Genomic DNA, 261663 nt, shown 5'->3' with positions numbered 1-261663 from the left:
AGTTTCGATTCACAGGGAACCATCTTCAGGCCGTACAAGGCGTCGTTATTCACCTCCGTATACGAAGGTCGTCATTTAATAAATAAGTACATAGAACACCAACACTTGAAAACGCACATTGATACAAACTTGTTTTAAACAGGTTTTAGGAATGAATAAGGTCGATAAATGCTCGATAACGTAACTTATAAAAAGTATAAAATTGTAGTAGCCTTTTTAAAGATAATAACAACACTAAAAATAAGATAATAGAACAATGGCATAAAAACATCACTTATTTATTCTGTTTGATTTTCTATTCTATCTCGGGGTTATTCCACAAGTTGCCATGATTTATTTACTAATCATTAATCACTCAACCACAAGCTACTATAAGTCGGCCACTTAGAAAGCGACCTCTTCTAGCATTGGTAAAGCTAAGTTGTCACGACTACTAATCACCCAATCGCAAGCATTATGTCGTCTGCCGCTGTGACCTGTGACAGACAGATGTGTACTATATGGGATATGATATAAGTATAAGATGCTTATTGCAGTTATACTCAACTCAAGCTTTGCGTTTGCAATGGGGGGGGGGGGGAGATATTTTGATATAATTTGCTTCTTTAAATTTACGGTATACTATAGTATTACACATCTACCATAGCCGTAATGTTCCACCACTTCACCTAAACAACAGAATAAAATAAATTATTAAAAGTTCACAAAATAAAAATAATTATTCTAGAAATTAAAAACATAAACATAACTGTAAACAATCCTACTTTGACAGTTCTCATTGCATATCACAGTGTTAGCCTATGTTGCTGCTTACTTAAAATTAGCTGTTTTCATAATTTCCAAAAAAATATAGAGCTGCACCCTGTTGGTAAATCTTATAACTTTTAATGCTTTTGCATATCATAGAACCAACTTTTTAAATTGAAACAGCTGACTAAATTCTTTAATTCCCTTTAAATATGAATCCTTGAACTACAAAGCCATTGGGGCGGAGCTCGAAAGGATTTTTGAAATAAGAATATACCTATATGTTAATCGGCAATGTGAGCTATCATCATGCCAAATTTCAGCCCGATCGTCTAGTAGTTTATGCGTGATTGAACTTCAAACAAACACACAAACTTTCACATTTATAATACTAGCTGGCCCGACTGACGTCGTCCTGTCCTAATGTGGTTTTATGTCAAATGCTCGTTCATTTTCAAGATGAGCTCGTTCGCATGGCTCAATCACGTCCTGGGTTCGCTACGCTAACTCGCATCCGGGTTGAAGTTTAATAATGTCTGAAAGTTTCATTACAATCTGTCAAACGGTTTCGGAGTCCATAAAAGACAAACAAACAAACATACATTGGATTTTATATATATAGATTAGTAAGAAGTATAAAATATATATATGTCCGTTAGCATGATAACTCGAGCAAAAATTATCCGATTTTGATGAAATTTGGTGTAAACGTGTACCAAACATTTACATTTATATTCAAACAAGTTTGCGAACCAGCATGATCAGACTATGGTAACGGGAGGTTTTATATGGTAAAAATAGGTTTTTCCCATTTTTGATCCAAATACCCCCGCCGCAGCAAACCTGCCGACTAAGCGAATTTCCATTTGTCTGAATTGATTTTCAGTTAAATATATTTTAATAACATTAGGTTTAACGAGTACCTAGGTTTGCTGCTACAAGGAAACTAATAAAGTGTGTTTTTGAGTAAAATATTGATAGCTTAGTACAAAATAAATAAATTTGCCAAGTTTGATCAAAATATGAACATACTTTGATCAAATTTGGAAAATGTTTTTATTTCTTACCAACTATTAACATTTAACAAAAAAAAAGAGTTTTACCCTCCCTGATGCAGCAAACCTAAGTACTTGTTAAACTTATTCTATTTAAATAGGAAATAAATGTTATATTTTTTAGTAGACATTTTAGTGTAAATCCAATCAGGCAAATGGGAACTCGCTTAGTCTGCAGGTTTGCTGCGACGGGGGTATTTAAAACTTAAACAGGCTATTATTTATAAAATCTAATATATAAAATTCTCGTGTCACAGTGTTTGTCTGCAAACTCCTCCGAAACGACTTCACCGATCGTTATGAAATTTGGTGTGTAAATTCTGTAGGTATGCGAATCGGACGTAAACTATTTCCCGTTTCGAAATTCTTAAAAGGGCTCCTCCCCAGTGGCTCTGGAGTTTCCCATGTTAACCTTATGAGAAATGGAATTAATGAATCTTAACAGCTGTTTCAATTAAACAAGTTGGTTCTGTTCTATGATGTTCAATAGCATTAAAGTTACAAGGATTACCAACAGGGTGCAGCACTATTATTTCTTTTACATTTTTATGACAACAGCTAATTTGCAACCAAAAGGTGAGTGAGCGTAGCGAACGAACTTCAACCTGGAGGCGAGTTAGCGTAGCGAACGAGCTAACCTGAAGGCAAGTGAGCGCAGCGAACGAGCTCCAACTTAAAGGTGAGTGAGCGTAGCGAACGAGCTCCAACCCAAAGGTGAGTGAGCGTAGCGAACGAACTTCAACCTGGAGGCGAGTTAGCGTAGCGAACGAGCTAACCTGAAGGCAAGTGAGCGCAGCGAACGAGCTCCAACCTAAAGGTGAGTGAGCGTAGCGAACGAGCTCCAACCCAAAGTTGAGTGAGCGTAGCGAACGAACTTCAACCAGGACGTGATTGAGCGATGCGAACGAGATCATCTTGAAAATTAAACGTAACGGTACTTTCTTTCCATTGGTCTGTCTTAGGGGAAACCTATAACTGAGGCGATACAAAGTTCGCCGGGTCAGCTAGTATTTCTATAATATTCTTCAAAAAGGCGTTTAAAGTGTTTTTAAAAATATTTTTACCATTACAATTCTATAAATATTCTTAAGTTAGCCTATATTTTTTAGGTAAACAAAATATTTTAAAAACTTTTACATAAAAAACTAAATTATTGTGTCTTAATATATTAAAAATATTTTGTAAATAAATTCAACCTTAAACTATTATGTTAACATATTATTAAAAAATTTAAAAAAAATGTAAAAGTTTTTTTAAAATAATATTAATATATATAAAATATTTTTAGGATGTATATTTATTTCAAAAATATTTATAAAATATCCTTGTGCTGTCTGGGAAGTCATTCCATCCAGCATGTCTACCAAGCCAAGTGTCTACATCAGTTTTATAGCTGGTCTGATGGCAGTGGATGAAGCCATGGACACTGCATACCTGCTAGGGTTGATGTTTGATGCAGGGCCAATGCCGTGCAAGGAGCAGCTTATGAACAGCAGTAAGGAATGGAAAACTCCAGAGCCACTGGGGCGGAGCCCTTTTGACGGATCTGCACCAAACTTCACATCTTTGATCTTTGACTAATGGGTATTATCTAATGAATTAGTCTTTTTTTATATAATCTAAAATTATCACAGTAAAAGAAAATTCACAAATTGCTATTATTAAACGATGTTTGATGATATGTGTATAAAAAATCATATCTATCCAGTATAAAAAAATTGCAATATGTTCACTCAACTTAAAACAGATGTGCAAAAGTCAGGAAAATAACATTTTTATTGTCTGTACAAAACCAAATGTAATATCAAACAACTCTAGGACTCTAAAACATTGTGTTTCACTCCTTGTAAATAAGAAGGTCGACAGCCCTGCCAAGACATGCCTGTGGTCCTCAGCTTGTATCCTGAGCTCTTCAACTGTACAAAGTCCTCGTTGCAAAGTTCGTGGTGGAATCTTGAAGGTAGATATGTGACAGCGTGACTTTGGTCGGGCATGACAATCTCACAAACTATAGTGATGCCAAACCTAGTCTCTACCCTTTTGGCATCGACGATTGTGTAGCCGTCCTTGTTTTTAAGGTCTTTAGTAGATATACAGGCAGTGATGGCACTTGCTGTAGAGCTAGAAGCTTCTCGTTCAAAGTTGACATGATTCTGAAACAAAACACCATGTTTTTGATAAAATCTAATTAATCTTAAACATATTATGAATACTGCGAAATTAATATTCTTCTTTTTACTTTACAGACTCCCCCTCAGTCGTCCATTTTATGGATAATAAAAACCCAAACTGGGACCACATAAATGAGGAAGCGAACTATAACCCTTCATTAGTCCCAGTCTTGGGGAGACTCGAGGAGGAGGAGCCCTTGCCCCCTATGTTGGAGACACCAGAGGAGGAGCCCTGCCCTATGATGGAGAGACCTCCACGTGTCCGCCCTCGTCGCTCGAAGAGGGTCTCCAGGAGGCCGCAAGACCAGCCTCCGATGTACTCGGGAGACCAGACGCGGGCGAGGAGGTGTGTGAAGAGAAACAAACGGAGGTCCCTCCAAAATAACACAAAAAAAATTGTTGGACAAATGGTTATTTCCAAGAAAAATATTTATAATATAAAATTTAAAGTCAAATAAAAAATTTAAATGATCTGTGTATATGTTCCTAGAAACCCAAATTTTAAGAATATTTTAGTATTAGTTTTGTATAAGTGAGAGCCAAATAAAACTCATAAGTATATATCATAGTACCAAACACAGAATCCAGAACGTGTTAACTTTAAATAAAACCAAGCTGGATACGAAATAGGTTTTATGCTATAAACGTGCATGTTTGGCTAACAATAACACAAGTTGAGATGTGAAAGATATGGAAACTGTGTTAGCAACTAGATTCACTATAAAATATATGTAGGCAGAAAAACCCTGCTCCATATAAAGACTGGAACCTTGTAACGACATATGTTAATACTAAAATTATTAACTCAAAGTATTAAGAAAATGTTAGTACAGATGAAAGATGTGTAGACAAACAAATATTGCATATAAACTCTGTATTGAAGTTTATTGAAAGAGAAAAAATCCTAGCTCGACTGATTTTGAGCATTTATTATAATCAGTTAAAATCCAACTCCCAGATAGTCAAGTTATATCTGAACTATGAGTAGTGTTGAGTCAGTAGACTGTCCTTAGTAAAAATAAAATCCCAAAAAGTATTTCTACAAAATACTATTTACCTATTGAAAAAGCAGTAGCGACATGAAATAATTTTATGCTCAAAATAAGAAAATACATGTAGATTGGACAACCCTGTTTCTGATTTTAACCCTTAGACCACTCTGTAAAACATATGGTGTGCTAAAGCCTAAATTAAAAATTTTATTTTTAAAACATGATAGTATAGATGATAAAAGAAATAAATGTAAATATTATATATAAAATATACTGTAACTGTAGTTTACTAAAGAAAAAAACCCTAGCCTGTTTCAATTTAAATATTTACTACAAACAGATAAACTCTGAATTAGTTGCACTGTTAGTTGATGTGATTAAAGTAGAAAACAAAAGCGTAAACAAATATTGTTATAAAAACAACACTTACAGTGTTGAAGAGAAGGTCGAAGATGGCTGTCTCTTGAAGTGTTGAAGTTGTTGAAGTAGTAGTGTGGTTCGCGAGCAAGCAACATCCCATATATAGGAGTACTGTAGCCTTCCCTCCACCCAATTACACCACAGCCTTTCACCAGTTCCCTTCACTGTCCTATGCAAGTACCTCCACTTTACAGCCTTGTGTAAGTGAGAGGCCAACGAGTAAGCAGGCTGTTTGGAGATGTCAGGCATAGTTCGCCAGTCCACTTGCAGTCTGCTCACATGGAACAGTAATGTACTTGTGTCGTCTGCAAAGAGGCATTCTTCCTATCTACTCAGGCTCGAGACAAACATCAGACAGTCTGCCTTACTCTTGCCAATTTCTACGCTCCACCCATACACGTTGACTCTCTGATCGCATACTTATAAAAGAACTTCGTAGTGCTGCAGTGACGCCCTCTACGGGAGCCGAAATCGCCAGTGGTGAGACGTACATTCTGCGAGTCCTGTTGCATCTAGCAAGCCTACAAAAAGAAAACCGCCTTCACATACTAGCCAAATAGCTGAAATGCTAAACTGACTAGAAAAGCATTCTTCATCTCAACTACCTACACTACCAACGCCGCCCTCAGTAGAGAGAGACAGTCCTCCAGCATCCACCTCACATCCACGCCTTACATAGGAATTGAAAAAAGCCCTCAACACAGCACGTGACTATACTATCAAATGTGATGGTTTGGTTTGTTTCCCGACCTGGAGCTGTTTGTGAAGGCAGCGCTTAAAACTGTGAAGTCAATCCTCACCAGAGAGCTGGACATCTCAAGATCACTCAAATACAACCTGGTTTTGGAAGTTCGTTACGAACATCCCGAAGATGGAACAATTTCAACGAGAAACTTCAGCTGCTCCACAGTGATGGTGCCAAGCTGCTCCAAGAGGAAGACGAAGCTATATAGCGATGAAAAATCAGGTTGGATCCTACTAAGTAAATTTACATATAAGGAACCTGGTGCTTCGAGCTACGTGCCTTTGCCTAAATCAATTGCCAAACGTTATATATAATGACTGACGAAAGAGCGTAAAAAACATGGAAGAGGCTACAGAATGTGATCTTTGTTGTCGATGTTTGACGATGCATTGCCTGACGCACAGTAAAATGTGCCGATCACGATCACTTGCCTAACTCAAAGTTTAGACACTCACTGTGTAACAAATGTAACTTGAGTTGTAGAATAGTAGAATCCCCAATTTCATTCCAATTATTTGGATTCATAACCTCCAACTACGACCAAATCAAGTGTTCATAATTAGCAATGAGTATGTACCGAACCGAAGGGCTGTGAAGTTCGTAAAATTGATAGCTATATCGGTGAAAATCGGAAGATATGTGGCTACGATTTCTCAACAGTTTCCGCATGATGTCAGCCAGCCTTGATGGACTAGTTAAAAATAAATTTATTCAAAGTGCTAGGCTTTTACTTGAAGAGCATACAAACTCTTGTGCATTAAGGTTATCCATACAACTATGTTAACTCGGAATCCAGGTTTGAAGAAACCAGTCTACCTCTCAGAGAGGCTTTTGCAAACAAACTAAATGATTCTGAAGTGAGTGACAAAGACTATATGCCCAAGAGGTTTGGACGAAATTAAAATTCACAAACTTTGGTTGCTACCATGATTTCTATTTAAACTTGATATTTGTCTCCTCACTGATGTCATGAATTCTTTTAGATCTATATGCTACAGACATTATGGCTTGGATGTGGCACATTTCTGGACCGCTCGATCGTTAACATGGCAAGCTATGCCATAGACCGTTTTATCTATGGCTATGATCAAACACACTGGTATTGTCTTGGAGTTAATGTGCGACTACGACATGGTACTGTTAGTAGAGGCGTAGAGGCATGTCAATTGGAGATGAGGACTCGTGCAAAGTTACAGACGTTGGGCACAGGCAAACGACGAGCTGTTGGAACATCCTGATGACTACGATCCAGACAAAATGAAATCATGGTTACTTTTATTATGATGCAAATAATTTGTATGGGCTTTATCCCAGTAGGTACCTACCAGTTTCCTCATACAAGTGGGAAGAAAATCCACACAATGTCGTCTGGTCAAACCTTCCATCACATCAGACTTCCCTTTAGGATATATCATATTATGTAATATTGAGGTTCCAGATAGCGGGCATGATAGATTAAATGACTTCCCTCAACGAATGAAACCACCGGATAGTAAGGAAAAACTTATGACCACACTCTTCAAGAAGGAATGTGTGTTGGTGGGTTCAAAAGTGAGTGAGCAAAAGAATGTTTATAGAGCAAGAGCTGCATCAAACACCTCAATCTTCTTCTTTTCCACCAATTTGATAGTATATTTTATGCTTTCACTGAAGATACTCAGCTGCGATACACAGCTTACTTGCATGACACCTTCATGGTCATAGGTACAGAACACAGAAGTCAAAGGCAAAAATTGACCCTGGCCCCATTATAATTATTTTAACATAACTTGATAACTTATTTTTAGATTAAAGGAACAGTGGCAGATCTAGATCAGTCACAAGGGGAGGGGCGAACCAGTAGGTCTGAAGGGCGTTCGGGGGTACCCCCCCCCCCCCCCGAAAAATTTGTGTAAACTAAGTCTGCAAAATGACAGTTTTATACAATTTCTTTGTCCAAAGTTAGTGAGACAAATTATTTCACGAAATTATGCTCTACTGTATGCAGTAAAAGAATATATTTTTGCGTATGCCCGAGGGGGGGGGCGGTCGCCCCCTTCGCCCCCTCTGGATCCGCCACTGTTAAAGAAGCATTTCAGCTAGTTCAACTCTTTGTTCATAATTTGGATTGGTATACCTGAATTTTATCATCATTATTAAAACTGTGACCTTTGCATTCACATTCAGCTGCGTATCCCATAAAAGCCTGTGTTGCTGACTAAATACGATAAAGCAATTAAATGAATTGTCTTTTGGTCTCTTGAGGATGAAATAGTTATGAAGAATTGATTTTATAATTGACTTCTATATTTACCGAAGTCTTTTATCAGCAAAAAAAAAAAACAATACATGATTAAACAAAAACTCTTACAAATACACCATCATCCTAGACTTGCTGTAGCTAATGTCAATTTTTAGTTAATTAGTGTAGACCTATGTAATTCTTGAACGTGTTTTAAATAAAAAAAAATAAGTCTTTTAGTACAAGAATAGGTCCAGATTTAATTTTATTCATTGCTTTTTACAATTATATTACTGCGTGTAGCATTATAGATCTGTAAATTGTTGGCAAAATATAGCAATTCTTTAAAAACATCAGGGCAAACACCAGACACCCATTTCAGGAGACCTTAAAAATCTTATGGAAGTGACCATCAGCCAAATCAGGTCTGCAAAATGTCAACACGGAAGCAGGTCAGGCAGCCATTGCTTTTGGGCTCATCCAAACTGCGGGCTGGAGAGACCGGGTACGCGTCTAATTGGCACCGCATCAGATTGGCACCGCGACAGATTGGCACCGCTCCTAGAGGTGCCAATCAGTCGTAACAGTACACGACAGATTGGAACCTGGAGAAAGGGGTGGTGCCAATCTGTCGTGGTGCCAAGCTGACGGCTGCCGCAGAGGTGCCAATCAGTCGTAACAGTACACGACAGATTGGAACCTCGAGAAATGAGTGGTGCCAATCTGTCGTGGTGACAAGCTGACGGCGGCCGCAGCAGAGGTGCCAATCAGTCGTCAGTATACGACAGATTGGCACCGCTGCCCTCAATAGGCCCATCTTTTCGTTTTACTCACTAGTCTGATGTTTGAAAACAGAAACGTTTCAATACTTGATGCGTGTCAATTAATGCATACACATTGATAATAACATTTACTTTAACAGCACAAACCGCTTCGTAAAGGGTCCATCTAATCAAAGTTACAGTTCCTCAAGGCTTTTAATATTATGCCATTAAACTCAAGTTTATAATTTGGAAAACGTCTGATACCTACTAAAGTATTTGGCACAATTGAATGAAACCTTGCAGTCATTTTTCGAAAGGGGGGTGTGCGTTAACCTGGTTAAAAAAGGGGTTTTCATTCAGAAGTTACAGCTTGTCAAAGATATGAACATTTATCATTCAGTTAACTAATATTATATCAATGAAATGATATTTTTTATGCATTATAGAGTGATAAATTATGATATATTATTTGAGATGCTGTAATTTATTACTTAATTTACCTTTTTGTAAACAAGATGCGGTTGCACGCAAGTAGGCTTGCCCTATAAAATAATTACCGGTACTTCCTTCTTGAACCAAAACTCTAAAATCAGGTAATGTATAAATCGAGGTATGGTTACACTGAATATGCAAATCTTCTGAAATGGGGTTATTTAGGCGTGAAATTTACGTGGATTAAAATACAGGGTGTTTTTAAAAGAATGCCGGGATTTTAAATGGTAGCTGCTTGGATACTATTCAAGGTAAACAACGTTTTATACGTCAAATTAAAGCTAAAATAGCTAAGTTTTGTTTACCGTGCAGCAAGGGAGGAAACTTTGACCTTGGTATGCGTAAAACAGTTTCGGCGTGATAGGCCGCTATTGTGACTCATATGTCTGACGCCAGTCGCCAGTACGACGTTTACGGCGCAACAGAAGGCACAGATTGCAATCTGTGGTTCGCAGAGTTTATATCCATTGCTAAATTAAACTTAATTTAAATCTACTTGATGATAAAGAAACTTGGAGCTGGTTTAATGAGTTTCGTGGCACCGAAGTGTTTTGAAAAGACGGGTGGCCGGCTAAAAACAAACGATGACATAGTCGATGAAATCCGACATTTCTGCATCATAAGCCCAAAGAAATCGATTGCCCGACGATGTCTTCAGTTTAACGAACCTAAATTGGTTACTTTATGATGTTATCTATAAAAGATAGAGTCTTTGTGCCGAAAAGATTCAGTTAAGACATCAGATAAACATGCCGATCGCCCTAAGCGTACAGACTTTGCCAGTTTTACGCTCATATAAGATTAATGAAAGTCTTAATGTTATTAAATCATTCCGAATTGTATGAAAGAATGAGAAAAAACTTTATTCTTTTCCCTTCGATTTGACGTTTAAATCGTTTAATTATCTTGAATAGTCCCCGAGTAACGACTGTTTGAAATCCCGGCATTCTTTTTAAAACACCCTGTATATAAAGCTATGAAAATTGAAAGTGGTCGCTATGATGGATTTTCTGCCTCATATTAGGACTTTGAGAGAAAATACTTTTAAACACTTTCTTATGCATCTAGATATAGGCTGCATACCATAATGTCGTGTTAGTTAAGCAGTTTGTAACTCGAGACCGGCTGGATCTTTTTAATGATTTATGATTTGTTGGATTCGTCTTTAAGCCGATTAACACATGTATCTTCAGTTCAGTATTTAAATTTAGGGCTAAGCCCTACATATGTATGTTATGCGTATGAAGAAAAATATGATGGATTTTGACCATATGCATACATTAATTTAAATATTTTCGAAACAGCTGATTAAACATTTAACAGGTAATGTAATTGAAAGTCATTTTCAGCTGTTTTATGTTGTCTGTGATTGTTTTTAAAAGGCTTATAAAGGTGGCCGGTTGATTTGGTTTTTTTTAACTTTTATGGGGTACAAAGTTCGCCGGGTCATCTAGTTTGTAATGTACAGTTCGCTCAATGTTTCTGTAAACATAACAATAAAATACGTTTTATATGACTTGTTTTTCGTGTTAACATTAACAATTCGCATGTGTTCTCCTAGTAGGCCTACGCTTTATTTAAGGAATCTTGATCAACAGTAATAACAAAAACTAGTCGAAATCAAAATACTACTGAGCAAGGCTTGGTCTTAACAGTAGGCCTACTTTACAAATATTAGGATTGAGAAACAGTCTAACAGATGGTGTGGTGTAGTTAACTGAACTGTCATTATTAAAAAACGACCCCTAAATACCTCGAGGGTCACAGCACTGACGCTTGTTTTTATTTATTGCCTTGTCCTATTTCAAAAAAGGATCATTTTATAAAAGGTGCTTGAAAAATTATTCGAAACCCTTCCAGCGTGGAGTTTTCCGGCTTCCTCAAATTCTCTGTACGTCCGCTCGTTTGGCAATGTCAACGTTGATGTTGAAGACCAAATTGACAGTTGGAAATGCCACATAACTTGCAGACTCAAATATAGAAATCCCCGTAATTTGAATAGCGTGAGGATGCCAGCAGTCCCTGGTGGTCGCCCGTAACAAAGACACTGTTGTTTGTAAACAAGGGATTAGGATTGCCCGTCTACCTGTTATGGTGGGAGGACGCCCCGACTTTAAGGCCAGGTTATTGAACCACGAGGGAAATAGGCCAGATTTAGATTAAATGTGCCGCACACATTATGTCAGTAGTGAATTGATATAGTAGGAAAAATATAATGTGTCACACTAGCCACACAATAGTATATTACGTTACTAGTCCTGAAAATAAGTTTTTACCGGACGAGTGTGGTCGTTCCTGTGCGAGACGAAGTCGAGTACGGGATTACCATACGAGTTCAGTAAACACATTTTGGACGAGTGACGTAGGATAGTTTACGCCATACTACTAAATCTGTAAAAATTCTTTATATTACCACCAACTAAAGGACTAAAAATCACTAGTCATAACCTGTAAGAGAGGTTATGTTTTTGTTTATAACTACTCATTGCCAGTGCCACCCAAATACAGTATAATCAGCTGATTGGTGTCCGTTAAAACTCATTACAATACAGTTAGTAGTACCAAAGATTACATATGCTACTCAAACGTAGTACGCAATGAAACCCCATTTGATTATGGCGGCAAACAGCTGTTCTGTGGACTAAATCCTTGCGTAGGAAGTTCGTCAAAATAGTGTAGTGTGGCGTAAAAACTATTTCAGTCAGCTATGTTTAAGACTGTCTAAATGACATTTATCCAAAGGTAGGATAATCTATATTATTAATAAGCTAAATGAAAACTTGTAAACAATAAAGCATTGTATAGTTTTTTGTATAGTATTTTTCATGATTTGATTTTTTTATTTTGAATTGTTGTTTTAATGTTCGGCATTATTGCAAAAACTACATAATTATGTATAATTGTAAATATGTGTAAACGTTATTTATTGTTTAAAATAAAATCTGGTGTTAGTATTGACAAAGTTATTTGTTCTTATTTTTAACCTATAGTAATAATTTCACAATAAATAATAACTATTCGGATTTGTTAACATCAATCAGTAGTTGTTACTTGCAAAAGTAAACAGATTTGTTTGTAATTTTATATTAAAATTCACAGAATCTCATTGTAGAAAACGTAATAACATGTATGTTTGTTAGTTATTAAAATATGTTTAATTTACACATTACCTGTAGTATTTACTTGTCAAGGCAGACGTAAACCGATTTGCTAGAAATTTAATGTAAAATGTCAAAAAAAATCATGACTAAGAACGTAATGATATTTGTTTTTGTAAATCATCAAAAGTTGTACAAGCTACATATTTATACTGAACATATTTATTATGGGTCGCCGGAATGGTCGCCCCCGGAAACATCACCCCCCAGGCTAAACGTGACGTCACGAAACCAGACAACCAGCTGGTATAAAATCTATGTCCGCGACCGGAATCGTTCCCCCCCAAGGGCTTGACAAGTAATTTATCAAAATCTAGTTGATATGAACTAATTATGTTATTAATTTTAATTCAAACAAGTAGAAACGGAAAGGTCTTCCCCGGCAAGGCATCCCCTATGTACACCCCGGAATCGTCCCCCCCTGAAACGCTACCCCTAGTAGGGCTGGGCTGCTCGGCAGCCTACCTGCTGCCCGTCCTCCTCAGTCCATTGTTCTGAGGGTCGGCCGCTCGTTCATTATTATTGTCGCTTGGACAACAGCTTTTCCACAGAAAAATATTGCAGACGCTGTGGTGGAATATCAATCAGTAGATTTAGATGTGTATGAACTTCCAAGACAACTAAATAATGCGAGCAAAGATTGACTTTCAAAAATGATTCTTTTATACTTAAACGCTTAAACGATAGTAACATTCGTATATACTCCAATTAATGTATCACAAAGTGCCAATTATAATTAAAAATACCCCCGACACAGCAAACCTGCAGACTAAGCGAATTTCCACTTGCCTGATTGCATTTACGCTAAAATGTCTCTGTAAAAATATCACATTTATTCCCTATTTAAATAACATTAGTTCAATATATATCAATATCAATTGATATGGGGACGCCACCTAGGTGCGTATTTTAACCCGAATATGAGTGTAGAATGGTGTGAGATGATCTGTGTAGCTTTGTTACTGACTAAGATCAGCTGTTTCATTAGCCAGGACCATTTATTTAAAGCCCAATGATCAGGAACAGCTGGGTCCAGTTTTGAACCATCAAAGTTTAACGAGTACTTAGGTTTGCTGCAACAGGGAGGGTAAAAAGGTGTTTTTTTGTAAAATGATAATAGTTTAGTATGAAATGAATGCATTTTCCAAATTTGATTAAAATATGTATATAAACAAGCAAACTACAACAGTTTACTTATTCTAAGTATAACATAGAAATTTTAAATTTACAGATTTTTGGAATTTTCTCCGTAACCATTAGGCGCAAAATTAACGCTTCAATATACTAAATTATTTGTTTTTTAAGCTCTACAAAATGGTTTATAAAGAAATTGCTAAATTTTAAGTTTTTAGTGTCAAAAATGGGAAAACCCAATTTTTACCCCATAATACCCCCCATAAACCCCCGTTCCCTTGGTTCGATCAAGCTGGTTCGCGAACTCGTTCGAATAAACGTAGGTTTACACGCTTGTACCAAATTTCATCAAATTTATGAATTTGAACGGATGGTGTTTTTGGCATCTAGGGACCTCAAAACGAAAAAGTAAATCGGTCCCGGGTCCAGGTCTTACCATGAGTACTACGGTAATAGCTTATTCCCTATAGGGGAAATTCGCTAACACAAATTTAGGATATTGTAACAAAGTTTGGAAGACAGGTACTTAAATTGAGAAATAAATACACACAATGAGTACTAAATCGTCTATTAGGCCTATATGGAAAGAAAATACAAAAATATAACTGAATAACAATTTAATATTCTACAAAGTGTCAAGGAATTTATACAGTACTGGTACAAACTTCATTTACAATATAATTTAAAACAATAAAATATATCAAAATCAAAATCAAGAGCACAAAAAGAAGAAAAAAGCATAAAGATATATTTGTGTGTTTCGTTTCTTATTCTTATTTTTATTTCTTTTTATAAATACACATTTTGCTACTGTAGTACCTTTACCTATTTGGTAGTGTTTGGACACCTTCTTATATGGGAAAAGGTTGAAAAATATGTTGTTAATATTTCAAATTATCAAATCAAATATTTAGTAATTTTAACTACGTTAAAAATAATGTAAGTAAAAAATTAAATATATTTTCTTAAATTGTTTTTGGCAACAAATAAATCATTAAAAAACTGGTAAGCATTAAAGACCAAGAGCACAACAAATAAAGAAAGCAAAAGGAAAATCATTTGTGTCCTAAATGAAAAATGGCTTTAATACAAAAAATAACGTTTTACTAAGTTGTAGAATATGCCTACGGTTATCTGTAAATATCAACCTATGCTCTTATTTAAGATTTCCTTCTGACTCCTTGCGGGATGTCCCCATTATATGACAGAAAACTGACAGTCTTCAAAACGTTGTTTTTAGGTGTGGTGTTTATGTACCAAATCTTATTGATTTATCTATGATTTATCTATTGCCGTTTTGAAAATATTAAGCCCATGCGGGACTTTATAAATACACCCTGTATATGTGACCGTGAGCGCGGTAACTCGGGCAACAACGCTGCGAGTTTGATGAGATATGTTACAAACGTGTAAGCCTAAGTTTATTAGAACGAGTTCGTGAACCAGCATAATCGGACTATGGGAACGGGTGTGTCTGAATTGCGAACACCTCCAAAATGCTGGAGACTGAACATAAGTCGCCAAGATTGCGCACAAATATTCGGAATCGGGGAAAATGGATGAGTCACTGTTTCTTGTAATTTATGGAAGATTTAATACAATTGTTTTAATTGTAATGTTTTAAGACTTGACTTGGCATGTACAAAAACGCAAAGAGTGGAAAAGTAAACGGATAAGCAAGAATTCATACGGGTGGGTTTCATCGATTTCCACTAGAGTGTGCAATTAATTGTGATATATTATATTTTTAAACGTGACAGAGTTTTTTTTTCATTTCAGGATTCTGAATCAACCACTTTCGCGATTTCGTGATTTTTGTGTTGAAATAAATATAATTTTCTAAGGAAGGGAATGTCAATGCAATGATTTAATTTTTTTAAGTTTATTTTTTTAAATCTAGCAGCCGACGCTAATAATTTAAAGTCGTTTCAGTGCTGTTTTAACTAACAGCTGGTTTCAAACTGTCATTGACGTTTTTATGTTACAAGTACTTTACTTATAAATATTGATCGTCGGTGTTTGCCCGCATACTGTTTCAATTTTAAATGTTGTTTTTTCCTACCGTAACGGATCTTCGTATTCAGGAAATCTGTAGATTTGAACTATACATCTCTAATACTTCTACCCTTGGGTAAAATCAAGATTTGTCTGAAATCAAATCTGTGTAAGTAGGCCTATAAGTTTATGCCATGAAAGTTATGTCATGTTTGTAGAATGTGTGTAGTCTATATCGATATACCAAAATTTCGAGGGTTATAAAAATGTAAACCGGTGTAGCAGGTTTCTAGAAAACACTGGGGAAAATCCCCTACCATATTTTGAGCTGATTTTATTGTTAGTGCAACTTCAGAGTATACTTTTTACAAATTACATTAACATTTTCAAAATCTGTTTAAAACTCAATGAGGCGTTCTGTTCACAAATTAACCCCTTCCAAATTAATTAAGCACATAGGCTAGATAACACTGATAATTATGAATTATGTTAATGTACGAATTATGGTAAAAAGATGAAACTGACTTTAGTAAATAACTAACTCAACTTTTCCTTGACTATGTTAAACAAACGTATTTGGCTCAGGTATTCTTGGGAGGAATTCCTGAAGTGGGGAAGTCTAAGCTATTTTACAAAAAATACTTCCCGCTATATATACAGTTGTACTCTACGAATTAATAGTCTGCAAATTACAGACGAATTCCATAAATCAATACTCTGAGAATAGTGGATACTATACTTAGGATTATGTTCTCTTGCAAACTTTTAAGTTATACGTATTAATATTCTGCGAACTACAGGTAGATTTAAATGTGTAACTTTCAAAACAATGGGCGACTGTTCATGGAATAACTGTACTACTTCAATTTCAATTTAGTTATTTAATATCAGCAGTGTGAAATCATGAAATAAAGTGAATGTGACACTGTTGCTTGCTTCTCTGTCAACGCAAACGTAAACAGTGTGAGCTTTTTCCTGTTTATTGCCGAAGAAACTGACCAATATTTACTTTCTAAATTCTTTTTACGGGAAAGAGTCCTTCACCAATATCAAATCAGGAATATTCTAAATGCATTTATTTTACCATAAAATCCAGAATTATTTAAATGTATACAAATTATATACAGCATTTATTGCTCAATGTTTACAATTTAAGAATTAGGAAATGTGAAAATATGTTTGTCAAGTGTGTACTGACTGTATTATGATGTTGAGTTGTTGAAGCATGCTCATATTAATACGAGTTGATTCCTTACTTAATTGTCACTATTACTACAAACATTTTATTTCATTTCCACGTTTTTCAAATACATTTTATACGTTGACGGAAAAAACTATATGTAATTTATACATCATTTGATGTATAAAATTAAGGGGAAATGTCTAGAGAAAGCACAATATCAAAGTGTTAATTTGTATTTATCTTAATATCCACAACATTTGCGTAATAATACCAAATCCTTCCCATTCTTGCGAGTTCAGTCGAGCGGTGGTTATATGGGACAGTCTCTACCCTTGTGAACAATAGCTGGCTCGAGTCACGAGCCCAAGCCCTACAGCAGGTATACCGGGGGAGATCATGGCAGGGGGGGACCTTTCCGGGGTGTGCATTTTGAAAACAATCGGGGTTAACGTATCCGGTTAACATCAATTCTAATTAGAAAATCTGGTAATTGTATATGATAAGTGAATATAATTATCTAATTAATACGCAAACTCAAAAATAACTCGTCATAACTGAAATTGAGTGTCCGCGGCCGGAAACATCACCCCCCGGTCTCTGACGTCAATATGACGTAGGGGGGTGATGTTTCCGGGGGCGACCTTTCCGCGTCCCCTTTATTATGAGTCAGTGTCTCTTGTTTCCGTGGATGTACGTACGCCCCAACAATAGGAGTCGGACCCGGAAAACAAGACGATTAGTGATAGTTGACAGACTCTCTGCCTCACTCTGACCGTTCCAAAACTTAAAATATTTTTAGAATCAACTAAAAATTTGATTAATCTTTCGGGAAGTCTTAACAATTTGATACGTTTGCCCTTTGCAGTATTATTAATATGGTTTACACAAGAATCTATAGAATGACTGTTGAAGTGATTGACTTTAAATTAAAGAACTACATTTTAACGTTTTATTTTATTTTTGTATATTATGATTTAGTTAAAATTAAAATAAAACGTTTAATTTATAATGTACGTTAATTAGATGGAAAGTAAATAAAAGAAACGTCTTATAACATTAAAAACATATATTTACGCTTATACTGTTACAAGACGGTAAATACACAAAATAATATACCCCCGCCGCAGCAAACCTGCAGACTTAGCGAATTTCCATTTGCCTGATTGGATTAAAACTAAAATGTCTCCTTAGAAATATCACATTTATTCCCTATTTAAACAGAATTAGTTTAATGTGTACTTAGGTTTGCTGCAACAGGGAGGGTAAAAAAGTTTTTTTTATGTAAAATGTTAAAAGGTACTGTGGTTTAGTAAGAAATTAATGTATTTTCCAAATTTGATCAAAATATGTTCATAAGCAAGCAAACTACAACAGTTGACTTATTTTCCTGAAGAATAACATGTGAATTTTAAAATTACAATTTTTTTGAATTTTTACCGTAACAATTAGGCGCATAATAACGCTTATTTTTAACGCTTAGTGGTGACAAGCTGTCGGCGGCCACAAAGGTGCCAATATAACGCTTCAATATACTACATTATTTGTTTTTTTTAAGCTCTACGAAATGGTTTAAAAATAAATTGTGAAATTTTGTGTTTTTAGGGTCAAAAATGGGAAAAACCTATTTTTACCCCATAAAACCCCCCATAAACCCCCGTTCTAATAGTCCGATCATGCTGGTTCGCGAACTCATTCAAGTTTATCCCGCCATACACCTTAAAACCAAATTTTATCAAAATCGGACAAAAATTACTCAAGTTATCGTGCGGATGGACACACACACACACACACACACACACACACACACACACACACATATATATATATATATATATATCTAATTAATAAATAATATGTAAAATAACATGAGTACCCTTTTTTATATTCTTTTTATTTAATAAAACGCAACATGTTTCGTCTCTAAGGACATTTTAAAGTGTGTATATAGATATATAAAAACTTGAACGAACGGTGTTTTTGGCCTCTGGGGACATCAAAATGAAAAAGTAAATCGGTCCCGGGCCTAGGTCTTACTATGAGACCTATGGTAATAGCTACTTCCCTATAGGGAAATTCGCTAAAAAGATGGTAAATGGTTAACACTTACTGTACCGTCTTTTTTGTACATTTACCGTCTCTACTTGAATACTGCAAGTAGTTAAATCTCATTCACGAGGAACACGTGTAGTATTCCAGCTCCACTCAATATTGCACACAGAAAACTGCGTTGTTGTATTTTTAAACCTCATTGAGAAAGGGGTGGTGCCAATCTGTCGTGGTGACAAGCTGACGGCGGCCGCAGAGGTGCCAATCAGTCGTAACAGTACACGACAGATTGGAACCTCGAGAAAGGGGTGGTGCCAATCTGTCGCGGTGCCAAGCTGACGGCGGCCGCAGAGGTGCCAATCAGTCGTAGCAGTACACGACAGATTGGAACCTCTAGAAAGGGGTGGTGCCAATCTGTCGTGGTGCCAAGCTGACGTGGGGTGATATTTCATGGCCTCATGTCAACGAGGTTCCAATGTGACGCCGGGTGCTAAAACACCATGGTGCCAATCTGTCGTGGCGCCAATCTGACTGCGACTCGAGAGACCATCTTCCACAGAAGCGTGGAGTTAAAAATGGCCGTGGTGTTGGAGGTAAAGGTGAAAGCCAAAATCAATTTGTTCGGTTTAGCCCCAAATTCACAAAGTCTAAGGATGTGGTCGAACTTGTATAATACTCCTGAATACTAACTTACTAAGTGTCTCCTTATTTCTTATGTAGTATCTTATTTTTGGATAAAAAGTTTCTTCAAGACGACTGTGAACCAGCGTGGAAATTTATACACGGCCACATTTAACTCCAGCCGCGGCATTTGAAGTGGCAACGTCGCAAGTAGTGTTGTGTGGTCAAAAACTGCCAAAAATATGTAATGTTAAGACTTCTTTATTTTTACCTCAAGCTGTAGATAAAACATGTGATTAGAATTTTTCCATTTGTTTTCATTTTCTGTTAATATTATTTCGTTGTTATTTAGTCACCAGCATGGCAACTTATAAGGCCCATGTTAATTTTTTTTAAATTTAAACTAATTTTTAATGTTATTTTTTAGCTTTTTAATTTTAATTTATATATATAAATATATATAGTATATACACTCATCCTTCACTAATATTTGGGTTAAAATAAAAAATACGCACCTATTATTGGCGTCCCCATCTTAAAAAATTGATATAACTGCCTGTATAATAATATTGAAATTCCTATGAATAAAATAAGTCTTGCTTCTGTCCTGTGTGTAAGGCTTGCAACAATGTGTTTTTTTTCATATGAGTCATATGATTTTTATTTTCTTTCTAAGGAATTTGGGAAATGTGTCGTTTGGTTTGGTTGTGGTTTTTTCGTTGATGTTGATAGATATTTGTTGGTTATTTATTTACCAATTAGTTGTTAAAACACATAGAGACCTATTAATTCTCCTCGCCAGTGTTCTTATTCAATATCCAGCTTAAGTTGAAAAAAGAGTGAACATCAAATAGTATTTACTTACATCTATGTACTATGACAATAAATGAGTGTCTTATTTTCGCAGTAGTTGGCTAGGTCATCAGTATTTTGAATGTAATTTAACATTGGATTTAGGTAAGATACTTTATATTTTCCTTAAATTTAACTAGCCTGTGATTAAGTTTACAGATAAGTATGATAGTTTTTATTAACTTAACTTATTTAGCCAATTACTTATCATTGGACAGGCCTAGGCCTAGGCTGTCATAGGAGTAACTTAGGTCTAATACAATTTCAAGTGGTTTGGTTTGAATGTTTTTTTAGCTTAGTATATAATCTATGAAGTTCATCCTATTATTTGATTAATATTCATCTTTAAATCTAAAGAAGGTAGGCCTAGAGAAGATTGTAAGTTATATAAGGCTAGGCCTAACTTAGCTAGTGCCTGTCATAGGCTTGAAGTCAGTGTTGCCGTTTTGCGCGTAGTTCCGCTCTTTGCGCGGATTTTGGGGGCTTGCCCGGATCAGGGCTGTGAGCGGGTTTTTCACGGATTTCACCCAATTGTAAAGTTTTTAAAAACATTTTGGAATTTCAACGGTAAATCGGGACACTTTGTACTTTGTGACTCAATATGAGTAGGAGTTAATGATCATAATATAGTGCATTCATGAATGATCGATGATATTTTTCCGGTTTGTTTAAGTTATTGTTCTTTTCACTCCCTTTACTTCTACGCCTACAGTTTGTCACTTCAAGAGATTGAATTGTTTTCTAGGGATGGTACCTGTTCTAGTGATTTTCATTCAGACGTTAGTTGGTGGCAACATTGCTAACCTAACCAAACATAAACAAAACAAAATAACCAACATAACGTTTGACATAATGATGTTTAAGATAAATTTATCTTAAACGTCATAACCCTCAAATAACTTAGCAAAGTGTTTGTTTATGTTGTTTGTTTATGTTTGTCTACTGAAATTAATTACTGTGTAGGGTCTATACAAATATTAGTTACACTTAACTTAGGGCCTACGACAACGACAAGTCAGTCAGGACTCAGAACAAGTAGCCTACAGTAGGTACCTTCCAGGTTTCTTGTAATAAACTTGTGTTCAGGACAATAAGTTAGTTTCCCTATGTAATTTTTAAAATTAAGTATTAAAAGCATTAGGCTACCTATATTTTTTCACTGAATATTTTTTTGTAGGCTATCTTTTCAATTAGGCCCTACCTATGCTAATAATACTGTGTGAAGCACACATCAAGTGTAAACATCCTGTAACAGGGTTGGTACGGTCAGGGAAAACCTGGAAAAGTCAGGGAATTTTGGAAAAAATCTGGAATTTCTCTTGAAAGACTTGAAAGACTGCATCTATGTCTCAATACTTGGTCAAAAACCTACAAGTTAGACGAAAACATCGTGAACCTACCATCGATATAAAAAACATCGAACATCGCAGACATTCTATCATCACCCTCTGATTACTGGCTTTAATTGAACGCACCGAGCTAGTTAGTACCGTGATGTGCGGAAGGATAGGCCTACATTCATCGTTTCAATTTCAATACGATACTGAATACAATTCCTCATTGAATTCATACCAATACCGATTCAACCTTTTATAAACCTAAAAAAACTGCAACTTGTAGGAGTTTATAAAAAAAATATTTAACTTATCCTGTTAGTTGAAACATTTAATAGGCCTAGTTTAGTTTTGTACTACTTTTTGTCTCCGGTACAAGCATGGTAGTTATTTTTCCAATATCACATGTTTCTTCCGATATAAACCGATGATATCGCAAGCAAAATATCGATATATATCAGTATCAGAAGCACTGTATCGTCTATCTGCCAGTGTCAAGTCAAGGCCAAGTAGAACATAAAGTGTGAGGTTAAGTTAGTTGGTACTCTTACTTTTCCAGATTCCAGATGTTTAATTCTTTTCTTATTGGTTTTATGAGTAAACTATTTAGGCCAACATTTTTTCTAATAATTCTTGACTCTGACTATTCGATATCGTCTTACGGTATACCTGGAAAAAGTATAATATCAGTCTGGAAAACCTGGAAAAGTCAGGAATTTCATTTTCTATAATCAGTACCAACCCTGTGTAACACTTGATATGTTACAGGATGTTTACACTTTAAAATATAATTTTGACTGTTAACTTACATTTCGTTAGGTAACAAATATATATGGAAAACTTGTTTTATAGCACTACCGGTGCCTATACTATTAGACTCAGGTTAATTTACAGAGTGCATGGATTGTGCGTGGATTAGTGAGGGAAAAGCGGGATTCTTATGCTTGTGAGGAGGGATTCCTACCGGAGCTGTGTGGCCAGTGGCGGACTTACCATAAGGCACGGGCCTGGGGGCGCCCGCCGATGAGGGGCGCCTGGCCATGACAGGGGGTGGACGGTGCGTAAGCGGGCGACGGGCGTGCGGTGGTTACCGTAGCGGTGAAGATTATTATAGGCTAGTAATTATTATAAATGTCAGTCATTATAATATCCGCAAAAGCCATGTTTTTACTTGTACTTATTAATAAAATGCATAAAGTATAACAGTATAACAAATAACTGCATAGAATTGTGGAATATAATCAAGTAAAATCCTGTTTTGAGTACGGTTCTAAAAATAAAGTAAAGGACCTCTTTATTCCTGTTACATTGTATACACAACTCATTTAAAGATGTGACAATATACAGTTATATTATGAGTAAAACTATTATTAGCTGGTGTGAATGTAAAATTTAAAATGTTTCAGGCCTAAGTTATTTTGTGGATAGTGTACATTATATATTATACCCTCTCTATTCCAGCACTGCACCACTCTGGCACTCCAGAGGTAATACGGTATCTTTTGACTGGTCCGCAATCGCGGCAAAATCATGTACATCTCCCACGGCCGTTTGGACATCATAATCTACTGCCGCGGCCACGGAATAAACGTCATAGTCGCCTTGCGCGTTCGCGGCAAAATCATGAACATCTCCCTTGGTCATGTAGACATCATTGTTGTCTTCTGCTATCGAGGCAAAAACTCGTAGGCTATTCGTATTCATATTCATGTTTTCTTAATACCTATAAATACAACTTAAATATAATGTATGGTCCCTACTCATATTGCACCTATGTATTTCTTGGAAAAATGCATTATTAAGCATGCCAACAACGGGAAATTTAATATCTCTTTTACGTTGAAACCTTTCCTTTTTCGCAAAATACAAAGGGGGGCTGGCCGAACGGGCCTAGGGTCGGTGCCATAGGTAAGTCCGCCACTGTGTGTGGTAACACTGCTTGAAGTTGTACAGGTAAATTAGCCCTACTAAGTTAGGTGTTGGCTCCTACTTTATTGAGCGAAGCTCACTTTCCCTCACTTTGTAACTTCTTTGCAAGAGCATCAGAATGTAATGGCTTGACCAATTGATATGAAATTTGACCAACAGCTAAAGAATACTGAGCACAATGTTTTGGTAAAAAATATTTGCAAATTTCCTTCTTGATTTTATTTAAGGGTCACGCAATTTCGCTTGTTATTTTAATGTAAGTTGAAAGAAAATTATATTGGATTTATGATATATGGGTTTATCTCGTTTCATTTAAATAAGATAAACATATGTTAATTGTTTGTAACTGTTTTGTTTACATTTCAATGTTTACTTTCATCCTAGGTTAAATTTGGAATCTAACAGTTTATCAATGGAAGTAACAGTTTTGCTATTTTTGTTTTGAGCATGCTTTAAAGGCCACGTCGTAATATTGGTTGACACACTAATAATGCATATATTGTAAGAGAGTGGCGTCGTGAACAAGAAGAACCAGATGAAGCAGTTGCGGAAGAAGCTGATAATGATATGCAGTTAGCTAATCAATTCCAACATGAATTAGATGCACTAAAATTTTACACTTTACACTAACTGTCATCGCCAACAACTAACAGCTTCAAACCAATCACCGATTTGTTCGCGTTGTCGTTCAAATGCAACTAAATTCATGGCGTTAATAAATATGGATGTGTCAAGTGTCCCGAACGAATTAACTGACCTGACGATTGTAGAACAAATGTTGATTGCACGAGTACATCCTGCTATGCCCATTTACAAAGTACAAGCAAATGGTCAGGATGGCTAGTTTCACTACAAAGGTACAGTATGGACTATCAGATAAATTTGTCATTCTTTAGAACTTAAATAATATCGGGCAAACAAACGGTGAATCTGTTGAAAGGGAACATATTGTAGGGTGTTAGCTGCTTTAGCCATTGACAATCTTTAAATAATGCTTCGCTCATTTATGCGTCTAAAGTGTAATGGCAGACCACCCTAGTTTTTTTATTTGTCCCTGATTGGTTATTATTTATTATTGGTAACTTATCCTTTTCTGTTTAAATAACTCCCAATAGAGTCTACCTAGGCGTTTCCTTCAAAAGTGTCAAAGGAAAAAGTTTTCAATATGGGCAAAATAAGTTAAGTAAGTTAAGTTAGGCCTTTAAGTAAGTTTGTAAAAATATTTTTTTTTTATTTCTTAAGAGACTCAAATTTTAATAAACATCACAATGTAGAGTCATTCAAATATTTTAACACACCATTAACACAACTTGTTTATTATTTTTATATTAATGATTCCACGTTTGTTTCAGGATATAAACCTATTCTTGACTCTACAGATTACAGTCCTTTGCCAAATTGGATTGCTTGTGGGAAGTATATGTTGTAGTAATTAGGTTTTATCGCCGCAGACTTAGAAAAAGCAGACAATTTTTTCGAAGCTTGAACAAAATGCCAACTCAGCTTGCAAACTCTGACATACCAGAAATCCGAGTGAAGACCGCTTACAATGGGTAAGAATTAGAGTCTTTTTTTTGTTAGGCCTAAGTACCTCAGATTTTATTGACATTTTAAGTTCAATTTATTTTTTGCATTTTAACGCATTCGCTACCGAGCGTCGCATATATGCGAGGCTGTGATCATTACCACAGACTAAGGTATACAATTTAATCTTACACATAGACTGGCTGTCACTTGGTTAACAGTACACGCTGACTACGGGCGAAAACCTGTTAAATAGTGATCAACTTTGTAATACTCTGCAATATTGTTTGTAAATAATTTATTCTTGTTTTTTTTATATGTTTGATATCCTTTTGTAATGTCACATATTTACGACACCTGGTTTATAGTGAAGACAATAGTGAAAACTATTTCTCTTAAAATAGCCCAAACGCTACATAAATGCGACAGTTCATTTTTGTTTATGTTTTTGGGTGAAACTAAGTTAAAAAAAAGATTTTTCAAGAACCGTTTATAATTTAACAAATATAAAAGCTATATGGGGTAATGCAGCATACACATACAGCATACATAGGCCTACATACAGTGATGCAGGAAAGTAAAGAACAGTTTTTCCAACTATCATATGACGTCATCAATCATCATATCCACTCACCAAGCGACACAGTTGTGCAACATCTCCAGGTAGACCACTGCAGAAAATTCAGTGCCTTCAAAATAGACCCCTACGACAAAGATATACACGTTTTGATAACATTGGAACACTTATGCAAATATGCGATGTCAGTCTATTTTCATGTGACTAGCCGGCGCATGCGACGGCAGTCTATGGGTAGAAACCAGCCATTGCATGTGTGTGTCACTGGTCCATATGAATGAACAATTTTGTACTATAGCGGTAGCGAACGTGTTAAGATTTTGTTGTATGTATCTGTTACAATGTTACAATGTATCTGTAAAACATGTTGTAGAGCTTAAAAACAAATTAATTTAGTACATAAAAATGATTTTTACAGTTATTGGTTACGGAGAAAATTAAAAAAAATGCAAATAAAAAATCGACATGTTATTCTAATAGCAAAGATTTTTAATTATTGTTTTTCCTAATTTATAGATACCTACATTTTTATGAAATTTGGTAAATTTATTTGTTTCTTATCATACTATTATTATTTTATTAAAAGATATACTATATTACCCTCCCTGTAGCAGCAAAGCTAGGTACCAGTTAAACCTAATGTTATTTAAATAGGTTTGTGAAAATCAAATCAAGCAAATGGAAATTCGCTTAGTCTGCAGGTTTGCTGAGGTGGGGGTATTTTTATTCATACTTTGATTTATTTACTATTAATAGCAAATAAACTGGCATACTCCCTAAATCAATACGGTGTTTGCTGCAAACAACTATATTGTGGAAATATTGAAAAAAACTCATTTTTATAAATCTTTGGAAAATTTATTTATTTTGAAGGTCTGTATTTTGACCGTTATTTACGCTACATACTTGCTGTTGGGCTTAAACTGTCACAAATTTATCCTCGATTAATTATATAAAGTAATACTTTCAGTAAAATCAACTGTTCGCGAAATAGAGTGAAAACCCACAGGAATGGTCAGATTTTTGCTACTTCGTTACAAGTGGCGCGCCCTGCGGCGCGCGGTGGTATCTCGAGGTGGGTAACTTGGATTTTATGTTATGGGCCCAACACTAACAACATATCCAAAAATCAGAACTACCCGACCTTTTGCACAGCAACCCCCTATTTTTTTGTTGTATTTACTGGACTATAACATTAACATTGTCTTTGAATGTATGGTTAAACTTGTATGACAGGTTGAGCTAATAATGAAACATAATTAATTCAATGGAGATACCTTTAACTTGTTATCATACACTTATATTTACAAAACAAAACAAATAACATTGGAGAACCTATGTATAGGCCTACTAGTAATATCAAAACATTAAAACTCAAAGAAAAATAAATTTATCAATATTGGTTGTAGCCTAATCAGTGACTCAACAGTGGTTGGTGAAGTAAAAAACAAACAACTCTATAGTCTGCCTGCGAGATGATGGACCTTCTTGTTATTGTATAATGTACATTTAAATTGGATAATATATTCTTTGTTTTTTAAAATTTTTAGTGATATTGGTTAATCTGTAGCATGGTTAATCCACACAGAAGTATAATGTAACTTAGTTTGTTTTGGAAATTATAAGTGGTTACTTACTAATAAGAAGAGGGTTAAATCATTTTCTAAAGTAACAGACACTTTAGGAACAGAAATGCGATAAGCTATTTTTGAGCATATTGTCCGGAAAGCAGTCGTTTTTAGTTCTCTAAATCGTCAGCAAAATCATCGTTTCTGGGTAACTTCCAAAAGGGAACAGAAAAAACATATGGTAAACTTTTCGGTACGCTAACCTAAAAATTATGTCAGCGCATTATGAAAACGCTACTAATCACACGATTTTCAAAGTTATTTTTGTAAACAACAGAAATGTAAACAATGATGACGACTTTGTATAACATCAAATTATGAGGTATCTTTTTGTAACAATTAGAAGCTTATTTCCACAGTACGATGAAAATAGTTGTTCATCACACGGAGCAAAGTGTCTTTTTGTACTAAATCGTATTTCCAAACTCGGCTGCGCGTTTGTAAAACACGATTGCGTACCAAAATGAGCCACTCTCACTTCTAGTGGTGAAAACCACTATTGTTGGTCTATGAATAAACCTTTACAGTAACTCAATACAGCATAGTCCTACAAACTTTGCATTATGTGTTGGAAGTGGGACTTGTTAGGCTTAACCTTACTTGACCCTGACTAAACAATCCTTGACCCTTCGACCCCCTCGCCCTCGCAATGTCTCCTGTCTTAGATTGCACTGGCTTTGGTTGTCGTCGCCGACATTCTCTTATCCGGTAAACGATCAAGTTAAATTAACAAGGCTTAAAAATCTTCCCAATTTTAGTGTGTGCCCTCAATTTGCTTAGACTGATAACAGCCAGGCCTACGCACAGGCACCTGCCCATGTAGGCCTATCCCATAAGTAAGGCAAATTTTATTTTATTTTAGAAATATTGTACTGTTAAGTTGTATAGCTACTCTCTGTTTTAGTTTATAATTCTTGGGATAAATAAACGTTTTCATTTCATTTTATTTAAATGCCTGTTTCCGGAAAAAAGGCAATAATTAAAACTTAGGCCTATACGTATATAGTACAATACATTTAGAAAAAATAATCTAGACAGTTTCATTGATCAATTTGTCAATTTCTAGGGAGGTGATGATCACTTACATAGATCCCCACACATCGCTTGATCAGCTTTGTCAAGAGATGAGGGACATTTGTAGGTTCGGCACGGACCAAGTGTTCACCATGAAATGGGTGGATGAAGAAGGTAAGCTTGTTGATATAGTTGTGTGGCTGATTGGTTAGAGTGATCACCTAGTAATAATCAAGGTTCAATAATTGTAATTGATCACCTAGGAATAATCAGAAAGTTCAATCATAAGTAATCAGCCAGTAATAGTAGTAATAATCAGAAAGTTCAATCGTAAGCGATCACCTGGTAATAATCAAGGTTCAATAATTGTAAGTGATCACCTAGTAATAATCAGAAAGTTCAATCATAAGTGATCACCCAGTAATAGTAGTAATAATCAGAAAGTTCAATCGTAAGTGATCACCTGGTAATAATCAAAAAGTTCAATCGTAAGTGATCACCTAGTAATAATAAGTAAGTTCAATTGTAAGAGATCACCTAGTAATAATCAGAAAGTTCAATCTTAAGTGATCACGTAGTAATAATCACGGTTCATTGTAAGTGATCACCAAGAAAATCAGAAAGTTCAATCGTAAGTGATCACCTAGTAATAATAAGAAAGTTCAATCATAAGTGATCACCTAGTAATCAGAAAGTTCAATCGTAAATGATTACCTAGTAATAATCAGAAAGTTCAATCTTAAGTGATCACGTAGTAATAATCATGGTTCAATCGTAATAAGTGATCACCACTTAGTAATAATCAGAAAGTTCAATTATAAGTAACCACCTAGTAATAATCAGAAATTTCAGTTGCAAGTGATCACCTAGTAATAATCAAAAAGTTCAATTGTAATTGATAACCTGGTAATAATCAAAAAGTTCAATCGTAAGTGATCACCTAGTAGGTTATCAGAAAGTTCAATCGTAAGTGATCACCTAGTAATAATCAGAAAGTTCAATCGTTGAAAAGTTCAATGCGAACAGTATCGTTCCCATAGCATTGATGTAGGACTTGAGAGTCAGACCCCTCCGCGTATCGCATCATAGTTAATAGTTTTGAATAATTTATAGCATAGACTAACCAACACAAGTAGACTTCTCATCCCGTTGTAAATTTTGAAGCACGTTTTTCGTGTCTAGTTCATGTACGTGACACAAAGGCGCTAGTGTCGATGAAACTTTGTTTCCATTATTTTAGGGTTAATTTCTTGATTTGTGCTTTACTGTTTGGTTATATAACTAGGTGACAAGTTATTGTTTATGATTAGATCGTATTATTTGGTTAAACGAGGTTTTAAATGGCTGTAATAACGGGAAACAAATTGTAAACAAAACACGACCTCTACATAAACCGTACATGAACTAACAATAAAATTGTCTTCAGCTGTTCCATAAAGATGAGAAATCTACTAAGGGAGTATGTTTTATCTATGGTTATAGCAAGCCTAATTGCATTTAGAGTTCATTTAATTATGAAGTCAACAATTATGAAACCCATTTTACGGTTCTTAATTAACAGTTTATTGTGCAATCATCAGTTGTGTTTGTGTTGGTTTATTTTGAACATTCCATAACACTGGCACTTTCACATGCCACAATAATTGGTCAAAAAGACTAGGTTCCTGTCGACTGGAGAATTAAGAGGAGTGTGTACTTTACTGGTACCCATCTTTGCCAAAACGTCAGGTAAAGACCGATTTTAATCTGATTGTAACCCAAAATATATTTTCAGGTGACCCCTGCACCATCTCTACACAGATGGAACTGGATGAAGCTATTCGCCTCTATGAAGTCAACAAAGATTCTGAGCTCACCATTCATGGTACGTAACTTTCATAGTTTATTTTTAGTTTTTGTGTTTAAATATTAAATGGAAACATTTAGTTAATATATTTTTAACAATCTTGACTTAAAAATATGTGTGACATTTAATAAATTATTTTATATTTTAAGGTATAGACCCTGACCAGGGTGTGCGGCGACCGGGAAAACCGTAATAACCGGGAACTATACAGGAATATTATGACACCGGGAACTATGTGGGAATTATACAAAAATTCTGTAATTATGCTAGTAATGTGCAAAAATTCTTCTGGGATATTTATAAAAAAAAAAAAAAAACATTTATTGAGAGTTAAACAGAACACGTGTAAAATTGACACTTCCTCAACCAATAACATTAATTAGTGTGAAAAGGAAAATCAGCGCATTAAAAAGACGATCGGCTACGAACGCCATTTCCTCCAGGCCGTCCAGCCCAGGACCAGGATTCGGGCTAGTCCATCAGAGCTTGATTTTGAAACGACAACGCAACGTGTGAATACAACAGCTCTAAACTCTATGTCTAATGGTCTAGTCTTATGTCTGGGGTAGTGGAATTCTACCCCTAGAAATTTATCCCCATGAAAAAACGCCTACGTCATATTAACGTTACGAGGGGCTTTCATACACAATCGAGTACCAGCCTGAGACTGGAAATTTAAATTTACCCTAAATATATTATTAAATAATCAACATTTAATTGTTTGCTTATTAAGTGAATTGCCATAGACATATAAAGGAATTTTACACCCGGAAATCTGCCCCCAGTCCAGTAGCCAAATCAGAAATATCCGACCCCGTAATTCTAACCCCAGAAATCTACCCCCCCCGTGTTCGGCTACGCTACGTATCGGCTAAGATTCATTGTTGTGGTTTATTTTATTAATTGGTTTATGTAAATTAACCTCTCTTCAGTTATTCACATTCACATTTAACCAATCAATCAAAATCACCACCAAAAAACTACTAGAGGGTCTTATTGTGTAAACTCACAACTAAGTCTCGATGAAGTGAGGCTACAAACTCTGATATTGACTGACCATTCCTTTGATAAATGTTTAAAAAGTAATGTTGGGAAACGACTACATTTTTCTCAGGAACAAGCATTTGAGTTAGGACTTGGGTGTGCAAAATCCCGAAATCAAAATTCCGATTCGATTAGATTTCATGCATCGAATTGCGATTCGATTCATGAAGGAATCAGTATCCATATACAAAAAACGCCTGCAGAAAGTGAATGCAATACTCTGCAATACAGGAGTGCGTTGTTGTTGCGTTTCCTTTGCAAAGGCGTTCTTATTTAATTAATTCTTTGCTTGTTTTTATTCCTTAAATTGTTTTATATATTTTTTTTTATATTGCATATGATGAGATGTTTTGTTAAGTGTAAGCAGTGTGAGACATGTTTTACTACTGTAAACATAGCCAAACAAGTCACTCCAAAATCATTCTAGAAATAACACAAGTCTAGTAAGATTGATGTTTTAGACTGATAAATTTGGCATTTTTGTTGGTCTGCCATGTACCATACCTTGTAGTTTGTAGGTCTGATTCTATCCTCTAATTATCAATCCAAACCAATTATTTAAAGTTTCAGTATAAATCTTGCAAATTTTTTTTTATTTGTTTACACCAAAACATATTTATATTTGTAAAATCAATATTATAAAATATGTAACATGCTTAACAATATGATTCTGTAAGTAAAAAATATGAAATAGGCAAGTAAAGCAGCTCACTGACATTTTCAGGAATACAGGTTCTTCTTATATATGATTGAAAATAAATATTTTTTCACCTAAAATTCATATTATGTCATATGTATGAATAGGCCTAATACCATATCAACAAAAATTTGCACTACACAAATGTGGTAAGTTTTAATTAGCCTATTGTTATTTCACTCCATTTATGAAAAAATCTTTGTATTGCTTTGAATCGAGTTGCATCGATTCAAATCGAAAATATTTTGAATCAAATCGTTGCTTCGAAAATAGGACTTTGATAAGGTCATCATAAGGAAAATCTTTTATTGTTTTCTCTGGGCCTAGAAAAGCTGATAGGGAATTGTAATGTAGCCTACTGACCCAATAGGTACACATAAAGTTGAGCAATTTCATAGTACAGTATAGTAATTTTCAAAGTGTTCTATTTAATTAGACAACTTTTTTTATCTACGTTCTAAATTTTCAAATGGAGCAATATCTGTAAGATTTACTAACACCTCCGACTTCTCTTGCTTTGTGAAGTCCTACTAATATTATAAATGAGAAAGTTTGGATGTATGGATGTATGTATGTTTGTGACAAGTAAACGCGAAAAATACTGTTCGGATTGGGCTGAAATTTGGCATGATGATAGCTCACATTCCCGATTAACATATAGGCATATTCTTATTTCAAATATCCTTTCGGGCTCCGCCCCAGTGGCTCTGCAGTTTCCCATGTCAACCTTATGAGTATTCATATTTAAAGGAAATTAAAGAAACTTAGCCAGCTGTTTTAACTAAGAGTTAGTTCTATGATATGCAAAAGCATTAAAAAGTTATAAGATTTACCAACAGGGTGCAGCACTATTATTTTTTTTTTCATTATTTATAAACATAGCTAATTTGAACTAAGCAGCAACAAAAAACTGTGATACGCAATGAGAACTGTCAAAGTAGGATTGTTTACAGTTTTTTACAGTTCTTTTTTTGTTTAATGAATAATTTGTGATATTTTGCAAATTTTTAATAATCTATCTTTCTCTATTGTGTAGGTGAAGTGGTAGAACATAATGGCTATGGTAGATGTGTAATACTTTTGTAATTCTATAGCATACCGTAAATTTTAGGAAGCTAATTTTCTCAAACCGTGTCTTCTCACATTGCAAACGCAAAGATCGAGTATAACTGCAATACGTATTTTATACTTATATGCCAACCCCGTACAAAGGACGGGTACTCTGCTAGTGTGAGAATAATTGTTAAAACTTTTTGAAAAACTTGTGAGAATTCCTTGAATTGTGCAGCATCCTTATGGTGGTTTTGGCTTATGTGATAAATGTAGTGTTGGTTGGAAGATTAAAAAAGATTGAATAATAATTGAAGATTATTTGAACATGTAAAATGTCATCATTTCGGTTTTTTTTACTTGTCAAAAAGTGTTGTGACCGCACTATTGAATTGCACGCACTTTGAAAAACAATATCTATTAATTTTAACTCCATATATGTTTATCTTACTAATATTATAAATGTGAAAGTTTGTGCGTGTGTTTGTTTGTTTATTTGTTTGTTTGTATGTTAGTTTGTTTGTTTGAAGTTTAATCACGCAATAACTAATGGTCGGATTGGGCTAAAATTATGGTGATAGCTCACATTCCCGATAAACCTATCGACATATTCTTATCTCAAAAATCCTTTCGGGCTCCACCCCATTGGCTCTGGAGTTTCCCATGTTATTAACCTTATGAGTAAGCCCTATTCATATTTGGAAGGAATTAAAGAATTTTGTCAGCTGTTTCAAGTACACAAGTTGGTTCTATGATATTTAATAGCATCAAAAAGTTATAAGGTTTACCAACAGGGTACAGCACTATTAATTTTTTGCATTTATGACAACAGCTAATTTGAACCAACTAGCAACATAAAGCTGTGATATACAATGAGACATTTACTTTCTTTTATTGTTTAGGTGCAGTGGTCGATCATTATGGCTATGGTTGATGTGCTGTATTAATAGCATACCGTAAATTAAAACAAGAGAACAAAATTTTCTTAAACCGTGTACTCTCTCATTGCAAACGCAAAGCCAAGTATAACTGCAATACCAGTAAGCATTTTATAATCATACGCCAACCCCGTACGAAGTACGGGTACTCTGCTAGTATGTAATATTTACAAAGGTAACGATAAGAACTGTCAACTAAGTATTTGCTAACAGCTGACTATTTAGAATAGAGTAATAACAAGATTATAAGAGATTCTTTGGTCAGTGCCCCAGATTCTGAACATTACAGTGCTACGACGAATACTAGAAAAATACCAGTATGGATATTAAACCTAAACAAATGATGTTTTTGGCCCGAAAGTAAACAAAACCCCTATACTAATAGCATTAATTAACATATGGTATTGTTTACTTTCAGGCCAAAAACTTAATTTGTTTATGTTTATGATCCATACTGGGTCTTTTCTAGTATTCGTGAGTGCTACTGGGATAGTTATGGTACTGTATAAATTGGTTTTTGGCTTCTACTGACAGCCATTTGGACCCAAACAATTTCCTAGAGACCAATATTGAATATCTACCTTCTATACCGGTTGACATCTTCATTGCTAATTGACATTTGGGTATGCTGACATACAGATGTTCAAACATAAAGAGAAGAACTATCAACTTTCCCTATAGGCTAATTAATTCAAATTTCCGCACCATAAGCTTAAATTTATATAGATTGTATTTATGATTAATCTTGACTATACCGGTACGTAAATATTTAAGATAAGTTATATAGTTAAAAATTACATATTTACTGAAAACGCAAATACTGTACGGTAAGAAGAAAAACTAAATTTATAGTAGGCCTATCATTGTAAAAATATGTAGTACCGGTACCAAAGATCAATATTTTTTAAACAACTTTACAATGTGAAAATTTTAGGGACAGTTTGAAACCAGCTGTTAGTTCAACTAAATTATACAAACAAACTTAAAATTATACTGTCAACTGCTAGACTTTTTAACATGAATAAAACATTATTTCTAAACAAAACTGAAACCCCAAATTAAAATTATGGCTTTGACATTACCTTCCTTTCAAAATTATATATTTACCTATTTCAACACAAAAATCATGAAAATCCTTCATGTGGTTGATTCAGAATATTGGAATAAAAAAACCTCCCATGTTTTATTTAACATTATAAGATAACTACAGTAAATCAAATATTCTAGTTTTTTAAGACTCTTTATGATCAAAATTTAAAAGAGACGTTTTATATTAATTAGCGTAACATTTAAAAATGTTGTAGGTAGCACAGTTAGTACCAATGACATTTGTAGCTGAAACAAAACAGCTGTTTTCATACATAAGGAGCTTTTTGCTTGCAAGATATAACAGTTTTTACAACTAAGGCTGCTGGTGTAAAGATTGACTATGCAAGCCGTGCACCAGCTGTTCAGTAAGATGTCATAGAACACAACTGGACCTTTGTAACATGTGGGAGGCTGGTTGCTAGTCACTAGTCTCTGGTCGTTTAATTAATTTAGCAGACGACAGTGGTGCGTCATGTATGTGTGTGTGCTCATCGGATGCTGTTTGTACAAAGGTATATTAACTTGTCTTTTATGTTGTTGCTTACTTTTGTAATTTTTTTTTAATTGCAGAGACAAAGGTTTTATTTTGGTTTAAGGATACGATCTTGATTAAAGTTTATTTAGAATTATAGGAAGTACTATAAGTTATTTTAATTATGTATAACCGTCTATTACTCATAATTAATTATTTTATACAATATCTGATTAGTGATATAAGGTTTTAGCAACCTTAGAAAATTGTCATGCCGATTTTTGTGGAGCGAAATCTTTTTGTGAGACAACTCTCATTTCAAAAAGAGACAATTCTAATTTCAAAAAGACCTATATTTTATGCAGGTGGAACTCCTCATGGTATGCCATTATCACATAGGAAATTGTCTTTTGTGATTGGCTGGATTCAAACCATGCTTCCAAAACTGAAGTTTTACATTCAAAGTACTAAACCAGCGGTGTCCCATCTGTAAATTAAATACCCCCGCCGCAGCTAACCAGTACAATAAGCGAGATTCCATTTACCAGTATTGGATTTTAAATTAAATATACAGGGTGTTTTTTTTTAAACTTGCATCTTTATTTATGTAAAAACCGCAATAGATAGAAATATGCAGTTTGCGGGAATCATCTATTGACGTAGGTGGCACAATTTTTTTTAATTCAACGTTACATTCACATTCCCCCCTTTCCCCCCTGCCCCCAACTTATTTTTTTTAAATAGCAAGGTACCCCTTGTGACATATCAAATAAAAAAGCAGGAAAAAAGAAAATGTTTGATGAAAAAAATTGAAAATCGGCTCATGAATTTGTGAGATAATCCCCCCCCTTTTCCCTTACCCGTAACTTTTTTTTTAATAGCCCTTGTGACATATCAAATGAAAAAAAAATTTCACCAAACATTTTCTTTTTTCACGCTCTTTCATTTGATATGTCACAAGGGGTACCTTGCTTTAAAAAAAATTAAGTTCCGGGGAGGGGGGGGGGAAATATCTTGCGAATTTATGAACCGATTTTCAATTTTTTTTCATCAAACATTTTCTTTTTTTATGCTCTTTTATTTGATGTCATGAGGGGTACCTTGCTATTTAAAAAAAATAAGTTGGGGGCAGGGGGGAAAGGTGGGGATTGTGAATGTAACGTTGAATTCAAAAAAATTGGGCCCCCTACGTCAATAGATGATTCCCACAAACTGCATATTTCTATCTATTGCGGTTTTTACATAAATAAAGATGCAAGTTAAAAAAAAAAAAAAACAAAAAAAAAAACACCCTGTATATAAATAACATTAGATTTAACAAGTATCTAGGTTTTCTGCTATAGAGAGGGTAATAAAGTGAGTTTTTTAGTAAAATATAAATAGCTTAGTATAAAATTAAAAAAATGCCAAGTTTGATCAAAATATATCCATAAACAAGCAAACTACAACAGTTTACTTATCCTCCATAAGAATAACATGACAATTTTAAATTTACAATTTATTCAATTTTCTCTGCAGCCAAAATCACACAAAAACAGTCCAATATACTAAAATATTTGTTTCTTTTAGCTATTTGAAATGGGCATAAAGAGAAATTGGGATTTTTGTGTTTTGAGGGTCAGAAACGAGAAAAACCAATTTTTACACCATAAAACCCCGTTCCCATGGTCCGATCATGCTAGTTAGCGAACTCATTCAAGTTTATCCCACCTTACACCATAAAACCAAATTTCATCAAAATCGGACAAAAATTACTTGAGTTTGTTCACGGACACAATATATAAAAATTTGAACGAATTGTGTTTTTGGCCTCTGAGGACTTTGAAATGAAAAAGTGAATTGGTCCTGGGCCTAGGTCTTACAGTGACACCCACGGTAATAGCTACTTCCCTATAGGGAAATTGCTAAAAGTTGGATCTTTAAACTATAATGCTCACAGTGGTATTTTACTTATAAAATACAATCTGAGGTTGAGATAGAGCTGCTAGATCAAGTCTGCTTCATTGGATGTAGTACTGTAATAGTCCTCTTGAGTAATTTAGGCTTCCTCATTATGGCATCTCTCACAGTCACATGAGGTTTATGCTGATAAATGAGATTTCATGCTGCAACTTCAACTTTTACAAATAAAAAATCGTGGCTGTAAAATAATAAAACTGTGTCAATAATTACTTGGAAACATGGTTCTTTAATGAGGTGAATCTCCTAAATTTTCATTCTACTACCTTATGTATTACATAATTTTAACTTATTTCACTAATTGTGTTCCAGAATTAATTAAAAAAATTCTTTTTGAAGCCAAAAATTCTACAAATCATACAATTATTCGGTTTTGGACAATTCTGTAGAGTTCCGTTTGAAGAGGTTACTTGACCATCTATGTATATGTATATTTCACCAACCATATTTTTAAAATAACAAATTATTTAACTAAAATTTATTCAACAAGGTATCGGTATAACTCCTATTTGTCTATCTTCAGCCTTACACCTTTTGAAGATCTACACTGTAAAATATATTGTAAAAATGGAAAAAAATCCTGAATAACTTAAAATTAGTTCAATTGTTTATAAATGACATCTTATGTTTCATAGTAAATAATGTATTTGTATAAGTTTTAGCGATGTGTTTAGGATACTAACATAATATGACGGGTTTACTCTCATATGGTTTTTTTCTTTTTTTTTATAAAACTTGACAGTTTTTGCTTGTTTATTCAGTTTTTTGGCTTGATGTGTAAGTTAACCCCTTTTAGACGATTTCCTATTTCTCATTAGTCTATACTAGTGTCCCTGTTGCACGAATTCAAGCAATTACTAAGTATTACAGGCGTTATTTTCAAACGAATAACAGTCATAATTTCTGATGACTTTGAGATTCGACTCAAAGATTATGGAAATACTCAAGACTGTACTGTACATAACAGATCAATATAATAAAAATTTCTTGTAAATATCTTATCATTTGTCAAAAGTTGACCTTGTTTTTTAGTGTTAATAGCCTACTCATAGCCGCATCGCATTAGGTTATCCATAATAACGATTATAAATTAAAAAAAAAACAATATTTCTATTTCATCTCCTTGGTGGTGTTATATAACTTTCCTATGTTTCCATAGTTTGCAAATCGGCTCTTTCAATGGTTACTAAGAAATGGAGCACAGTGTTAAATCAGTTTTCTTTTTAGTATATCAAATTATCCAAGCTCTCTCGCTTTTTTCCATTGTAATATTTAAGCTAACCCAAATTCAAATAGTAAATATTTCATTTCAAGCAAGTCAGCAAATGTTTGTAGCAAACTGTTAAATTAGCAAACTCGTTGCCCATTTACAATTAACATATGTTCTTCTTCTCACTTTTAATTTCTGACAATAGCTGGAGTTTCATAACAATTGTTGTTTCCCATGTTGATCTTATGGAGAAATACGAAACTTAAAAGGGCCCCAGGGTCTCACCTCTAATTATTTCCCTAAAATGAAAGTTTCCTGCACAACTTCACGTTATGCTCTTTCCAATGACACCAAAAACATGTCAGTCGGTTCAGTAGTTTGAGAGGAGTAACTGTCACAAAAACCCTGCTGGTTATGTATTAAATAAGTTCAGATTTTCCATGAAGAGTTGGGATTTTGTAGAAATTACGATTTTTGTGTTCATAAGATGAGGGGAAATCATAAAAGAAATATGATGAACTAAATCAATTAAAAATCTTGGAAGGTTTTAATGCAAAATAATTCATTGATAACATTTGTCAAGATGCTCGACTTCACAAGCTTGTAATATTGGATCAACAAATCAGTAATCTACATTTCTAACAATCAAACTCTGCAATGTTTACCCTCAGTCAGTCAAGCTGTAATTGCAGAACCCTGACTTGCACGCACACCCACCCATTCTGCCCATTCTGCTATTAGCGTTTCTCAGAGGTAATACATTCAAGCATGCTTTGTGGTATATCCACCCTTAACTATATCCACTTGTGGTATATCCACTTGTTAACTAAATTTTTTACCATCCAACTCAAACCTTTGATTGATAAAATTATTAATTTCTAGCTTGACAAATAACTTGGGAAAAACATCAACTTGCACGTCAGCAAATTACAGGTTGAAGGCGAGCCCTATAGCAACTCGACTAGGGAGTCAAATTTATCGATTGGGTTTTGGATAGGGATTTTGAAAGTTAAAAAACTGTTCTTCTATTTACCATTTCAATTTTACTATAAAACACCCCCTCCGCAGCAAACCTGCAGATTAAGTGAATTTCCATTTACCTAATTGGATTTTAACTAACATACCTCCTTAAAATGTCATATTTATTCCTTAACATTAGGTAAACGAGTACTTAGGTTTGCTGCTACGAGGAAGGTAATAAAGGGGTTTTATAGTTAAATGTTAATAGTATAGCATGAAATTAATACATTTTCCATATTTGATCATGTTCAACAAGTAAACTACAACAGTTTGCTTTTTTCCATAAGAATAACATGGGAATTTTAAATTTACAGGATTTATGAATTTTTTCCTACCCCATTAAGCACATGACAACACCTCCATGTACTAAATTATTTGTTTTATTTTAAGCTCTACATGGTGTTTTAGAACGAAATTGCAAAATTTTGAAAATGTTTTTATTGTCAAAAATGGGAAAAACTAATTTTTACCCCATAAAACCCCCCATAAACCTTCGTTCCCATGGTTTGGTAACGCTGGTTAGAAAACTCGTTTGAATAATTGTAGGTCTAAACCCAATACCAAAATTTCATCAAAATCAGATTATTTTTGCTCGAGTTATCGTGCTAATGAAAATATATATAAATATATGATTTTAATTTAGGTGTTCAGAAAAATAATACTCTAATATAGTAAAAATAATATACTGATTTAATATATATATATATATATATATATGAATCTGAATGGATGGTTTTTTTGGCCTCTTATGACCTCCAAACAAAAAAAGTAAATCGGTCCCGGGTCCTGATCTTACTGTGAGCCCAACGATAATAGCTTATTCCCTGTATGAAAAATTTGCTAATAAGGTGCCCGCCTATCTGTTTGTCTTTCTGCTTTTCCATCACCAAAAAAATTACTGGCCAGCTAAAATTTTAAATTAAAATAATTTATGTACAAAAAAAATTCTATAGGGCTATTCCTGTTTCTTTATCAACCTAAGGTCCTCCCTCAGAGCTGCATCAAAGTTCCAAGGCAGTGCTTTGGGAAGTAAACATTGTAAAAAAATAATAAAAATACTTCAATGTTTACAGTTTATTTGCGCGTATCTACACCAGTGGCATTTTTGTAAATTTCAAACACTTTTACGGGAAAGCGGTCCAAACCTATTTTAAGTTTGGATCATACAGTTGCTTTTATTACATCTTTAACTTGCATTAAAATCAAACTGTACCTTTGATTGAACAAATATAGAATATTTTGTTAGAAAATTGATATCTCCATTTTAATATCAACCAAAAGGGCTCTGCTCTCTGGGCTCTCAAATAACTGAGGCAGATATATTGATTTTACTGCATAGCAATAGAATACAAATTCCAAAGTTTAAAACGTCTTTATTTACCTTAAATATTTTTTTCCAATTTTACACTATCAGGCAGATAATTTTAAATATTCAAATTAAAAATCTTGTAAAAATACTGCCGTTATTTATTCTGCGGAGATTCCGTCAATTAAATAACTAATTAAACTGGAGTGATCCCTAGTTGTATGTGACATAACTATGATAAATTAGCTTTTTGTTTTAAAAAGTTATAAATCTTGAATCCAGGAAAGATGTTGATAAAACAAGTAACAGTCTCATATATATTAAGATGGATGTGACATGTATGAAGCTCTTCACTCATTATATTATCCTAAAAAATCTTACTCCAAAAGAACAGAAACATATTTTTTGGTTTTCCTACTAAATTTAAAATCTTTTTTATATTCTTTTCTATTGTGATATTTAAATTGAGAACCGAAAAGTCTTAGCCTACATAACTAAATATATTCTCTCTCTATTGGAGTATGCACACATTTGATATTACTGTAGGCCTACATAGTAAATGAAAAACATGTTTCTGCCTGATTTTCGATTTAGTTTGTTACTGTTTATTTTATTTTACACTATATCACATGGTTTTTTATTTTTTGTTATCACAGTTAATAATAAATTGCATAGGTACTAAACACATTTCACTTAACGGCTTCATCAATTTTTAACACACATAATTATTTAATGGTTTCTTTAATTATTAACACAGCATTATTAATTTATAGTTTAATGTTTTACCACTTAAATGGGATTTTTTAAATAATAGCAAGAGGTATTTTTACAATGATAATGTTTTGTTAACATGGACAGTAACTCAGTTACTCCTAACAATGTTTGCCAGAGGGAAGCGGTCGCGGCAGACAAATTTTCGCCGCGAACGGACATATTTTGCCAACTTTCCCATGTTTTGCCAACTTTTCCGCAGTGTGGCGTGTTTGTACATTCAAAACTCGTGTTGGAATTATTTTAAGTTGGATGATACAGTGGGACTGAATTTTAGTGAGCTATTTTGCAGATTTGGTCAAGTTAGAATATTTACTTATATTGTTTTTAAATAGTAATTTTGAAGTTATTATTTAACAGTTTGTTACTTTTATAAGATCTCTACTCAGCTATTGTATGAGTTTGGACAGCTTAGATGAAGTTGATATTTTTTAAATAAAAAGCTACAGTATTTCGATCTGTATTTTTGTGTGCTACCTACTATGTTTGATACCTTGTTATTCTACATTACCTGACTAAATGCATGCTATAAAATTGGTCAACAAATGAAAACTTACTCTGGAATAATTCTGTGTTAGCGGACAGTTACAGTGATTTCTTATATTGCCAAATTAATGAGCACTAAAGCAAAAGGTAAACCAGCAAACAATGATTAGATATAAATAAAAACGGTTTTGTTTCATTGTTTTGAACAAAAAACTAAAGACAGTTTGGTCATTATGAAAACCTTTATATTTGTTGTCAAGGAAAGAAAAAGTGTGTAGTTATTAATCAACAAAATTTAATTGTACATTTTTTTATTTCGTTCTCGGACAAATTTAATGTCTCCATCATTAGGATTTGGAAGGGATGTAGGGGATATTGGATGTAACTGCCATCGGCCAACGTTTTAACAATTTATTTTTAATATCATAAAAATACTCAATAGGGTACTGGATTGACTTGACACTTTGAAATTTAAGCTACACTGTTATTTGATTTAAGTAAAACTTACTGTATCTTCGTGAGTGTTTATGAAGTGAAAAAAGATCAAATTTAAATAAAATAGTTTAAAAGACTCCTATGGGAAGTTTAAATTTTAATATAAAACATTTTCTCTTTAGTTAAAACTGTCATATTTTTAAGCGTTAGAGCTAATTCAGTGGATGTAAATACCCTCATTTGCGCTAAAAGCTCTTAAAAGGAAAAGCAATTTAGTTTGTTTAGCAGACTAAAAATAAAATAACAAAGTTAACTCAGATCAATTAAGCAGTTTTTGAAAATTCCCATTCGTAATTGTATGATTTATGTTATATAAGCTATCCAATCATTGCATAATATAGAGTTCCTCTTTATCTGCCGTTTAAATTAATTTCATTACACTTTTTTACATAAACCTATAGAGCTTAAATTAGATTTTCATTTGATACAAAAATGACCCGATATCAATCCATAGGATCACAATAAATTGAAGCACAATTTAATTAAAAGCGGATAAGCGTGGGCAAGGGATATGGACAATTAACTTTCCCTCACTTAATAACCTGCATTTCTGTTAAGCTAGAAATTATATGACTGCAATTCTTAACGTATAGTTAGATATAATAATTTAAATTTTTAACCATACTAATTTAATTATCCTTTATAATTGTGCATTATTTTTAAAGTTGGTTAAATGCTTGTGTATAATCATTATTATTTAAAATTCAAATGTGGGCATAAAAGTCATAGTACTGTATAACTATTTTTAGTATTTTTTTCTAATAATATATTACTAGTGTACATGTTGCTCGAATTAGAGAAATACGGAAGTATTACATGTGTTATTTTCAAAAGAATAACAGTTATGTTTCCGATGACTTTAAAAGAGCCGACTCAAAGAGTTTGGAAGTACTCACGATGTACAATAACATTTCGATATCATGAACATTTCTTGTAAATATCTTATAATTATAATTTTTCTAAAGCTGATTTTTTTAATGTTTTCTACAAATGTTTCCCACTCATAGCCGCATTAGGTTGCCCATAATAACGATTATAAATTCCAAAAAAACACTGTTCCTATTTCTTCTACTTAATTGTGTTCTATGACTTTCCTATGTTTCCATAGTTTGCAAATCAGCTCTTTCAATGATTACTCAAGAAATGCAGAACATTGTTAATTCAGTTTTCTTTTAGGTACATCAAATTGTCCAGGCTTTCTCGCTTTTTCCATTGTAATATTTAAGCCAACCCAAATTTAAATAGTAAATATTTCATTTCAACCAAGTCAGTTAATGTTTGCAACTAAAATATGAACATCAATTAAATTATCTAGCTGCTAATAATGTAAACAAATATGTTCTTCATAAGGATAACATGAAAACTTTAAAAGCCACTGGGGCAGATCCCAAGAGACTTAAAAAATGTAATGTCAGTTTGCAAATCTACACACCAACTAATTTTGATATATAATAATGTGGGATTAAATCTAAAAAAAGCCTTATTGTTCACAAAGTTTCATCAGTATGTTTTGTCTTTGGAGATAGATTGGATAGATAAGGTATTATAAAACCATTAGGCGTAAAAAACCTCTCTATGCTAATAACCCAAGTTTGTGTAATACTTTAACTTACATTACCATTGTACAAAGATAGCCATAATAAATCAACTATAATAGGTCATCTTCATAGTTTAGCTTATCTACTCAAAATTTTCCAAACTTTGGTTTGAAGTTATTTTATCTGATTGTCAAATTAGGGCTACTTAAAAATTTTAAATCCTAATTTCATTTTTTAACTCTTGTAAAAATTACCTTACTATTGACGAAAGGAGCTAAATAAAAAAAAATAGTGGCTGTAGTATAATATCCAGAAATTATATTTTCCCTGTTTTATTAGTATTGTTCATATAATGAAGCCAACATTCAGTAGTTTTATTTCATCTTACGATGTTACCCCTACACGAGTTTTGAATTTACAAACACGCCATACTGCGGAAAAGTTGGCAAACATGGAAAAGTTGGCAAAACATGTCCGTTCGTGGGGAAATTTGTCTGCCGCGACCGCTTCCCTCTGGCAAACATTGTTAGGTGTGGTGTAACTAAGTTATCGTCCATGTTAACAAAACATTATCATTGTAACAATACCTCTTTAAACGTTAATAATTCGTTAAAAGTGGTTAAGATTGCATTTTAAATATAGTGATTCAAATAAATCAGTAAAAAAGTGATTTTTACACGAACATTAGCCTACAAACAAAAATAATCACAAATTTTTGTAGAAAAAACCATTAATAAACTGAATCTGCAATCTGACACTTATTTTCTCCCATTAGCTTGTGAACAACCTCTATCATGGGTGGCGGGGGTAACCAAATTTTGATGATATTTTATTTGATTTTAGGAAAATTTCATAAGTGGCAAACACTTTTAGCAATGGGGGGTCGAACTATTTTCTTTTTTCGAATTATGAGGACCATAATACATTAATTTTAATCAAAGCCTGCTTTTTTCCTCAAATCCGATTTTTTGTTTTTATGGGGTTTTATAGTAAAATAGCATAAGTTGCAATAACTTTTGAGCCTTAATTTTTTACGGAAATGGTATCTGTACCATTTTGTCAAGAACTTTAAGGACTATAACATAGGTACTAAAATGTTGTCAAACTCGTTCGTGCCATTTTTGAGAAAATACGATTTTCCCGTTTTTTATGGGGTTTTATGAGAAAATAACGATTACAAATTAAAATTTCTAAAAAAAAATAAAAATTTGCCTGGAGATACAATGGATTAGTGCCTACATACATAATTCCTTCAAAATCGGACTACAGGTGTGGTCTGATCACACACACACAGGCATCACTTCGAAAACCACTTTTTTGGGTTCAGGGGGACCCAAAACGGACTGAAACTCGCAAATTTTTAATACCATACACAGAATAGGGGGGGGGGGGGTAAAATATATGTGCTTGCTAAAGCTGGTGAATCGGCAGTTCTGTTGGTAGCGCCACGGAATTCGCTTAATAATTCGGAATAAGGTTAAATTCGGAATTCGGAATAAGGTTAAAAGAGACCGCTAACCTCTAAAAAAAGTATAATAACAATTTGATTCAATATTTTCCAACAAGACTTAGGTATGGACGTATTCCCGTCAAGAAGCTCTGGTTTTCTGTTTTCCTGACAGCGGAAGTGACATGATCTACGACGCCAATCGTTGAGCCGCTGTCGGTTTACTTCCGGTCGTTTGACGTTGTTTACAATCACTTGGCTAGTTGTCTATGTCCCCGTCCCAACCCCAACCCCCATACATGACCTACTTTGGACCTATGTATTGCAACAAGCCTAGATGTATGTTTATTCTCATAAGATACTTGAGTTTTTATTCTATTGTCGAGCCTTTCATTCCATCAGTGTTGATTAATTTTCATTTTTAACTATCCTCGTGAACTGGTCTTCATTTTTACTGTTTTAAACCTAAAATAGTAGTAAATTTGGCGGTAGTAAATTTGATCCCCTTCAATAATGTGTGGGTAGTTGGCCATAATTTTTATTGAATGTTTCAGTTTGAGTAATTATTAGAGAGCTTATATAGTAGGTAAACAATGTAATTTAGCTCATACTGTTGCTTCATTTACTGATAATGCAGGCAATGCTGGTTTGAGAGTAGATATCCGTCCGCACTGTTTTTTTTTTTTTTTTTTTGTTAGGGAGGTGTAAAATGCATTAGGCACACCCTCAGTCCTTGAGGGTAGTGTGGGACTCACCAGTTCTGGTATACCCACTAAAAGCACCTCCCCCCTCCACTCACTTATGTGGGAGGGCGATCACAGCGAGATGACACGTCTCTGCTGCCGGAATGAATCTTGGAGTATCTGAAACAAGACTTAGCCGTGTTTGTTGAATAACTGACATAGGTCTACTGTATTTCTGACTGACTTGCTGTGCGTTAAATTTCTAACAGGTTTTAAAAACTAGCTTGACCTGGTATGCAATGGGCCGGAGCTGGGCTCGACGTACCCGGTGTGTGTCGGGGCGTGGTGACTCTGTTACGGTGGATCATCCAGGACGGCTGCAGGCCGGGGTCTCCAGTCCTCGGCTATGTCATAACGCCTGCAAAGGTCGGAAATATGGTCGTGTTCCGATTGCGCCGCTTTTTGGAACAAGCGGCTTGCCTTCCGGACCGTGAACTCCTCCAGACTTGGGATTCCTAAAGAGTTTCTGATGGTAGCGTTGCTGACAAACCATGGTTGGCGGGTGATGCGTCTGAGCGCTTTCGATTGGATGACCTCCAGCCGCTTCCTGTGTGTCCTGCTGGCCAGGGCCCACCAAGCTTCTGAGGCGTACATCATGCAGGAGCGGACTATGAGCAGGAACATGCAAATCTTAGTGCTAAGTGGCAGAGGAGTCCTCGGGGCGATCATCGGCCACAGCATCGCTTGGATGGCAGTTGCCTCGCTGACTTTCTTCCTCACGTGGTCCCCGAATCGTATCTTAGAGTCTAGTGTAACACCTAAATACTTCACCGTGTTCTGCCAGGGTATTTGCACCCCATCTAGCTCGATTTCTGGTATGGCTGCCCCAGGCATCCTACGTTTCCTGAAACAAATGGCATTGCTTTTGTCGGCATTAACCTTTACCCTCCATTTCTGCAGCCATGGTGATAGGGCGTCCATCTGTCTCTGCATGGTCCTTGCGGCCTGGGTTGGTCGACAGCTCCGACATTGCAAGAGAGCGTCGTCTGCGTAAAGTGACAGGGTCACACGTGGGATTGTCGGCATGTCATTTGTGTAGATTAGGTAAAGGACTGGGCCTAGAACGCTGCCTTGGGGGACTCCTGTAATATCACTAGCTTCCTCATGAGTCCATGTAATCTAACCCCTAAACGGTAGGCTACTTTCACCCCTCAGATGACAGCGGTCAGTATGCTATGGTGACGTGACGTGTTTTCTACTGCTTATAGATCACAAAGTTTCTAAAACAGCTCAATGACAGTGTGAATTTGAAGCAAAAGAGTGTAGATTGAAGAGGTTCTAGAGCCCCACGAAACAATCACTTATCACATCACGCCGCAAGAGCATTCGAAAGTGAACATAGTTAATGATTAACTTAAAATGAACATGTATCTTTCATGTTGAAATACTTTTGTTCATAACTTGATTTTATAACTTTGATTTAATTTGATAACAATAAATAATTTTAATCAAACGACCGATTGACCTGAATGACAGTTTTGCAATGAAACAAATTGATGAAAAAAAAGTCAACACAATTAGAATTAACGCCGAAATACTTTAATTTGTGTGCGTATAATTTCTTATGCTGAACTTAGGATATTTAAATTCGTCTTAATACATCATCTACATGCATTGGGGTTGACACAAATACTTTTGTTGTTAGAAGAAAGGCGTATTTAATTGTATTATTTGATGGTTTTATTTATGTTGTTGTGGAGTACTCACCACGCGGCACACGGCGCGGTGGCCTTAACCTTTCTCCGGGTGGTGTATGGTGTATGGATTGGCGAGGGTGAGGGTGGTGACGTCTCGCGCATGCGTCGCCTTCGCCTACCTCGGCCGGGGCGGGTCAGTCGTGTGTGTGCGTGTGTGTGTGCATGGCGTGGGGCTACTGGAGCGCTACCACGGTGCCGGACAGGGGCAGGTCCCCGGCGAGACGACAGGTCCCTGGACCGCCTGTGTCCAACAGCGCGGGGTCCAGCGGGTCCGCGGACGATGACGACTACATCCCCGCCGCAGTCCCGCCCGCGCCCGCCTCCAGACGGCCTAGTCTCACCGAGGTAGACTTCCCTGGCCCCGGGGGTGCGTTGGCCTTAGTGCTGCGGCCTCCGGGGCTCAACTCTCTACCGCGGGGCCTCGGACCCGCCACGTCCACGACCACTATTCTGCGACACGAGTGCTTCCTACACCAGAGCGCGGCGTTGGTACATCACCATCAGTGCAGGGTACACGACCTGTCGGGCTCTGAGGATGACGAACCTGACCCTGGATATGCTTCAGGTAGAGCATCTTAACTCTCATGCCTAGGCTAGACAGATATCTCTACCCTTTGGCATACCCAACGTCCAATGGGTCCTTTTAGATAAAATATAGAAATCGAGGTGAATTCGTCACTGAAATGTCATAAAATTGAAACTTTGACACAAACTACACCTTGAATAGTAGGCGTTGTGTACGTTCAATCCATAATGTACCACGCAACGTGTGTTCAACGAACCAATTCCACCAGAAAAGAGATAGAAATCTACGTGATTCCTGAAAAAAATTTTACCAAACAACTTAAAATTGAAACCAATAACTACATTCCCCCCCAGATAACCATAGTAATTTTTACATTTTTACCACGTTCGTAAAGTAGTACACGATAAAGAAGACTACTGTCGTGTAAAAATTGCAAATTTTTATTAAAATACCACTGGATTTCCTTCACCTTTTCCATATGGTGTGAAGACATAACCTCTAATTCTGCAATTACCTTAATGCGAGGTGTTACATTTGTGTATATTCTTTCCGTGTTCTTAGTTTTGTAGGGACTACTTGTATAGTGTTTTGTTTTTGCTCTGTCTAATTCCAAAGCATTTATTTGCACTCTGTTGTCTTGCGCTCGCACAAAGAGGACTTGAATCTGGCTACACCCTTGTGATTTCCTCTCACAATATTTTGTTTGTTGCTGTTCAAGGTTGTTAAGTTTAGATCATCAACCATTACTAACTACTAACTACCTGTATTACTAACTAACTGTATCTCAGATGATACCTGAATTCGTCTTTCTATAAAAAAAGTGTTAGGCAATTTTAAAAATAGATTTATATTCCTGACTGGTGTCACTAAAATTCGAACTTGGGTGCAGATAACTTACCCTATTTAAGTTGTAAATTAGTTTTGATACTGCACAGTTTGTAAAACGTTAAAAATACATTTTCTTAAATATTTTGGTTTTGGGAGGAAGAGGTGAAAGATTGGTGTTTTGGGTCCATTGATTCCAAATAAAAACACAATTAGTTCAATACAGATAATCATTTTGAATTTAATTTGGTAAAGGAACTGAGTAATATTAATGAGTGTATTGCAATTTATTAAAGTAATTTTTTTGGATTGGCGATTACAACAGTTTAGATGATTAAAAATAACTTATATAAATTACTAATGCGCTAGTTTTTCTAATTCTAAATTAAATGTGGTAATGGATTAATCTTTTCTTTTTGACGAATACATAGCGTTTACTTGATTAAGTCATTGTAATGTATGCATATATTTATAACCTTTCTTTCTAAAAGTCGTTGTGTATTTTGATCCAAGATTAGGTCAATTATATTCTAATTGTTTTTTTTTTACATCTTTTGTTTATCGTTTTGAGATTTGTAAGTCTTATTTTATCAAATGGTAAAATTACACTCGCTAATTAGTAAATTAGATGCTTAAATTTGTTCATTAGTGAACGGAATTTCCGGAGAGTGTAAATAAAGAGGTGGAGAATCTAGATTGGTGAAACTTCATAAACAATGTATAATATTTAATGGCGCACCTAGTTTAGTGGTTACAACGTGGACCCTCCGGACTGGGGACTTGAGTTCAAATCCTGCCATTAACCAATGGATTTTTGCTACGTAATTCGTCTGCCAGTTCAAATCTCACCCTAATATGTGTCAAACCATTAGATCTTACGGTGCCTTGGAAAACTACCATAACTAAAAGCCATATATACGAATGCTTGATTTAACGTAAAAGACTCGTCTTCCTAAAACAGTCTACAAGATTAATCTTCCTTCTTTGTGTTTCCATTACATGGGATTTTCGTTGTGTGGTGGTGGTATTCACAGCCTAATGAGTCTGGCCCATGCTACACAAGATGTATCGGTAGGTGGACACCTGGCCAGTAATTATTCACTTACTGATGATGCAGATTGTATTGATCCACGGAAGAAGGCCTGCTCCAAACCCACGCTCGCAACACAACTTAAACTTCTCTAGCTGGGTGGCTATCATGTCTCAGTTTGATTGAGAGTTGCTGAAATAAGTAGTTAAGGATATTTTCAATATTTACCTCTCAGAGCTAAATAATTTAACCTACACCCGTTTTTGAAGTAGCCGTTTCAGTTCAGTTCTTAGAATTTGAAAGTATCACACAACAGCATTGTTTACTTACTTAACAGCATAGTTTTACTTAACAACATGAGTAACGGACCAATGAGGTTAAAGGATTGAGAGGGAAGAAGTAAAATTGTAATGATTTGAAATCGACCAATCAGCTGTTCATTCTAATTTAATTGTTGAGTGGTGCAATTAGTGTTTGGTACCTACAATGTTTCGTTGCATCACTGTACTGTCAGTACTCGCGTAAATAGTGTTAATGACACTCGTAGAATTTTTTAAGGCATTCGCCAAGGCTCGTACCTTAAATTTTCAACTCGTATCGTTAACACAATCTTTACGGTATCGTTGCGTAAACTACTACTATAACTCCCCCTCATTTGTATCGACGTGGTTGACGTATTCTGATGGTTGTTACGTCGCTTTACCTAATAGTGTGTAAAATAATTTTGTTAAAAAGATCTTTACTTTTACAATGTTTCATGTGTTTTAAGAGCGGCAATGGCTGTTTGTGCTCTTACACACAAGATACTTCCCACCACAACAATTAACTGATTAACGCACAGATTAATTTTTTAGTTGTAAATAAAATGTTATTTAGGTTATGTTTGCTTTTTTTAGGTTGAGATATTTACTTACCGGATGTTAGGTTTTAGAACGCGAATAGTCAAATCAGCTGTCTGTGAGTGAGAATGGGTAGAGTTGAAATGAGCTATTTTGCGTACTGTTTACAGTTGTGGAAATTTGATGATTTCCACGTAATTGTAGGAAAAGTTATATTTTATTTCTAGCACACTATGTGGGGGTCAATACGTAATGTATGATCCATATAAATCGAATTATACATAGAAGTCAATGGTAAATGGCAGTTTTCAATGTATTCGGAAATATTTGGTTATATTATCTGGTTATATTATATTTGGATGATAAAAGGTGCTCATATTCATAACATGGATTCTTAGAAGGTCTGGTTAACAAAGCTTTGATTCAATTCCTCAGAAAGATTTCTTAAAGCGCGTATCTACGACCCTTTTGTCAAATTTCATGACAATCCAATTTGTACTCTCTGAGTAATCCTTTTTACAAGTGGATTGTTTTATTTATGTGTAATAGTGTTTATTCTTGTTTTCTTATTTAATCAAGAAGTAGTGTGTGCTACTACAGTTTTTTAGTTTAGGTAAGGAAATAAAACCTAGGCTAGTTTTACCGATTACATATTTTTGATAATCATGCGATTAGTTATGACATATTAAAACCTATCGGCTTGTTAAAATTATTTTTTCTGATAACTCCACTGCCTCTGTGTGATGTTAAGTGAAACACATATAAGTTTTATCATGGAAAACATAAACTTTGTAACTTTCTTACTGGTTCTATGGAAATGATCAACGAATTAAACCTCGGGGGCAGAGTCCTAAGATGATCAATGATAATTAGAGGGTTTACATAAGATAACATTCAAATTAAAAAAATAATATTAAAAAATATTTTTCAAAATGCACCAATTCATTAGGGTTGTCACATAAAATTGGCCAGAAAAAGGAAAATTTCAGTTTTCGAAGCGTAAACGGAGGTCAGAGTTAACTGAAGACATTCCTTTTAATAAATATGCTAATTACAGTATATTAATTCAATGGTCATAGATACATTATCTAACTAACTTATTAATAATAACCAGGTTTATAACGAAATAGTTAACGTTTCTGGCCTGTAAATTTTGGCGGTCTGGGGGACCGTTTTGTAGTAATTACGTTGAACGCATATAATTTCATATTTTACCAAGTTAAAATCGTCCATGAACTTTAGTGATAAAAACTAAGATACGTAATCGATTTTAAAATTTTGAACAGTACTTCTGTGTTGTCAGTCTAATAACCTACAAAAACTCTCATACAACATGGTCTGTATGGTGTCCAAAGTTAATGTTATTATTTTTTGAAATGATGCACTTTTTGCAAAGTTTTTTTTAATATTATAATAAAACATACAAAAACACATCGTTGCGGTGAAAGGCTTGTCAAAAGAGTTTCAAAGCTATACACAGTAAACTACATCATGTTAGTGTACATTAAAGAAGGTAAATTAAACAAATCAGAATCCGGTCTGATAGACCCCTCCGTAAATGTGTAATTTTGTCCACCAAGGGTAAAAGAACAGTGAATTAGAACAAGAGCAATAGTTAACGGTTTCGGGCGGAATGTTCATGTGGAAATGCTTTGAAAGCAACCCTCTGTAATTAAATTGTTCTGAGTTCAACCCTTGATTCGACTCTCCAGTATCCTTAAAGCGGGATTTTCTCTAGTTACTGGCATTGCGATATCGATGTAATTGAAATCGGTGTACACAATTAAAGTAGGATAACAATGATGCTCACTGGACATGGAAACCATGTTGAAGTAGGCCTACAATACTTTTTGTAAAACTTGTTTGATTAAACCCGTTTTCCCAAAGTAGGGGAAAATGCTCGTTTGACTTAAAAATAACATGAGGAAAAAATTTATAAACCCCCGCCGCAGCAAACCTGCAGACTAAGCGAATTTCCATTTTCCTGGTTGGATTTCTACAAAAATATTCCCTTAAAATTGTCAGATTTATTTCCTATTTAAATAACATTATTGTTAATGAGTACTTAGGTTTGCTGCTACAGGGAAGGTATTCAGGTGTGATTTTGTATTAAAATGTTAGATTAGTACGAAATAAAAAATTGTCAAATTTGATCAGTTTATTTAATCTCAATAAAAATAACATGGGAATATCAAATTTTACAATATTTTGAATTATCACCGGAACCGTTAGGCTTACAACTACGCTTCAATGATGAATTTTGGAATTATAGTTAAATAAAATACCCCCGCCGCAGCAAACCTGCCGACTAAGCGAATTTCCATTTGTCTGAATTGATTTTCAGTTAAATATATTTTAATAACATTAGGTTTAACGAGTACCTAGGTTTGCTGCTACAAGGAAACTAATAAAGTGTGTTTTTGAGTAAAATATTGATAGCTTAGTACAAAATAAATAAATTGGCCAAGTTGGATCAAAATATATTCATAAACAAGCAAACTACAACATTTGACAATATTCTCCATAAGAATAACATGGGAATTTTAAATTTATAATTTTTTAAATTTTCTCCGTTACTAATAATCGAACAAAAATACTTTTATACACTAAATTATTTGTTTTTTTAAGCTCTTTAAAAAGGTCTAAAGAGAAATCGGGAGATTTTGTCTTTTGAGGGTCAAAAGTGAGGAAAACCAATTTTTACCCCATAAAACCCCCCGTAAAGCCCCGTTCCCATGGTCCGATCTTGCTGGTTCGCGAACTCATTCAAGTTTATCCCGCTTTACACCTTTAAACCAAATTTCATCAAAATCGGACAAAAATTACTCAAGTTATCGCGTTCACGGACGTATATATATATATATATAAGTCTATATATATATATATATATATATATAAATTTGAACGAATGGTGTTTTTGGCCTCTGGGGACATCAAAATGAAAAAGTAAATCGGTCCTGGGTCTAGGTCTTACCATAGATAAAAGGAGTATAGACATATCTATACTCCTTTTATCTATGGTCTTACCGTGCCACCTACGGTAATAGCTACTTCCCTATAGGGAAATTCGCTAAAATGCAACAAGTAAAATATATATGACCCAATAAAATGCAATATGTAAAATGAAAAATAAACAATATTAAAAACATAAGATAAAAGTATAGTTTGTTTTCTTATTTTTATATTAAGTTTTTTTACTAATCTTTGGGCGATGTTTGAATATGTTTTCTAGTATAATTTATTTTCACAATTCTTTCCACGTTGAAGCTGAAATCTGTATGGTTTTAACTGTAATTATGTTTATTTTCAAAGGTATAGGACACATACTTGTAATACACTTAAACCAAGTAAACAAAATGTATAAGGGTAATTTAGTTTTATTTATTTAGTTTAATTAAATAGTACCTGGAGACCGAGCTTTGCTCGGGGAAAATCATTTCCCCACTCTGCGATGCCAGCATTTACTACTTCCTTCACCATTTCCTACGTCATTGTTTCCCTCCCTTCTCATAGCATTTAAGTATTAGAGATGCATTAATCTAACTGACACAAACGGTTCCTACAATCTGCGATGCTAAACTTTACTACTTCCTACGTCGTGGACATGTTGTCATCTCTTTCCATTGCATTTTAGTATTTTAAATACATTAATCTAATTGCCAACAGCATTTCCCACACTCCGCACTGCTAGCATTTACTAATTCCTATGTCTTGGACATCTTTCCATCCCATCTCATAGCATTTCAGTATTTCACTTTCAGATACAGAAATCGAACTGTTACAATTGGTTTCCAGTTCCCAGACTCCACAGTGCTTGCCTTTACTACTTCCTTCACCTCTTCCTACGTCGCGGACCTGTTTCCCTCCCTTCCCATTGCATTTTAAGATTGCAGATACCTTAATCTAATCCTTATAAACAGTTCCCACACTCCGGACTGCTCACCTTGACTACTTCCTTTACCACTGCCCCACTGCCTACGTTTCGGACCTGTTTTCCTACCTTCCCATAGCATTTTAAGATTGTAGATACCTTAATCTAATCGTCGTTAACAGTTCCCACACTCCGGACTACTCGCCTTTACTACTTCCTTCGCCACTTCCTACGCCGCGGACCTATTTCCCTCCCTTCCCATAGCATTTTAAGATTGTGGATACCTTAATCTAATCGTCATAAACAGTTCCCACACTCCGGACCGCTCACCTTTACTGCTTCCATCACGACTTCCTACGTCACGGACCTGTTTCCCTCCCTTCCCATAGCATTTTAGGATAAGAGATACCTTAATCTAATCGTCATAAACAGTTCCCACACTCCGGACTACTCACCTTTACTACTTCCTTCACCGCTTCCTTCGTCACGGACCATGTTTCCCTCCCAGCCCATAGCATTTTAGGATAACAGATACCTTAATCTAATCGTCATTAACAGTTCCCACACTCCGGACTAGTCACCTTTACTACTTCCTTCACCGCTTCCTTTGTCGCGGACCATGTTTCCCTCCCTTCCCATAGCATTTTAGGATAACAGATACCTTAATCTAATCGTCATTAATAGTTCCCACACTCCGGACTACTCGCCTTTACTACTTCCTTCACCACTTTCTACGCCGCGGACCTGCGCCGCTTCCTTCGTCGCGGACCATGTTTCCCTCCCTTCCCATAGCATTTTAGGATAACAGATACCTTAATCTAATCGTCAATAATAGTTCCCACACTCCGGACTACTCGCCTTTACTATTTCCTTCACCACTTCCTACGCCGCGGACCTGTTTACCTCCCTTCCCATAGCATTTTAGGATTGTAGATACCTTAATCTAATCGTCATAAACATTTCCCACACTCCGGACTACTTACCTTTACTACTTCCTTCACCATTTCCTACGTCGCGGACCTGTTTCCCTCCCTTCCCATAGCATTTTAGGATTGTAGATATCTTAATCTAATCGTCATAAACAGTTACCACACTCCGGACTATATTTACCACAAAACTAATAACAACAATTAAACGAAATAATCTACTTGGAATAATTCAGTAAGACCACCAGAAATTATGCGAATCGGTGTATTGTTAATCAACGCCCAATGGTATTCATCGGACTCCTTTTCTTTTGTACTGTCTTTTGTAAATAGGCCATATGTGCATGCGCAAGCTGAGGTGCCCGTGGGTACAGAACGTCACGTTATGTCTTAAAATGTAAACAAAATGACAATAATGGCGGAATGTTTTCTCATAAGGCCCATGTTAAATTTTCAAAAGTTTGCACTCATATTATGGCGAAAATAGATTTTTCCTGGCTATACCACTGGTAAAGAACTTATTTTTGGCACAGAACTTAGTTATTCCGTAAATATAAACGATTATGTTAGGGCCGATTCCCAGACCGAGTGGACAAGTATTCAAACTTTACTCGTATTATATATAGGATTAGCAATTATTAATGTATCAAAACCCATGTATTTTGACGGTTTTTAATTTTCAAAATTCCATATATTTATAAAAAAAAACTTCATTTCCAATTCATTGTCTAAAAATGAAGCGTTCAATCACAGTCCCTAATACAATTAATTTAATGATTATTCCCGTTGTTGTTTAAAAAATAAATTTTAAATTTTACGAAACAATTATCACATTTCCATAAACAAATGAAATTAAGATTACAGTATCTAGAAGAAAGTTAAAAGAAATTGAACTTGTAAGTCTTATAGCGATTTGAAACATTAGATTTTATAAAACAAAAGAACTTGCACTTTGTTTGAAAGACGAAAATAATTGACTGTCTTAGCAGGAACGGTCGTCGGGACAAAACTATATCAGTTCACCCTTTGTCAGAAGCAACTTGCTGGTAATGAGAGTCTGCTTGGTTTGATCTTTGCGTCTTTTGTCAGATAAAGTTTTATTTAGTAAGCTTTATCTATGTACATTCATAATGGCGCTTTCACTTGTGTTAAATTTATCTGTTAAATTGTGAGGCCTGATGTTTTGAACTATGCAAAATTTTATGCAAATGAAAGTACGATAGTATGCACAATAAGTAAATTGTCTGTTTTATGCCAATAAGTTATTACAAATAAGTTTTAAGGTTGGATTCTAGTAACTGATAATTCAACACGTACACATGGAAGTATACATGATTACAATACTTATTTTCTCCATATGTGCAATATATAAAGCATGGGTTGCGATTCGAAGAAAAACGCGTCGAATCCATCGATGTGTAATAACTCTGCATTATTATACATCGGGAGTTATTATACATCGATGGTCGAATCTTAATCACAACAAATTATCACTAACCCTAAACCGTATAGACAACAGTGCTAACGTTCATATCAGCTTAATGACAATGAAATAGGGGAAGCAGGTCTGCCAACGTATGAGCGTCTTTGTATGAAATGAGTGGCTCTATACTTGCAATTTGGATTACGTAAAAAACATTCTGTAGCAGAACACACCCTGTATTCACAAATTTTTGAAGTCTGACCGGGTCTGACCTGTTGGGTAATTCTTAAATAGAATACATACATATAATGAATTTTATGTTGACGAATCATATGTTTTTGTTTAAATGTAGAGTTCATTAATGAAGTATGAAGGTAATAAAGAAACTATGATACTTAAAATGTTGTTATTTTGCCTAATGGATGTTTTTTTTACAGGTAAGAAATCTTCTGCCATTATTTAAATTGGTATGTTAAAAACTTCTTATTATGTACTGTATTTGTTTATTGGAGCTATATCCCGTATAAATGTTAATATTACTACTTAGTTATAAGTAAAAAAGATTATTCAAGTATATTTTATGTTTAAACCCTTTAATTAAAATATTATTTGTTGGTCCTTCGTGCGGGATATTTAAAAAGAATATTCCTTTCACTATTCATAAATTGTCTATCAATCTTTGACCCTCTTACAGAATACGAACTACTTTCTCAACAACGTAACACGATAACATATTGTTATTGATATTCTCTTTACTGTGGCACCGCCAAAAATTGAGTAAAATACCAAACAACGTTTTTACAAATAACTGAAACCCAACATATATTTACGTATACATTTTTAAAATAACATGTAAAATATTAACTTTAAAAACATTCGATTCAGAACCAAGAAAACTGTAAGAATAATTGCGTAAATAAAATTGTGAATAGATTCTCGGTGAATTTGAACAGATTGATAAGTAAACCAGAAATGCATTTGACCTGTTTATCGACCAATAAATGCAGTTTTGCAATAAAGCGCAGAACTAAAGCACTCAGCAAGGCTTTCAGAGTTCCCAAAAGACCTGGATTGTATCCCTTGGGCAGTTTATTGTTTACCTCCAAGAACGAATGAAACTTCCTGAAGCATCTTCATTACTTTTTCAGACAGCCCTGTTTTATCCTACAACGATTTTATAGATTCACGTCGAGTTTTTATTAGGTTTTGTAGGTGTTATTTGATTTTGTATGATTGTCTACTCATATATTAAACAAACAGGTTCGTCTTGTGAAATAATCTATTAATTGTTTGTTAAACTATCTGAAATTGTATACGAATGGATTAAAATATCCAAATTATTTTATTAACGAATTCCCTCTGAAACAAAATTTTCCCGTTTTTGTGTCAAACCTGCTTCGAAGACGTGTTATGACTAAATATAAGCGTTATGTTAATCTGAACCATAAACAAATTATTTGGTGTTTTATTAAAAACAATTAATGCATGCAAAATCATACATGCTTCACTGTCCTCGTAGTTGATGGTTAATATTTTAAGTAAAACATGCATGTTTTTAGCGAATTTCCCTATAGGAAAGTAGCTATGGCACGGTAAGATCTAGGCCCGGGACCGGTTTACTTTTTCATTTTGATGTCCCCTGAGGCCAAAAACACCATTCGTTCAAATATTCGAAATTTATATATACGTCGAAAATATATATGTATACATCCGTGGACGTTGTAACTTGAGTAATTTTTGTCCGATTTCGATGAAATTTGGTTTCAAGGTGTAAGGCAGGGTAAACTTCAATGAGTTCGCGTACCAGCATGGTCGGACCATAGGAACGGGATTTTACGGAAGGTTTTATGGGAAAAATGTTTTTTCTAATTTTTGACCCTCAAAACACAAAATTTCCCAATTTTTTTCTAGACCTTTTTAAAGAGCTTAAAAAACCAAATAATTTCTATATCAAAATGTTTTTGTACGGTTATTGGTAACAGAGAAAATCCAAAATATTGTATATTAAAAACTCCTATGTTATTCTTATGGAGAATATTTAAACATTTTGTAGTTTTCTTGTTTATGGATATATTTCGGTCAAACTTGGCAAATTTATTTATATTATACTAAACTATTTTACTATAAAATAAACTTTATTAGTTTCCTTGTAGCAGCAAACCTAGGTACTCGTTAAACCTAATGTTATTTAAATAGATTTAATTGAAAATTAATTCAGACAAATGGAAATTCGCTAAGTCGGCAGGTTTGCTGCGGCGGGGGTATTTTAATACAGATTCATGTTAAAAGGAACCATTAACGTTGGCACTGGAACAATAAAGTTAAGAACATTAGCGTTTGTACAAAGGGTCGGCAGCGGGAACACTATAAACCTGAGTTTTTACTTGCGTCTTTTTACAACACAGTCTTCTTTAATACTAAACTTCTAAGATGTCTGCGGGTTCAAAACTCATTGCAGACAACAAAGTAAAAATGTATACAGGGTGTGCCAGCTGTCTTATTCGAAAGTTATAGGTAAGAGATATAAAAAATGTAAATTGTAACTGCCTTGGATATTTTTATTAAAAACAATTTGGTCAAGGTATAAAAAATAATCTTAGCCACAATTTTTCTAATATTGCTGCCAACTTTGATTTTTCTTATGGAAGACACTATATTTCATGATCTTCTAGAAAGTAAATGCAATTTAAAAACGTTTTTATTTTTGGATTTTTTTCTCTAAAGCTACTCGTTAAGGAGTTGCACCGTGTTAAAACTAAGGAAAAATGACTTGCGGTGTACATTCTGCGTCATGTAGCTCTTAAACAAGTAAGTTTGGAGAGTAAATGCTAAGAGTAAATAACTCTTAAAATTGCATCTACCTTCTAACAAAAACATAAAATACATAACAAATATCGATTCTATTGTTATAAAAATGGCCACCAGTTTCCAAAGTGGTAGCATATTGGAAAATAGGAAAACTGTGTATTTTATGAAAACTTTCGAATAAAACAGCCGGCACACTTATATCAATCACCCTGTATAGGGCTTTTAAGCTTAAACTGTCGTTTCCAGATACTATTGCAAAAAGTAAAGTAGTATATTTTTTGCAAAGATTTTAAGATAAAATCTATCTTTTTTACTGACAAATTTTAAGATAAATTTCGATATCGGGACGTGAACTTTCCTAATCACTGCCTCGGTTTTACTGGTCGTCATCCTCGGTTGCCACAGACTGAGTCCCCAATGAAAAAAGTATAAAATTCATCCTCAAAAATCTGGGGTTTCCACCAGATGCATTTGTCTAAAATTTGTAATTTTAAAGCCCGATAAATTTCAGAAGCAATTTTTATTGCTACTAAACATCATTTTTATAGAGATGTCATTTATTAAATTTTTCTTAAAAAGTAAACCTACAATCGAGTAATACATTAAATTGAGACAGCAACAATGGGGAAATCAGTGGGTTCCAAAGCAAATTATTTATGTCATTGTGTAAACATTTTGATATTATGACATGAATACATGCAAAAACATGGTTCATATAATGAAATTGTGATATGACCTGAATTACATGTTCTGCGCATTAATTCGTGTTGGAATCGTGTTAAAATGCTACTAGTTAATTTTAAATGAATGGAAGTTTATGGTGTCTCAGCAGGCAACTTATTCGTGGTAACACGGGTTGATATGTGAAGCAATTGTTCAGTGTTATTAATTTTCTTACAAGCTCGTTAAAGCTTAATAAATTAAATGTATAGACCCGCATTTATTATGTGAATAAATACATTTTAATTTTAATTATTTTGTAAACCTGATTGCCCTCGACAGCGTCATACTTAGTTTTATAGAAATAAACAATTGAAACATTTGCAGAACTATTAACTTTTTTCCCTAAAGTTGCCTGACAAAGAGGGCTTCCTTGCACTGATTATAGTACAGAAAGTTGCTAATTGATGTTTACTTAATTTTGCCGCACTCTTTTAATTGTCGCACTCTAGTATTCCAACCATCCGTGGCCGCTTTGAAATAGGTTGGCAACACTGATACTACGACTACGTTCAGCTGATGCAGTGTTTCTCATTTCGTTCAAAGCTTGGATTTAACCTAACCTAAAAACGTGTTTAGTGTTTGAAAGACTAATTATTTATATGTTTTATAGTAACTGTTGGAACTGTAACTGTGTAACACAAGCACAAATTGCCTTTGCTGCACTCGAGAAACTTTCCACACTCGTGCGTAAACATTTCTCTCATGTCAGCTCATGTGCAGCAAAGTGCCACTTTGCACACTAGTTACACAAATTACTATTTAACGTTGTTAGAGTTTTTATGGAATCACTGAGAATAGAAACACACAGTATAGACTGTTATTACTCGATCAATTAGTAAATTCAAGTTATAAAATACCAACGGAACCTGCGATGACACAAAAAGCCCCCAGTGGCTCAGGTACATTTTATGGCTCATTAAAGCTTCAATTACTCACAGTAATAAAGTATACATTTTAGTCATTGTTTATTATTTTGTATGGGTCATTCTCAGTGTATATAATTGCACAATTCGGAGAGAGATATATTTTTTACATTAACTGATAATTTTAAAATTTTAAACACAGTTTCCATATTGATAGTTCCAACGCCTATGTTTGTTTCACAATTTATCTATTTTTTAAGTAGTGGATTTATCTACTGGCAGACGTGTATGTTAGTTTTCATCAAGGTTTTTAGTTATAGATTTTATAGTTTTCGATTTTTTTTATTATGATTTTCTTAAGTTGAACATTATAACCTGTCCCATGAGCAATTATAATGCACAATTGGGCACATTAAGTATTTTATTTTTCAAACGACAGTTCAAGTTTTGAATTTTGAACATAGGAAACCTCGTTTTGTCCTTTTTTAATGGCTTCGTTCCAACCTTTCAAATATGGTTTAGTAAACTTACCATCATTACAAATACTTGATTTATTTTTAACTGAGAAAAGGCCTTTAGAATACAGTTGGATGAAACATCTCAACAGCGTTGATTAAATTATATATTTTTAGCTGTTGAAAAATTATTTCCATCATTATATCTTGCATGGTATGATCTACTACACTACCACTAAACACGATTTAATTAGCTATTTAAAATTAACTCCTGCATTGAGTCCAAAAAAGAGGTATTTTTATTTTCGACCTACGTTTGAGTGACGTTACAATGCAAATAGGCTTTGCGAGAGTCTGTCCTATATCGAGTCCGGGTTTGTAGCAGTAGCTGTGTGTAAGATAGCAACTACCTCAAACTTTCGACAATCCAGGTATTGTTTGGCTTGCAGAGCTGCTAAACGGCTTGCCACCCCAACTATTTGCCTTCGTCACCCTCAACCGCCCTCAACCCTCACTCTGCAATACTTGGGAAAATTCGTGGCTGAAATGGATATTCAGAGAAACATTTTGTTAGAATTTTATTTAGAAGTGTGTTAATTTTTGCGTATAGATTAGAATTTTGGAGTTGTGTGTAATGGTTATCTAATGACTTATGCTTTGTGAGTGGAAAAACGGCTAAAATTAAAATGAGGAAGATTGGAATTAGGTTTAACATATGTATAAGACGCGGAAAAAAGGTATTACTTCAATCGAATTCTTTCAACTAAATCTAATTTTAAAATTTTAATACAAATATTTTATTAGTATTTTGTGCTAAAATATGTTGCTTAACTCTAAGACTGAAAATTAAACATGTTTCTGTAAGATCCAACTCACATTTAATATTACTATATTAAATATTTAAAAATTATACATAATTAAAAAGATTAATATGTACAAAAGATTTAAACAGGGAGTGTAACACCCTCTAACTAAATCATTTCGCAGGAAACTTTTGTATGTATCTTTTTCATCAATAAATTAATTGATCTAGCCTACTAATAATTTTGCTTTGAACGTAGTTAACTTATAAATTTGAAATAAACACTTCACCAATATTTCTGAAATTTTGACAAATTTCAGAAATATTGGTGAAGTTTTTATTTCAAATTTATACTAATTCCAATATTACCAGTTCTTCTTGAAGATAAGTTAACTTCTTTCTTATTCATCAATAATTGAGGTTTGAAATTTAAAGTCGAATTCGGGGTTACTGTATTTTGTATTTTTATATACAACAGATTATTATAAGAAAATTAAAGATTAGTTTTGGCAATTTAATTATAAAAACCCAACGTTTTTTTTTTAAATAACGTGGTGTATTAAAAAAATGAGTCAACCTAAACCAATTAAGTTAAACAGAGTTTTTTTACCGTTTTATATAGGTAAATTGAATCCATAAATGATTATTATAATTTTATTGCTCTCAGGGTCTGTTTCATAAATGATTTGGTTTCGTCTGTTCTGGGTTATTTTTACGTACGTAAGGTGAATATTAATTTGTAAATTTCTCCTAAAGGAGCGTTGTAATAAAAAAAATGTCTGCAAACAATATAGGCCTAGTCTATCTAAGACAGGAAACAACCTTGAAAACAATTTTCATATTTTTGTATTATCAATTAAAAACAATTCACTTAGGATTTTACTGAATTTTCAAAAGAATCTGTTCCATACATTCTTAGGTTTTTACAAGTACAGTTTCATTTTGACATGATCGAAATACATTTAAGGTATTTCAGAACAATTTAGATACAAAACATGTGTAAAATGTGAGGTAATGTAATACAGTAAAGACAGTCAGGTTGGGACAATAGCTCGGAAACAATATTAATGACTCTTTGCACATTTCCACCAACAATTACGTAACAGCTTTATGCACTTAGTATGGGACGAATAAAGATAACTACAGTCTTCCTACATGGTGTGTGTGATAATGTCGCAACTAACCATGCGTAGTAATTAGTGGTTTTGTTAGAAGTGAAAAAGTAGTTGGATTTTAACTTCATTTAATTTTATATGAAACACATTACTATTAACGTATTTGTTCGTAAACATATTTTTTGTTTTAACATTTTTAATTGATATGATTGGTTAAACTATCGAATTATTGTATAGCTCTTTGTGGAGACAAGTCTCCATAACGGAGAAGCTACTTTTGTTTTATAAAACTGTCCTTTTTTGTTTTCTAGACAGTTTTGCGCAAAGTGATTTTCAAACCACCGGAAATAACGGCAGGAGAGGAATCGATACAGAGTTAAAGATCATAGGTTCAATGCGAAATATTTTTTCTTTTAGTAGTTAAACCAGTTTGGGAGTGAGCTAGTCTAGTGGTAGAGCTCGTGACTTCGGTCCACGAGGTCCCTGGTTCAATTCCCGCAAATCACCAATATATGTCAGTGATAATGCCGCAACCTCTTGGTCTAACCTGAAGTAATTTGAAACCCAATCTAGTGCCAGGGACCTTTCAAACTGTAAAAATTAGTTAATTGCAGGAATCGAACCTGAGTCCCTCGGGCAGGATCTTGTGCTTAGAGTAGATAGCACCTTCTCTGTATGGGTTTCATAGACTCAATAGTGAAACACATAATTTGATAGTCAAGTTTTAATGTACAACCAGCGCCATCGAATTACTATTTTTTCCAACTGCTTGACCTAGTTGTGTTTTTAATCGATCCGAAACTTTAAGTTTGGGTACTCGCCAAGTTCTAAAGCTAGATTGTATTGACATAACAATATTTTAAGCTTATTAAATCGTGTATGAATGGAAACACGCAATTCAGTCCACCATTCAACTGAAGACAGTCCAATCATCATCAGACCCAATAGACGAATTTCCTATTGGGTTTGGTGTATCATTGGAGTTTCCAATCGAGATCCATTACCACTTACTATGTTTATTACCTTTTATATGTTTATCGTAAAAAAATTTAAAATAATTTAATAAAGGTAACTATGTCTGATTTTTCTAATATAAATAATGTCTTGTGAGCTAACACTATAAGTGTAAATATATGTTTTAAGTTTTATTAGACGTATTTTTTAATTACTTTTCGTAAATTTAACAACACAATGCTGGTCAAGAATTCATTTAAAATCTAATGTCAATGTATGTTATTCAGATGTCAGTCTCCGTAATTAATTATTGTGACAATTTAATTCTGTTTACTAAACTATATTCTTTACAATACCCAATACATAGTGCAATCATACCTAACTGATGCCTTGACTTTGTATTTTTGAAATGCTCCAGTAGTAATTTACTATTTATAAAATATCCTTATTTAAATTAATTCGTCTAGTACAATATTGTAGCTGGTCACCATCTGTCTCTACACTCCAATATTTTGTTGGAAATTGCATCTTATTGCAACGGCAGTGACTTTGGTGATCAAAGTTATAAAAATGATTATAATTTCAGATAACATGATATCGATATCAGATCGTGCCGCATTCGCCGTAAACATGTTCGACCTACCTCATTTACATAATTACTTTGCCCACAACCCAAACATAAAAAGTAATTAGAATTTCCGAACCCCTGGAACTCATTACAATAGCTTATTACCATGCTTTCCGGCAAGTTTCACATTTAATCATATTTTAAAATTCCACATCATAATGTGTACTGTATTTTTAGAGGCTAATGGTTAATACATTTTGTGTATTATATGGACACAATAATTTCTATGATTAAAAAACTTTGTTCACCAATTTTCATAATTTTTTTTAAACATGTCACTCAAACTCAAGCTTTCTATCGACTGCACTCTCAGTTTAATTTCTCTATCAATATTTAGTTCCCATACCAAACTAATTTTTGAATCCCAGTTATTTAAGAATATTATTGGAATTAGATACTATTTTCCCAAAATGTGTATATGATTAAATCAGTCAGAACATTATTTGAACAAGAATCATTTGCTAATGAAATTTATCATTTGTACTCGTAGCTAAATTTTATTGGTTAAGGATAATAATCGATTTAAAATAGTCTATACTTATTATTTGTAACACCCTAAGCAATCTTCTGTACTTTAACAGAAAAAGAACCTTTTCACCTGACAAGTGGGCTTCCTTGCACTGGATGAATACAGTACAGAAAGTTGCTAATTGCTGCATTTACTTACTTTTACCGCACTCTTTTTTTCCGCACTCCAGTATTCCAACCAAATAACACAAAACATTGTGCTTTTATTAGGCCCGTAATACGCTTTAAAATAGGTTGGCAACACTACTACGACTACGATCAGCTGGTCCAGCGTATCCCATTTCGTCCAACGCTTGGATTTAACCTAACCTAAAAACGTGCTGTATAGTGTTTGAAAGACTTTTTATATGCTTTATAGTAACTGTAGGAAAAATATAATGTGTAACGCGTGTGCAAGGGAAACCGTACACTCGCCTACGGCTCGTGCGTAAACATTTCTCCCGTGTGCAGCAAAGTGCAACTTCGCACACTAGTTACACAATAGTGATTTTTCTACAGTCACCCGATAAAGTTGGCTTCCTTGTACTGTTTATAGTACAGAAAGCTGCTAATTGCTGCATATTTATACTTTGTCGTACGGTTTATACTTTGTCGTACGGTTTATACTTTTTCGTACGGTTTATACTTTGTCGCACATCAGGATTCCAATGAAACAACACAAAACAGCGTGGTTCTGTTATGCACGTAATCCGTGTACGCTTGGAAATAGGTTGGCAACACTTTAAGATAATAATACCATGAGCTGCTGATTGACTATTATAATTACGATTTAACCTGTCATTTCGTGTTTATAGTTTATGTTCTCTTTTAGGTATTTCTGAACTTTCTAGTCTTTTCTTTTAAACGTTCTTAAAATATTCCTACGATCTTAATAAACAAGAAAATACCTTTAAAGCATTTTTTTAGGCGCGGAAACTACTGCAAATCACAAAAATACACGGAACTATTTTCTCAAGTCGCGGAACATATTGCTTGATTTGAGGAAGAAATAGCGGAGTGATACGGACCGGGGACTACTTTCTCTAGGGCACCTATTTGTGTTGCCAGCTGGACGTAAAAACGTGTTGTATAGTGTTTGAAAGACTAATTATTTATATGCTTTATAGTGACTGTAGGAAAAATATAATGTGTAACACGAGTGCAAAAGGCCTTTGCTGCACTCGAGATCATTCCGTTGTAAACGTTGCTCTCCTGTGCAGCAAAGTGCCACTTTGCACACCAGTTACACAAACGACTTTTTCCTAATCAAAGTAATACTGATGTGTGTACTTCTCACATTGTTTAGCCTCAGTTTTTATCCTACTGCTGCTCAGATGGCTGTATATTGTCATCTCGCAGCCCCTCCCACCACTAAGTGCATAAAGCTGTTACGTAATTGTGGTTGGTGGAAATGTGCAAAGAGTCATTAATATTGTTTCCAAGCTATTGTTCTGAGCTGACAGTGGTTTTGCTTCTGCCACTGCCGTCTTGACAATGCTGTTACATTACATTTGCAACTGTGTCGCCTCTGGTATTAGATTACATAAATAATTATCTATTTAGTCGAATTTTAAAATCTTGTTTAGTATTATGGATGGTAATTTAACAATTTGCATGGGTAAATTTTATTACCTTTTTAACATTAAGTAGTTATTGTAAGATTAAAAGCTATTATAAATTACGTAGGTACTATATTTTACTAAAAAAGTAGTAAGAACATCTTTCTCGTTGTTGTTGCCAGATTTATAATAAACTGACCATATTGTAAGTCGGATATTGGTAAAGAAGAATCTACTTGTTAATTTAAATACATTGAATACTGTTAATGATAGATATTGATTAGATTTTACAAATTAAAAGAAATTAAAAACAATTGATGGTTTATTATTATGGTTGAGAACAAAACTGACAAAATGTAAACAAGTAATGTAAATAGATGATTAACAATTAATACAACATATGCTTTATGTATAAAAGGCAGGCAGTAGAGAATATACAGAGAGAACTTCTAACAAATACACTGACGGAGTATGAATAAAAGAACTCGCCCTCTGTGTGTATAATAAGTTTAATTACAAATGTACACTAGTAATATTATTTGAAAAAAAATTGTTTTTATTTTTTTTAGATTAAGTCCAAAAAATATCCCATGCATTGCTATATGATTAATTTAAATTTATTCGTTTTTACTACATTTTTTATTATACTCGTGAAATTGTATAAATCAGTTGTATTTCATATTTGTACCTTTTAAATTGCCACTTATCTATTTTTTGCGGTTCAGTTTTCACTAAGCCAATTCGTCAAAGAAATAATTCGAATTAAAAAAATCTTTCAGAAAGGAACTAACCAGAACAAGGCCGGATGGCTCATTTATATCCATTTAATTGGACTGCTTACACAATCAGATTGTTGTAAGAATGCAAATTAATGCTGGATTTACATTTAAATACAAAAACACTTCCATTCTGTACTTCGCTAGTAAAATGATAGTAATTAGGTTTTATATTTGTTAATTCTTTGTGTATTTTTTTCTATTTTGAACCAATTTGATTGTTTAACTTGATAATTTCTCTAATTTTGTCACTTTTTTAGCTTAGTGTCGTCGATTGTAGAAAAAACAAACCTAAATTAAAATATTCCATTTGTTGTTGACTCTCAGGAGTCTTTATCAGGCCTCAGCTGTGAATTTTTGTTAATTTAAACATGTCAGTTTTCGTAGAACAAAAGCACACTAAAATTCAAAAACACGGACGTAAACACAAAGATTAGGTCAATTAACTATAACGTAGAATATGCAGTGACGTACGGCGTGGCGGACTGGTCTAGATAGGTTCTTTTATGTGTGAGTATTTTCTTTAATTTTACAATTGGGAAAGACTTATTTCGTTTCTTAAACATATTGTTGGTATCTCCAAACGTTTTAATCGTTTTCTACTGAAGTCTATGGAACGTAGTTCTTAAAGTTTTCATATTCTCAGTTTTCAAACCATTAAATATATTTTTTAAACGGAAACCCATTTTTTTAAATGGCATTTTCACCATACCGATACACCATTTTAGCATCAAAGTAAGCCTGGACATGCCCATTCTAGGTGGGTTGGTAAGGGTTAAACGTCATGGCAATTGTCTATTCCTTCGAGGGTTTAATTGAAGTGTTTTCAATTTAGGTTACGTTTGTAATTTAACAGTAAGGTGATATTCTTTACGTTATAGCTAATTTTAATGTATTTGCTGACCCGTGAGCATGTTTCTGCATTGGAGACTCTGCAACTTATTTCTTCACTTGTTCAAGTCCTCCAAGTACCGTTTTACCTCCAGGGTAAGCCAGGACATGCCACGGGTTGGTTGTATTTGCATGATTACCTCGCCTGCTCACAGATCATAACATTTCCACGGATCTTAAATTTGCTAACTTCGACATGTTTAGAGCCTCGTTACTGAATTTCCGTAATGTGAAATACCATTCTTTGCTTGGTTTGTAATTGTTTGTATTAGAATTTTTTATATACACCATAAATTAGTTCATCGCTATTTTTGATTTTTCATTATTAGATGACAAGTTGATGAAGATATGAAAATTTTGTTATCTGGTGGTTATCGTTTAAACAAGCATTTATCTACATTTAGCGATGGTTGCATTGCAATTACTGATTATAATAGTTTATCATTAGGGCTTAAAATTACATTATGGTCGTAAATCACCTTTAGCCTATTTATTGCTTCTAGTGTATTTTAGTCAGGCCTAACTAACGTACACGATGATAGCCTTAACAGAAACACGTTTTTATTGTGATGCAAAAAATGGTAATATTCAATAATTGGCACTTTTAATATATTTTCTTCAGAAAAATATGTTCCAAATTTTAATGTCAGAAACAATCCATGTCCTAGACCTAGAAATTAAAAGGACTTATTCAAACCTTGCACCATACGTTTATACAATTGAAACAAATACTAATTATTTTTGTTAAACCGTCATTTGCCACTGCAGTGTGCTACGAAAACTCATTTATTTCCTGTGAATTTAATTCATTGGATCGATGAGTAATGCAGTCTGGCTAAAAAATTGTTATTTCATTTACCTAAAGCATAGTTAACTCATATAGTATAACTGGTATAACCATATATTGGTCTATTATATTGGCTGCGTAATTATTTTTGAAGAGCGGGGGCCTAACAGCTGTTTTCAAACAAAGGCCCAACAGCTGAATCTGCGGATTCCTGAAAGTTGTGTTTTTTACCCTAGAAACATCTCTCCGCTTCTAGAAAAGATTACCGTAGGTGATTTTTTGGATTATTTTGTTCAGTTGCATGATCTGTAGGTTTTGAAGGAAACCCTAATAGAACATATTATTTTTTATACTAATTTTTTTGTTGATTTTCTACAAAAAAAAAACAACCTAGTTAAAACATAAAAAAATTGTATAGGACAATTAATTGTTGTATTCAAACCAAACCCTGCTACAGATCTTAAAGCATAAAAAAAGCTTAGAAACAAAAATTTATAAATGACCTTTTATGGGTTTTAATTTGTACCTTATCTAAATTCTTGAAAAACGTGAAAAAATCACTTCCCTCTCTTCCCCACAGGGGGTGAAGAGTTCCCCATTTTTTTCTATGGTTACAGGTAATATCCAGAAATAGTTTCAATAGATTTGACTTATAATTGAAGATTTTTTTTTTTTCATGAACTCCGTCCTTAAGAAAAAAATATAATTTGAAAGTGTTCTCCGTAATATTATGCTAACTCTCTTGCATTTTATTTATACACCAAGTCTCATCTACCTACGGTCTTGAAAGTTTTAATCTACATAATCTCGAGGGTTGTAAACTCAGCTTGTAGTTTACTCTCTTCAACCCTTAGTTTAAGCATGTTTAAGGTTCATTGCCGCAGCGTTATACTCTTGCTGCGGACTCACCGACTCATTAGGTAAACCTTCCCTTGCTTGTAACTGAGAAGTAAGTATCTATGACGTATGGAGATCCCTGACGTAGTTATGTGAAATATTTGGTATATTCATAATTTACAATATGCGTGTTTTTCCGGAGGAACGAGCTGGTGTAGCGGTTAGAGCGCGGGACATCAGTCCCTGAGGTCCCAGGTTCAAATCCCGCCAAATCACCAATGGATTTTATCTAAGTGAATTTGCCGCAACCCCTAGGTCTAGCCTGAAGTAATGCGAAAAAACAATCCCGGGCTCGTGCCTAGCGTCCTAGGACAAAAAAATTGTCCGGGCGACCAACCAATATCAGCCGAGTCGGTTTAGTTTTGGCGATAATTCTGAAAAAAAAAAACACCAACAGAAATGTACGCCATTTTATATTATGACACACAACAAATACAGGAATAGAACATGTAAAATTTGTAAATGGACTCTTTTGATATTGAAAGGGTATTATTTAGATATTTGCACAATTTTTCCAACCAATTCAATTAATGTTGACTGGAAACTTGAGAATAAACGAATTCTGTCATATTCTGTTTGTTGTATTTGTATGAACACGATGGGCTATTAAATTTTCCATAGACGACTTTACTACTTTAAGTCTTGCTCCTTACATTGTTACCGTAGGCGGCAGAGAAACTTCTTTTTCAAAATTCTGTTGTACAATTTGGATGTAAATACTGTAATGATCAAACTATTTGTTACTTTTAATTATAGAATTTTATGATAAAAAGTTAACACTCTTACAAGTTTTGTTGCTCATCAGACCCAACTTTCTGTCACCTAATTTGAGCCATGACAAAAAGGGCCTTAAAAATCGTCCATTTTATTAGATGCGTACCCGTGCTTAGCAACTAGTCGAAAACTAGTAAGAAACTAAGAAAAGAACTAGTAAGAAAAGAACAATATGTTTAAACCCCGCTGTAAAAATAGGTACTCACCCTCCATTGATTATAGAAGTAAGGCTCAATTGAAGCTCTTTAGCCTACTATAATCAGCCGCTTAGCCGTGCAAAATAATTACAAACTTTCTTAAAACGTAGGTTTAAACAGTTGGTGTGACTATAGCTGATATGTATATTCAAAATCAACACTTCAAAACTTTTAAACGTCCAATAGTATATTACGTTACTAGTCCTGAAAATAAGTGTTTACCGGACGAGTGTGGTCGTTCCCGTGCGAGACGAAGTCGAGTACGGGATTACCATACGAGTCCGGCACACACATTTTGGACGAGTTACGTACGATAGTTTACGCCATACTACTAAATCCCTACAAATCTTTATATATTTCCACCAACTAAAGGACTAAAAATCACTAGTCATAGTTTGTTTACTCACTGTCACCTAAATACAGTATAATCAGCTGATTAGTGTCCGGTAAAACTCATTGCAGTACAGTAGTACGCAATTAAACCCCATTTGAATAAGCTGGCGGCAAACAGCTGTTTTCTGGACTAAATCCTTGCGTGGGGAGTTCGTCAAAATAATGTAGTGTGGCGTAAAATTATTTTACCTAACCCGCCATGTTAAACTTCCCTATCCCAAGCGTGATGTATACAACTTCCTTACTTCTCGAGTGATGTAAAGTATCAAAAACTCACTCGGTGATGTAATGAAACCCATTTAAATAACATTAAGTGATTAACTTAAAAAATACTAGTAGAACCCCGTCGAAATCGACGGTTAATCTTGAGGTTTTATGTAAATTCAGCTAACTGCGATAGATAGAGTGAAGTCATTAAAATCTTAGTTAAATGAAGGGAGGATAAACATAATAATGTTACAAGTCAGGAGCCCCGCGCAACAATAGCCAGGCGCCGTCACAAAAGGATTGTTTGTTTACACGGGTTTCTCAGAACGCACCACTGATAGACAAAAGACCTATGTCAACGGACTACCTCAATAGGGGCCCTAGAACCTTCTACTTCTACGCCGGTTTGTAAACAACGGATGCTCGAACTCTCCACTCTAGAATGTTCCACGAAAAACTTATATAAGGGACCGTCCTCCAGCACACGGAGTTGAGTTGAGTTGAGCCTTCCGAGAATCGTCGCAGCAAGCGCGTGTCGGTGTTAGTGACCAGTGCTAGTGCTAGTGGCAGTGACAGTGTAGTGACAGTGAGAGTAACAGTGTAGTGACTCTAGTGACAGTGTAGTGACAGTGTTGTAACAGAAGTGATAAATCCTGTAGAGGCTAGCTGTAAGTAGAAACATTGTAAATTATAATAGGCTTTAGCTAGGTTTAGATAGGGTTAGTTAGGTGTTAGGTAATTCTAATATCTGTAAATATAGAATAATTAGTGTAAATAAATAGTTATTATAAAATCGCCAAGTTTTATTGTAAAGAACCCGTTAAGCCCGCAACAATTGGTGTCAGAAGTGGGATTATTTTGGCGATTTTAATTGTAAAATATTGAGTTTTGTTTTAGTTGTATTAGAGATTAGTAAGAATCAGGGATTTTGTTTCATATTAGTAGTTTGTGTCGTAAATTTGTTTACGGAAAAATTAGTTTATTGCTATTGTTGAGCTTGTATCATCTGAAAAATAACAATTTATTGTAAAAATAATTGTAATTGTTTTTCATAAAAATGGCTTTCAAAGGTGTGAAACTTGATGAGTTAAAAGTAGCTGATCTTAGAAGAGAATTAGAAGAACGTGATCTAGATACCAATGGAACTAAATCAGCCCTTCAGGCACGCCTTAAACAAGCTTTGACTGATGCAGGTGATCCAGATAATGTTTTATTTGAAACATCTGATATGAATAAAATGCTTAAAAACCTAGAGTCAAAAATGTCGGAAACTAGTAAAACGTTAGAAAACCTAGAAGCAAATATTGAGTCTAAAATGTTAGAAAACAGCAAATCATTAGAGTTAAAAATGTCAGAAAATAACAAAAACTTAGAAGCTAGCATTGAGTCAAAGATGTCAGAAAATAACAAAAACTTAGAAGCTAGCATTGAGTCAAAGATGTCAGAAAATAACAAAAACTTAGAAACTAGCATTGAGACAAAAATGTCAAATGTAGAATCAAAAATGCTGAACAAATTAGGTGAATATTCTAGCAAAGTTGATAGTTTAGAAAGTAGGATAAATGAAATCGATGAGAAAGTTAACTGTATAGAAAACAATCTAGAAGATAGGTTAGTTGATAAGCTTAGACAGGAGATGGCTGCATCGGGGAGCTTCACACCTGCGTCATCGGCTAGCACTGACGAACTTCGGCAGGATAACACCCCAGAAACGATCTCCAAGCCAGCGCCCACCATTGCTGCCGCTGTACCTCAGAACATCGTTCCTCATTTCGATGGTAAAACTCCCTGGGAGGACTACATGCTTCTCTTCGAGACAGCGGCTATGGTCCATGGGTGGACCGAGGAAACAAAGGCTTCGACGCTGTGTCTTGCACTACGGGGCGATGCGTTAGCTGTTCTGCATGCTATGCCAATGGCGGAGCGGAAGAATTTCGCTGAACTAGTAAGAAGATTGGACATGCGCTTCGGGCATCGACACATGGACCAGCTTTACCGATCTCAACTGCGGAACCGGATCCAGAAACCCAGCGAGTCACTTCAGGAGTTCGAAGCCGACATTGCTCGCCTGGTGAGAAACGCCTATCCATCGGTCACGGATGATGTCTACGAGAGCTTAGCGGTGGATAATTTCCTAGACGGACTACGTGAACCCGAGACTCAACAGGCAGTGAAGCTCGCCAGACCAAAGACACGGAGTGACGCACTGACACAGGCGCTGGAGTTCGAGGCTGTACGGCAGTCGGTGAGAGGTCAGGCTCGAGTCCGTGTGGCAGACGCAGAACCTACAACTCCACTGAACATCGAGGACCTGGTAGAGAGAGTTCTGGAGGCACTCAAAAATCGTCACCGGCAGGCACGCTGTTGGAACTGCGGAGAGATGGGGCGTCCCCGGACTAAGCCTCATGCAATCCCTCCAGGATCGAAGCAGGAGTATGACTTCGAGTCAAATAATCGCACTGGGCCGAGCCATAAGAAGGCGGATGCACTCTTCAGAAGACAATGTGGAGACAGTGGCAATCATTGTGCGCGCAAGGAAGACTACAGTGCATCGGTTCGTCGTGTGATCGTCATTAACGACGAAAAGGACGAGAAGAAGCTTTCAGAGGACCGGAAGGGGGACCCAGACCTAAGGCACATTATGCAGTGGAAGATGGACAATAAAGGAAGATCATCGTGGCAGGATGTGGCCCCCTTGTCAAAGAACGGGAAGATGATGGACGAGAAAGTCCGTCACAACATATCTGGAGCAAGTGACAGGATGAGGGAGAGGTACGACGTGAAGGCCGAGAAAGGAGGATTCACACCTGGAGACCTCGTGTGGCTACACAATCCCCGAAGGCGTCGTAGATATTCGCCAAATCTCCAGAACTCGTGGGAAGGACCTTATGAAGTTATTTCCCGTCTAAATGACGTCATCTACCGGATTAAGAGGCAACCAGACGGCAAACTCATTTTAATCCATTTCAACAGGCTTGCACCCTACAACGGAGATCACGGCAAACAAGAGGAACAACAAGTTCGGAACCTCTCAACCGAGCCAAGAGACGTCGTGCCTGAGAGACATGGAAATGAGGGACTGAGGTTGTTATACAAGGACCTCTTCACCTTGCCAGTGGAATATGCCTTGGCACACTGCGTAGCAGAAGACCTGAGAGCGTCGCGAGGTATAGCCACAGTCTTCAGGAAAAAGTTTGGAGGTACCGAAGATCTTGAGCGTCAGAGCCCCGCCATTGGCACAACCCTTCACCTGAAGCGCAATGGACAGCATTTGTTCTACCTCGTTACGAAGGAAACATCTAACAAGAAGCCGTCCTACGAATCCTTGAAGAAAAGCCTGCAAGACCTGCGAGACAAGCTCCTTCGGATTGGAATCAAAAAGCTGGCTATTCCAAGGCTGGGATGTGGTTATGACGGACTGGAATGGAGGATTGTAAGAAATATGGTGCAGGAACTTTTTGAGGACACTGGCATCGACATTGTGGTCTGCGTATACAACCCATGGGGAACCGGAGACATTATAGGTCCAGAAGATCCCAAACTTCGAGAGAAATCTGTTCTGGGTCAGAACAGTCTTAAGGAGGGGGCAGTGTTACAAGTCAGGAGCCCCGCGCAACAATAGCCAGGCGCCGTCACAAAAGGATTGTTTGTTTACACGGGTTTCTCAGAACGCACCACTGATAGACAAAAGACCTATGTCAACGGACTACCTCAATAGGGGCCCTAGAACCTTCTACTTCTACGCCGGTTTGTAAACAACGGATGCTCGAACTCTCCACTCTAGAATGTTCCACGAAAAACTTATATAAGGGACCGTCCTCCAGCACACGGAGTTGAGTTGAGTTGAGCCTTCCGAGAATCGTCGCAGCAAGCGCGTGTCGGTGTTAGTGACCAGTGCTAGTGCTAGTGGCAGTGACAGTGTAGTGACAGTGAGAGTAACAGTGTAGTGACTCTAGTGACAGTGTAGTGACAGTGTTGTAACAGAAGTGATAAATCCTGTAGAGGCTAGCTGTAAGTAGAAACATTGTAAATTATAATAGGCTTTAGCTAGGTTTAGATAGGGTTAGTTAGGTGTTAGGTAATTCTAATATCTGTAAATATAGAATAATTAGTGTAAATAAATAGTTATTATAAAATCGCCAAGTTTTATTTTTAAGAACCCGTTAAGCCCGCAACAATAATAAGTATGACGATTGTGTTCCCTAAAAAACGGGATTGATGAATTCGTTTAACACAATATTTCCTACCTTTTTATAGGCTTTAGGTGTCCCAAAAGGGTTTTTAGGAGTCTTATAATTATTTGTTCATGAGTTTGTTTCATGTCAAAGCCACTTTCACTATATGGGAGAATGAGTTCATATAATTAGTCTATCATGTTACGGAAAGAGTCAATATTTATTACTAACAACTAATTCAATCTGCTTTAGGAAAATCATTCAGATTGTATCCGGATTTATAAGTAAATCTTCATCGTTGGTCATAAATATACAAAAATTTATCAGCATATTAAATCAGTTTTTTTGTATTTGATAAAAATATCTGATTCTCTAGAAAGCAGTAAGATTCTTACTTCGATCTAAGCAATTTTAATTCCTTCTCTTGCCACATCGACCCATGTATTTAATCATCCTGTTCTTACTTGATGATTCAGTTCATAGTTTCGCCTTGGCCAGATCGATAACATAAAGCTGTGCATGTATTTCGTGGTTGGAATGAACCATAATTGTAGGAAATTTGATCACAAATCTTGAACATTTGCGGAACCAAATCCATAACCTAGTCCAGCCTTGGTAACAAATTATGCAAATGCGATTAGATGTGATGACACTGTTGTGTTTCCGAATGCTTTGTATGTAGTGAGGTTTAGATGCGTTGTTACATGTGTACAGCAAAGTAAAAACCCTGTACACATTTTTTAAAATACCTGAATTGACATTAGTTCACCTACTTCACCAAAACCATAGATGAAACATACTCCGTAGTTAGTCTATTCCAAAACTTGAACACAGCTCTCATCCTCAAGGTACTCATCTATGACACAATTTTTAACCCGAACTTGTCAAAAACTTGTATACCAATAAATTAATTTCTGGTGTTCTTTCTTGAATTAAAAAATAAATGGTAATTGAAAGTAGGCAAAAAAAGTGCCAACCTTACAATATATATAAGCTAACCCGATAAGGAATAATTATGTTCCTTTAAAATTGATATGTCACACTTATTTCATAATTTAAAATTTTCTAAGATCAATAAAGCATATATTTTTGATCGCAACATTTAAAACGTATCATAAATTCATCATTTTGTTGAAACTATAAAAACTTGCCATGCAGTGGAGAATCAATTTAAAATCATAAATAATAATGTAAACATTTAATTTTGACAGTTTCAGTAGACCTTTGAATACAATTTTAATACTAACAGCTGGTTCATTAAAAGTAGTGTAAAATTATCCATATGGTCGTAATGTAAACAAAATTGCTGAGTGAACTTTAAAGGCCTCTGGGGCAGAGTCCCAAGGAAATTTACCTCGTTTCTCTTTTGAGGGCTCACCTACAGACCAATACCTTTCTTTAGACACCCCTACCAAGTTTCTACACCCAGCCGTTCTCTCAAATTAGCTGTGACAAAGACCCCATTTTCCTCCATAAGAATAACATGGGATGGGACTTTAAAGGCCACTGGGGCAGAGCCCCTAGGGAATTTCCCACGTTTCTCTTTTGATGGCTCATCTACAGACCAAGACCTTTCTTTAGACACCCCTACCGAGTTTCTACGCCCAGCCGTTCTCTCAAAATAGCTATGACAAAGAAAAACAGTTTCAAATTAATATATAGATACCTCTATGGAGCCAACGACGTTCAACGCTAAAAATCAGCTCTGATCTTGAATTTTATTGTTATGTTTTGAAGAATTTTCCTAACCTAGCTTTTGTTTGTAAATGAACGTTACTGTTAGAAGATGAGTGAAATGGATAATGATTAATATTGTTCGTAACCTCCTGTATATTGTCGGGCCAGGTAAAATCTTGTACGTTACACGTTACGCAAGAGCGTGTTTATACATCACTAAGGTAAATTATGCAACTCGCTTCCGCTCGTTGCACAACCTTCATCTGCGTGATGTAAAAACGCTCTTACTACACTTGTAAAGTAAATAGCTATTACCACTATTAGGGCTGTCAACATGTTTGAACATGAAAGTTGCATTTATTTCAATGTTATTCCCGTCATCAGCACCCAACGTGTTAAGGGCATCAACTAACTAATAGTAGGCCTAGGTCAGGTTAATGTCAAACTTGTACATTTAACCTCAATCGGTTCTTGTAGTTGTAGTTGTAGTAGTTGTGTTGGTTTTTTAGGAAGCCTCCGTTGAGATTGAATACCGTACCATATAAAAATAATGATATTAAGAATTCCAATAATTTTCTCCATTGACAAAGATAAATTTAGTTACTACTTAGGTCTACAGTTAAAATATCGAATTGTTCGGTTAAACAGTCGTTTCTAATGCAACCCATAATGCCAAGGCCTAAGTGCATTATGCAATTATGTGGCTATCTCGATTAATGGTATAAATATTTATATGTGGCTATGAATGTAATGGAATAGGTGGATAATGTATCTGCATGTAATGTTATTAGGTTATTTATGACAATCGTGTTTGTTTTATTGTTTCGCTGGTTTAAAACAACCAGAGTATTGTTTGTTGTATGCTTAGGAGTGCAACACTTTTGTCATGGAGTTCAGGGTTCAATTCCTGTCAATTGCTACTGGCTATCAGCTTTGTGATAATGCTAGGCATGTGGATCGGAACCCACCAATCGTTATTGATATATCAGCTGAAGTATTTGGGGGTGATACACCTCTTCCATACTCGTTTCTCCATATAAGGCATCTCAAATTTGTTCGGTTTCATGTTTCCTCTTTATGATAACGTCTTTCCATTTTTTCGTGGTCTTCCAGCTTCAACTTTTCTTTTTTCGCCTACATCTCACTCGAGTTTCTCTTTTTCAACTTTTCCTCCATCCATCCTTCCCTCTTGACCTAACCAAATTGTAGGTCCATCGATCATTTAAAAACGAGAGATTTTTTAGGTGACGATCGTCTTGTCCTTGTTATCTCGAACTATTTTAATCAAGAAGATGGTTATTAATTTATTTGGTTATCGACACTGTAGAACTAATGGCAATGTACAATGTACAATGTTCGGCAATGTACAATGGCAATAAACTACTGTATTTGAATTTTAATTTGAGAAATATATTTCAAAATTTTTTCACTTTGTATAAATAAACGGTATCAGCAATCTGACACATACTTTCCCCTATTAGCTTGTCAACAACCTTTATCATGGGGAAGCGGTGGGAGTATAGGGACAACGTCAAAAGCCGCAATAACTTTTGAACAGTAATTGTTACGGAAATGGTATTTGTACATTTTTGTTCAGAATTTAAAGAACCATAACATACCAATTTTAATCAAAGCCTTTTTTCTCAAATCAATTTTTTTTTTTAATTTAACATTAGTTTCAATAACTTTTAAACCTTATTTTTTTACGGAAATAAGATTTATACTATTTTGTTCAGAATTTAAAGGACTAAAACATACTTAGGTTTTATCAAAATCATTGGGGCAATTTCATTGAACTGTATGGGTTTTAATGTAAAAATAAAAAATAATAATAAAAAATAAACCTCCTAGAGATATTATGGATTTTTACCTACATACAAAATTTCATCAAAATCGGATAACGGGTTTGGTCTGAAGCTCTGTCCACATCCACGCATACAGACGGATACACACACAGGAGGAAGGACAGACATCACTTCGAAAACCACTTTTTGGGTTCAGTGGGGGCCAAAACTGATATCGACTCGTTCTCGAAAACTTTGACGAAAACAATACTTTCTCCATATACTATAGTATAACAGGAGAAAGTAAACATCTTTGTTTTAAATCTTACCCACTTCATAACCCACTGTGAGGTAAATAAGCTTGATAAAGAATTAATTCTCTATTCACTCTATATAGTACAGAAAGGAACCCTGAACGTTTACAGCATACTTAAACGTTTTGTTCAGCTCAGCATTTTGCATTGTTGCGGGTTTATAAAGAGCGAGAGCAAAGGAGGTGTTGTTATATTGATTTTGCCAGCCATTGAATAAAATCGTCGCCTAATAGCTTCTTGATAATGAGCTTACTTGGGCGATCGCCAACCTGGGTTTAGCCGCATAAAGTAAACATTTGATAGAACTGAATCTAGGACATTTCAAATTTTGTGGATGTGATGGGCTTCAAGTATTTAATTTTGTATGAAAAAAAAACATTAAACTATGTTCCATTGTTTATGGATATCATTATTTGTGGACTGTTCATTCATGACGCAGTCACAAGACGCCTAGACGCCAGTTAGTCTGGCTCTGTTAATAGTTTATTTGTGTAACTAGTGTGCGAAATGGCACTTTGCTGCACACGAGAGAAATGTTTACCGGAACGAAAGTTTCTCGAGTGCAGCAAAGGCAATTTGCGCTCGTGTTACACATATGTTTGTCCTACAGACTTACTAAAAAGCTAAGGAATAATTAGTCTTACAAACACTATAGGGTACAACATGTTTTTAGGTTAAATCCTAGCGTTGAAAGAAATGAGAAACACTGCATCAGCTGATCGTAGTCGAGGTATCTTTAAGTACGTACCTAATAAAAGCAAACTGTTTTGTGTTGTTTAATGGGAATACTGTAGTGCAGCCAAAAATTAGTGCGGTAAAAGTAAAATGAGTGTGGTAAGAGTAAGGAAATGCAACAATTAGCCATTTGGCGTACTATAACCAGTGCAAGTAAGCCCATTTTGTCAGGTAACTGTAGGAAAAGTTCTTTTTGACACTGCCAAAAAACAACTACACAAACAATGTAGGCCTAATTAAAATCATTTCATTCTGTTACTATAAAAAACAAACAAAAAAAAAAACAAAAAAAACCTGATCCACTTCAAAAAGAACAAGAAACATCATTAAACAATAATGGCGTACACACATATATGACAACGTATAGAAACCAAATGATAAAATAAAAAGCAAAAACAAAACGCCGATTATATGCCTAATCAAAAAAGCCACCAGTTAACTTCTCTAACATTACAGGAGCGGTGTGTATGTAGTTAACTTCTCTAATAATATTTCATCAACTTACGTGTTAGGTTGTTTTTTGTTGTCTTTTCTTGGTTCAACAATATGTTAGTTTTGATACGGGGGAAGTATTTTACCTTGTTTTTGTGAATAACGTTTCGTTTGTGTCTTTGGTTTTGGTTACTCGGATTCGATGTTGACGGTCCTCATATTTTCTTATACAGTACCTATTTTTTCCATACCTTTTGTGTTTGTAATTGAATTTAATATTTTTCGACAATTACGTATAAAGTTTATCTACATTTCAAACCCAAACAAACATGGGTTTTGTACAAAAAAGTATACTTATAAGTATAATTAAGGCCACTACAAGCCTTTTAAACTTAACAATAAACTTGGCTTAACCTAGGAATGTAATATTTCTTAAAAGCTGGAGAAGAAATGTAATCGTATGAGGGCCGACGTAATGTTATTAATTCCCTCAGCTGGCTTAAAACAGGGGTAATCCAATAAGGCCTTTTGTCTCTGGCGTCTGAGAGAGTGGAATTCAATTAGTGATATTGAACATTTTAATGTACGAGTATCTTGCAACTAATGGGTGTAAATGTATTATATCCTCTACATACTCGGGGTAACTGGTATGACAGTTCTATCATGGTGACTTGTCTATTGTTAGAGTTACCTTTAAAACGGAATTCAATTAGTGATATTGAACATTTTAATGTACGAGTATCTTGCAACTAATGGGTGTAAATGTATTATATCCTCTACATACTCGGGGTTACTGGTATGACAGTTCTATCATGGTGACTTATCTATTGGTAGAGTTACCTTTAAAACGGAATTCAATTAGTGAGATTGAACATTTTATTGTACGAACATCTTGCAACTAATGGGTGTAAATGCATTATATCCACCACATACTCGGGGTAACTGGTATGACAGTTCTATCATGGTGACTTGTCTATTGTTAGAGTTACCTTTAAATGGAATCCAATTAGTGAGATTGTACATTTTAATGTACGAGTATCTTGCAACTAATGGGTGTAAATGCATAATATCCTCTACATACTCGGGGTTACTGGTATGGCAGTTCTATCATGGCGACTTGTCTATTGTTAGAGTTACCTTTAAATGGAATCCAATTAGTAAGATTGTACATTTTAATGTACGAGTATCTTGCAACTAATGGGTGTAAATGCATAATATCCTCTACATACTCGGGGTAACTGGTATGACAGTTCTATCATGGTGACTTGTCTATTGTTAGAGTTACCTTTAAATGGAATCCAATTAGTGAGATTGTACATTTTAATGTACGAGTATCTTGCAACTAATGGGTGTAAATGCATTATATCCTCTACATACTCGGGGTTACTGGTATGGCAGTTCTATCATGGTGACTTGTCTATTGTTAGAGTTACCTTTAAATGGAATACACATCTGTAAAATTACGACTCTTGGTTGGAAATAGTGCTTTAGTAAGGAATTTACGGGCGTGTGTGAGCTAATAGAGGTGCCTCTTAAATGAAGTTCATAGCTTATGACTTCATTGTTATAGGCTTTTACTTAATTGAAAATAGAGCTCTTGAAATTTTCTATGGCTTTTTAGTCTTTTGTAATGTTAGTAGGTACCTAAATATAATTTACTTGTGACCACGTTTACGTTTAAAACCTGTACTATATAGTAAATAGACCTTTATTAAGGATTTGAAGAGTTTTTAGAGGTACTTTTAAAATGAATTGTTTTGAGGTGACGTTATAATTGGTAACTTGTTAAAATATTGTCGAAATCCTTTGGACAAACTTTGCTACCCGTCATTCTAGGTGGGAGGTATGTACCGGGATGTATGGGTCATCGATGCAAGTATTGTTCCTCCAACTATGTAAAATATGTACAGGTATTACATACATCGATGGTACAAGCCAGTCTAAACAACAGGGATTGTTTAGGAGGCCAGTTTTAAAAATGAAATGTCTAGCTTTTCACACCAAGACTCGACCACTAAGCTACCTTAAACTAAATAACCATTGTTAACAATGTGTACATTTTTATATCGCAAGGTTTAATGGTTGCAACGTATTTAATCGCATAACGAACTATGTTGTCCTGTTATTGGTAAGCATGTGAGTTTTTATGTAATCACACCATGCAATATTTAGAAATGTATTCACATTTATTATTAATTGTGATAATAAACAATTAATCAATTGAATTGAGTTTTTCAAGTCTTATTTAATCCGCATAATGTAAGTGTTTGAACTCTTTAATATAATCACATCTTCATGGGGAGCGAGCTATGGGTAGCGAGCTGGCGTAGAGAGCCCGGGACTTTAGTCCCTGAGGTCCCTGGTTCGATCCCCGCCAAGTCACCAATGGATTTTATCTAAGTGATGATGCCGCAACCCCTAGGTCTAGCCTTAAGTAATGTGAAAAACAATCCCAGGCTCGTGCCTAGCGTCCTAGGAAAAAAATATATATAATCACATCTTGAACAGTTTATATACCTAATGAAAGATAATAAAGTGTGCGCTCTTGTATGCCGCTCACATGAGTCCCATGTTTTATCTTATGGCGAAATAAATGTTCCATTTAGCTTTCAATGATGTATGGTATTATCAAACCTACAGATTGATGGTAATGTGTGTTAATGGTTTGTATAAGAGGGAGAATAAAATGTCCCTTATGTTACTGAAAATGGATTAAATGTCCCTATGTTAGTAATTTTTGTAAAGGAAGTGTAATGAAAATGAACTTTGAAGAACATATTTTCATTCGCTTAGGCGAATTCTTTTATCAAATAAATAAGATGTAAAATTTATTTGGTAGAATAATGATGTCAGGAATGTAAGATGCATATTTTGATTTTGAACTAAGTTGTTCACCTCTCTCCCCAAAAAGAACACACGCAATGCAAAAAAAGGGTCCTAAACTGCTAAAATTGTAATATTGAATGTAAATATTAATCATGAGCATTCGATTTGAAATAGGCCTAGTGAAAAAACCCAATCAGCCTAAATTCTAATAAATTTCATACAATAAATTTATAAAATTATTAGCTGCAGTACAGTATGGACGTGACTCCATGTACAGGGTCCACTTATTGAACAAAATTCTTTGATAGGGTACGTTCAGCAACATTTTCGCGATTAAACTTGACATTTAGGACGCTGCCGAGAAAAGCATAACCAGTTTAGTTGTGATTGGGCGGGTCGGTTCCCGGGGTTACAGTAACATCAATGATTGGTAAGTGGACCCTGTACATGGAGTCACGTCCATACTGTACTGCAGCCTTGGACGCTGTAATTTGGCACACCCTGTGGATACAAATATTCTTTACCCTCAATTATGTTTATTATGTTCATGTTTTTCCATGATGATTTTTAATTGGTTTGTCAATGGTTTTTTGCGTTAAATAAGTTTGATTGGTTTCCTATAGCTTAAACATTCTATAACGTAATATTATACCACATAAACCTATGTTTCATGTGTAAAATATCAATAACCTGATTATTCATAATAGCCTACTGCTTTCCTAGTAGCTCTTAAAGTGACTTAACTCAAAAAAATGTATTAATTTGATTGTTACTATGAACGGAAAAGTATTGATGTTTGTGAGTTATTTTGATAGTCCGTGTGAAAAAACTAATTGATCGGTTGAGTTGTAATTTTGAAAGAATAGCCGGTATACTGCCGATGGTTATAAATTATTTAAATTTTTTACTATCAGGGGCGGAGCGTCCCTAGTTTTTTTGTGTAAAAACTATGTAACATAATGTTAGTTTCATTTTATAGTTAAAACTGTTCATTACCAAAACCTACTTATTACTAGATTTTACATTTCGATTGATATTTCATTGTATGTTTTTGTATTTCGGGTTTTTATTGACATACATATTATACAAAGAGGAAAGAAGGAGGTGTATCCATACATATTGTGACACACATGCAATGCTGTATCTCGATGTTTATTGAATCACCGAGTATACCCACCCCCTCTCCTCCTATTTCTGTTGACTACGTTTTATATAATGTCATTTTTATATCTATCCATAGTATTATAAACTTGAGGTGGTGTCTGTCTGCCTGACTGAGAAGCTGTCACGACTAAATTATAAACCGGTACGGCCAAAATTAAGCACAAACTATTGGTAGGAAAGAGTTTTCCTCTCAGTTAACTTGTCCGAATATCTTTCACAGATAATAAATTGTACGTTCTGTATACTATTTGAAAATTTAAATTTAAATAATTTAATGTTGAATTAATATTTTGTAATAATTGATTATGCTGAATCTATTTAAGTTTGCTCATAAATAGGCTACCGTGGGAAAGACCCTAAATCCATAGGTAAAATGTATCTACCACCTAATTAAACCCCGTGATTTTGTGACTTTAGTATGTGACAAAGCCTTAAATTCAATTTATAACATTTCTGAGTTTCACAGTTGGTATCACTTAATTACCGATCTACCCTGTACCCGTATATCGCACCACTGGCGTGTTTCAGCGTTACCACCACAACGGCATGCGGGCGCGGTTGGCAGCATTGCTCATGTTGCTGTTAATTGGCAAATGTTGGACACACTGAAGTGCAATCAAAACAGTCATGCAATCCAACTTTATATGTTATGGCGGACATGTTCGTGCGTTGTAATTTTGTGTTTTTGGATGTAGGCATATTCTTTTAACATTGCCGCAGTGCGTTAATTTTGTTTGTGTAGGAAAAGTATGTTATATCGGTATTACAATTTTTACGAATTTACGAACTTTTATAATATTATTATTGATTTTATTGTGTGAGAGAGGATTTATCTTAGGCTTTTGAGCCTCACAAAAGGTTCGTCTTAAACTTTTTGTGTGATTTTGACGTTTTCACATCTCGAAATTCATTTTAAATCAGTCATTTTATATCAGTAATTTTATTCAAGACCTTTTAAAGTGACACTTGGGTTCGTGTTTTGAGCTGAATTAATTATAACAGAGCAACTGTAGAAGTGAGATCGATGTAGCTTTGTTACTGAGTATCACATGCTGTTTCTTAGATCAAATTATTACAGCACATCCAAAAGCAAAAATGACCGGTATTGATGACATCTATACTTATTTAATACGCAAGCAGATTTTTTGTGACAATTACTCCTCCGAAACTACTGAACCGATTGACATGTTTTTGGTGTCATTGGAAAGAGCGTAACGTGAAGTTGTGCAGGAAACTTTTTTTATAGGGAAATAATTAGAGAGTGAGGTCCTGGGGCCCTTTAAAGTTTCGTATTTCTCTATAAGATTAACATGGGAAACAAACATTGTTATGAAACTCCAGCTGTTGTCAGAAATGCTGTTCTGCTATTTAATTTAATATGTTTACAAGGAGAATTGTTTCTTAGTGACATGTGGTCAATAAGTTATACTTTTGCATATATTTTAAATTATATACACTATATAAAATGATGGTACTGTAATACATTAAGAGATATTCATTTAAATAATAAGTACGATTGAGCCTTTGCCTATATGTTTCCTGGTAAGTGTGTTGTAACTGTTCCTTATAGTATATTATAGTATCTTAAAGTAAAACCAAATTATTCTTTTCTGCATTCTCACCCCGTAGCGAAGCACGGGCAGAGCAACTAGTTTGGTTTAAACGAGTAAACCCATGGTGTAAGGAAAATACATAGGTGTGCTATTCCCGTCATATGCTGTCGTCACTCAGATTGCAAACACCATTTTACCATTTAGAAAAATTATAATAAAAATAACATCAATACAAATATACACTTATATGGCAATACAATCAGGTAAATTTTTGTTTGCAATCTGGGTGACGTCAGCAAATGACGGGAATAGCATACCTATGTATTTTCCTTCTACCAAGGAGTAAACCTACATTTATTCCAACGAACTCGTGAACCAGCATGATCGGACCATGGGAACGGGGTTTTACGGGGTAAAAAATGGGGTGTCGTTTTCCCCTTTTTTGGCCATAAAATCATAAAATGTTGCAATTTCTGTCCAAACCATTTTCTAGAGCTTAAAAAAATAAATAATTTAGTATATTGAAGCACTGTTGTATGTCTAACGGTTACAGACAAAATTAAAACAAGTGTAAATTTAAAATTGCCATTCTTATGGAGAAAATGAAAACTGTATGTATGTTAATCAAATTTGGCATATTGATTTATTTCATCCTATACTATTATCGTTTGGTAAAAAAAACACTTTTTACCTTCCCCGTAGCAGCAAACCTAAGCACTCATTAAATCTAATGTTATTTAAATTTGGAGTAAATATGCATTATTTATATGTATATATATATATATATATTTATAATATATATAATTTATATTTATAAAGTAAAAATGTAATAAGACAAGTTGAAATTCGCTTAGTCTGCAGGTTTGCCGTGGCGGGGGTATTTATCTCAATTATATTTTGCGCAAGTAAATATAGAAATACCACTTAACTTCCAAATTAAACTATTCTTTCTACCCGTGCATGTTGTATGGTGATGATAGTCATATAATCTAACATACCACCTCGCAGATGACGCCTTTGTCTCCGGCTCTTGTCCAAAGTTTCAGCAGACTGGGCAAGTAGGAACTTACTGAAGTAAGCTCATTATCGTCAGACTATTAGGTCCCGACTATTCGATGGCGGAGGCCTCTCTAGTACAATAACTTGTAATAATCAACGATGAATTCATCCTAGGCCTTGCTTAAATAGCACATGGTTTCAAAAAAGGTTTTTGGGGACTTTTAATAACTGCCTTGTATGCCATGTTCGATGAAAATACAATCAAGAAGCCCTTGAGATATTAAATATTTTTACAAAATGCAAAATGGTGAATTATAACTAAAATTAGCTGACATTAAAAATAATATTCGACATTTTTCACTTATTCTACTGTATTGTATACCCTAACTCAGCAGAGCCTTCTACGCATTTTTGTGACACCCTGTATGGATAAACTCCCTTTTTTGTCTTTGCTGGATCACTATTTTATCATATTTTAATTTTTAATATGTTTTTCAGGTAAGGCGTTTCATCCTAGCTGTGTGTTCGTGTAGCATTTGCCAGGTAACATCATAACACTGTATTTGTTAAGGTCTTGACCAGTTGCCTTAATACATTTATTTGTGTTCAAATTAAGCGCATCCTACTTGTAGTTTATGATTTTGCACAGAAATGTTTAATGGTTTATAACATTTTATTTTAGCTATATATGGCTATATTCTATATAATATATTTTATAACGTCGGACCCCTAAAATGCCCTTTGTATTAAATTCCCTTGTAGTATTTTCATTGCACTAACATTTAAGATAACATTTATTTAGAACGAGAACAAGAAAGATTAAGAAGATGGCGTCCCTAAGCCATTAAATATTGTTCTGATCCTTTGTTCTGCAACTGACAGCGGCTCTGTTAACCTCTCATAGAAAGCTTGACTCAACATTGAGTTTTCTCCCCCGTTAATCATTTATATTTTCTTTGTATTCATAGAAAGAGGCCATCGTCCTTGTACTCGAAAAAGATCCGACCAAATTGTAAAATTGTAAGTCGTAAATTCACTAAGTACCAAAGGGAATGTATACAATGGGCTACATGAACTATTCAATTTATTAAATGAAATGATAATTTTACTGTGTCTTAACAAATCAGTTTCTTATAAATCCTCGGATGTGTCAATGGTTAGCTGTGTTATCCTTTACAAAAGTGTTTACGAAGGATAGATGATGGACGGTGTAGGTACTATCATGTAGACAGTCGGTCGTAAATCACGACTGTCGTGAGATAAGTTTGACGGAAATAGCTTAACTTTTATATATTCCAAGTGTAGGTGTGTCAATGGTTAGCTGTGTTATCCTATACAAAGTGTTAACGAAGGATAGATGATGGACGGTGTTGGTACTATCATGTAGACAGTCGGTCGTAAATCACGACTGTCGTGAGATAAGTTTGACGGAAATAGCTTAACTTTTATATATTCCAAGTGTAGGTGTGTCAATGGTTAGCTGTGTTATCCTATACAAAGTGTTAACGAAGGATAGATGATGGACGGTGTTGGTACTATCATGTAGACAGTCGGTCGTAAATCACGACTGTCGTGAGATAAGGTTGACGGAAATAGCTTAACTTTTATATATTCCAAGTGTAGGTGTGTAATGATTGGCTGTGTTATCCTATACAAAGTGTTAACGAAGGATAGATGATGGACGGTGTTGGTACTATCATGTAGACAGTCGGTCGTAAATCACGACTGTCGTGAGATAAGGTTGACGGAAATAGGTTAACTTTTATATATTCCAAGTGTAGGTGTGTCAATGATTGGCTGTGTTATCCTCTACAAAAGTGTTAACGAAGGATAGATGATGGACGGTGTAGGTACTATCATGTAGACAGTCGGTCGTAAATCACGACTGTCGTGAGATAAGTTTGACGGAAATAGCTTAACTTTTATATATTCCAAGTGTAGGTGTGTCAATGATTGGCTGTGTTATCCTCTACAAAAGTGTTAACGAAGGATAGATGATGGACGGTGTAGGTACTATCATATAGACAGTCGGTCGTAAATCACGACTGTCGTGAGATAAGTTTGACGGAAATAGCTCAACTTTTATATATTCCAAGTGTAGGTGTGTAATGATTGGCTGTGTTATCCTCTACAAAAGTGTTAACGAAGGATAGATGATGGACGGTGTAGGTACTATCATGTAGACAGTCGGTCGTAAATCACGACTGTCGTGAGATAAGTTTGACGGAAATAGCTTAACTTTTATATATTCCAAGTGTAGGTGTGTAATGATTGGCTGTGTTATCCTCTACAAAAGTGTTAACGAAGGATAGATGATGGACGGTGTAGGTACTATCATGTAGACAGTCGGTCGTAAATCACGACTGTCGTGAGATATGTTTGACGGAAATAGCTCGACTTTTATATATTCCAAGTGTAGATGTGTCACTGATTAGCTGGGTTATCCTCTACAAAAGTGTTAACGAAGGATAGATTATTTACAATGTTTTCATACTTTATAAAAAAACCCCTTCCTCTGTCTTTTTATCAGTCGTGATTTTCATATAAAATGTATTTTGCGCTAAACTGCTTTGATTTTTGAAATATGTCATAACAACTAAATGAAGTTTATAAAACTTTAACCTCCCTTTAAAAATGTAATTTTGTTATCTAGGCATGCTTACAACCTTTATGGTTATCACTTTCTACTTTACGGCAATTTTTATTTAGTAATGTTAAGACGGTTTACAAATACGAAGGTTTGTTTGCTAGAGGATAGGTTAGCTGAGAAAATTACATGAAAAATTCTCACGACAATTTTTGGTTTGATAACTACTTTTTCAAAGTTAGAAAAAATTTCTGATTGGAAAAAGTTAGAAAATAGCAACAATTAAACCACCAAGTTCATTAAACAGCTGACAAAAATACAGCTGAGCATTGAATTGAGGATCAGCAGTGAGCGTATGACGTCAGCAATTACATTACCACCAGTCCACATTATGACGCTATTGTGTGATGACACAATAACATAAAGGATGTGCAGTGCTCATTGTGTCATTGGACACTGACACTGGTAATGCAAGTATATGCTGTGACACAATGTGACTGACCATTGGCGAGTATGTACCATTGTTAAACATTAAGGTCGCTTCTCCGCTTTGTTATGTTTCTACTTTTACTTTCTTCCCCCTATACATAGTATACAGAGAAAGTATTGTTTTTGTAGAATTTTTTGGTCGTGCATTAATTGTGCCAACGTGTTCCTTAATTGCGCCAAGCCCTCAAAGGGTCCCAAACATATTCCTTAAGACAGGTATAAGTCAGGTGTGCCCCATTTTGCAACTAAAATTCACAATATCTCAGCTATTTGTTATTTGACCTTTTTGAACTTGGGGTAAAATGCTAAACAAAAGTGTTCTTCACATCTTTTCCATAAAATCAGCCATTTGTGATAAATTTTAAGTTCAATCAAAATGCGTTTTTTTCTCTAAAATGGGTGTGTTCTACCTTAACATACATACCAAGTTTCATAAAGATAGGTTAAAAAGATTGAAAGATAAAAATGTTTATGTAAAAAATACTAAATGCTGGATATCTGGATAACGAAGCTATTTTGGAAAAACTGTTCTCTTTCATTTTCTCTTTATTTTGATCCAAGGAATCACTACGTAAATTATGTCCCAACCTTTTTTAACACCTTGTATAAATAAACACATTTATACTTTTTCATCAAGTAAAAATTTGGGATGTGTATCATCGTAAAGCAGTAACCACCCGATTTATTTTTAACAAATTCTGCCACTGATCAGCTAGAGTAGCTTCAATACGGTATTATTACCTTTATGAAGTACCTTATCGTGTATTGAATCAATGGGGGAGGGGGTTTATAGCAGTGTTCGAAACAAGATAAAATCTGTATTTGCATTACTATTTTACCTCCCAAAAAGTGTTGGTAGTATTTTAGTTTAGTGTATATAAACTGAAATATATTTTCCCTAAATAATTCAGGTATTATGATTATATTTGTTTGTAGGGGTAAAATTGTATGCTAATAGGTCATCGTATATTGTGTACATGTAAGTAAGAGGCCTCTTTTAATCACGAAATAGCAAAGCTTTTCAATACATTCCAGTTGTGGAAGTAATGGAGAATAGAAGGCATGTGAGATGGTCTCCCCCTCCTCCTGTCTTCCCGTAGTTCCAACTGCGAGCTTCCCTGACTCAATTTCAATCCCGGCGGGAAATCTGATTCCAGGACCAGAAATAAGGCGACAAGAACCGTTATGATACCTTCCGTAACTCAGACTGCTTTGCATTCACGAAGCGTGTAATAATACATATAATACGATGAAATCAACGCATAATTATGTTTGTCTAAGTGGAAAGTATAAGAAGAAGTAGGCTTGTTCACCAATCACAGTTTTCTCGTTTTTTTTTAACTTTTTAGCGAATTTCCCATATAGGGAATTAGCTATTACCGTAGTACTCTTGGTAAGACCTGGACCCGGAACCGATTTACTTTTTCGTTTTGAGGTTTTTAGAGGCCCAAAACAACATCTGTTCTAATTCATTTATACATTAGGTACTGTACGTTTTCTTGATAATTAGATATTAAAACATCTTCTTAAAGTTAATAAGGCCTCCCCCATTTTAGCGAATTTCCCATATAGGGAATAAGCTATTACTGCAGGTCTCATGGTAAGACCTAGACCCGGGACCGATTTATTTTTTGTTTTTTAGAATTTGTTTATTTATTTTATCCTAAGCTATCAAGATTTCAATGAAAATACTCCTTATTGCATTTTCTGTAGCAGCAAACCAAAGTTATTAATTAATTATGGTATTTGAATAGGAAATAAATCTGATAATTTTAAGGGACTCTTTTTGTAGAAATCCAGCCAAGTAAATGGAAATTCTCTTAGTATGCAGGTTTGCAGTGGCGAGGGTATTTTTTAATACATTAAATAAGAAATATAATTCTAAATACTTACAGCTCTAAATAAAACAAAAAAGTTGGTAATAACAATTACGTACACTACAGATGTGTCAGAGATTAAATAATCTTTTCAGTAACTATCTCATTTTAACATAACTAATCACCCCCAAAATTAACGGGAATAATACAACTTTTTAGTAAATATCCCAGACTTAAAATTATTTTTTAATTTTCCCCTGACTTAAGGGTTTTTTTCAAAACTTTCCCCGACTTTACAGGTCCGTGGGAACCCTGAATTAGTATAACTCAGTTGCACAAAAACACTTACCAAGCTTGTTACTTGAACGATTACCTAATTATCCTTGAATAATACCTAAATAAGTTGATATTCATTTTATTTTAGAAACAACAGACAATTAGTGCGTAGGGACGAAAGCTCTTTTGTATTGTTCAACCGCAAATATGTTATTAGCGAATTTCCCATACAGGGAATAAGCTATTACCGTAGGTCTCATGGTAAGACCTAGACCCGGGACCGATTTACTTTTTCGTTTTGAGGTCCCCAGAGGCCAAAAACACCATCCGTTCAAATTCATATATATATATATATATATATATATATATATATTATATTATATATATATATTATATATATATAATATATATATATTATATATATATATTTATATATGTGTCCGTTAGCGCGATAACTCGAGCAAAATTGATCCGATTTTGATGAAATTTGGTACAAACGTGTAAACCTACATTTATTCGAACGAGTTCGCGAACCAGCATAATCGGACCATGGGATCAGGGGTTTATGGGGGGTTTTATGGGGTAAAAATGGGGTTTTATCATTTTTGACCCTAAAAACTTTAAATTTCTAAATTTCTCTCTAGACCATTTTGAAGAGCTTAAAAAAACAAATAATTTAGTATATTGAAGTTTTTTTGAACGTTCATTGACTACGGAGAAAATTAAAAAATTGTAAATTTAAAATTCCCATGTTATTCTAATGGAGAATAAATAAACTGTTCTAATTTGCTTGTTTATGGATATATCTTAATCAAATTTGGCAATTTGGCTTATTTCATACTAAGCTATCAATATTTCAATTGAAAAAACACACCTCAACATCTTCCCCGTAGCAGCAAACCTAACTACTCACTAAATTAATGTTATTTAAATAGGAAATAAATCTGAAAATTTATAGGGAATATTTTAGTAGAAATCAAGCCGGGTAAATGGGAATTCGCTTAGTATGCAGGTTTGCTGTGACGGGGGTATTTTTTAATCTATAATGTTACACAGTTAAGGATTACAATAATATAAATACGTTATCGAATTAATAACGAATGTGACTTGAGTTTGAAAAATAAATACGATTGCATAATAAATTAAAAGTCAACTACTAAATGCACAATTAATTGCAGAAAGATATAGGCCTACACATATGTTGTGTAAAAAAAATAATACAAAAATGTGAGATATCTATACTTAAAAACTAGGACAAAACATAGACAATGTACATAAACAAAAACACAACATGGCACGGACAAGAGGTCTTTGAATATTTGATATTACCAAATGCATTTGTGTTTAGCTGAGGAAACTGCAGAGTGTAGACGATTCTGGGTGAATATCAGCTGAATAATGAAAAGCTTTCCTTAGCACCGTTGTTGTCTTCTACTCAATAGTTTTAACATTTCGTTGGACTGTATTGTGCGTAGAACATGATAGAAATATGTACAAAAATTAGTTTCAGATTACACAAATACAGGGTTAATAAAAAGTCTGGAGACCCCCTGTCAATTTTTTAAAGTGTCACACTACAAAGCTCAACTCTGCTCACCTTTATTTTACTGCCACTTCGTGTACATCTCCAAAATGGTCAGTTGGCTCAATAAAAAACTACAAACTACGCGCATCGGGTCAGTTGGCGCAATTAATGCCCGCCCATGATAATTCCTCGACAATGCAATGAAAAGTTCAGACCGTATACTGTTTTGTGTGTTGCTTTTGTAAACACAATCCATAGCGAAACGTGTGGGTCCACCATGTAGCGTTATCTCTTAAACTGAAGTCTGCCTATGCAGGGTTTGAACGCATTAAACATAAATTGATGCAAAGGAGATTAAACCGTGGTGTGCAGAGGGGTGAATTTCCATTAGTGAATTAGTGAGTTGTGTCGTATCTCTCACTTATTTAACTCCCGTCGGTCACACCCCTCGTTGCAGCGAGTACACTGGACTTGCACTGGTTAACTTTCACTAGGAAAACTTCTGGTGTCCCAGAAAAACAAGATTTAAATGGAGATTCAACAGTTTTGAGAACAATTAACGGAGTTATTAGAATGCTCAGTAGACCGGCATTACCCCCTAGTAACTTTTAAAAACATTCTAAGTACTTTTTTGAAGAAATTTGCTTTCTTATTCCCCTTATTGTTTTTGTTACTTACAATGATAATTTTTTAATCGTTTCTGGGAGATTGTATTTTGCACCTGTACTTGTAGGTCGTGTTGGTGTAGTGGTATTGGTTTAGTGCCTTTGAAGATGGTGGGTTTTTAAAATATGTAATCCGATCCTTTCTTGCAGACATTGCACTGTCCCCTGTACTGTTTTTGCAGGTAATTAGTTTAATTAGTTACTAACCATTTAGTTGCGATTAGTTTATCATTTGTTGGCAGAGGATTGCAATTAGGCCTAGCATATACATGTAGGTCGACCTAATTAAATTAATAGTAGTAATCCAATTAGAATAACACATATAATTTAGAATTGGTTTTCAGACTTGTGGTTTTAGCGAATTTCCCATATAGGGAATAAACTATGTAGGTCTCATTGTAAAACATAGACCCGAGACCGAATTACTTTTTCGTTTCGATGTCCCCAGAGGCCAAAAACACCCTCCGTTCAAATTCATATATATGTGTGTGTTGTTAGCGTGATAACAATAGCAAAAATGATCGTATATTATTAAATTTGGTACAAACGTGTAAACCAACGTTTATTCAAACTAGTTCGCGAACCAGCATGATAGGACTATGAGAACGGGGGTTTATGGGGTAAAAATTCAGTTATCCCTTTTTATTCTAAAAACGCAACATTTCACAATTTCTTTCCGCACCATTGTGTAGAGCTTAAAAAAAATAAATAAATTTTTTTATTGAAGCGTTGTTGTATGCCTAAAGATTACGGAGTTAATTCAAGATATTGTCGAATTTAAAATTCCCATTTTAGTCTTATAGAGTATAAATAAAAACACAACTAAAAAACCCCGTAAAAATAAAAACCCCGTAGCAATAAACCTAAGTACGCAATTAAAATTAATATTATTTAAATAGGAAATAAATCTGACAATTTTAAGGGAATATTTTTGTAGAAATCTAGCCAGGTAAATGGAAATTCGCTTATTCCGCAGGTTTGCTGGGGCGGGGGTATTTACATTTGTTTGCGTGAAGTGAGAAAGCTACCCAGATTGATTTTGTCGACGTAAGTTCGCTGAACTATAAAACCACAGTGTGCCTATCTCGTCTTTACTTTGATTTTATGGATCATAAACCTTCTTGTTCTAAATAACTTCTACCTTGATGTGATTGCAACGGTAAGCAGGATTTATATAGGCGACCTTTTGTCAATTTTGTGTGTTTTGGGTTTGGTTATATAGTATTGATGTTAAAATGCTTATACAGAAATATATTATACTAGCAGCCTGCGTCACTTCGTGACTTAAAATCCGTGATATATTTGATATATATAGTTGATAAGGATGAAAACGATTATTTCTCTTAATTTCCCTATTATTTTCATTGCGAGCGCGATCTCTTCGAGGTATCTTAGAAAGATACTATGAACACACAAAATCTCTTCTTTACATTTCAAACAAATAAGGATAAGTGATTGACCTAAATACTGACCTATTAATTCGTGGGACTTTGATGTTAATGAAATAACAAGACATCAACCGCACTCCCCATTGGTCGGATGAAAGGCTAAAATTGAGTTAAAGGGTTACTTATAACATTGGATACTGCAGTATTGTATCAATAGTCAAAGCTAATAGCTAAGCTAATCCTAAAGGACGACTTATCTTTGTGTGGTAGAGTAGAATGAGCGTCTTTATACAGCAGTAAAAGGTTAGATATTTAGTCTCATTTTTGTGTAGTCTCGAGTCACTCAACATAAATAAGGAGTTAATTTATCTTAGTATCGTCTTGTGACTCTTATATACCCCTCTATAAGGGGAATAGTTGCTTTCTATAGATCCTAGTCAAGAACATCAAACTTAACTCATCATGACTGGGATGTGAAAAAGGCGAAATAGTCGCCGAAACGGTCGTCATCCGCCCTTAGAGAAATGTATATGAGTCACCAGATGATACTTAGGTAAATTAACGGGTAGTCTTCCGTGTCTGTTGACACAAACAACCGAATGAAAATATCGATCGATATATCGAATGATACAATCGAACAATCTATATTTTCATTCGGTTGTTTGTGCCAACAGATACGGTAGTCTACCCAAATTAACCTCTTCTTTATAGATATTTATATTGGTTATACGACTGAATAGAATGTTACACGGAGGTTTCAGTATAACCGGATATGACTGTAATCCTTTTTACCTTTTGCGGAGGTTAGAAACCAAGTTTTGAAAAGCGAAACGTCGGTTTCTATGAAATTAATAGGTTTTAACATAACAAACAAGCTAATTTAATCTCAGCGTCTTAAATTTTAGCTCACGTTTTTATCGGGCGCAAACTTTAACGTTGGCTTCGAAACTTGGCGCCGAACTCGGAAAAGTTATGAAACTAAAGCAACTGACCGGAATAAACTTAACCAATATCTTGCTTTGATGAGTTTCTTTACACTTTACCGCGCACAGCGCACATGAAAACAGTTTCCGATGGTTTACTGTACGGTACGTGACGATGAGAGACGTTCCCTGCAAGTTAACTGCACGAAATAGACAATTGTTTAAACATGATCCGTTATTTATGGACCACCCTTTATTCGAGTAAAAGTCTAGCCACGCAGGTAGTCTTGCGCAATGTCTGCTGGTTTAATATTAGGTACAAATAAATGCCACCGTGTTGTTAGGATAAGAATGGATCCGTCTTCATTTATCTGTGCTGCAGTGATCAACGGTGGAACAACCATCTGTTGAAATTTCACTTTGAATTACTGAGTAAGCTGATGCTGCAATCAAAAGTAGGTGTATTTTAGAGTGCGATGATAGGTCAAAATGGTATTGGGAAAGCCTAATATTTATTATTTTAGTGGAGATAACTTCATGATCAGCATCGTACTTGTTATTAAATTACCTGAAAGCACAAAAAATACGTCAAATAACACTTACAATAACTACCTGTAACTACCTACGGGCTTCACCCCGTTTGACTTCATATGTAGACTACTAATAAAACTATTGATTGGTTAAGTTAAGCTGAAATAAACAAAACAGAATACAGTAATACAAACAAATAACCACACCTGATTTTAAGTACAGCTGAGGTATTTTTATCATTAGGTATATAGAAAGTTCCATTTCCAAAGCAATTACGACCTTAAAGGGTGTTTTATGAAATAATGGATAGTTTTGCGCAAGGTTTCTCAACATGACGAAAATTTGAAAACTATTGTTTATGGGGTGTGACTTTTAGTTTTCTCAAGTTCATGGGTACTTTGGGATTTATATATGGATATATTTACACATAATACTGTTTACTCACAAGACTGTAAATACACAGTACCAGGGGACCAAGCATTGCTCGTAGTGTTTAATTTGTATGAGATATAAAAAAATAAACATAAAACTACAGTATAAGTGTGAATATATTTTTGTCAGTGTTATTTGACGTGTTTTGTGCTTTCAGGTATAAGAAAAATTAAATCTATGTTAAAAAAGAAGGACAGTCAAGACGGCTAAAAAAGGGAGATGTTTGTATATTACTTAAAAGTCTTTGTTTAAAATAATTTGTTTAACATATGTTGTCAATAATAGTTAAGCAATGATATTGATTGTAAACAGTAATAGAATAAAGAGAAACAACTTGAATGTTAAAAAATACTTTTTACTTTTTATCAAATTAAACAATAAGGCCCAAAGTACCCATGAACTTTGGAGAAAACTATAATTCGCACCCCCATAAACCATATACTTAAAATGTTCGTCACGGCGAGAAACCTTGCGCAAAATTATCCATTACGAGAGGTCGTCCAGTGGTCGAAACTCGACCAAAAATATGTAATGTACTCACTTATCTATTTTCACCCCACACTGTAAATAAAACATGTGATTGGAGTTTCCTCCATTTGTTTTGATTTTCTGTTTATATTTCGTTGTTATTTCGTAACCAGCATAGCAACGCATAAGATCCATGTTAATTTTTTCAAATTTTTAAACTCATTTTTTGTGCTTATCTTTGAGCCTATTTAAATTTATAAAGGGATTCTGCACACCTACAGGAAAATAGCTTTCCAACGGTATGCGTAGATTTTCCCTACGATGCACACGAGCTGAGAAAAAAGGTTTTAAAGAAACATGCTTGCCTATTAATATATAGATAGATTCCATAAATTGCTCTTTAAGGTCGTAATTCCTTTCTAAAGGGAACTTTTTATATACATTGTGTTAAAAATACCTCAGCTGTATACTTATTTGTATGTTGTTCTTTAAATGTATTACCCTATTAAAATCCGGTGTGATTATTTATTTGTATTACTGTATTCTGTTTTGTTTATTTCAGCAACCAATCAACAGTTTAATTAAACACTTTATCCTATACTCTAATACGAGCAAAGTTTGCTTGTATGTATGTATGTATGCTTGCTTGCTTGCTTGCAGAAAGATCTCGAAAACCGCTCCGACGATTTTCCTCATATGTTGTAAATAGTTTATTTTTGGCCTAAAAACGAGTTTACTGCAGTTAGAACTGCCATCAAAAATCTAATTAGGCCTACGTAGAAAAATTAAACTGAAAGTCACATTTTTTTAACATTAGTCTTATGGGTTGCTAAGTAACCATGTTCGTTGAATTAAATAACAAGGAAAAAGTAAACAAAAGACTTGTAAGTTGTAACACATGTGTTCATAAAGGCATCTACCCACAGTATAATAGAAATTACAAAATACAGTACAAAAACAAAAACATCACTTGTTACTATTGAGCAATGATTATACTGAAGCTTACTGGATACATTGTAGTAAAGGCTAACTTAGCAGTGCGGAGTGTGGGATCTGTTATGACGATTAGATTAAGGTAGATTTCCCATCCTTATGGAACAGCTGAAGCCATTTTTTTTGTTAGTTCTGTCCGGTTTTCTGTAGATGTCGTGCTTAGTTTACAATTTGCTTCTTGTTATTTCAGTAATTTAAAACCTTGTTTAACCAAATAATACTATTAAATCATAAACGATAACTCGTTCACTATATTACCGTACTATATTACTATATATTACTATCGTTGGCTATATAACCAAACAGTGAGACACAAATAACTAACCCTAAAATAATAGAAACAAATTGTAAACATAACACGACATCTACTGAAAACCAGACAGAACTAACAATAAAAGTGGCTTCAGCTGTTCCATAAGGATGGTAAGGTATCTGCAATCCTAAAATGCTATGGGAAGGTAAGGAAACAGGTCCGCGACGTAGGAAGTGGTGAAGGAAGTAGTCAAGGCGAGCGGTCCGGAGAATGGGAACTGTTTATGACGATTAGATTAAGGTATATACAATCCTAAAATGCTATGGGAAGGGAGGGAAACAGAGGTCCGCGACGTAGGAAGTGGTGAAGGAAGTAGTAAAGGTGAGCGGTACGTAATGTGGGAACTGTTTATGACGATTAGATTAAGGTATCTACAATCCTAAAATGCAATGGGAAGGGAGGAAAACAGGTCTGAGACGAAGGAAGTGGTGAAGGAAGTAATCAAGGCGAGCAGTCTGGAGTGTGGGAACCGTTTATGAGGATTAGATTAAGGTATATGCAATCTTAAAATGCAATGGTAAGGGAGGGAAACAGGTCCGTGACGTAGGAAGAGGTGAATGAAGTAGTAAATGCGAGCAGTGTCGAGTCTGGGAACTGGAAACCAATTGTAACAGTTAGATTTATGTATCTGAAATTGAAATATTGAAATGCTATGAGAAGGGATGGAAACATGTCCAAGACATAGGTAATGGTGAAAGAAGTAGTAAATGCTTTTTAGCAGTGCGGAGTGAGGGAAATGTTTGTGGCAGTAAGATTAATGTATCTTTAATACTTAAATGCTATGAGAAGGGAAGGAAACAGGTCCATGACGTAGGAAATGGTGAAGGAAGTAGTAAAGGCTGGCATCGCAGAGTGGGGGAATGATTTTCCCCGAGCAAAGCTCGGTCCTCAAGTACTCACTTATACAGTTAAGTCAAACGGGGAGAAGCACGTGGGTAACAGCTAGTTTTAGTAGAAATGGTTTAACGGTTTGATTAAAATTAAATTTCATTCAACATTTAATGTTTACGATGGTTTAAACACGAGTTTGCATGAATATAATACGAAAATTTAAGTAACCTTGAAAACTACTAAAACCCGTAATGATCCGCCAGATATTTCAATAAAATAAATTAAAATGACATTTATGGGTAAACCCTAAAACCCTAATAAGTCAAACAATACTTTTTTGCTACAGCTGAAGTTTGTGGTTTAACCCCATTAGCACAGACTCCAGAGGAAACCTTTACTCTCTATCTAGTCTGACTATAAGAGATCACATATAATTTTAAACTTTTAAAATTTTTTAAGCCCATATAAATTCATATTGATATGTGGTACAGAAATCCATAGGTCGATATTTTTCTCTAGATTTTTTAATCCTCAACGATGCGTACATTTTTTGCGCTAATTTTGTGCTTCATAACATGAACAAAAATGTTGGAACGTGGTTTTTAACGTGTATAATATTTCTTATTACAGTATACCTAAGTTATAAGCAACCACCTACCAAATGTATATACGGAGACATTGGACTTGTGAACGGCTACAAGTTGCTACTAGACTAATATCCCTGGTGAATCGTTCGTCACATAGGTTCCCTGGAGTTTCCCTCTATGTTGGTGAATACATAACAAACCGTTAGTGTATTTAGTTATCATTAAATTGACAGCGACCCAACGCTGCGGGGAAAAGATTAGAATCAACCAAAGTATATTTAATTGTATGTTGACGTACAGGTAGAACATCCATATATAAATCCCAAAGTACCCATGAACTTTTGAGAAAACTACAAGTCACACCCCCATAAAGAAAATACTTAAAATTTTGGTCATGACGGGAAACAATGCTCAAAACTAACCATTATTTCATATTGTAATATTATTATGTCCTATCATATGGTGTTAGTACACTTCACACTCATTTATTCGTTCACACAGTGTTCATTATTCTTGTTATGTATCCAATACGCACAAGAATGCATCGACCACTCGCCAAAATGAGCAAGCGATTTCTTTAATCAAATCTAAATCGGTGAGCGAATTAGCGGGAGGCGGTGATATCGATTGAAGGTACAACACCAACCTTCTCTCCTCCCGCTCCGCCCTCCGAATCCATCAGATCGGGAACAAGTTATTTACAACAAGATGGTTTATAGCCTATAAAAAGAGAGGAGATAGGTACAGCTTGGTTTATAGCGCTGCCTATAGCGAACACGTGCGACAACTAGTCTGTATTGATTGGTCTTGGAAAATTGAAAACTAAAATAAATATTTGATAATAGATCTATACATTTTTAATTTTTGAAATATTTATTGGTAAGCTACTAGTTTTCCTTAAATGGTTTATTCTCATCGTCCCCTCTAGAAAACCATACCTGGATAAATTACAAACTATTTTGTCTTTACATTGGTAGGATCATATTTTTTTTAGTGAATTTAGCTGCACAACCTATAAAAAGCCGGGAAAAGTTTTGATCTGTATGTCCATCTGTTTGGCCGTGTGTGTCTGTTTATGTTGGTAATGCAAAAGATCAGTTGCTGCTCACTCCAGGAAAATTAGAACACATATCAAGATATTGCTTGAACACATTTTCTCACAAGTTTTACTGCTACGAATAGTAGTTCTACTAGTAGGCTACTCATCCTTTTGGAAAATCTGAAGCTTCATGTTTGTTCATGTTTATGACGTTTTAGCGCTGGTGTTGACTAAACGTAGGGTGGATTTTGTGATTTGTGCTTTACTCCTCGGTTAAGATAAGCAATTGGCGTACAAATAGATTTTTTTAATAGTTTCAATGAAATGAAAACTATTAGTATACTACAATTCAGCCTCTATTAATGTAAGCCGGGCGAAATTAGGATTAGATTTCATATGATTTTAGAAGAATGATACATAGAACTATAACTTGATTACATGACAATGTAGTCGTGAAATACCAAACAGCTGAGTATAGAAAGAGTCTCTATTTAAAAACTAAAGTGTTGACGTTTTAAATTGCCTTCAACTAAGAATTAAAATAATTCTCAGATTTAAGAGGAAAAAAATATATACCCCTAATTAAAAACAGGTCTACAGAATAAATTATACACCAATACTACAGAAAATCCAGGTTTGGTAATTACTTTGTTGAGAAAAGGGTTAAAAGAGTTTATAATCGATCATCAATTGTAATCGCGACCAAAAGAGCTTAGGTGGTGAAACTCTTTACAGAACCATCGAGCCTTCTCTGTTGTTGAACATCGTTCATTGGTTTGGGTCACGAAACTCTTCAAGATAACAACGAGCTGACTTGCCAATACACGACTTGTTACAAGGGAAGATTGTAGTTTGAGGTTTAAGTCAGTTCTTATAATAGCGATCCAAGGAGCTTAGGTGGTGAAACTCTTTACAGAACTATCGAGCCTTCTCTGTTGTTGAGCATCGTTCATTGGTTTGGGTCACGAAACTCTTCAAGATAACTACGAACTGACTGTCCCAATACACTACCTGTTACAAGGGAAGATTGTAGTTTGAGGTTGAAGCTAGTTATCGTAATAGCGATCCAAGGAGCTTAGGTTGATAAATTAACAAGCTGACGTAAATAGATATTTTATTCTAACATAATGAAAGTGATGATTTGTTTATACAGTACTCTGGTTCTCAAATTGAATAGCAAAATATTAATTTTATATTTTCCTCAACGGAATCGTACCGTGCACAGTCGTAGCATTATCATTTTAATCAATTGATCATGCTATCCAAAATAAAACAAATGATTACACAACATTATCCGTTAAAAACACTCAAAGCTTAAAGCGCTATTGTGACTTACAACGAGATCAAGGGATAAAAGCACTAGTTTAGGGGTTGCAATCGTATTTATGTATATTTCCCCGAACGCGAATCGGATCATGTCACATTTATTCTGCTTTCAATAGAATATGCTCGGAACTCGATACAGGGAAAACTGCAATAATTTTGTCTCTTATGTGGATTTGCAATCGGTTTTGTTGTCAGTTTCAATGATTTGTTGACACCGCTTTGTAAGTGGGTTTAAATTGAATTAAAATATTATCGCGATTTAAAACTATTCTGTAAGGGTTTGATGTTGATTGTAGTTATTTAAGCACTGTATTCAGAATTGTATACAATATCATTGACTATCGATTTTGAATTAGCGCATAAAATCTATCCTTGCGCTATGGGTTCGATTCTTGAGAATCACGATAAACTTTTAGCTCCGTCCATAGGTTTTTCGGAGCCAGTTTTAAGCTGTAGCACAGAAAACGTACTACTATAGTAGTATGTTTTCTGTGGCTGTAGTCACCTGACTAACTTTGAAGTGAGGTAAACTTTCTATATATTGGAATGTGTACCGATAAATGCATCACCCACTACATACACTGCATCTCTGTAACAGTTAGGCGTATAGACTGTTGATTAGACATTTATTATGTTGTTTATGAATATTTAAAGATTATCTGCTTATACATTTATTCAAAATACATCCGCACTTAGTCACATGGCCTATCTAAGCTGAAGGTTATGCCTCATAAATCGAAACTTAAACCCCTTGATGGAGATTAACATTTTCTGTAGTATCTTACATAGAGCATGAAGCATAGCAGTGATAACGTTTTCTTGTCTACTCGTTCTGTAAATTCCGTCCTATTGGTGTTAAAAGTTCAATTTTCAACTTTGTTAATCAAGAAAGCGCCATTTTGGTGCTGATAATCGCACAACTCCGATTGTGTAATGCTGAGCGTGGGTTTAATACAATTTCCAAGTTCAATTAAAGCAACGACAACATCGTGGCGTTGTGCGGTTAGCACGGCGCCACCTGCTGTGCTTCTGTATCCTAGGAGGCGTAACTGAATTGTTACGCTAAAAAGTAATATTCAAAATAGAGATTTAATCAAAATAGTATCGTCGTTGTCGATTATATTGCGGAAAGTAAATAAAAGAAACGTCTTATAACACTTAAAACATATATTTACGCTTATACTGTTACTCGCAAGATGGTAAATATACAAAAAAGATGGTAAGTGGTGATCGATTTCGATTGGACACTCCAATCATCATCAGACCCAATAGGCGAATGACAAGAATCTTAATGGTGTCCCTACTTATACCCTATTAGCTACCGGAAGCACCGGCCAGTACATTTTTATAAGTACAACTGGAATCAAAATGTATTTGTTCATTAATCAACTTATTTCTATTTTTACCTTTTTCCTTATAAATATACAATTCTTCCCAAGCATTCATTACGTATCATTTCTTACAATTCTTTAAAATATCTAGACTATCCTCCATTTTTCCTAGTGAGTGGCCATTTCAACATGTGTTGTGATTATATTGTTGAAGTTATAAAAGTACTCAAGTCAATATAATGCACTAAGGATGTGACTTAAATAAGAATATTTTTGACTCTGGGGCTTGGAGGGATATGGCGAAAATACTTGCCTACCGTGCCGTAATCCATCTTTGAAGCAAGCTACAATTTAATCATAGATCGATTTGTCAGGTCCATTTGATTTATCGATTTGTATGTTTGATCATCGATGTGTGTCAGTTAAAAATATATGAGACAATTCGAGCTATCGAAGTGTATTTGTGTTCGCGGTGCGTTGAGTCAACTTTAAGAATTCGTCGTAGTTGATTTCCGATAAAAATTCATCCTAGCCATATACAAAAAGTGAGGATGTCATACTAAATTAAAACATCATAGATGGCTTTGTCATTTTAACATTTCAACATTGACATATGAATGTACAGCTAAAATCACGTTATTTACAATACAATTTAATATATAAAATATATTTGTTTAAATATTAAAACTGAATAATCTTGGAAAGATAATAATTATAACGCTCTGCAAAAGAAATAACAAGCGTTTCTGGACCAGTGGTTCAGGGTGGATTTAATGGTCGACCTCTGATCTTTAGCTGTCTCCTGCATTCTTCGCTTCTAGTACTTTCCTTAAGAAATCGTTTTGAACCGATTTACCTGACGATTTTTATATGCTTTTTATACAGTCGTAAATTAATTAGTTATTGTAGAATAATCAAAAATGCATGGTTCGTGAGCTCAGTAGGATCAATTCCTTAACAAAGGTTAGTCACTGTAATTTAATCACACTCCACTCTACACCCTCACTAATCTTAAATTCAAATTAAATTACGTGATTATGTTGAAACAGTTATTAAGAAATTGACTGCTTTACTACATCTTTGCTGATAACAAATTGAATGATGCGACGAGTTTAGGAATTGCAATGTATAATTTTATAAGTAATCTAAAGAGCAAAAAGATCATCTTTCATTACACGTACGCAGCAAACCTGCGACTAAGAGAATTTTTAATTAGTCTGATTGGATATATTTCCATAAACAAAAAGTGCCTTGCAACAACATTGGAGCAAAGTGTCTTACAAAAAAACATTCATAACTCCTTAACTGTTTGAGCTACTGCGTTGAAATTCAATAAACATGTTTATCGTATTGACCATTATTTTTGTGCAAAATTTGAATAAATACCTTTAAACGTTAAAACATTGCGGATTTTTTTTTAAAACATACTTTAGACGTAATAATATAATAAACACTCTACTTTTAATATCCAAAGACACATACAGGATGTAAACTTTTACACTGTAGTCTATGTTATAATTTCCGAAGGTTGCCAGTGTGTGCAAAAAGTAATCAACTCTATTCAGGTGGAAAGTTGGTATTTGTAACGACAAGGGCGGTCAGTTTGGCGCCAATATAGGACAATTTTGGCGGGTTTCCCTTGATACAACGGAGATTGCCTGTGTGTGGAGTCCGTTAAAGATACATTACTTTCTAGATTCTTTGGGCTTCGTCTTGCACCACTGATTATACGCACCATTGCGTGACCTGCGAGAATCGTGTGGCAACTCACTGCTTCATTTTAAAGGGTCTGGTCAATTTTTTAAAGTTTATTTTTAAGAAGAGGTATGAACCTTTCTCAACTTCTAACCCAACATAATCTGTGAATTATAGTTTATTCTTTGTATTGCCAAACGGCTCATTTATTATAAAAATAAACAATTCAAACACTTTTAACAAAACGTGTTCAATATATTTCGGTATAAGAGTTATTCAGGAACAAAACAAAACAAATAATGTGTTTACCAACTGTATCAGATGGTTTAGCAAAAATTTAAAATACATTATAATTTATAGACAAGTAAACAAAAATTAAATAAAAAGAAAGAAAGAAAAGATTTGGTATATACTATCTCAAATTTAGACTAGATGGTGTTTTAAATATAAGCATTAATTGATGAGCTTGCTCAAGCTGTCTTCTTTTAAGGGTGATGCGTTTTTTGCCAATTTTCTTATTCCTTTTAATAAATAACATTGTTGACAATTTTGAGAATACTCTCTCGCATGAATAGCCACAGGTTTTTGTATATCAGGATGGTTTACATCATATGTGTGGCCATTCATACGAGCATTTTTGGTTTTGCCAATGGAGTCTTTAGGACAGTTTTTGCAGGAATTTTGGTAAATGACATTGGTAGAATCACAAGTGATGTTACTATTATTTTTTTTTTTTAGTTTGGCTGCTAGTAAAGGTTTTGACGGGATGATTGATTTACAATATTGAAACATCGCGGTTTGTGGTATTAGTCCCCTGTCAAATGTACATATACAGGCTCCCGTGTGCTCCTTAATGAGGCAGGTGTGGGAGTAGTCTTAATCTCTTCGTGTGACCTTGGAGAAATACAATTTCGATGGTGGCACTCTTGAAAATGGTGCGTTTGAACGCTGTGGGTAAAAAACAAAATGGCCGCCATCACAAACTTGTTTTCTTACTTATATCAGTAACCGTTAGAGTTATGAAAAAATTGTTGATACCAAAATGTAGCTATTTTAAATCTGCACAAAAAAGGTTATTACAGTTTTTATGTAGGATCAACCATTCTTTCATAAAACATAATTTTATATTTTTCATCAATAAAATTAATCAGGGTGGATGTAATGTCCCAGGACAGTTAAATATTTCAAAAAGTAATAAAGGGTGTTTCAGTAAAGCGTGATGGGCTATGCAGATTCAGATTCTATGTGCAAAAATAAGTCGAAAATGTAGTATAACATTGTTTCGATTTCGGCTTAGTTAAGCCGAATTCCGCCATTTTGTATTTTTTGAAAATAATTCATAACTCAAAAGCCCTTAGAGATATTTTTATGAAACTTGGTATAAACTTTAAGTCTACAACTATAAACATGCTCCGAAAAAATCTTTGATCAGGCTCATCGAATTTCAAAATGGCGGCCATTAAAATTCTTTATAGTCAAATTCCATGAAAACCAGAATTAAAAAAAAAACTTTGAAACACAATATGTAAAGTCCTTTTTATTACAAATCGAACGACACTTTATTTGTGAAAATCGGATAATAAATAAAAAAGTTATGTAACTTTTATTATGTTTTTGTCACTAGTTTCTATGGAATTTAACTTTGTCATTTCAAAATGACTGCCATTTTGATAATTACTATTAATAATAAAAGTTACATAACTTTTTCATTTATTATCCGATTTTCGCAAATAAAGTGTCATTCGATTTGTAATAAAAAGGACTTTAAATAATGTGTTGCAAAATTTTGTTTTATTAGCTGGTTTTCATGGAATTTGACTTTAAACATTTTAAATGGCGGCCATTTTGTTTTTACCGACAGCGTTCAAACGCATCATTTTCAAGATTGCCACCATCGAAATTGTATTTCTCAAAGATCAAACGAAGAGATTAAGACTACTCAAACACCTGCCTCATTAAGGAGCACACGGGTGTACATTTGACAGGGGACTATATACCATAAATATAATATTAGCGTATAATATATACGCTTATGACGAACGAAATATATTGAACTTTTTTAGTTTAAAATGAATGAATAGTTAATTTTTTTATAAATAATCCTTAAATTAAGAATTGTAGCATTACAAATTGTTACTCCATGTAGTGTAACTAAAGTTGACTCGTCCTGTTGTCTATACGTAGCTTGTTCAGTTGTATATCTTAGTGTATTTGTCGGTGCGACATTAGGTCGGGTTAATGTGCCGGGACGACCCCTCCTCTCTGGACTTGAAACTTTACTGGTTGACCCCCTGCATACAGATCACTCCATTATCATGTATTTCGTACCTAGGGATACGGCTTAGTTCTCTGTGTTCTACAGTATGTACAAGCAATTATACTATAAGGCAAGGAGTTTCTAGGTATTGCAGAATCTTCAGTGCGGTGCAAGATATGAAGGCTCACTTGTAAATTTCGTTCAAATTTTTTATATCTGAGGACAATTTTAAGGTGTTATCAGATTTATGTAGAGCAACAAAATTACAAAGGTGTTTTTTTCTGATTATAGCAAAACCACTGTTTATCAATTTGTATTAAAACCGTTTAATCGCAGAGTAAAGGAAAAGTGAAAACAATCTACGGAAAGATATTAAAAAAGTCAACTACACTTAAACTTTAAGTTCAGTTGACTACATACCTTATCTTAACACCATTGATTATTCGTACATAATTGTAATTAGATGCACATCGAAGCAAATTATGCTTTAGACTTCACAATGGGTTTACTTGAGAAAGTGTGTCACATAAAAAAATTGTTTTAAGCCGATTTTACTAAGATAATTAATATACTTACGATTGTTAGCTTATATAAATCACATAGGTACATGATATTAGTAGGACATGATATTAATGTGAAACGACAAAATGGCGAGTATCTGGTTATCGAAGCGATTTTGGAACAATTGTTATTCTTGATTTTCTCTTTATTTTGACCCATAGAACCATTTCCCGGAGTTTGGTTGTTTACTTACGGGACACCCTGTATAGAACGCTATAAAATCTCGAAAAATATACATATCAATGTTTTATTTTTGTGATTGGCTAATTCATTCTTAGCGTGTTCTATAAATGAAAAACTTGATAAGATAGTAGTCTTAACTCATCACCAGAATAGTATATCAATTTACTTTATCTGTAAAATGATAATCAAGTTGACACTTTCTGTTGTTTTTTCAGGTAAGACCAACATTGGAATTTGGGTTTCTTCTTTTTAGTGAGTAAAAACTACTTTTCACTTGGTTATGGCAAAGGGTTATTAGATTGCATGAAACTTTCCGATAGCATTGTTAACAAATTGTCTTATAACAAATAACAAATTGTTATAACTTATTATTAACTTATAATTAACTTATTAACTTATTATTATTAACTTATAACAAATTGTCTTATTTATACTTGCTAATAAAATTAGTATAGGACCATTCTAGTGCAAATCCCCTTTGGTAGGATTGCCTAGTATTGCCCTTTCCGTTAACAAGACACACCCGACATCCGATTATCATGTTTAAGGTTGCCAGTTGTAATATACCATTAACAAACATCAACTTTCAAATCGCCAACTGGTGGTAGATGAGTAGTTTCTTAAATTTATATTCTTAATCAGGTAATTTCAAATATATCAGCGATTTCATCTGATTAGCTACAATAATCGACAAATGTGTGTAAATATATAAATTTTATAACTTTTTATCAAAATTGCGTCAAAATATTGTGAACAATCCCATACCACGAATGTGCTCTGAGTCGCCGCGGTCCCCATTGTGTGTCCACAATGGTGGTTTTGTTCCATTGGGATCCTCATGTTCATTTTCTAATGTTTCTCCTCATTTCTGCCTCATTAAAACTGTCTTTTGTACACGTGTTTTAAAATATAATTCGTTAATGGTTGAACATGGTTAAAGACAATTTGGTGATCATAGATAATTTAAAATGTTGTCATTGTTTTTGACATACGTTATGTAAAGACATGATCTTTACATGTGTGTTACTTTATTATGTGTTATGTAAAGACGTTATGTAAAGAGGCACTTGTTTAAAAAAGTTTAAAACAAATTTATTTAATTTTTTTATATTTACGTGTCTGGACGATTAAAAGCTAAATCGCCTTACGCGTCGTGTACATTATGTAATGCGTTGTTGAATTACACAGTTTAAATAACTTGCATTTTTTTTTATGAGCTCTAACAAACTTACTGTTAAATAGGCTTGCATGTGTTAAGATACTATAAATCGACAAAAGCTACCCTCCTTAAATATGATATTTACTTATTACCTGAGATTGAAAGTTTTCTTATATACGTGTTACCAATATTATATCAATAATGGTTGAAAAAATAATAGTATGTTTTCTATAATCCGTGACATAAAATGTAAAACATATAGAAGTTCGTTGAATCTTTTAATTTGAATAAATACTTTGTAATGCATGTGTTAAAAATCGAACAGTTGAAAGTAACATTGCTATGAAATAAGTAGTAGAGTATAAAACTGGGAGTAAAATTGTCTTTTGTACTTATTTCCTAAAGAATATTTCAATAAAGCAGTAAGAAAACGTAATGTATTGTGTTGTATATTGATCAGTTTATACTAACGTAGGTGTAAATATACTGTACGTTATAATAGTATAGATAAGTAAGATGTCTAACAAAAGAGCATGTAGAAGAAGACCGGGTTGTTTGTGAGAGATAAAAACTTAATTCTCTAGAGTTTGGAGAAGTCTTCAGAGCGGCGTTGTTGCTTTTGTGAAATCGACTAAATGTCAAGGATTTTGTTTTTGTTTAAAACAAGAAAAAATATTTTTCTAAAGTATACATTTTAAACTCAAGGAGAAGCCAAAGATCAAACACATGGTAACAACTAGTACGTTTTTGGAATACTGTAGGCCTATATAATTAAGAATTTACAATTCATCAATAAATCTGACTATATTTCGGACTAAAAAGATTTTTTAAGAGTCCTTGGAGGCTAGCGGCTATCTTGGATAATTTCAAACAGCTGCTGGAGAGTTAATTCTTATTCAAAAAATAGTTTTTCATGTACCAAAGTGATTATAATGCAAATATTTAGTATACTGTGAGATTAGAAATGTTGTTTGTTGTTTTGAATGTACAGGGTGGCGCAGAGAAATGGGGAATTTCGAAATAATCATAATAAACCAAGAAAATCGCACAAAAAAGTCTTTAATGGTGAAAATGTATTGGTGAAGTGTGGAAAATACATAAGAAATGTTGGAAATAGGAATATTGTTGAAAATCACCTTTTAAAATTAACATCAGTTAAGTGCTGTCTTTTGGGCCTATTTGTTCAATCGATTTTGAAGACTAGCATTGTGCGACGCGATGTGTCCTCTGGGATGTTGGCAACGTATTCATCGATCTGAGTCTTGAGCTCAATAACATTTCTTGGCCTAGTCCAAGATGCATGGAGTCCATACATCTTGGGCCTAGTCAGGTACACAACGCTCTAGATGTCCACATAGAAAGAAGTCGCACACCAGAGAGTTGAGAGGTGTGGAGGCCAAACGACGTTAGCGTTCCTTGAAATGATGCGCTCCCCAAACGAACCATGCAGCCATTGACAGATTGGTAGTGTGTGAAGGTGTTGTCGAAACCAGGTTTGCAGGATTTCAATTTCTAGAAAAGCATGAAGCCGTGGAGCAAAAAATGTCTCCAGCATATGAATGTAACGTTGAGATGTAACAGTTACTGTGGAACCATCTTCATCCTCAAAAAAGTAAGGTCCAACATCAACACCAAGACAAGACACTGCACACCATACAGTAACTTTGGGACTGTGTAACGAACGTTGATGAAGTTCAGTGGGTTTTTGTTAAGCCCAGTAACGCATGTTCTGCTTATTGACATGTCCATTTAAATGAAATTAACAGACTTCCAAACATTTGCAGCTGTTGCACTGTAACAATTTTTGTAGTATGCTCTCACAGTGACTGCAGGGTCCGCACCACTCCACTGCTCCATCTAACTAAATGTCCATTAGTACTTGGCGTTATGACTTTCGTTTCTCACTCCTACAAGACATACAGGTGTACTAACAACAATAACGACTTGAAAATTTCCCGTTTCTCTGCGCCACCCTGTATTTCCAATTGGGTCCATGGAAGCCAACGGCCATCTTGGATTTGCCTGTATGAGAGCAGTGTTAATTTTGCTATTTTCAAACAGCTAGTTTAGTTGTAAATTATCAACTATCCTAATATACCAGAAATGTAATTCTATAAATTGTTAAATATCGGATTTTAATCTTTATCTTACTACTGTACATTTACTTTATCAATTCTTGCTTCTGATCGGCGGTGTTGAACCTTCATACACCAGACAATTTACCCTCTTTATCTAGGGCATTGCGTGTAAGTAGCTGACGTTGACGAGTCAATTGACGGTTGTTAATTTCCTCCTAGAGAGCAGCACTTTCTTGCTTTTCGTTTCCGGCAGCTCTCCCAAAGCGACTTGGATAAAGCGGAGAGCACTCCGTGTTCAGCTCGGTACAGAACACAATAGTAATAGGATTATGACCCAGCTCTTCAATAGTCTGCCATCACTAGTATGGTGATTGTGGCGAACCGCCGAATAGGACTTATAGCTTGCTAATTGTACACTACCATTGACAAAAAGAATTAAATATAGACCGACATCAGTGTTGCGGTTAGCTTATGTTCTGGCGTCCACCGCTAGGAGTGTAGTGTAGTTGCGGCGCACACCGCTGAAGCGTGCTGATAGCATACGGCGAGGAGCCGACGACGGCAGCGAATCGAACACCCACTAGCTGCACATCGTGGAACCTTCCTTGGACAGTTTGTAATACTGTGAATTAACCGATAAGAACTAGCGTAAACTTCATGACTATTTAATAAGTGTTCTTAGTTTTAAATGGTCTGTACCTCACAAAAGTGTTAAGAGATAAGCCGGACCGCGGTTTAGAGCCTATAAAGGGTGACCGGAAGTGAAGCGCTATCTGACTAACCGGAAGTGTGGCTTTCCAGGAAATTAAGACCAGGTAATTGAGTCCGGGCTCCTCTACCCTGCTGATGCAAATGCAAGCTTTTGTATTAAAAATCTCCAGCTTTTGTTCGTTAAAAAAGGGTATTCATTTTCATTTGTTTAATTTAACTTACTTTATTGTGCGGTTGTTCTAATAATACAGGGTGATTCAAAATGAATGACCCAGTTTTAACGCTTTATAACTTTTATACTATTAAACTTACCGTTATAAAATACACATCAAACGAAAAAGCAACTCAAAGAGTTTATGCCTTCCAAAGAAACATCATTTCACAAAATCGATGCAGCAGAACTGTAGATTTAATTGTACAAAGTTAAAAAGTAATCTCCAACTTGTTTACTACTAGAAATTTGAAGGTTACTGTACTTGACGTTTTTGCAAATAACTTTTAAATGGTGAGGAAACCGACCAAAGTGGAAGGTAATTTTCCGAAAGAGAATAAAATTTCCTACAATCTACTATTATGCATTTTTTGAAAATACTCAAGAAAAGTACCAAAAATTGCCTAAAAAAAAAAAATGAAAATACCCGTCTTCAATGTAGACAATTAACATAGCAAACATTAAATTTCACACTTTTTATTTTAAGCCAAATTTAGGCTACATTTCTTGAGTATTTTCAAAAAATGCATTATAGTAGGATGTAGGAAATTTTATTCTCTTTCGGAATATTACCTGCCAATTTGGTCGGTTTCCTCACCATTTAAAAGTTATTTGCAAAAACGTCAAGTAACCTCCAAATTTCTAGTGGTAAAAAAGTTAGAGATTACTTTTTAACTTTGTACAATTAAATCTACAGTTCTGCTGGATCGATTTTTTTAAATGATGTGTCTTCGGCCTCTCGCCCACTATACGATTTCGGTCGTACGACACAGTGTCGTACGATATTCTTATCGTATGTGTGGTCCTCGCCCACTATACGACACTTTATCGGATAAATGACCAGTTGCTCGGTAGCCATGGCGGAGTGAATGTGTTGCGCAATATCTTAACAATGTGTTTTGTCAAACAATGGATCCGTTACGTGTTGTTGCTATGTGGCTGCTATGGCGTAGAATTAAGCGTCGTAGGATTAAGCGGAAGTATTGGATTCACCCTATTAATTAAAGTAGGGAACACACAGGATAATTTCAAACTCTTTTTGATGACCTTCGGCGTGATGATAACAAGTTTTTCAACTACTTCAGAATGTCTGCTGCGTACTTTTGATGAATTACACCAGAAAATAAAAGCTACAATTGCTTACCAAAATACTAAACTGAGGAACTGCATCACTTCTAAAGAAAGTCTAGCTATTACGTAGAGGTTATAATTACATTATATATTTGATACATTTTGTTGGAAGTGGTCAGTGTGGGGCTACATCATTAAAAAAGTAATTATTTGTTATGTTTAGATTATTTTTTTAAGTTAATGTAGGTTAATGTTAAGTTAATGTTCCTATTTAAAGACATTTTAAAATTATAGAGTCCGTGCCATTTAACAAGTTTTTAAGTTAACTGACGTTTGTTATATTACTTTCATAGGTTTTGGTCAAAGGTGTTTATGTTCGAACATGTTTTGTGTTGTTTTTAAATATTAATACTATTTGTTTAAACATATAATCTGCAAAAAGTAATACTTACGTATTTTAGACAAACTATTTAACACAACATATTTAATAACAATTGTTATACAAAAATTACGGAATAATAAAAGTCGCATTGTTTTATATATATTTTTTTTATATTTACTTTTAAGTAATGCAGTGCATTAAAAAAGTATGAAGAAAAATATGAACGAACTGTCAGGAATACAGACAAGATCAAAATCACGTAAAATGTTGGCTGAAAAAGACAAAAACTAAGCGATATACAGTATCAAACATTATAATAAACAAGTATGAATTAATTGTAAACATATATGCATGGTCAAAATTATGCAAAAAACTATTTCAAAAGACGAAAACCCCATTTTAAATGACAAAACCTAAATTAGCGAAAGTCATGCGAAGTGAACAGCGAGAAGGCTCAGCGTGAAATAGGACTAGGAGGATTTGGGGAGAACGCACGACATACGATAAAAATCGTATAGTGGGCGAGCGCCCATTTGATCATACACGCCACTGCGAGTTAGACGGTCGTACGACAGTCGTGTATCACAGTGGCAGTGGACGACTGCTTCACGACAGTTTATCGTAGTCGTGAGATTATCGTACAGTGGGCGAGCTCTCATAAGATCCAATGGTTCACTGTTGAAATGTTGTCGTTCCGACACAGTGTCGTACGACCGAAATCGTATAGTGGGCGAGGGGAATGCATAAACTCTTTGAGTTGCTTTTTCGTTTGATGTGTATTTTATAGCGGTAAGTTAGTGTGAAAGTTATAAAGCGTTAAAACTGGGTCATTCATTTTGAATCACCCTGTATTAGTAGCACTTGAGGATCTACTTGCAAAATTAAATTTTTTATGTTTATACACTTTTCCAACTATTATTAATTTAACAACAAAAAAAACAACAATGTGTTCATACAGTAATCATACAAATAAGTTAATTCAAATTCATGCCCTTTTACTGGTTTTCCTCCTTGAAATCTCGCTCGTTTCTGAGCGTTTATCTGTAACCAACCGAATATAATTATAGTATACTAGGGGCTTGTAGGGGCAATAGCCCCTATATGTATATTCTAGAAACTATTTTGTACAAATTACATGTATTAGTCTCATGGGTTACCCTGCCTTGAATTAAAGTTTAACATTTTTGTATGATAGTAATAATATGTATAATAGTTATTACATACCTGCATAATGCAAGTTGATGTCTGCTCTGTTTAAAATAAAAATTCCAAAGGAATAATACAATGCATAATACATTCTAATCACAATACAACTAAGGAACTTTTTAACAATAATCTTCATAACTATTAATTAAATATATATAAACTTCTTTAAATATAGACAAATTCACTTAGATAAAACACATATGAGATAATGTCATCCTCCAAACTGTAAAATGCTAATTCTATAACAAAATCTCTCTGAAAAAATGTATTGTATAGTATCCATTTTGGTCGATTCCTAGGTCTTTATTTGGTTCTAGTTCTAGTACTATTTTAACATCATCTGGTCCCTTTACCCTTCTAAAAGCAACATAAAGTTGACTGTGGGTTAACACATTTTTTCTTTTTCTTTTTTTTCAAATAAATCCCACTTTTGTTAAGGTTTGGCCTTGCGCATTTTTTTATAGTAATAGTGAAAGCTAATCGCAATGGGAATTGATTCCTTGTAAACTTAAACGGCGTATTAGGATCTATAGATATTAGTTTTATTTTTGGCATGCAAAATATGTTCCCTTCGCCTACTGCAGTAATTACTTCTAGCTTTACACTTTTTTCAGACATACCTAACACAACCCTCCATTAACTAATCCAGATCCTTAAAAATGGGAAAAAGTTTATTTCAGCTTTATAAATAGTACACATATTACAGTACATTATGTAATCTTTGATATTACTATTGGATACAGAAGTATCAATAGTCAAAGATATTACATATTACCATATGCTTTAAATAAAGTTAAACCACATGTTTTAAAGTAAACAAAGCAGACATGACCTAGATTCCCATGCTATTTAAATGTGAATTATTTTATTCCGTAACAACCTTTTGGTGCACAATTGAGAAAAATTAATAATTTTCCCCAACATTTCATACAGAGACCTTTAAAATGAGACCTCTCCCAGCATTCTACGGCCTCCCGTTCGCTCACAATTTCATTGTAAAATTTTGGGCTTACGGAATTAGATATATAGATAAAAATCTGTGTTTATAAACAGCGAGTAAAGAAAATCCCCTAAAAAATAGAGAAACTTTAAGTCGAACTCAACAAAACTGAACTTACATGAAATACACACGAGATGAGTATTCGCACCTTAAAATTCGATGAGAAGTTTTATCAACATTCAATAATATGGACTTGAAGTACTTTTCCATTTTTTATTGACTGCCTTTTATCGTGGATGGATCTGTGTGGCGAGGTACCGTTTAAACGGCTGGGCATTTATTGCGCCAACTGACCTGAGTCAGGAATTCGAGTATTCCTGAATTGCGTCAACTACTCCAAGGAGCCACCCAATACGTTTATTAATTGCACCAAGTGGCGGTCCTCTTTGACTGTATAATTGAGTAGGTTAGGTTGGGTTTGGTTTTATGTTAAGAAGTTAGGTTAAGTTAGGTTAGGTTGACACGTAAACAAGGGCATTCCTTCTGCCGGCAACTCAGCTCTACCTGGCTTGGAGTTGGCACAACTAAGGAACATTTTTTGGGACCCTTTAGGGGTTGGCACAGTTAAGGAACTCTTGTGCGCAATTAATGCTCGCCCGTAGACGAAGCTTGCTCACCTAACGCTATCTATAAACCTCACATGTCGCTATCTAACCGGCTTGACATTCTACCACTGATCTATTCATCAATTGCACCAACACCAACAGAGAAAAGTTAAGTAACTCAGTTCCTGTGTTTATACAAATATAACCTATTTTACACCAGAAATGTTTGCACGTGTTCGGTGGTACAGTAAATATTATAAATGGCGCTAGTTTGACAGTTTGTTATCACTAGGTTTATCAGCGGCGGCGTCGTCTTGCCCCACTTTGTTTCAGTGTAATAAAACACATCTTTAATCTGATTAGGAAGAGTTATTGCCGTCTAGGGATCGGAACGTTTCCAGAAATTAAGTTTGATTCAGCACACCACGACATGTGAATGTATAGACTCGCGATGCAGTCGTACTTTGTCGGTTTGTTGACGAATTGTCATATAAAATTGGGGTGTTAATTTGTTTATGGCTTTTAAGAGTGGTAGCTAACCTACCTGTCAATACTAAAAGAATAATTCCTAAATAAGTATTAATTCTCGGAAAAACTTTATTTATTTAATTAGTTTGCATTTTGCAAGATATTTTCCTTAATTATTTTCTATTATTAATTCTAATGAATGATATATCAGTTTAAAAAATGCCTGAGACTTTATAGTTATTTAGCATCATAATGTATGTATTTAATTGTGATAGATAACATTGAAATGCTGTAGCATGATTAGTTCCTTAGATTATTAATTAGTTTAATTAATCTTAATCTACCATTGACATATTTTATGCTGTCTCATCGGCAATGAAAGGGCTATCTCTTGTAACAAATTATGTCTAGAACAAACCTCATCAAACAATCTACGAATTTGTAAACTTCGTGTGTACATCACAGCAGGACTGGAATCATGTATAATAGAGCTAACTGTGTTAGTTTTCGTTTTTCATGATATCCATGTTTGTCTGTCATAATTTATTCTCACACCTCAAGAATTGGATCTTTAGCCTGACGATGGCGGAGTTTGAATAACTGCATAAACGCTAAACATACTGTAGGCCTATTTAGCTGGTTATTTATAAGTTTTCATTTCAAGAATTGTTGTCATAAGAAACGAGTTGCACAGTGAAAGATTATCCACCTAACTAATACAGGGTGAGTCAGTGAAACGGGCCTTTTTTCGGGAAGTATTAAAAAAAGGTCAAACATCATAACATCGATGTATTCATTAAAAAACATAGTAAATGAGTGGAAGTTTGTGTTGAACCAACAAAACAAGCATCAAGTCTTGAAAATAATATCAGAGTCAACTCCTTAAACTTTGACCAGGCAATATCCCCATTTCATGTCAAGGGAAGAAACGGCACACCAAACCGTAGCTTTATTAGAGTGAAATGGCCATTCGTGAAGTGCTTGTGGACCGACCAATATAAAAAATTTGCTTATTGACATATCCCGTTAAGTGGAAATGAGCCTCATCGCTCATCCATAGGCTGTGAATTAGCTCTGGGTCATCTTGCATTTGCTTAAGCATATGCTTACAAAAAGTAATGCAAGATAAAAAATCACCCATGTTCTAGGCTTGCACAACCTGAATTTTGTACCGATGCATGTTAAGATATTAATGCAAAATTCGCCTCACTGTTGGCGCGGAAAGTCCAATTGCTTTTCTAAGCTGTCGTTCAGATCCACAGGGACTTCTGGCAATCGTTTAACTGATTCAAATGTTTCGGGTGTCCGAAAAGTTCTGGTACTCCCACCTCTTCTTTTTGTGGTTTGTCCCGTTTCTTCCAAGTTTCAGCCCTGAATTGCATGTCTCGATGGAACTTGAGGGGGCAGACCAAAATGAATGCGCAAGGCCCGATGTGGTGTACGCACAGAACTTTCACTGTTTTGATAAAATGCCTTGACGGCAAAACCCCGCTGTGGTCCGGTCCAACGCTAAAGCTGTATGGCAACTAAACTTCCAGAGGTTGGGAACGCAGGGTAACTTACTCGGCCCCTTTCCTTCTTCCCGTCTACTCACTAACGTTATAAGAAAATAGCCCGTTTCACTGACTCACCCTGTATATAGCGTCGTTTGTTTTCACGTAGCTGGGTAAGCTACTATCTTTAAAGTTCTCCAAAAGATACAAAAATATATAAATAGATAATGTCAAGACTGAAAAAACTCGCCATTTGAAAACTTTCAACGAGACGTTAGAATTAGATTCTTGAAGTGTGAAAATTGTTGACAAAATTAAAATAATTGCACAAACATACAGTCATATAACCGGTCTGGAACCTTCCCCACTTTATTTTCCAAAATCAAAATAAATCTTGAAACTTAAAGATATTTAATTATTAATAACAACGCCAACGTACGCTGAGCAGTGTCGGCGTGTAAAGGAGGCTGTCTTTGTTTGCCCTTCGCCTGCTGCTGCTGCTTCTCTCGCTGAATCAACATCTTCTGTTGGTGGAAATGTCGCTTTTGTATAACAACATTGCGTCGTGTTCATCCATTTATCTCGTCTCACTCCGCGTAACAAACGAGCACTGTACTTTTGTAACCTTAAATTGTAGTACTTAACACATATTGTGATTGAATAATCTTGGCTAATTAAAATTGTCATATGTGACACTAGTGAGCAGTTTAAAAATATAAGAACGTATACCTGCGACCGTTCTTTAAAGTAGCTATTTCAGTTCAGTTCTTAGAATTGAAAAGTTTCACTTAACAGCTGTTTACTTTCATAACAGCATGGTTTCATTTCATAACAGCATAGTTTTTCTCATAACAACACGGGTAACCGGCCAATAAGGTTCAAGGGTTGAGAGAAAAGAAGTAAAACTACAATGCTTCGTTCGTCAACTAATCAGCTGATCAGGTGACATTTTCAGTTGTTTTTGTTAATTTGACTTGTTCCTGTTGATACTCGAGTATTCTTAACGCAATCGTTGGGTAAACTACTATTTATCAATTAAAAGGACACAATTTTAACACAGGTTGCACATGTATTTTGTTTACAGTTTTTTTTTTGTGACAACTAAAAACATATTATGTGCTTAGCAAAAATTTACAACATTAAAGTACTGTAAGCATTTTGTGACTGATCTACATTATTGAGACGATAGTATAAAAAAATGTCACGAATAACATCAAAACTCGACAAATGAAGAAAACACTCTCCCTTTTGATACTGTTAATCATCGTCCACAAAATAATAATTTTTCTTTATTGATTATCAAAATATGAATTATTAATACACTTCATATTTTTAAACGGTTGAATTCATACTACATTGGTTGAAGAGTCCTGGTATTAAAACAATACTACAGTACTTGTATTAAGTCAATATTTATTTCCAGTCGTTAAAAATAGTCTTTATTTATCATATCAAGTAGAGTAGAGGTTAAAACTTGAATAAAAGTAAACGAACCCAGCACACTTCCCCGAAAACTTTATCTTAGGATTGTTTTGAGTTGTTTAGAACAATACAGTAAATAAAGCATGGCCTACTGGTCACTAAACTTGCTTTTACTCATCATTTAAGTTTATTTAAATATCATAATAGAGTGTGCTACCTGACAATTTTGAACTAAGAGTTAAAATGTATTTAAAGATATATTAAGGATCGATAAAAATTGTAATTTACAGTCTATCCAGATAAAATAAAACTCAGTCTATAAGAACACTATTTCTCTTATCTGTTCGGTCTAGTTTGTTTGGGATTACTATCATAAACTCCAAATTTGAATGGTTAAAGTAAAATATCCCAAAACACCGAGTTGTTATGATAAGTATAATTTACATCCGAGACAGATACAAATGAGGAGCAGGATAAGGGTGGAACAGCGCTGTTAAATAATCCATCCTGTAAACACCGCGGGCATACGTCACTTGTGTATGGTGGCACTCGCACTCAGCAGCTCCGTACACTCAATACACTGCACTCAGTACACCATACTTAGTAGCACACTGTACTCAGCAACGGGCATACGTCACTTGTGTATGTGGCACTCGCACTCAGCAGCTCCGTACACTCAATACACTGCACTCAGTACACCATACTTAGTAGCACACTGTACTCAGCAACGGGCATACGTCACTTGTGTATGGTGGCACTCGCACTCAGCAGCTCCGTACACTCAATACACTGCACTCAGTACACCATACTTAGTAGCACACTGTACTCAGCAACGGGCATACGTCATCACTTGTGTATGGTGGCACTCGCACTCAGCAGCTCCGTACACTCAATACACTGCACTCAGTACACCATACTTAGTAGCACACTGTACTCAGCAACGGGCATACGTCATCTCTTGTGTATGTGGCACTCGCACTCAGCAGCTCCGTACACTCAATACACTGCACTCAGTACACCATACTTAGTAGCACACTGTACTCAGCAACGGGCATACGTCACTTGTGTATGTGGCACTCGCACTCAGCAGCTCCGTACACTCAATACACTGCACTCAGTACACCATACTTAGTAGCACACTGTACTCAGCAACGGGCATACGTCACTTGTGTATGGTGGCACTCGCACTCAGCAGCTCCGTACACTCAATACACTGCACTCAGTACACCATACTTAGTAGCACACTGTACTCAGCAACGGGCATACGTCATCACTTGTGTATGGTGGCACTCGCACTCAGCAGCTCCGTACACTCAATACACTGCACTCAGTACACCATACTTAGTAGCACACTGTACTCAGCAACGGGCATACGTCATCTCTTGTGTATGTGGCACTCGCACTCAGCAGCTCCGTACACTCAATACACTGCACTCAGTACACCATACTTAGTAGCACACTGTACTCAGCAACGGGCATACGTCATCTCTTGTGTATGTGGCACTCGCACTCAGCAGCTCCGTACACTCAATACACTGCACTCAGTACACCATACTTAGCAGCACACTGTATTCAGCAACGGGCATACGTCATCACTTGTGTATGGTGGCACTCGCACTCAGCAGCTCCGTACACTCAATACACTGCACTCAGTACACCATACTTAGCAGCACACTGTACTCAGCAACGGGCATACGTCATCTCTTGTGTATGTGGCACTCGCACTCAGCAGCTCCGTACACTCAATACACTGCACTCAGTACACCATACTTAGCAGCACACTGTACTCAGCAGTACAAAGAACCCTCACTTATCGGAGGAGCAATGACTTGCCGCCGTTTTGTTTCTGCAAATTTCAGTAAGCAACAAAATATCTTCGAAACCTACACATTAAATGTGTAAAATTTCATCACTTTCAGTCCATTAACGGCACTGACACCTTTAAGTGTGTTTTAAAGCTATAAAATCATACGTCTCAACCACTTTGTTATAACTCAAGTAGGCTGCAACGAAGAGAGGACATTAAAGAACGCCAGACATGTAAAGTTGATACATTTACAAGATTGCATCTTACACAGAAGGCTGCTCACGTACAGCCTCAGTTGAATATGAATCCTCAACTGTCCCTCGCTGTATGATAGGCCTACTCCGGCTTATTGGATCCACGACTGCCTGACAAGTATTAGTAATCATGTTGGGACTTGACTCAACTTACAATCTTTTAGAACCGTTAGAGAGTAATATTATTACTCAGCAGCTATTTTGAAAATAATTAAAACATATGTCACTCCTGATTGTAGAACAAAGTTCTATAGTCGATGGTAGATAGATCCATTAGAAAATGTACTTTACTGTCTAAAAATGTATAACAACATGGAATGATAGCATATGAATATATTCTAACATATTAATGTAAACATTATAGATTCTTTATTTGTTTCTATTAAGACAAGTTAACTTTTCATAGCTCTACCTCGGTACTTTGAATATTCGGTTGGAACCTTAACAGATTACGCGTTAAACATTGAGAATCAGATTGAGACACTCCCAGGCATTTAAAATTTATTTCCTGAAGCTACAGCGTTCAAATGAATCGTAGGTAAAAGTATAAAGGGAATGTCTACAGAAATACAGACATACGAACATTAGGACCTAATTTTTTTCCATACAGTCTTTTAAAACTATGAACGGATATACTTATGTCTACATGTGTAATATATTAGCAGTGGGTCCAGTAATACATTGGAGCCTTGCTTAATCCAAACTGAACATTACTGTAATTAGTAATGTTGATCTTATCACCTACAATACCTCCTGTAATACTCTGCACATGTACGCTTACATGAGTAGTGGAGTGGGGTCAGCAACTGGAGGTGTAAGCCTTGCATAATCCAATCTGAACATTACTGTAATTAGTAATGTTGATCTTGCCACCTACAATACCTCCTGTAATACTCTGCACAGATATGTACGCTTGCATGAGTAGTGGAGTGGGGTCAGCAACACACTGGAGGTGTAAGCCTTGCATAATCCAATCTGAACATTGCTGTAATTAGTAATGTTGATCTTGCCACCTGCAATACCTCCTGTAATACTCTGCACAGATATGTACGCTTACATGAGTAGTGGAGTGGGGTCAGCAACACACTGGAGGTGTAAGCCTTGCATAATCCAATCTGAACATTGCTGTAATTAGTAATGTTGATCTTGCCACCCACAATACCTCCTGTAATACTCTGCACAGATATGTACGCTTACATGAGTAGTGGAGTGGGGTCAGCAACACACTGGAGGTGTAAGCCTTGCATAATCCAATCTGAACATTGCTGTAATTAGTAATGTTGATCTTGCCACCTGCAATACCTCCTGTAATACTCTGCACAGATATGTACGCTTACATGAGTAGTGGAGTGGGGTCAGCAACACACTGGAGGTGTAAGCCTTGCATAATCCAATCTGAACATTGCTGTAATTAGTAATGTTGATCTTGCCACCTACAATACCTCCTGTAATACTCTGCACAGATATGTACGCTTACATGAGTAGTGGAGTGGGGTCAGCAACACACTGGAGGTGTAAGCCTTGCATAATCCAATCTGAACATTGCTGTAATTAGTAATGTTGATCTTGCCACCTGCAATACCTCCTGTAATACTCTGCACTGATATGTACGCTTACATGAGTAGTGGAGTGGGGTTAGCAACACACTGGAGGTGCAAGCCTTGCATAATCCAATCTGAACATTACTGTAATTAGTAATGTTGATCTTGCCACCTACAATACGTCCTGTAATACTCTGCACAGATATGTACGCTTACATGAGTAGTGGAGTGGGGTTAGCAACACACTGGAGGTGTAAGCCTTGCATAATCCAATCTGAACATTACTGTAATTAGTAATGTTGATCTTGCCACCTACAATACGTCCTGTAATACTCTGCACAGATATGTACGCTTACATGAGTAGTGGAGTGGGGTCAGCAACACACTGGAGGTGTAAGCCTTGCATAATCCAATCTGAACATTGCTGTAATTAGTAATGTTGATCTTGCCACCTACAATACCTCCTGTAATATACTTTGCACAGATATGTACGCTTACATGAGTAGTGGAGTGGGGTCAGCAACACACTGGAGGTGCAAGCCTTGCATAATCCAATCTGAACATTACTGTAATTAGTAATGTTGATCTTGCCGCCTACAATACCTCCTGTAATACTCTGCACAGATATGTACTTTTACATTTGTAGTGGAGTGTCAGGAGAAACTTGATATAAGTATTTTATGTTTTTATTAAGATGAATGCTTGTTGTGAGGTAATTTCTGAACCGAGAGTTCATGATAATGTCATGATTCCGAACTACCGGGTTATACTTACCTTGTAATTAAATGTAAAATGGGTGGCACTTGAGATTTGAATTCGTTGGCCGTGGATGTTCAGGCAAGAGTTAATTTCGGAAATAAATACAGTACTTATAAATTGTTTGTTTTGGGCATTTTGTTTAATTTCTACACTTTGGTTAACGATGGTTCTTAATCCATTGTGTCATAATTGTGTACAGTAAATTTTCTTGTAATTCGTAACGTTAACATTTATCGTTTTGTAAAACTATTTGGTGTCTTGACTTTCTTATTTCAATAACTTATTCCTCATAATGGTCACTCCCGCCAACAGTTGACTTTAAAAATTACACAAAATTTATAATTAATACATAAACTCTTCGCGTTTATGTATGTACAATAGATTTAAAATAATAAAAATGGTTTAAATACCTTTAATTGAGTAGTATATTACACTACTGCAGTTTCAGCCCTCAGGGGGCTTTCTTCAGGTATCGAAGGAGGTCAAAATTTTTCATTCATACGAATTCGTCACATTAAAACTACGAGAACACAAATACGACTACGGACACGAACACGAACACGAACATAAAAAACGAATACACACGTAAGAGTCACAAACATTTCCCATGGGTTAATTGATGCGCGACGCGTGCGAGGAGCTAGCCTAGACTAGCGTTATCATTGTTGCAGTCCTTTGTCCACCCCCTCCCTTATCTTTTGTTGCTGATAGTGGAACCGACCGTTCTGCCAACTTCAATGCTGATTCATATATAATGTTCGATTTGAACCCTCTTTGTTCATTTAGTACATTCTGGGGTTCTTTTTTGACGGCCTTATATATTTCAAACTCTTCCATAGTATCCATGAATCGGCCTTTATTGCATTTATGGAGAATTTCGAGATTGTCGTGAATGGCGGAGTAACTGTGGTTATTATCAATTAAATGGTTGGCGTAGGAAGATGTTGATTTAGTATTATGTTTGCCTGGTAAATGTTCTTTGAATCTGATGTTAAAAGACCTGGCAGTTTGACCAATATAAAAGCTGGGGCAGCTGCTACAATTTAATTTATAAACTGCTGTTTTTTGCATGATATTTGTGTTATTGGAGGGCTTCTTACGGTCCTTTAATATGTTAGCTAGTCTGTCTGATGTTTTGAAGGAAACAGTGATTATTATTCTTTGAGAGCTCACGCTGTACTGTGTTATTCAATACATTACCATACTCGATGGCAACATACTGCTGTTCTGGCTTATGGGTTCTGTTTTCCCTATGTAACTGTTTATAAATCAGCCGATCGACCATCTCGATCTTATAACCGTTTGACATGGCGATAAATTTGATGGTATTGAGTTCTTCCATATAATCTTCATGGCTGAGAGGTACTGTTAGGAGCCTGTGTACAAAGCTGTTATATGCGGCTAATTTGTGATTCATAGGGTGGTGTGAGGAGCTATGGATTGTTTGGCTGGTCGTGGTGGGCTTTCTATATATTTTAAACTGAAGGTTGGTGTCGGATCTTGTAATTGTGAGGTCTAGGAAGTTGATGGCATTGTTCTGCTCTTCTTCTAATGTAAATTTTAATTGCGTGTGAAAGCTGTTAAAATGGTTGCATAATAACTTTAACTGTCTTTTATTGCCATTGAATATTAAAAATGTGTCATCTACGTAACGATAGTAAGTTATAATCTTCTGGGTGTGTGCATTATTACTAGACCACAATTTTTTGTTCTCTATGTGGTTAAGAAAGATTTCGGCCATTATGCTTGATAATGGGGATCCCATGGCCAGACCTGTCTGTTGAGTAAAAAATTTGTCTTCAAATTTAAAATAATTTTGTTTTAAGACTGTTTTGGTCAGAGAAATTAGTTCATTGATGGATTCTTTGTTCAAATTTGAATTTTTGTCTAGATTGTCTTTTAGTATTTTAATAGTCTCGTCCACTGGGACGTTTGTGTACAAATTCACAATGTCAAACGATGCCAGCATATAAGTATTTTTCAGTTGTTGTTGTGTGAGTTTGTTTACTAGATCTATTGTATTTCTTATACTATGGTTGTTTTCAAGGACAACTTCCTGCCGGATAATTTTATCAAGTCTCTTAGCAATCTTGTAAGCGGGTGACGGGATGAAGTTTACCAAAGGTCTGATGGGGGTGTTGGGTTTGTGTATCTTTGGCATATAAAGGCCGATTCATGGATACTATGGAAGAGTTTGAAATATATAAGGCCGTCAAAAAAGAACCCCAGAATGTACTAAATGAACAAAGAGGGTTCAAATCGAACATTATATATGAATCAGCATTGAAGTTGGCAGAACGGTCGGTTCCACTATCAGCAACAAAAGATAAGGGAGGGGGTGGACAAAGGACTACAACAATGATAACGCTAGTCTAGGCTAGCTCCTCGCACGCGTCGCGCATCAATTAACCCATGGGAAATGTTTGTGACTCTTACGTGTGTATTCGTTTTTTATGTTCGTGTTCGTGTTCGTGTCCGTAGTCGTATTTGTGTTCTCGTAGTTTTAATGTGACGAATTCGTATGAATGAAAAATTTTGACCTCCTTCGACACCTGAAGAAAGCCCCCTGAGGGCTGAAACTGCAGTAGTGTAATATACTACTCAAAGGATCACCTGACAGTTAAAGGTATTTAAACCATTTTTATTAACTAAAGTGATTCGGAGGCTAACACCATGAGATTTAAAATACTCATTCATGTAGTTATCATTCTATAGATCAAATGAGAAGGGCCGTTTCAAGCCATTTTTGTCCGGGTATGCTTTAATTTCTATTATGTCAATTAGTTTACCGTTCATTATTATCAAATCGTCCTCTTAGTAGGTGTTTTAATTCTGTTACACATTAGTTTAGTGGAAAACAATATATTCAGAACAAGAGAGGAATATTTAGTTCCCCAACATAGCACATTCTATTGTAACAGGTTAATCGTGTATCCTAAACTACAAGAAAGTGTACATCGCTGCAGTTTGTAGTAATACCCTTGTCGTACAATTCCCTAGAGGTTCTAATTGAGGTTCTATATTGAGGTTCTAAAGGTTCGTGTGGTGAGGCCCATGTTACAGTGCCTATCCAAGGGATATCTCTCTGGCTTAACCTCAACCATTCAGGTTAGGCACTTAACGTTAGTTGGCTCACAAAATGTCCCTTGAGTTCAGCTAATTGTTTCAGAAACTAACATCTATTAACAATATTTCCAAAAAAATGGTAAGGACAATGATCAACAATATTATGCATTATGTACTTACGTTTTTGAAGAAAAACACAACAAAGAAAAAAACATTACGTTAATTGGTTTTTAAAAGAATTTGTTTAAACTTTAGTGATCTGTTTATTGATATTAGAACCTTGATAACTAGACTTTCAAGGGGATTATAAAATAAGATTTGTTATCAAGGTTGAGTTATTATCGAGGTTTGTAAATAACATGTAATTAGGGTTAAAATAAATCTAAGGGGATTTGAAAATGCAACTTGTTATAAAGGGTGACTTGTTATCGAAGGTCTTCTTATCAAGGTAACACTTAACCTTTAGGTGTATAATGTCCAATAAATTAAATCTTGAACATTATTAGGGGTTTGCTCTAGAAAGACAAAACGATTCCGAATAAATATTATGAATATTCTTTCTTTTGGTCATAGTTTTTGTACTTTTTAACGAAAGTTTTAGTTGTGTTTAAAGCTTACAAAGTCTGTCACACTATAAAGTGAGCAATGGAAAAAAAAACCCATAAAAAACAACAAATACCCCCGCCGCAGCAAACCTGCAGACTAAGCGAATTTCCATTAATCTGATTGGATTTACACTAAAATGCCTCCATAAAAATAGCACATTTATTTCCTATTTAAATAGAATTAGTTTAACGAGTACTTAGGTTTGCTGCAACAGGGAGGGTAAAAAAGATTTTTTTAATAAAATGATAATAGTTTAGTAAGAAATAAAAGTATTTTCCAAAATCGATCAAAATATGTTCATAAACAAGCAAACTACAACAGTTGACTTATTCTCCATAAGAATAACATGAGAACTTTAAAATTAAAATTTTTTTGAATTTTCTCCGTAACAATTAGGCGCATAATAACGCTTCAATATACTAAATTATTAGTTTTTTTAAGCTCTACAAAATGGTTTGAAAAGAAATTGTGAAATTTTGTGTTTTTAGGGTCAAAAATGGGAAAAACCTATTTTTACCCCATAAAACCCCCCATTAACCCCCGTTCCCATAGTCCGATCATGCTGGTTCGCGAACTCATTCAAGTTTATCCCGCCTTACACCTTCAAACCAAATTTTATCAAAATCGGACAAAAATTACTCAAGTTATCGTGCGGATGGACACACATATATATATATATATATATATATATATATATATATATATATATATAGATATATAAAAATTTGAACGAATGGTGTTTTTGGCCTCTGGGGACATCAAAATGAAAAAGTAAATCGGTCCCGGGCTTAGGTCTTACCATGAGACCTACGGTAATAGCTACTTCCCTATAGGGAAATTCGTTAAAACAGATTAAATAGACAGATGGTTACCCTGGACTACCATTGCAGCCAACGGTCTTCATTTTGGAGTGTTTTCATTTTGAAACAACCAAACCGTACCTTGTAATGACGTTTACATCATTCACCCAAGCTTGCGTCAGTGGTTTCCACCAACACACGCAGTTCACTTATTTTCTCTTATACAAGCTGTGCGAGAGATTAAATTTAGAAAAGCCAGTTTAGAAATCGATGTATGAAATTCATTCGGTGCATGCTGGTGGCCAATTAACTGGGGTAGCGTGTCGCCTTGTGTTGTGGTAACATACTTGAGTGCGCCTTTCTTTGTGTACAGATATGTAAATGAGACATTTCTCGCCGACTCTATACTCTCTGGTACTCGGCATTCTTCCATACACGGCAAGTTAAAAACGTGCTGAATGATTTAGACTTTACGCAATTCTATTTCGTATTGAACCAAAGCTTTTAGTACAATGTTCATTCTTGTTTTAGGAGTAGAGTAAAAAATATTTATTTTTTATTCAGTCAAATTAGTTGTAAATTTTACAGCTATTACATTCTTATGTCGAGATACCATCGTTAGGGTCGATGTTGAAATAACATTTTGTTCATACTATATTTTAAATTTCAATTATAAAAAAAATATATATATTCATGTTAGTTTTTTTTAAACTTCGTGATTCTTTTGCATTTATTCGTATTTTGTAACAAGTATCACTTGATACCTTGAGTATAAAGGTAGTGGACCTTAAGGTTATGGCTTCTAAAAAAGAAGAAAAACATTCGACCGTTATTAAAAACAAAACTTTTACTAAAGTATAATTTTTTTTCAATTACCGCAAAAAGTTAAATTAAACACTACCGTGTAGATATTATCGGAGGAATTTTACATTATTGAGTAACCTTTCCGTCTGAAATAGCAAGCATTTTCATTTCTCTTTCTATACATAGTTATATGGAGAATGTATGGTTTTCGTAAACAGTTTCCAGGTCGAGTTCTGGATGGATGCATCCGTTTTGGGGCCCCCTGAATCTAAAATAGTGGTTTTCCAAAAACGTGATGTTTGTGTTTAAAAAAACGTATATGTGTGTGGGTAGGGATTTGTACAGAGCTACAGGCCACATCTTTGATGAAATTTGGTTTTTGGGTACTAATTTATGGTATATCTAGATTTTTTTTGTTCATTTTAGAGTTTGTATTTTATTTTCAATGATGATCTTCTTTAACGCCCATACAACTACAGAAAAGTAGGATTAAAAAACGGCTTGACCGATTTGTGTTCAAATTTTGTATAGTCCTTTATTCCAAACAAAAGTTGACAACCCTATCACTGTAAACATTACGGTACTATTGAAACTTATGGGACTTTTCCCATAAAATATCATAGTTACTCCCACCGCTTGATAGGGTGAAGCTAATGGAAGAAAGTATATGTCAGATTGCTGATACCATTTATTTTGTTTTCAAATTATTGGACAGATAGTAAACTAGGGGGGTAGTATACTTGTTGGGTAGTTTTCACTGGGTCAAAACATTTTAGCAATAGTTGAAATTTTTCTTAGGGGGAGGGGGTTTTGGACCTGTTACTCAGAGATACAAGGCGAGTGCTCTTATTATCCGCCATGATTACAATATGAAACCCCCTCATTCAAAGTATTCGTTAACAGCTGTCACAGTTTGTACAGTCTGGGTTGATATACATGTTACATGATACAGTGTGCGTGTATACTGCAGGCTTCTTGAGTTGTAGACTGTCGTGGATCTTGACTGGGTAATTATCGCTGCCAACCCGGAGTCGATGGCTTTAAATGCTTCTTCAACTGACGTCAGGAATATCGACCACTTGTGTTGGTGGCTATTTCACTGTGCACTTTGCAAATGGGGAAACAATATTTGATGTATCTGAAGCGCTTGCATAAGTTGAACAATTGAAATAAAACTATTAAGATACATGTTTTTTAAATTTGTAACGTCAAGTGTTTTTTTTATTAAGTACTTAGGTTTTGTGTATCTTTGTCTCTCGCTATAACGTTTGGCTGGGCGGGCATAAGTTGCGCCCAACGATATACATTGTTGGTTGCGCCAACTGACCTTTGCTTTCGTATCTCGCAGTTGCTCCGAAATTATGAAATGTCGCAAGATGAATGTTTTATATGCGTGTTATTACCCACGACATAAAGCATGGTCTGTATATGTTCACGTGACATTTCTGTACGTGAAATATACGACTTTCGCAACATGCGTGTGTCGCAGTGTCGCACGCTTCTTGCCTCAGTCGTAGTTAAAAGACTTTAGATCGCAATGGTAAATTATATTGAGTTTAGTTTGTTTGAATCATCTTATCAAGTACAAAATATAATTTTCGTTTATATTAATTCCTATTTTGTTGCATATTTAAATTTAGTTGGCCATTTTAATACGTGACTTGATCATTTTTGATAATTTTGGTTTGTATACAGCAATTTTTGACTACACGTTGCACAGAAGGCCCCAGATTCGGTTCCTTGGTTTAAAAAACGTAGAAACTTCACAACACACCTGCTGGAACAAGATTGGCAATTGCTAGAGTGTGAATCGGAAACTGGATGGGCTCTAAGAGTCAAAGACAGACTTACAGGCAGAAATTGCCGTAAAACCGGATTGTTAGAGCCATTGAACGTAAAAAACATATTCTACTGAATCGTAATAAACTGTTATCATACAGGGTGCAAAGCCTATCGCGGTGACTTCCTTGGTATATTATTATAATCGCTAACCAAACATTTGAGATGGTGCCAACAGAATTTTAAAAACATGAAAATATTTCGTCAGTAATAGCTCAGCAAAGTTACACTTTAAAATTTGGTTTCACTTTTATTGTTTAAAAATTTCCAATGCTATCGTAGATCAAATTAACCCCGTACTTTCAATGAAAATGCCACGACGAGGAAAATGGGACTCAAGCTACCAAAGCTTCAACACTACATAAATAGTAAATTGTCTTATTTACTGGTTTCAATGATTTGCCCATTCGTACTGAACTAACTTAGCTCTACAAGTCATATTGAAGACGTATGGTAAAAATAGTAGCAAAATAAAAGTAAATAACCACTATAAATACATGGCAGCTTCTTGTAAAGTAAACCAGAGAAGTTAGTTTGGATTTATTTACGACGAACGTAAAACAGTTGTTACACATTTAAGTTGTTGGAAACTTGGCCGGGCTGCGTATCTGAAGTTTTATCTCTTCTTGGAATGAAAGAGTGGCATGTTAACTCCTTAGTTGAACATTTGAACACAACATATGTACCGTACGTACTGTTTGTCTTTGGTGTAATGTATGCAAGTTTACGGATGGTTACAGTATCGTGTTGTAACACTTCGGCCCCAAGTAACACTTCGGCCCAAGTAACACTTCTCGGTCCAAGTAACACTTCTCGGCCCAAGTAACACTTCTCGGTCCAAGTAACACTTCTCGGCCCAAGTAACACTTCTCGGCCCAAGTAACACTTCGGCCCCAAGTAACACTTCTCGGTCCAAGTAACACTTCTGCACAAGTAACACTTCTCGGTCCAAGTAACACTTCTCGGTCCAAGTAACACTTCTGCCCAAGTAACACTTCTCGGCCCAAGTAACACTTCGGCCCCAAGTAACACTTCTCGGTCCAAGTAACACTTCTCGGTCCAAGTAACACTTCGGCCCAAGTAACACTTCGGCCCAAGTAACACTTCTCAGCCCCAATTAACACTTCTCGGTCAAAGTAACACTTCTCGGTCCAAGTAACACTTCTGCCCAAGTAACACTTCGGCCCCAAGTAACACTTCTCGGTCCAAGTAACACTTCTGCCCAAGTAACACTTCGGCCCCAAGTGGCGGCATGACCGCACAAACATGCGGCGTGCGGCACGCCGCAGAGTATAAAAGGAGCCTCACTAGTTTTTCGAGTAAATGCGAGTTTATAAATTTTATAAAGTAAAGTTTCGCCTGACCTCAATCAGGTTGATTGTGTGATATAAACTGACGTGTGTCAATCGTATTGGCCCCTCTCTACCCCCCTTCACTCGCTCCCTCTCTCTCCCTCCCCCCCAGCCGCAACCGGTAAACCAACGATCAATTACGTTTACGGAATCGGGTGGAAATTATTTTACAGTAAACTGATAAACGTTTGCGCCGCGCTCTGAAACGCAGCCTGAAAATCAACTGATATGAACTGAACATTTTAGTGGGGGTAAATTCGATAGCCATACGTTAGGGTAACACTTGGGCGAGAGTACTAAAATTTGTTTTCGTAGAGATTGTATACGGGTGTTATTGTTATAGTAGTTATCGTATTTTTGTGGTGAATACATTATTTTTTACCTAGGGAATTATTTTCATGTTTTGTGTCAACGTTCATCTAGGCTATGTAACCAAACAAATCAGTGTATTAGTTAAGAGTCTTATTGTGACGAAACTAATAGTTTTTATTTTTATTTACAGGTAAGATGAAAACCAACATGGTGTAAATACAGGCTGTAAGGTAAAATGATTCCGGAAGTTTATCAATATACTCTATTCTTTGTGTTAAGAATTAGCATTTAGTTTAGTTAGTTAAATGCGGAGAGTACCCGTGAACCTGTATTTATGTTGTTTGCAGTTACGCATGCGAAGTAATATGGTGACATTTATTATTCGAGATGTTTTTGAAACTAACGACCAAAATATAAGCTAATTAAACCCTTTAAATGTGTATAAATGGCTTTAGCGATATTATAATGCCTTACACAGATGGTAGAAATAAATAGATTCCTTAGAAGAGGATAACTTTTTCTGTCCTTATAGAGTTTAATGGTTGAAAACAAGAAGAAGCAAAACAGTCTACACATTGTAAATGTACCGAACAAAATCATAAACTTCAATAGGCACCAGATAATCCAAATATAAGATGTCTAATGTATTTGGGAGTATGTTTAATATATCGTATTCTAAACAACTTAAGAGAATCCTGTTTAGCTAAAACTTTAAATCAATTATTCAAGTGACGCTAAAAGTTGTTTTCTTTTTTGTGTGTTCTGTTTGTTCATGTTTTTGCAAAAGAGTAGATTGTAGATCGTAAAAATATAAATGTGTATATTTATTTGATCTGTGCTTTGATAACACAGGCTTATGTACTTACTGCACCTATAATATGGAATCTATTGGCCTGCAGTGGTAAAATAAAGCTTATACTTCACTTTGCATCGTATCACACCCCAAGAGATAGTTCCTGATCGACGATTGTCATGTCATGTGACATCCAGTAAAATGACAGGTGTAATTAAAATGGATGTCAAGCCACATAGGAGTTGGAGATAGAGGAATTGTAATACACCTATCCAGGTAATAAAGGTCACTCCCCTCTTATACGTCAATCAATGGACCCAGTTTGTTCGAGCTTGGAAAACTCACTCTGAGTGGAAATAATCCAGGTGTTAGTAATTAATATAGTAGGATCGATTTTTTTTTATCACTGTGTGAATCATGAGACTATATTTTATACAGTATAAAGAAAATGTTTACTGAATTAAATTTAAATATCTTGCCACTAGAGCAAGAAAATATATGTATTACCTTAGACATTCCATCCCCATGTTAAATTTGTAGCCAGGTTTTTTATTAAAATTGTTGTAGTTGATTTAGCCACCTACAGGTTGCGCTGATCTAAGTTGCTAATTTCTGTCGAGTACACAAACTTGTTTACCAAGTCAAACTTAGGGAATGACTTATGGTGAGCTATAGCAACTGTTATGACCCATCAACCTGGTCAGCAACAAAAAATAAGATATAAAATAGAATTTTAGACACTAGTGCATTCTGTGACTGGCCTACACAACTACGTTCTTTTTTAGTAAAAAATTGGCTACAGCTGGTCCATATAGATGGGATATCTACCAATGGTATTACCTACTTTTGTCCTGCAACGCAAATAATCCAGCATACGTTATTGGAAATTAATAGAACGTCCGGATAAAGATATGTACCTTTGTGTGTTAGGCTGTGGTTTCCGTGAACACCTGTTACTTGTTATGATGACCCTCTTGGAAACATAACCTAAATTATAAGTATTTTAACTTAGTATTTGTAGTTGTTTATGTTCTGTAAACACGTCTTAGAAGACTTTAAAATAAACATAGATATTATATTTTACTGTATTTGACTGAACAGACTACTATCGTGGTTCTTGGTTTACATTTTAAAATACTCCTGTAGCCAAACATGAAACATAGTTAAAGTTTAAATACAGTGCCTTCATGTGCATTTTTACAATTCCAGATTATTATGATATCGAGCGCTCACAAATTCCTTGTAACGCAATTCCAAACAACCAGTTCTGGTGTATTTAAATACATCACGCCACAGTGCCATTCAGAAGTATATCAACTCATAATTAGTTAGAGACTGTTTAGTAGGGTTTTTTTACGTGGTATAATACGCTTTAGCTTAATTAACTCGCCTTCTTTACTATACAATTATAAATTTACCTACACTTTCAAATATTTATACAACCGTTCAGTTTGAAAATATAGACTCCACCTCATTTATTTTATGAAATGGTGCATCTTTTCCACTAATACTTACCCTTCCTTCCCCTTAAACAAGAGAGCTATGGGAAGCTCCCCGAGTTTTTGACGAATTTATGTACCTAAAATTGACATTTTACTCTATTGCACTTTGAATGTTGACACTAATCCGATTACAGTATTAATGTAACCGTAAATATCTCCAATAGTGTTCTGAACTCCTACTCGCAGATATTCGATGAGCATTCCTACTTTGACAACTCTGTGTGTGCATCAGTTACACCCACAACTGTTGAAAGGTCACAATAAATGTGCTTTGAAATAGTCCCTTTACTTAATAACAAATTCCGATAACGTACCTTTTATTGCTTTGATACTTGTACGTAAAAAACTCAAAACGTTGAAGTGGACGAAAATAAATTCTATTAAAAAGTTATTTATTATTTCCGTTAATGATAGACTAAATTATATTACCAAAAAGTGAATTAAGTTTTACAATAGCCTACATAGAACATGCTCTGGATCGCAATGCTAATACATAGCTAACACATACATGTAATACATAGCATCGGGTTTTGTTGGATTTAAACCCGGACCTTAAGAGTTCTTGGAGCCTAGACGTTTTAACTCATAAAACAGTTACAAAATAGGAAGAAAATGTATAATCTCACAGTGTTCTAGATATTTAAATACAATCACTTTGGTATTTGAAAAAAATATTTTGAGATGGTAAATAACTCTTCAGCGGCTGTTTGAAATCAACAAAACTAACATTGTTCTTATGGCGGGCAGATTCAAGATGGCCGTTAGCCTCTATGAACTCCCCTAAAAAACAACTACAAAACTACAACAACATTTTTTGACCTCACAGTGCACTACATGCAAATTTCAATCACTTTGGTATCTGAAAAAACATATTTTTGGATGATAAATATCTCGTCAACAGCTGTTTGAAATAATCCAAGATAGCCGCCAGCCTCCAAGAACTATTAAAATAACAAGTTCTTCGCTCTAACTACTAGCTTATCCAGTCTTTAATTATTAAATTTACCCACTTTTACATTCACCTATCCGATGTATTTATAACTGTGAAAATACGGTATCAAATGTGTAAGTTTCTTCAAAACGCTAAAGAGACACTTTCCAGAGAAATGTTTCGTCATTTGTTCCTCTACCCTTCTAGAAAGTTCAATTATTTTTACCTCTGCTTTTCATACCCTTAATAACTTTCATTTCCTTAGGGAAATTACCACCGTTACGCAAAAGAGAAGTGTTCTCGAAAAGTAGGGGAGAAAATTAAATTCATCCCCTATTAGTAATTATGCGTATATGACTTTTAGCGAATTTCCCTATAGGGAAGTAGCTATTACCGTAGGTGGCACGGTAAGACCTAGACCCGGGACCGATTTACTTTTTCATTTTGATGTCCCCAGAGGCCAAAAACACTATTCGTTCAAATTTTTATATATGTATATATATATAGACAACAATATATATATACATACTTTCATCAACTAATACGTAGGACTAACTCAGTAGTAGCCAAACACGGGGGTGATCCCGTGACGTCATAATTAGGTAATTGGTAAGTATTTTGTGATTGTGGAGCAGCGTGAATTACGCAGCGACTCTGGCGATGTATGTTGTGGATTGGTTGGTATTGTTATTAGGTCAAGGTTGTCTGAATGTGTTTTTTTTAATGTTCAGCTTTAATGTTTCAAATATACCATGTACTGGATTGTAAAAATATGTATTGTTCCATTTAACTATCCATCAACTAGCTGTCTCATATAATCTTCGAACTCTGGGCGGAGAAAGTACGAGGTACTAGATACTTGTGAGTTCTGTATCGGTGACATAGTTACGTCTACTGCGTTTTGTTCTTGAGTGTTTTGTTCTTGAGTGTTTTGTTCTTGAATATTATTATTTGAGATATTCGATGTTGAAGATATTTTGGGGTCTTGAATAGGAGCTGAATTTCTTGCAGACATGTTTTCCTGACGGTAGCTAAGAGTCAAATGATCTGTAGTTTACTCTGTTAACACTTATATAGTGTTTACAGAAATTCTAAATGTTTGCACAGAGACGTTTCAATCTTCCGAGAGATGATTCTCACGGAACGACAACAGATGTGAGTGTTCGCATGTGTGTGCCTATAAATAACTAGGCCTACTCGTTCTCGCGGGGGACCGACATGTGATTAACTGTTATTGCTTTACTTTTTCTAGCGTCACTGATTACGCTTAGCGGTGTTACGGCTTTTTGTTAATGGATTATTTTATCTATGTAGGAGGTAAGTTAACCTATTATTGTTTCTGCATTGTGTTCAAGATTGTTGTTTGTCGCGCAAACTAGACACGCTTCATTCGTATTGCGTACTGCTTTGTGTCAAGCAATTTTATCCTGTCACATTTTGTAATTTCCAGAGTTTTAATTATATTTCCCTGTTGTATTTTAAGTTTAAGTGTTTCCAGTTTGTGATACACGTCGCCCCATTGTGATTTGTGGAATATTCCCTAAATATACAGGTAATTAATTTTTCTTGTCATATACATATAATATCCTAATATATATTAGCTTTTACTATTTATTTATAATAAGCTCACTCCTTAATCATTACTTAAATTAGCTCAACTATTTGTATAAAAGATCCTACCACTATTTCATCTAATCATTTAAATACAACCTTTCTCATAATATAAAAACGAAACTAACATATCTTTCATATATAATCCTAATTATATGAAAACTTTACAAGACTATAAACAAATATATCGGTAAATCTGCGCTTACAAAACACTTATCTCAACTCAAAAATTCTTTTGCTGTATGAATACAACAATATACGTTACAACCATTTTTACCGCCTATTTTATAATAATTTTGTTTCTACAGAATAAAACGGCTTTCGATTAGAAATATTTTAGGTATTGGCAGTGAGTTTTTAGTCTTTTCACGTGATATAAAAATTTGAGGCCAATAAAATAGATGAAGACCATCTCACTAGAGTTTACTAGTGTATTTTGTTGAATATAAATTAAAACTAATGCAGTACATAGCAAACAGCTGATTGATTTATCACTTAACAGATTGCACTACGTTTCTTTTTTGCTTCAAATGTTTACATTACTTGGGAAGTCTATTCTGTGTATAGTCAATGGTTTTATGTTTTTAAGAAAATTGGTATTCCAATATCGCTAAATCACTATACGTATTTAATGTCTCACATTTTGTAACAGATGTTATGTAAACCGCAAATAATCTTTCTTGTGATATATACAAACAAAAAACTATATCATTTACCTCAAATCATTATATTATAATAAAAAATAAATGATTTAGGATAAAAAATATCTTATAATATACATTGTCCTTGTCAAAATAAATGTATGTTTATTCAAGTTCACCTCATATTTTGTTGTAGTGCTAATGATAATATTAATTACCTTTTGTTGTTTTTGTATTTGTTAAAATATGGACTGATTAAACTGAATAACTAAACATTTTTAAGATTGAAAAATGGTTACCGATTTCCTTAACTAACAATGTATAAACGTATAAATTGTTCTTCTCAAAACGAGATATCTAAATATGACTCTAATACATTAATTATTAACTTGTTTGGATTATAAAAGGTAAAATGTGATTGCCTAAAATTATACTTTGTTTTTTATTGAGGATTGCTTTATTGACATACGTAAAAATTTCTTCACATTCTAATAATCATAATAGAAAACTATATATTTTAATTAACAATTTTTATATTAAATTATTCTTTGTTCTTTTATCTCAAATTGCTTTCTCACGTACATGAATTGACTCACTTTTTGTTACGCTCTTAAATTATAATAATTATCAAGGTACTTCTCATAGTCAGTTGCCGACTTTATTAAAATATAGCTCGATTAAATTGGTTGTTTTTTATAAGATTTTCTTAACATATGACTTGTTCTTCTCAAAATAAACATATAAAATGGTTCTAATACTTAATTGCTTAATGTGTTTTTTTTTCTTCTAGAGTTAACTAACGCAGCTTTACTTGAAACACGGAGTATTCCTGATTTACTACAGGTAATTATTTGAAAAATCTTAGTTTACGCATAGTTCAGATGGTTTCTATCTCTTTGTAATCTTTCCTTAAAAAATACATGTACAACTAAATATATTTTAGTTAATAGTATTTATATTAAATTATTCTTTGTTCTTTTATCTCAAATTGCTTTCTCACGTACATGAATTGTTTCACTTTTTGTTACGCTCTTAAATTATAATATTAATCAAGGTACTTCTCATAGTCAGTTGCTGACTTTATTAAAATATAGCTCGATTAAATTGGTTGTTTTTTATACGATTTTCTTAACATATGATTTGTTCTTCTCAAAATAAACATATAAAATGGTTCTAATACTTAATTGCTTAATGTGTTTTTTTTTTCTTCTAGAGTTAACTAACGCAGCTTTACTTGAAACACGGAGTATTCCTGATTTACTACAGGTAATTATTTGAAAAATCTTAGTTTACGCATAGTTCAGATGGTTTCTATCTCTTTGTAATCTTTCCTTAAAAAATACATGTACAACTAAATATATTTTAGTTAATAGTATTTGTAAAATGCTACGATTGTTATGTGTTTATTTTACTTAGCTCGGTTAATAATTTAATTGACTTCATATCTCGTTCTTGAGACCCAACTAATATTGTTTCTTGTATTATTGAACATTCTTAAGCCAAAAAATATATTTTAAATTGTAATTTGCATCTCCATAAGCATTATAAAATCACGTATCTTGTTTTGGATTATTAAAACGGCTATTCCGCTATCTTTCAAATAATATTAATATCAAAATAAATATTAATAATTAATGGCTGCTCTTGCTAGTCCCCCACTACACCTCATATCCTTTGATTGGGTGGGTAGACCACGCCTCCAGCAAGCCCCGTCCCCACTACGCTACCTGTCCTGTGATTGGCTGAGTAGACCACGCCTCCACTTAGTCCAACCCCCCACCAGAGCGCACAAAACTAGTTGAATCTCTTTCAAACCTCACTACATCTTGTGTACTCGCACGGTACACATCATGTTCTGTCTCCTTTCAAACCCTTGTCTATCTAGGGTTTGAATGAATCTTTGTCTGCGACAGTGGTCAAACCAAGTTGCATTTCTATCCATCCTTTACATACAACAGTGGTAAAACCAAGTTGTATTTAAATCCTTCCTGAACATGCGACAGTGGTCAAACCAAGTTGCATTTCTATCCATCCTTTACATACAACAGTGGTAAAACCAAGTTGTATTTAAATCCTTCCTGAACATGCGACAGTGGTCAAACCAAGTTGCATTTCTATCCATCCTTTACATACAACAGTGGTAAAACCAAGTTGTATTTAAATCCTTCCTGAACATGCGACAGTGGTCAAACCAAGTTGCATTTCTATCCATCCTTTACATACAACAGTGGTAAAACCAAGTTGTATTTAAATCCTTCCTGAACATGCGACAGTGGTCAAACCAAGTTGCATTTCTATCCATCCTTTACATACAACAGTGGTAAAACCAAGTTGTATTTAAATCCTTCCTGAACATGTGACAGTGGTCAAACCAAGTTGCATTTCTATCCATCCTTTACATACAACAGTGGTAAAACCAAGTTGTATTTAAATCCTTCCTGAACATGCGACAGTGGTCAAACCAAGTCGCATTTCTACCCTTCCTTAACATACAGCAATGGTAAACCCAAGCTGCTCCTTTCAAGCCCTTGCCTATGTTATATGTCTAAAAGTTCTTCATGCATGTACTGTTTAGTCTTTCTTGCTAGATAATTTGCTTTAGTAGTTGTGACTTGGTGTTAGTGGTTTGAATCTTTGCATGTTTTTTTTTAAATAACTAATGACCTTGACCTACTTGTATTATTGGTTGTTTGAAACTTTATCTTTAAAATAGTTTTTCTGCCCACATGCAACTCCTCCTTTTAGATGTACTTATTCCCCCACCTCTTTACCACACTCATATCTTCCCCCACTCTGTCTATCTATATCCCCCACCACTTAGGGTGGGTATAAATGAGAGAGCATATTGGTTAATAACATCATTCTGTTGCCAGCCTGCAGAAAAGCCATGGACCCCTGCTTAAGAAAGACTACCAAGCCAATGAAGCCAGTGGCAGGCATGAAGAGATCTAAACTTCAGGAGGCGTTGACTGGAGGTATTAAGAAGATGAAATCATCAACTCCTTCTGAAACCCTGGTCAACAAGACTCTGTCGCAGCCGGGATCCTCTTCATCTGCCGCCAAGACTCTTTCGCAGCCAGGCAAGACTCTGTCGCAGCCGGGATCCTCTTCATCTGCTTTGTCTGACGATGCAAAGAAAACAACTACAATATCAACTCAATCTTCCCTTGCCGCCAAGACTCTTTCGCAGCCAGGATCTTCTTCTGCTTTGTTTGAAGATAGATTGAAGAAACCTTCTTCTGGTAACACTTCGTCGAAGAAACGGTCTGATTCATCGTCTTCCTCTTCTTCTTCTTCGTCATCATATTCCTCGTCTTCTTCATCGTCCTCGTCCTCTTCTTCTACGTCATCGCCCAAAAATCAAACAATTAAGTCCCCTCTATCCATGCTTCTCTCTCCCATAATTCTCTCCTTGCTATCTCCTATTAAATCTCCAGAAAAGCCATCCACTCCCAAACGTAAGCCATCTCCAAAACCTCAACCACGTAGCCTAACTCTTCCTAATTTAAATTCCTCCTCGAACCAAATGCCTGACATAGATTCTCCTGAAATTACCATTCCAAACCCCCCACCCAAATCCCTCCCTGCTGCACCCACCGTTGTTAGAAAACTCTTTACTAAAACTGAATCCTCAAAAGAATCCCTTCCCCCCCATTCAAACCCTTCTGAAAAATTGGTAAAACTCATGGCCAAAAGACGAGCTGCATTTAAGCCCAAGCCACAATGTTCTTATATTTTCCAAAAAGGGGTGAAAAAAGGTGAGCGTTGTGAAAAGTCCTGCTTTTCTGATGCTAATGTGTGCAGCCTCCACACTAAGGGGAAAAGCAGGATGGTACCCACTCAACCTAAAATTATTAGCAGCAAACCTGTCGCTACCAATCCTCAGTCATTTGAAAGACCATCAATAATCGTCAAAAGCCAGGCTCAGGAAAAATCTTGTACATCTGATCCAACACCGAGCACCTCACGTGTTGTTGTGATAGACAAGATTTTGCCTAGCCAACCACGAACGTCAGGCTTTGCTCGACCCTGTCGTCCACCACAAATTCAAGCTAAAAAAACCAGAATTGATAGGCTACCCAAAAATCGTAAATTCGAAATTCTTCTGATGACACCAAACGGTGAAGTCATTTTAAGAGAAGGAAATGACAGGTTCCGACTTAAATTACCCAGAGGCATGACCATCCCGAATACAACCCACCGATACTACATAATTCGTGATCGGTCTTCGGGATGGGCATCTGTAACATTATAAATTGGTTTAGTTTCAAATTGATCTTAATTATCCTCTAAATTCTCCTTTAGTATGCAAAAATTGGGAACGCATTTGTTATAGCCTAACAAATGCGTTCCCAATTTTTGCATTTAAAGAGTGACCTTGAGATTTTAGAAATAGATTATTTTAATCAGAGATTTCCATCTAATTTATTCATAAAACATTAGAAACAAATTTGTTATATCCTAACAATGTGTTCGCAAAGTTTCATGTAAAATATTTTGATAAAGTTATTTTAGAAAACATATTGATTGTTCAAGTTGTCCAATATTACATCAACATTTTTCTATATTGTAAAATTAACTATTCTAAGGACATTTAAAAGATATATTATGTTTATCTCGTGTTTTGCAAAAAGATCTTCATTGCCATTGTGTATAAATTAAGTGTAACACTTTATGATATAACTCAATATATTTTCATAATCCTCAAAGGCATCTAGGCATACAAACACAAAATTTATTTGCATTAACTGTTTAAGGTTAATTCCTTTACATTTCATCTTTGTTAAAAGGTTTACTTGAATAGTAGTTGTACATTTTATACTTAAGTAGTGTTGAACTTTACAAGACATAGAAAACAAACATATAAATGGTTAGCAACCATAATACTTTGTTACCATTCGTTTTTTAGTATGGAAAGAAATATGATAGAAGTTTCTATGTTTGGTTTTTCTTATTAAAACCCCTACTGATCCATTTTTAATATTGCAAATTACTAAGACGTAAAGATGTATCGTTTTTATGATCAATACAGTTGCGGAAATTTTATTAGCTTAATAACTTTGTCCAACAATTAGGTCAAGGTTAAACTGAAGAGTTTTTAAAAAATAATAAAATCAGCTACATATCTTCTGATTCACTCTCTGAACTAAAGGATAAACTTCTTCGAAAATTACCACAAAACTTTTTAGTTGTTGTCAAATTTATACTTAAGTAGTGTTGAATTTTATTAGACATAGCCAATGAATATATAAATTATTAGTAGCCATAATACTTTGTCTACATTCGTTTTGTAGCAAGAATAGGAATAAATATACCAGAATTTTATATTTTTAACATTGCAAATAGTTTGTTCTGCTACGTTACCATGACTTAAAAATTGCTAAGATGTAATATGTAATGATGCTATTAGCTTGATTAACTGTGTCCAACAATTAGGTCAAGGTTAAACTGAAGAGTTTTTAAAAAATGGTAAAAAGCTACATATTTTCTGATTCACTCTCTGAACTAAAGGATAATCTTCTTCGAACATTGCCACAAAACTGTAATACTCGACAAAGTTTATTTTCTCCATTTTCAACTTCATCTGCTTGAACTGGAATCTTTGGTGTTTCACAGTAGTCCGAATGAAATTCATTGTTCGGTGTGGGTTGACCTTGTTCGTTGTTCACATCCTCGTCCAGTTGTTCTTCCTCTAGCATCTCTTGCAAGTCCTCGTCGTTTTCTGTATCACTTTCATTTTGTGCTTCATCAAAATCAGTCTCCCAGATTCGAGGCTCTACTCCAGTAAGGTTCGTGTGGTCTGTAGGAGGCATTGCGAATATGTAAGCTATAATGCTGCTTCCTGCGTTATTATAAAATCCCGCCCACGACCCCCACCACCACCATAAAATACTTATGCCATTGGTGGAAAGGGTTGGGGGTCTAATCCCCTCCCCCTTATTGAATAAATAGAGTGGGGGGTTATACACTGTGTTATATATATAAGTCACGCACGCAACTGATATCATTCCTATGAACACAACCATGCAGTGTGTAATGTAGCTAGTTTCCTTAGTAGTGTCTTAAACTACAAAAATGTATCAATGTGAAAATTGTCATGAGTCTTTTGAGGATGAATTTCTCCTCAATATTCATAATGAACTCTTACATATGTCTAATGAATCTTCAACACCTATGGAATATGAAGATTTGATTGAAGACCCCTTCTTACAACAGAACAGACCAACAGTTATACAGTATGCACCACCAAACCAACAATTATCAGTAGAAATATTAGCCCAAGCATTTCCTAAAGCCATAGTAAACCATTTCAAAATTTCTAATACAAATTATGATTTGTCAGATTTTATTTTAAAAGCTAAACCCCTTATCATAAAAACACTACAACAGGAACTAACCAGACTTAATTTTATCAAATTTGGCTTGCTCTTGGACACTAGATTTACAAATGTACAAAATGAGGTGTCCCCTCGGGGGTTTATAACACGAAATAAATCCATCATGGTAACCACTGATCTGGAGGCTGAAGTCGACAGTTGCTTGGAAGAAATTGTTGTTAAAATATCTGAACATGAAGGAAGAGGATCTGGGTGGTCTTTGTTAAGCGTAGACAGCTTAGATATACGTGTACATAAACATGGGTATGGTGATAGAGGTAGTAGTTTCATCCCACTGCCCAAAAAGATTGCTAATACAAGAACTTGCATAAATGTTCAAAATGAAGACAATGAGTGTTTTAAGTATGCTGTTTTAGCAAAGTTTGTTGAAGACAGGCACGCCTATAGACCAAGCCGTTATTATAGTGAAGTGGCTCATAAATATAATTTTACAGGTTTGGTTTACCCAGTGTCTTTAAAAGATATCAAGAAATTCGAAAAACAAAATCTTAATTCATCCGTTAATGTGTATGGATTGGATGAGTCTAATAATGTGTTTCCTATTCAGATTACATCTCATGAACGTAGAGACCATACAGATCTTTTACTTCTTACAAATGGTAAAATCTCACATTATGTTTACATAAAAAACTTTTACGCACTTTTATCAAGACAGTTATCCAAAAGGAAGATGAGTCTCACCATTTGCAAACGGTGTTTTTGCTACGCTGCCAAACCATTTCATTTGGGGGGTAAGGAATGGTTACTTGACCACCAACGTCTCTGCAATAGTAAGGACGAAGTAAGGGTTAAATTACCTCACCCTAATAGAGCTTTTATTAAATTCAACAAAACGGCTCAACAATATCGAATACCAATTGTTATATATGCAGACTTTGAGTCATCGTTAGTTCCTTTAGTTTTAGATGAGTGTGATCAAAGCAAAATTAAAAAAATTCAATTTCATGAACCAAACAGCTTTTGTTTAATGCTTAAATCAACTTTGGATGAAGATCATTTACGTCAGTACGGGTTAACAACCCAACCACTTGTATATCGCGGTGAAAATGCTGCTAAGTCATTTGTAGATAACCTTTATGATATAGCTAATAAGGTGGAAAAACTGTATAGTTATGTAGTTCCAATGATTAATCTTACACATGATGAATTGACATTCCATGAAAGTGCGGATAGATGTTACCTTTGTGACTGTAGTTTTACAGAAGACAACAGGCGTGTTCGGGATCATGATCACCTGACTGGTTTTTACAAAGGCCCTGCTTGCAACAGTTGTAACATTAATTTTAAATTACCAAAGTTTATCCCAATAGTGTTCCACAATTTAAGTGGATATGACTCTCATTTCATAATTCCTGAATTAGGTAGAGACAAAGGGGCGATTGATGTTTTAGCTACAAGTACGGAGAAATTTATTAGTTTTTCGAAAAAAGTGGGTAAAATAAAATTAAGGTTTGTAGACTCTTTCAGATTCATGGCTTCTAGTTTAGAGAAATTGACAGCTAATTTGCAAAGAGAACATTTTATTGAAACTCAAAAGATTGTCGCATCTGATCACATGGATTTGGTTCTTCGTAAAGGAGTGTACCCTTATGATTATATTGATAATCCTGAAAGATTTAACGAGACCTCACTACCACCCATTGAGGCATTTTACAGTCAGTTAAATGATTCTAATATTGACCCTGAAGACTATCAACATGCTTGTCAGGTATGGAGTGAGTTAAACATGAACACCTTAGGCGAGTATAGTGACTTTTATGTGAAGTTAGATGTAACACTTCTTTGTGATATAATGGAGGAATTCCGTAACACCTGTATAGCGGCCTACGGATTAGACCCTCTACATTCATACACCTCGCCTGGATTAGCTTGGCAAGCTATGTTAAAAGAAACAAAATGTACATTACAGCTGTTAACAGACATTGATATGGTGCTTATGATTGAATCTAGTATCCGTGGGGGACTTACCCAGAGTGTAACAAGGCATGTCAAAGCAAATAATAAACACATTCCAAACTTCAAGAAGGAGGACCCATCAGTTTATTTAGGGTATTTTGACGCCAATAACTTATATGGGTGGGCAATGTCAAACCCACTTCCATATGGTAATTTTCAATGGATTGATCCAATATTATTAGGTGATGTAACAAGTATCCCAAAAAATGGAGACACCGGATTCATAATGGAGTGTGATTTTGAATACCCATCCACACTTCATGATCATCACTATGATTTACCTCTATTAGCTAAATCTGAAATACCACCAGACGGAAAACATCCTAAGCTGATGATGACGCTTAACGACAAGGAACGCTATGTTGCCCATTTTTGGGTTGTCCAACAAGCCATCGAACTTGGTCTAAAATTAAAAAAGGTTCACCGTGTTTTACAGTTTAATCAATCATGTTGGTTAAAAACATACATTGACTCAAACACAAAAAGAAGAGCTGCAGCATCATCGGCTTTCCAAAAAGACTTTTTTAAGCTGATGAATAATGCAATATTTGGAAAGACCCTAGAAAATAAAAGAAAACATAAAAATGTTAAGTTAGTGTCGGATCCCAAAAAGGTAGAAAAACTTGTAAGACAACCAAATTTTAAATCATCTATTATCATAAATGAAAATCTTGTTTGTGTGTCAATGGACAAAACTACTATTAAAATGGATAGACCTATGTATGTTGGTATGTGTATACTTGACATTTCAAAAACACACATGTACGACTTTCATTATAACAAGATGGTTTCATTTTACGGAAGAGACAATATTGGAATTATATATATGGATACCGACGCATATCTTTATTGGATCAAAACTCATGATATGTATGAAGATTTACGAACATTTATGTATAAAGACGATTTCGACTTTTCCGACTACCCGGTAGATCACCCTAACTATGACAATGGTAAACACAAAAAGGTGTTAGGAAAATTTAAAGATGAAACAAACGGAATCCCATTAGAAGAAGTAGTAGCACTAATGTCAAAACTATACTCATTAAAATTATACACTGAAAGCACCGACAGCGATATTGGTGTAATAAAAAAGGCGAAAGGAATTAAAAGTTCATATTTGAAGAAGAAACTCAAGTTTGAACATTTTAAAAAGTGTTTATTTGAAAACCAAGTTCATATTGCAACTTTCAAAACCATTAGAAGCTTCAACCATAGACTATATACGATTGTGCAAGAGAAGATTGCAATAACATCCAATGATAACAAAAGATACATACTGGAAAATGGTATTGACACACTTCCTTTTGGACATTATTCAATTGTAACTAATTAACCTAATAAATCCAAGCTGTTTCTTAGCTTATCCTATATATCACATTTCTCTGTCCCAATATCCTCCCCGTAAAGAAGAGGGGGGGGGGTTTATTCCCCCCCCCCTCTTTTTTACACATTTTAAAATGACCTTGACCAATATAAATAATTGATAAATATCAGAGATATCCATTACTCCGACTGAGCCGTACGACGGATGTTATGATTGAATATGGTTTCTAAATGGCAAATTGTATCTGAAATTCATAAACCTGCAAGGAAAAACTTTCCAAGGAGGAATACAGTTCTAAAAGGAATTAATGACTTATACCAAGCAGATCTAATTGAAATGATACCTTACAGTAAATTTAACAAGGGATTTAAATATATACTGACCGTGATAAACTGCTTCACAAAAGTTGCTGATGCCATGCCTTTGAAGGATAAAACCGGAAAAAGTGTGACCAAGGCTATGGAGACTGTTATCCAGAGGGATAATAACGTTATCAAACATTTGCAAACTGACGATGGAAAAGAATATTTCAATAAGGACTTTTCAGTGTTAATGAAAAAATATAATATAAATCATTATTCAACAAAATCTGAAAAAAAGGCCGCAATTATCGAAAGATTTAATAGAACGATAAAAGGAGATTTGTTTAAGGAATTTTCAAATAGAGGTTCTTACGTGTGGATTGATATTCTTGGAAAATTGTTGAACAACTACAACAATAGATTTCACAGAACGATAGGTATGACCCCAAGTGAAGTAAATGAAAATAATTCAGAACAAGTTTTGAACAACATTAAAAGAAGCACACGTCCAAAGGTTGAAAAGATTTTACCACATAAATTTGTTGAAGGTGACAAAGTCCGTATAAGTAAATATAAGGGGATATTTAGTAAGAAATACCTACCTAACTGGACGAACGAAGTTTTCACTGTTTATAGAGTGCAACCAACGTACCCAGAAACATATATTTTGAAGGACAATAAAGGCCAAATTTTACATGGAGGTTTTTATGGTCATGAGATGTTAAAATCTTCTACAGGAAATATTTACCTTGTTGAAAAAGTTTTAAAACGTAAAAAAGATAAGGTTTTGGTTCGTTGGCTTGGTTTTGATAAAAGTGAAGACTCTTGGGTGTCTAAAGAAAATATTATATAAAAAACGTCATTTATGAAACAACCTTCACAGAGTGATGTCATGGACATTATACACAATGGATATTCTTTTGAAATTGAAAATATAGACAATTTAACTGTGGATAATGTAAAACTCAAAGAAGGTAAACATGGTAAATTATTACCAGACAGTGTAAGGTCTATAGTAAGTGGACCGTCCAATTGTGGGAAAACTAATGTTGTATTTAACTTGTTAACAAACCCACATGGTTTGCGGTTTAATAATGTGTATATATTTTCCAAATCATTGGCTCAACCTAAATACCAGCTACTAGATAAAATAATATCGGACGTTAAAGAGGTATCTTTATTTAAATTCGATGCAAGCAGTGAAATACTACAACCTGGTGAAGCTAAACCTCATTCAGTATTCATATTCGATGATGTGTCATGTGAAAACCATGACACGATAAGAAACTATTTTTCCATGGGGAGACACAACAGTATAGACTGTATATATATTGGTCAAACATATAGCAAAATTCCAAAACAATTAATAAGGGATAATGCAAATGTAATTATAATTTTTAAACAAGATGAGATGAATTTAAAACATATATATAATGACCATGTTGGTGTTGATATGTCATTTGAAATGTTTAAAAAAATATGTTGTAAGGCTTGGGATGAAAAATATGGATTTGTTGTAATTGATAAGGATGAAAGTATTAAAAACGGGCGATACCGAATAGGGTTTGATAGGTTCGTTATAATGCACCAGCAGTAACACATTTTATCTATTAGTAGATTGAATTTCATGATGAGAACATGGGTAGCCAAGAAAAGCTTGTAAAGGAAATAAAAACATTAAGTGATTCCATTAGAAGAAAAAACAGGGCTCTAAGAATGGGTATAAGTGAAAGAGATAGGTATTTAGAAACAACATTTAAACCTATTATTGAACCCATAAAAGACCTGTCACACACGTTTTCTAAATCAATTCAACCTACAGATAGTGAAATGTTACTACCTGTATCGAAATCAGAAGTACAAGATGGTTTAGAACCATTAACGACCTATAATGACTACGAAGATTCAGAAGAATTTGAGGACGCTGAGGAGACTGATGAATCAGATCAAGATTCCAGAGAAGGGGACAAAACTTTGGAAATTCCTCAAGAATATGAAAGTATTAAGAATGCGGATATTAATCCATCTGAAATAAGTAAATTGGGAGAAGATATAACTTCAAAATCTGTGCTTGGAAGGAAGTACTTATTAAAAATGTTACATTCTACAAATGCTAACAGAAAATACCATGTTTATGGTGCTAGACTTGAAGACAATGGGCTAATGATTGGAAATAGTAAGCTAGACATTGATGAAAATGATGTTATACACGTAGGAAACAAAAAATATAAGGGGACACCTGGTTTATTCGAACTTATATTTAAAAACAAGCCTGGTAAATATAATAAAAAAGATTTAGTTTTATTTAAAAACATTTGTGCTAAAACAAACCTTCATAGAAAAGGTTACAACTCAAATTTACCAATACATAGAAACCAATCTGTTAAATACACAACTATCATATCAGAACTATTCCCGTCACAAGTCAGAAGAGTTAAAAGAAGGGCAATCTCATCAATCGACATTGATACAATTCATAAGAGAAAAAGGAAAGATGATATATCAACTTATTCTGGAGAAGGACTATTTAAAGACTGCTCCAACACTAACGTAATATATTACAACAATGCAAACAAATTAATCGATAGAATGAAATTGATACGTGAAGCTATTGAAGCTGGTCATTCAGGTTTAGAAAACGAATGGGTAGCTTTGGTTGATGAACTGCGCAATCGAGGGATAATTGATTAATACTAATAAATGCTATATATTTATTAAAATTACAAAGAAGTATTTGTTGTGTTACTACACTGTATTGTTTGCGTAAGGAGCTTTCATATACAATTACCAGTGTTTATTAAACAAATCGTATAAATTAAAAGGAAAAACTATTTATTAGTCATTCGTTGAAACATATTTATAGAGTGCACTCTTCATTTGTGATTTTACTATAAAAACAAATGTTATACAACAACCGTGCCATTCGCAATCGAGAGACCTTCAAGAGAGGAAGGGGAATAACATCGACGGCACTTTCTATATTGACTAAACCAGTTGGAGCATTAGTCAACAAAGCGATTGATTTACTGCCTGTGGAATTGCATTTAATTGGTGGTTATCAGTACTGTGGTCCTGGAACAAAATTAAAAAAACGCCTTGCTAGAGGAGATCCGGGAATAAATAAGCTCGATCAAGCTTGTAAAGAACACGATATAGCGTATTCAAAATTTGGTAATTTAAAAGACCGATCAGTAGCAGACAAAATACTTGCTGAGAAAGCTTGGCAACGTGTAAAAGCAAGTGATAGTAGTATTGGAGAGAAAGCAGCAGCGTTAGCAGTAGCGGCAGCAATGAAAGGAAAAACAGCTTTTGGTGGAGGAAAAAGGAGAAAAGGAAGACATAGTAATGTTAAGAAACGTGGAGGAAATATAAGAAGAAAAAAAAACAGAACTTCTCATAGAAAAAAAAAGAACAAACCTACAATTTGGTCTATGATAAAGAACGGAGGAGGGTTATACCTAAAGCCATACCGTGTTTATTAAACAAGAGGAATAAGTTGATAATTCCAGATAAAGCCTTAAGCAATATTGAACTTTTACGATACGCTAGCTGTTTACGCATACCTTTCTTCAGAGGTGTTTTTATGAAGGATGAACTACCATCCGTAGTAAATAATAACGAGACTGGTATAGTGAATCTTGATAATGCTAACGGTCCTGGCACTCATTGGGTTTGTTACAAAAAACTCGGTGAAATAGTTTACTACTTTGACAGTTTTGGAAACTTACCGCCTCCGAAGGAACTTCTTGAATACTTCAAATCTTCAAAAATTGTATACTTTAACTATGATGGACAACAACCAGAAGATACATCAATATGCGGCCATTTGTGTTTAGAATTTTTAAAGAAAAGCATTAGTTGTCTATAAATAAGTGGTAATTAACCTATGAGCATTCAGTTATGTCTCAGACCCTAACACTATCAGGTAGGAGCTCTGTGCTCTCTATCGATTATTTCCCGCCTATTGAGTTGAGTTCTCTTGATGAGTATGAAATCGGTCTTCTCAGTTTTGAATCGTACAACTCAATACCAAACGTTGATGAAACAAACAACCTGTTTCATTTCGATAAAGATAAAGTAATAACTATTCCGAAAGGTGCGTATGAGGTGCAGGACATAAGAGACTATATACAAGAAAAATTCCAAAAAATAACAACAAAGGAAAAGAAATACTATATCCAACTAGGAACCAACAACAATACTTTAAAATCTATGTTAAAGTGTACTGTGGAAGTAGATTTTTCTAAGCCTAATTCCATCGGAAAACTATTAGGATTCGGTAGTATTAAAGCCGAACCTGGAATCAGTTATTACTCAGAAAACGTTGTAGACATCTTTAAAGTAAACACAGTAAGAATAGACTGTAATATAGCCACCGGATCATTCATTAACAACAAACAAGGTCATATGATTTTCCAATTCTTTCCCGCTGTACCACCTGGTTATAAACTGGTAGAGATACCTAATCCTGTAATTTACTTGCCAATCACTACCCGGACAATCAGCAACATTACACTAAAAATCATGGACCAAGACAATAGACTGGTAGATTTCAGAAATGAAAGAATTACAGTTTGTTTACACTTAAAGAAAAATAAGTAGTGTGAAAAAAACATTTTTCAATTGTGTTTTAATATATAAGTAAATTTCTTTTGGAAAATCATTATTATGTTTGTACACGTTGAAAGTTGAACACCTGAAATGATAAGGCACCACATAATTGATAAATTCGGCCACTCTTTGTATACACAAAAACGTGAGAGACAAGTAGAGCTAGAAGATGATAACGATGAAGAAGATACTAAAAGATTTAGGGTTGCATCTGATTATGAAACAGCACGTCAACCGGTAACAAAAGGTTATTTAAACCGTTACTATGTTAATAAACTAGATTTAAAAAGTGTGGAAGAAAAACTTGTTCACATAGATGAAAAGTTGGACAAATTGAAAGAATTAAGCGATCGATTTTCCACATTAACACAAAACTTGAAATCTTCTAATGATGGTCTTGAGGAAGCGGTAAAAGAAGTAAAAAAGACAATTTCTCCTCCTGAAGGATGTTGCTTTGATGCTAAAAATAGGAGAATCACTAATGTTGCTCAAGGAATCAACAAAGATGATGTAAGCACTGTTAGCCAAACATTGACATACGATCAGGAAAAAGACATCTTTAAATGCGGTGATAAGGAATTCGACTTGGTTGTAAATAATCCATTAACTCCTGTAATAATAGCTAAAGATAGTAGTATAAGTGGATTTGCATCTTATCGTGGTGGAGATTACAAATTTCGCACACATGTATATCGGGTAAAAGATCGGCTTATAACATACATGGGATCAAAGTTTGTTTGGAATGAAGAAGAACGCATGATCAAACCTGAATATGATGGTCAACAAACTAAAAATATATCGAAATATCATTCTGAACCCTCGATATCAAATTAGGGAAACTCTTGACATATCCTGATAATAAGTAGAAAAAATCAGATACTTTACAGAATGAATAGTAGTTATATTATATCAAACATCTTCATTTATATTTTAGATGAAACCAGGACCCCTTTGACTCTAGAGGGTAAGAAAAACTTCTGTTCATTTTCTTATGTTAACCCAGTTTATGAATAATGGGATTATCCTTTAAAAAGAAGAGCACTGGTGATTTAAGAGTTAGTAGGCCACCTGCATCAGAAGAGTTAACAGTTGAAAACATTAAATTTCTACAGGATATTGGTCTGCATGTAAATAATAATGGATATACTGGATATAACGCACGGTCCAACTTTCGACGAGACTCTATGAGAAAAAGAGTATCACACCCACAACCCCTACGCTTCATCGAAATTAAACAATAACGATGAAATTAGAATTCCAATCCAACAGCAAGATGTCTACACCCTTCCTTCTGAGAGTTGTTTGTACATCGAAGGAACAGTAACAAAAAAGGATGGCACTATTGGAACAACCATTCCTTTCGTTAGTAACCCGATGGCGTTTCTTTTTGATGAAATAAGGTATGAAATTTCAGGAGTTACCATAGACTCTACAAAAAGGGTAGGGATATCTAGTACACTGAAAGGACTATGCTCATTATCACCAAACGCAAGAAATCTACTAGCGGTTGCTGGGTGGGTTAATCCCAGTTCAGATTCCATAAAACCCAATGCAAATGGTAATTTTGATTTTTCTGTGCCGTTAAGGTTGTTACTAGGTTTTGCGGAGGATTACAATAAGATATTGATAAACGTAAAACAAGAATTGGTTCTGTTGCGATCTTCAAATGACAAAGACCTTATTATAGCACCCCAATCAACGACTGAAGAAGCTCTGGAATGGAAATTATACTTGAATAAGATAGTTTGGAGAGTCCCACACTTGAAACTGGCAGATGAACACAGGATTACACTTTTAAGGCAGTTGAAAGCTGATCGTGATATCGTTCTACCATTCAGAAGCTGGGAATTGCATGAATACCCTATTCTACCGGAGACAGAAAGACATACATGGACTGTAAAGACTTCTAATCATTTGGAAAAACCTAGATATGTGATAGTTGGACTGCAAACGGACAGAAGAAGTAACATAACTGCTGATGCAACATTATTCGATCATTGTAAACTTAAAAACTGTAAACTGTACCTTAACTCTCAATTCTTTCCATACGACAATTTAAATGTTTCTTTTGAAAAGAAGCGGTATAGTATTTTATACGACATGTATGCAAGATTTCAATCTTCATATTATGGCAAGGCAAACACACCATTACTATCACCAACTGAATTTAGTTCAAAAGCACCTATCGTGGTTATTGATTGTTCAAAACAAAATGAATCCGTTAAATCTTCTAGCGTGGATATTAAATTAGAAATGGAGTTTGAATCCAACATACCTTCTAATACAAGTGCGTACTGTTTGATTCTTCATGACAAAATTGTAACGTACACACCTTTAACCGGTATAGTAAAGATGGTTTTATAAGCCTCAGCAAGACAAGGTATAAATAGCAGTCACTTAAGCAAGGATTCAGTTTATATTTGTCAGTGGTTGAAGCAACATATGATACTGTAGACATGAATTCTTTAACGGACAAAGATAAAAGCAGTACCAAAGTGGAAGAAGAGGTGGTTGTTAGAGAAGAAGAATATGACGCAAAAGTTAAGCTTTGTGAAGATGAATTATCAGAGTTTCTAAAATTCCATACTCAAGATAACAATGATATGGACAGTTGTGAAAACAGTGTTTTTGTAACTAACTCAGCGCTAAAGAGGAAGAAAACCCCCGAAGACGACCTTCCTCTTAATATGTTAACGGATATTTTCCTCCGTATATTTTACCCCATTTCAAGATGTATGTCTAAAGGCATTGCAATCGGATTAGTGAAGGACCTATCATACGCACCTAACGCAATTTTAAATCATGGAGCAAAAATGTTGTTTTTTTCGGAGCATGCTTGGGACTCATTCATAAAACATTTGCACTTAATCGAATGTTATTTGGCTAAAAACATGTTTGGTAAAAAAACGGCTGTTCGGTTATTGGATTGTGACATAGAAATAGATATTTATAAGTATCGTGGAGGACAGCAAATACGTTTCAGAGACCTATCAAAACACGATATTAAGATTCAACTAACAAGAGAAGAATTTTATGTTTTGGGTTGTGCCGCTTCACCTGTAACTAGATACATGAAACAACTAACATTTTCAAGCTCTGTAATAAAAGAATATTTAGTGGATGCTATGGATCAATACCCTGACTCCCAGATTCTACACGGACCGATCGATACATCAATTTTTAATCGAATCCCCTATGAGGTTGAAATGTGGCGGAGTATAAAAGACTACGAGATCAATAAGACTACAACGGATGACGTAAAAGAAAATATTGAAGAAACACAGCCAATCTAAGTGTGTTTTAGTTTGAAATAAAAAAAACTAATTTAAACTCGTGGGGTAGGCCTACTTGGGGATGATGCCCACGTTAAATATACATCAACGCGCCTTAACTGTACGGCCTGGTATAAATATAAAACCTACCGTGGTGTGGAAATCAGTTACTTGACATTCTTACCATGGAGCAGAGGGTATGGTTCTCAGACAAAGTTAAAACAATAGAAGAGAAACCCTGTGTGATTGAGTTCCAAGCTTTTCGTGGAAATACAAATGAATATGTTGTTAAGGAGTTAGTAATTTTAGATTTATTAACGTACGTTGTCTATCCCTTTATGTTTAAACCACCACATTCTTTTAAAAAACTAAATTCTAAAGCCAAGTTAACTAATAAGTGGGTTACTAGGAATTTTCATCACATTGCATGGAATGAAGGATTTTTAGATTACAACACTGTAGATGATGTAATGTATCACTTTTGTGCGAAATTCAACCGTATTTACACTAAAGGTTTGGAAAAACGAAGCTGGATTCAAAAATATACCATTGGTAACGTGATTGATGTAACGATTGACTCAAATTTTAAAGTGTGTTATGACGGTATTTGTCTTGCAGGCAAAAACAAATGTCATCGTCAAGGTCAATGTGCTTTAAAAAATGCATACCGTATAGCATCATTCCTAAACCAAAAGGAGAGCTGCGGTAGTGGGGGAATCGATGGGTATAAATATGAGGAAAGTGTGCAGACAACACATCAGTATTGTTCCAACCTAGGACAGGAAAACACCTACAGCTTGACCAATAAAGATGGCATCTCAACTCCAGAACCTTGTTGATCAGTTCAACACTCATTCAAAGTCAAGTGTTTTAATTACTAAAAAGTGTTCAGAACTTAAGGAACTAAAACATTATATTGTGCATAGAATGAAGAAAATGGAAACATCTATTGGGGACGCTATTCTAGTCTCCTTAAGCGATGCACCTTTTACTCCAGGAGATGAACCAAAGTTCCAAATGTTTCTTCCAAAACGGTTTGTCAGCATGTTACAAAATGAGGATCTACGCAGCATCGAACCGGGCTCTCTCTATTTGGTATCTCATGGAGTTAGTGGGAACAACTCTACAGAACTCTCTTTGCACTGTTGTTAGAATAAGAATATTGTACAAATGATTGTATATAAATAAAATATTATAAATTATCATGTTAGTATTTTGTCTAAAATACTAACATGATATTTTTTAAAAACTGATATGGATGACCTTGACCTAAATCAGAAACAACATTTTTACAATCGATTACAAACTAGCTAACCCCCACCCCTCTTCTTTGCGTATAAAACGTTGCTAACAGTTGGGTTTTAATCATTTGGATTGCAGCGAGCCATCTACTCTCTTAATATGTCCGCAACCATTTTGAAGATTAAAATTGCCTTTCCGAACTATACTCACTTTCAAACTAGGCTAAATTCTTTTGAAAAAAGTTTACATAACTCTGTCGTAAACAATTCCAAATGGGAATTATCCGAAGCAGGGTTTTTTTACACTGGGAAGAATGATGAAACTATATGTTACTACTGTGGAGGAGGATTAAAGGATTGGCAAGAAGAAGATGATCCGTGGCAAGAACATGCACGATGGTTTCCAAGATGCCCCTTTGTGGTTGTTAACAAGGGGCAAGACTTTGTGAACAAATATTCCAAGCGAATAAATAAAAATGTGATAGTTAAAAAGAGAAGCTCAACCAAAGGCGTAGGAACAAACGAACCTGTGCAAAAACAAGGATCGGAGTGCATAGTATGTTTGTCCGCAGAGAGGGAAATTGTGTTTTTACCTTGCAAACATTTTTGCAGCTGCATCATGTGCGGCCTAAGTGTTGACAATTGCGTTTATTGTAGAACCCCTATTATTTCTGTGATGAAAATATTTATGGTGTAATACGAGGCCCTTTAAAAAGATTAGTGGTGGGGGTAGCTAGGAGGGGGGGGGGGATGGACTTTACCTATAAATACAAGAAGATAGTCCTATGCCTTCAATCGTTCTGCGGACTTCCTAGAGGCAACTTCAGCTCAATACAACAATTATGTCTCTCAAGGTGAAGTTTGTCCAGTACGACGATGTTCAACTTTCAACCTACCATGATATAGATGTTTTTGCTGAAGAGTTGAGAGTTCTACTTGCAAGTGGGTATGCAGTTACAGTAACAACAACAGCCAACAGCACTCTGCTTCCAGACTACGGAGCTTACAAACCACCATGCCCCAATCGAAGAAAATTTGAAACCGACCATTCAGCATTCAACATATATGGAAGCAGCAGCTCTACGACGAAGAACGATTCCAACACTTCTTAGATTTAACTTAGATTTAACTACTTTACATTATTATTACTATTGTTGATTGTAAAAAAAATAAATGAATAAATAAAATAAAAAATATTCTGCACTATTTATCCATTAGTGCAGAATATTTTTTAAAAACAGATTCAGATGACCTTGACCTAATAACAATACCAACCAATCCACAACATACATCGCCAGAGTCGCTGCGTAATTCACGCTGCTCCACAATCACAAAATACTTACCAATTACCTAATTATGACGTCACGGGATCACCCCCGTGTTTGGCTACTACTTAACTCAACTATCAACATCAACATCAACTAATATGTATATATATACGTCCGTGAACGCGATAACTTGAGTAATTTTTGTCCGATTTTGATGAAATTTGGTTTTAAGGTGTAAAGCGGGATAAACTTGAATGAGTTCGCAAACCAGCACGATCGGACCATGGGAACGGGGCTTTACGGGGGGTTTTATGGGGTAAAAATTGGTTCTTCTAACTTTTGGCCCTCAAAACACAACAGTTTTATCAGTGTAAGAGGCTTTACATTGTGTGGTGGCAGGATATTGTGAGTTATAGAGACAGGTTGACACTTGCCCGTGTATATACGTGTCTTGGACCTCTGTAAAACACACAGTAACTTACACAACGTGTGCAACTGCATGGTCACAGGGTACAGTTTTATCAGTGTAAGAGGCTTTACATTGTGTGGTGGCAGGATATTGTGAGTTATAGAGGCAGGTTGACACTTGCCCGTGTATATAAGTGTCTTGGACCTCTGTAAAACACACAGTAACTTACACAACGTGTGCAACTGCGTGGTCACAAGGTTAAGTTTTATCAGTGTAAGAGGCTTTACATTGTGTGGTGGCAGGATATTGTGAGTTATAGAGACAGGTTGACACTTGCCCGTGTATATACGTGTCTTGGACCTCTGTAAAACACACAGTTACTTACACAATGTGTGCAACTGGTCTGTACAATAAGTTACATTTGAATAAGAATAATAAAAACAGGATCTTTGGTGTTTTTTACAACATTTAACACAGAAAACGATCCAGTCGACTCCTTAGCGAATTACCCATATAGGGAATAAGACATTATCGTAGTACTCATGGTAAGACCTGGACCCGGCAGCGATTTACTTTTTTCGTTTCGAGGTCCCTAGAGGTCAAAAACACCATCCGTTCAAAGTCCGAAATTTCATATAAAATCCGTTAGCACCATGAATCCTATATTCGCCATGAATTCTAAAACTAGATTTAACTTTACTGTCGTTCTTTGTTTTTCATACTATACTATTAGAATGTTACTAAGAAACATTTTCCCCTTTCTGTAACACATACATTTTAGGTTCTCGTAAAACATATTGTTATTAAATTGAGAATACATTTGACATGTTTAAGGAACGCTTTTGGTTAAAATCCTTTCATACAAATTGAAATTCGCTTGATAACTCAACCAGTAAAACATGTAAACTAGTAGTGTGTAAGCAATGTTTATCGAAGAAGGGAGATTTCATGAGGGATAGGATAGTTAGCCGTTTATTGTGTCTATTAACGCTATTGTAGTAGTTAACATGTTTACAACCTAGGTAACCCTAGCTGGCATTGGACCATTGGGATGTCAGCGGACCACAATGACGTAACGAATTGGATAATGTTACAATTAGGCCTGAACAATTTGTATTATCCATTCAGAGGTCATTGAATACATTACATGAACTATAATTAACCTCTAATTAAGTGCACTCGTATTTATGTTCACAATAAAACTTGTTATGAAACAAAACGGAATCACTAAAAAAAGTTGTGGAACTTATAATTTGTGTTTGTGTAATATCTTTAAAGTTTGTTTAGTTACTTTGATACAGTGCTAAACATAATATTCTTATGTTAAAACCACAGCTAGATTTATAATGAAATCAACGTTTGCCTGGTAGAAAAACCATCGACAAAGTAGGCTGATGTTGGCTAAATTTCTGAATTAAGTCAAATACGCCGATCATCTTCAAGTTCCATATACTACATACAGAAAGAGCAACTGATTTTATGCTATCCTATGTTACATCTATTATCACAGTTATTTCCTCCTAAGTTCGTCTGATATAAGCCTACATTACCAATAATCAGCTGTTAAAGGGGAGTAATTTATTTTCGAAAGGTCAATAAAGGGGTTTCATGATACTGTCTGGAAAGCAGCCGTTTTTAGTTCTCTAAATCGTCCGCAAATTAATCGTTTTCGGGTAACTTCAAGTAGGGAACAAAAAAATATTTCGGTTCGTTAACCTAAAATGTTATCAGTGCATTATAAAAACTGCTAATCAAACGATATTTTGAGTTATATTTGCAAACAACATAAATGTAAACATTGATGACGACTTTGTAATAACCTCACATTTTGTAGCAATAATTAGAAGGTTATTTACACAGTATGATGAAAAAAGTTGTTCATCACACGGAGCCAATGTGAATTTTTGGTACTTAATCATCAAAAAAGAGCCACTTTCGCTCATAGTGATAAAAAATACTTTTACATACCGTTACAAAACGCGGCTACAATGTATTGATATGAGGAGTGCATGCCTACGCAGCTTGTGTGTTTTGTGGAGACTGTGATGTTTGTCTTCCTGGAAGATTCGCATATAGTGGTGCGATATTCTCTACGGAAGACGCATATTATGCTGCGACGACGTGTCAGCACTATCAGGAGGCTTTGTGTTTGTTTTGACTTTGTATTCTGTATTTACCGCTTCTCAAACGTGTATAAACATAACACAGTAGGTCTGCTGCATTGTTTTGTGGCTGTTAAGACCTTTCAACCGTAATCTTCGTGGTAGTTTGTTGATAAATTGGTTTGTGAATCATAATTTAGCCAACGACATGTAAAACTGTGGGGCTATATAATGCAGTAATACTATAGTTATTTGTGTAACACTTTTACACGCGCTACACATTATATTTTCCCTGCAGTTACTAAAAATCATATAAAAATCAGTCTTTCAAACACTATACAACACGTTTTTAGGTTAGGTTAAATCTAAAGGTTGAACCATAGATTAAAAGAATGTCTATACTCCTTTTATCTATGGTTGAACGGAATGGGAAATGCTGAACCAGCTGATCGTAGTCGTAGTGTCATTAAGTGTTGCCAACCTCTTTATAATCGTACACGGATTACGTGCCTAATAAAAGTACACCGTTTTGTGCTGTTTTTTTTTTTTTTAGTAAAAGTAAATGCAGCATTTACCCAGCAACTTGCTGTACTATCAGTGCAAGGAAGCCCACTTTGTCAGGTGCCTGTGTAAGAATAATGCATGGTGTACCGATTTTGTTGTAAAAAGGCAACAAATCAATACAGGGTAACGCGAAGAACAGTCAGCTGGTTTAAACAATAGATCAGTATAGACCAGAATGCACCACGCACTAAAGTAGGAGGGGGAATAAGGTCTAGCCGGATGGTCACTTGCTTCCAGCAGTCCCAGTTCCTATCCAAATCTCATCGTAGCTAGTTCGGTAAAATTGTTTTTCGTTCGTGGAAATTAAATTCATTTCGCGGCGTTTGGTCGGGCAATCTTATTTTTCCTTAAAATCGTACAGCCTATATCCCTAAGGGATATAATTGCCCCGCGATTGGAAATTAGTATCAGTGTCATTGTCAGAAAGTGAAAAAGTTCGTTACCGGCCAACGCAGTTCCGCCATTTGAAAATTACACGTTCGTTTCACGAGTTCAATTGATCGCGTCTTGTAGAATACCGGCTAGTTACATTTCCCAATCCCTTCCCCTTTATTTGTGTCATATTTGTGGACGTCCAAACTGTAAGTAATTTGTGTTATTTATTTGTTAATTTAAGATTTCAGTGAGTCGCACCTTTGAAAATTTTTCCTGTCTTGTTTTGTCATTTCATGCAGAGTAAGCACATGTTCATAGGTTCAAATTCAAATCACTGATTTTCACATCCATTCATATTGTAGCAATCCGCTTTATTAATTAGATTGTAACAACCCTATAGTATTAAGAATAAATAGGTAAAAATGTTTTTATAGGGCAATTCAGAGTTATTTGATAAGATTTTTATAGTGTTGGAATTTTACACAGAGTCATTGTTAATTTTCATTGTTGAGCAAATGGTACAATTCTTTTAAAGAGTGTCACAGTCAGTATCTTTTGGGGGAAACAAATTATTATCAGAGAAGGGAGCAGGTAGCTGGTTCGATTGATACGGAAGTGTTGTTGGAAGTTGTGCCAGTTTGAACATAGATGAACCACCAAAGTGCCAAATTAGCTATAAAATAATAAAGCAACATTCTGATAAACATTACTACGATTGAATACAATATTGTTCAATCAGTTGGACTGCGAGACGACCTTCGTTTTTAATCGTTGGCCAACGAAAGGATTTGCTTGGTACAGGTCATCTCAACCATTAGATTAAATACCACTCTTCCATTGATACTTTCGAGATCGGTGTGAAACCGCACCATACCTCCCCTTTGATAAATCCATTCAACAGTTTCAATAAATTTCTGACTGATTGTGTATCTCAAGGTCATTTTTACTTGAAAGAACACAACAACGACTGTAAACTGAAATAAGTGTATTATTAAATTCTGTGCAATAAACTCCAATTGTTACTCACTTTTAGTTCTCAATAACCTTGGTATTCTAGTATATGCAATAGTATTTAATTGATAAACAAAATGTAATTCAGTAAATCATAAGCCACTACAAAAGATTCACCTTTTAAGTGCAACACTAGTCACTAGTGTAGTAGTGAGCAAGTAAATTCAGTGTAGATTTAAGACTGGTAAATTGATCTCATTAAAGGTATTACTTTATTGGAAGAACTACAAACAGTGCCAGGGGCGTCCCCTAAGGACCTTTGGGGAATATTTATATTTTGCAGGGTCCACTCATATTTTTCAATAACATCAAGCTTCCACTGCCAAAAAGCTCTGTCTGATATTTTTATTTTCTAGAGTTCTTTCAACCTAGGGGCAACCAACATTTGTAAAGAATTCATTAAAGAGCATTGCAAGGAGTAAATATATTTAAATATAATATTTAAATATATGAGAGTCAAAGTCTGAGTTTTTTCTTTACAATGGCTAGGTGGTTCATATGAAAATATAAAAATATAGTTCGTTATCGACTCTTGGCATGGTTGACAGCAATATGCGGCTCCATAATGTCAGCATTAGGACAACGATCAACCAGTTACTTAGCAGGGTTGCCGTAGGTCACGCATCCTTTTATACTTATTGGTCAAAGAAAGATGGAATTATTTACAAATACATCTCCACTTGTATTTTAAAGTTTGAAAACAGGTAATAGGGTGAACATGATGCCAATAACGTTTGGCTATAAAGTCGAGTTAGTACGAACCTCGGTAAAACGAATTCCCCGATAAGACGAGTTTACTAAAATCCCTTTGAAACTTTCATAAAGGTCAATTCTAAAACACCTCTGTACAACGTAGTAATTAGGTCTAAAACCTCCTTAGACGAATTTGTTTGTGACATGGGCTAGGACAGATTATCCTCTATACAACGAATACTTTGCACAAAACTTCTACAAGACGAATTCGACCTCTAAGACGAATTCCCATCATAACCTCTATAGTACGTAGTTTTCAAAACAAAAAGAAGCTTGTCTCATCATGAAACCCCCACCTATCCCTCTTCCTTCCTCAAGGAGAAACCTCTATAAGACATATAATGGCAGTATTAAACCTCGATAAAACGAATCTCATTGTTAAAAATACTTCGTAATACGAATGTTTACCCTATTCCTTGAAATTCGTCTTATAGAGGTTCGAGGTTGTAAACTAACAAGGGATTGTATAACGTATAACAGCGCAGTGTCGCGACTGTCAATGTACCATCACTGTCACTGTCGATGATTGGTATCGCGATTGTGACACAGCTGTTAGCCGTGACAGCGGCGAATCCTGATTACTACGCGCTAGTATCGCATATTACGCCGTTAGCTCTGATATATTTCAATCAATCAATTAATTATAAAAGATTTAAACGCTACTATGTGCGTATTTTAACCCAAATATGAGTGAAGAATGAGTGTAGGATGAGGGGCGCGATCTTGTATTCTTGTTAGGGACTTAAGGATGACATGTTCCTTAGACACAGCTGTTAATTAATTGTCCATACAGTATGGCAACTAAGGGACCTACAGTTTATAGTGGAATCCGAAACACATTTTGCCTTGTAATTAACGAATTGGTCTAATTATCAGGATAGTACTGCGTATAGTAATACTCACGAGTGCGGACGTTAATCCACACCAGGGAGCATCGCATCCACAGTGCATGCCTATAAATATCCACAATTCGTAACCTAGTTGATGGATTACAGGGCAACGCCACAGTTCCAGTTTTATTTACTTCCGTTAACTAAACGCAATATCATTTCAATTTGTGATTTTTTTGCTGATAGTAAAATATTTTTTTAGTAAGTTTTAAAATGCATTTAATCGCGTTTTATATTACAAAGTCGTGTCTGTATAGTTAAAAAGTCTAGTTTAATTTTTTCAACGCTAAACGACGTATGCTATTGTACATGAATAATTTATCTTAAAGTAAAAGCCACCGTAGTGCAGTAGACAGTAGGCCCAAGGCTCATGTATAATGGATGACTCCTTACTAACATTGCAGAGTTGAGAAAACATCCCATTTTTGACCTTGCTTCTTTTCACTCTTTTCCTTGACCTTTACAATAATATCGTGGATACATTAAATGGTATTTTAACTCTTTAAAAGGTTAAGTGTGAGTTTGAACCTTGTGTTCAAGTGTGACATTGCACAGTTAACTTTTAAAAGCTTACTAGGAATTGGGTTTTTTATACTTGTAAGAGTTAGTTTACGTGTTACATTTATTATCATGAAAAAATGTATTCCAGATGAAAGTATTCTACCATTATTTTGTCAAAAACTTAAAACATGGAATTATTTGTTTTAGATTATCTGCGATAATTGTGTTTGCAAAGACCTAAAAAGAGCACCCTTTGTTTAAACTTGAATATTTTACAGATTTTAACTGGTTTCAGTTAATAATGAGCAGAATTCTAACATAAACTACTTTTTGGCTTTATATTTTTTATGTATCTACTCTTTATATTTCGTAAGTCTAGATAGTCTAAAATTCTCACGTAGGTATTCGACTTATACAAATTATTGGTGTATCTGGTCTCTTAAGCTTTCTTTTTCGTTTTGTATGTTGTCTGCATATTGATCTTGTATATGCATAACTATTTAACCAGATATTAAACTTTTTTTAAATTTTATCATCGTACTCATTCGTTGTTTTATTTTCGCCAAAAACCAAATGGTAAAGCTGACCTATGTTTTTTACATAATAAACCCTATATAAAATATAAATATAAAACATTTTCCTCTCAATATTGTTGAGTGCTACTCTGCCCATCTCACTTTGATTGCTGGAGAAGGAACGTATCCACCCTGCCAAATTTCAACAGACAGAGATACGCGCGATGACATTTGCTTTTTGGATAAAAGAAAATATTTTCGTGACGTTTTGTTAGAATGACGTTGGAAATTAATTTCCAGATTCCACTTTCAAAACATACAGGGGGAAGCTCCTTACATAACTAATTTATTGAGCACAATAAATTGTAGAATAAAAATACATTCTTATAGATTGGTTGACCTTATGGATCGACTAAAGGCTTTGTGTTTTTACCCGGTATATCTAGACAAACCGGGTTGGTTAGTAGTCGTAATTTCAAACAGTTTTAACCAAAGAAAACTCGTTATTATAAACTTTTTCTCACCCTCCATTACACATAAAGAGTGAGAATCGCACTGTAAAATGTTAAAAAGTAACGAATAGCTTCTTTTTTTTTTGAAGTTTTTGTGATTATGTGTTATTTTTGACATGCTGACAACGCTTTAGATTAGCAGGTAGCCTACAATACTGTACATTTTACATTTTGAGAGATTATATTGTTCTATCGAGGTTCAGTTATGCAGCTTATGAATTATAGTTATAATAATCAGTAATAGTTTGATTATATAGTTTTATACTCAAAATACTGTACCAAAAGGAGTAATACCTGAAGCGGGTGTAGTGGACGAGTACATTCTTGAGTTTGACACACTTGCAGTACCAAAAAAGGGTCAATAAAACAACGTATGCCAAATTGTGTGTAAATTGAAAATATCGCATACATATACCTTTTGCTTGAATGTTATACATATATGTTAACTCAACATTAGAAATAGTGGCTCATAGTTCAAATGAAGAATGTATATATGTATGTATGTGAATGTATGTATGTTTTCTCTTATCATCTCAATGTACCGAAAGATACTGTAAACCAAAGCTGTAGCTCACAGCCCCACCACAACAGGGTCGAGATGGCATGTTGGGCGTGTAGGTAGGTGTAATTATTCAGCAAGGCTTGGGTAGGTAAGGTTGGTTAGGGTAGGGGTGGGGGGTATGTGGGACAGAACTACATGGATTATTTAACAACAACATTTGGCTCCGCTCCACCCCTCGGTACCCGATCTGTATGCGGTTCTATGTGTTTATATGTCAATACGGTAGTTTGTATAATCTCAGTGCTGGAATATCTGCTGAAGCTTGCATGCGATGTGGATGTGATGATGCTGCAAAACTTGTCTTGTGTTGTCGCTTTGGTTATGAGTTGGCGAAATATTTTTTTATGATTTTTGCCGATTTGTGGTTAAAATAGCTGTGTATTAATTGCGCCAAAGAGTTCCTGAATTGCGCCAAGCCCTCAAAGGGCTCCAATAATGTTTCTTAGTCAGGGTGTCCACATTCTGGAAAGTCAGGGATAGTCATGGAAAGTCATGGAAATAAATTATGGTCATTGAAAGTGATGGAAATATGCAAAAAGTCATGGAAATCGCCAATGATGGATGGATTTGAGGGGACTTTTCAATGTCTTAGTCGGCCGTAACCCCGACTGTTATAGAATTTTTCAGGATTTTTCACAAATGTATAACATTTCAATTTACTACAGTCAATAGCTTATGAGTTTTGAGTTGTATTCGATATTTTTTGTACTTATTGTTCTCCATTGTTATCTGTTAATACATATTTCAGTATTTTCTGTGAAATAATTTGTCTAGGTAGTATTATTCATGTGAGTATGCTATATTATAATTTTCGAGTAAAGCTCGTGAGTCAAGGAAAATTAATGGTAAATGGTCATGGATAGTCATAAAAAGTCATTGAAATTAATGACAAATTTTCTGTGGGTACCCTGGTAGTTGCGCCAAGCCCAAACCAGGCAGGGGTGAGTTACCGGCAGGAGGAATGTCCTTGTTTACCTAACCTAACCTAACCTACTCAATTATACCATAGAAAACATACTACTATAACCTTATACAGTAGTACTATAAGGTTATAGTAGTATGTTTTCTGTGATTATACAGTCAAAGACGGCCGCCAGCCGATAATGAACGTATCGGGTGGATCCCTGCGTTAGTTGGCGCAATTCAGGAATACCCGATTACCTGACTCAGGTCAGTTGGCGCAATTACTGCAATTAACTCAAATATGTTAAATGAGTTTGCTGTCCATGTGCCCTATTGATTATTCCGAAGGGTTTGTTTCTCACAATTACTCTTGGCAGACTGTCTTACACTCATTCACCTCACCCTAACTTTGAAAAACATTTGACAGTTGAAATTGTCCAGCTAATCTACAAGGGGGATAAAACTATAAGAGAGTATGTTTGATATATGGTCTAGACCAATTCACATTCCATTGGTGTATTATAAGGGCTCCTACTGGCAAGTCTTGTGTAACTAACATAGTAAAGGTTGATACATGCACATCGTGATCTGAATAAACCTCGTGGCTATACAAGCCTCTGCTGAGTTCTGAGCTGCATTCTAACCTGCTTGTTATTCTAAACTGTTTACTAGAGACTCTGTAATTTTATCCGAAATACCCACTTGTGTGTATGTAACAAGTGTACGGTATCAGCATTGAATTTAAGATACCAACTGAAAAGATGTTTAGTTGAGTTAAATAAACGTTGAATACTGCTCTAGTTTTTTTTATATTTTGAAACGTAACATGGGTATAAAAAAATAGTGCAGTTCTTGCCTTAAAATATGCCATGTGTTAGTTTATAGCTAATCTATGTCTTGCACAAATATCCCTTAAAGCTATTTCTTGTAGGGTAAAACAGTTATCAGTGTTGCTGGCAACGTAGCCCGGATAACACTACAAACCGCACCGGGCCCTATAAATAACTAAACCAAGATTTATGCCGTCTTTTATTTGGAGGAATGGGCCTAATGCTTTTTGATTGTGAACTTTGTGGAACTTAACTGTTTTAGGTGAACTAATAGCTTTTCGTTGACACGTGAATTGTCCGATTGCAGTTCATAATGTTTATGACTTTGTGAAACATCGTATACATATGGACCAGCCTTATGTAGATTTTTCTTTAATAAAAAAACAACACACATCTCAGAAATTCTCAAAATTGCAAACGATATATATATGTCATTTGATAAAACTTTTGTTGGGTACAGTTCATCTAAATGTTTGTATCTATCATTCCACCCCAAATTTTCGCGCACACGTTGTTCTTCAAGCTCTGCACATGGCACATCTTTACTTAGGTGCAACGTATTTCATTGGGTGGAATTTCAGCTTTGTGATGTAAGTCCTTAAATTTTGCGTTCCTGGTTTATGTTTGTGTTGATTAAGGATATACAGTTTCGTGCGTGATCATTTTTCCATTACTCATAACGGAAAAAACATACAAACACAGTTTTTGAGACATTTTGCTTCATGTAGTCCGTTCCGTTTGTTCAAGGTGGGGAGAAACCCTCTAAAATTTTGTCAATATTACTTCACAAACCGGACAACGCTAAAGAATACAATAATTTGAAGTAAACCACACAAGTTTAAGCGGTGGATTTGAAAGGAAATAACAAAAACAAGTTTGGAAAACTATAAAAGGTCGATCGATGGATCCTACTCCACACAAGATCACAATCGCACCGATCAAGAACTTGAGTTCTGATTGATCTCTTCTTTTTTTAATTTGGCTGATCTTATGTTGTTTTCAGCTACTTTTGTAATGTTCTACTTTAGGTTGTAGGCCTACATGATAATGTTTCGTTCGTACGTGTCAAATGTATGTACAGTTTTGTGTTTAAATGCAAATTTCTACAATTTGACGAGTCCAATTCGGATATTATAATGTTTCAAGTTTCAATGTTTCTGTATACCACTTGAAAATGCCAACATGGCGAAACATGTAGTGGATTGAAAAAGCCACTATTTATTTGAACTGCAAGACGAGGTATGTTTTAATTTAGTTTGTACTAAGCAGTTCAGGGGCTACAAAATGGAATTTAATTCTACTTTTGACTATCTAATAGTCAATGGTTCTACGCTCCTCCTTTCTACAGGTAGTGACAGATTTCATATCTCAAAACGTCGTGAAGCTAGTCTTATATTAAAAGTGGAAAGTGCCCAAATGGTTTTATATTTCAGCTGAAGTATATTACTACTTCTCAGCTGCTGTCAGCCACATCCGATGTACGGAGCTGCTAAACATTTCAAAGGCAAGTTCCACGTCAGACTTGCGGCAAGTTCCATCATTTATTGGAAGCACGCTCTCACTTCAACACTTTTCTCGTTTTGTTCTCCGTCGTCACGCTCTAATTGTTTTACTTTATTGGCTAAGTTCTTTGTTTTGACGGCTGTAGCATGCGGCGCCCCGTCATGTCATTCGCTTTGTTTTATGATGTTTTTGTTATGTGAATATGGTTGTTTTCGTACAAAGGTTGAGTTTCGATGGAGAGTTGTCACATGTTTGAACCATGGATTAAACACACTCTTACAGCTGTGTGTGGGGAAAATCCCCATTAAAAATTGAAATTTCAAAAAAATGAAAAAAAAAAACGCCTGGAGATACCATGGATTAGAACCTACATACCAAATTTCATCGAAATCGGACCAAAGGTGTAGTCCCTAGCTCTGTACACATCCAGACACACAGTTGATAAATACAATAAACTAAAAAAAAATGTTGGGGAATCCAGGAACAATTCCCCTTAAACTGCTATTTTGTGAACGGACTAAATTGCACAGTTACAGATCTCACTCAATTCTACGATCTCTCTGGACTTATGTTCAGCTTAAGATACGTACAAAATAAGTACATACGTACTAATATGAGATACACGAAATTTAAAATAAAAACCTCCGTCGTCCTGATTCTAAATCCAGGGTGTCTAGAAGTCGGGAAAACGGTTCGTCCTGATTCTAAATCCAGCGTGTCTAGAAGTCGGGAAAAACGGTTAAGTCGGGAATTAGTTTTGAATTTCGAAATGGTCTTGAAAATACGGGATTTTGTCTTTATTTTATATCAAAGTTGGGAATGTTCGTCATATTGCCGCGATCGCGCTAGACGACGATCACGTTTCAAAATCATATATTACAGTGAGCAACAAAGAACTAAAATTATCTATACGAATTATTACAAAAAACATTTTAAGGTACATTTTTGTAATAGCCTATATTTTGTACTTTTTGTAATTCATACATTGACATGCTTATAAAAAGTAAAATTAGACAAAAATTGCAGATCTTGAAGAATCCTTGCCATAGAGTTTTAGGCCCAATGTTTTCGAACTCGATATTGTTATCGAGTAAAGACATAGGCAGTTATATATATTTTAATGCTAAATACAACATGGGGAATAGCCTCACACAGTTAAATATTAATTACTAAACACATATAAATGTTTTAAAAAAATTTTAAAAGTCCTCACCATAAAAATTGCTTTGTTAATAACTCGGCTTGAATAACCGTGTTAGATTCCTTCATTTAACATTTCTTATGAGTTTTTGAAAGAGATTATCCGCCAAAACATTATACAATGTTTCACCGGTGAACAACGAATTCTTATCACAGAACTTTGGAATTTGATTTATTTAAGTGATTTTATTTCCGTGACTTGTTTCTGGTAAAGTCATTAAGCAAAGGTGTTGCATTTTTGAAAATAAGATGAAATGTTAATTTTTTTAAATTTAAAACGTAAACTTTGTGTGAATTTCCAACGAACCAGACACAATCTGAATCTCAAGCAAAACTTCGATCCACGAGACATCTGTCTCGATATTGACATTGCCTAGAGCGATTGGAACCCAGTACGGTTTATACTACATCTGGAGAGGTAGTAAATAAAATAATACCCCCGCCGCAGCAGACCTGTAGACTAAGCGAATTTCCATTTGGCTGATTTTATTTTAAATCCATTTCAATAACAGGTTTAACGAGTACCTAGGTTTGCTGCTACAGGAGAAGTAATAAAGTGCGTTTTTTAATAATATTGATAGCTTAGTATAAAATAAATAAATTTGCCAAGTTTGATCAAAGTGTGTCCATTAACGAGCAAACTGCAACGGTTTACTTATTCTTTATAAGAATAACTTAGGGATTTTATATTTAAAATTATTGAATATTCTCTGTAACCAATAACCGTACAAAACACTTATATACAGTACTATATTATTTGTTTTTTAAGCTCTTCAAAATGGTTTCGAGAGAAACTGGGAAATTTTATGTTTTGAGAGTGAAGATTCCTCATAAAAAAGTATTGTTTCTAACATAAACTTGAATCACAAATATGCATTGCATGTTAATTTATTTCAGCACTTTAAAGACGCTATGGTTTAAGAAACATAATATATGGATACGGTCTCGTAGAAACAATAAACAAAATAAGCGAATGAATTATACCAAACCCTTACAACGATTGGATTCATTAATTTGATTACACCAATTACATTACGTATATTTAAAAACTGTTTGGAATTCGAAGGATGTTGTAAAATGATAACCCGCATCTAATTAGCTTGGGGTTTTTTTATATCAAACGTGTTGATTTTTTTTAATTAATCTGCTACTTGACGCCTTGATACATAAAAGTATGAACAAAAGTTTACCAATAATGAAATTCACTGTGGTCAACATTGTGGTTATGTCGCTCCGTGTTAACAAGACGTATGTTGGGCGGAGTTTGGTCCACAAACAATAACCCTCCGATATTGATGACGTCATCATTAGCCCGCGACAGACCCTCGTTTGTAACACAAACACCGTGCTGTTAACTTTCTCAACTCTACTCACGCCAATGTTTTTGTGTCTCGGGCATTTGTTGTTTATGGGTTGAGTTTTTAACGTTTTCTGTGCAAAACGGTGTCTATAGACGTGTGTTATTTGCTCTAAGCACTCAAATGGTCCCAAAAAATGTTGTAGTTGTGCCAAGCCCAAGCCAGAGGTAGAGGTGAGTTGCTGTCAGGAGGAATATCCTTGTTTACCTAACCTAACCTAACCTACTCAATTATACAGTCAAAGAGGGACGCCACTTTGTGTAGTCTTCGGGTGGCTCCCTGGATTAGTTGGCGCAATTCAGGAATACCCGACTGCCTGATTCAGGCCAGTTGGTGCGATTCATGCCCGCTAGTATAGAGAAAATTTGAAGGTTTTTAGGGGTTTTAATACTGAAACCTTTTTGATGGGACAAAGGTTTCAATGTAAAGTCAGAGTTAAAACATAACCATTGATTTTGAACGTAATATCATTAATTTAAATCTATGAAATTGTCGTTTTGTTAAGGAAATTTCTCAACTTAACTCAACGTTGTTTTTGTCACAGATATATGTTGTCTTTCCATATTGCTATAAAGATGTAAAGGGTTTCCGTGCAAAACTGTATATTATACAAAGAAAATCATTCGAAAAATGCATTTTTGTTAAACAAAAATTGGAAAACCGGCTAGGAGTTTTATTATTCCGGCTACTATGTACAATTTCTACAAGCTGAGTGACCTGTAAACTCTAGTATAACGATTTAAGTTAGTTAAAATGCATAATGCACAGTCTTTTATCGTAATCTAATCGAACGGGAAGAGGCAAAAAAATAATTTTGCCTGAATAATTCATATTACTTTTTTACTTACCCAAGAAATTAAATAACTTCAATGTTATATAAATAACTATGATCTGGAAAAATACAAGTACATGTTTAACATCTTCACAACTACAGACAGAGTACAATGGACGAGCTGGATTTTCTGCAAAAGACCCGAATATGTTGCCACAGGATACAGAACTAAATTTTGTGCTATTACGTATATTCAACGTGACTAAGCACAATACATCATGCAATTCAAAAATTTATAGTTAAAGTTTCGAACAACGGAGGTACAACTATTAAAACTTATTTTACAACAGATCATGTTTCTTTGTAAAAAAAGGTTGCTATCCAAAATGAAAATTCAAATAGCTGTATTCAATGTTATCTAAAAATAGATTCAAGCTTTTTTATTTCACTAAGCTCAAGACATAAATGTCAGACATCAACGTGTGCTAATTCAAGAACACTTAAGAATGTAAAAACCTGTCATTTCGCAACCAAGACTGTAACAGAAGTACAACTTACACAGAATGGAAAGCGCGAGTGGGTTTACTTGTACAGTTGAAACTGCTGGTCTTGAGATTCATGTTTAATGTACGACCATCCAACATAACTGTGCGAGGAAACATCTCTCCCCACTTCTTGACCTGGCCTTGTACATTGACTCTTCTTTTCTACTCAATAGTTTAAAATAGTAACCAATATTACATATTTTTAATGGTTTGCAATGTATTTAGATAATTATTTGTTGCCCTTTTTCACGCTATACATTAACGTAGTATTTAATGATTACAAATTAAATTAACATTTGATGAAGCTCTTGTCCAATATCTACTTTTAACAATCAATATGAATACCACACGTGGACTCCTCATTCGTTGTTAAGTGATTGTTACAGTTAGTTGTGCTTTACTCTTTTTAGCGAATTTCCCATATAAGGGAATAAGCTATTGCCGTAGTTTTCATGGTAAGACCTGGACCCGGGATCGATTTACTTCGTTTTGAGGTCCCTAGAGGCCAAAAACACTCTACGTTCAAATTCATATAGATATATATATTTATTTATATGTGTCCGTTTGGGTGATAACTTGAGCAAAAATGATCCGATTTTGATTAAATTTGGTAGAAAGATGAGATTTTCTTTATATGGATACGAGTGCAGGGCGAGGGTTAAATATAGGCTAGTTGATGATCTGTGTAGCATTTACAGGCCATTCAAGCAGTAATAAACAAGTGTATATAAGCAATTGAAAATCCTCTTAAAGTGGACGGTTTAATATTTATATAGGATTCCGTCTATTTCCACTATTGCATGTCTATAAGATTTTTCCGCCAAACACGTTGATACGGTTTTTAAAACGTGTATGGCATTTTTCAATAGCAGTATATACAGCATTTACACAGTAGCGATATCTGGCCTGACAATATCACAATGTCGTTTTACAATGTAGAGGGGCGTTGCTGCAGTGGAGCAAATGCAATATTCGCTCGTCCCTCCAATAACAACCTTTTGTCGCTGGATACAGTGCGATTATATTGCTTGTTTTTGTCTACATTATACGCTTGTATAGCGTGTTTGTCGACTGTATATAAGTGTCGAATCGGGTTACTTCTGTAAATTTTTACGTTTGTGGTATTTGTGTGTCGCATTTTGAGATTTTTTGTTTTATCAGATAACATTAGTAAAAAATAACTAAATGAAAACTTTGTTTCTTCATAATATTGCCAAGCGGCTAAATAATTTTCCAAAATAAACTTAACACACACTTTTATAGAACTTTTTTTAAAAAGTGTGTGTTAAGTTTATTTTAAAAAATAAATGAAAACTTTAAAATTTTTCAAAAAGTAATGTTAATAGCTGTTTGGAGACAGATATTGGCAATGCGTATAAAGAAGACGTAAGGCATATTCTAGAAAGTCAGTGATAGTCTTGTAAAAATTTCTGGTCATGGAAATAGGCAAATACCCCGCCGCAGCAAACCTGCAGACTAAGCGAATTTCCATTTGCCTGATTGGATTTACACTAAAATGTCTCCTTAAAAAATATCACATTTATTCCATATTTAAATAGAATTAGTTTAACGAGTACTTAGTTTTGCTGCAACATGGAGGGTAAAACGTGTTTTTTTTTAATGTTAGTATTTTAGTAAGAAATTAATGTATTTTCCAAATTTTGATCAAAATATCTTCATAAACAAGCAAACTACAACAGTTTACTTATTCTCCATAAAAAATGACATAGGAATTTAAAATTAATTTTTTTTTTTGGAATTTTATTCGTAACCATTAGGCGCATAATAACGCCTCAATATACTAAAATATTATTATTATTTTAAGCTCTACAAAATGGTTTGGAAAGAAATTGTGAAATTTTGTGATTTAGGGATTTTGTGGTCAAAAATGGGAAAAGCCTATTTTACCCTATAAAACCCCTCATAAATACCCCAGTAATCATAGCCCGATCATGCTGGTTCGCGAACTCGTTCCAATAAATTTAGGTTAGACCTTTCTAAAAATGTACAATGGGATATAGGTTGACATAATGAAATTTCGAGATTCGAACCCGTTACCCTCATTTCTGGAACACCCTGTGCTGATTATGTTCTAAGTATTTTAAATGGATTCTTTTTGTGTGATTTAAGGGGGAATAGTTTTATTTAACGTTTTTAGGTGACAGTGTTCTCCCGTAAATGTATGTGTACGGGTGATCTTGCTCACCCTGTATATGTTATTTTAAAAACTAAGTACGTTGCAACAATTAATTAAATAAGACTCAAAGTGTCTACAACCATATTCAGAACGTATTGACTAGCTGTTTTGTAAACCTAAGACCACGAAACGTATGACCACATACTAAATACACACTAACACCATTAACACAGAACTATACCAATACAATATACGATGAATGTGACCAATACTACCAAACAAGCCCTTATTGTAATTGTCACACTGTTCTGCTAATTACTTTGCCAACTCAGCACTGTTGTGTCCCAATATTGTTTCATCTATCATTTCATAGGATATTACAAATTAGTCATATTTACATTGTATATTGACTAACTGTCGATTAGATTGTGATCATTTATTGATTATTATGAGATTGCTGAGTATTGTATTTAATTTTATTATTCACGATTGTCTTTTATTTAACCAGTTAAAATTCTCTTGTGAGTATGACTCAGTTATGACAACAACTTATATCACTCACATCAAATTTATATTTGATTATTTTAAACCGTTTCAAGGAATTATGGTGTTTTAAAATGCACCACCATAAATAGTCTTTATGTTAAGTATATTTTATGCTTGTAAGGTATGCTATGTTATTTACACGCTTTCCAATTAAGATTGATACGGAAATTATATATTTGAGTCCAAATATGCAGGGTGAGTCTGAAATGGAATCTGTAAAGTAAAGATTAGATTACATTGCCGATATACAGGGTGCGTCATGTAAGGGTATGAGTCTTGAATCATTGAATAAACTATTTGACAGCTTTGTAACTGACTAAGATCAGCTGGTTACTTGGGCAGGATGATTTAGTAAAATCCCAATGATCGAACACATCTGGGTTCAGTTTGGAACCATAAAGAATTTTTTTATTCAGTCACCCGACAAAGTGGGCTTCCCTGTACAGATTTTAGAACATAAAGCCTTACTTTGGCGCACACCAGTATTCCAACCAAAAAACACAAAACAACGTGCTTTTGTTATGCACGTAATCCGTGTACGCTTGAAAATAACACTTAAAGACATTACGACTACGATCAGCTGGTTCAGCGTTTCCCATTTCGTTCAATGTTTGGATTTAACCTAACCTAAAAACGTGTTTTACTTTGTTTGAAAGACTATAAATGATTTATAGTAACTGTAGGACAAATATATTGTGTAACACGATTGCAAACTGCTTTTGCTGCACTAAACTTCCACTAGTTACACAAATAACTATTGGATTTTTCTCATAATCTTTGTTGCTTTGTTACTATGATCAGTTGTTTCTTAGCCAGGACCATAATGCAGTTTTATACCAACAAAAATCTCTTGACGAAACCGGTGATCTTTTGACTACCAAACGAGGATGTAACCTATAACCACCCAGCTGACCATCAAGCGAATCATGCCATGAAGGTAGAATTCACGAACTATTTAATGGATCCGTCATATTTTTTTAACTGTTTTGATTGTGTGGTATACTGCACTGCTCATCGTAACATCATGAAAGTTGGTATATGTAACATCATAAATTATTGTTAAAGCAAGCCATATCCTAAGTAATGAGCCAACCTTTACTGTTATAGCTATGTTTTTGTCTGTGGAGTGTTTTAAATATTAGTTTTCTTACATTTTCCGTGATGTTGCCAATTTTTATACTATTTTAACAAATAAAAATATCTACGTGCAAAATACCACGTTTCCTTGGTTATTAATATTGATAACTAAAAAGCAAAGGAAACTACACGTTTTATCCTTAAAATATGAGATAAACATGAACCAAACTATAAACGTAACAAACATGAGGACAGGCTCAGATTAAGAATGTGAATTATACTTTTAATTCTTCACGGCAATATTTTTATCAATTGACACAAAATGAGATTCGATCAAAAGCGTCTGTATAAAATCGTCTTAAAAGTTAACAAAATTGTATTTCAGTAATAGTGGAAACTAGGATGATCTAGTGGTGTGCTGGACTTGTTGGTCCACCGTCAAGTTCAAATCTTTCCAATCGCCAATAGATTTTAGTTTTCAAACATTTGTCCTCCACTTACCCAGAGACCAAGGAAACGATAGAGTTAGATGAAGAGTTTTTTTTAGGTTGGAGAAGCTATTTCTCTAAAATCCATATGAGGATTAGATAATATGGAATAACTATCTTGGGTTCTAAATGTATCTATGTTGTATTGTTTATTATTACAGTTTATTATTACGCAAATTACTCATTGAGTTATGCCTTAATGTACGCATGAGGTGGGGAGCGAGCTGGTCTAGTGGTTAGAGCGCGGGACTCCGGTTCCTGGGGTCCCGGGTTCAAACCCTGCCAAATCACCAATGGATTTTATCTAAGTGCTATTGCCGTAACCCCTAGGTCTAGTCTGAAGTAATGTGAAAAACGATTCTGGGCTCGTTCCTAGCGTCCTAGGACAACAAAAACATATTACGCAAATTAATCAGTACCGTACACAACCACACAACTATTATTTTGTCACCGGTTGATGGTTGATGCGAATGGTGCAATGGTCGTCTAGTTACACTGGTTGCGCTGCGGGATTTCTATTTAGTGTCAGTTTGACGGAGTTTAATTTAAATGACGAGATAAGTGGGTCTAAGTGCTTTTCCGTTACATGCAGTAAACAACTATTGCGGGTACGCTTTACATCCCGCTGGGAAATTCGTTAAACTGCACAGAGTTTTTTGGTAATAATTTTCAAAAGAAACGTTTTTAAATTGTTTAAAAATATTATTAAATAGAATTTTCGCGAAATTCTGCGTAGACAGGTAAGTAGATTTCCTGCGGGAATAAAAAAACTATTAACAATTATTAATTAAGTTGTAACTTTAGGGTCGTATTTTAATAACTTTTAACTAGTTTATGATTTAAATTATAGTACCAGATAAAACTTAATATAAAAAAATAACTGATTTGTCGTATTAAATTGTACGTAATTTTCTTGAGTGTTTTGTTGTTAAATAATATTTAAATTAATACAAATCTTCCGTTTGAATCTTAAGCCCGCTAGAAAGTATGAATATTAGCTAAAAAAAATCAATCTTAAAGTAAATATTGCCAAGAAAAAATGCATTTCTTCTGTTCACCATATTATTTATAAAACTAATTTTAAATTCATAAATAACCATTCTGCGACCTTTCTGCGTAAGTTTTTTTTTTCCAGTTTGAAGATGTTACCGTCAAATCCGAAAAGAAAGCTAAACATTTTGGAGAAAAGCTTAGCCAAATTACAAAAGACTTAGATAACAAGGTTGGCTTTTAAGGGGCAAAATTGTATCAATTTGATCAAACTTCTCTTAAAAACTTTTAGGTAATAAGCTATTGTTTGTTTTTTTTTACCTAGGAATTCATTTATGAATTGTTTAATCAATTTGTACTACAGTTGAAAGACAAGTAATGTGTAAAATGTAGTGTACAATTTAACTAAACTAAGGATTTCCAAATTGTATCTAACTGTGTGAGGGTTGGGTCAAAGCAATCCCTGTAGCATTAATCGGACAGTATTTGGAGTTGGCGTAAGTCGCAAATATTGTTTACAACTTGTTTGGCTCCGACAGCCGCACAAACTTCTCCCACGACTGTTTGGGCTAAACATTATAGCTTTGGGCACACTTGCAATAGAATAGTGTCTCATTGCAATAAATATCTCTAGGTCATCGTGATTTTTTAAAGAGTGATTTTTTCTGTCATTTTGGTACAAGTTGGTATGATATAGAAACGTACTATAATTTTTTCAACTACAACATGTTTACCTAAGACAATCTATGAGCTGACAGACACAATAAAAACGTCATTAAACTTAAAACTGATATAAACGGGATAAACTCCCGCCTTAGGCCGGGGCCACCGGGGCGAGACTGATATAGCATGCCACACTGGCAATAAAAATCGTCCGTGTCCGTGATACGCACTCCCCCCCCCTTCCACGCTCTCTGTACAGGTTAAAACTAGAAACGTCCGTGGAAAAAGTTCATCGAGATAAGATGAGTGTGTTCACTCCCATAAGCCGCAATGCCCCGCGACTAGTTTTACGTGCAACGCCCGTGGGATGTTAGTAGAGAATACACGTGCAATTCCGTTTGTCAGTCTCGCTGGTAAAACCAGTGAGACTGACAAACGCGTTCACGGACGTTTTTACTCTAGTGTGGCCTGCCCCAATATACCGTAATGTATCTCTCAAGGAAAAAATTCAGCGAGATAAGATGAGTGTGGCCCTGGCCTTAGGTTACACCTTCAAACCAAATTTCGTCAAAATCGGACAAAAATTACTCAAGTTATCGTGTTTACGGACACATATATAAAATTTAAACAAATGGTGTTCTTGGCCTCTTGGGACATCAAAATGAAAAAGTAAATCAGTCCCAGGCCTAGGTCTTACTGTGCCACCTTCGGTAATAGCTACTTCCCTATAGGGAAATTCGGCAAAACTTGATTCAGTGTTGTTTCAAGTTTTTTTTTCGTCGTATGGATACATTGTTTATATTTATTACATTGTATTTATTGTACTCAGTGTATTCCGTATAGGAAGAAAGATGCATTAAGCACATCACTGATGTAATTTTTTGTCTGTTTCAGTTTTCCCCAATGTTCCACCTGCTCCTGGTATGCCATGTCAAGGAGAGGATAGTAAGTTTTTTACTTTATATTTGTTTGGCTTTTGCTTAACTTACCTAGCTTTACTTTCCTTTTGTTGTTGTTTGATATTTGCTTTATATGTTGTATCATGTGGTTATTGCAATTCTATTTGTTGGTTTGAATTTTGTAATTAATTTTGTTTTACTTAATTGTTTGATTATTTTGATTTTTATATCTTAATACAAAATTGCATACGTCTTTTTTAATTTGGATTTTACACATATACCAACTTTAAAACATAAAGCATAATTTATTGTTGTTATTGATTTTATCAACCAATTTGTGATTAAACTACCTATTTCTAACCATTTCGTATTCCATATGTTGTTGGTACATATTTGCAATTAAAATTTTCAAAGTTACTGTTTTGAATGTAGTGTAGAATAAGAAGCTATTTTATTCTATGATTTGAATTTTGTGTAATACTGTACAGGTAAAAGCGGTGGTTTCATTTTTAAGAACAGACGACCACCAATACAGTATTCCTTTGCATTTCTGTGTTTTGTTTTTCCTTTCTACTGTCTTGTCGTTTTAGTGAATTGCCCATACTATTGGGGAAGAACCCCTGGGTAATCAGACAATGGGATCAGGGCTTTATAGGGTCAAATTGGCTTTTCCCATTTTCAACTCTCAAAATATAAAGGTTCCAATTTGTTTATAAACCATTTTGTAGAGCTTAAAAAAATTAATTTAGTATGCTGAAGCGTTTGGTACTACTAACGGTTATGGATAAAATTTAAAAAAGCATATGTAATTTTCAAAATTGCCAGTTATTTTTATAATTAGGTGAAATGTTTTTTTTTATTGCTGGTTCTGGATAGGCTATATTTTGATAATATTTGTCGAATGTATTTATTTCATACTAAGCTATCAACATTTCGCTGAAAAAAACACTGTATTACATTCTCTGTAGCAGCAAACTGGAGTACTCATTAAATCTAATGTTATTTAAATAGGAAATAAATGAGACATTTTATGTAATATTTTCGTGAAATTCAAATTAGGTAAATTGAAGTCCGATTAGTCTGCAGGATTGCTGCAGCAGGGTATTTGAATTTTCCGTTTGAAAAAAAAAACGTGTGGAGATGCCATAGATTGATTAGTGCCTACATACCAAATTTAATCAAAATCGGACTATAGCTGTGGTCTGTAACTCTGTACAAATTCACATAGACACATCGCTTCTAAAACCACTTTTTTGTTCAGGAGGACCCAAAAACAGATATATCCACTCAAAACTCGAAAATTTTGACAAAAAATATACTTGCTCCATAACACTTTGAGCTTGTTTTTTTTATTACAATGTACTGAGAAAATTGGTACTTTTTTAACATCAGAAAAATGTTGCTTATTTTGGTTTGATTTTCGATTTGTTACACAAAAGCACATCAGTTATCATATACAGTTGTTATTATGTGACAAAGTCTTGTTATCGTTTTATCGTTCATTCATCGCATATACATTTCATATTATCTTTCTCACTTTTCCCTATATTTTAGATGTTATAGGTTTAATATATATATTGCGCTTTCCCCGCTATTTCCGGTAGAGTATTTGAAATGTTACATTTTCGGAAATGTCCATTACTTTTTTATATAAGTAAAAGTCACAATACATAAAAATTGCACAAGCTCCTCAAACATTCTTAAAACATTGAGGTTAGCATGTTTTGGTTAGGAATAAATGTCATTATGCACTTCAAAACTAGACAAACGAAAAATATTCTCTGTATATATACTGTACTCGTATCTTCATAAATAATTTGTTTCTTAACCAAATTTTGTTTTACTGTATACTTTAAGTTTAAACTTTTCTTGTATAATTTTTTTTATTGGATACATACGGACCTTATCTTGTAGATTAAAATAAACTTAACCTTATTTGTTTTGTTAAGCTGTCATTTATTCGGAGAGAGTTAACTAAATATGAGAAATAATCTGTTTACTGAAAATACCACAACAACTATAGACAAATTATGTTAGTGTTATCTACTATTAAGTCGCCATTCACCTATGGTGGTGTGGCAGATGCTTTCTCAGTACAATAGCTGATAATGTCAATCAGGCCCCATACAAGGCCAGTGGTGGTTGATTGGGCTGCAATATATATCCTCTGTTTGATCATGTTCATTCACTGGGTGTGGTTGTCATGTGATTAATCGTGTATTGAAGTCATTGTCACGTGTGCCTTGTTATTTCTTACGGGAAGAGGACACAAAATATAAACATTTCAATCTTTACATCTGTTGCATATAATAGTTACACATCCGCCAACGCTTTTAGAAACAAAATTCAACTTCTATGGCCGTAATAGAAACTTTTAAGTTATGACTTTTAAATCCGGTAAGTAGTGGATGCCACCACTTGGTATTGATTAATTTTAAATCTTGTCTATGCTGATATGAGAAAAACTGACCAAATCTTCGAATAAAACTTTCACATACGTGATTTATTACAGCTGACATTAGTTTTGCTAATTTATTGTGAATGAAGAAACTGAAGATGGAAGGATTTGTAATTTAATATAAAGAAGAGTTAAATAAAAAAAATGTTCATTTAAATTTAATAATTAGTATTTTTACAACTTCAAAATATAAATTTAAAATGTCAAAAATAAAGAAAATACCTAGATATTTAATTAAGGGAGATGAAGGTAAATATCTTCATCTCCCTTAATTAAATATCTAGGTATTTTCTTTATTTTTGACATTTTAAATTTATATTTTGAAGTTGTAAAAATACTAATTATTAAATTTAAATGAACATTTTTTTTATTTAACTCTTCTTTATATTAAATTACAAATCCTTCCATCTTCAGTTTCTTCATTCACAATAAATTAGCAAAACTAATGTCAGCTGTAATAAACTTTGAAGTATTGATGTGCCTTATCAAATAGTCTTTTGAAATATTAAAGAAACTAAACCATACTTTAAAAAAATGTAAACAAATAATTTAGCATTAAATACATCAGACAAATCTAATTTGATTATTAAAGCATCAAGGACTAAAAAATGTAATAGCAAAAACAGTATATATGTTCCATTGCATCTCTGATTACAAAAATATCAAGAAACAACTTAATATGCAAACCAGTTCTTTTAATCAGTTTCATCGTCTATTGCCTTTACATTTTCACACGTACCATTAAGTAAACATAGTAACAGATATTTCATTGATTTTAGAAACAAAAAAACACTGTGTACTGCTTAGTTTTATGATATTTTCCTTGGTTTAATTTAATCAGTGGTGTGGCAAATCACAAATAATAAATGTATCAAATAAATTAAATGTGAACTGAAAGCTATTTTAAGATAAAATAAGATTATTTTGTATTACCATTTGATAATTAAATATAGTTACACATATACAACAGATTTTAGAACACAAAAATCAACGACGTTCAATTTAGTTATTGATGATATTCTTTAGTTAAATTTAAGCATAGGTTTAGCAAAACAAAATAACTAAATTTACCTAAATATACATATAAAAAAAACAATGTGATGTGCAAATTATGTTAAGTTAATCTAACACATGTTAAACAGTTCGAATTTAATTAAAGTAGTCTCAAAATTCATACAAAACAACTATTATAATTTTTTTACCGTTTCCATGAAAACATATCAATAAAATTATTTTCATAACACTTAAAGCCGGGGCCACACTTGTAATTTTTAACCAGCGAGACCGTTTTTTTCCGTTTTCACGAGCGACTCACGTGAAAAAGTTTGACCGTGGCCACACTTGTCTTACGAGATAGGTTTTTCGGGCAAACCAGTGAGACTGATAGAGCATGCCACACTGGCAATAAAAATCGTCCGTTTCCGTGTTCCGGCTCCCCTCCTCCACACTCACTGCACAACAGTCAGGTTAAAACTAGAAACATCCGTGGAAAAAAATCAGCGAGATAAGATGAGTGTGTTCACTCCCATAAAGGCGGGGACACACTTGTCATACACCCTTCCGATCCGACTCCGATCATACTGTGGTACGACTGTCGGAGAGGGGAATGGTACTTAACTTTGAACGCAGTTGTTTACACCTCTCCGACACGCGTCACGTCATACTCCGATCCTACTCCGATTTTGAATCCGATCACGCACCGACACTGCAGTCTATTCGTTTGTCGGATGCAGGATGGGTTGTTTCTTAGAATCACCTTTATTCTTAAGATTTAAGAATAATGGTTTAAGATAAATATATGCCGATGCTTGATGAGAAATCTGTGCGTGCATACCTTCAATTTGAGACCTCGATCATGAAAATCGGACGGGTAGAAGAGCCAATCGAACTCGAGAGAGAAAACCCAATGTGCTTAATATATAAGATGGGCACTTAAGTAAACCACCTAACTTTCTTTCCATACAGAATGAACCCAAATTCTTTGTTTTCCACTGCTCTTCAGAGATGTCTGACTTTCTTCCTCTTCATCTAGACAAACCGCCATCATGGCTGAATCCCTAAGTCCAAAGTTTTTGAACATGTTAACCACCTTCTGCACGTAGTTTACAAATCAGACTGGCAAGTGTTGATCGACTGGTGGAGGAAATCTGAGATGGGTCGGAATCGTGTATGACATGTGTGTTCACCCCCTCCGATCCCGCACCGATCCTTCTGGAATCCCGCAAATCGGATCGTAGTAGGATCGGAAGAGTGTATGACAAGTGTGTCCCCGCCTTAAGCCCAATGCCCCGCGACTAGTTTTACGTGCAACGCCCGTGGAATGTTAGTAGAGAATACGTGCAATTCCGTTTGTCAGTATAGTCACAGAAAACATTAGTTGGTAAAACTAGCGAGACTGACAAACGCGTTCACGGACGTTTTTACTCTAGTGTGGCCTGCCCCATATCATAGATTAAATAACTTCATCTATGCCCATATACCGTAATGTATCTCTCAAACCCACGGGTAACGCCCGTGGAAAAAAATCAGCGAGATAAGATGAGTGTGGCCCCGGCCTAAGACATTTAAATAATCGAAAGCAGATCCTGAGTTGATACAGTAACTCTTTTAGAATATTTTTTTAATTCTATAATCATTGACAGAGTTTTTGAATAAATGATCTTCCATAAATTTTTAGATTAAATAAACCAACCACATAATGGTGTGAAATATTTAATTTAGTTTCATTGGATCAGCTGTCTTAAATTGTAAAATATTTGGCAGTTCTTCTTGTTTACATTGAAATGTCAAAGCAAATGTAAACATTGTGAGTATTCTCATTGCAGCCATGGAGACCAATCAATATTTACTTTTAAAATCCTCACTTCAGAACCTTTAAAGCCAAAGGGGCAAAGCCCACGGTCAGTATCGAAGTGTGAATAGTGCTATAATGGTCCTTGGTATGGTAGCTATATTTATGTAAAATTTTAGCCCAGTTGATTCAGTAGTTTTTGTACCTATTAGTAATACACATACAGACAGACACCATTAAATTTTTATATAAGAGTATAGATTTCTTAAATAACATTAAGATGAGTTATTAGGTCCGCTTCTACAGGTAAATGAAAAAAATGGTTTTTGAATAGAACATTTTGAACATTTGAATAGTTAAGTATGAAAAAATACATGTTCCAATTTAGATAGAAATATAGCTATAAACAAGCAAACTGCAACTGTTAAAATTTTTCATTTTCCTCATGATAATAAAGTTAAAATTCTAAATGTACTTCTTTTAAATGTTCAACGATGTACAACAATGCTACGATGTAAACAATTATTTGTTTTTTTTTAAGCTCTACGACAACCTCACCATGGGTGCAATACAAATTGGGCTAATTAAAAAAAATTCCCATAACACTCTTTCATCATTAATCTTTCTAGTTCACAAACATGATCAATATATAATTCATACAAATTTGAACTATTTTTTTGGTCTCTAGAGACATCAAAATGAAAATATAAATCAATTCAGGGTCTAGGTCTTACAATGTGACCTACCTAGCTATTCTTCCTTTAGAGGGAATTCGCTAAAAGTTGACCCTCCACTAATTATTTAACAGCCATCTCCATTTTTACAATTTGTTTTCTTTTCTCATTGAATGCATTACAGTTCTACTCCTAAACATAATTCCTGATAATTCAATGCTTAAGAGGCTGTACTATCATTCAGTAATACTAATTGTTATCATAGCCTAGTTCTTCTATGCTAAGATTCTTAACTAATGGTAAAAACTTAAAATTTAACCACTAAATTTTCTTTTTTTAGACAAAGCACAGCTAATCCATGCTTTTCGCCTCTTTATTTTCTTTGTTTATTTCGTCTTAAACTCATTTACATATGGAATGAAAGTATTATTATCTTTAGTAAAACTATACGATACTTTACTTTTAAACCATTGACTAAATACAATGGTTCTTTTTGTTTTCTGATATGTTAAATATATTCACTCTTAATGTATTAGTTAATTTTTGTTCAACCATTTGTAGTTGCATTAATGTAAATAACAGCACAAACGTCCTAAAGGTCAATATGTTATTTTAGGTATAACCTTAGTCTCAGGCAAAAATTGTCAAATCCTGAAATTTTTATTTTTATTTTCTCACAAAACCTTATTTTACAATTTAAACATCATATAAACACACACATGTGTTAATTTAAAATAACCGTCTCTTGTTTGTTTTAAAAAATAGCCAGCAATATTCGTTTCCTTTTCATCTATGACAGAGAGAGAATATTTGGATGCTTGTGCAGACAACTCAGATTTATGTTTATTCATTCCTTTGATATGTGAGGCCAGGACTCTTGTTTTGTTAGATTGTAAAAATAGTTTTCCAGTTTTTTTTTTGTTTTAAAAACTTCATACCTTCCTTAGTAGTATTGTTACAGATACTTTTTGGTAACTGACGATTCTTAAATACCCAAATTGTAACATTTTGCATGATTATACACAAAATTTTCAAGTTCATTTTATATTGTTGTTCTTCCAATAATGATAAAAAGTACCTGGGGACCGAGTCATGGTGTAGTTTATTTCAATTGTAAAAGCAATGTAAGGGAAACTCACGTTTTATTTACAACTAATTTTGGCTTTTATTATTTAAGTTACAGTGGAATTTCAATTTATTATGATGGAAATTTTAACCTGGCAATCCTCAAGACATTTATTTATTTTACTGTCGATGGAAGGTCGCTCGTTTATACTGTCGTTGTGGCCTATACTTGCATGAACATTGTTTTGACATTTAGTTTAAATTAAAACAGCTGATTACTTTGAGGATTAAGTTTTTGTAGGAGAGAGCCATGTTAAGTAATCAGGTTAGGAGTTAAGGAAAGGCCAATTGGCTGATTAGGATTATTATGTACAAGGATAGGGATCAGCTAGCTTACCTGGTAGATAGAGTCCAGATTAGCCTTGATTACACATAAAACACATGACACAACACAGAAAAACTTAATATTTCGCCCCAGTTAGGGACTTCATCAGAAGGGAGAAGAAAGAAAACTGGCAGTTACAGTTCAAATTCAAAAGTTCCACAATAGTGTTGCCAACTGTTGTTTAAAATTACTGTTGTTATGTACATCTATATACACATATACTTCTATATATACATATGGTGGTTGATTTTTATAAAAATGAAGCTAGCTGAGGGAATGGTTGGGTGAATTATCTGATGTTAAGGTTAGGAGGGTTTCTGGAATCAGTGATGTATTGGTAGGCTAGTTCCCACCTTCTGAGTAGGGAGCTGTTACATTGGTCTTTGGGGAGGGATTTTATGGCTTTTGTCGTGAAACATGTATCAAAGTCTAAGTTGTGGTTTGCTGCATGTATTGCAATGGGTTTGTATTTGTTTGTTTTAACATCCTGTCTATGTCCATTCATCCTTTTCCTAAGAGTTTGGGTGGTTAGGCCTATATATTGAGCTTGACAGAGTTTGCATTGTAGTTGGTAGATCAGGTTTTCGCTATTGCATGTTATGTGGTCTTTTATTTTGTACTCTTTGTTGTACGATGTGCTGGTGAAGGTTTCTGCAGGAATGTTGATGCCACAGGTCTTGCATTTGGTTTCATTGCATGGGTAGGAACCTGGGGGCAGTCTTGGAGGTGGTTCAACGGACGGGTCGGGTAACTTGGGATGGACTAGGATGGTTTTTAGATTGGCAGGTTGTCTGTAGACTATGGTGGGGGGTTTTTGGAAGAGATCTTTGGTCTGGGTGGAGCTTCGAAGCATGTTGTAGCCGGTTCTCAAAAGGTTATTGAGCCTGTTGAGGCCTGGGTGGTAAGTAGTCACCAGGTTGACATCGTAGGTGGTTTTGGTTTTCTTAGGTGGATTGTCGGTAGCATTTTGGGCCGCTTTTATTTGCGAAGAGACTGTTTGTGTCGGGTATCCTCTATTTTCAAAAGCAGTTTGGAGTTGTTTGTTGTAAGTTATCAGATTCTTCTTGTCGGAGTTTATTCGTTTCCCTCTTAAGGCAAGACTGTAGGGTAGGGAGCGTTTGGTGTTGTTGGGATGGCAGCTGTTGTAGTGTAGGTACTGTTGGTGGTTGGTGGGTTTGGTGTAGACAGATGTGGAGATTGAGCCATTTTTCAGTTCCACCATGACGTCAAGAAAGTGAACCGCAGTTTCAGATAATTCCCAAGTGAATTTCAATGTTGAGAAAGTGTTTAGGCTATTTAAAAAATGGTTGAGGCTATTTTCTCCATGGGGCCAAATGACAAAGATGTCGTCTATGTATCTGAACCAACAAGTTGGTTGTAGAGTCTGTTTTTGCAGAAAGTCATTTTCAAGTTTTCCCATAAACAAGTTGGCGTATGAGGGGGCCATCCTGGTACCCATGGCAGTCCCTTTTATCTGCAAGTAGTGGCGGTCCAGGAATTGAAAATTATTCTTTTCAAGGATGAATTTGGTGAGGCTGATGATAAAGGAAGTCTTAGGGAGTTCACCTTTAGTTCTTTTGTCAAGGTAATGTTCAACTGCAGCAAGTCCGTGGGCGTGGGGGATATTGGTATACAGGGATGTGACATCTATTGTAGCTAGGATGGAGTTAGGTGTGAGCTTGTTTGTAACTGAAGAAAGTCTAAGAAGGAAGTCTGTTGTGTCTTTGATATATGATGGGAGATTTTGTGAGATTATAGTACAAAATCTCCCATCATATATCAAAGACACAACAGACTTCCTTCTTAGACTTTCTTCAGTTACAAACAAGCTCACACCTAACTCCATCCTAGCTACAATAGATGTCACATCCCTGTATACCAATATCCCCCACGCCCACGGACTTGCTGCAGTTGAACATTACCTTGACAAAAGAACTAAAGGTGAACTCCCTAAGACTTCCTTTATCATCAGCCTCACCAAATTCATCCTTGAAAAGAATAATTTTCAATTCCTGGACCGCCACTACTTGCAGATAAAAGGGACTGCCATGGGTACCAGGATGGCCCCCTCATACGCCAACTTGTTTATGGGAAAACTTGAAAATGACTTTCTGCAAAAACAGACTCTACAACCAACTTGTTGGTTCAGATACATAGACGACATCTTTGTCATTTGGCCCCATGGAGAAAATAGCCTCAACCATTTTTTAAATAGCCTAAACACTTTCTCAACATTGAAATTCACTTGGGAATTATCTGAAACTGCGGTTCACTTTCTTGACGTCATGGTGGAACTGAAAAATGGCTCAATCTCCACATCTGTCTACACCAAACCCACCAACCACCAACAGTACCTACACTACAACAGCTGCCATCCCAACAACACCAAACGCTCCCTACCCTACAGTCTTGCCTTAAGAGGGAAACGAATAAACTCCGACAAGAAGAATCTGATAACTTACAACAAACAACTCCAAACTGCTTTTGAAAATAGAGGATACCCGACACAAACAGTCTCTTCGCAAATAAAAGCGGCCCAAAATGCTACCGACAATCCACCTAAGAAAACCAAAACCACCTACGATGTCAACCTGGTGACTACTTACCACCCAGGCCTCAACAGGCTCAATAACCTTTTGAGAACCGGCTACAACATGCTTCGAAGCTCCACCCAGACCAAAGATCTCTTCCAAAAACCCCCCACCATAGTCTACAGACAACCTGCCAATCTAAAAACCATCCTAGTCCATCCCAAGTTACCCGACCCGTCCGTTGAACCACCTCCAAGACTGCCCCCAGGTTCCTACCCATGCAATGAAACCAAATGCAAGACCTGTGGCATCAACATTCCTGCAGAAACCTTCACCAGCACATCGTACAACAAAGAGTACAAAATAAAAGACCACATAACATGCAATAGCGAAAACCTGATCTACCAACTACAATGCAAACTCTGTCAAGCTCAATATATAGGCCTAACCACCCAAACTCTTAGGAAAAGGATGAATGGACATAGACAGGATGTTAAAACAAACAAATACAAACCCATTGCAATACATGCAGCAAACCACAACTTAGACTTTGATACATGTTTCACGACAAAAGCCATAAAATCCCTCCCCAAAGACCAATGTAACAGCTCCCTACTCAGAAGGTGGGAACTAGCCTACCAATACATCACTGATTCCAGAAACCCTCCTAACCTTAACATCAGATAATTCACCCAACCATTCCCTCAGCTAGCTTCATTTTTATAAAAATCAACCACCATATGTATATATAGAAGTATATGTGTATATAGATGTACATAACAACAGTAATTTTAAACAACAGTTGGCAACACTATTGTGGAACTTTTGAATTTGAACTGTAACTGCCAGTTTTCTTTCTTCTCCCTTCTGATGAAGTCCCTAACTGGGGCGAAATATTAAGTTTTTCTGTGTTGTGTCATGTGTTTTATGTGTAATCAAGGCTAATCTGGACTCTATCTACCAGGTAAGCTAGCTGATCCCTATCCTTGTACATAATAATCCTAATGTTAAGTAATCAGTATTCGATCGGAACTTGGAACTATTTTCATCCAAATGAGTTGTCTTCAGTGTAATCTTTGCTCAATAGTAACAACTGATGTTTCCTTTTTCTTGTACTGTATTTTGTAATTTATTATTATAATGTGGGTGGATGGCTTATTTTGAACACATTGTTACAACTGCATGTCTTTTGTTTACTTTTTCCTTGTTATTTTGTTCAACCAACATTAGCCACCCAAACCAACTTAGCAACCCATTAGGCCATATGTTAAAAAGGTTTGACTTTTAATTTCATTTTTTTATGTAATTAGATTTTTTTATGCAGTTTTAACTGCATTAAACACATTTTTTGCCAGAAATTAATTATCTACAACATTTGAAGGAAATCGTCAAAGCCGTTTTTGAGATCTTTGTGCAAGCAAGCATACAAGCATACATGCAAGCAAACATTGCTCATATAAGAGTATAGGATATAATCCAATAATCAATAGGCTGTTATACGGGAAGCTAGCAAGAATACAAAAATCACTAAATGAGTAATTGATAGTTAAAAGTCCATAGAATTGTACATTGAAACAAAATGTGTTTAAAACCTTTTCCCTTTTGGACACTATAGGGCCAGACTTTAATCTGGATTAAAAAAAGTGTACCATTATGTTTATTCAAAATGTATTAATATACAGTACTGTGAATTTTTGTCACCATAGTAAACAGCTGTTTAAATTCCATTACTAAATATGTTGTTTGTGAATACAGTACCACTATTTTGAGGACATTTATTTTGTTTGAGTGACAATGTGGAAATGAGGTATAACAAATTTGCATCTCTATGAGTCAGTTATGTAAGGGAGTTTACTATGCGTATAATTGTACCAAACCAAAAAGTGAAATATGTATGAAATCAAATTCGTAGTTCAACAGAGATTTATCTAGTCCATGATCTATCGATTGCCAACTTTATCTATGATCGGACGACGCAAAATAAAAAGTGGGATACGAGTTAGGAAGTAAATAACTGAGCGAGTTTGTAAAAAGCGATGAGGGCGGAAATGCAATGATGGTTGAAGAGGAGTTGGGAACTGTGCTCAATAACGAGAGCGGAGAGCGAGCCAGTGTTGAAGAGTCTGCCATTGAAAACAAATACCTGCGTCCAGCGTCCGACGTTTTAATTGTTTCTAGTGATTAAAATGCAGACAGAAATTCTAGTTAATCTCTTCTGTAATGTCCGAAAAGAAACTGTCGTTTTTGTTTCATCCTTTCATTTGTGTAAAGGAAATTTCACTCATTCTACAACAAAATAAACCATTATAGGAAATGGATGAGGATGGTCGATTTTCATTGTCGCCACTAATGTCTCCAACTAGTTCGAATTTGAGACTCAGGCTTAAAAATATTAAGGAAGGTCATGTCAGTTTTTAATTTATCAGAACTTGTCTTTTTCACTGTTTTCATTTAGTATAAAAATAGCTACTAAACAATGATTTAGTTTAGAGTGGTTTTTTCATGAGACATTGGCATTTATTGTAACTCAGGGTACCAACTGTAGCGGAGTGGTTAGCCTTAAAATCTGAAGGTTTGATCCTAACCAGTGTTGATTCCCAGATACTGTTTTTCATGCGGCTTTCAATCAATGCTGTCTGAGAACTGTTGAAGTCAAACAATAACAAGATATGGGTTAGAACTATCCTCCAACAAAAGAAGAAAAAACATAAAATACTAATGGTGTTACAATATGTTATAGATTCATATACTTGTACTAGCTCAAATACTATACCAAACCCCTTAATTTATATTTATAGTCTTTAGTTGTATGGAATTTCGGAGGTGTATAGAGATTCCATAGTACAAGGGTGAGCCAAAAAAATGTGACACTTCAAAAATGAAATTCTTGATAGCAAAAAAGAGTTTATTACTGCAAATTTAACTAAAATCTTTACATGATTTTACTATTTTATTTAAGGCTGATGATTTCTCTCAAGTGATGTCCATTTACATCTTTTCTATAAACTTGCCATTATTTTGCCTAAGATTGATTGATGAATAGCAGCAACCTCATCTCTTATACACTGCTTAAGCTCACTTATATCACAGGCTTCAACAAAAAAACTTTACTTTTCAGATAGCACCATACCAAAAGTCACATGATCTAAGACCTGTGCAACAGACTTTTTACATGCTGAACGTTATTGACTCTGCAGTACACTTGCGTGAACATTTCCAATAGTTTCCGGTGTTCTAACTGTACGAGGCCTCTCACTTGGCTTTATTTTGAGAGCAGAAGCCGTATCCCGGAAGTTACTTACTCACTTTAAAATCGTATTTTGAAAAGGAAAGGTGCCATTACGACCAATGTTGAAGTGAGCACGAAACTGTCGTTGTGTAACAATAACAGACTCATTTTTATGTTTCAACATTGACTATATATACTTACAGGAGGTATATCTGTAGATATATATAGTCAATGGTTTCAATCACTAAAGAACAATGATGCACTAGCCACTGATGCCATGGTAACTAACATCAAAATGGCATTAACAAAACAACAGCTGTCTGCAACAATGAACTCTGTGATAATATAACAGCTGAGCAATATAAAAACTATCAGGTTTTTATGGATCACCCTTTATAAGACATTGTATTTAAGATAAAACTGACTTGGTGTAGTTACCATAAAGTTGCTTAGCTTAGTTTTGAAGGAACTGTAACATGTATCCTCAAAAGAGTAATGTGGAAATAACATTTTTCTCTATGTTTGCAGGAAGTATATACAGACGTGGTGCTCGTAGATGGAGGAAACTTTATAGAGTCAATGGACATATTTTTCAAGCGAAGAGGTTTAATAGAGTAAGTAAAATAAAGTAGTAATAATAAGTAGTAAAATAAAATAAGTAAGTGATGAAGTAATTTATCACTATCTTCCTCTCATTTAGAACTACATGGGTAATCAACGGAAAGAAGATATCCAACTGTGAAACAATAAATATTGCTCAGGTTTTATTTTAGAAGTTTTTAGACAAAAACTAAGCCTTAATTCAGCGAAACAACTTTATCAAGAAATCACTTTGATGATTTAAAATAAGTTTTTTCAGTTCCTATGTGTTCTGTGGAAAATAAATATCAAAGTACCCTTAGGGGGAAAGTCTTAATTATGAAATAAAGTTTACAATTCTCTAAAACACTTTAGTTTTAAAACTTATAATGAAAAAAGATTTTATGAAGATTCTCTAATCAAACATTGCGTGGGATTTTGTTTTACTAATTAAAGTCTCCTGAAGTTTCTCTTCTCTTTTAATTCACTGGATGGGTAATATTTCACTCCCAGTTATAAAAGTTAAGCAATTAAGTTTTTCTTAGACTTTGAACAAAATGTTAAGTCACTATTCAAACACATACTAACTTCTGCTTGGCAGCTGCATAAGGCAGTTTACCCATAGCTGTAATTCTCATTCAAATTGTCTTTTAAACGTTAACAACTTGAAGCGCTAATTACATCTTTAGGTGAGTTGTGATGTTTGAGTTGGGACTTTGTAAAGTCGTCTCTTGCAAACACTGCTGGCAACTTCCCATCCCCATCCATTCAGTTCTAGAGCTGCAATTTGACTATTTTATAATTTGATTCATCCAAAATATTTCTTTAATATTGAAAGGGGTAAACTATCATTATAGTTCATATTAGTATTAATCTAGTGTAACAATGAGTTTTGTTTTTTTTTATGGTTTTGTGAGTTTTGGCTAATCACAGAGGCCACAGAAATTGGTTTATGCCCATATCAGTTATCAGATCAAAAGTGATTGAGGTATTCAACTGCCTATCGCTCGTTTGGAATATTTATTCTACCAACCCCGATAATATGCAATTAACAAATAGTTGTTTAAAGTTTACACCACCAGTCAGACTCAGCTTAAATTAATTCAAGCAAATTATGAAGGATGAGTTTGGGATGATGAATAAGACCATCTGTTCAACCACTATTAAAAGTAGTGAAATAAGAGGAATGAAAAAATCCCTTATTGTAAAACAATGCAAATCAGCAGATTTTATTCCTTGTCTTGCTGTGTTAAACCATAAATCAAAAAGGATAAATACGGAGGATGGGGCAAGGCCAATCTTGTGAATAGTGTGAGGGACAGGAGTTCAAATCCCGCTCATCGCCAATCATTTAGCTATGTGATAGATAATAGAATCCACCAAGCTGCAAAGAAAATAATGATCTCTCAGGTAAAGAGTCCTACATTCTCTGTGTAGAAGAAAACTTTACTTTGAAAACCATAAATCATTTATCCTTTCAATATTCCTGTTGTACGCTAATCAAGAGGAAACTAAGATGCAAAGCTTTAAAAGGCATTGAAAACAACTGATTCTGCAGCGTGGACCAAAGTAGAGTAGATGAACGTTCTTGATAATCTATCCTTTGATGTCCTACTTTTGAAATGAACCAAACAGTCTTTGTAGCATGTAATCTGATTTTATGAACGCAGCAGACAGATTTTTAAAGTTGTATTTTCTATTTTCCATTTTAGTCTCCAAATGTGGTCTATAAGTAACATCATTGACTAAATTAAGTCCTAAAATGCTTGAGAAGATATGCGTTTACTTTTTAATTGCATAGGCCTATTATGTTTATTTAGTTTGCTACAAAATAACTAATGACAGTCCTAAAAATGATTCTATTAGAAAGCTATAATTTAGAGTAAAACTAACCATTTGTCTGAGCTGATGAGTTTAAATAATGTTAAAAAGTTCTTGTACCAGTAAGTAAGCAAAGCTACTCAGAAGATCTCACTCCACTGCATTCATAAATATAACATATGCACCTCAGGGCATTCCTGACTCAAAAGTAATGTATATGATAATGAAAAGGACCTACGCCATGATAACTGAATGATATTTTTAAACTTAGTTGTGTGATAAAACCCACTTGGCTGGCTTTAAAGTCTCTGGTGCTTTAGTCAAACTTTTTAAGAGCTAAATACAACAACATAGTCACAGGCTATGAGCTATAATTTGTGGCCTATTTTAATTTTACCTACTTTATAAATATTGTGGATAACCTTTGCTTAGGTGGGTCCATGCACAGCACCATCTACTGATCTAATATGTTGATTAAAATACCTTTTTCTGTGATGAATTCAATTATTAAATGCAATGTTTACTGCATTTTGGTTTGAATAGGTCTGAAAACCAAAAGCCTAGGCTCGCCCTGAGTGTAATTATCGGCGGTAAATGAAGCGTGAACCAGTTAGTGCTCCCTTGTAAGCCTTTCAGTCAGCTTTTCTTTATGCCTGTGAATCATTTTACGGAAATTTCCCACCACTAAATAACTTCACGCCTTTACAAACAATTTTGGGTGGTTTGTGGCTTTATGTTTGATTTAACAAAACTTGTAGGGAAATTCAAACGTTAGTGAAGTATTGTGGCCACAGGAATCCAGCAAAATAAAATGGAACCAATCTAACCTTAATTAAACATCTGATTAAATTCCAATAGTATCTTCCTGCATTTACAGCTGTTTAAACATAATTAAAAGCTTACATTGTTACCCAAAATGCACACGTCATCACTCTATGCCTATTAACCTGAGACATATTTTAATCAGCCTTAGGTGTACCTATTTTATTTTTTATCTGTATAGATGAAAATTAAACCGCTATTAAATATGGTGGATTCGCAATCAAATAATTTTGATCAGTGTCTTTTTTAATAAACTTTATAAAATATAGATTTTCATTAGTTGAGGAGAAATGTAATTAGACAGATATTTATCAGTAGCTTCAGAAATGATTATGCATAAAAGTCACATTTCTTTGGTAATTAAGTATTGTCTGTTAAATTATTGTCGGATAAAATAGCTAACCTCCAAAATAGTAAAACAGTTTTCTTTAGTAACAATTATTTACTGTACTACAGTTGCAGACATTAATTGTAATCTATGTGAGTATGTAAACAATTTATAGAGTTATTTGATTATTTTAAATTTAAAAAGCTACAATCACGCCTATATAGTTGGTTAAAAGATATTTTGTAAGTTTAAATTTTCTTGGTTATTGAATAATTTTCTCTACAATACCATAATGATCCTCTTTCAATACTTCTCTTCTCACTGATAGATGGGCCATTTAAATAATGATCAGCAGTATAATTACAATCTTATCACATTTCCCATCATTTGTATCTTAGTGTGATAATAGGCTAGATGTGTCACTAAGCTGCACTTTGTTTATATTTAATATTTATTCATGCTTTACTCATTCTTTGAGGTCAATCTGAGATAAGATGTCAACTCGGTGGAAGTATTTCATAGATTCAGAACATCTGTTAAACTATCTCAAAGTAATTTTGATTTTATTGATACTTGCAGTTGTATTGAACATTGTGAAGGTATTTTTGATAAGTTTGACATCGTTGTAGTTTAGTTTTATTTAATTTCTGTGTATTAGTGTTTTCGGGTGAGTAATAACCCTGGGATGATAAGCCAATGCCTACTTGATTGATTTATGAGTGTCACATTGTGAAATTTTACTTGATGTCGCATACAGTGCCTACTTGACATTTGATATGTATGTTACAGAGAGCGTTCTGTGCCTTCTGTCAAGACCGCATCTGGGGACTCGGTCGACAGGGGTTCAAATGCATCCAGTGCAAACTGTTGGTCCACAAAAAATGTCACAAACTTGTACAAAAACCTTGCAGCAACGAAGCAGTGGAACCGATCGTCAGGGATGAGTCTAATGGCGATGGTACGCCCGTTTGTGAGTACTTTTCGTAGATATAAATGTTTTTCAACATTATAGATAGACTTCAGCTATCTTACTCCAGTTTTGTACTAAAAATCATACTTCTATTCAATCTGCCCTCTGATGAAGTCCTCTATTAGACTGTGTTTTGTGGACTTTTATTTGAGTACCGATTAACATCACACACAGATAACTGAAATTTATCCCTCAATAGTTTTCTAATTTGTTTACATTTAAAAACCTACACTAAGGTATAGTAAGAAATCATAATAGCCCAATATTCGTCTTGAGAAATAATAATACAAAATTAAACTTGGATTCTTATTAGTTATATGGAGACACGCTCTAACTGGCAGTTTTGTTTGGTTAAAAATTATGTGATATTAATGTTAAAATTACTTTTAATGCTCAGCTCACCATTCTTAAGGAATTAAGATCACATTTTCATTCATAAGTTCCTGGTGACATGAGAGTGAAGCATATACTACGTCTTGTTGTATCTTGATTTTTGAATCTTGTATCGTCAATTTATATTTAACTTTGCTAGATTTTGTTAATTTATAACAACCTAATAAACGTTCTAACGTGACTGGGCATTACTACAACAGGTGGACATTGCTAAACACATATATGACTCATTCCAAATGTGTTGCGAAATTAGATACATTTTGACTGAAAAACGTCTCTTAAACAGTTAAAAGTAAACCGTGCATAACGTGTTAATAAACCTCTCTCCTTCACAATAATGTGTTTAAAACTTTTATGTAAATAAGAAACACGACCTTAAAAAATTCTCTTGTCAAAATGTCTTTCACTTTATAAAATATCTTTCTTACTCGAGATACTAAAACGGAAGGGAAGGTCTCTGCTATGTATTTTTAAATGATCATAAGTCCCTTTCTCTCTTTAGTTCCATAGGGACCTTCCCTGAATAATACAATGAATATAAATGTCTCAGCGTCTTCTTTGCAAAAATGTTGAATTTCTATTCCGTACTGAATCAACAAATCACAACATTGTGTTCATTGTACTTATCTGAATCAGACATGAAGACTATTTAGTTTTAAACTGTTTGAAGTTCCTTGCATATTTGTAGACAAACCTTAAATATCATCTGAATAAAGGTTATTTCTAACTAATGGGGTTTACAGTACCTGTCATCAGTTTCAAATGTTACATCTATATATATAATACGTGAAGCCGTTTTTTGTTAACGCAACTCCTCCCTTATTTGTGGACCAATTTCAACTTTTAAGGTGTCAACAGATTCGTTATATGTAGTTTTGCAATAAGGTTTTAAAATTATAAAATTCCTACTCTTAAGGGCGTGAGACCCTCTCAAAGGTCGGAGTTTTCCCATAAGAAATACACAGAACAAATTTAAAAACAAAAACAGCTGTTTATAAAAAGAAACTCATTAGCTTTTTGGGAGTAAATATTAAAGTTTGTCATATTCAGTCAAGTTTAATTTTATGATTCAGGAGAGGCAAATAATGTACACATTTCAAAAAGAGAAAATGAAAATTGATATCCAAATCTTATAGCTTGAAGAGTTATCCAACCTATTTCGACATATGAATCCATACTTTCAAAACTTTGGGACAGGTATTAAAAGAAGAATTCCACTGAACAACGTGAGAACGTTCTGATGCGGGGCACATACTATGACTGACAGACAACACGTTAAAATATGTTAACCAACTTTCAATGATGTTGCTGCTTTAGCCTATTCAAAGCATATTATGGCTGTCCAGTTGGTAACCCAGAGTTTGTGGGTAAAACATGGGGTACATGAAATGGTTTATATCACCCAACTTTTCAGGATTCTCTACGGAGAAAATTTGTTTGATTAGAGGGAAGTCTCAAATCAAAGAAATAAAATTACCCAAACTTAGTGATGTAAAATACCCGGGTATTTAAAACTCGGAGTAAATACCCTGGGTATTTACCCGGGTAAATACCCAAAATCCATAAATACCCGGGTATTTTGGGTATTTATGAAATCGATTGAAATTCATTTATATTTACCCCTAAATATGTTATTGTTATTATTACATGATAAATTAGGATAGTCTATAACACCTTTTACAGTAACTTTAAGCTTTGCTAGTACCTTTTATTTAATGATTCATCACTTTTTTTAAAATATTACATTTAAAGTTTCTAAATAAGCATTTAGTTTTGTGTCTTAAATCGAGTAACATCAGTTAAATTTTTTTTTACTTGCTAAAAGATAGTACATTAAAAAAGGCTGTGACTATTTCAATTGTTATCATTTTATAAATTTATAACCAATTAAATAACATTCAAACAAAATTATTTTAATTTATACATATCCAGGAATTGTTGGGTACCTATTTATGATGCAATAAAAACAGTTGAACTTGCCATGAATAGTTTTATTAACAATACATTATTGCGTAGGCCTATAACATTTTAGAATACTCCAAATTCCTAAGGCCTGATTGACATAGGCAGAATACTAAAAGTAATTATAATTAAACTTTTCTGTGTTACCGCTTGGCTGGAAACAATAATATATTTGGATAAACCTACTAAAAAAATGTATCTCCTGTTTTTTGGCCTAACTTAATATAATTTTGAAAGATTTATTGTGCTACAGATTTAAATGTTTTGTATCACAAGTTTATGAAATTAGTTTTTTTATTTTGATACCATTGATACTAACAAAAGATCTGGAACAAAAATATGATTAAGTCCTGCCATACTACTGATTGATTTTTAATTATTTTCTTCTTAAAAGTTGTTAACACATAGGCCACTACTAGGTTAAATTTTCCTGTCTTTCTAAATAATAATTATTACTTTACAAATTATTTTTCTTCGCTTTCAATAAAATAAATTCATCTCTCTATCATAGAAATTAAAAAATCATAAGTAGTCAGGGCCAGTGCAACCATGCGACAAGGGTATTTATGCCGATTATGCTTTATGCTGAGACCTGGGTATTTATGGCGATAATACCAATAAGTAAAATGCTAGTAGTGTCCATATGAAATGTTGTTTAACACATTTTATTATCATTTTACTATCCTTACAGGGTAATAATTGCAAAAAAACATCTCAATCTTTTCTAACTTTAATACAAATTATAAATACCCAGTTTTTGGGTATTTACCCGGGCCTGGGGTAAATACCCAATTTATATTTACCTACCCACTGGGTATATTTACCCGGCCCACATCACTACCCAAACTTAAATTACTTAACACAGGCTATCAGTAAGGCAACAGTTTTCTTTAATTCTCAATGCTGGAAAAACGTTTTTGTAACATGTTAACTCGAATTGAAGCAGATCGCTTAGCATTCATTAGAAGTTATCAGTTAAAACTAAGAGCAGAAATAATGTAGGCCTAGGTAAACCTTTTACGATGCAAATAGAGATATTTAAAATTACTTTCTAACAAGGGTTTAAACAACTCTAAGATGTAACTAGAATTATTCAAATTTAAGCATAACGTTTTCCTTGGAGTTATGTTTCATACTATGCGGCTCATTGAGCCGCACGGGTTCTCTAGTTTAAGGTATTACTTGTTTCTGTGGGATGCCATTGTTTGACACATCAGTTAAGAAAATACTTGATCAGCTGTATTAATGGTTTGAATAATCTCATACACTCAACACATGACCACATAGAAATAAATCATTTTAATATCATAGGATTATCACATAAACACAACATTACCAGTGAGCAGGGATAGACCAAATTCTTTCCAAGACCACTAGGAAGATTGTGAATTATTTGGTTTATTTAAACATACCTTAGATTCAAGGTTTACCTAAATAACTGTAATATGTATAGAATTTATTTAATCTTGTCAGATTCAGTTTATTATCATGAGTAATCTATATCTACTACAACTTTAACTTACTATTTATCACCTCCAGTAAATACGTTTTCACTAATTGTTCTTTTAAGGTTTTGTGCCCATTTAAAAAGAAAGAAAACCAATTTTGTTTGTATCATTGCAGGCACGCCTCCTTCGGAACTGTTACCTGAGTTGAAAGATTTCCATGAACCTCCGCTTGATCTTTCACCCGAGTCCGTCCCCATTGAAGATCACACAAAGCCAAGTAAGCTCTGAGCAACAAAGGGATGTGAATAACTAACATATATCGTCATGATCTAGACCTTCTGTCAATTGTCCAACAGATATACAAGATCTAGCAAGACAAAAGCTTTCATAATTTGGATAAATTAGCTTTAATATTGGACAATATTGAGCAGTCTATGAACACTTTAACTTGGTAGAATTTTGATAGCAACAAAAGTACAGTCAGCCAAAAAATGTACGATTTTTATGTTTTGGAGACCTTAACTTTACCAATTCACCCCATATATTAAAGCAGGTGGATAAAATGTTATTCATTCAATGTTAAACTCGAAATATTTGTAAAAGTGACCCGACCAGTTATTAATTTCACAATGGTTAGGTTACAATTATAATTAACTTTTGCTGTTTTTCCTGCCATGAAAAATGAATTAATTTGTTCAAAATTTGAAAAGTTAGCATAATTATTCTAGTAATTTTTGTAGATTCATTTTTAATTTTGATTAAAATATTTTATATGATTTGGCAAACAGGTGATGAATCTCTGGAGCCGGGTTCACAGAGACAATACTCACTGAACGACTTTGAACTGATCAGAGTGATCGGACGAGGGTCGTACGCCAAGGTGCTCATGGTAGAACTGAAGAAGACGAGAAGAATATACGCGATGAAGGTTATCAAGAAGGCACTGGTCACTGATGATGAGGTTAGTGTACGTCTAGGCTCGTTTGTTGTTGATCATTATTCTTCATGTGATAAACTATATGTTTTTATCCATTTGTGAACGGTGTAATTTGTTGTCTCTGGTCAGGAGACAGCGGAGTAAGATTGGGGGTTCGAATTTTATCTCACTTCTGACTCAAGTCGCCCCATTTACAACTTGAGGTGGGGGACTTGAGAGTTCTGAGGCCTCACTTCTTCTTAGCCTACAAGGAAGTTCACCAGCAGATTACCTAGCTCATGCAAACTTTCACAGTCCTTTCCAAAGTCTGCGAAACAACTTAACTAGCCCACTGGTCGGTGAGACAACTTGTATTGCTGTACTAGGAAGATTCAGTAACGCAACTTAAGTAATGTCAATGTATTCAGTCACTGTATTCAGATACTTAATTTTTGAATTTTAGATCTAGAGAGGCGGTGTTTCATGTACCTGACGTTAGAGGTGTACTAAAGCAACGTAATGAAAGTTCTGTCTGGAAAAAGTTGTATCAAGTTTCAAAATGGCCAAAATAAAGCTGATGTCAATTTTTTTTAGCATGACAATGCCCTTACAAAGCAAACACACACAAGATCTCCTCCATTCCTTCAAATGGGAGATATTCCCTGAACCACTGTATAGTTCAGACCTAGAGTTACTATCACTTACACAAAAGGTTACATAGGTTACATCTTTAGTCTTGTAATAGTAGTCTGGGGATTACTTTCACTCGTTTTCCAAAATGATTAGGCTACTTGGTTATCAGTTCATCATTTTGATGAAGATCATGAGCACCATTTGCGCGTCACCGGGAGGGTGAACTTGCGGTCGACGGAGTCCTACGGCAAAGAAATTTCTAAGCTCATCTACTGCGGTGACAAATACTTTAATTTGTTTGGCTTCTCTCTAGAAAATTAGTATTTTAGTTGCTCTTTGAAATGTGCATAATACATTTCTTTTCTTGTGCAAACTTAACCTGTTCTTTGTTTCTCAGGACATTGACTGGGTGCAAACAGAGAAACATGTGTTTGAAACAGCGTCCAACCACCCATTCCTGGTTGGGCTACACTCGTGCTTCCAGACGCCGTCTCGGCTGTTCTTTGTGATTGAGTTTGTGAGAGGAGGAGACCTCATGTTCCACATGCAACGGCAGAGGAGGCTACCCGAGGAACACGCGAGGTTCTACGCAGCGGAGATAAGCTTAGCACTCAACTTCCTTCATGAAAAAGGTTAACTATAGTGAAAACCATGATCGTTTTACAAAATAATGTACACTGTCCTTACCAACTCAATGCAAAAACTCATGAACGGTAAGTTTTATTAAAAACGCCAAAGGCTCGATTTCCAAGCTGCCGAAATACACTGCTGAATTTGGTTGTGGGGTTATAAATATCATACTATGTTATTATCATAAGCGTTTTCGCCGTTTTCCTAGAACTGTGATATTCGGTTTGGGGTTGGTGCGTATTTGTGTCATTTACCTGCAAAGAGTTGAAAATGCAGAGAGTAAGTTAGTTATAGAGGGTTAGTTGGTAGGTAGTTAAAAAGGTAATACCTGTTCAGTTCTTTTAGATAATTTTTCCTACTAGCCTTCACATTTAATTTTTTTAAAACAAGCGGATTTATAATGCTGTAAAAATAAAGATTCCTTTCTGTTCTTCTTGTAAACATGGTTTACTATTTTTTTTTTTTTCTTAATATTTCATTTACTCACAAACACTCCACATGATTTAATGGTCCTTCGATCCAAGATATTACTTAAGCGATTTAGAATATTACACACATCCACTAAAACTCTTCATACATCAATATTTCCTCATTTTACCCATTGTTTTCTGTGCCTCTGAACTCTTACCCATTTGAACTTTTATTTCCACATTGGTACTCTTAACCCACTCATTTACACTTTCTGAGTTTTTTACATTTATCTCCTCATCTTTGTACAATGGCATCTCCAAATAGTGATTTTAAAATTGAAACTCATACACGACTCACATCTTTTATTAACCCATTTGAAAACAACACATATGTGGCGGCGCCCGTCCTAGCGCGCCAGGTTATGAAAGACTAAAGACGGGCAGCGCCCGTCCTCACGCATAATGCATTATTATATTTTGTTCTCATGATTAAAAACGATCAATAACCATCCACTATGTTTTATTCACTATTATACTTTGTTTTTATACTCTATGCGTTGTCTGCTGGTAGCCTGTAATGTTTTTTTTGTTGTATTATTGATTTGTTGTCATGACGTTGTATTCTAACCTTAGTTGTGCAACAGCGGTTCGTTTTGTTGTTGCTATGGCGTTTCGTCGCGATGATTTATTCTTACAAAGTGATCGTTTTGCTCAGTTTGTTGATGATATTTTAGCGGAAAGTGGTTGTGAAGTGAGTGGTGATGAAGAGGACGAACGAATTATCAGTGATGAAGACGTAAGTGTTCCAAGTGTGTCTAGTCTGCCAAGTTGTAGTTCGGCTAACCTAGCAACCTTGAATCCTACTCTTGATGAATATGACGTTGATTTACCGAATGTTGAAGAAAGTGACAATGTAAATATTGAAAATAATGTAAATATTCAAAATAATGTAAATATTGAAAATCGAGCTCTGAATCCTGGTCGTAATAGGCGTAGACCTAGGCGTGAACCTATTCGCAGACGTAACCGTGTGAACCGTAATGAACCCGTTCGTAGGCCTAGGCCTCGAAAACGCATAACAAAACCAAAGCCCTGGGACTGGTTTGAGGGTGAAAATGAGGTAGAAAATATTCCTTTTACAGGGAAACACGGGATAAATCCTGTTATATCTAGACAACTGACAGAAAAGAGCAATGAACTGGATGTGCTAGATCAGTTTTTGGGAAATAATTTTTGGGAACAGGTATGTGACGAAACAAACAGGAATGCTCACAAATACCTAGATGAGGGCATGCCTAATGTGAAATTGGTAGATTTGACCATTGATGAACTAAAAGCCTATTTTGCTTTAGTGGTACTCATGGCACAAAATGTGAAAGCTAATATCCATGACAACTGGTCGACGAGAAGGGTTTTGCATCAACCTATTTTTGGCGAAACGATGTCACGAGACCGATTCAAAACTATCTCTCGTTTTTTACATTTCTCATCTTCTGTGGACCCTAATGACAAACTAAGAAAAATTAGGCCTATTATTGAGAAGTTGATTGCATCCTATAAGTATTTACTCCTCAGAAAGAAATTTGTGTTGATGAAAGCCTAATAAAATTTTGAGGCAGACTGAGCTATATACAGTTCAACCCATCAAAACGAGCCAGGTTTGGTATAAAGATATACAAGTTGAATGACTCTAAAACTGGCTATTGTTATGACTTCAAAATTTATACTGGCAAAGGGACAGAACCCAAACACACATTATACAGCCCCAAGAAGAAAATGAGGAGAATGTAGATGATCCTGAAAATGGAGAAAATCTTGAGGTTGGCGAAAATCTGACAGAAAATGCTGCAACCCCGGAGAAATCTTTTTTACTTAGTGAAAAAATTGTATTAGAAATTTGTGCAGATCTGTTGGATGAAGGCCGGGTTTTATACTTAGACAACTGGTATAGTTCACCTAAACTCTTTTTAGAGCTTTTGAACAGGCATACGTACGCTGTAGGAGTTGTGAGGTCTGATAGAACAAACTTTCCAAAAGAAATAAAAAACAGACAGCTCCAATTAGGTGAACTTACCTTTTTGCACACTAAGAAAATCTTAGCCCTAAAGTGGAAGGACAGAAAGGATGTAGCCATGCTATCAACCATCCATACCCGACCGGAATATGAGGAAGTCATTCCACAACGAGAGAGAAGACGTCCAAATCCTCAACCACAACTCAAACCAAATGTTGTGATAAACTACAATAACAATATGAACGGTGTGGACAAACAAGACCAACGACTCTCATGCTTCCCAGTGATGCGCAAGTGCATGAAAGGGTACAAGAAATTGTTTTTTTATCTTTTCGATGTTACATTGAACAATGCCCGAGTGATTCATGAGATTGTAACAAAGAAAAAGTCTACTATGTCAAAATTTAGGATAAATTTGGCTGAACGGATTTTGGAAAGTGTCAATCTAACTAACAGACCAGTAGGGGGAAGGCCATCGGTTGCAGCTGAATCACCACTGCGGTTACAGGCCAGGCATTGGGGTCATTTTATAAGGAAGATTTTGCCCACTTCTAAGCAAAGGCCTTCAAGGAAGTGTAGAGTATGTAGGGCTCAAGGCAGGAGAAGTGAAACCGTTTACGAGTGCAGGAAGTGCCTTGTGCCTCTGCACTTAGAAACATGTTTCGAGGTGTTTCACACGCAAACAAACTTTTGAAACCCAGAAAAAAGTTGTAAATAGAGTGTAAATAGTGTAAAACTGTATATAATATTGTGGCAGAGAGGTCTGGAGCTCACAAATAAGCAAAAAAAGTAAGTGATCAATCTTATATTTATTATATTAGGCTATAAGGTTTTCTTGAGTATTCGAGTATGAAATTAGACGAATCACGTTTTTGGTTATAATATGCTTGGTAATTGTCCGGTGGTAAGAATAATTATAATATAATCATATTGAGAATGAAAACCCCAACACTTTGAGTACCCACAATGATATTTGGAACAAAACTTTTTTCCCTGAAATTTCCTAAAATTTCCCTGACAACTACTTTTACCCATTTTATAGTTAAAAATTGATATAATCATGCTAAGAATATAATTTACCATTTATTTCAATACTCACAACACCATAACTTAGTACACATGCAATTTTTGTGAAAAGCTTCTATTAGGCCTATTCAGGCCTATTTTGTTGATTGCAGAGTTTTACAAAAACAGCTATAAAATGAAGGATTTTATATATAAACAAACCAAATAAAGTTTTTTATGTAAGGAATTGAATACTATTTATGAATTTGGCCAAGAAATTGATTGAAAAAAAAATTAAAAATACTTTTTTTAGGTATGCTTTCATAAAATATATTTTTTTATAAATATATATAAAATCCATTTATATTTTTAAAATTGCGATAAAATTTGTTTGATTGGAAATTAGTGTCACATAAAAGGAAATTTTATGTAGATCAATTTAAACACAAGTGTTAGCCATTTATTTCATAAATTACAATTTTTATGGATTTTTTACTAAAACACTGCCCATTGGCCCATTTTAACTCAGTTCTAACTGCATGCTACTAGACAAATAACTCAGTCAGGAATGGGTTAAAGTTCGTATGAACAAAATAAAAAACATCATCGATCAACTTGTTGAACAAGAAGAAACATTAACATTTGTGCAACACGAAGCCTTAAAGACTCTCATGCAAGAATCCCAGAAGAAGAAAGAAGACTTTGATTCTTATTTTTATCGAATTGTAAGTGCATCAAGTGAAGATGATTTGAACATTGAAACTTTAGCTGAAGATGAAGACCAAATCAGTGAACTATTCATCCACATCACCAGCTACATTAAAGTTCTGCTTTCAAAAATTGGTTCTAGTTTTTAATGCTTTTCCATATCATAGAACCAACTTTTTTAGTTGAAACAGCTGACTAAATTCTTTAATTCCCTTTAAATATGAATACTCATAAGGTTAACATGGGGAATTACAGAGCCACTGGGGCGGAGCCCGAAAGGATTTTTGAGATAAGAATATGCCTATATGTTAATCGGGAATGTAAGCTATCATCATGCCAAATTTCAGCCCAATCCGTCCAGTGGTTTATGCGTGTTTACACGCAATAATAATAAGGTGCAAACACTGCTAGCTACAACACAGCTAACAACTACAGCTACAATGAAATGTAGCTATAGCTACAATTTTAGCTACTTTTCCAAAGACGTTACTTTTATTCCACGCACATTAGCTAAATGTAAAATTAATTGAAACTATATAAGCCTAACATTACAACTACAGAACTAAAATAAGTTAGTTGGGTGTTCCATCATAATTAGTACTTATTTTTAAATATTGCATTATTTTTAAGCATCTTATATGTAAATTTCATTAAGTTCAAAGGACATACAACCAAACTATATTTTAAAAGCCCATTTTATTTCTTTATTATACATTCATTTATAGATGTCTTTTATCAACTATTAAAAACAATAAAACTGTAAAACGACTATTTAAAAATTCTCTTTTGTGTTACAGAGCCTAGCCTACTGAATTTGGAAATTATTGCCTTTCTTTATTTTTAATGTTAAAAACGACATTGCTATAACTTTTAACCATAGTAATATGTTACTTGTTCCATGAATAACACTTTTCAATGTCAAGAAATCGTCCTTTGTCATTATGCATAGGTCAAATTGTGCTTCACCAAACGTTGGTGCAGAAAACAGTATTCAGCAACTTATACTGAAATCGGCTTTTAATTTAAACATGCTGAAAATTGTTAAGTAAAAATAATCTTTAGGCGTACTTGGCTTTGTAACAAGTTGGCTATAGTAGGCTTGTTCTTACAAGGACTAAACAGATAAATTCCTATTAATTGAACTTGGTATTCGACATTCGTATTAATCCAATAGCATAGCCTAGGAATAGTCCTTGACAAGAGCTGTTAGCAGGAGCAAACTACTGTATGCTACTTTTTCAATGCAAGTTTCATGTTATATGGAGATTTTTTCATTACAATTATTATGTATTCTAGGCATATCTTAAATCTCATCAGGAAATTTCCTCTTCGTTCATTTAGTAAACCTTTGAAAAATCTTTGTAATCTAACCAAGGAAGGGCTTGTGATGATGAACCACAATCAACAGCTGAAGCAAAGGTTGATAGACCAGCTTTCTCATTATTTTAAGGTTTAGTATGGGTTTCCATTAAAACCCAAGTTGAAACTAAATTGATACAATAAAGAAACTAAATTGTTTACTAATTTCCCTGTCAATCACTTGCAAGCATTCAATAGCTTCTCTTGTCACCGGTAACGTTTAAACGTTGTCTGCATCTAGCGATTTTATTTAATCTGACAGTAATCATAGAGTAGTAAATGAAGGAAATGAGAGCCAAAAATGTGGATAACACTCAGATAATGGCCTCCATGTCCACGCAACGTTGTAATAGGCAATGAAACGACTTTGACCAGCTGTATGAAGCCAAGAAAGTAGGCCAATTTTCTTGAAAATCTCAGTTTGAAAAAGGTTGTTTCACGTAAGGTTATGATAAAAATCACTATGTCAATCAATGTTAATGTAGCGAGAAAGTAGCTTAAATTCCGCTACAACTATTTTTAAAATGTAGCTAGCTACAGCTAAAGCTACAAAATCTTAAAAGTAGCGTAGCTACAGCTAACGCTACAAAAAAAGTAGCGCGCTACTGTAGCTGCTGTAGCTGCTGTAGCCATCTGTAGCGCGCTACTTCCCAACACTGATTAGGCTATATGTTAATGAGCTTTGTAGTAGAAAAGTCTTTAAAAGAACCATGCAATCGGGTGAAGAGACCAGTTTCACCAGCAGAAAAAGAAACACTGATGAACCCCAAAGACAAACACAACAGTTATATCAAATGTTGACGATAACGTCTATGTCTATATGTCTATATATGTGTATTGCAGGATGGGTCACTGCTCCACGAGCAGTCAGTCCTGTACCCCGCTGCGACGTACAGTCGTTGCGTAATTCGACAGGGAGTCAGTACCGAACACCGCAATGTAAAATCACAGCGAAAGTTGGCAAATAGGAAATCGGACCTTAAAAGTTATAATAGTTTGTTGCCTAATGCCCAGATATTTTCTACCAAAAAGAATAAATAAATTTAGTATGTGAAACCTTTGTAGGAGCATTGCACTGTGCTGCTGCATCCCACAAAAGTCGGCGCTATTATCTCAAGATACAATACTTATTGTTACCCAAATTTTCAAGCACACCTGACGAGATATTAGGCCTTGCCAAGAAACACAGTACATATTTCTATGCCAATCAATTACTTTAAGTGCGTCCTTCCCAACCTTTCTACGTCTTGATATTTAATCCCAGGTATTAAGTTCCAGTTAGGGTTAGCAGACAGCTTCGATTATAGAGACTATGATTACACCAACAAAGTACCTCCAACTTTCTCAATCCCTCACACCTGGGGCCCTATTTTTGAAATGGTTGACTGTTTAGTTGAGTGTTGAGTCACTCACTTTCCAATCGTTTCGTATTTTTCAAACGATTGACAGTTGACTTATCCAACCAAAACTACTCACCACCTATCGAGCTGTTGAGTGGACGGTTGACTGAACTTTCTTCTTCCTCTTTCGGAAAAAAATTGCTCTTTTTGAGGTGACGCCATATTGTTATTGCTTTAATTTACTGATTGCAATTTGCGATTTAGTTAGAGGTTATGTATTTGTTGTCGATGTCTTAGCACCCAATACTTTATGTGATTGTTTTCTGTAGAATAAATTGCATTTTTATTTTATTTACTGTGTCAATACTAGACTATCAAATCAGGGTTTTATCCTTGTTGGTATGTTTGTAATACTTTGAAATAGACTAGGCCTACTAATTGAACTTATTATTAGATAATTGTTATTATGATTTATTAAAGATTGTGGTAAAGAGAAACAATATCATAGTTTGATTCAATACCATAATTCACCTAATAAAGGGATCAAATTAATTCAAGTTTCGATATGCTTTCAGTGCAATGGCAAATATCCATTTAAGCTTTAACCTAAATAAAAACACAATTAAAAATAACATGAAACAAAACGATGAAGGGAACTAAAATAAGGTGATGTGTTCTAAATAGAGACAAAAAAAGCAAATAATTTATTTCGGGTATACCTATAATTAGCTACAGCCTAAAACAAGCATCCATAGTAACTAAATTTTATTTTGAATACTTATACAAGCGGTGGGGCACACGGGAGGGACTAAGGCTAACATATCTTGTAGTGTCAGCGTTCGCCGCTAGAACTGCTAAGTTGAAAAAATTTGAATTTATTTTTTAAATTTTTAGTTATAAAATTAACTTTTTAATTATAAAATATTGTTTTAAAGTTATAAAATTAATTTTTAATTTTTAAAATTAAACTGTCATAACATAACCTAACCAACCAGACTTGCTAAAAATATAAAAACTGTATAAGATAAAAATCTAATTAATGATTACTTATAATTTTTAATTAATTATAAAATTAATTTTAAAATTTAATATTATAAAATTAAACTGCCATAACCTAACCTAACCAACCAAACTTGCTGATATGAAAAATTTGTTGACCAAAAGTTAATGCTGCCAGCGGGATTCGAACCCGAGACCTCCTCAACACCAATCCGAAACGCTACCAACTATGCCACGAACGCTGCTGAAATCACCTCGTTTCGTTAAGGTAATCGTGTTGCCTCAAGAGAAGACATTAGCCACTAGAGATATGACGTCAATACAACTTTAGCCTTAGTCCCTCCCGTGTGTGCCCATTTCCTTATACAAGGTACTTTTGTAATCACTAAGATTAAGGACATAACCTCAATCTCTCACGGACAGAGTTGACAGTTTACCGTGATTGGTTCAAAAGGACGTCATCTGAATTTCAAGCGGTCGTATGCTTTCATTTCCAAACGAGTCACTCAACTAGTGATTTCCAACTCACTTCTCAACTGTTGGATTTCAAAAATACCAAATCCTGTTGTTGGTTGAGTTGAGTGTTAACCATTGACTCAACCGTCAACTTAGTCTCCTTTCTTCAGAATTCCTTTTTACCATCATCCTATCTTCTTGAAATGTGCCAAGGTCATGGGATCCTTTTACATTTAATTACCGTGCACAAATAACACAACCACTGTTATTCACAAATGTTTCCAGGCATTATATATCGGGACCTGAAACTAGACAATGTTCTGCTGGACCATGAGGGTCACATAAAGCTGACGGACTACGGCATGTGCAAGGAGGGTATCAGACCTGGGGACACTACATCTACATTCTGTGGGACACCTAACTACATCGCACCTGAGATACTGAGAGGCGAGGACTACGGCTTCAGGTAACTAATATTGTGCACTCATACAGTAGATGGTTTGAGCGGCCAACTGCATAGGGCTACTTTGTTGTAAAACACACACTCGCTTTGTCCATAGACTTATAAATAAACAAGTTACTCACTGTATGTAGACTATGCTACTGATTACAGTTTCTGGAATTAACGTAAATGCTAAAAATCCCAGGGAGATTATACAGGAAGCTGAAGCAACTCCTAAGGCACTCAATTACTATTCATGCATGTTAATGAGGGGTGATGAGATAAAACTCTTACAGTTGGATGAGGTACTAAACCTCTTGTTTTTTAGCTTAGTGCATATACATCATGATCTTGCATCCATGTCATGTCACAAAATCCTACTCATGTTTTTCAAACCAAGTGCTAATTTTTAGGGAATAAGCTAACTTATTTACAAAGAATTTAATCTTGCATCTAAGTGCTAATTTTTCACATTACCAAATTTAATGCTTCCCCATATCATTATTAAATTGATCTGTTGTAAGTGTTGGTTCTTTCAGTATATGCCACATCCATACAGTTTTCTGTGTTAATCATATGATTTTATTTATCTTAGACTTCCTGTTGCTTTCTCTTCTCAATATCAAAGCATAGCAGACCCAGGTTATTCTCTGACTCGACTAATCAGTTGCATTATATGGCTTCTGATGTCGACTTAAATACATAATACATGATTAGTTACCATTTTAATTTTTAAGTACATTCAAGCCTCATTTACCAATCTAAACCTGTCGTGGCAAGGTCAGATAGGCTGAAAAATACAGAAAATCTACAAGGTGTACAAGGAGATCTATCTTTTCACATAGATAATTTGATTCTGAGTTTGTTTAAATATTACAATAATTTGTAGAAAGTAAACCACTGCTTTTCTAAAAAAAAGTAGGATAGTGATTCTTGTCCATTTAGTCACAGGTTTCTTTCAATACACGACTTACGACATGAGAGGTACTAGAGACTAGAGAGGCATGTGGGTATAAGGATTAGACGATGTGTGTGTTACGCAGCATTTAAAAACAGAAAGTACAGTCAAGTTGCATGGATCTTAAACAGATAGGGGTGGAAAAGGTAATGATTCAACACAACGTTAACAGTATACAGTCACTTCACATAGCAATAGAGTATGGTTTTACTTAATGTCCGCAGGGAAAGAGGTCGCCAACTTCTTATATAAAAAAAAGAAGGAGAAGGTCAGATAAACAAAGATCAAACAATCAAGACTTCTATAACTGTACTTCTTCGACTAGCTTTAATTAACTTTATATTTCAATCCACTTGTCTTTAGTATGTAACACTAATGTCAGCTCAAGCTGATCTGCAAGTAGTTTAATGTCAATGTATGTTCTGCTCCAGTGTGGACTGGTGGGCGCTGGGAGTTCTACTGTATGAGATGTTGGCCGGCAGAAGTCCTTTTGACATTGCGGGCGCTTCTGAAAACCCTGATCAAAATACAGAGGATTATCTCTTCCAAGGTATTGCATTTTTTCTTCACATTTCACAGTCATAACTTTATTTATTTATTTATTAAAATACATCACATAACGCCTAAGGAGTGCTTCTGCACGCAGGCTGGTAAATTGTCAAAATATACATTGTGTACTAGTATAGAATAATAAAAGCAACATAATAATAAATATAGTAATAAACATAATGAGAATAAAGTATTAACAGTATTGAACAGTATTGAAAAACACGTATAAAATAAGTTAGGTTATTAGCAAAGTTTACAAATAAGTTATATCAATGTCAATAAGTTATGTTTACTACAATCAGACTGATAAAAAATCCTCAATTCTGTACAAAACAATTGTCTAACAGGTAAGACAGTAAGTGTAACCGGAACTTTTTAAATTATTCTACCTCTCTCAGTGATACAGGAAGCTTATTATACAGTTTGAGACCCATATAAAAAGCACTCTTTTCATAAGCAGCAGATTTATGTATGGGGTACTGCAACACAGAGCTCAAGGGCCTAAAGCTGTATTGGGAGTTAGTTCTTTTCTCTTCATAAATAGAAAAATGTTTTTTGACAAAGATTTAAGTGTTGAATATATACAAAGAGGGCACAGGTAAAAACTTCATTCTTTTAAAAAAATTTCTACAAGATGTTCTTGGATTAACTTGTGCAATAACTCTTATAATTCTCTTTTGTATTTTAAATATTTTTTTACTATCAGTGGCATTTCCCCAGAACTCGATACCATAGCCAATGTTAGAGTGCACATATGCAAAGTATACCATTATCTGAGTTTTTTCATCTATTAATTTTGAAATCACTAAAGTAACGTGAAATGAGCTATATTTAATTACACCTGATGATTGTGGTACATCCAATTGTCCAAATTAAACCGTTTGCTTAGGATCATATGTGACGCAAAATTCTAGGGGGGGAATAAACTAGTATTCACCAAGTCAGGCTAGGCCTACCTCTAGAACCAGCCACACTCAAATTTCTTCCCCGGAGTGCTCAGAAGGAGCCGAGAAAAATCCAGGGGTCGATACGAAGTTGTCACGGCTTTGACTGATCAATTTATTTAAAATTTAATCGAAGGCTCAGAGCTCAGGAAACGTTCAGGAAATCCTGCAGACGCTCAGTTGGAGCTATATATCATCCTTACCTTCGTTAAAGTGTTTTGTTAAATTTTGCCTAACATTTGGAATGACTCTGTAGGGCCGACGAGCATTCAATCCTAGCCAATGTGATGTAAATACTCGTATTAAATTTTAAACTAATTTCTGAAGACGTGGGTAAAGAATATAAAATCGAATGTAAGGTAAAACAATTCCTACAGAGTCGTCGGGGCCTAATTAATATAACTGAACGGATAATTTATCGTGATAGGTTTAAAATAAATTTAATATTAATTTTCGTAGCTGATTATTCAACTCAGCCTACTCCCAAGACTTGATTCTTTCACCCGCCAAAGACGGGGTTTAGAACTCAAACGACAAGTCTCGGGGTATTAAAACGTTGAATTCTAAATAATAATTAATCGTTAAAACGAACGGAATAAACGTAATTTCGTAGCCAATTGATTCAAAACCAAACGTAAGATAATCCTCCGCTAGTCACTGGCAGGCAGGAACTGGCGGGTTTTATGCAGGTCGGCGAAAACGAAGTTATTAGAATTTAGAGGTTTAAGATCGAGTTCTGAAACGAGAATAGTTGTAAAACGAGAATGCGTGCATTAAACGAAAATAAAGTAAAACGTAGAAATGGTCTAACTATTAGAATAGCTAACCTTCGTAATATCGGCGATCGGCGGGAATGCGTAGTCTTGTAACGACGATGTTACTTCGTAGACGGCGTGTGAACGAATAATCCTGTCTTGGAGTAAAATCCTTCGTTCCTGCCCGCTTGAGGCTTACGCGCTCAAGCGGCGAACTTTAGTACTACTAGATAACAGCTGATCGAATTCACTTGTTGAGCTGGTCTAGTTTCGTCTGTCGTCTGTCAACAAATAAACACCAGTTTGGGGTTATGTCGTCGTCGGCGTTAAATATCTGTAAAATCGGCCGGTTTAACTTTATTATGTGAAACGAAGTGCTATTATGAATAAATATGTAGTTGTGGATGTGTTTGTGTACTTCACTGTGAATAAAAATAGGCCTACGTTCTTTGGCCCATAGCCCAAGCTATGGCCAACACATAGGCCTCGGAGTAGGCTATTGTGGTTAAAAATCGGGTAAGTTCTGATGTTCATTTATTCGTAGTACGTTTTTACCCCCCTTAAAATTTGGCACCTTACACCCCTTACCAACTTCAGCAAAAAAAAAAAGAAAAAAAGATCTTAAACGTAGGGGTTCGGATGGGGTCGGAATGGTCTCGAAGAAGAGGTGCGTGTAGAAGTCGTCGTTTAGTCGTAATCGTTCGTATCGTATCGTATCAACCAACGGGAGGGATATCACCAGCTCCGTCGGGGCGTGAGTCGGAGTTCGTTGCGTTGTTCGATACTCTTCGGTTTCGAAGAATCTACGTCGTGTCGGGCGTCGTCCACGAGGCACGTCGGCCACCTCCGATGTGAGGTGACTCACCACGACAAGGCCCGATTGGCCGTCGTTCGTCGCGGTTGGCCTCGATGCGTCATCTTTCCGGTCTCGGCGAATTAGTACGTTGGAACGTTCACGAGGCACGTCGGCCACCTCCGGTGTGAGGTGACTCACCGTGGCCAGGCCCGTGTGGCCCTCGTTTGCCACGGGTTGCCTCGGGAAAGCATCCACTTCGACAGATTGCGTAACAGGATTTCTGGGATACCTCTGTTTGACAGGGGTTGCAATTGCCCTGAGCCACTGCGTCTGCTCAGTCAACGCCGACTACCCCTAATCGTCGTCAAAAAGCGGTACCTGGCGTTCCAGAAATTCTGCAAATTTCGTGTTTGTTTTTCGTGTAATTTTGAAAATTTTGATTTCGTGGTTGATGTTTTTGACCGGAAAGGGCGGGGAGACATCGTCGTTGTGGAGGTTTCGTACTACGGTGTGTACTCTGACTAGAGCGAGGTCAGCAGTACACCGAATGCCGAGTACCACCTCCACACTTAAGCCCGGGACGTGGATATCCCGCGAATAAGGTTGGCCAGCAATCGTCGTCTACTCGGTACCGATCCGAAACACACGCTGCGTTGTCCATACGTTGGTTGACGTCAGCCTGGTCGGGTACGACGCCGCACGTCCGAAGGTGACGCACGATCTCCAATCAGACTGACTGACGAGCCGGTGTCGACGAGGGCGCTGAACGTCTCACCTGAGATGACCACGTCGACGAAGGGTCGGTCATCTCTGGGGGCGCGTTCGCGGCTGATGGTTCCCGTGAATTGCGTTATGAAATGGAGCCAACGGCTCCACTCGGAGGTCGTACGGCGTCGGGCAAATCGTCGGTCGATCATTGCGTCTATCGACCGTAACGCGATAATCCTGTTCCGTCGTTGGACCGAAGATCGTGATGCGCGACGGAATATCTTGCCAGGGCGACGGGATGTTGGCTAGCAGCTTTACCAACACTTCGAGGGTTCGTCGAACGGGTGAAGAATGTTCGGTGGGAGTCCCGAGTATATCTCCCATGCTGGCCGTCTCCTGGTGCGTTGGAGGTTTCAGCAACTGCGGTCTAATTCGGATATCATGGGCCGCAGAGGCGGTGGTCCACGATATCGAAGTCACCATCGGGTTCATCGGCTGACCGATGCTTCCCAACGGTTTTCTCCAAGATAATAGCTACTTCCCTGTAGGGAAATTCGCTAAAAACAAGAAAATGGGTAGGCCTAAAAATTTACAGGTATAAAAATGACTCGCGGTCACGGTGCGATCGTCAAAATGACTTGCGGTCACGGCAAGATCGTCGGTATGACTCCGCGTTCTTGGCGTGATCATCAGTATGACTTTGTGGTCACTGCATGATCGTCGAAATAACTCACGGTCACTGCGCGATCGTCGAAATGACTCGCGGTCATGGTGGGACCGTCGGTATGACTCAGCGTTCTCGGCGTGATCAACGGTATGACTTTGTGGCACAGCATGATCGTCGGTATGTATCCGCGGTCACGGCGTGATCGTTGGTATGACTAGCGTTCACGGCGCAATCATAGTATGACTCGCGGTCGATTGGCGGGATCGTCAGTATGACTCTGCGGTCACGGCGCGATCTTCAAAATTACTTTGCCTCCTGTGTTCGCGGAACTATCGTGAACATCTTTCGCGATAGCGGCATCATCGTCACTCGCGAAGCGGCAAAATCGCCGACGATCGGACCAAATTCCATCCCGAAAAATTCCCGATTCAAATGTAATCCCGTCCCAAAAATCGGGAATATTTTTTTCCCAAAAATTTCCCGAAATTTCGGGACCCGTCCATCCCTAATTAAAACTCACAGTGATATCTTTGACTATTAATACAACAACTTCTGTATCCAATAGGACTAGTCAATGGTGATATCCAAGGGGACTCGAAAACACGGTTTTTGAATTCAAATTCAAATTCAAATTATCTTTATTCATTAAGTACATTAGAAATATATACAAGAATAGTGTCACATTTTATAAGTTATAATAAAACATACTTGCTTATAGTAAATGGGAAAAATTGTAAAAGAACATAAAACAGTTAAAACATACTTTGATTAGTAGGGAAAGAAAAGTCAATTAAAGTTCATCAAATGAATAAATAGCCCTGCTAATGAGAAATTTCTTAAGTTTATTTTTAATTTTTTTTATATTTACTTCTGCTTGTATGTCCTTTGGAAGTTTATTATAGAATTTTGTTCCGGCGTATTTGGGTTTTTTTTCGAAAAGGCGCAATTTATGAGGACTTAATGCTAACTTGCCTCGATTTCTTGTAAGATAATCATGTTTCTTTCCAACAAGCTCTATTTCATGAAATCTGTTTTTAACGGATACCACTGTTTCAAAAACATACATACCGAAAACTGTCATTATATTTTCTATTTTAAACATTCTCTTAACAGAAGTTCTAGGTGGAAGGTTGTAAATTATTCTTATAGCTTTTTTTTTGCATTCTTAATATAGATTTTAAGTTTCTCTTATTGGTTGAGCCATAAAGGGAAATCCCAAATGAAATGTATGTATGAAAAGTAAACCAACTTCAAAGTTTGTATTTCGCAATAGTTTTTTAATCTAGTTAAGGCATATAATCCAGAAGAAACTTTTGAAAGTACTTTTTCAACATGACAGTTCCAACTGAGTCTTTTATCTATTACTAATCCTAAAAATTTAGTACTATCCTTAACTTCAATGGTTTTATTATTTAATTTAATAATCGGTCGACGTTGATTTCTGGTAGTTCGAGTTTGAAAATTTATGATACTTGTTTTATCCACATTGAGATTTAGATTTTGGGAGTTAAAAAAATCATTTAAAACGCATATGTCTGATTTTGCCTTGCTTTCTAATTCTTCATTTGTTGAGGCTATGATTTTCAAATTGGTATCATCAGCATACAAGCAGAGTTTACTTAAATTGCTAAGTTGTGGAAAATCTCTTAAATAAATAATGAATAAAAGAGGCCCCAGAATGGATCCCTGTGGAACCCCATATTTTAAGTCAGTGGTATAAGATTGATATGGAATTTTATAGTTTTTACGGTTATGATAGATTATTTCAACAAACTGTTTTCTGTGAGAGAGATAAGATTTAAGCAAATTTAAAGCAGTCCCCTCTATACCCAAGGTACTAAGCCTTGAAATTAATATATCATGGGATATTGAATCAAATGCTTTTTGTAGGTCTGAGAACAAACCCGCTACCTTAAATTTACCATCCAAACTATCAATGACCGATTCTATAAAATCAGTGGCAGCAGTTATAACTGACTTACCTCTGCGAAACCCATGTTGAAAGTTGTCAAACAGATTGTTATTTTCAAAAAATGTTACCAATTGATTATAAATTACTTATTCATAAATCTTAGATATAGAGGGTAACAAAGATATAGGTCGGTAATTTGACACCATTTGCCTGTCCCCCTTTTTAAAAAGTGGTTTTAATTTTGTAATTTTTAGCTTATCAGGAAATATACCGGATATTAAAGAAGAATTAACTAGGTGGGTGATTGGTTTTAGTAAAAATGTCTTGACTTTTTTCAGAAGAACCACAGGAACCTCATCATAGCCCATACTAAAAGAGTTCTTTAGACTATTAATAATTATATCTATTTCATTCTCATTAACAAAGCTGAATCGAAACCTTTTACCAAACTGAAATATTTCATTGTCTACCTGATTCTCAGACATTGGTTCAAAGTTAGACATTATACTAGTTACATTTGAAAAATATTCAATAAAACTGTTACAAATAAATACAGGGTCAGAATTCAACTTATTACCTACTTTTAAGGGGAGATGCCCAGTTTTTCGGTCAAAAAATTAATTTTTTGTTTATTGCATTGAAAAATTCTTCATCTTTTCCTGATTCAGAAAATATATAATTTTAATATATTTACTACAGTCTAACAATCATAAAAAATAATATAAATAGTACTACACACTCGGTTTTAGTCACAATGGGCTGAATTAGCGTCAATTAAATTTATGTTAGAAATTTAATTTTGTTGAATGGTTGCACTGAATTAATGTTGTTGCTAGGTTAAATAGTCAACAAAAATCTTTTTCTGTTTGTTTTTCTTCCTTCATAACATATGTGTATATAATAATAGTGCTGTTTGTGATGAGGAATAATGTGGCATAGGGTAGGCCTAGGCTTGACTTTAAATGAGTTTTTCCGAAACTGTGTTTTTTAATGTTTAGGTACCATTTTCCAGACTACTATAAGTACCACTGACTTCAAATTTTTTTCTGTTACTTAGGACATCATGGCCCACAAAGTGTACTAAAAGTTTGCTTCTATGTTTAAAAAAACATTAACAATAAAATTAATTAATATTTGTAAAATAGTGAAAAAAATTATATATTTTAAAAATCTTGATAAAATATGATTTTTTTGGTAGAACATATTTAAATTAGTACAGTTTGTCTTAAATGTCAATACAAATAAGTAGTTAAAATTTGATATGCATAGCTAAAAGGGTTCTTTCTTAAATGGTACCTAAGCAACACGATGTTTACTCATATAAAATGCATTAAATCTAAAAAGTGGGCATCTCCCCTTAAATTAATGTTTTGTACATTCTTAGATCCTATTCCCACTTCTGAATTTATAATAGACCAAGAGGTTCTATTTACATTGTTTGATTTATTAATTTTTGTTTTGTAATATTGCTTTTTAAAATACTTCAATTTTGACCTGAATGTTTTATTTAATTTCCTAACTTTTTTTATATAAAGTTTTACATTTTAACTCTCTGGCTGTTTGGCTAAGATTAAAAATTTTTTGTTTTTCTTCTTTTAACTCATTGCTAATCAAGTTAGGCTGTGTGTGCTGCCTTGACAGAGATTTAGGAAAACATATGTTAAAGTAATAACAAAATGTTTCATTAAATATATTATACTTATTTTCCACTGGAGAGGCATAAAGATCTGCCCATGACTCACATTGAAGTAAGTTTTTAAACTGGTCAATTTGTGAGTCGGAGAATTTTCTTTTATACTCAAAATAAAATTTTTGGGAAGAATGTTTAGTCAAAGTATTTAAAATTTCTAGCATCTGACCATCATGGTCGGACAACTGAGTGTTGATGCCTGTTACTCTGTAATTATAAGGTTCCAAATTAGTAAAAATATTATCTATGGTAGATTGAGTAGATTCTGTGATTCTAGTTGGAAAGTCAATTAATGAAGAAAATCCATTTGCTCTCACAATATGTAATAAACTGTTCCTATTTCTATAATTTTTGTCAAGCATGTCAATATTAATATCGCCGATAAAAACTATGTATTTGTACTTTAAGTTGAGAACTTCAATTAAAATGTTAAACCTTCTAATAAACTCTGATTTGTTTTGCTTGATAGGATTTCTGTAACAACCAATTAAAAGTAATTTATCCTTTGATACAGCCTTTTGTATTTCAATTAAACAACATTCAAAAATTTGTTCTGAGATAAGATTTTGGATTTCAGGTGGCATGATAGTTTTACAATTTAGGAATGGCTTAGTTAGGATAACAACCCCTCCACCCCTTGACTTTTTTCGGCCAAAACTAGCACTAAGGCTGTATCCATTAATATTGAGTCTTTCTATTGTATCATTCGTCATTGTTACAATTACTATGGACTGACTTAACATTAAAAAACTCTCAGACTCGTTTGACATACACACACTTGATTCCACTGCACATTTCCCCAGCTCAACCGTTTCCCCCCTAACAACTTCACACACAGCTGAATTCACCACAGGTAGTTGGCTGCTCTCAGAGTTGCTGGTGCTGTCGGAGGAAAAGCTCTCATCAGTGTGTGAAGCAGTGACCGGATGGTCCTGAGTTTCTCCTGATGGGGAGTTGGGGCAGCTGCTCACTATGGGGTCCGAGACTATCCCAGGGGATGAATCTTGTGGCTCTTGGCTTGATCTTGGTGCTGTAAGAGGAGGGAAGGCAGCCATGCTGGTTGGAGTTGGATGTTGTTGATGCTTCCCCAGCTCTCCCTTCTTATTTACTTTGGTTACTGCCAGTCCTGTAGAGTGTGGACTACCGCAGCCAGTTCTTGAGTTTATGTCCATGAGCTGTTCTAATTGCTTATTAAAGATGTCATGTGGTATTCCGTTTCTCAAGATCCGGTGAGAATTTTGATTATATGAAACTATTGTCACTGTTGCATTGGTTGATTTTTGAAATTTTATTATATTGTTAATGAAATGTGATGGATCTACATTGTCCCGGACACATCCTATTGGGGAACAGATCAAATGTTTAAGGCCCCGTTTCTTGAAATTCTCTGTCAAATCCTGGAACGCTGCATCGTAGTCATATGAATTAGGCTTGCTGTAATAGGTGGGTTTTTTAATTAAACTAAAGATTGAGGCCATGTTATCCTTTTCTTGTATAGCCAAGTGTCTTGTCACACAGTGAGATGGCGTAGGTTTACCACACAATTTTTTGAAAATAACCGCAACACCAGCAGTCATGTGGCGGGGGTCATGGAAGTCCGCAGATATGCTGTGTGCGAAACCTACTGTTTTTCTTTCATGTCTGAGTCTAAGAATACAGTAGAACCCCTCATATCCAGCCACCACGGGACCAAGCCCCTGGCCGGATAACGATTTGGCCGGATAAACCAACCTACTACGAAAATGACCATTGATCTAATAATAATAATATTATCTAATCAATATATGCAGTCAAAAGTATCATTCAAGTCTGTTCTGGGATTATTTTTAGAAAAATAAACATGTTTATAACTTAAAAAAAAATTATTTGTAAGCTAAAGTCTTTAAGTAATGATAGTACAAATACTATGATTCCAGGTAGGCCTACAAAAAATATTAAACAATAATGGAGGTAAAATGACAATGAATTGGACTTGAAGATCATTAGGACTTAAATGGTACATTCATTTATAAGTTACTCAACTTTCTTATCCACTTAGTGAAATACAAAAATTAATGTACCGGTACGGTACTGTACTGTACTAACCCCACTTTGGAAAATAATCAACCAACTGTTCCGAGGTTAGGCCTACTAGCTCAATTGAGTATAGTGACACAGTAAATAAATTATAAACAAACAGATAAATAGTGAGAATAATTCATTTTATGACTTGAGTAAACGCTAAGACTAGTGCTTGCATCTAAATGTCTGTAAGATGCGAGAAAAACATTTTCTTATTGGCTTCCTGGAAGGGGCCGGATAAACAGAGGACCGGTAAAACCAAGGCCGGATATGAGGGGTTCTACTGTATTTGCCATATGACAGTCAGACACCTCAATAGATCTTGTCTTCTCAAAACTGTTGTTAGGAGTAGCTGCCCCCTCTTCAGTGGTGAGCAATTGAAATTGGCCTTCATTTTCTTTTGCAGTTGTATATTCAAATACATTTCTTGCAAATTGAATAATCAAGTAGGCAAGCTTCCTTTTTCCATTATTGTTGAGGTGCAAACCATGGCGTGTGAAGTGCTGTCTATCAAAGAGGTCAAAATCAATAATATGTATGTTGTTAATGCGAGCAACCAACTCCCGGATGTAGTTATTTGCCAAAGCTATGTTGTAGTGTATGACATCATCAGAAGATTTATCGTAACGAGTAGGGATGGTTGTTATACATACTGGTCTGGTTTTACTAAGTTTTTTCAATTCACCTTCCATTTTTCCATAAACATCGCGAGGAGAGTTCACAGATAGCCTACATCATTTGTACCAGCCAGCAAAATTAAAGGTCTCTTCTGAGATTTAGCAGCTTGATTGTATATGAATTCAATTCCCGCTCCTGGTTTGACTAGCCCATCCATCAGGACTTTACCCTGGCTGCACTTAGCAACAATCTCTGGAACCCCTCTTCCTTGGCTGTCCGCATAAAAATCAATTTTTCCCTCTTGATCTACATCAAAAGTTTTATTAATGCTTGTAACTTTTTCCATGGGATAAGGTTTTGTAAACTTTTTAACTTTTTCCTTGACTGATGGTTCTTTGATTGTATTTTTGTTTTCACTGTTAGGAGATAAATGATGATACCTGCTATAGTTTGAAACCCCTGCAGTTGTTGTATTTCGACCAAACTTTTTTACTTTTTTTTGTTTTTGTTTGGTTGCTACTGTTTTCCAGTTATCTTTATCTTCCATATGCAGTTTATTATTTTCACATTGGTCTGATGTAATATTTATTCCTGCAGAACTTGTGCTTTGTGTTTGTGTGGTTACATCACATGTAAGAGGCTTTGAAGATGCGGTAGAGTTGTTACTGGCTGAGAAATCTTGTTCGGTGGTAAGTAGGCGTATTTCATCATTTGACAGCATTACACTTTTTTTTAATATGTAGGCTAACAGTGATCTTTTTTTAATGAGATCAGTCGGTGACACTGTAGGTAGACTGTAGTTAAAGAGTTCATTCAAATTTAATGTACTGTGATTAATAGGTTTTGATCCAAAGACTAGGAGTTCAACAAACATACAGACGTATATTCCGCAATCATAAGAGTTGATCTGCTTAGGTCCATCGACAATTTGAAAATGGAAGCCAGGCGCATCTAAATACTGTGACACTTTATTTGCTACGACTTTAGCATCTGTCAAGTTATGTTCACCCAATGAGTCATAGTAGAGGAAGCGGTTGTTTGTCTGTGTATACACAAGAACACTCCAGTGAGAGCCACTCACACCGTCCAGTTGCTTTGAATCATTTATTGGCATGATCAAAGTTTTAAAGTCCTTTACTTTAAGGGAGTCAAAGAAGTGTGTGAAATCATCCATATTTTTCACGGCATGGCATATTAGTGGATTGATGATCAAACATTTGTGTACAGAAAGAAATCTAGAATTTATAAGGTCAAAGTATCGCTGCAAAGTTAAGTCAGAGAGCCATTGGTTGCTGAGTAGCTCATCTGTTACCGAAGTGTTGTTGTAGATATTTTCTGTCTGTGTTTCAGTTGAAATAAATTGGATTTTCTGACTTGTACTCAGTGATACATCATTCAGTTTACAACTATTTGAGAAACTTAATTCACTCAATGAACTTGTTGAGCTATTAAGTGATAGATTAATTTTACTACCAGATTTTTTTGAAGTGGAAAAGTTGAAATCTTCTATTTTCAAGTTTTAATTGTTCTCTTTTATGTATTTTACAAGCTCAGTTTTTGACCTGAAAAGTTTCCCATTTGGGGATTTGACATATATGTCCGTCTTTCCTTTGCTTAGACCATTTTTCCTAACATGTTCTTCTCTAATCCAACCTTTTGGCATGGCAGAAAAAGTATTTTTATTTACAGCCATTATCAGATTTTAAGAAAATATATTTTTTAAATACCAAATCAAAACAAACAAAATCAACAAACTATTTTAAAGGAACAAATTAAAAGTCCAGCCTTAGCAATGTTTGTAAACAAAGTAATTGAGTTAGAGCAACAGGTGCTCTTATCTCGCAGTACAAAGGTCAGTAGCTTGCACCTTGAGCTGGTCCCTCCTTATCAGCAGGCCTTATCAACTTTGTAAAAGTAGTTCATGAAAAATCATAAAAATCCTTTATCTTTTGTTATAGTTTATGATAGTAAAAATTCTTTTTAAAACATACTACTTACATTTTCATAAACATAAACATTAGCTCCATGTTTGTAGCTAAAAATATTTGCAAAAGATTAGAGTTTTACCACTGATATATCGAAAAAACAAGGGAGCACAAAATCACATGCTGTTCATGTCAAATCTTATGTTGGATATCACCATTGACTAGTCCTATTGGATACAGAAGTTGTTGTATTAATAGTCAAAGATATCACTGTGAGTTTTAATTAGGGATGGACGGGTCCCGAAATTTCGGGAAATTTTTGGGAAAAAAATATTCCCGATTTTTGGGACGGGATTACATTTGAATCGGGAATTTTTCGGGATGGAATTTGGTCCGATCGTCGGCGATTTTGCCGCTTCGCGAGTGACGATGATGCCGCTATCGCGAAAGATGTTCACGATAGTTCCGCGAACACAGGAGGCAAAGTAATTTTGAAGATCGCGCCGTGACCGCAGAGTCATACTGACGATCCCGCCAATCGACCGCGAGTCATACTACGATTGCGCCGTGAACGCTAGTCATACCAACGATCACGCCGTGACCGCGGATACATACCGACGATCATGCTGTGCCACAAAGTCATACCGTTGATCACGCCGAGAACGCTGAGTCATACCGACGGTCGCACCATGACCGCGAGTCATTTCGACGATCGCGCCGTGACCGCGAGTTATTTCGACGACCATGCAGTGACCACAAAGTCATACTGATGATCACGCCAAGAACGCGGAGTCATACCGACGATCTTGCCGTGACCGCAAGTCATTTTGACGATCGCACCGTGACCGCGAGTCATTTTTATACCTGTAAATTTTTAGGCCTACCCATTTTCTTGTTTTTAGCGAATTTCCCTACAGGGAAGTAGCTATTACCGTAGGTCTCATGGTAAGACTTAGGCCCGGGACCGATTTACTTTTTCATTTTGATGTCCCCAGAGGCCAAAAACACCACTCGTTCAAATTTTTATATATGTATATGAAAAATAGAAAAATAGGGCTACTATATATAAATAAAGATTAAACATTAATAAACTTAGTACCCAAGTAAAATTATTTATTAAATACACACACCACTAGGATCGCCAGAACCTATGGTAACCACAGAACGGCTGACAGTCTATATTTAGTTCTTTTTGTCTATGCTAAAACCCAGAATAATAATGTGTTCACAGCATCATACAGTACCTCAAAATCATCTCAATATGATTATGTGGTGTTGAATGAACATGTTGTCCATTTTATCGTTTATTCTTGTTCTAGTAGTTGTTCCCGATAAAAGGTAAAATTTATACTGCCTCAAAACTGCACCTTTCTTAATATCTTAAGAAAGGAGGTCACTCCTGTTGAAATCCACTTCTAGTTGACAGATGTGTGTAGAGATAAGTGTTGACGTACCTAATAAATATGCTCAAGTGGTTTAGGGAGGTTAGCAGAAGACTGTACATCTTAAACAGTTTAACAATGGGGCCAGCCACAGATGTTTATATTTTGAGACAGGTGAACAAGTTAAATAAGTTTACAGATTGGCAAGTTGTAAGACCACTGACGTCCATGATAGTCTTAGAGACCCTCAATGACAGTTTCTTGTGCGGTTGCACATTGATCCAAACAAAATTTCCCCAAATTCAGTCACTGTTTCAAACAAAATTAACAACGATGGCCAACCTTATCATAGAAACGTTTACGATCTTCTCCAAACTCCTACCAACACTAATGCACATTTTTACTTCCAATTAACTTTCTCCATAGACGTCTGTCAACTGGTAATAAAGTTATAGGGATTACACCCTCAACCACAGAAGTTTAATCAGATAACACCATATTCATACTTGATGGACATGTAGATTATTATGTCTAATTTGTTATGCTTTGACGCAGTCATGGTCCCTCCATCTTATGGAGACTGTTCACCTACTACTACTACTACTACTACTGCCGCGGCTCTTGGTACCCAAGGAGGTACTTTGCCTCGCCAACACACTGCCTCCATACTGCACGATCCACTGCTTCATCCTCCCTTCTTCCCATTCTTCTCAGGTCTCTTCTCACTTGATCTCTCCACCTCAACTTGGGCCTTCCAGGAGGTCTTCTACCCTTGGGATTATTGTTTAGGGCGTTTCTTACTAAGGATCCCTTTCTTAACACATGGCCTGCCCATCTCAATCTCCTACTTCTCACCTCAGCCACAATATCTGGGTCCCTGTACAACTCTCTCAACTCCCTGTTGTGCTTAACTCTCCATTCCCCGTTTTCAAAGGTTGGTCCAAAGATTTTCCTTAGAATCTTGTTTTCGAACATTATAAGTCGTTTCTCAGTTCTCTTGCTTATTACCCAATTCTCTGAGCCATATAGTAATACTGGTCTTATTATAGTTTTGTATATACGGATTTTAGTTTTCTGTGAGAGTAGGCGAGAACTCAATAATTTGTGGCATGCCGATAAACTTTTATGAGCTGCATTTAATCTTTCCTGAATTTCAGAGTCTTCTTCATTATTATTCGTCAGCATTACTCCTAGGTAAGAGAATTTGTTTACTTTATAAAATTTGTGTCCTTCTATTTCTACATGATTTTAGCGAATTTCCCTATAGGGAAGTAGCTATTACCGTAGGTCTCATGGTAACACTTAGGCCCGGGACCGATTTACTTTTTCATTTTGATGTCCCCAGAGGCCAAAAACGCCATTCGCTCAAATTTTTATATATGTATATATATATATGTGTGTCCGTGAACACGATAACTTGAGTAATTTTTATCCGATTTTGATGAAATTTGGTTTAAAGGTGTAAGGCGGGATAAACTTGAATGAGTTCGCGATCCAGCATGATCGGACCATGGGAACAGGGTTTTATGGGGTAAAAATTGGTTTTTCTCACTTTTGACCCTCAAAACACAAAATTTCCCAATTTTCCTCTAAACCTTCTTAAAGAGCTTAAAAAAACAAACAATTCAGTATATCAAAGTGTTTTTGTTCGGTTATTGGTTACGGAGAAAACTAAAAAAATGGTCAATTTAAAATTTCCATGTTATTCTTATAGAGAATATTGTAAAATGTTGTAGTTTGCTTGTTTATGGATATATTTTGATCAAACTTGGCAAATATATTCATTTTATACTAAGCAATAATTATTTTACTTAAAACACACACTTTATTAGTTTCCTTGTAGCAGCAAACCTAGGTACTCGTTAAACCTAATGTTATTTAAATAGATCAATTGAAAATCAATTCAGCCAAATGGAAATTCGCTAAGACAGCATTTTTGCTGCGGCGGGGGTATTTATTATTTAATTGGGTAGCTCTTCCACATTCCATTATCTTGGTTTTGTCTACACTGATATTTAAGCCAACTTTTTTAGTGTGGTTTATGAGTTTTGAGACCATAACTTTTAGTTCTTCGTTTTTGGCCACAAGTGCCACATCATCTGCAAATGCCAGGATATTTATGTTGGTTCCCATAGTAATTCCAGCCTCTAGCTTTTGTAATTCTTGTAGAGAGTCTTCCAGAGCTAGGTTGAATAACAATGGGGACAAACCATCTCCTTGTCTCACACCAGTATTTATATCAAAATCCTCTGAGAATTCTCCATTGACGTTAACCTTGAATTTAGATCCTGAAACAGTTGAATTTGATAGATTTATTAACTTTTTAGGTATTCCATACTTTTCCATTACTTTACAGAGTTTTCTCCTAGTGATCGAGTCGTACGCTTTGGAGAAGTCAATGAAAAGGACTGTTCACCTAATCAAGAAAAACTCCAAACGAGTCCAAACCTTAACCGATGATAACACATTTCATCATACCAATTCCTTTATCCAACCTAAGCAGGCTCACAAACAGCAAAACACTGATTAACCGAAAAAGGGGACAAATTTGTTATTCATAACATATAGCCTATATATTTTATTCTATCAATGGTAGCAATTTAAAGGTCATACTTATTCAAAGACATCTATAACAGTAGTTGTTATGTGTTTTTAATTGCTGTAATTTTAAAACTAGTTCTCCGATCTTACAATACAATACAATATACTTTATTGTTCATTCATCAAGAATTACAATAGTGTCAATACAATAGTAAATTGTACATGTTCATTTTGAGAATGTTCATACATTTTTTTTTGTGTAGAGCGGTCTTGCTGTCAGCCACTTCTTTAACAGTTAAAGTTACTCCTGATGTAGCTTGTTGCCAGTCAGGTCTCTCAGGTAGTCAGGTAGATGGTTCCTCAGTTTGCGGCCAGTGTAGGAAGGTTTTTTTTCTCCCAAAGAGTAGTTCGGTGAACTGGTAGGACAAATTTGGAGCCATGACAGGTGTTGTAGTGGTGCAGGTCTTGGTTTCTTAGGGGATTTATTTCATCCACATACTGTATACTATCTTTATCATAGTATGAGATCCATGTTGCTATCTACTCCATTACATTCTGTTGGCCAAGGCCGTATGTGCCACAGTAAACAATTCTTGTTGCCGAATTCATTTAAACACTGATTTTAATCTTGATATAATGGTTGTGGTTTAACGGGTGCGGTTTAAGAGGTTTTACTGTACATATACTTATATAGTCAATTAAAGAAAATTTTGTAGATGACATATATAAACTGATTTGTCTACATCATCTTTCTGTTCACCGTTGTACCTAAAAAGGCAACAACTCAAATCTTCATTGGATAAAATTGCTGTCAGTGACAGTAGAATATCCTAATTGTGTATCCTAAGTGTTGTGTTTATTGTTCTAGAGTGGACTATTTGTGATATCCTCGTAAATCTCCTAACTCACTAGGTACTTGTGTCCTATGTCACATTGTTGTATGTTGATCAGTTATCCTGGAGAAGACTATCCGAATCCCGCGGTCGCTATCAGTAAAGGCAGCCTCGGTACTCAAGGGGTTCCTCAACAAGAACCCCGGGGATCGTCTCGGCTGTCACAGAGAAACTGGTTTCTTTGACATCGCCAACCACGCCTTCTTCAAGAGCATCGACTGGGAAATGGTAAGTTGAGTTTTACTAATGAAAATGAGTAGCAGTTCTAAACATTTGAAACTTTTAGAAAATGTTTGCATTGGCATTTGCCAATTTTCCAAATGAATTTAGATTGTATTTTATTTTTATAGTATCCTTTTGAAAACACAAAACATATTTGCAGAGGTAATGTGGGTGGTTAATTGTATATCGTTAAACTTAAAGTTAAAGTTCTTCCTTTTTTTATATGGTAGTTCTGTAATTTACATCCTTTACTATAGCAATAAATGGAATTCATTCTGTGTAATGTTGTAAAATCTGTTGTTTATGCAGATTCTTTAAGGCCTTTAAGAATCATGTGGATTTTGAGTTTAGAACATTTTATTAGGATCAGTTAGCCTGTCTTAGCGAGTTTCTCTATAGGGAAGTAGCTGTTACCGTAGGTGGTGTAGTAAGACCTAGGCCGGGGACCGATTTACTTTTTTCATTTTGATGTCCCCAGAGGCCAAAAACAGCATTCGCTAAAATTTTCATTCATGTATATATAGAGAGAGATATACAATGTGTCCGTAAACACGATAACTTGAGTAATTTTTGTCCGATTTCCCCGATTTTGATGAAATTTTGTTTGAAGGTGTAAAGCAAGATAAACTTGAATGAGTTCGCGAACCAACATGATTGGACCATGGGAACAGGGTTTTACAGGGGGTTGTATGGGGTAAAAGGGTTTTCTTCTTTTCTGACCCTCAAAACATAAAATTTTTAATGTCTCTAGACTTTTTTAAAGAGAAGATTCAAAAATGTTTAAATAAAAATCCCATTATAGTTGATTCTCTCTTATCCGGACACCTTTTAACAGGACATCGGTTTAACCGAACAATTTCTATCAGCGCATCAGTTTAACGGGACTAGATCGGCAGGAAGTGGGCAGTACTGAAACGACAGCTCTCGTGGGAAAGATTTGAGACCAGTGATCACGTGTCTAAATACAATGCTCTCCTAAATTTAAGAAGTATCCCTTCATTTTTAATGAAGGGATACTATTGCATACAATACAAGGAGTACAATTGCTTATGTTATTATCTATCTATTTTCATGTAAATTTTTCTCTGGGATATTTTTACCTGATAATATTTTACAGTATTTGCAAAGACAGATCTTAATAAATTGTTAGGCAGGTACACTTTTTTGTTAATTGTGATAAAAAATTTAAATCCAAATTAACTTTTCAGCCTACATTATCATTCTTTACGTAATATGCCAAAATGAAAATTATTTAACTCAATATAATGTTTTACTTTTGACTAATAATCACAAGTATAATTATTTATATAGAAATTATTACAACCAATGGTTTTTAATGATTAAGTAAACGACTATGGAGTGTAGTTATCTTCTTTCAATTTTGATGAAAACTGTTTAACTATTTTTAAATTGGGTTTTAATTGAATATTATGTCAACGTAAATTTATAAAAGTTAAGGACAAGGACTCGTGAGTTGCAATGGACATTGAAACAATTTTTGCCCAGTTTCATGTTATGACAAAGTACGGGTAGTATCGTGCCAAATAGCCCCATTTACACATGCCCCATTATCCTTTTGATCTATAATGTTTACAATTTCATGTTTTATAGTCATGAATTTTAATAAAGGACTGTTTTGTTTTGATTTGTTTCAATTTAATATTTCCTTTTTTTCCTGTAAGGGACATATCTCATTGAATAGGTGTCAAAGAAACAGAATGTTTAACAATTCTGTATTTTGATATTTCTTTTCTGCTACTTGTTCTGAGCAGTTAAAATTTGAATAGCTTTTGTATTGAAATAATATTTTCTTCCAAAATATCTGCCTTGAAACTTTGGACATTCATGGGGCGTAGCTTGATAGGTTTAAGTCAGAAACAAGCTGTTGGCCAGGTTCATAATCCAACTTTGTGAAAAATTAAGGACTATTTGGTTTAGTAGATTTGTTCTCCTGAAACCTGAAACAGATACACAGACATACGGGCTCCAAAAAACTACCTCTAATATACCTCAGATGTCCATTACTATATCCATACTCTATGTTAAATGTACATTGTGGCACTGACAAATCATGGAAAGTCAATATTATTATATATAATTCCCATATCCATAGTCAATATCAAATGTAGGCCTACTGTACATACTGACAGATTATAACACAGAGTGTTTCAAAACTCTCTCCTGAAACTCCTGGACATGTTCCTTAGGTCAAAACAAACAGAAAAATGTAAACATATGCCCTATCTCACTTCGTTTTCCGTTTGTCAGTATGAATGTATTTTTTACATAACTTCCCATAACTTTTGAACTACTAGAGGTACCAACTTCAAACTTGGTACCTGTATGATGACTAATAAGAACTATTCTTTTGTATAATGCTATGCAGAGCATCAAGTTTTGTACAATTTCAAAATGGCGGATATTTTAATTTTTCAAAGCTTAATAATTCAAAAACCATCGGATTTATAAAGAAATTACATGTGTCAAAACGGATGGAGATTTAATTCTCTTTATAGAAATGTACAATTTTAATTTGTATAGGGTCAAAAACACAAATAACGGAGAAAAATAAATTTTTCTGAAGTTAAAGTTACGAATTTGGGCAAATTCGATAAATTAGCAGACCTGCTAATAAATACCAGCTGTATTATGACCTTTAGAAAAATGAAAATCACGGAGTTTCAGGAGAGAGTTTCGAAACAACCTGTTTCCATATCCACAGTCTATTAGATGAAAACACTGGCAGGTGATCTGGTTATAGCTCAACGAAAGGCGACTGCCAGCTCCGTTTTTGCCCACTCTAGAGTCGGACCTAGACATTGACAACTTTGATCCTCAGTTCACCATGGAGCCTGTACAACTCACACCTGACGACCAGTGAGTCGCCTCACTACCCTGCTACTGTCTTGTGCTTGTTACAGATTCTGTTTTCATTTATTATTTTGTCTTGTTTTTTACAAGGTTTGCCATGAAAGGTGTCCTTGCTCGAAATGATTTTTGCTAGATTTTTTACATTTTCCTAGCTAGAATAGCATGTTTTTCAATAGTGCTTTTATAGCTAAGTTTTTATAGGGTATGAGTAGTTGCAAGCTGCAATGTTACTTTCTCCACAACGCCTGCTGGACCTGGCAATGGTAAGATTCTGAGCTTTTCGACCCTTAAAAGTTGTATACATAATGTGACTCTGCATTTAAACAAATTGTGTTTCAAATTTTATCAGGTGGTGTTTTATTCTTTGTCAGTACAATTTCGTTAGTTGAATAAATTTTCTGGGAGAATAGATAATTTTAAAAAGTTAAAATCCTTTAAGTGATATTTTATCGATTCAATTTATTTATAAATACACATTTTATTATTAAACTATTTCTGATTACTGTTTAGGATCAACTTAATTATCATTTCACATGTAGTGTAACAGATTTCCTATTTCAAATCCCAAGTAATGCATAAAATCTAACATTTTTACTTTTGGCCAAAGGTATTTCCCACTAAAACTTCACCAACCCGTTTGAAAACCCAAATAAAAACGTTTTTCAAATACAATCATATGGTGTTCTACATAATTATTTGACAGTTCCAAAAGTTTATTCACGTATTATATGAAATATTACATTCAGAATACAAATTTCAAACAAATCTAATCTAGAAAATAGGATTCCACAGTAAGTAGACTGTTGAATTCTTGGTCTTCGGAAGAGATGAACTGGTGAAACTGAAAACACTGACGTTTTGGGTGCTTTGCTGCGTTCAATCTTCAGGGCTACAAATGCAACCCTTGAACAGCTGCAACGCATTCTTAACTTGACCATTATTTTCACCAGTTCAACAACGGGTTCTGAAGACCAAAGTTCAACACCCTAATTCAACGGGTTCGTAAACAAAATGAACATTTCAGTCCCCAAAAGATTTAAAGGTAGGGCAGGGACACCTTTCCTACAGGTTCCTGGGATGTTGCGGAGCTTGCGACGGAGAATGTAGCAGCCATTGTTACTGTTGCTTAGTATTGCGTAGTTGTGACGCTTGCTTGTTACCAGCTGGAGCAGAAGCAGGTTCCCCCTCCGTACAAGCCGAGACTGGACTCGGAACGTGATCTTGCCAACTTCCCACCGGAATTCACAGACGAACCGGTTCATTTGACACCCGATGACCAGTAAGTAACTCGTAGTGTAGTTGTGGCCGAGAGTATTACTTTAATGATCTCGTAACAGCAAGATTAGGAAGGTGTAAAGTTACTCTCGAAATAAAATAACCCTTGAGGTAATTACAGAACTGACTTTTGCAAACACTATTAGTATGTTTTGATCGTAATGTGTAAGCTTTTGCGGACAGTGTCAGAATCCATCAATTTTTTCTTTGTTAATAGTAAATATGTAGTAATAGTGTTGTCATATTTAACAAGGTAACCACCAGTCCCTTTTTCTTTGCATTTAAGTACCTCATTCTCAGTCTAGCTAACACAAGGGTGAAACGTCTGTAAATTTCAACTGACGATTCAGTTAGTGCCAAGCAATTAATGGAGTATTTTGTCCATTTCTGTGCAAAATATTATCACCTCAAGAAAAGTTCAAGTCTGTTCTTTTTAGTATCATAGTGAAATATTTTGAATTATTTCCTAAATTCAAAATTCAATACCCACAGAAGAAGAGAACATTTCCCAAAAAATGTTAAACATATTGTTGAACTAAGAAATTACACAGCTGAAAGTGAGTATTTTTTAAATTAGCAATTTTTAAATTCACTTTTAGATTTGTATTTAATATTTGATGTAACTATTATTTCATCAATATGATTTTTATTTTTTTATGATTGTGTGGAATTTCTCTGCATGGATTTGCATGACATAGAATTTTTGAATGATTTTTTAAATAATGTTTTTAGTATGGTAAACGTGACATGTGCATCTTCAAAATATTTTCATACAGTAAGGTTCCATATTCCTTGGTAGGTTTCTATATTGTTTGTTGGTTATTCATTTTATATACCGAAGCATATTTTGTACAACAATCTAATTTTGAACAATTAATTATTCGTTTAGACAAAACTACTATTTTAATAGGTCATCAAACCAACGATGAGAGTGAAAGCCAAATAAAAAATCTCTTTAGTTCGTTGAGCCTATTTGTTACGAATGTAGCAGTTTGTTTTTTTATGGAAAAACTTAGTCCAAAATTTTCTTTTTCAATATTCATATTACGTTTATTATGGTCAACTATACAATATGTATCATAGTTTTCAATTACATTTACATAGTTTTGACTTATAATAAAGTCTTATTATCATATATAAGAAAGATTTTAAATCTTGACCACCCAAGTAAAATCTGAGAAATAATACTCCACTCTACTTTTTGTGCCAAATGAGTTTAAGTCACCTAACTCAGATTCAGCAAATGGGTTTAAGTGTTTTTATAACACAAAATGAGTGTACCCCGCCCCATACATGTTAGACCAGGGATATTTGAATAAAAGCTGTGACTCGTGTTGAAGTTTGACATGCAAGGTGTAAATCACAAGGTCCCAGCAAAAGTCTTTAAACTCTCCAGACCTACCAGTCCTTGACTGTGCTATCCGAAAACAAACGCACTCTAAGTTTTGTATTGAAATGTGTTCGACCCAATAGGCTTGATGATGGTTGGAGAGTGTCCAATCAAAATCAATCACCTCTTATCATCTTTTATATGTATTTACCATCTTGTGAGTTAACAGTATAAGTGTAACCATATGTTTCAAGTGTGTCATTAGACAGATTTTATCTACTTTTATATTTATTTAAAGCTGTTCGAAACTGAAATTAAATCTCGTGACGGCTTTAAATTGATTGTCCAGTTTGAAAATATTATAAATAAATAAAAATGTAAGGGTAAAACTTTGCTGATTTGTTTAAAACTTTATGTTTTAGTATACTATTTTGTATTTGAATTTTGTTAAACTACATCATCAATAATGTCTACAAAAACCAGGAGCTAAATTCAGTAGTGATAAAACCATCTCTGGGAGTTTATAAATAAAGTTTTAATCCAGATGCTGATAGGGCAAGTCAGGCCAAATGAGAAAAACGGTTTTCTGAAAAGTTTTCCATCTGAAGGAAGGCCCAAATTGCGGCAGGGAATGAAAATGCAATTGCTCGGATAATCCTGCGTCATACACAAGAGCGAGTTCCGAATTGAAACTAAACTGCAACTCCCTCTACGTTCTTTGTTGAAACTTTGAACTCTCTTCAACTTTCCATGTGAATTACTCCTACTTTGAAACTCCTCTCATCATAATTCTGAGGTGGGACTTGGTTGAGTTTTACTTAGATTATGAATAAATTTGGAAACCTTTAATCTTAATTTACCTTAACCTCTCTTAAAGTTTTTGAGCCATTCCCTATAATCTGGTTATTGAGAAAGTTGTATTCTGAAGGAAACATAACTAGAAACATATTTTTATTTTATCACTCTAAATATCTTTCTTTTGCAAACATGTTCTGTGAAAATAATGTACAGAAATCTGATGTGGGATTGTAATTTTTATATTAATGTAACTTCTTTTACAATTTTAACTGACCATTAAGGATAAGGACCATAATCTGAAGTATGGTATGGTATTGTATATTGTTTCAATTTAGAGATTAGTAAAAAATTGTCCTTAATAAACGTGAATATGAAAATCTACCTTATTAATTATTCACATTTTTGACTAGAGACGTGTAGTCTTTAAATTATCTCTTGTAAAAATATAAGTTTGTTCAACTTTCTACTATGACTTTTATTGTCAAGAAATAGTTCCATGTTATCTTTGCACAACACAATTAAAAATTGTGTTAAGATAAACATTGGGCATCTCTGTAATATAAATGCAGCCTCGAATAAGTAAATAGAGCAGTCTTTCCCAGGAACATTTGCAAATCACACTGCCGTGTTGTGGAATATAATATTTCCCCTGTCATGTCACAGGAAATTCATTTGGAAAGTTTCATCTGTGGGGTTAAACAGGTGGCAAGCGTAATGTAAAAGTTGAGTGCAGAGTGAACTTCTGTTTGTGTGGACTCCCTTGAGTGAAATGAATCACATGTAGCCTTATTTGGTTGTATATAAAGTTTTATCAAAAAGTTAGACTTAAAATATTTTTTATCCAAGAATTGAGTTCCACAATCCCAACAACATAATGCAACATATATTTATTTTGTGGTGGTTGTTATTTTTGTGCAAGAATTCTGCAGTGGTGAATTTCCCATATAAGGAAGAAGCCATTACCGTAGGTCTCATGGTAAGACCTAGACCTGGGACTGATTTACTTTTTCGTGTTGAGGTCCCCAGAGGTTAAAACGACCCTCCGTTCAAATTCATATAAATTTTATGTCCGTTATGTCCGAATATATGTCCGTTAGCAAAATTGAGCAAAACTTGAGCAAAATTGATACGATATTGATGAAATTTAGTACAAATTTACTTATATTTGAACGAGTTTGCCGACTAGCATGATCAGACTTTGGGAACGGGGATTCATGGGGGTTTTATGGGGTAAAAATTGGGTTTTCCCATTTTTTATTAAAAAAACATAAAATTTCACAATTTCTTTCCAGACCATTTTGTAGAGCTTAAAAAGAAATAATTTTGTATATTGAAGCATTGTTGTATGCCTAACAGTTATGGAATTTAAAAAAACTTAAAATTTAAAATTCCCATGTTATGTTTGTGGAGATTAAATAAACTGTTGTATTTTGCTTGTTTATGGATATATTTTAATCAAATTTAGCAATTTTGCTTATTTCATACTAAGCTATTAACATTTAAATAAAAAACACACCTCAATACCTTCCCTGTAGCAGCAAACCTAGGTACTCATTAAAATTAATTTTTTTTTTAGTAGAAAATAAATCTGACAATTTTCAGGGAATATTGTAGTAGAAATCCAGCCAGGTAAATGGGAATTTGCTCAGTGTGCAGGTTTGCTGCAGCGGGGGTGTTTTATTTTAGTGTGTAAGCTGCTTGACAATGATGTTCTGTTGCAGGAGGGTGATTGACAAGATCGATCAGTCAGAGTTTGAAGGGTTCGAGTACGTAAACCCTCTACTGATGTCACTAGAAGACTGTGTGTGACGTCACGAGTGGGGGTGCCGCCACTTTGATGACCTCTTCGACCTCACGTCATCACCGGAACTGGAAAGGCCTCCTTCGCGCGGCATCCTGCAGCAAATGTTCTGCCTTCCTCTCCGTTAGCAGTGATAATCTAGAATAGTTTAGCTTATAACGCTTTCATCGAGTAACCTACGGTACAGTAACAATAAACGATCGCATGTTAGCACCATCGCGTAGACGTTAGTTATCACGTATTCGTACTGGCCTAACTAGCCTTTAGCGTAGAATCACGCGAGCGTATCGACTCTAATTCTACAAGCACTCGTATCGTAACCCGAGTATTATTTAAAAGATGAAATGCTCAATCTCCATTCAGGATTGTCGAATTCGAAAGTGATTATTTTTTCAATTAGCGACTACGATGAATAGTGGATAGTTGTAGGACTCTGCCTGTCCAGGCGTACAGTGTAACTTATAGCCTATATATCGAGTTATACTATTGAAATATATATATATATATATTAGAGCCTTGTGTAGGTCTCTGTATATTATTCCGCACCTATCACCTATGTTTTAGTCTTATCAAGCACTGAGGAGAGGTTTCCTTGGCCTTCCGCTGTTGCCAGTCTCATTCCTCTATTACATTCCTTTCTTATCTTTTAGCGAGTGATATTTTGATAGCAGCTAGATTATTCAAACGACAGATTTATAGAGTTATTTAATTAACGTGTTATTATTTTATAGCTTTATCTCCCAAACGGAGCAAATCCGGACGATACAATCGGATATATTTTCATTATCGAGGGTCGTTCGTTCGACTCTTGTAATATAAATGTTGGGGTTTTAGAGCTAGGAAGGCCTTTATCGATATATATTGTACTATACAGTTTTGTACAGTTTGGTGTTCATCTTTACTGTTAATGTATCGAAAATCCTATTATTCTAATTATATGTTGTTTGTTAAAGAGTTAATGAAACACTCATTTTAATGCGGTGACCGTTTGCTGTTGTGATATGTAAACAAATTCTAAGGCAGGTGTTGGTTAACCTATTGTTTTGACAGCAAACTAGTGATTGTTTAGTTTTTGTAAATCTATATAGTTTGTAAAACATTGTTAAATTGTATATCTGAGATAAAAACCAACATCTGTTGTGTAAGGCGGCTAAGCAATTATTTTGTATTTCAACTCGAGTTTCACTGTTGGATGTCGGATTGAATGTGATATTGTTTGTAGGTCACCTTTGGACGGATGTTCGTAGACAGTATCAGGTGCTGAAAAGGGCATTTCTTCATTTCAGTATTATAAGCTATTTATGATCTTGCTTCACATTCATTTAATCGAATTTATTGTTTACTATGTATACCTTGTGTTTGGATTCCATTCAGTATTTTTAGTATTTGATTTTATTTGCTAGTTAATTTGTGTGTATTGTGTACTTTTTCTACACTTCTATATTTTATCATTCAATTATATGAGTTAATAATATATACTTACATTGTTTCAATCACCCTTTCAAACTTTTTAATCACCCTTTCAAACTTTTTAACATGAAAAGTTATAGAGTAACACATAACATACCGTAAGTGCTAAGAATATTGCAAAATCTTAACAAAGAGTATGAATTCCAAATATTGTATTTCTACCTTTGCTAGTTTAGCCTGTCAGTTGATTCATATTTAACAATATACTTCCGGTAAAAATGAACTCCAAAAAAATGAAGTAAAAATGAATGGAAATTTAAAATGTTTGGTAGGTATATGTTCAATTAAAAGCAAGTCATGTTAACAAAATTACTTGAACACAAATTTTCTTAAAATTCATTTCAAATTGACTTCAAAATATTAAACAAAAGTCACTTTTTCAAGTTCAAATAGTATAGGTTTAGAATTTATATTTGCACCTCTCTATTATTGAAATCTATTATTATTATTGTTAGGTATTTCAAAACATATTTAGAATGAAAAAGTTGTCTTTTCCAATACCATACTATGTTTAATGCAGTGTTTCTCATTTTGTTCTGTGCTCTATTTAATACTTTGGTTACTTGAAACAAATTTAAATATAACAAAATATAAATATTCAGTAGTGTTGTTGGAAGATGTCGAAGTAAACAATGACAGAGTGAATAGTTCACTAATTTGAACTAAAATAATCATTATTTTAAATAAGAATGGCAGTTTATTCAAAGTACCCCTTTAGGATGCTCAAAATCGTTTTCTGCCAATTCCGTATTACTCGCTTTATAGTCCAATCAGTGAAGTGTTTTGAACAAATATTCTGTTTATGGCCAATTCTAGATTCACTATAAAGTTTAACCCAGATTTTAGCTTGGCATTCATTTTATTTTATTCTTAACATGGATTCTACATTTACAAGTATTCTCTTCCTGTTAAAGTGAATGAGTTTTCTAAGTGCAGTCACTACAAATTGGTTTCCAAGTTTGAGCAGTTGAAATCCGAAATATCTTTGTTAAAATTTTGTTTAGGTGTTGCATTATTTTCCCTCAGGGATTGTTTCAAATTCAAAACAGTGCATGCACAAACTCTTTGTAATTTCTATATTGCTACTTTCATGGGTAAATTCACCATGTTGAGTAGAAAACATTAAACAGTTTTCCTAGTGGAATTTTATATCAAAACATCTTGATCAGCTGTTTTTATTGTGCAAAAAAAATACTTTTTGCCTAAATTCACAGCACAAAATAGAAATTCATAATTTAAAGGAAAATTAAAAGCCATGATCAATGTAGAAATATTTTAAAAGGTGTCTGAAGACTCATTTTAGTACATGTTCGTTTCACAACACTTAAAATACTCATCAATAAGGTTTTGAAAAATAAATCCAACATATCATCATATCACGATGATACTTGGAACTTATCTAATTACTTGGACGATACTTGGTGTAAAATATTTTATAAACTAGTAATTATTTTGATATTTGAATGATATGAAATGTCCTATTTACAATACAAATTACTTCTATAAAATCCAACCTATCATCATTAAAACATATAAAATAGTAATTATTTAGAAATTTGAATGCTATGAAATGTAATCATTGAGTTATCTACTACAGTATTACTGACCATGTCTGCAAGGAAGCATAGAGGATAATGTAGGCCTTGTGTCCAATTAGGTCTACATGGCTCCAATTTCCTGTGCTTGTTGTATTGTTGAAGTAGCAAATGGGGGGTTTTGGCTTATTATTACCCTCAACTTAGCAATGTTATGTAGACTGTAACATTAAGCTTTCAGGGGGTTGTTTCACAAATCAAATCAAATCAAATCAAATCATTTATTGCCGTAAAACATACAAAACATACGTATGGCATCGTCATATTTTACAATAAATTTCTATTTACAAAACTGGACACCTTAAATAAGTGATAAATTCGTCAACATCATAGACACTTAATTCTATCAAAAGAGATTTCAAATGCACTTTGAATTTCTTATCATCTAAGCATTTTACATTATGTGGCAGCAAATTAAAGATTTTCTTACCTAATTCAAAAGTAGATTTAATGGTAGTCTGATAATTACATTGGTGAATTCTGATAAAATGGCTCTGTCTGGTAAAGTATGAATGTACTGAATTGTTGGCAGGAATATTATTAAGATTTTCTTTAATGTACAACAAAGAATCCAGTAAGTATAATGAAGGTACAGTTAACACACCAAGTTTTCTAAACAAAGGTTTACAGTGAGTTTTTCTTTTTACTTTACAAATGATTCTTAAAGCTTTCTTCTGCAAAATCAGTAATTTTTTAACGCTGCTGTCACATCCCCACACTACAATTCCATACGATAGGTGACTCTGAATGTGAGCAAAGTATATTGACATCAGAACATCAAAATCAACAATCAACCTGAGACGTCTAATCATAAAAATACCTTTACACACTTTTTTGCACACACTGACAACATGATTATTCCATTTAATGTTAGGTTGCAGAACTATACCTAGAAATTTAACCTCTTCAGGTGTGTAGTGAGAACAAGAACTTAGGTTAAATTTGAGGATTTGAGTTTTCTTCTTGTTGAGACACAGAAAATTTGCAGCCGTCCAGTCCTCAACAGTCATGTTGATATTATTGAGGATCTGATTCGCTAAATTATCATTTGAGCAACTTATCTGAACTGCAAGGTCATCAGCGTACATGTATGGCGATACACAAACATTACTTAAAGCTACTGGTAAATCATTAACATATATTATAAACATTGTTGGACCAAAAATTGAACCTTGAGGAACACCTGTGTCAACCTTTAAATACTGAGAGGAACTACCATTAAAAAATACATATTGATATCTGTCTGACAAGTATGACATAACTAACCTAACTGACTGATTATCAAAACCGTAGAACTCAAGTTTTCTAGCCAAAACATCATGGTTTATAGTATCAAAGGCCTTGGACATATCATAAAAGCTGTTAATAACCTTTTTCTTACTGTCTACATTGAAAGTACTTTCTTTCATAAAATTAACAATGGCGTCGTTCCACGCTTGGGCCTAAAACCATATTGTTTGGGGGTGAACAATGAATTGTCCTCAAAGTAATACAATACCTGCTTGTTTAGCACTATTTCTAAAACCTTTGAGATCACTGGTACGATTGTTATCGGACGATAGTTGGCATAATCAGATTTGGAGCCCTTTTTAAACAATGGAATAACCTTAGAAAGTTTAAGACATTGAGGTACGACAGAAAACACAATACACAGATTTAACAGATAACATAATACTTCAGCGATAAAAGGTGAAGCGAGCTTCATAATACGAGAGTTGAGGTTATATACATCTAGACTTTCACTACTACTTAGAGAATTGATTGCATTGTGCACATTTTCAACAGACACACATTGAAATGAAAACTTTGATGACTCATTGCTTGGCCTATTATACAACTTATTGTTACACAATTTGTTTAGGTAATAATCTATTGTATGTTTTGATTGAGGTATATCATGAGCAATGGCACTAACATTACTAATAAAAAAGGGGTGAGCATTACATTATAAGGGTGAGTTCCAAATATCCACAGAGATAAAAGTAAAGAATATTGTTAGGTTATATTCAATGTTTTACGCTTTAAGTTCTAATGTGGTGAAATGCATGTGAATTTGACCATATAAGGAAAATCTGAATTTTATTGGATATTGAATAGGGAAAATTTAAAGTATATCATGTCTGTTATACGGGAGTTATTCTGATTAGTATATAATTTTTAAACTTTCAATAAAGAGTAAGGTTTCTTATCCCCCCTCCATATGTTCCAGAATCTTATGAAAATGGTTTACAAAGTGACTTAATTTTTTATTATAAATATAGCTTATAACGGAGGCGCTTCTTATTAAGAGTCGATTTATACGGGGTGTTCAAAAGAGGTTAGGTCATAATTTACATTGTGATTCCTTGGGTCAAAAAAGGAGAAAATCAAGAATAACCTTTTTTTCCAAAATCGCTTTGTTAATCAGATATCCCCCATTTTGTATTTTTTACATACGTTATTAAGTTGTATCAAGATAACTTTTTTCCCAAAATGGTTCTCTTCTCTTCTACTTTAACATACATGCCAAGTTTCATAAAGATCTGTTGTAAAACTTAAAAGATAAAAATGTTAATGTAAAAAATACAAAATGATGGACAATCATCTGGTTAACAAATAGTTTTTCTTGATTTTCTCTTAATTTTGACCCAAGGAATCACTACGTAAATTATGTCCCCACTTTTTCAAACACTGTATAAATTGCTAGGATATTTAAAATCAAAATATTTTGTAACATATTTAACATAAATTTAAACTGTAAGTATAAATTTATTGGTTGGCAGAATATGTTGGAAAATACTAGACTACGATCAGCTGTTCCAGTGTTTCCCTTTCGATCAGCTGTTCCAGTGTTTCCCTTTCGATCAGCTGTTCCAGTGTTTCCCTTTCGATCAGCTGTTCCAGTGTTTCCCTTTCCCATTTTCCTTCAACATTTGGATTTAACCTAACCTAAAACGTGTTGTACAGTGTTTGAAGGACTAATTATATCTATGCTTTATAGACTAATAAATGTAGGAAAAATATAATGTGTGCGGTACGCCCACTAGTTACACAAATAACTATTTTTCAATATACACGGGTAATATACATATACAGTTTAGTCTTTAGACTTGCATGACTTATTTTGATTAATGAAGCAAAAGTGTCAAACTTTCCTATTGCTGTGGTTTTTGCAATTTTACATGTGATATACACAATACTGTGAATCAGTAAAATTATAAATTTCTAAAAATAAACGGTAAACAAAAGGGCAAATGACCCAATCTACCTATACTGGGTAAAGATTCATCAAAATGTGAAATAATAACTTGCAGTTGAGTTGTGCTGTGCTCTCTAAACCACAGAAAACATATGTTTCCTAGTATGTTTTCTGTGTCTAAACGCTGCCATGTAAGGCTGCCCACATTACACATCCGCACTGCATGTAGCGGTCAAATAACTATTTTTTACTGTAGGCGCTACAGTATTTCCCTATACTCGGTCATATTTTGAAATAAAATACTTATGTAAGGCAGAATAAATTTGAAATGCTCCCTTAAATATTATCGACCTTATTGATCAGCTGTTAAATTGTAAGGCGAGTTTCTGTAAAGTATGTTTTGTATTTTTAGTTAGGCCTACGTATGTTTTCACCCGATTTAAACTGAATACTGTAAAAACAAAATAAAAAATAAACGGTATCAGCAATCTGACACACATTTTCTCCCATTTGCTAGTCAACAACCTTAATTATGGGTATGTAGTGGGAGTAATTTTGAGATATTTTAGGGAAAATCACAAAAAACTACTTTTGCACCATATTTTTTACAGCAATACACAAATACACAGTAGTTTTGGTTGCACTATTTTGTTTAGAATTATAAGGACCATAACATACTAATTATAATAAAAACTGTGTCTTTCTTTCAAAAATCTAATGTTCCGTTATTAAACAGTAATTTTTGCAGCAATGGGAGTTATACCATTTTCTTTAGAATACTAAGTGCATTCAAGTTTTTATTTAAAGTCCGAAGTTTTTGTGTGCATACAAAATTGTAAACAAATTTGTTCGTGTATTTTTTGGAGAAAATTTGAATTTTTTCATTATTTCATGGGTTTTATGGGAAAATCACCAAAAAAATCAAAATTTTAAAAATGAAAAAAAAACACCTGTATATATCATGAATTATTACCTACTTACTAGATTTCATCACAATCGGACAACAGGTGTGGTCTGTAGCTCTGTACACAATACATATCCACACATACAGACACACGCATAGACATCGCTTAAAAACCACTTACCCAAAACGGATATATCCATTCAGAACTCAAAAATGTTTACGAAAACAATACTTTCTCCATACTATGGTACAAGGAGAGAAAGTAAAACATATATTTGTTAGTTATTGACCCCTAGGTATTATTTGCTTACCAATTGTACCAACCAAATGGTAGCTAGAGGAGCTGGCAATCAAATCTGAAACCAGATTTCTGGACCCAAAAGCCATTCGTCATTTAGTCATCTTCAATGGTGCTAAAAACAAAAGGTTTACTTTGATTAGTAACAAGACTAGGTTTAAAAAATAAGATTCGAATTGCGTAGCACACAAAAGAGTATCCTTAAAACACTCACTGTAAGTTGTCCTAAGAGGGATCATTTTAGTCACCCAACACACACCAAAACGGGATTCATACATTGCAATTAACTTAATCTAAAATGCGTCCTCATTCTATTCCTAACTTCATGTTAAAAGTTATTTACAAACTTCCTAGTTGCAATTACTAAAACACAATCTCAAAATGTGTGGTTTATCATTTTTTACTTTTGAGCTCCAAATTATTACTTTTGTTCTTGTCATTAGTTCTTTGTAATGGTCTGGAAGTCGTTTGCAGTTTTTACAGCTTTCCTTAATAGTCTTTGGAATACGTCCAACTTATAATCTATGGCAGATGTTTAACATTAATCGTGATGTATTATTGTAACCTGAAAACATTTTTTCTTTGGAACTTTTATAAATACACATTGTTTGATTAAGTTGTTATGCAATGTTTCAATTATTTGTGAACTAAGGCTATTTTTAAAAATTTGGGATATTTTCCATAAAAACAATTATCACGAGTCAAATTATAAATATATCTGCCTGGTAGAAGGTAGGGGGCCAAAGCCACAAAAGTCATACAGTATTTCGAGACAGGAAACAGAAATCTATCCAAAAATATATAGACGAAATGTTCGGCAATAAATAAAGCGTAGGTACATAGACATTCACTTGATTTTGTACATTAAGAAATCTAGAATATTAACAATCTACTCAAATTTATCTTAAATTTCACCATTTCTCTTGTTATTTGCAGTTGTAGTCAACAATTCAAAAGTTCTAGAACACCAATTAATATTTGATTGAATATTTATGTCCGTTCCAATTTTATTGTAGCAGTAAAGCAATAGTTATTCAGATTTCCAAACTGGCTCTTATTCAAACGACTTCTCAAAGTTTTCGGGACAGTAAACTGAGGAGAAATCGAAGTAGTAAAGCAACGACGCCGATGTTGATGTCAAGTTTACTACCAGAGGCTTGACACCTTCAAAAGTCAAGGGGAAAACTGTAAAATACTGTGTTAGAGTAACTACAGTCAAGTACTCTACTTAAATTGATACACATCGGATGTCGGTTTGTGTTTTAATACAAAACGAATAGTTCCACTACCACCTCAAGTCACTATTTTCGACATCAATTTTACCGATCAAAGTGAAGACGAGCCAATGTTCGACGTAATATTAAATTAAATAACAAATAAAAATTCTGTATGTAATTCATTTTTAAAAGTTTGCTCCCGAAATGTATTCCCTCTTGTTTTATGAGTTTTTGACAAAAATATGTTATTAGCCTGTTTTTTGTCGTTATAAGAAAGTTAGATCTTCTGATCTTCAGCCATTTCCCGATGCACTGTCTTGTATTGTTTACAATTTATTTCTTGTTATGTCAGTAAACCTCGTTTAACCAAATAAAACGATCTCATAAACAACAATTCATCCTCTAGTTATATAACCAAACAGTAAATCACAAATAATGAAATAAACCCTAAAATAGTAGATACAAATTTCGTCGACACTAGCGATTAGTGTCACCAGACATGAACCACGAAAACGAGCTTCAAAATTTACAATGGGATGAGAAGTCTACTTGTGCTGGTTAGTCTATAATACTACCTACTTAATGTAGTACTAAAGTGCAAAACAGTTGGCTAGTCTATAAGACTACTTCAAATTCAAAACATTAATAATGGAAATATATTCAAACTCCGTAAAGGGAAAAAGCTGTAGTCCATTTAGAATATAAAAATTTGAGTGTGCAACCGTCAACTGTCAGTCGTCGGTCGTCATGGAGCTAGAGTGAGGGTGACGTCATAGCGTGTCAATCAAAATATTACGATGTAGAATATCTCTTGTCGGTGTGTGGTTTCATTGTTTTTAAAAACACTTTCGATTTACGTAATGGCAGTGTTTATAAAATAACTGTTTGCTATTTTACAGCCAAAATGGTTTATTTGTGTGTAGGCTGTAAGATAAAATACAGTAAAATGAATGATCCTGCATTGTTGAGGATAATTCTTTGTATTCCTATGTTAAACAGATTCAGTTGGAGTCTAGAACATGTGTTTAATAAGCTGATTTTATAAAGAAAATGGTTGGATTTATAAATGTACTTTTTCCTACCACTGCATGGAAATGATTACATTGTCAAAGCTGTAAACAGTAGGCTACGCAAAATAGCTCATTACGCTTTAGAACGGGAATGGGTCATTCCCACTCGCTAAATCAGCTGATTTCACAGTTAGTGTCTCTGCACCCACCACAGTCGCGGATCCGGTGACTGGTACGTTAACAACCGGTAAGCAAATAACATAACCTAATTTGCTCCAAGACAATTGCTTGATTTCGAGCAACAGGTACACTAGTAATAATAAAATGCAAAAAACACTTAACTTTCGACATTTTCCTGTTTCAACCAAACCTTATAAACTGACTCATTGCTTTATCATCCCTAAAATATCCACATTTCAGTTTGAAAATGAAAATTTCCTCGTGATGACGTGGCCAGGCCACTTTATTAAACATTTTCATTCTACGTCAGCAAAACACGATGTTAGATGAGGATTAGGTAAGATTTATGAAATGTTTATTCAGGATAAATTGCATGGTACCGTTAATTTAATCTTCGGGGTTGGCTTATTAAAATTTTGAAAATTCTAACTTATTTCTTAAAGAAGTTGATATTTTCACCTTTTACAAGATTGTGTTCACAACTTTCTCCAAGACGCAATCTCTATAAAGAATGTAAAAGAGATAGTAACTCAATCTTTAACATATTTTACGTAAGTTTGGTAGATACCACGAATACTAGAAAGATCGTGGAAGATACTATTGGTTCCTTGAATCATACCATCGGATTTATTAATACACGTTGACTATCACAAAACAGAAAGATGCACGCTCAATATTAGATAAAGAAAAATATCATTGTTTTCTAAAGACTGGCACCAACTGGTACTTGTTTTCTACTGGTTGAATTCTACAAAATCAAACACATATGAGTAAACGCCAGTACAATCTGATATTAAAAACGATATAAGTGATTAGTATATCTTGATGGTAATACATGTTTTATATGACAGTCAAAATGGAAAAATAGGGAAACATTTTGATATTGTTTGCCAGTTTGCCTGAAAGTGTATTTATAGCTGCAACTATTAAAGGAGCCACGGGAAATCTTATATCAAGTTGGTTTTATTTTAGCATAAAAAATAGAATTATTGTATATCCTGTAATTCATATATTCTTCTTATTTTGATGAAAATCAATCAGTAAATTTACTGTGTTATCTATTTATAAAGAAAACTGTGACATCACAACGGTCCAAGGTCCAAGTTTCAGTGGTTATAATTTAGTGCTTTATTAGTGTGAAAGCGAGAAAGTGTGCACGCGATTCTCGACTTTATCATAAAGCGGTCCAGCCCCTCGTAGGCTGATAGTCGCTTAGCATGATTGAATTGATAAATGTGTTCCATGCATCAGCTAAAAATAAAAATAGAATAGCTAAACTTCCTCAATAAGGTAATACCAAGATGTATTGATAATGCCCTATCTCGTTTCGTTTTCAGTTTGTCAGTGTATATGTATATTTTACATAACTTCTCATAACTTTGAAACCACTAAAGGTACCAACTTGAAAAATGGTACGTGTTTGATGACTAACAGGAAATATCCTTTTGCAAAGTATCAAGTTTCTAATTTGTATAATTTCAAAATTGCAGCCATTTTTATTTTTCAAAGCTTAATAACTCAAAAACCATCTAATTTAAAAAAAGTTTCAGATGACAAAAAGGATGGAAACGTAATTTACTTCACAGAAATGTACATTTTGCATAGGGTCATAACACAAATAACGGAGAAAATTACATGTTTATAAAGGTAATACCTGCTAATTTATTGAATTTTCCTAAATTTTTGTGTTAACTTCACAAAATTGTATTTTCCCCGTTATTGTGTTATGACCCTATAAAAACTGTACGTTCCTGTAAAGTTAATTACATTTTCATCCATGTCATTTATAACTTTTTTATAAATACTATGTTTTATTAGTTACTAAGCTTTGAAAAATTAAAACGGCCACCATTTTGAATTTATACAAAGTAGAAACTTGATGCTTTGCGATATAATTGTTTCTAGTAGTCATCATACAGGTACCTTTAAGTTGAGTAGTTCTAAAGTTATGGGAAGTGATGTAAAAAATACTTACACACTGACAGACGGGAAACGAAGCGAGATAGGGCATATGTTTACGTTATATCTTTTGTCTGTTTTGACCTAAGAAGCATGACCACGGAGTTTCAGGAGAGAGTTTCGAAACTACCTGTATATGTATATACACAATACTTTTCAAAATCGGTAATTGAAACGTCAATACATAAGATTACCTTTCAATTAAGCGTTTAAAAAAGTTAGAGTTTTAATCAGATCAGTAACTATCATCAGCACACTCTGATGATTGATTAGTTCAACTGAATCTATTTTTTAAGTTCAAGATAAGAATGAGGCGTTTCTATCAATCGTTCTACAAATTAGACATGGTGTTAGAACTTCTCATTTCATCGATAGCCACAAATTACAAATACCTAAAACAAAAACATGCATGCCATACGTGTAGCCTGTTTAGGAAGGGGTTTCAAGGAAGGAGCAATTTCTGTGACTAATGGCGCCGTCTGGAGCTTCCTGCATTTTGATTTATGAAGCTCCGTCGCGACGCGCCGCCAACGAGAGCAAAGTAAACAGCCGACTTTAACTTTTAGTATTAAACTTGTGAAAGTTGTTAGAATCTCACACAGGTCTTTTAGACAGGATATGAAGAAATTGATAGTTAGACAGGATAGGAAGAAATTGATAGTTAGACAGGATAAGAAGAAATTGATAGTTAGACAGGATAGGAAGAAATTGATAGTTAGACAGGATAAGAAGAAATTGATAGTTAGACAGGATAGGAAGAAATTGATAGTTAGACAGGATAGGAAGAAATTGATAGTTAGACAGGACAGGAAGAAATTGATAGTTAGACAGGATAGGAAGAAATTGATAGTTAGACAGGATAGGAAGAAATTAGTAGTTAGACAGGACAGGAAGAACAAGAAATTGATAGACAGGACAGGAAGAAATTGATAGTTCGACAGGATAAGAAGAAATTGATAGTTAGACAGGATAGGAAGAAAATGATAGTTAGACAGGATAGGAAGAAATTAGTAGTTAGACAGGACAGGAAGAACAAGAAATTGATAGACAGGACAGGAAGAAATTGATAGTTAGATAGGATAAGAAGAAATTGATAGTTAGACAGGATAGGAAGAAAATGATAGTTAGACAGGATAGGAAGAAATTAGTAGTTAGACAGGACAGGAAGAACAAGAAATTGATAGACAGGACAGGAAGAAATTGATAGACAGGATAAGAAGAAATTGATAGTTAGACAGGATAGGAAGAAAATGACAGCGAGTTGTCATCACCCTGCTTTGGCTTCGAGGTCTTTGGAATCGTGAGTAAAACACTTTAGTTGTCTACATGTTTGTCCGCCACTAAGCATTTCTTTATATTTTTATTTATTTTGCGATTCTACAAATGAATCGAGACTTATATCATTAATACACAACCGAATAACACAAAGACATTTTCCTACAGTCACCTGACAAATTGGCCTTCCTTGCACTGATTATAGCACAAAGTTGATAATTGCTACATCTACTTACTTTTGCCGCACACCAATATTCCAACCAAACAACCAGCGTGTTATAATTAGGTTGATGTACGCTTGAAAATAAGTTGGCAACAATTAAAGATATTACGACTGATCAGCTGGTGCAGCGTTTCCCATTTAGTTCAACGTTTGGATTTAACCTTACCTAAAAACGTGTTGTACAGTGTTTGAAAGACTAATTATTGTTATGATTTATAGTAACTGCAGGAAAAGCATAATGTGTAACACGGGTGCAAACTGCCTTTGCAGCACTCGAGAAACTTTCCACACTCGCCTCCACTAGTTACACAAATAACTATTTCTATTAATAATAATAATTGTTTCGGACTGTTAAAATCCTAAATGTGCTGTCTTTACGGTAATCAAGACAACCTAATTTAAAGTGGAAGTTGTTTACGGGATAGTTGGTTTAAGTAATGTTGGTATCTAAAAGATAAAAACGTATAATTTAGTACAAGTTTCAACAAGGGTTTGTTGATCGTCTTTAGCCTGAGTTTGCTTTTACGGAGCACATCAATGACGTCACATCGAGATAAAGCGTGTTATCTTTTGAGTTTTCCAAGAAGCTTTCTGCTCAGCTGCTAATCTTACTTCTTACAGGCGTTGGAGAACTCTCTTCACAGGAAAATTTACAATTTAAAGCGTCAAACTTTAACTAAAACCACTTTATATAAACATTTTAGTAACTTTAAGTTGGTAATACTGTACAATTCATTAAACATACGCTGTGGAAACTAACCATCCATAATTAACAGCTAAATAATTAATAAGGACAGCTAAATTAGGGTTGGTACAGTCCATTTTTTGAGGAGGGGTTTTGGAGGTTCACTATTTTTCATGATACCTAACCAACTTAAAAACTAGTTTAACCCCAATAAAATTATATTAAAAATGTATTGCTTATTTTATGGAACAACAAAGAATCAGCCTCCAACCAATGAATCCAGTAATGAAATAGTGTAACAAAATCTACCTTGAAATAAAAGAGAAACCTTTTGTCACTATAAAACAACTCAAGCATTATCAACATAATATACGCAAAAATATGATGGCTTCTTATCTTACAATTGAATGAGAATTCTACTTACACTATAGAAATTCTATGATTTTGTATGGAAAAAAATCTATGTATAATATCTTATTAAATATTATATTAATTTCTATGGATCATTTGTTTTTATACAGGGTGTCCCGGAACTCTCTACCAATATTTTAGGGCATTGTTCCTGGGTAAGAAACATATCTAAATATCATATTTAAATTGTCCGGAAGTCCTTAGTTACTCAGATAGCCGCCATTTTATTTTTTTCCCTTATTAATTTTTTTCTGAAAATTGGTTAAACATACGAAGTTGAAACTTTGCACAAACATTTATGACAACTAGACAAAGCTACAAAAAAATTATGACGATTTTTCAAATTCATAAAACAAAATGGCGGCTGTTTAAAATTTTGTTTCTTAAATTACTCGAAAACCGTTGATGTTACAAAAATTTTACAAGAATAACTTTTTAAGGCAATTTTATTACAAATCGATCGACACCTTAATCTTTGAGATCGGACGAGTATTAACTGAGATATGGCAGTTTTAGTGATACGTGACCGCTTTCAGCATGCGCTGCAACTAATATCCGGCGGTTACGTATCACTAAAACTGCCATATCTCAGTTAATACTCGTCCGATCTCAAAGATTAAGGTGTCGATCGATTTGTAATAAAATTGTCTTAAAAAAGTTATTCTTGTAAAATTTTTGTAACATCAACGGTTTTCGAGTAATTTAAGAAACAAAATTTTAAACAGCCGCCATTTTGTTTTATGAATTTGAAAAATCGTCATAATTTTTTTGTAGCTTTGTCTAGTTGTCATAAATGTTTGTGCAAAGTTTCAACTTCGTATGTTTAACCAATTTTCAGAAAAAAATTAATAAGTGAAAAAAACAAAATGGCGGCTATCTGAGTAACTAAGGACTTCCGGACAATATAAATATGATATTTAGATACGTTTCTTACCCAGGAACAATGCCCTAAAATATTGGTAGAGAGTTCCGGGACACCCTGTATATACAGTGTACTATGTACTTATCGAAAGACACCTCTTATACATTAAGGGAACGTATTATCATTTCATAAGGATCTATGTCCTTATGGAACAATTTGTTAAAATTTTAAAATAAGATTCGATCTGTATGCTAAAGTTAGATTCGATATTTAAAATGTATATCTTACTAGCAGAAAACCTGTCCTTCGTACGGAGTTGGCGTATAATTATAAAATGCTAATTGCAGTTATACTCGTGCTTTGCGTTTGCAATGGGAGAGGACAATATTTAAGAAAATCTTACTAATATTATAAATCTGAAAGTTTGTGAGTTTGTGTGTATGTTTGTGTGTGTGTGTGTGTGTGTTGCTCAATCACGCATAAGTTTGCAATGGGAGAGGACAATATTTAAGAAAATTTTATTATAAATGCAAAAATAATTAATAATGCTGCACCCTCTTGGTAAACCTTATTACTTTTTAAAGATAGTTAATATCGTGGAACCAACTTGTGTAGTTGAAACAGCTGACAAAATTCTTTAATTCTTTAATATGAATACTCATATGGTTAACACGAGAAACTCCAGAGCCACTGGGGCGGAGCCCTGTGAATCAGGAATGTGAGCCATCATCATACCAAATTTCAACCCCTATTTATTTATCATACCTGTGGGTTTAGTATTTTTCGCTTTTACCTGTCACAAACATCCATTCATACATCCAAACTTTCTCACTTATAATATTAGTAGGATTACGACGAGAGTTTTAAAATTAATACGTCCAAATGCAACGATTTATCAACACAGCTATTCTTTCCTAAGGGAAAAACTTCTTTCTATTTTCGTAAAGAGAAAGAAAAGCCCACGTAGTAAAACTTACCCTCAAATAAAAGAGAAACACTTATTGGACACCAGCGCACTCAAACGGAGCCGGACATGTACAATAAGATGAAAGTCTACCGTACTTGCAGTACCCGAAGTCAATGTTGATTCCACAACAGGGAATGTTCCTTTTATTGAGAAAGTAAACAATTGAGTGCTCTGTCATTTTAGATTTCCCGGAAGTTCTCATGTTATGTGTTTCCCCATAAAACCAGCAAACTTCAAATCATTGTTTTTTTTATAAAAAAATGTTATTTTCTTTGTTGATTGTATACAAATTTAACATTATGTATTTAAACTCGTGTATTATCGTCGACTTTTGTTACTCAAATATAATTTCCATCCTATTGTAATCTGAAGCATGCTTCAGCGTTCGTTATGTTCGATAAGCCGACTTTTTAATTCTGTGGTTAAACATTGAGAAAGTCGATGAGGAACGCGTGTTTTCCTCTTCCTTTCATGTAACTTTTTCAGCAAACATTTAACTCTTTGTTTATAATATCAAAGAACAAGCTAAAGTTTAAAACATCAAAACACACCGAGCAAAACTACCCCTAAATTCTTCTTCCACTAATCCGTATAATTACAAGACTTAAAAGAAAATTTCGGTAGTTATAAACTTAATATAATCATGCGATTTAACAAAATATTTGTTAAATTATAAGTACTGTACTTTTTCCTCAGGCAATTTTGGGGCAAACACAGTTTTAATCCCGAAATTCACGTTTTAAGGTCTGGATAATTAAATTACAATCACTTTGGTATTTGTAAAACGTTTTTGAGATAGTTATAGTAACAATTCACCGGTTGGTTCAAATTAACATTGATCATGTAATTATTTAATTTTCGTCAGCTGTTTTAAATTAATATAAGATGGCTGCTAGCCTCCAAGGACTTCGTGTTTAATAAATTATATTATGCTTGATGAAGCAAATTTGTACTTGTATTGAACACTCTTTATTTTGTGTTTAAAATGAAATGAAAATGAAATGAAATTTTTTTTATTTTTTCAGGCAAAGTTAGGGCCACATGGCCCTTTCTTACACTTAACCTGACATTCAAAATATAACAAAATAATGTTACATTGGGATAACTTAATCTAATTAAACATAAAATATTCAACAATTTAAGTACCTACATATCTAAGAAAAAAAAACATACAAATTTAACAAATAGAAAAACACATTTACACACTCTCGCATACATGCATCAGCAATCGCGCAAAGCAACAGTAGCCCTAGGACACGCCAGCCGAGACCATCTTCTCAAAATAGAGATTTTTCAGTGCCGCCACAAACTGGGAACGTTTTTCAAGTGTCCTAATGTGCAGGGGTAGGCCGTTCCACAGACGACAAGCGGCAACAACAAAAGCCCTGCCATAAGCCTTGGTCACATGATGAGGTATACGCAATGTGATCGAAGAATAACGAGACATTCGTGAACTACCCTGAGACACAAAGTTAAAATCGGATTCGAAATATTTTGGGGAGCCTGTTTTCAAAATTGAAAACTTCAGTATTTAGTGCTTTCAATATAAACAAAGTTGTCAAATGAGAATGTAAAATGAATTAATTAAAACCACTAACAATATTAAATATTATAAATTGAATTAAAGACTCAAAATCATAACCAACAAATAACCTAAAAGAACCAACCAACTACAAGAGCATTGCCATTCACCAGTCATACGACTCGAATTTAACTTGTTTTCAAACGTCTCTTAACATTCTCCCAAGACATAAACGAAATGAAAGTGACTATTTCTTTGGCTGAGGCAATGGGCACCGTGTATGGAGAACGGTGCAATAAAATTATACAGGACCGAAAACAAAGTAGTGTTGGGCTGTTAACAAGTACGGCGTTAAAAGTTACAACATGGAAATTTGACGGGTAAATTACAGACATTGTTTTAACTAGAGGCATGTTGCTAGCGGCTGGTCCATCTGGTTTAGAATCAGAATCAGAATCTATATTGTCAGTAAACAGTTTTAACAAGTTAGACAAAGTCAACGGTTGTACTATCCAACACAATATAAGTTAAAGTTTACTACCTACAGTATATAGAAAGCATTATGTTGTCTAGAATGTTGGCCAGGCCAGTCAATCTGTTCAGATCGTCAATATTAATTTTCCCTATTTATACTTGACTAGCTGTAACCCGCGGGCTTTGCCCCGTTTAACTTCTTAATTTTCAAGATTATCTCGTTCGCATGGCTCAATCACGTCCTGGTTGAAGTTTGTTCGCTACGCTCACTCACCTTTAGGTTGGAGCTCGTTCGCTAAGCTCACTCACCTTTAGGTTGGAGCTCGTTCGCTGCGCTCACTTGCCTTCAGGTTAGCTCGTTCGCTACGCTAACTCGCCTCCAGGTTGAAGTTCGTTCGCTACGCTCACTCACCTTTTGGTTGCAAATTAGCTGTTGTCATAAATGTAAAAGAAATAATAGTGC

General features: G+C 34.7%; 2 protein-coding genes across 2 annotated transcripts; one reads left to right on the top strand and one right to left on the bottom strand.

The window, feature by feature from the left end:
* Positions 1-3582: 3582 nt before the first annotated feature.
* Positions 3583-5485, bottom strand: LOC128989236 (uncharacterized). The gene is made up of 2 exons (XM_054411108.1): positions 5396-5485; positions 3583-3955 (listed from the first exon to the last, which is right to left on the bottom strand). Exons 1-2 carry the CDS (start codon positions 5483-5485, stop codon positions 3617-3619), a joined length of 429 nt encoding a protein of 142 aa, XP_054267083.1. The 3' UTR covers positions 3583-3616.
* A 42988-nt stretch (positions 5486-48473) lies between these two features.
* Positions 48474-244420, top strand: LOC128988325 (atypical protein kinase C-like). Its single transcript, XM_054409510.1, has 12 exons — positions 48474-48975; positions 183902-183952; positions 197568-197653; positions 201379-201559; positions 205538-205639; positions 206151-206323; positions 207309-207543; positions 216118-216298; positions 217664-217782; positions 234732-234901; positions 238930-239045; positions 242891-244420. The coding sequence occupies exons 1-12, from the start codon at positions 48573-48575 to the stop codon at positions 242976-242978; spliced, it is 1905 nt and encodes a 634-aa protein (XP_054265485.1). The 5' UTR covers positions 48474-48572; the 3' UTR covers positions 242979-244420.
* The last annotated feature ends 17243 nt before the right edge of the window (positions 244421-261663 follow it).

Source organism: Macrosteles quadrilineatus, unplaced genomic scaffold, assembly GCF_028750875.1.
Source record: "Macrosteles quadrilineatus isolate MER2022 unplaced genomic scaffold, UCM_ALF_1.0 Scaffold_3__2_contigs__length_128488019, whole genome shotgun sequence".
Lineage (NCBI taxonomy): Eukaryota > Metazoa > Arthropoda > Insecta > Hemiptera > Cicadellidae > Macrosteles > Macrosteles quadrilineatus.
The sequence above is the reverse complement of the archived record's forward strand: the minus strand, read 5'-3'. Positions and strand labels throughout refer to the sequence as shown.

Coding starts and splice junctions, on each gene's coding strand:
- LOC128989236 (XM_054411108.1), bottom strand. CDS start 5,485: ATGGGATGTTGCTTGCTCGCGAACCACACTACTACTTCAACAACTTCA. Junction 3,956..5,395: donor TCGACCTTCTCTTCAACACT/GTAAGTGTTGTT, acceptor GTTTTGTTTCAG/AATCATGTCAACTTTGAACG.
- LOC128988325 (XM_054409510.1), top strand. CDS start 48,573: ATGGCGTGGGGCTACTGGAGCGCTACCACGGTGCCGGACAGGGGCAGG. Junction 206,324..207,308: donor CACTGGTCACTGATGATGAG/GTTAGTGTACGT, acceptor TTTGTTTCTCAG/GACATTGACTGGGTGCAAAC. Junction 216,299..217,663: donor GGCGAGGACTACGGCTTCAG/GTAACTAATATT, acceptor GTTCTGCTCCAG/TGTGGACTGGTGGGCGCTGG.